The sequence below is a fragment of the Pleurodeles waltl genome, chromosome 6 (genome assembly GCF_031143425.1).
Source record: "Pleurodeles waltl isolate 20211129_DDA chromosome 6, aPleWal1.hap1.20221129, whole genome shotgun sequence".
Classification (NCBI taxonomy): Eukaryota; Metazoa; Chordata; class Amphibia; order Caudata; family Salamandridae; genus Pleurodeles; species Pleurodeles waltl.
In genome coordinates this window covers 1,562,147,769-1,562,436,126 of record NC_090445.1, presented here as the reverse complement: position 1 = coordinate 1,562,436,126, position 288,358 = coordinate 1,562,147,769, and the positions used below count along the sequence as shown (strand labels likewise).

At 46.4% G+C, this 288,358-nt stretch overlaps 2 protein-coding genes and 1 long non-coding RNA gene across 6 annotated transcripts; 1 reads left to right on the top strand and 2 right to left on the bottom strand.

Moving 5' to 3' along the window:
• Window positions 1-10,451: 10,451 nt before the first annotated feature.
• MIIP (migration and invasion inhibitory protein) lies at window positions 10,452-38,855 on the bottom strand. 3 transcript variants are annotated; one of them, XM_069241262.1, is made up of 10 exons: window positions 38,737-38,855; window positions 28,469-28,672; window positions 24,494-25,045; window positions 21,286-21,388; window positions 20,974-21,085; window positions 20,276-20,340; window positions 19,483-19,609; window positions 12,993-13,089; window positions 12,010-12,126; window positions 10,452-11,610 (listed from the first exon to the last, which is right to left on the bottom strand). In XM_069241262.1, the coding sequence occupies exons 2-10, from the start codon at window positions 28,658-28,660 to the stop codon at window positions 11,479-11,481; spliced, it is 1,497 nt and encodes a 498-aa protein (XP_069097363.1). In that variant the 5' UTR covers window positions 28,661-28,672; window positions 38,737-38,855; the 3' UTR covers window positions 10,452-11,478. The 3 variants fall into 3 exon arrangements, with proteins under 3 accessions (XP_069097363.1, XP_069097364.1, XP_069097365.1); XM_069241263.1 differs by having other exon boundaries at window positions 11,346-11,610; window positions 38,723-38,828; XM_069241264.1 differs by lacking the exon at window positions 12,010-12,126 and having other exon boundaries at window positions 11,346-11,610; window positions 38,737-38,848.
• An 80,676-nt stretch (window positions 38,856-119,531) lies between these two features.
• MFN2 (mitofusin 2) lies at window positions 119,532-257,732 on the bottom strand. 2 transcript variants are annotated; one of them, XM_069241259.1, is made up of 18 exons: window positions 257,668-257,732; window positions 230,265-230,443; window positions 215,221-215,356; window positions 214,245-214,407; window positions 213,753-213,877; window positions 212,726-212,834; window positions 212,535-212,642; window positions 207,796-207,949; window positions 200,354-200,421; window positions 200,039-200,160; window positions 199,614-199,740; window positions 198,834-198,938; window positions 198,653-198,755; window positions 189,726-189,946; window positions 189,024-189,179; window positions 179,381-179,577; window positions 120,465-120,599; window positions 119,532-119,740 (listed from the first exon to the last, which is right to left on the bottom strand). In XM_069241259.1, the coding sequence occupies exons 2-18, from the start codon at window positions 230,437-230,439 to the stop codon at window positions 119,671-119,673; spliced, it is 2,274 nt and encodes a 757-aa protein (XP_069097360.1). In that variant the 5' UTR covers window positions 230,440-230,443; window positions 257,668-257,732; the 3' UTR covers window positions 119,532-119,670. The 2 variants fall into 2 exon arrangements, with proteins under 2 accessions (XP_069097360.1, XP_069097361.1); XM_069241260.1 differs by having other exon boundaries at window positions 257,653-257,725.
• An 881-nt stretch (window positions 257,733-258,613) lies between these two features.
• On the top strand, window positions 258,614-277,205 carry LOC138301126 (uncharacterized). The gene is made up of 2 exons (XR_011205062.1): window positions 258,614-258,856; window positions 276,986-277,205. It is a non-coding gene; the product is annotated as an uncharacterized lncRNA (long non-coding RNA).
• Window positions 277,206-288,358: the final 11,153 nt, after the last annotated feature.

Genomic DNA, 288,358 nt, shown 5'->3' with positions numbered 1-288,358 from the left:
AAGTTAAGCCCGAGTGTTTTTGTGCCAAGCTACTCGAGTGTTAAGCACAGGTTATTTAAAAGGCTTTTTTGAGGTTTACTCTAACAATGATTGCAGTTATTGCTTGAGTTAGGCTTCCACCCTTCTCAATAACAACCCAATTTATCACCGCCTTCTTTCAAACTGGGAATGTTAACCAATACTACACTATAAGAGGTCACTGCAGGAGGTAAGTTCATAATAGGCGGGATGAGAACAGCTGCAGAACTAGGGGAAGGCCCCCTCCTTATAACAATTTGTCCCTACCTGCCTTCTAGAACACATAATATGAGTCTAGGATTGAGCTGGAGGAAGGGAGGCATACCTATGTCTTTGGATCTGTGAGACAGATCTCTGGGGTAGCCAGACACTCCCTTGCTTGCACATAACTAGAAAAACAAAACAAAGGTGTTGCATGAAGATCTCAGAATTGTAGGCACATGCCCAACACTTTCTACTTTTGAAATTCAACCAAATATAAATGCAATTTCACAAAATACCATGATTGGGCAACCCAGTATGGCATTAAATGGTGGCAGTCAACCTGTTACACTAAAGCGGGCAGTTCATAAAACCACCACAAGTCTGTCAGATTTCAAATGTGTCAGAAACAAACCCAAAGGTAGGAAAAACCTAGCAGGACGTGTGGGCAATTGGACATTCAGCAATGTTAAAATGGAAAGAGTTAATATGAGAGAGTGACTGGTGAAGATGCAGCAAAAAATACAAATTAATTGAAATGATTTTGGTGATTGATGTAGGGGACACCAAAGAGACAGACTGGAACAAAAGTGTAAAATTAAAAGCCCCCCAGAGTTAAAGTGGGGATTGACATTAAATATATAGAATTGTTGGTAGACTCAGAAGCTAGGAGCAGAATAATTTCAATTGATACGTTTGACCAGAACTGGTACTTCCATACCTTCGGCAATGCTTTTTCTGTGGTGGATACTCTATCTAACCACAGATTTATCACCTTTAAATTATTGCTAGGAGCCAGACTGGTTTTTCAACATAGCCTCTGCATCCCAGTAATGTTGCGTATCCTGTGTGCTAGACCCCAGGCCTGTATGGGTTGGGTTCCTAAACTACAGGTGCAAGGACTAACTTCAGTGTACCATCACTGAGGGAGGAAGTCTAGCTTAGCCCTGCACAACCCACTGGCCATTCCCATTCCTGCAAGGATGGTGGTTATGTGTTCTGGGTTACTAACAGTCTCTTAAAAGGTTCAAGGGCACAGTGGTAATCCAAATGATCATTCATTAATTATTTACACACTTAAGGGTCACTAGAAACAGAATATGCATTTTGATATATTTATTTTAAAATAGGTATTTTAAAATTCCTACTCTACTTCATTCATTATTGTATGGGATCATCACAGAAGGCAGTATTAGAACCTGCTAAGCATTGCATGAACAATGAGAACATCAGAGAGAATTTGTAACGTAATTATCACAATTTACAGCTTAGCACCCTCATTGTGCTATCTGTAGCCCTATGCTAGCTCTAGAAAAGCAATAAATAATGTATATTTCTCAATTTTAAGAGATGGCCCGAATACCTGGAACAACAAAATTTGTTTTCTGTCTGGAATAGTTTTCTAGGAATTTTTGAGGGCAACAACATTGTTTTTATTCAGGGATCAACATTGCCCTGGTACCATTCAGTGCAGTCTAAGCCTCAAAAAAAGTTTCACTGTAACCTTCAGTTAAGGTGGAATTTTGTGCCACGCCATCTGGAGTAAACCAGTGGGATGCAAACAAAATAATAAACCATAGTATTTGCATCATCTTTATCTCATTTACTTTAAGTGTCTACTGCTGAATACTTAAGAGTTGAATTGTGGTACCATGTACACTAGGGCTGTTGAGTGGGAGGCGCTGAAGGGGGGTTATCAGAGGTAAATGCATGGGTACAGTTCATGGAGTGTTTAGATATTCGGAGGCAGACTTTAAAGGTGCTGGAAAGGCGCTTAGCTGCTGTGCAAAAAAATGGAGACACGCTTGGCTGGAATGCAACAGGAACATGTGAGGAAACAGATATTGGTAGGAGTTGGGAGGCACTTGACAAGAAGATTCTTAGGACACATCGTCAGCGATTACACAGGGAGGGAGACAAATTGGGCCAGTTATTTGCCTGACAAGGCCGGTGGGCGGTGAGTCCCCCTCTCTTCCACCTTTGGAACGATGCTGGTGAGATGGTTACCCGCCAGTAGGACATCCTGTCTGTCTTAGTGGATCACCTCCAGGCGGTATATCGGGCTGGCCTGGTGGACACGACCGGGGGGAAGCCTTAGAAGCCTTTTTCCAGAGATTGGGGCCACCTCAGTTGCAGCCTGATAGCATGCAGGTGTTGGAGGACATAAGCTTGGAGGAAATGGGGGATGCCATAAAGCTCCAGGTGGGAATGACTTCTCTGTTGAGTTTTACCAGTTGTACTCTGCTGTGCTTAAGGAGAAGTTATTAGAAGTATTTCGTGAGACTATGGCCCTCATTCTGACCCTGGCGGTTTGTAACCGCCAGGGCAGAGGGCAGAGTAAGCACCGCCAACAGGCTGGCGGTGCTTCTGGGGCAATTCTGACCGTGGCGGTAAAGCCGCAGTCAGAAAAGGGGAACCAGCGGTTTCCCGCCGGTTTTCCCCTGCCCCAGGGAATCCTCCATGGCGGCGCTGCATGCAGCGCCGCCATGGGGATTTCCGACCTCCTTCCCGCCAGCCTGTTCCTGGCGGTTTACACCGCCAGGAAGAGGCTGGCGGGAACGGGTGTCGTGGGGCCCCCTAACAGGGCCCCATTAAGATTTTCAGTGTCTGAATCGCGACGGGTGCCCCTCCATTCGGAGCCGGCTTCATCTTTGCTGGGGCTTTCCCGCTGGGCCGACTGCTTGAGATCGCCCGCCGGCCCAGCGGGAAAGTTGTGATCACCGCCGCGGTCATTTGACGGCGGTGCAGTGTTTGGGGGTCATCGCCGCCCGCCGGGCGGAAACCGCCCAATGTGCCTGGGGATTGCCTGCCTATGCTCATGCCTGGGGAAGATTCAGTGGTTCCCTCTTCATATTAGCCACTCAATATGCATAACACTGACCTCAAGATATTATGCAAGATCCTAGCCAATAGATTGAGTGGTGTTATACGAAATCTGGTTCATGAAGATCAATGCAGCTTTATGCCGGTGCGCAGCACGACTTTCAACATGGGCAGACTAGCTCATGTCTTACATGAAACCTCAGGGGTAATGAATGAGACGGCACAAGTATCTTCAGACCTGTAAAAGGCCTTCGATATTGTTGAATGGAGCTACCTGATGGCAGCATTGAAAGGTATGGGATTCTGACCTAATTTCTGTGCATGGGTGCAGCTCTTGTACACTGCTCCCTCCATTCGAGTTCGGGTGGGAGGTGAGCTGTCTGAGCCTGGGCAGAGGGACCAGACAGGGTTGCCCCCTTTCACTGCTCCTTTTGCACGTTAGCAATTGAGCCCCTTGCTCTGCTGGGAACTGGACCATTGGTGGATTCGGGTAGGGGATACCACTCATATTGTTCCCTTATATGCTGATGATAGGTTAGTGTATCTTAGGTCTCCTGGTGGGGCCGCACATTTGCTGATGCAGTTGTTAGTTTCCTTTAGAGGGGTCTCCGGCCTCAGGGTCAACATCCAGAAATCACTCAGGTTTCCTTTGGGAGGGCTTTGCGGGAAGTCATTAGATCAGTTGCCAGACATCGCTCTTCCGTGGGAGATGGGAGGGCTTTCTGAAGATCTCTGCTGTGAATCCGAGCCTACTGCACTGTAAGGTTTGTTGGTTAATTGTAACATCAATAAAATAAAGTTGTAAAAAAGTGTCTACTGCAAAAACCTTGAGGGGATGTATTAGACTTGTGGCACCTGACTGTGTAACAATTCAGGCTAACAGGTGTTTAGACATAAATATCAATTTCACAAGTTCTGTGAAAGGTCACAAAATGCTGACTGTGAACTAATGTGCAGAGAAGCTCATTAAAATCGAAACTCAATCTAAAATCAAAATGGTTCTGCATGTGTTTAAGAACCTTAAACCCTCAAGTAAAATCAAAATAAAGAAGGCTAAAAGCAAGTGATTAAAATAACAGAATAATGAAGGTAAAGTGTAATAGTGTTTATGAAATCCCTGGAATAACTTCTAAACAATCAGGCAAATATGCAATTACTAGGAATGAATTTTTGCATAGGCTTATCCTAGGTTTAGGACACATTTGCAGAAAAGAAGAAAATGCTAGAGACGTGCATTAGATGGAATCACAGTTCATCACTTGTTGAACACACTTTTTATGCTGCTGCTCCATATCGACTCCACTCTGCTGCAGAAGTCATAACTGGTGCCACGTTTAGGCACCACTCTAGTGCGCCGACGTCAGTTTCTTTCTAAACATTGTCCAGAACCTCGGACACAAAGCCCAAAAATTGTTAGAGCCACGTGTATAACTCTAATTTGGAACCTTCTGAGATGAAAAAGAGTCCTTTCCACAGAACTGGGTGGTGAGAGGGCAGTAAGGAATCTATGGCTAGATAGACTATCTACCAGGCAGGGTGTGGCACAGGTAAGTATATTGTTTTTTCTGACTGATACTTCTAATAGCAGATTCCTCACTGTTAGACCTGGCATCCTTGACGTGGGTTCCCCTGACTTTTTGCCTTCTGACCTTTCATTTTTCTGACCTCATTATTGCGGACTTTAGGATTCTGGGTACTTTCCAACTGCTGACCAGTGCAAAAGTGCAGGTGCTTTGTACTCTAAACTTGGTAGTTTTAGCTTATCCATGATTGGCATATTTAATTTACTTGTAAGTCCCCAGTAGAGTACACTATAGGCCAGGGCCTGTATATTAAATGCCACAAGTGGGCCTCCAGCAGCGATTGTGCCACCCACTACAGTAGCCCTGTAAACATGTCTCAGGCCTGCCACACAGAGCCTGTGTGTGCAGTTTTTAAACTGCCATTTCGACTTGGAAAGTGTACCCCATGGCCAAGCCCAACCCTTCCTTTTTACTACATGTAAGTCATCCTTAAGGTAGGCCCTAGTTAATGGCAAGGGAAGGGTGCAGAGTATTTAAAGAGTTGGACATGTACTTTTAAATTTAACATGTCCTGGCAGTGAAAAACGTTCAATTTCATTTTGCATTACTGCAAGGCCTAGCGCTCCCATAGGTTAGCATTGGGGTTGCCTTAAAATATCTTTTAAGTGTAATTTCCAATTGGGACAAGATAGAAGTGTGGAGTTTGGTGTCTAGGGGCTTAATGTAAAAGCACAACTTATGGTGAAGTCGGATTTTTAATTGCAAGTCTGAAAATGCCACTTACAGAAAGTTGGAATTTTTTGCAATTTAACCATTCTGTGCCTCTGTCCGCCTGTCTCTAAATGCATGTCTGGGGTGGGTGAGAGCTGGGCTTTGTGCATTCCCCCTAGACAGTCACACACAAAGGGAGCTGATGGCCCATCACCAGCCTGCTGGGCCTTCATGGGCTAGATGGGAAGGAGAAACTTACACTTACAACTGAATAGGGCTGTGCCTCTACCCATACAAAGAGCTGTTAACCCCCTGTCGAGTGTCTAGAGCCAAGGAAGGAAGGGCAGGGGCCTTGTGTACTTCTAATGCCTCCCTTTGAGGTTTTCTCCACTACAAAGGCTCAACATGGTATAAGTACTGGACCCTAAACCCCTCCAAATCAGAACTGTACTGGAAGCAAGGACATGCTGTGAGGAAGAAGATCTGCTATGCTGTAGGAGGGACTGCCACTTTGCTACCTGCTTTGCTGTGTTGGCCTGCTGCCTGTTGCTTCTTGCCTGGGAGTGAGATGGACGGGACCTGCTCTCTACATCCTGGAACCCAAGTTTTTCCAAGTGCTTGCCCCCTGTTCTTGCAGTCTCGGTGACAACAAAGCCTGCCTGGAACTGTGCCCCTGGACTCTGACATCAGACTCTAAGCCTTGCCTGAGGTGCTAATCCAGGCCTTGGTCACAGCTAAATAATAATAACAAAAATAAAATAGACACATTGCCGATGCAATGGTATTAGGGGACATGACTGAGGTTCAACAGGACACGCCACCGATCGATACTGACACATCTACCTGACTCCGTGAATCGGAAATGGCACATCTCCTTTGCTTCGCTCGTCGACAATCGCTGCTTCCAAGGTACTTTTTCAGTGAGCTCTGCTCGAGTCCTGTAACTGGCCTGCCCTCCATCGCTGTCGGCCTGAACTTTGGACTTAAACCGGTCTAGCGCAACCTCAAGTAACCTTTTAAAGCTATTGACTTCCAAGCACTGTTTTTGGATTTAATCTTTAAGAATGTATATCTCAACTTCTACTTACTGGAATTTTTTAGTTTTGGTCTCATTTTACTCAGATAAATATTCTCTATTTTTCTAAACCAGTGTAGACTATTTTTGTGGTGTGCTTCATTGTGTTACTGTAATTGAAGTGTTGCACAAATACTTTCCACATTGCCTCCTAACTTAAACCAGACTGCTCTGTGACAAGCTACCAGAGGGTGAACGCAGGTTAATTTAGGTTGTGTATCGGACTTACTGCCTAGGACTGTGGTCCCAACTTGGACAGGGTGCATACCTCTGCCAACTAGAGAACCAATTTCTAACACTCATATTTAGAATAGCTATCAAAGCAGTCTCTGCCCAGGTAGTTGGTCTATGTAATGACTCAGACCAAAAAGGTCTTCACTACCGAACAGCAAAAACGCCCTTCACATTGATCTGGCTGGAAAATATATAGGATAGGCACTCAGCACACTTATCAAGTGGTAGCAGTCTTGGCACTGGTGGAATAGACCCTCAACCCTTCTGAAGGCTGCTTTTCAGCCATCCTGTAGCAGATCCTAAGACAGAGGAATATTCATCTGGACAAAGTCCATTTCTGCACTGCTTCGTGCCTTGCTTTCCCTCAGACAGCCCCACATGTAGCCAATGGTTTTGGTGTGATCGGTGTAAAAGCTGAGAGCTATATATACAGAATGTGAGAAAGATGCGATTAGAAGTATTCATCAGTAAGTGCAGTTGCCCCCCAGATATAAGCACTGTAGCTACTAGGATAGACTTGGTCGGTTACTTTTATGCAAAGATTACCCTCAAAGATTGTGAAGTCAGAGAAACCTTTTATGTACCAATGGGATAAACATGCAACAATGGTGGCATCAAGCTGAAATTCACATGGTATGAAAGAGGGCAAAAAGCACAAGTGCCTTTAGTGGATGAAGAAATAACTAGCATCTAGGTTGATCAAATTCCAGACGTACTTAATGGCAAGTTGGGTTTCGTTAAGAACTACGCAGGAACACACACTCCTAAAACATAAACTGCAGTGTCCCCTGGAGTGTGAGGGATGATTGGGAAAGACAGAGTAAAAGCATGCTTGAAGACAGTATACATTGATCTACTTAATGCCACACAATGGCTTCTCCAATAGTTTCGGCTTTAAACAGTTCAAGCAAGCTACACATCTGCAATGACCTTTAGTGTGTGAATTAAGCCATGTGGGTTGGGAGTTTCCCTTTGCCAAAAATGGAGGACCTCTTTTGTAATGTGGATCGGCCAAATGGTACACAAACCTTCAACTCAGGACAGCACATCACGTAGCTTTGGGTTATCGGACTGTGTTCATTGCAAGTTTTGAAATCTTGTACATGTGTGAAGTATTTAGTTTTGTGGTGAGAACTGATGGTGAGCAGAGGTGGCATGCTGAGAGAGTAGCACAATGTAATGAATCACTACGACAAGCAAGGACTTGTCAGCCATCATCTCATAAAGTACAGCAACAGCAACAAAATGTTGGGTCAAGTTCCAATTGGCCTTAAGGCCAGTGATATAAACCGCAGACCGACAAAAGGTTTGGAGGTGTATTCTTGCGGTGCCAGTTCTGATCCTATCTAGAAAAAACAAACACGTTTTTTAAATGGTTATGTTTGAAGTATGTTGTTTTTGTGCAATGTGTTAATTGGATTTGGTCTAGTTTCTCTGTTGACATTATTAAAAGTTGTGAATATTAGCTGGTATTGGTATTTCCAGCCTATCTGCTCATACGTCATTGGTCTATTTTTCTCTCTCCTTGATGGGGAAGTTGCGTTGCAATTAAGATGTGTTCTATGAGGTCATTGTCTCACCAATCTGTGACCTACCATGTGAACCTTCTAAGCTGGCGAGTTGCAGCAACATTGGCTGCAGGCTGGCAGGTTGTCAGTTGCCTGTGCCCCCATATAAATGAATACAATGAAACTCCTGTAAGTGACTTTGGATTCAAAATTACAGGTGGCTTTCTGTTTTCCTCCTCAACCCTGCTCTTTGCTTCATTCACACTGGAGTCCTTACTGCCAGTGAAACAATGTGAGTTGGTAGGAGAAAGGGTATCTATTTAATACCAATTACCTAAAGAACCACTGGAATTTTGTGATTCTGCAGCTGCAGCACTGCCTGCATAATTATGGATTTGTCACACTTACCACATAAGCCATCATCTGAAGCATACTTTGCAGATTTTAAGAAAAATGTTCTAGCTTAAATGGATTACTAGTTACTAAAACAAGTGATGCTGTGCAGCAATAGGTCCTTTGCAAGGGTTATCGGGTAACCTTTCAAATACTGTATGTAAGAACTTCTGGCACTGTTAAGGTAATTAACAGCAATAACCAACATAAAAATGGCATAATAAATCACTGACACAAAAGTGAAATTACATTAAATAACTTGCCCTTTATTGTGATGTAATTTAGTCCACTCAGCTGCATTCATGTTATTCTTCCTTGCTGCTGAATTCCTATGACCCTCACACATGTACATAGAACCTTAAGGAACTGGAACCATCCAGCAACGGCCAGGCAAGGCAGTCTGGAACCTCCCTCACACTACATTCTACGTGATGCTAGCAATGCCTGGCACATGCACAAAACAAAAACATCTAGCTCTAGATGATTATTACACCATGACATAGTTAAATGCTTCAAATGAGTCTAAACTGTCAGTACATTTCCATAGCATCAGCTATCCTTAGCATCAGATTATAAGGCACTCTCAGAGAACATTCAAGACATGAGGTAGAGATCGTCCGAGTAGAGTGCGTTTGACCTTCTCTGCCTCAAGGCCTACCATCCTTACAATGCAGAACTGAACGCATTGTCATATCCATCAAGCTATACTCGCCTTAGATACTGGACCACCTCCATTATGGTTGCCATATGTTACTATTTGCTGGTCTGTATTAACTGTTTAGTGCAATACAAATACAACTTTACGGATCTCTTTCTATCCATGTGCACAGTGATTTTTCCACTGCTGTCTGCGGATTATGGAAGAAAGTCTAGAGTACAATAAGATCATTTAGATGAAAGCCCATAGGGACCTTTGGAATGAACGTTGGATTAGTCATTAGAATTACAGTTTTGGAATGAAAGTGTGATTAGTCCTTAGAATTACAAGGTCATCCTTAAACTTCAAGAAAGGTTCCTTAATGGTGGACACTTGTATTTCGCTCACTCTTCTGGCTGATGTAAGAGCTAATAGCAATGCTACTTTCTATGTTAGAAATTGTATTTCTGCCCTATGTATGGGTTCAAAGGGACTCTTCATGATCTGTGTCAGAACTGTGTTGAGTTGCCAGGTTGGAGGAGGATACTTTATCGGAGAGAAGGCTCTGAATAGACCTTTAAGGACCTGCTTATTAACTTGATGTGGATAAGCTAATCAAAGTAATGTCTTGGTGCCATTATAATCTATGTGTCCTGTTTTCACTGCTTGAGAAGGTACTGAGGGACTTCCACCTCGACAACTGGGAATGATTCAAGCATGTACATCTATGAAAGAGCCAATACTGAAAACTACATGATTCGCCTAAAAGTGGACAATTCACAGTCAAGAGCTGAAACTGAGATTGGAACCCAGGTCAGCAGCATAGCCACTAGACCATATCTACATATGTGACAGTCCGATGTCAAAGATGGATGATCTGTGGCAGAGCGTAGATGTCATAGCAGTCTTTGATAGATCTATTGACAACGTCTTACACCACTCACCATGATATGCTTGTGGCAATAGATGTTTGGCCCTAGCTACTGCCCCTTTTCAATCTGCTTCTCTCAATATAAACAGTGGCATTTCTCAGGGCAAATCTTGCTTGAAAAAAGAATAAAGATGTCTCTGTACCCTCTGCCGATCTGTGTTTTAGGGGGAGGTACTTATGGGGGCTGGGTTGCGGGTTCTCATCACCAGTGTAAGAAAGCAAGTAACATACAAGTGTATATAAATGTGTTTCTTTATTGTTTTCAACAAAACAGATACGGTGATAATTATAGCCCCATCATAAGGTAGCAAGCTCTTCCTTTAACTTTATCCGTCAACTGGCCCCTACTGTCAGTACAAAATGAACAAAGGCAATTAACCATCAAACTTATGAATACTCATAATTTATAATATACTTTTATTGTAAAAAAGCACACATAAATATACAAATTACACATACATTTCTTCAGATTAAAGGTAACTCACATAAAAGCCACCCACCACTCTCACTTCCCAACACAAAACTGTTTGGATATTTGCTGCAACGTCATTTACAGCAAAGAAAAGAAATAAAACCTCAACCTCCTTCTCTATCTTGAGTGACCCCCATCTCACACTACCAACACTTCCCCATTTGCCATCTTAACTGCCTGCTACATTGTGTCCAATACCTTAATCAGAGTAAAAAGATAACTTCTGCACCGGTGAAACTGGATTGAAGCACTCCAACATTAATTCTAAAAAATCCTTTTGTCAAATACACTGCATCCAAACTTTCCACCAACCAGGAGATTTTAACCCCTATCTCGGTCACGCTTTAAGCTATTCACAAGGCAGTCTTTGGTCCTGGTTTCAAACTGCCTTTATCATCATCCCAGGGTGCCTCAATGACACTTCTGCAGACCTCACCTAGGCACCTAGAAGAGACCGCTTCCCTGCCTCCTTCCCCATAGGGGCATTGCTAGCCCCCTTCCATCGTTGCACTGAACTGCTTTCTCCACTGCCCCTTTCCTTTACCATTCTGGCAAATGCAAGGATGATGCCTCGTATCACAAACGGACTGGACTGGTCACTGTTGATTTTTCCCACACACTGGTTAAGTGGTCGTTTGACTGCATGAGGTCTATTATTACATTTGACCCCTAATTTAGCTCCCACAACTTCAAATAACTGATCCAGCTTAAAATATCATTTAGGGCAGCATAACTGCAAGAGGGAAAGAAAGGACTACAACAAAGGGAGGAACAGAACAGTAAATGAGTGCCATGTCCAGGTTGTTGACATTGCTAACAACTCCTTATGTCAAATCTGTATCTCAGGTTATGGTGCAATAGTTCAGATGCCATAGCTGTTCTTGTTTCAGAGGTTACTACACATCTGTTTAGTCCATGAGAATTCAAATTATCCACAGAGGTATCAGTCAACTTAGGCCATTGAGGAATCCAACATTGGGATAAGTCCAGACCTTGCTGTCCTGCTCAGCTGGAAATATGCAGAACGGGATAAATTCAAAAGATGATCTGACTTGGAACTGCCAGATACCCGTGAAACCAAGTCCTAGAGAGGGGGAAATAAAGGCATCTTTAAGTCTGCTTAATTTTGAACAATAAGCCCCCTTCCATCTCATGAACTGTACAACATCTGCCACCCTTCCTGCGGAGAACTGTACTTCTCAAAATTTTGAAAAAAGAACATATGACAGGGTTAGGTGAAACGGTTCATCGTGTCGCATGTCTAGGTCATTGGTTCATCGACAAAATCTTGAACATCCATCAACATGTCATTTCATGCGGTTTTGTTATCACTTGCCCCGGTCTCTGGTAGACCGATAAAGAGAATTTTTCGGCACCCATATATTATGCAGATTAACCCACACTTGCAAGGTCATCTGCGATAGCCCTCCTCAACTAGCACAACATATGAGGTTCAACAAAAGAAGAAATACCAGAAACTTACTGGGTTAGAGAAACCAGTGTGATCCGCAGCTTTGGGTTCCACTGAAGATCGCAGGTCCAGACCAGTGACCGCAAGCTCACTGGAAGGAACAGTGTTTTCCCACCCAGCCAAGCAATGCTGTTGACAGCAGGGAGCAGGGGAAGGGGTATACAAGTTACAAAAGAAAATGCAGAAGTACAGTCAAAACAAAAGAGAAAATGTCCAAAGGTCACACAATGCCATTGTTTCACATCTGGAGAAGTCTCTGGGAACATTTTGATACATCTTTCTTCCCTCAGCCCATCCTGCCTGCTGCTAGATGTCATGGAATTTACTAGGTTCTCACCTACATAGCTACAGAGGGGCAAGCAACATTTTTTCAAAACCAAATCAGACTTAATCACTTCCAGGTATTTTTCTCCCAGTGAATGTAATTTCATATTTGAGAACTTCCTGTGCAATCCTTTTAACCAGAAATGTTATACAACAGTTACAGTGAGTGGTACATAGGAACATGTAAACATTACAGAGGCTGAAGCAATGGGGAGGGACGAGAAAGAATAGTATGAGGCATTGTGTTTGATAGGTTGAAGTCTATCGGAAGATCAAAATGCACGAAGTCAATTCTTGGGTTGATGATGCTAGTGCCTACATGAGCTGGAGCACCGCCTTAGCTTTGTCCATTCAGACTGAAAAAAGTTTGTATTTTGTACTCCTTTTGAAGAGGGGCTACTGTCACCTTTCCTGAAACAGCTAGCATTAGACCAACAGATACTTTGTCAACATGCACTTGCCAGACCTTTACTATACTCTTCCTTTCACATTTTCTTATACATTCAGACAGCATGAAATACGATTCTGGACTACAGGGAGAATTTCAGAACATTTGCTGCAATAAAATTTCCCACTGTCACGCCGCTTGTGAGATAATGACTTTAAACACTCTTTTCCCAATGCTAACCCCATTCTTTCTGTCCTCACACCTCAGAAAAATGGTAACTTACAGAGGGAAGGGCCAGGCTGTCAGAGGGGTCGAAGCTTCTGCGACGATGGATCTTATATTTATGTGGGGGAAGCAGGGTCGATCTGGGAATGCTGACTCTGCAAAGACACCAACAATATTTAATTTTATTCCATTTATGTCCTTTTATCTGCCTGAATCAGGAAACAATACATCCCAGTGGTAGAAAAAAATAAATCACACAAAAGGACTGTTAAAAAGAGCAACCTCTACGTGACTGTGCACGTTCTGCAGTTTAAGAGAAGGCCTAGTGCAAAGCGTCTCTAAACCTTTAATTAGCATGGCTGGAGACAAAGCAACTAGCCAATTGGAAAGTCGTCTAGGTAAGGTTACAGATGAATTCCCAGTTTCTATAGACGGTCCAAAAACATAAATAGATGTGAAAAACCCGGGTGTATTAACCACTAATTAATGACATCAAGTACAATGCGGTCTTAAAATAGGAGAATGCAACCTTTTTTCCCCCGTTGTCTTCCCTTCTGTTGGTCCCTCTCTTTACGCTCCACTCCAGTCCCCTTTCTATCCCAGCTAACTGCTATTTATATTCTTAAGCATAAAACTCTGATAGTAATACCAACATGTCGTTGTTTGGGCTGTTGATGGCAGGTTCTGAGGAGAAGAGGAACCAAGTAAATAAATCAGAAGCTGCATGCATTCCTGGTTATTTTGTTGATCACTTTTCCGAAATATTCTCTATGCTTAAAGTGCAAACCACAGCTTCTTTCCACCATTCAGCTTCTATTTTGCCTGGTAACTGTGGTTGTTTAGGACATTAGGTTTGCAGAACTATTTGAAATGCTGCAAAAGTAAACCAAACCAGGATACACTGTCATCGTAAGGGACATATCGAAATATTTGTGAAGTAAAGGGATCCTATGCTCACAAAAGTTTAATTGCATTCTTGATACTGTTAATTTGTAACAGGGCAGTTTTTACCAGAGATTCTGGAAAGGAAATTTCGGGGAGAGATCGAACTTATCTGCAGCCTTTCTCCCTTCCCGATTCCATTACTAAATATTTTTGAAAATTGGGATTGTCTAGGATGCATACAGGGGTTGAAGTAAGGATCTCGGGTTGGATGTGAAACACTGGTTTTGTGACATCTGGGGATACTCCAACGAATGAGTGTTTATCTTCTGTGCTCCAAATAGGTTTTTATGTGGCTGAGTACTTATTAGACAGATAGGAAGAGATTGGTTTAAACCTTATTATATCTCAGTCATGTGATTAGTCACAGGCCCAACTCTCTCACTTTCTTCCCATAGAGCCTATAATTTGCTTTATCCATTGTTTGGATTTAGGTTTCTTGCTATTGGTTGGAAAATACTAGTGACACTCCTGGGGGTTTTAGGGGCCTTCCAACCCTCTTAATCAGTTAATGTTTGTCGAGTGAGTGACTGGTTTTCCTGGGATTAATTGGGAGTCGAATACCCAGATAATTTCTTATTAATTAAACTCTATCCCACGTTCATCAAGAAGAAATTCACTGGTGCATGTAACTTCTTACTTTGCAGTTTTTTTGGAGCTTCCTCAAGGCTCTAGGTCACACTCTGTTGAGACACATTTCCTTCATCACATTAATCAATTGTTATAGAGCAATCAATTTAACTTATTCCTCGTCAGGATGATGGATAAAACGGCCATTCCCAGCATCTTACCTTAAGAAAATTGTGCCTCGACAGAGTGTGACCTAGAGCCTTGAGGAAGCCCCAGCATAACATTCATTATAACGGGGCGAAACGTGTTGGCCGTATCTACCTAGTATGGATAATCCTGCAAATACTATGGAAATGGCTGTACTTACCAAGCATGAAAAATGTAAATAAAAATAAACTGCAAAATAATAAGTTAGATGCACAAGTGGATTTCATCTTGATGCATGTTTTTTTATTTTCCAGTGTCATTTGCTTTGATTCAACCAACCATTGGAAACAACAAGGAGCAACAGGTCGGCTAACTTCATCCATTGGCAGTTTTGCACTGAGTGACTGCATTTTGCCTGGTCACGTGCTCAGCCACTAGAAAAATAAATCACTTTGGTCTCAAAACTGGTGTGTCTAGCCTGCTGAACCACTCATTTGTCTTTTTTTAACTTTTTTTTTTTTTATATATCTGCCAAATGTTTTTAGAATGTTTTAAAAAAACACTTTTGCTGGGCTAGAATTATTGGCTTTGTCAATACTTCTTTGATTTAGAAGAAAAACGTGAACATATGCCAGTTGTTCCTTTGTTAGAGGTATAATGAAGCACAGTGAGTCATGCCGGATGTAAATGATGCCCTATTATGAGCCCTAAATGCACTCACAAGGAGAGGAGAACCCATTGCTGCACAAACTCCTTGGTCTCCCTCAATTAACTGCCATTTGCCCCCTAAATAGAGATGTTCACCTTTGGTGTTCCACGACTTTTATTTTGGCTCTTGATTTAGTTTACAGCACACTGTTGCTAGAAAAGAAGATGGGGTAAGTATTATATTCCTTGTCTACTTTTTGATCGATCGATTCTCTTGAATTATGTTTCAAAGTATCTTATATGCCTGTATCCTTCAACAAGGATTAAGGCCCATCCTGTTGGTTTGCCAGGATGATCTTCTGCAATGAAGGGATGTTTTTAAGAAGTTATTTCCAGTATTATCTTTTCACAACGGTTGCGCAAGATCTCTACCAGTTACTTGCTAGTAATTCAAATTGGAAATAGGAGATACGTTTCATTGGGTTTTCCTTTGGGCCACATCTCTTAGCACCGAGTACAATAAGCAGCCTTGTCTGGCTTGAGCTACCTCGTAACTGTGTGTTATGGCATTTCCTCTCAGAATACAGCCTGAGAAAAGTAAACCATGTGTAGGAGTTCAAGTAAAAGACAACATATTTAAAAATCATGTATATGGAACTCCGAACATTAGGTATACATCAATACAGACCAGCTCTAAAATGTCTAATATCACTGTTTTTGCTGTCATCCACTTTCTCCACGTCTGGGTCAACAGGAAGCAATAATGTATGCATTTTAAAGGCCAAAATTTTGCACAAGGATTGCTCTTCTTGTATGCCAAATAACGCATTGTGATTTTGAGGAACTATTACATTTTTGAACATATGCAGGAATCACTGCATACAAGTTTTCCAGTATATTAGAACTGATTTTTATTTGAAAATGTGAACAGTCCAATAGCATTGTATTATTAATGCTACAAAGATTCCTTCAGATATCTCAAAAACTACTGGATGGATTTACCACAAAACAAATGATCTATAGAGAGGAAAGTTCGAACATCACGCTACATGTTATATATAGCTGTATGCTGAAGCAGAAAACAAAACTTCCAATGGGTGTTACCATAAGAAATGGATCTCTCAGATCCCCTTAAATGAGTTTTAATTCCTTGACCAGCATGCAATCTGATTGTTAATTTGTTGTAGGAAGGTCCAACCTTTTTTAAAGCACCCTCTAAAAGGTTATGAAATCCTCCAATATTATCATGAGTCGAATCCACATGTAGAGCTGGGAGAGATGGGGCAGGAATCAACCAACCATCCAAATCAGGAGCCACATCCTCGGGTATATCACCCCTATCTTGTTCTGCATTAATGAAAAGGTCATTGGCAACTGGCGGAATTGTATTTTTCGGCGTTGGAGTTTGTCTGGGAGATGGTTCAGAGGGAAGGTTTTGTGAGTTTAGAGGAGTAAACTGTTGAACACGAGAAGATTGTGAACGTAAAGATGGTTGCTTAGATGATGTGGTTTAAAAGGCTCTGGCAAACCTTTTTTTTAATCTGCAAGCAAGAGCCTTAAATATTTTACTAAAGTTCTATGCATCTGCATCATTCCATCCTGATATGGTTCTTGTTGTGAACCATTCTTGTTGTTCTTATTCATCCATATATTGGATAGGTTTCACTATGCTTGAGAGGAGTAATATTCTTCCTCTAAATATTCTTCACCTTTCTCCACTTCCTGGCATTTCATCTCAAGTTGTGATGGACTATATGGCCGGCTAAAGGGTTCATCATCATCCTCCTCCAGTTGCTGACTCAGTGGTAGCAGCGACTGGGTGAAGTATGCTGCTGCATCAATGTTGTAGAAATGTTTTTTTCCCTTGTTTAAAACCATTTTTTCTGTCATTGATGGAGTAGTTGGTTTTATTCTTGATGATGTTGTTGGTGTTGCAGTTGACGAAGTTGTAGATGTGAGCATTCTTCCTGTCATTATTGGTTTGTTCACCAATGACCTTAACCATCAACGGTGCAGAGGAAGATTTCTTACATTGTGGAGCCAAATTGAAAGAAAGTGTTGTAGGCGCAGATTTAGATGTTTTTTTTTTTTTTAATTTTTTTTTAGAAACTATTCTTTTTCTTGGGAGTATAAGATGGGCTTTGCTCTCAAAGACCTATGGTGGATCTTTTTTCATAGTCTTTCTTGGTGGCTCTTGTTCATTTCCATGAGGCAGTTGACTTTCCAACCTCTCTTTTCTCTGCCTTCCTGCTGGATTCTAAAGAATCCTCACTATCTTCCCTGGAACACGAGAGGGGTCTTTGTTTTTCATTTTTTGAAGCCGTAGTAATAGCCTCCATTTCCTATCCTTCGAAGGTTTAGCAAAATAGGTTCAACAGATTTGAAAGTCTTTTACCTTATGGAAGTGTGAAGGTAGTAGATGCAGTTCTTATGTGGATCAGAGTGCAGCCTTTCGACAGGCACCACATGGACTGAGAAATCATTTTCCTAAATGTTCTTACATCATGTGAAATGAGATTTTATCAACAGAGGGTACAATATTGAAATATTGATATCTTAGCAGAATAAAAGAGACAACATCTAAATTGTTGAGACCTAAGAAGCGAGAGCAGGGCTCAATAGAGATTCCCATCACAGGAAAAAGGGTAGAAAATCTGAGGTATGGTAGCCTCTGAGGGGATTGGTCACCAGGGTGCTGCAGCCTGACTTGCCAGAGTTTTGTTCCTTTGAACTGATGTGAATAAGGTACTAAAGTTAATGTTTCTAGCCCTTCTAGACTAGGTTTAATATTGTGCTGCTTTCTAGTTATGCCATTGGGCTCCCATTTGGACGATGGGGAATCATTCAAGCATGTGAATCTATGAAAGATCAAGTACTGGGGAAGTTTTAATTCCTTGACTAGCATGTAGGGAATTTTAAAGGTTGAACCTCAGCCACTATCAAGTTCTTGGCAGTTTCACAATGAGTCAGAATTATTAGTTAATGAAAAAAAGATCTATGTGTTAAGGACAAAGCATCTTAACTTCAGCAGCAAATTCAGTGTTGCCTATTCTGTGATATTTAACATTATACTTACTGAAAAAAAAAAAACTGTTAAAAAGCGAGTTATGGTTCTGGCTCAAATGTGGAATTTCAGTGAAATTTGCCAGTTATGGTTTGTAACGCACACAACACACACCATAACTTGTGCAGCCCAACATGTTATCTTTGTAGCTGTTTTTACCTTTCTGTGCCATCTTATTTTGCTGATTTAGGACCATGGAGGATGGCACAAGTTGAGGGATATGTTGTGTACGTTGATAACTACAAATGGCAAATTACAGTGGTTTTACACACCACAGCCTGAACCAGAATTTTCTTTTTACCTTATTTTTCAAGGAATTTCAGTTTTTCTATGTAGTACTTAAGTTCCACCTCCCACTGTGCACTACCTTTGGCCTGTGTCCAACCAGTTACAAACATGCCACCACTTCTGTGCATCGCCTTTGGCTATGCAAAGCAGGAGTTGGGAGCAGGACCTGGTCTGCAAACAGGCTGTGCAGCCAAGCCGTTACAACCATACACTCCCCTTCTGCATGCAGTTTTTCACCATGCCTTGCACAGATTAGATGTAGGGCCTGGCCTTTTGCCAGGTTTACACCCAACCCATCATAAGACTGCAACCCCCCCCCACTGCGCATGGTCAAAGGCTTGTTGCCAGGCACTGTGCCTAACACATCTTGAGCCATGCCCTGCAGTTGATGAGCATATGCCTGCAACTAACATGCTGTGGGCACCTTACTCTGCTTTGGCCATTAGCCCAAAAAAAAAAAATACAAACCCTTCTCCAGCCAGTCATAACTGAGCAAAATTTAAAATGAGAGTAACATGAGTTACGAGCCATGACTCCCAATTTAAAACATGGAGTACAAAAATTTTAACCTTTTCAAGTCCTATGAGAGCTAACGCCCTTTTTCCACCTGTACAGATCTGCACAAAAATTGCCATGCCAGAACTTAGCGAATTGTCCTCAGTGATTTGTCAGATTCCATGGAAAACTGCCCAGCATGTCTAAAGTTTTAGAAAAATAAAAAAATGCCTTTGCAATGGAAAGGGCACCTGAACCACAACAGAGTTGTGAAGGACCCTGTGTAATACACATACATAAACACACACAAAGTTTAGGTCTGCTAAATTACACAGACTGACGAGCTGACATGCTCTTTCAGTTTAGGATTAACCTGCCAACCAGCTACACATACCTTACATAGGCCGGCTCTTCTATATTGTCAGACTGTTTGGGTCTTCGACTTTTGCAAACGGGACAAGCTGCTGCTGGATCCAATGGGACTGGAAATAATCGCTGGTTGACCCTATAGCAATAAACGCCTGGCATATCGGGTGAGAAACAGCATTACCCTCCATTCCAATATGAAAACAAAATCTCCAAAGATTCTTACCCATCACATAAACATCACAGTTATCACTTCCAAGAATAGGTTGGTTTGCAGTTTTGAAACACTTCAAGGCAGGTTGAAAAAAGCATTTTAAAGAAACACTTCATTTTTAGAGCTCTCTTTTTCATGCTTTTCATTTCTGGTCTGACTAAGGATATCCTAGCATCGCTGCCATTAACATACATCCTTCTTTCCCCAACATCACATTGTCAAACTCCTGTCACCGTTCCCAATTCAAAAGAAACCTAACTATAATTCTGTGTCTAGCCCAACCCAGGAAAACTATTTAGGAACACTGTCCTTCATGGAATAATTTCTAAGTGATATTGCCTTCTTTGTGTCCAACCTAAACCTGCTCAGCAGAAACTGGCAGCCTGTGCATCTCATTGTCTCCATGCGAACAACATGTACCTGCAGAACACATTATCATTGCAGCATTTGTAAGAAATGCTCCTCACCAGCTCACACAGAATACCCTCACATTTACCAAATTTATAAAACTAGTTAATCCTAAGTGTGACAGTTCATTTAACCCTGCAAAAGTCATGCATAAAACACAGCTGTAATGAACTGCATGTAATAACTAATCGCTTCTTACATTTATGCGGTTCAAGAGACATTTCTCTGTCCTCATCTTCAGAAGAAATATCCAGTGCCTGCTGACTACAGAATAAGCAAGAAAATAAGACAGTGACAAATCACAGCAACAACAGACCTGAAATGATTCAAAGAATGTACACCTAGAGATTAAGATCTGCTTAATGCCCCAAAGGGTAGTTGCGTCACCAGAGGATTTTGCATAAGGAGCTGCTCATATTTATTGTCAATGAAAACAAGAGTTTTATGTTATTGAATTTTCCATTGTTTTTTGTGACAACTGGTCTGGACATAAATCTACTTGCTACAGTGTTCTAGGTTTTGTTTTGAAATAGCTGCTTTATGCAGTCATCTGTAGCAAAACACTCGGTCTCTTAAAGACGAACTGGAAGCACACATTAATGCTTATACATTCAAAAGGTAACAAATCTTAGTACTCTGCTAAAAAGAATGAAGAGTTTCTGAGACACAACTACCTAGAGAGAACAGAAGCGTTTGGAGGAAGACAGATGCAAATAAGTATTGCGACAGTGGTTAAACGTTAAATGAGGCATCACTGATATTTAAAGAGCTGTAAAAGACTTGCATTTATCATTTCAGCATAAGGCATATTAGGCCCATGTTATAATACAATTAAAACACAACTTAACTTCAGACAGTACTTCAGCATTATTTGCAACAAACCGATCTCTCACTTACTCCAAGTAACGTGCATGGATACATTCTTCTTGGTTCACTCTTCTAAACTCATTGAGCTCAGAGAAGTACTGCTCTGATTTTTCAGCCACAGAGAAATCGGTTTCCAACAATCCTGGAAAAACATGTAAATGAACCATGAGAGTTGTGACTGGAACTCGAGGAGCAGTAAGGATTTATATGGCAAGCATTACTACTCTCTCACATCTCACCAAGCTGATATCATAAGCAATCTTTTTGCAAGAATCAAGAGATACAGAAGCCAAAATACATTAAAGCATCTTTCACACACATAGAAAGGGCTCAAGAACTTACCTGCAATCCAGTCATAGCCCAGAAGGGGGCGATCCGTCCACGGGCCTGGTCTCAATGGAGATGGCTCGAAATTAGATTGAAACATCACACGACCAGCACCTTTCTGGAAGGAAGGAAACAGCCAATTTTTCATACTTAAGATATTTCTCAAGTGCACATTTGCGAATGGACATGAAGCTTTACTAACACCACAGGGAAATACATACAGCATGTTAGGAACAACTCAGAACTCTAACTACTGAGGAACAACTATATAGGTTCACAGCGAGCAGCGGAAGAAGAACAGAGGGGTAGATGGTACAGATTTGTGGAAGTCTTAAAACAGGAGTTCAAATAAAGAACATACACGTTTGTTTCAGATCCAGGGTGACCTTTCAAGTGGTCAAGAGGGTTCAAACAAAGAAAAACTGAAAAAAAGGTTTTAAGTGCATCCTGAATGAAAGGGCATTAGGTTCGGTCTGGTGTTTGCTAGCAAAGAATTTCAAGCTGCTATTGCTACTCTAGAGAAGGATCTGTTCTGTGCAAAGTTAGGAACATCGATTCGGAGGTCATTCCTAATTTGAATATCCCTTTGCAGGGGTGTGGAATTTTATAAAATATCTACTTGTCCATGGGACAGATTGTTTCATAAATCCACTTGTCCCTCTGGTGCCACTTAGTGCGGCCACAAATTATGGCACTATGCTGTTCACAAATATTTTCTAGGAGTATGATTTCCTGATCTTGTTCTGTAAATTGTTGTGAATTCATGAAAGCTGTAAATCTGTACTAATACAAGGAAATATACCATGGGTTCACTTCTGTGACTTTTTACAAGAGTTAGGCTCTTAATTAGATCCGGTGTTAACAAAGACATTTAGTTTTCATTAAAATGAATTTCTCTCTCGCTATCTATCGGCTGGCTTCACTGTGAGTGACAAATGAAAAAACAACAAGGTGATAGATGGAATGCTTGAATTAATCTCAGCCACCGACAATCGCTTGGGCCGCATCCTAAACCATCTTTTTTTGCCCACCTTGCCACCTCAGTTTGGATCTAGCCTTATGCAAATCAGTCTTGACCCTGGTCCTCATGGGAACAGTCCAGACAGAACTGCCAGGCCAGATCCTCCATGAACCATAACGCATGCAGACTATGGGGGTTATTACAACTTTGAGGAGGTGTTAATCCGTCCCAAAAGTGACGGATATACCACCAGCCGTATTACGAGTTCCATAGGATATAATGGACTCATAATACGGCTGGTGGTATATCCGTCACTTTACCGTCACTTTTGGGACGGATTAACACCTCCTCCAAAGTTGTAATAACCCCCTATGACTGATTTCGCCCTTGTTATGGACTCTCAATGTTTGGTTCCAGTGGCACAGTGAGCCCAGGACCCACATCTGGAAATATCCGGCGCACTCAGGGAGTCAAATGCAAAAGCACCAAGGTGATGGATGGAAGGTGAGTGACTGTATTCTGCTCCTTTACAAGGAGCAAATTGGCACAAAAAGTAGTTTTGTTAAGAACTACTTTGGCAATTTGTGCTTTTTTTAGACCAAAAATATTTTGCTTTTTCCAATGTTTGTTACTATGGTGTGGGCCCGGCGGCACCCACAACAATAACATTTTACATAAACAATGTTAAGACAAGCATTCACCAAACTAAATGCTGACCACCAATGCCAGACCTACTGGCTTTGCCAATGCTTGTTTATTTTCATGTTTCCCAGAATCATGCTGAAACTGGTTAATCTGATTTTCCATAATGGACATTTTTTGACAAAACGAGCATGGGTCAACATATTTTACTAAATGTTGCTTCAAAGAAACAGTACCCAAAGTTTCACAGTACTTAAGCTAAACATTTTTTTCACTAGTTACATTTTTTGGTCAACGTTTTACTTTGAAAAGCAAAGAACCATCAGTCTTGCTTTCAAGCTTCTGCAAATATTTGTTTCTAACCAGAGAGCATTCTGGGAGCATTACATGTCGCCGGATATTGTTAAACTTTGCAAATGTGTGTACACATTTTTATATAGGACCACGTTCAGTAGTGGTGTCCGCGCTTAAAACGTTTCCTTAGAGCGCTGACCCAAACAATAAAAGTTTTGCACTAACGAACCATAAATAAGGTTTGAACAGCATTAAGGGACAAAAATATCTTAAATGCAGACAATGCCATTGCTAATCCATAATGAGGTACTGTAAACTGACAGCCAGAGGGTTTGTTCGGCAGATGGTTGGGCCTACATGTCCCAAGGACAAAACATGAAAACCTGTTGTCCACGACCCCAAACAATATGTCTTGGGCGATGGGCTATTGGAATTCCACAATCCTGCCTTTGACCTCCTGGGACAGATAGAAGAGAGATATGACAGGATGTGTTATGCAAGACTTTATACGTGAGGCAGCACACTTTAGAGCATATCCTAGCTTCAAAAGGTAGCCCACCGTGGTTTAGATAAGATGGGTGAAATATGATCAAATTTACCAAAATAAATCACTAGTCTGGCAGCAGAATGTGTAAGACTTTTAGAGGGCCAGGTATGAATGGAGAACCCCCCTGCTGGTATAGATTTGTCGAATGCCAGACGAGAGATCACAAAGGCATGAACAGCTGTTTTGAGTTGACCTCTGAGGATGAGTACATTTTTTGGGACTCTTAATTTTTTGACCCTGTGGAGGAAGAGTTTTGCTTTTTGGCCATGCTTTTAATGTGGGGTATGAAGAAAAAAGAAAATTGGAGTGTGAAACCAACATATTTCACAGTTTGAGTGACAGCAGTAGCGAATCCTTGAATTTTTATGAAGAGTTTAGTCTGCATTTCCGTAAGGAGTGTAAAGACAATACATTCTGTTTTGTATGGATTTCGTAACAGGGGGTTTGTTGACAGTTAGTTTTGTAACATGATCAGGCATGTTCTAAGTAGACTGATATCCTTGATGGTGGATGTTTTAAGGCACATTTGCACGTTACATGTATTGTTGGAGAGATGACCCTGACCGGCTAAGTCACTCAGCATCTCCAGGTAAAGTTTTACAAAGGTAGGTGAGGGGATTGAATCTTCAGGTACTCCACTCGTCTTTCCCAATTATTTAGAAGTGAAGTTTCAGATCCTTACTAAACGACTTCAATTTACAGAAAAGGAGCTCTGATCTTGCAATATTATTACAGTTATCACCTGGGCATATCTGGGTTTTACCATATGACTGTCTCACCTTGGCATCCAAACTGCGAGACATATTTAGGATCGACTTGGGTTTATGCATTTCCTTAATAGCTTGTTCCTTCTGCCTATTGTTCCCCTCATCCAATAATCGATCTGCATAGTGCATCGGGTCTGGATGTAACCTCTCGACCACTGCACCAGCAGAAGGACATTTCTGGGTGGTGGACTTTAATCCCAAAGCCACGGACGCTGTATTTTCAATGGGCACATCCATTTCTCTGCTGCCTCGCTGAACACGGCTCACAGGGATCGCTTGCCTTTCTGGGGGCATGCATTCTTCAGCTAGTGCTTGGTATTTGCATATCTTGTGTTGTTCGGGCACTCTTTGCTGGGAGACGACAAAGTCCCCGCTCCGATCTTTACAAATGTAAGAACAACTGTCCTTTTGCATTTTCCGCGGTGAACAGAGGGCAGCTCTGGCAACAGCAGTTTCCCCATGCGGTACTAATTTCACCAAACTTGTCTGTTCCACCTCCATACTCAAAGTTTGTTGGTTCTTGACATTTTCAGAAACAGGCAGGTAAGATATTTGATGGTTAATCTGAAACAGACAAAAACAGATTAGCACCACATGGAATCCAAAACGCACCACAACTGACTAAATGAGAAAGTCATAACGTTGTCATAGGTCCTAGCACTCCAGTTTTTCTTCATGCCATACCAGATGTAAATAGGTAAGCAATGGTAAAACATATAAACTGCAAGGGCAACTGTGATATGCCTGCAAACAGATAAAACTACGTTTTGTTAGGAAACGTAAAGCTCACATGTAAACGCTGGTAATACTACAGGCAGTAAGTGGATCCCAGTTTACAAAAATTCCTTGTTGGTCTCAAAGAAATCAGTTTTCCAGTTTGAGAAAATAATTATGTTTCAGTGCCATAACCTACTATGTGGGTTCGGAACTGATGATATAAAGACAGCACTTACTAGTTTAAAGCAGAGTTTGAGAGGTGGGGATAAACAGGTCAGAAGTTATGTTTAAAGTGATGAAAGAAGCTCTAGGAACCAGAGTTTCAAGATGCAACCTTACGAAAGGGCACATATGTTCAAAAAGTAGAAGATGCAAGCCGGCTAGCTACTATTTTAGCACCTTAGAAAAAAACAAACAAGAACCTTAAAAGTGATTTGAGCTTTTTAAAGAGAAAACTACAAGCATCAAAGGCACTATGAATTACAAAATTAGAAGAGATGACTTTCTATAAGCACAGAATATTTCAATATTAGTATCTTGGTTTATGCAATGCTTAATACAGATGCACTGGTCCACTTTCTACATGCTGTAAAAGACAGATGTTAGCTACAATCATCCAATTTATTGGTACTCAAATTATTGCTCTCGGACGGAGATGAGCCATGCTCTCCTATTCCTAGAGACTGTGAACAGAGGTAAGCATTCTTCAACATGGCCTCTGTGAATAACATCAAGTTCTCCATTCTAAGATGTGTAAACTGTGGAAAGTCTTGCATACTTGGACCATACCAACATGGGTAGGTATTTTATACATCGACTGCGAGAAAAGTGGAAAGTCTCATACCATGGACTATGGGAACAGGGATTTCCCAGCCTTTGCCCTACACATTAAACTCTCCTCTAGTTCCCCTCGCACTACAATATCCAATTTTTAACTGTAAAACAAATTCAGCTACTACCCCCTCATCCAAATCAAATTCTGCATTCTCTGTATGGATCCTACCACTATGTTCATCTTGACTCCTCATTCACATAATTGAGCTTGCTCATTTCTTCTGTACAACACCCTGACCCCTCTGGCCTCAAACCAACATGCCACTAGATTTGAGAGAACTGCCATCCTTCTCCTTAACATACTTCTGTTCAGCCTCGGTGCTTTAGAACAATGTTAGTTAATACTCTAAACAATTTTGTTAACCTCACTATGTTTGAAACTGTGTTTTTTATAAGGAAAGTGCAATAATTATAAATCAATTAGTTTGAATTTTTGGATTTAAAGGTTCCGAGCACTAGATACCCGTAATCGCAATCTGTCTTCCTGCCCTTTTTTCATTCCCACCACCCTTCTCAGCAGTGTGAGCTGCCTTTTAAATTAAAGTTCTACATGTTTTTAAAATTTGTTTTTAAACATCCTGAACAATTTAACTGCATTTCAGATAAATTCGTTTCAGCTGATTAATAGGTTTTACCCGTAATATGATTTGAACTACTCACTCATTACCCTTTAAAAACAGTGGTCACACACGAATGAAAACTACTGCCAACCATCCTACTTGCTGCACTATTGCCCTGTTGCATCCCACCTTTTCCAGATCACTGTCTTTCCAAGGTCTTTAGTCTCATCCTTCCCAATCCTCTCAGCAGTACTGAAGGAAAGCGGCTGTCTAAACACGCAATCTATTCTCTCCTCCAGCTGCAGGGGCATTGCACTGCCCTGGGTCTCCTCAATTTCATTCTCATTCTCCTGGTCAATCTGCCGGTCAATCTCTCAGGCTACAGCCTTAGAAGTGAGCATTCATCCCATAAGCTTAGTTTCTATCTGCATGTTTCTCTTGCTTCCTAAATCAGTGACATAATCTTCTCATTTGCCTTCTCCCACCACTCGTGTCAACACTCAGACCATTTACTTCTCATAACTTCAACCTGCAGCATCCTCCTACACCATGGGTCACAGATCTCTCACAGTCATCTAATGTTAAAAGGCTTTCTGCTTTTGAGAACTAAACTTACACATGAAACAAATATAAGACTGGCCTGCATTGTTTGCCCATCCTATCCTCACAAGCTCTCACCAACATACACATTTTGATACCCTCTGCCAGAAAACTAGGCCCCCAGCATAAGGGCTGGGGTCCTGTACAAAGTTCACCGAAAGGGCAGCAAGGCTATTTCAGAAGCTCAACCCACAGCTCCTTTCATATTGCCACGTCCATGATAGTCTCCTTGACTAATGAGTACAATGTACTACTACAAACGCCTTGTTTGCCGTCTACTAGATTCTTTCAGTCTCCCTACTGCCCATAAATTCACAAACTTTTGTCAGAACACGCTTCATCCTCCCAAGAGGAACCAACACATCCCTTCCTGCCGCCAATTTGGTGGGCCATCCGCCAAAGGCAGCGTACCAGTAAACCTTCTTATGTCGGTTCTCAGGTCCTCAACTCACTACCTGTCTGGAAAGGCTTCACAAGCATTGCGATTGCTAACGTTACCACCAGCCCACCCAGTGTTTCATCCCTGTTATGATCCTTCCAAGCTCGTTTTATTTCTTCATTGGAATGTCTCCCTCAGCAAACTTCAGCCAAATACTCACTTCCAACGTTCAAGTCTACACTTAAAACCCACCTTCTTCACTTCAGTACCTTCACACAGCTGACTCTCAGCACCTTCCTTTTACCTTGACCAGCTATGTATGATACTATACATATATTTGCAATACTGTGTTTAGTATATTACCATGGGTTTGTTATAATCTTCACAAATCATCTGCAACCCATGTTTATCACTTCACAACCTATATCATTATGGACCACCTTTTCACAATACCCAGAGGCTAAGTCCTAAAAGCTTCTATCGGAACACAAGAACAGTGAAAATAGTCAAGTCCTCATTACTTATGCGGTGTAAGGAAAACAGTCCTCATTATCAATACTAGGTAAATAGGAGCAGGCTCTCCATACACAAACTACAATTTTGGATAACCTAAACTACAAATAGGGATTGTCCCTGATTTAGACTGGGTTAACAGGTGCACAAATCTCCTTATTATCACTGTTAGTGTAGATAAAACGTGACCATGTCAAGGGACGACTTCTTCAAATAAAACCCTTGACTGAATTAATAGTGTCAGAGTCCACCACCATTGGATAGGGTGAACTGCTCATCGTCCTATGCTCCTCAAAAATTGTGATGGCATTTCTGAAGTAGGGTCTGGCAGCAGGTACCCGATGACCAATATTTAAGCATTTAAGTAAGGACTGGCATCAATACCTGGGATCTAGAAGTAGGTACTGGCATACTCGGACCAGAGTTGCGGCTGAGGGACGAGGGCAGCTGAGAGCCAGGTTTCACACTCTGTAAAGGAACAAGATCTCTGAACTCTGCCTGTTTTCCCTTCAGACACTCCACTAGAGCTTTGTTTGTTCTTCTAAGACTTTCCATGTCTTTGGTGACCAACATCATTCATGCCCGGCCCTTTGAAAAAGAAGAGAAAAAGAAGATGTTAAATAGGCAATGCAGATTATCTACCAATTGCAGACTGTGCTACAATAGAGGCACACCTCACACTGGCATGACCAGTCCTGAATTTTTATCCCACCCATGACCCACAAATATTGCTCACAAGCTGGAACTCTTCACTAGCTCACACCACCTCTCTCACAAAGTGAATGCACTCTTAAAATGACATATTGTGACCTGATCACAGGAACATCTGCAACCCACGTGTTTCAAGTATGTTCCTTAGCAGGCATTACCGCCTCCCTGAGCTATACTGCAGGCCAACATTTTTATCGCCAAAATTTTAACACCTCAAATAATACTTTCTTTCAGTCTCCCACCGTTTACTGAATTGGACAATGTTAAACCTCAATTTCATGATGCAATTTGTGCCTGAATTAAGGCACTCCCCAAACATCTACTAGGAGAGTAGACCAGTTCAATAGGTAATGGGGACTGTCCAATAAGGGAGTTCTACATCAATGGAAACCAGGAGAGGTTTTTTTTTTTTTTTTACAAAATTCAAAAATAAGATGTACAGAATCCATGTCACAAAGGCTATCAAAGTCAAAAATATAAAACCAGAAAATATTCTAACTCCCAAATGAGCAGCAAAATCAGAAAGAATTTGGCCAGCATCCCCAGTAGAACATGAAAGTCTTCTAAAATCTGGCTTACCCCAGAACTAAGGGATTTTTATACACAATTCTTGCTTAGCAAATTAGTAAAACAGCAATATTATTGGGGTGAGAGCAAAAGTATGAATTATTTAGCAAATCAGAACACACAAATAATACACATCCTTACCTTAACTACAAAAGCATCCCAATTCTGGGGAGAAAATATATCCACACCATCTGTGCTGATTTCAAACAGAGATGTTCGAACAAATGAACAAGTTACTTACCTTCCGTAACGCTTTTTCTGGTAGATACACTAGCTACCTGTGGATTCCTCACCTTATGAATTCTCCCAATGCACCAGCATTCAACTGACATTTTCCTTCCCAGCTATCCACATCACAATGTGACGTCACAATTGCCCGACTTCCACGCGACTCCGTCTGACGTCATCGTGGCAATAAGAGGTCCTTGCCAGTGTGCTGACGTCAGTTTTCACCATTTTTTACGTCTCTTTGAGGCGAAAAGGTGATCACCGACATCACATACTCAACATAAATACATCAAATATAATACATAATATTTATTCAAATATAAACAGTAAAAACACACACACATATATATATATATATATATATATATATATATATATATATACACACATATATATATTAAGCTCCAACAGATCCACGAAGAAAGGCGCGCTCTGCTTGTCGGTGCAGGTATTGCAACCATACAAAAACATGAACGAGGATGTGATAGGGTTCAGAAACTAAGACGACGTTTGGAGTCGGAATATATCATCAAACTAAAAACGAAGATGCCATATGGAATTAATTACAATGAAGAGTTGTATTGTCATTTATGATTTTGAAACAATAATGGGATACTACTGTGTTTGTGTTAAATTAAGAAAAGGCTGTTATAATTTTGATATAAAAATGATAAAAAATGAGGGGGGTAAGTATCCCCAGAATGAATCAAAGTATAATATAAGTTTAGCTGTTGATGTTTAAGTTTACAGAGAGTGATTATTTAGAATTAGTAACATGACAGTAGGATATTATATATAATAACATATGTATGAAGTAGTAGGAACCATAGGATTTTTTATTTTCATTTTTGTTTTTGCTTGTATTTTGTTATCACATGACTGTTTTATATTCTGGGTGTATAGGGATATATTTGTTTTCTCTTTGTTATATTAGTAACACTTTTGTGGTAAATTTTATGTTTATTGGTGAAGTACTTTAGCACTAGATATGTTATATATAACTACATATCCCAGAATGCCACATAAAGGCATAGCTTAGTGGAAAAGTATAAATAGAACATGGATTGGAGTAACAAGTTACCGTGATCAAGACCGAGAAGGTCGAAACGCGTTGGTGTTAGTTGATGGGGTTGCTTTTTCGTTAAATAAAATAGGATCAATCACAATTCTGTGAGTGCGGCATCTTGAACTTAAATGTTAAGCTGGCAAACACACACACATATATATATATATATATATATACACACACACACACACACACACACACATATATTCACCCAAAGAAAACTTGGTATGTTCTTCTGATTGATACAACTGCCTGTGGATTCCTCACCTTATGAATAGAGTCCCAAACAATACTGCAATCTCGGAGGCGGCTGCCTGAGTGGTCACACCAAGAAATCTTGCAGCACTGACCGTGCAAAATGGCCATCCCTCCTAACTTCCGAGTCCAACCAATAATGCTTAGCGAAAGTGTGGAGGGAAGCCCAAGTTGCAGCCTTACAAATGTCAGCCACTGGAACACCTCTAGCCAAGGCTGAAGTGGCAGACATAGCCCTGGTGGAGTGGGCCCTAATTCCAACAGGAGGATCCTTCTTTGCCGAAGAATAACAGATTTTAATACAAAGAATGACCCACCTGGACAGTGTTCTCTTATGGACGGCCATGCCTTTCCTCTTCCCCACATAGCCAATAAAGAGTTGATCGTCCACTCGAAACTCTCTTGTCCTTTAAAAAAAATAAATAATGCTCAACGCTCTCCTTGGGTCAAGCAGATGCAGTCTATCCTCCTCTTTCGATGGATGGGGAGGAGGGTAAAAGGACAAGAGAGTGTGATGGATTGTCCCATATGAAAGGGAGTAACTACCTTTGGTAGGAAAGCCGCCCTTGTTCTCAGCACCACCTTGTCTGCATGAAAATATGTGAAAGGGAGGTTTAACACTAAGAGCTGAAGCTCACTCACACGCCTAGCAGACATGATGGCTGTGAGGAAAACTATCTTCAAAACCAAAAGCCTTAACGGCAAGAATGCAAAGGTTCAAACGTGAACCCCTCAGAAAAGTGAGAACCAAATTCAAATCCCACTGAGGCATAACAAAAGGAGTAGGAGAAAACCTATTGGTTAGTCCTTTTAAGAACCTTACAACTATAGGGGACTTAAAAAAGGAAGGTTGATCAGGAAGATTGATCAGAAAGGCCGACAGTGCCGATAAATAGCCCTTGACAGTCACAACTGCACAACCCTTCTGCGCCAAGGACAATGCAAACAATAAAACGTCCAACAAATGGGCTTGTAAGGGATCAATTTGCTTCTCTTCACACCAATCAACAAATTTTGCCCAGCTGCCAGCATAGATAGTCTTGGTGAAGTGTCGCCTGGCCGATAAAATAATGTCCACCACTTCTGGCGGGAGAGAAAAGGAACTCAGATATTCCCGCTCAATCTCCAGGCATGAAGGTGCAGGCTCTGGAGGTGAGGGTGTAGAACCTGCCCCTGCGGGAGGAGGCCTGCCCTGTGAGGGAGACTGAGCGGAGGGCACAGTGAGAGCTGGAGAAGTACTGTGTGCCACACCCTTCTCGACCAATCTAGAGCTATTAAGATGACTTGGGCCCGGTCTTGGCAGATCTTCCTTAGAACCCGAGGAATCAAGGGTATGGGGGACGCTTAAAGCAACTGGCCATTGGGGTCTCCCACGAAAGGAGGCTCCTCGTCCAAACCCCCTAAACCTCCCAAAGGATCTGAATGGGGTGGCAGTGGAAGCCTGTAGGCTCAAGGACTTGGCAGTAGCCCTACTCTCCTTAAAGCGCTCTAATACAGAGTCAGCTTTAGCCCCAAACAATTTGTCCCCATCAATGGGCAGGTCCAAGAGGATCGTCTGGACATCCATCGAGAACCTAGAAGTCCTCAACCACATATGTCTTCTGGTGACAATGGAAGTGCCAATCGCTCTGGCCACAGAGTCTGTAGTGTCCAGACCCGACTGTATAACTTAAGTAGCAGCAGCCTGAGCATCCAACAGGAGTCCTTGCATTTCCAAAGGCAGATCCGGTAGCACAGCCTTGGCCGCGTCCATCAGAGCATGTATGTATCTGCCCAAAACACAAGTCGCATTGGCAGATTTGAGGGCCATGCTACATGAAGAAAAGGTCTTTTTGGAAGACTGCTCCATCCTCTTGGATTCCCTGTCTGAAGGCATACCAGGGAAGGAACCAGGAGCCGAATGAGACGGGCATGAACCCTGGACCACCAAAAACTCTCCGAAGTCGGATTCGACAGGAAACCTGGGTCCCCCAGAGCCACTCTATACCTCCTTGCAACCGATCTGCTAACAGCAGACGAAGTCACAGGCATCTTCCAGAACAGGCTTTGTAAGAGCATCGTTAAAAGGCAGTAGTGGCTCCGCAGCAGCTGAAGCATGATAGAGGACCTCAGTTAGGATGTTAGTCTTGACCTCTGCAGATGGTAGTGGGAGGTCCAGAAAATCTGCTGCCTTCCTTACCACAGTATGAAAAGAGGCTGTCTCCTCTGTAAATTCCCCAAGAGAGGCTAGATCCCACTCGGGGGAAGTGTCTAGTCCACTTGCCAAGTCCAAACCCTGATAGTCCCCCAGGGGCTCAGCAATTTCTCCTTCCTCCAGGAGTTGCCTCCGATACTCTTGTTCCTCTAAAAACCTCAGAGCCTTTCTCCTGGACCTTAATCTGGCCTCAATTCTCGGCATCAACATGGAAATCACGGACGTCAAAGATCTCGGCTGACGCAGACCAGGAGAGACACCCTGCTCCACGGATCCATCTGACGCCAGAACCGAATCCAATTGGCGCCGAGGACACTCGGGCCCACTTCACCGACGTTGAAGGAGTATGGGGGCGATGTCATTGGCACCCTTGGTCTCGCAGGTGAAGATACCGGTGTCGAAGGACTTCCAGACGACACCAACGATATCGGCACCGGCGCAACACCCCCCGCAGGGCAAAAGGGCATAAATGGCACTGGTCTATATGGAGCCGGAGTGCCTATTGAAAAGGCCAAAGGACCTGTGGGACCAGCCGGTGCACCACCAGGGGCCATAGGGTTAAAGATTTTGAACATGGCATTTAAAAATGCCGCTGGATCCGCACCCTGAGCCGGGAAGGCAGGATACCCCTGTTCCTCCTGTGGCGTCAGATCCGGAATGTCCGATTGCACTACCAGCGAAGACTCTCCTGAGGCCCAACCACCTCGAAGACTGAAGGCGCCAGAGAAGTTTGAGGACTCTTGGTGATGGAGTCACCATCAGACTAACCTCCCACGTCGCCGACTTGATGGAGACCTTGATCGGGACCGACCTCTATCCGAACGACGCCGGGAATCATGCGACCTCGAGGATTTTCCGGAAGAAGACCTCCAATGACTCTTGTGCTTCTCCTTCTTCTTGGCCGAAAAGAGTTTGGCCTCCCGCTCCTTGAGCGCCTTCAGGTTCATTCTCTGGCATGAACCACACTCCTCCACATCATGCTCAGAACTCAAGCACCACCGGCAGTCGTTGTGCGGGTCCGTCACCGACATGCGCTCTCCGCACTCCCGACAAGGTTTGAATCCAGATTTCCGAGGAGGAGACACTGTAACCTACAATTAAACACCTTCGACAACAGTAACTCCCAAGAGCTAGGAAAAAACTGTTATGCTTTGAAGGCACGGAAAAAAAGGGAACTGACGTCAGCGAGGACCTCTTATTGCCAAGGTGACGTCAGATGGAGTCGCGTGGGAGTCGGGCAATTGAGACTTTCTCTCAGTGAATGGATGCAGTGAAAAAAAAAAAGAATGAGTTAGATACATGTTCCAATCTGACATCCGCACCGTAGCAAGGTCAACACCAGCAAGGCAACTACACCAGTCGAAATAAACCATTATGTTATTGTCTTAACTGTGTGTTCTGTGCAGCATGTGGGGAGAGGATGTGTGGTGGGGGGTTGGGGGCTAAACGGGAGTGAGTGACAGGGATGGCATCCCTCTTGTTTAAAATGGCGTTCTACATGGAGATGTGACATTGCTAAAAAACTATTAAACACATTTTTTGCCTCCATAGGAACTTTGTTTTTAATTGCAATATTTTTCAAGGCCTTTTTGTGCGCAAATTTCACGCAAGGGGAGTGGCCCCTTAAGAAGGGGGGGGGGGGAATTTATTTTAGCCCATTTCTGTCCCACCTGGGGGCAGAAACCTCTAGGCGCCAGGGATACATTTTTGGGGCTTTTTTTGTTTTTGTTTTTAAGGAGGTGGGGAGCGACTCCCTTAGGCAAGGGTTGCTCCCCAGGGGGGAGCTGGAATTTATTTTTGGCCATTTCTGCTCCCCTCCCCCTTAGGCCGTTCTGCCCCCAGGGGGAGAAACCACTTAGGCAGCAAGGATTGGTGTGTGTGTGTGTGTGTATGTATGTGCGTGTTTTCTTTAGGGGGCAGCCCCTTGGATGAGGGTCGCTCCCCTCAGCACATTACTTTTGGCCATATTGGAAGGCCCATCTGCCCCCGGGGAGAGGGAAGGGGGGGGGGGGCAGAAAGCCCACCTGAGACCAGGGAAGTCCCCCCCCCCCCCCCAAGATAAGAAGGTGGGGGTAGGCCCATTACCAGTATGGGCCTGGATATGCCCCCACCCCAACTGAAGGGGGTAACAGTCTTTCAGCTCTCCCCCGCACTCTAAAACATCTTATCCCACAGCAAGCAAGAAGACATTTGATTATTTTGGGTTTTGGTTTTACATTTGGGCCATGAAAGCTTGGCTAACTCTCAAAATCGTCCCACTTGGAATGGTGGGGGCTGCTCTTTATGGACTTTGGGACGCTGCCATGTAGAAAAATCCACAAGACCTAGACACATCTGAAAACTAAACATCTGGGTGATTCCAGGGTGGTGTGTTTCACATGCACCCCGCACCATTTTCGTACCCACAATGCCCTACAAACCTTCCAGCTTTGCTGGAAATCACACATTATTCCCATGTTTTTGTGATGGACCCTTCCGAAATCTGCAGGAATCAACAAAATTCCTACCACCCAGCATAGTCTCATCTATTCCGATAAAAATTCTGCTGCACTTGTCAGCCTAAAATAGTTTTTTTTGCAAATTGCCCTTTTGGACCCCCTTTGGCTCCCCCTCAATATCGACATGTTTTTGGCTCTTCCCTTTCACAAGCACTTGGCCCACCTACACAAATGAGGTGTCATTTTTACCGGGAGACTGAGGGGAATGCTGGGTGGTGTGAAATTTGTCCCAGTGCAGTGATCCCACACAGAAATGTGGGGAAAATGGGATTTTTTTTTTTAGCTAAATTTGAGGTTTGCTGAGGATTTTGGGTAAGAAAAGATTGGGGGATCCACGTAAGTCACACCTCCCTTGACTCCCTCGGGTGTCTAGTTTTCAGAAATGTCTGGGTTTGGTAGGTTTCCCTAGATGGCTGCTGAGCCCAGGACCAAAAACGCAGAACTGTGCAGGTTTGCTAGGTTTCCCTAGGTGCCGGCTGAGCTAGATGCCAAAATCCACAGCTAGGCACTTTGCAAAAAACAGCTCTGATTTCTTTGTGAAAATGTGATGTGTCCACGTTGTGTTTTGGGGCATTTCCTGTCGCGGGCGCTAGGCCTACCCATGCAAGTGAGGTACCATTTTTTATTCGGGAGACTTGGGGGAAACACAGAATAGCAAAACAAGTGTTATTGCCCCTTGTCTTTCTCTACATTTTGCCCTTCCAAATGTAAGACAGTGTGAAAAAAAAAAAAAAAAAAGACGTCTATTTGAGAAACGCCCTGTAAATCACATCCTAGTATGGGCACCCCGGAATTCAGAGATGTGCAAATAACCACTGATTCTCAACACCTTATCTTGTGGCCATTTTGGAAATACAAAGGTTTTCTTGATACCTATTTTTCACTTTTTATATTTCAGTAAATTAATTGCTGGATACCTGGTATAGAAAGAAAACCCATTGCAAGGTGCAGATCATTCATTGGCTCTGGGTACCTAGGGTTCTTGATGAACCTACTAGCCCTATATATCCCCGCAACCAGAAGAGTCCAGCTGATGTAACACCATATTGCTTAAATTAATCTGACATCGAATGAAAAAGTTTCAGAGTAAAACTTGGAGAAAAATTGCTGTTTTTTCACCTCAATTTCAATATTCGTTTATTTCAGCTGTGATTTTTTGTAGAAAACACTTGTAAGATCTACTCAAATGACCCCTTGCTGAATTCAGAATTTTGTCTCCTTTTCAGAAATGTTTAGCTTTCTGGGATCCAGCATTGGTTTCTCACCCATTTCGGTCACTAACTGGAAGGAGGCTGAAAGCACAAAAATAGTCAAAATGGGGTATGTCCCAGTGAAATGTCAAAATTGTTTTGAAAAATTGGGTTTTCTAATTCAGGCCTGCCTGTTCCTGAAAGCTGGGAAGATGGTGATTTTACCACCGCAAACCCTTTGTTGATGCCATTTTCAGGGAAAAAAACATGAGCCTTCTTCTGCAGCGCTTTTCCACAATTTGTTTGAAAAAAATTGAATTTTCACTGTATTTTGGCTAATTTCTTGGTCTCCTTCAGGGGAACCCACAAAGTCTGGGTTCCTCTAGAATCCCTAGGATGTTGGGGGGAAAAAAGGATGTAAATTTGGCGTGGGTAGCTTATGTGAACAAGAAGTTATGAAGGACTAAGCGCGAACTGCCCCAAATAGCCAAAAAAATGGCTCGGCACAGGAGAGGGAAAGGCCTGGCAGTAAAGGGGTTAATCAAGTACAGTGCTATGCTTTCTTTTACCTAGGTTTCTGCTGTATAAATACCATACACACAGTGCTGGAAAGTAGGGGGATACTTCCGGATCCCAGTTTCTGCAGCTACTTCTGGTCTGCCTCGGGTATCCAGCTAACCCAGAGAAACATTCGGAAATTGTCCTAGTGTCAAATTCCAAGGTGGCTTTCTTATTTATACTTCTAGCTGGGCCCAAAACCAAGGCCACATTTAAAGGGCCGTAAGCCCTCCATTTGTTTGAGTATAATACTGGATGGAAACTATCTGGAGCGTAACACCTAGACACCAAAGTAATGGAAGAGAACAAAGGTGCACACAGCATGTTATCACGTTACAAGTACTTAAAAGAAATTACGATTTTGAGGCAGGCTTTTAACTTAGTTCCACTCCATATGTAAGAGATGTACTTGCAATGTAAGAATGCAAAAATTATCTGCCTGTTTGTATGATTAATTAGACAAATATTGATGAAATTGCATATTTTTTATTTCATTTTCTTTATAGCGCTACTCAGCCCAGTATAAGATGTAGTCAAAGCTGTGTTTGGACAAAACACAGAACTCTCCCAGAACTACTTTAAGCACTAGGGTAATCTTTTCACTATTTTAATAACCTTAAAATTCCTAGGCACAAAATTATTTCTGCATCAAGTGTCTTAAACCTGTAAGATATTTTAAAACACAGCCTCGTGACAAATTAAGTAATCTAGAACAGATTTATTGTCACGTATTCCCTTGTTGCCAATCTCTTTCCAGAAGATTGTATTAATCAATCTATGAATTGCCTGGCAGGCTCTGCTTTTCAAGCTCCGTGAATACACCCCCTTTCCCCTGCCAAACCTTTGCGGTACAAACAAACAGCTTGGAATATGTTTTTTTCAATTCCAGCACGGCACACGCATATTCAACAGTAACCTGTGGCTCCCTTATAAAATGCACCTTTTCATGTAGGGCGTGACCATCAAAATAACTATAAAAGTCAAAACATACGCATGACTAGTATAGCTGCATTGCTGGCACGGTACGATCCTAGATTCCGGGTCCTCATATAAACAAGTTCCTCTTGAAATCCAAGGCCACACTGGGTGACAAGCATTCCTACTACCCTTTTAATCCCAAACATAACTGCACTTGTCCGAGAACCTTAAGCACAAGCTACTTACATTACATTTTGAAATATATTGATTCCCACCCTGCAGAACCGCACTCTGCTCAAATCTGAAAACTTGTCACAAGGACACACACCATGAACGTAAACTGGACCCCACTAACGAGCAACACAACTTCAGCAGCACGTCACTTTGCAACTAAAGCCCACCCAAAAAACGCCCAATATGTGACCATGATCCCTACAACTGAAGTAACCGTACCCTGCTGAAAGTACCTTGAACACATTCAACTTCCTGCGTTGCAGCTTGCGTTGAGCCTAACCGTCCTCACGAGGACTTGTTCTTCACTGTTCACACAGAGTTCTCAGTTGAGAAGGCCATGTGTGTGCATTCTGATTGGCGGATCCATTTACCCAGCATGCACAGCGGTAACGGACAAATGAAAGGGAAGCCTATAGTTGCCTAACATAAACAATCAGTCGTTAAGGGGCGTGGCCATTATGCTCGCTTCGGAGCTTTGTAATTTGGTTAGCTAGTGCGAAAACGACATTTCACCGCCAGAGCCAATCGAGGAGCAGAAATCTGAAACTGGGGCAAGCGCCACAGCCCTTGACTTGCCAAGAGAGCGAACGGAGACTGTGTTGCAGTGCCGCAGAGCAGATAAACACCACTGTGGCATCTTATAAGGAACCGTTGGTAATGACCCAATGTTGGCGTTCACTTGCTTCCACTTTTCCCATTCACATGTATTGACTTAGAAAATACCCATTGGTAACACCAATATCAGTGCCTTTTAAAGAGAATTAGCCCACATTTTGGCTTTGCTAGTGCTTGTTGCTGTTATCCGCAAAAAAATAAGTACTGATAAAGCCAGTCACTCTCACTTTACTGAGGTGACACATAGGCATGCCCCATAGAAACCCTCTGTATTGACTAAAACACAAACAGGGTAACAGTTCATCATGAAACACTTCGCAGGATCGGGTAGGCCTGCCACCTTTCCCCAAGAAAAATACGGACTATTTGATATGTTTCAAGATGGTTCAAAGGCCCAGATGTTTTATTTAAATAAGATAATATATAAAATCGTTTGTACTCATTTTTAGGTTGAGAATGCAATAGAGCATGCCCTTTCGCTTGTGAGAATTTTGTGTTCATTACCTCTACGTCCTCGTCCCACTCCTCCCACTCTGAGGAGGAGGAATATCCCTGTCCCAAATAGGGGGGAGGGGACATGCGGAAACAGGCAACACTCCTGCCTCCCCCCAACACCCCAGGGGTTCAGGCATAAAACTCCCGACCAATAGGGAGGCGTCCTGATTTGTTTCCTGTTCGGAACGAGATTTGCAGGTCACGGTGAGGTGAATGCTGGGCTTCGCGTCCATCTTTCTACCCGTCCTGCCTTCTGAGCGGCTTTATGGTTCCCGGTGGCCTCTGGAGATGGGTCAGGATGCTAGTGGATTGCTCTTCGGTGACTCCTTCATGAAGGAGCTCAGTAAATATGTGGCCACTTTTGCGTCCATTGACAAGGCCCGAATTTCCTTACAGAAAATATTCCACTTGCTTGTTTTTGGCAGGGCCGGCAAAGATAGGAGCCGCTTTGCCGGCCGAGTTGGCCACAGAGGTGCGGTCAATCAGACCAGAGGCTCTTTTGGATACCAGCAGGATTTCAAGCCACAATTCTATCCACAGCAGAATCGTTCGTTAAGACAACGTGGACACAGAGCCAGAGGATTCCAAAATTCAGGTAAGAGATCTGTGTTCTGGCCGTTGTTAGTCGGGGGCGGACAAGTATGTGTCTACCTAATTGGCAGAAGATAATTGCAGATCTGTGGGTGCTGCAAACAATTTCAGGTTATTGCATACAGCTTTATTCCACTCCTAGGCAGTAGTACAGTCCAAAACCATGGGTGTTTTCCAAAGAACAGGAAAAGCTTCTCTCTCAAGAGATTCAGGTGGTCATTACAACCCTGGCGGTCGGTGTTAAAGCAGCGGTAAAACCACCAATAGGCCGGCGGAAAAAAAAAGGAATTACGACCGTGGCGGAAACTTCCAGCAAAGACAGCCACTTTAACACTCCGACTGCCATGGCGGTACAAACAAACAGCTTGGCGGTCAACGCCAACAGACGGACAGGCGGAGGACAATGTACCACCCACAGTATCACAGCCTACCAATCCGCCACCTTTTCCGGGGCGGATTCACTGCGAACAAAAACACGGTGGAAACAGGACTTCGAAGGGAAAACGCTCACCTCTACACAACCCATGAGGAATCCGGACGCCATGGAACCCGAACTCCACATCCTGCCAGCCCTTATCTTCTTGCTCCTCTACCAGGAGCACGAACGCCGGCGGCGAAGACCACAGTGAGTACTGCACCTACGGGCAGGGGGGAGGGAAAAAACAGGGACACACACACGCAACACCCCCACCCTCACCCATGACAACACACACACTAATACATCATGATACATACAGTTACACCCCCCAAACCCTCCGGGAAGAATGCAAGCACAAAAGGAAATGAGTGTAACCATTGTAATATATTAAAATGCGGTACGCAAAAAAAAAAAAATATATATATATACCTATAAACAAAATATACACCAAGAATAGTAGTGCTCTATTGAAGTCCGTGGAACACTGGGCCCACACGGTATGGGCGAGGCCCACACTCAGTCCCCGAAATGACGGAGAGAACACTGCAGGGGCATCAGATAGCAATAAAACAGGCACCTCAGGGGGAAGGGTAAGGGGGGGGCACCTCAGCCGGTTGAGTGCACAACACCAAATCCACGAGGGGGCCACATGCCCATGGTTCTATCCTGGGGAGTGCAAAGCTACAACCTCTCAAGTCTCTACAGTGGGTGGTTTGCCCACTGTTCCATCCTGGGGAGTGCAAAGCCACAGTTTCTCAAGTGGATAACAGTCTCCACTGGTTCTGGAGGGGGCATTGTGCCCAAAGTGCTTCATCCTGCCAAGGACAGAAGTAGTGGATGTTTGTCTCCACTGCTTCTGGAGGGGGCTTTGTGCCCAGAGTGCTTCATCTTGCCAAGGACAGAGGTAGTGGATGTGATACTCCACTGGTTCTGGAGGGGGCTTTGTGCCCAGAGTGCTTCATCCTGCCAAGGACAGAGGTAGTGGATGTCCGTCTCAAATGGTTCTGGAGGGGGCTTTGTGCCCAGACTGCTTCATCCTGCTCGTGATTGACTCACTAGCGTCAGTGCCCTTGGCGCTCATGGGCCAGCGGTGCTTGTTGCGGCGGTGTCATTGGCAGGGGTGCTTGTGGCGGCGGTGCCCTGTTCAGCGGTGCTTGTGGCAGAGGGGTCCTTTGCAGTGACTCAGCTGCTGGCGGTCCTGTCTAGCCCAGCGGGGCTGGTGCAGGCGGTCCTGTCTAGCCCAGTGGGGCTGGTGCTGGCGGCCCTGTCCTGGTCAGCGGGGCTGGTGCTGGCGGTGGCCTCCTGGGCAGCGGGGATGATGGCGGTGGCCTCCTGGGTGGCAGGGCTGGTGCTGGCAGTGGCCTCCTGGGCAGCAGGGCTGGTGCTGGCAGTGGCCTCCTGGGTAGCTAGGCTATTGGCGGTGGCCTCCTGGGCAGCGGGGATGATGGCGGTGGCCTCCTGGGCAGCGGGGATGATGGCGGTGGCCTCCTGGGCAGCGGGGCTGGTGCTGGCGGTAGCGTCCTAGGCAGTGGGGATGGTGGCGGTCTTCTCCGCCGTGCTGCTCTTCCCAGACTTGCTGACTTTCTTGTGGCCCTTCTCCACCTTGGAAGGTGTCGCAGCTGACACCACACTCCCACCTGTACCCCTGGGAGCGGCTTTGGTGGCTGGAGTCTTTCCCCTCTCCCGCCAGGCACTGCCCAACTTTTGATGCTTGACAGGTGGGGAACTGTCCGTGCTGTGGCTCCGTGCCCTGGTGGCCGGTGCACTCCAGATTCCAGTGACTACAGGCACCACTGGTCCCAGAGATGTTGTGGCTGAGGTGCTAGGTTGGGACCTGGAGAGTCGGGCCCTAGGAGATGGATGGGGTGGGGGAGGTGAGGGAAAGAGGTCAAAGTTGGACAGGAAAAGTTTCTTGGGAACACTGGGACGGGTAGCTGGAGGGGGTTTGGGAGTGGAGGAAGAGGTTGTGGCTGTAGAAGGTGTTCGTTTGGTGACTTTGGGTGAAGGTGCATGCGCTGGAGGCTGCCGTAAGGTGGATGGTGTTGGGTGGGTGTGTGCCTGCGTTTGTGTATCTTGGGAGGTGGCGTCACAGACACACTGGGAGATGACACAGGGGACGTGTGAATGGCAGTGGGGGTGGTGACTGCACGTGAGCAGGGTGTGGTGGTGTGTGTGCTTGTGATGGAAGTAGTGGCTGTAGATGTAGTGCACGCAGGTGTGAGTGGAGACAAGACTGGGAGGGAGGAGGGAGACGAGGAGGAGGGGGACACAGTGGAGGCAGTGGATGTTGGTGTGTCTGCATGTGTCTGATGCTTGCGTGAGTGCCTGTGGGATGTGTGGTGCTTATGTTTGCCTGAGCTTCCCTTGTGTGTTGAGGTGTGTGCATGCTGGTCTGAAGGTGTGCTTGGGATAGGCTGAGGTAGAGGGGATTGGGTCTGGGTCTGGGTGGAGGAAGTTGGAAGGGGAAGGCTAGAGACAGGGACAATGGCTGCCATCAGTGCTGAGGCCAGAGTCTGAAACCTTGCTGAAGGGCCGCCAGACCAGAATGAATGCCCTCCAGGAATGCATTTGTTTGTTGCAACTGCCTTTCTACACCCTGGATGGCATTCAGAATGGTAGACTGCCCAACAGTGAAGGACCTGAGGAGGTCAATGGCCTCCTACTGAGGGCAGCAGGGGTGACTGGGGCAGGGCCTGAGGTGCCTGGGGCGAAGGTGATGCCCACCCTCCTGGATGAGCGGGCACAGGACAAAGGCTGAGGGGCTGCTGGTGGTGGGGTGGCGGCTGTACCTGTAGATGCAGGGGGGCACAGATGTTTCCGCCACCTCAAGGGAGCTCCCATCAGAGGACGAGTCCGTGTCACTGGTGTCAGCTCCTGTCCCCGCCGGGGAGCTCCCCTTGCCCTCTGTCCCATTGGTGAACTCCGAGTCCGTTGTCTCGCCCTCCAGGGCCATGTGGGATGCAGCTCCCTCCTGCTCCGGTGCCACTGCTCCTCCACCTGATGATGCTAATGCACACAAGAACATGGAGACCACAAAAAGGGGGGGCGACAGAAGAAAGACATGTTGAGTGCATGCATTACCGCTACCGTTGGCTGACACGACAGACACAGAAGCCCCCTGCACTACGCCGCGCACTTGGGCTCCACTGTTCAATCCCTGGGACATCACCTACAAGGCTATGGCCGACATCTGCACACATGGATGACACAGAAGCCTGACTAGGTGTATTTGGCACTGTACACAGGTGGGGTGGGGTGCCACAGGGTCTGCCAGAACAAGGGGACCTAACTAGCACACTCGTCCTGGCCTAGGGAAACCCAAAGCCCACCTCCCCCACCCAGACACCTCCACTGCGCGCAAAATCAGCAGAATGAGAGTGTACTCACCCCCTTGTGGCTGCTGTGATGCCCTCAAGCGCCCATCCAACTCCTGGTACGCCACCGCCAGGATCCTGAAAATCAGGGGGGTCATGGTACGACGGGCACCCCTCCCACGTTGGGAGGCCATCCCCAGCTGGGCCTCCGCCGTCTTCTTTCTCCAGCGGCGAATGTCCTCGCATCTCTTACGGCAGTGGGTGCTCCGTCTGTGGTAGACCCCCAGGGTCCGGACGTCCTTGGGGATGGCATGCCAAATATCTTTTTCCTGGTGGGCGCTGACCTACATGAATTGTACATGGGAAAAGAAAAGTTATTACCAACTGCACCGTCACAGTCATTGGCCCCCATCCCTACCCTTGCCATGTGGCACATGCACTTACCGTCGTTTCATGCACGCCTCAATCTCCCCCGCCTCATCTTTCATCCACCCCACTCCACACAGGCATAGCCCATACAGCATGCTCCCAGTGTACTTACCTGTTTGTCTGGAGGACCGTAGAGTAGCATGTACTGGGGGAGGACCCCATCCACGAGTTTCTCCAACTCCTCCGATGTGAAGGCAGGGGCCCTTTCCCCAGATACACGAGCCATTATCTCTTCCAGACCGAGGTCACAGCAGCACTTACAGTGTAGGTCCTCTCCTGTCGAAGATCAGGTATCGAGTGATTGAACACAGAGAAAATGGCGGTCACGTCCGCGGTGGTGCGTACCGTCACCGCCGGCGTACATCCTCATTGGCTCCTGGGACCCATAGGGTCCAATGTTAACCAATGCGGAATTGTGCCGCGGTCTTCGACCGCCTACCGCAACGGTGTACAACGCCAGCGCAGTTACCTCACATCCCATTGTCCCACTTTACAGGTCAGGCAGCCGCCATTTCAGGGGCCCAAGCGGCTTAATGTTTAACTGCGTCACACATACCTAGGCCTTGCCTCAACACTCATACAGGCCAAATTTCGGATTAGGATTCGTGTTCTGTGTAAGCTGTGGGTACGTACCTCTGAGTTAGTTGACTCTGTGCTCGCTGTTGTCCTCCATAGGCACCGTCCGCTGGGACATGTGAGGAGATGGCAGCATCCTCCGGTGTACAGACCGCTGGTGGACCTGTCGACAATGGAGGAAAGACATGTGATCATGCCACAATCCTGGAACTGTGTGCCCAGTTGGAGCCAGACCTGATGTCAGCTATCCGCCATCCCACAGGAATCCCCCCTCAAGTGCAGGTGCTGTCAGTACTCCATTTCTTTGCAAGTGGGCCATTTCAAACAACAGTGGCCATAACATCAGGGATGTCCCAGCCTATGTTTTCCAAAGTGGTGTCCAGAGCGTTGTCTGCCCTGCTGAGACACATGTGGAGCTACATCGTTTTCTCTCAGGTGGACGATTTGCCTACAGTGAAAGGTGACTTCTATGCCCTGGGACATATCCCCAACATCATAGGTGCCATTGATGGGACACATGTGGCTTTGGTACCCCCCGCAGTAGTGAACAGGTGTACAGAAACCGGAAGAGTTATCATTCCATGAATGTGCAGATGGTGCGTTTGGCAGACCAGTACATCTCCCATGTGAATGCCAAATTCCCTGGCTCACTGCATGACGCTTACATCCTGCGGAATAGCAGCATCCCTTATGTGATGGTTCAACTCCAGAGGCACCGTGTGTGGCTATTAGGTGAGCACCTGGAAGCAAGTCAGTGGGAATGGTTGTCTGAGTCTGGGGATATCCCTGCAGGTTAGTGTGTGTGTAACAGTTGTCCCTCGCCATTTGCAGGTGACTCTGGTTACCCCAACCTGTCATGGCTACTGACCCCAGTGAGAAATCCCAGGACAAGGGCAGAGGAACGCTACAATGAGGCCCATGGGCGAACTCGGCGGATGATAGAGCAGGCCTTCGGCCACCTGAAGGTAAGGTTCAGGTGCCTACATATGATAGGTGAATCTCTATTCTACTCACCAAAGAAGGTGTGCCAGATCATCGTGGCCTGCTTTATGCTTCACAACTTAGTTTTGCAATGACAGGTGCCTTTTCTGCAGGAGGATGGTCCAGATGGCGGTGTTGTTGCAGCTGTGGAACCTGTGGACAGTGAAGAAGAGGAAGGAGAAGAAGAGGACATCGACAACAGGAACTCGGTGATCCTGCAATATTTCCAGTGAGACACAGGTAAGAATACAAACCTGCCTACTACATGTACTTTAACACTACTACCTCTCTGCTGTCTGTCAGTTTCACCCAGTGTATGGTCACTGAATTGTCACTTTCCCTTTCAATTTCAAAAGATGTGGGTCCCACTGTGTGACATCTGCTGTGTTTCCTCATGGACTAGAGCTGTGTGACATAGGTATGTTGACATTACATTTGAAAGAACATTTTGACACTGTAATTGCTAATACACTATTTCGAAATCACAGACTGACTCCAGATTGTTTTGTGCTTCAAGGGTTTTTATTTAAGTGTTCAATATTGGAGGGGGTTGTAAAATGGTGAGGGGTGATGGTGGAGTCCAGTCTATTAGTCTCACAGGTGCATTGCCCAAATGGGCATAGGAAGTGGAGCTGGGGCAGTTTGAGGATGGACAGAGTAACAAAGTGGGACAGAAGGATGACATTCAGGGTGGTCTCATTTCTTGGTGGGGGTCTTGGCATCGTTCTCTGTCTTTGTCCTGGATCTCAGGGACCGTTTGCGGGGTGGTTCTCCCTCTGCAGGGGGTGGGGTGCTGGTGTGGTGGTCCTGTGGCGGAGCATCCTGTCCACTAGCACCGGTGGAGGAGGTGGGCATTTCATCGTCCAGGCTAGTGTCAGGGGCCCCTTGTTGTGCTGCAGTGCTCCTCCTGGTGTTGAGTACTTCCTACAGCACCCCTACAATGGTGCCCAGGGTGGAATTGATGAATCTGAGTTCCTCCCTGAAGCCCAAATACTGTTCCTCCTGCAGGTGCTGGGTCTCCTGAAACTTGGCCAGTACTGTTGCCATCGTCTCCTGGGAGTGGTTTGTTGTTGTATGCAGGGCTTGATGTTAGGATGTGTGGTTTGTGATGTTGGGACATTTGTGAGGAGTTGGAGTGATGGGGGTAAGGGTGAGGGTGGGGTATGTGATAGCATGCAAGTAGGGTGGGGGATGTAATAGTTCAGATTTGACTTACCAGAGTCCATTCCTCCATCTACTCCTGCGAGGCCCACAGGATACAGAATCACCAAGACTTGCTCCTCCCATGTGGTTAGTTGTGGGGGAGGAGGTGGGGGTCCGCCGCCAGTCCGCTGAACCGCAAGGTGGTGTCTTGAGACCACGGAACGCACCTTCCCCCGTAGGTCGTTCCACCTCTTCCTGATGTCATCCCTATTTCTTGGGTGCTGTCCCACTACGTTGACCCTGTCCACTAATCTGCGCCATAGCTCCATCTTTGTAGCTATGGAGGTGTGCTGCACCTGTGACCCTGAGCTCCTCCTCAGAGAACCTGGGGTGTCTTTGCCATCTCATGGGGTGGTGTGGGTGATGTGTGGGGTGGTGTGTGTAGTGATAAGTGGGGTGATATTTAGTGGTGTGTTGTGTGAGGTGCGTGGAAGTTCTGTGGGTGATGGTATTGTGTGCCTGTGGATGCTTGGTAGTTGTTTGTGGTGTCTCTCTCTGGCCTTCTCTCTGTAATTCTGGTCGTAGGGGTTTGTGGGTGATGTGGGTGTGTGTTTTATATTGTAATGGGTGTGTGGGAGTGGTGTGTGTATGTGTATCAGGTGTGTGTATTTCGATTTGTCCAATGTGGTGGTGTTTTGTAAATGTGTGTGTATTTTGAGCGCGGCGGTGTGTACGGCCAATGGAATACCGCGGTTGAAAGACCGCCGCGTGGATTCGTGTGTCGTGATAGTGTGGGCGTATTTCTGTTGGTGTGACGGTGGAGGTTTTCTTTTCGCCAGTTTATCACTGACCTTTGGTGTGGCGGACTTGTGTGTGTGTCTGAATTTTGGCGGATTCCGAGCTGTGGGTCATAGTTGCTGTGGCGGATTTCCACGGCCGCGGCGGTGTGTTGGCGGTCTTCTGCATGTCGGTAAGCGGCCTTTACCGCCAATGTTGTAATGACCGCCTCAGTCCCTAATCCAAAAACAGGTGATAAAAAATGTGTTCCCCTCATCCTTTAGGTTTTGTAAGTACTTTGTTTCTAGTTCAGAAAAAGAACAAAAAATATCGTCCAGTGATAAATTACAAATTATTCTTCAATTTTGTAGTCTACCACCATTTCAAGATGGAAACCATCTTACATCTCAGGGACTCATTGTTATAGAAAGATTGGATGGTTCGTCTAGACCTACAAGACGCGTATCTTTCTATTCCAATCCACCAGTCTTTCAGAAAGTTCCTTCAATTTCAATGGAAGGATCAGTTTTACCGATCCAAAGCCTTCCCTTCGGCCTCTCTTCGGCTCCTTGGTGCTTTGCCAAGGTTCTCAGGCCAGTTGAAACTCATATGAGAGCTCAGGGAGTCAGACTTCTGGCTTATCTAGAAGATTTCCTAATCTTACATCAAGGCAGAGCTATCCTGATGGGACAGTTTACAAGTTTTATGTCCCTCTTGCAGAGTCTGGGGTTTCTCATAAACAAAGAAAAATCGGTTCTCAACCTTTCTCGTCAGATGGAATTTCTAGTTTTCCTCGTAGATTCAGACAAATCCATTCTTCAGCTTTCGACAAAGAAAATTTCCTATATAGGGAAAGAGATTCTCCATGTTTTAAACAAATCAGTACCTACGTTCAAGCTATTAGCGCGCATAATAGTTCTTCTATCCTCTTCCATTCTTTAAAAACCCTGCATAACCCTGTTTCTTCCACCACTCTAGCACGTTGGGTGAAATGGATTATGAATTTGGCGGGTATTGACATTTCTGTGTTTTGGGGCACATTCTACCAGAGGTGCTATGGCATCCAAAATCTTTTTTTGCAGGTTTGAGTTTAGCTGACATTTTCAAATCGGCTGAGTGGTCAAATGTTACAACTTTTAGAACTTTTTATTGTAAACCAGCGTCTCATGTGGCCAGTTCGTTAGTTTCTATGCTTTGAACTAGCATAATATGAGCCTCCGTGCCTTGTAATATAATGGAGATTTTCTTAGCTTTCAGTGAAAGAAGGTCTTGATTTTATTAAAGACACGGAGGCGAGAACTATCCCTCCACTGTTCATTAACCCTCCCTTTGTTTTATCAGGTACAACAGTTAAGCCTAACCAGACATCTTAAGAAGGATCTCCTTCCTCGCTTCTCTCCTCCTTCTGGTTCGGCTGCAACTACTCACAAGTTGTCATTCACGGATGGGCACAAAGACATAGCCATGTTCCTGGACTTCAACGTACAGATATTTAAAATGATCAATTGTTTGAAAATCTTTTTTACAATTTTATTAGCTTTTTCCATTTTGCTGATTATTTTTCCTTCATTCAGAGTTTATTAACTGCTCTCACAAGAAAAGAGGCATATGCTGGGGCAAATCTTGCTTTGCAGGCTGGTGTCTACAGGGCTTACATGTCTCAGTCCCTTTTGTCTGTCTTTAAAAATCTATTTGCCACCATCCAGAAGGGTGGATCTTACACAGATCTTCTGAGTCTATGGAGGAGCAGGCTGAATTTTTATCAGATATTGCCTGTGACTCAGTAAGGGCCTCTGCTCTTTCCTGTGGTGTTTCTATGGCAGCCGTCACAATCTGTATTTGAAGAATTGGAATATGGACACGGCCCAATGTTCCTTGATCCTGCGTCTGCCTTTTAAGGGGTCCCGTCTCTTTGGCAATGAGTTGGAAGAGTGGTTACATCATGTGTGTAAGGAACAGAAGCATTCCCTTTCTTTCTGGTAGCCTCAGCTGTACATGCCTTACTGGGGGTGGGGGGGGGGGGGAAATCATCTAGGTCTTTTTGGCAGCCTTCCCACAGACAGGCAGCGGGCCCGTGGGTCAGAAGTCCCGTACTAAAGGCTTGCCTGTTAAGTTTCAGAAGAACTCCCACCCAGATCGAGGCAATGACTTTCATTGGTCCTGGCTATGCCGCAGACACCCTCTCCCTGGGGTTCCTTCTGCTGTGGGAGGGAGGCTTCATTGGTTTCTGGACACTTGGCACCTTACCACATCTGACAAGTGGGTGCTGGAAGTTTTTCAGATGGGTTACAAGATTGAATTTCAACACCTTCCAGTCCCTTCCTGAACTGTGGTGACATCTGTGTTGCGGGATCTGTTGATGGCTCAGGCTCTATTATCAGGGATTCAGGCCCTCCTAATGAAGAAGGCTATTGTACCAGTTCAGTTCCCCCTGCCCAGAGAGGCTCACGGGTGTACTACACAGTTTTTCTGGTACCGTAGGTGACGGGGGGGGTTCAGGATTGTCATCAATCTGAAGGATCGGAACAAATTGGTGTGGAAAATTCTGTTCAAAATGGACTCTCCAACGCATTGTCCTGCTGATTCTGAAGGGTGCTGTCCTAGCCACTTTGGATCTTCAGGATGCCTGTTTTTATGTCACAGTGGCTTTGGATTCTCAAAGGTTTCTGATATTGGCTGTACTGGGGCACCACTGGCAGTTTTGTGTCCTCCCCTTCGGTCTACATTCTTCACCACAAGTGTTACAAAGGTAGTGCCCCCCCTGGTGGCTTCTCTCCATCTTTGAGGGATTTCCATTTTCCCGTACTTGGACGGTTGGCTTCTTCAGGCTCCCTCCCTTCGCGTCTTCCACCTGCATTTAGAACAGACCATCCGGATGCTAAACAACAATGGATTCCTGCTGAATCTACCCAAGTACCGCCTCCAGCCAGACACCAGGAAATTGTTTATCGGTGCAGATTTCAACACTGTTCTGGGCACTGTTTTACTCCTACAGTCCCGGACCTCCAAGTTGAAGGGCCTAATTCTGTTGATGACTCAATCACCCGCCCCTCTGGGACTTTGGATGGAGGTTCAGGGTCACATGGCAGCGGCTGTCTTCATGGTCCTCTGGGCCTGTCTTCACCTAAGGCCGTTGCTGTGGCATCTTTGTCCCTTTTGACTCAGCCACTCTTGAACCTCTCTCAGTTGGTGCTGGTCTCCCTGACAGTTGTCCCTTGTCTGCACTGGTGGTTGGACTCTGCAAATCTGGCCAAAGGGGTGTGGATGCATCCCTCTCCTCCTGTGGTGCTGGTGACGGATGTCAGACTTTTGGGCTGGGGCATACCCTGGGGATCAAGGTGGTCCAAAGCCGATGGCCTCCCACGGAAGCTTGTCGTTCATTTAATTAGGGGGAATTGTTGGCAGTGGACAGGGCCTTCTGTCATTTTCAATTTCACCTGTTGGGTTGCAATCTGTGGGGTCATTCGGACAACGCAGAGACTGTGGCCTAAATCAACCATCAGGGCAGTACCCACAGTCACTCACTGAATCTGGTGGCCAGCTCAATTGCACATTGGATGGAGTATAAGAATTACTCCTTCAGAAGTCCAATCCTTTTCCATAAGTTTTTCTTTATTGGAGTTCAGGAAATCAAGACACCTTCAGCACAGCTCCAATCCAACCTCCCTTTTCTCCCAGTCTCTATCTCAGCCTCCTCATTCGATTCCTGACCTCAGCCATCACATCATCACATTCCAGGTTCTAAGAAAGAGATGCCCCAAGCAATAACGGAGAGTGACATCTCTACACACCTCCTCCCTTTCAATATAACAGGAAAATAAATGAACATGACTTATAAGATTAAATGACTATATACAATAACAAAGGATGTTAACATGTATATCAACGATTAATTTTGCAAACACATCCCATGCTCCATGTGGAACCATTTTCTAGGATCACATTTCTTTTTTTAACATCCTGTACAAGTTGGAGAAGAGAGTACTTGCTTTCTCCTTTCACAATAATTCCTTTCTTCCTCACTGTCACCCAGTCTCCCTTCTGTATATGACAACGTTTCGCACTCATCCTTCTGTTATAGTGTGAAGCATTTTTCTCCTGCATTTTCTCAACCCTTGCCTTTATCGACTCCCTGTCAACTATCACCTTTCTATTGGTCTTTAACCACACCGGACACTTCAATACTCCCGGCTCCCTACCCTTTAATGACACAAAAGGTGACACTCCTGTTGTCGAATGAGGGGTTGTGCGATACGTCCATATCATCTTATTCAATTCTCTCTTCCAAGGAAGCTGGTTGGCCAGAGATAATTGGATGTTTTCCATTATCAATCGATTTATCCTCTCCACTAAACCATTGGCTTGTGGATGGAAGAGAGCTACTCTTTCATGCACCATTCCAACTCTCCGTAAATACTCGGTCATCTCTGATGATACAAATTGTACACCATTATCAGACACTATGGATTTGGGAATTCCCTCCTCCATGAACACTAATTAAATAACCACTGAGGTTCTCACATGATCTACCATCTTAGTAACAAACCACTTGGAGTGGTAATCTATTAGCACAAGTATGTATCTACACCTCACACCCAAGCAAAATACTGGTCCAATGAAATCCACAGCCCACTTCTCACAGGGTCCACTTGGAAATTTTACAGGTGCCAGGGGAACCTGTCTTAACCTCTTGGGTGCCTTGGACGAGATGATCTCGTCCAAGGCTACAGTTCCCCTGTGCCTTGGACGAGATCATCTCGTCCATGGCACAGGGGAACTTGGGGGCGCGCTAGCGCGCCCCCCGTGCACCCCCCCCCCCAAGGCGGGGATGGAAGGGGAAGACCTTCCCCTTCCACCCCCGCCCCCCCCTGTGACGGCGCGCGCGCGCGCTGATGTGTCACAGGGGCCTCCCTCGTCGCGCTGGAAGCTCTGCTTCCAGCGCGATTGAAAAAGAAATGCAAAAGCATTTCTCTTTCAATCACCGGGGAGGCCCGGAGGGGCTTCAAAGGGAAGGAAAAGTATTTCCTTCCCTTTGAAGTCTCTCCGAGGGTTTCAAAAGCCGGATTGCTTGCAATCCGGCTTTTGAAACACCACTAGACACCAGGGATTTTTTTATTTTTTATGATATTGACAAAAGGGAGCGACCCCTTGGGCAAGGGTCGCTCCCATGGGGGGCATTTTTTCTGGAAGGCCTTTTCTGCCCCCCCTGGGGGCAGATCGGCCTACTATTAGGCCGATCTGCCCCCAGGGGGGGCAGAAACCTCTAGGGCACCAGGGACCATTTTTTTTTTTTTTTTTTTATGTGTTATTTTATTTTTTTGGGTGGGGAGCGACCCCTTAGGCAAGGGTCGCTCCCCTTGGGGTAAAATTATATTTTGGCCATTTCTGCCCCCCTTGGGGGCAGATTGGCCTATTTTAATGAGGCCAATCTGCCCCCAAGGGGGGTAGAAACCACTAGACACCAGGGAGTTTTTTCTTTGCGTGAATTTCACGCAAAGGGAGCGACCCCTTAGGCAAGGGTCGCTCCCTGGGGGGGAGGGCAATTTATTTTAGGCCATTTCTGCCCCACCTGGGGGCAGATCGGCCTATTATTAGGCCGATCTGCCCCCAGGGGGGGGCAGAAACCTATAGGCGCCAGGGCAAGTTTTTTTTTTGTGTTTTTTTTTTTGTTTGTTTGTTTTTTTAGAGATGGGGAGCGACCCATCAGGCAAGGGTCGCTCCCCTGGGGGGGGGCAAATTGTATTTACACCATTTCTGCCCCCCTGGGGGCAGATTGGCCGATTTTAGGTCAATCTGCCCCCAAGGGGGCAGAAACCACTAGGCACCGGGGATTTGTTTTTTGGCGCCAATGTCACGCAGCGGGAGCGACCCCGTAGGCAAGGGTCGCTCCCGGGGGGGGGGGGGGGTTGGGGGGGTCAAATTTATTTTAGGCCATTTCTGCCCCCCCTAGGGGCAGATCGGCCTATTATCAGGCCGAACTGCCCCCAGAGGGGGGCAGAACCCTCAGGGCACCAGGGCACATTTTTTTTGTGTGTTTTTTTTTTGTTTGTTTGTTTTTTTTCGAGATGGGGAGCGACCCATCAGGCAAGGGTCGCTCCCCTGGGGGGCAAATTGTATTTAGGCCATTTCTACCCCCCTTGGGGGCAGATTGGCCGATTTTAGGTCAATCTGCCCCCAAGGGGGCAGAAACCACTAGGCACCTGGGATTTGTTTTTTGGCGCCAATGTCACACAGGGGGAGCGACCCCGTAGGCAAGGGTCGCTCCAGGGAAGGGGTGGGGGCTGGGGGGGCAAATTTATTTTAGGCCATTTCTGCCCCCCCTGGGGGCAGATCGGCCTATTATTAGGCTGAACTGCCCCCGGGGGGGGGGGGGGGCAAAACCCTCAGGGCACCAGGGCAAATTTTTTTGTTGTGTTTTTTTTTTTGTTTGTTTGTTTTTTTCGAGATGGGGAGCGACCCATCAGGCAAGGGTCGCTCCCCTGGGGGGCAAATTGTATTTAGGCCATTTCTGCCCCCCTTGGGGGCAGATTGGCCGATTTTAGGTCAATCTGCCCCCAAGGGGGCAGAAACCACTAGGCACCTGGGATTTGTTTTTTGGCGCCAATGTCACGCAGGGGGAGCGACCCCGTAGGCAAGGGTCGCTCCGGGGGGGGTGGGGGTTGGGTGGAAGAAATTTATTTTAGGCCATTTCTGCCCCCCCCCCCGGGGCCGGCTGAGCTACAGGCCAAACTCCACAGGTAGGCACCTTGCAAAAAACACCTCTGTTTTCTGTGAAAAAATATGTTGTGTCCATGTTGTGTTTTGGGCCATTTCCTTTCGTGGGCGCTAGGCCTACCCACAGAAGTGAGGCACCATTTTTATCGAGAGACTTAGGGGAACGCTGGGTGGAAGGAAATTTGTGGCTCCTCTCAGATTCCAGAACTTTCTGTCACCGAAATGAGAGGAAAAAGTGTTTTTTGGGCCACATTTTGATGTTTGCAAAGGATTCTGGGTAACATAACCTGGTCAGAGCCCCGCAAGTCACCCCATCTTGGATTTCCCTGGGATTCTAGTTTTCAAAAATGCGCTGGTTTGCTAGGTTTCCCCAGGTGCGGGCTGAGCTACAGGCCAAAATCCACAGGTAGGCACTGCTTTTTATAAAAAAATGTGATGTGTCCACGTTGTGTTTTGGGCCCTTTCCTTTCGTGGGCGCTAGTCCTACCCACGCAAGTGAGGTATCATTTTTATCGGGAGACTTGGGGGAACGCTGGGTGGAAGGAAATTTGTGGCTCCTCTCAGATTCCAGAACTTTCTGCCACAGAAATGTGAGGAACATGTGTTTTTTTAGCCACATTTTGAGGTTTGCAAAGGATTCTGGGTAACAGAACCTGGTCCGAGCCCCGCAAGTCACCCCTCCTTGGATTCCCCTACGTCTCTAGTTTTCAGAAATGTACAGGTTTGGTAGGTTTCCCTAGGTGGCGGCTGAGCTAGAGGCCAAAATCTACAGGTAGTCACTTTGCTAAAAACATCTCTGTTTTCTGTGATGTGTCCACGTTGTGTTTTGGGGCATATCCTGTCGCGGGCGCTAGGCCTACCCACACAAGTGAGGTATCATTTTTATCGGGAGACTTGGGGGAACGCTGGGTGGAAGGAAATTTGTGGCTCCTCTCAGATTCCAGAACTTTCTGCCACAGAAATGTGAGGAACATGTGTTTTTTTAGCCACATTTTGAGGTTTGCAAAGGATTCTGGGTAACAGAACCTGGTCCGAGCCCCGCAAGTCACCCCTCCTTGGATTCCCCTACGTCTCTAGTTTTCAGAAATGTACAGGTTTGGTAGGTTTCCCTAGGTGGCGGCTGAGCTAGAGGCCAAAATCTACAGGTAGTCACTTTGCTAAAAACATCTCTGTTTTCTGTGATGTGTCCACGTTGTGTTTTGGGGCATATCCTGTCGCGGGCGCTAGGCCTACCCACACAAGTGAGGTATCATTTTTATCGGGAGACGTGGGGGAACGCTGGGTGGAAGGAAATTTGTGGCTCCTCTCAGATTCCAGAACTTTCTGCCACAGAAATGTGAGGAACATGTGTTTTTTTAGCCAAATTTTGAGGTTTGCAAAGGATTCTGGGTAACAGAACCTGGTCCGAGCCCCGCAAGTCACCCCTCCGTGGATTCCCCTAGGTCTCTAGTTTTCAGAAATGCACAGGTTTGGTAGGTTTCCCTAGGTGGCGGCTGAGCTAGAGGCCAAAATCTACAGGTAGTCACTTTGCTAAAAACAGCTCTGTTTTCTGTGATATGTCCACGTTGTGTTTTGGGGCATATCCTGTTGCGGGCGCTAGGCCTACCCACACAAGTGAGGTATCATTTTTATCGGGAGACGTGGGGGAACGCTGGGTGGAAGGAAATTTGTGGCTCCTCTCAGATTCCAGAACTTTCTGCCACAGAAATGTGAGGAACATGTGTTTTTTTAGCCAAATTTTGAGGTTTGCAAAGGATTCTGGGTAACAGAACCTGGTCCGAGCCACACAAGTCACCCCTCCTTGGATTCCCCTAGGTCTCTAGTTTTCAGAAATGCACAGGTTTGGTAGGTTTCCCTAGGTGCCGGCTGAGCTAGAGGCCAAAATCTACAGGTAGTCACTTTGCTAAAAACAGCTCTGTTTTCTGTGATATGTCCACGTTGTGTTTTGGGGCATATCCTGTCGCGGGCGCTAGGCCTACCCACACAAGTGAGGTATCATTTTTATCGGGAGACGTGGGGGAACGCTGGGTGGAAGGAAATTTGTGGCTCCTCTCAGATTCCAGAACTTTCTGCCACAGAAATGTGAGGAACATGTGTTTTTTTAGCCAAATTTTGAGGTTTGCAAAGGATTCTGGGTAACAGAACCTGGTCCGAGCCACACAAGTCACCCCTCCTTGGATTCCCCTAGGTCTCTAGTTTTCAGAAATGCACAGGTTTGGTAGGTTTCCCTAGGTGCCGGCTGAGCTAGAGGCCAAAATCTACAGGTAGTCACTTTGCTAAAAACAGCTCTGTTTTCTGTGATATGTCCACGTTGTGTTTTGGGGCATATCCTGTCGCGGGCGCTAGGCCTACCCACACAAGTGAGGTATCATTTTTATCGGGAGACGTGGGGGAACGCTGGGTGGAAGGAAATTTGTGGCTCCTCTCAGATTCCAGAACTTTCTGCCACAGAAATGTGAGGAAATTGTGTTTTTTTAGCCAAATTTTGAGGTTTGCAAAGGATTCTGGGTAACAGAACCTGGTCCGAGCCCCGCAAGTCACCCCTCCGTGGATTCCCCTAGGTCTCTAGTTTTCAGAAATGCACAGGTTTGGTAGGTTTCCCTAGGTGGCGGCTGAGCTAGAGGCCAAAATCTACAGGTAGTCACTTTGCTAAAAACAGCTCTGTTTTCTGTGATATGTCCACGTTGTGTTTTGGGGCATATCCTGTCGCGGGCGCTAGGCCTACCCACACAAGTGAGGTATCATTTTTATCGGGAGACGTAGGGGAACGCTGGGTGGAAGGAAATTTGTGGCTCCTCTCAGATTCCAGAACTTTCTGCCACAGAAATGTGAGGAACATGTGTTTTTTTAGCCAAATTTTGAGGTTTGCAAAGGATTCTGGGTAACAGAACCTGGTCCGAGCCCCGCAAGTCACCCCTCCGTGGATTCCCCTAGGTCTCTAGTTTTCAGAAATGCACAGGTTTGGTAGGTTTCCCTAGGTGGCGGCTGAGCTAGAGGCCAAAATCTACAGGTAGTCACTTTGCTAAAAACAGCTCTGTTTTCTGTGATATGTCCACGTTGTGTTTTGGGGCATATCCTGTCGCGGGCGCTAGGCCTACCCACACAAGTGAGGTATCATTTTTATCGGGAGACGTGGGGGAACGCTGGATGGAAGGAAATTTGTGGCTCCTCTCAGATTCCAGAACTTTCTGCCACAGAAATGTGAGGAACATGTGTTTTTTTAGCCAAATTTTGAGGGTTGCAAAGGATTCTGGGTAACAGAACCTGGTCCGAGCCACACAAGTCACCCCTCCTTGGATTCCCCTAGGTCTCTAGTTTTCAGAAATGCACAGGTTTGGTAGGTTTCCCTAGGTGGCGGCTGAGCTAGAGGCCAAAATCTACAGGTAGTCACTTTGCTAAAAACAGCTCTGTTTTCTGTGATGTGTCCACGTTGTGTTTTGGGGCATATCCTGTCGCGGGCGCTAGGCCTACCCACACAAGTGAGGTACCATTTTTATCGGGAGACTTGGGGGAACATAGATTAGCAAAACAAGTACTATTGCCCCTTGTCTTTCTCTACATTTTTTCCTTCCAAATATAGGAGTGTGTGTAAAAAAGACATCTATTTGAGAAATTCCCTGTAATTCACGTGCTACTATGGTCACCCCGGAATTCAGAGATGTGCAAATAACCACTGCTCCTCAACACCTTATCTTGTGCCCTTTTTGGAAATGCAAAGGTTTTCTTGATAGCAATTTTTTACTCCTTATATTTCAGCAAATGAATTGCTGTATACCCGGTATAGAATGAAAACGCACTGCAGGGTGCAGCTCATTTATTGGCTCTGGGTTCCTCGGGTTCTTGATGAACCTACAAACCCTATATATCCCCGCAACCAGAGGAGTCCAGCAGACGTAACGGTATATTGCTTTCGATAATCTGACATTGCAGGGAAAAGTTACAGAGTAAAACGTAGAGAAAAATTGATGGTTTTTTCACCTCAATTTCAATATTTTTCTTTTTCAGCTGTTATTTTCTGTAGGAAACCCTTGTAGGATCTACACAAATGACCCCTTGCTGAATTCAGAATTTTGTCTACTTTTCAGAAATGTTTAGGTTTCTGGGATCCAGCATTGGTTTCATGACCATTCCTGTCACTGACTGGAAGGAGGCTGAAAGCACAAAAAATTGCACAAATGGGGTATGCCCCAGTAAAATGCCAAAATTGTGTTGAAAAATTGGGTTTTCTGATTCAAGTCTGCCTGTTCCTGAAAGCTGGGAAGCTGCTGAGTTTAGCACCGCAAACCCTTTGTTGATGCCATTTTCAGGGGAAAAACCACAAGCCTTCTTCTGCAGCCACTTTTTCCAATTTTTTTGAAAAAAACGAAATTTTCACTGTATTTTGGCCAATTTCTTGGCCTCCTTCAGGGGAACTCACAAAGTCTGGGTACCTCTAGAATCCCTAGGATGTTGGAAAAAAAGGACGCAAATTTGGCTTGGTTAGCTTATGTGGACAAAAAGTTATGAGGGCCTAAGCGCGAACTGCCCCAAATAGGCAAAAAAAGGCCTGGCACAGGAGGGGGAAAAGGCCTGGCAGCGAAGGGGTTAATACCTTGGTCTTATCACTGTTGCACATGCAAAGTCATTTTTTACCACTTCTACTTGTTTATCCATCTCAGGCCACCAAAATGATTGCCTTACCTTCCTTTTCATCATTCCCCTACCCAGATGTCCCTGATGCATGATCTCGATAATGTGTTCCCGTATGTTAACAGGAGGAACAAGCTGATCTCTCCTCAATAACCTCCCATTAATTATGCTTAATTGATCTTTAATTCTGAAATACCCAACCAGATCACAGTCATGCTCATCGTTATTCTTCCAACCATTAACTACCTTTTCCTTTACAATCTGCAGGACAGGATCAGTAGTTTCCGTATCTTCCCATTTCTGGGCTGTTATAGCTAACTCACCTAGAACAGTTCCTATAACATCTTTTACTCTATCCTCCACAAGCTCCTCTTCACTCATGGGCACTCTAGAAAGATGGTCTGCAACAACATTCGTACTCCCTTTTACGAACTCCACAACAAAGTTGTAACTCAACACTGACAGCAACCATTTGGATATTCGTGGTGTAATGCCACCTTCAAGTCCACGGCCTCCCTTAAAAATATATGTCAATGGTTTGTGGTCTGTCCTCAGTTTAAAGGGTAAACCCCACAAGTAGAATTTAAAATGGTTAATTCCCCAACAATAAGCTAGGACCTCTCTTTCGATTACAGAGTACGAGGCCTCAGCACCTTGTAGTCTCCTAGACGCAAAACCGATGATGGGTTCCTCACCTTCTGTAACCCGTGTCAGTACAGCTCCAACACCTACATTACTAGCATCTGTGGTTAAAAAGGTTTTAGCATTCGCATCGAATACTCTCAGGGTAGGAACTTTCAAGATATAGTCTTTCAATTCTTGGAAAGAGTGCTTACAACTCTCATCCCACTTGTACGTTACACATTTTTTCATGAGCTTTCTCAGCGGTTCAACTATTTCGGTAAAATTCCTGACAAACTTTGAACAATATTCTGCGAGTCCCAGAAATAACCTTAGCTCCCTTTTTGAACTGGGTTCGGGCGTGTGTTCAATCGCAGACACTATGCTCTTTTTGGGCCTAATACCATCCTTGCTTATTGTTTGTCCTAAATATGTCACCTCCTGCTTACGAATTTGACATTTCTCCTTCTTAATCGTTAGCCCATTTCCCTTTAATCTGTACATTACTTCATGAAATAGAAGGTCATGATCGGATTCATCCTCTCCCACTATCAATATGTCATCCTGGAAACATAATATCTTACTCATGTCTCCAAAGATTCGCTCCATTATCCTTTGAAACACCGCAAATGCGGAGGCAAGCCCAAAAGGCATCCTCTTCTAGCGGAAAGCCCCCAACGGAGTTACAAAGGATGTCAAAGTCGCGAATCCGCATGCAAGTTTATCTGGTGGTACGCAGAGGACATATCTAGGACACTGAACACATTCCCTTTCACTCTTACTGACATCTCTGTAATGTTAGGTAGTGGTTGTCGGTTGACCCATATGCACCTATTGAGATCCCCAAGATCAATGCACAAGCAAATCTTCCCACCCTCCTTTGGTGCTACCACCACCGGAGCTAGCCACTCCGAAGATTCAATCGGTTCGATGATGTCCTCCTTCAATAGTTTTTCTAACTCTTGCTTCAAATGTTCTCTCATTAGGTTTGGAACATTCGTTACTTTATGAACCACAGGTGTAGTGTTCTTCTTCAATATAATTTTATGAGAGAACCCTTTTAGGAGGCCCAATTTTGAAGAAAAGACCTCAGGATACTTCGTAACGTGTTGCAATGACTCAGTCACAACTCCAATGTCCATTTCGTTGGTAAGCAACACTGGTTCTTTTGCGTTGGGGTTCAAAATTATGCCTAGATCTTTTTGATGACGCCTACCTAGCAGATTTGTTCCGTAGTCCGTGATGTACACTTTTCCTCGAATGATCCTTCCTTTGAAACAGATTGACATCCAGCGCATTCCAACAATCTCAATTCTCTTCCCAGCGTACCCCACAGCTTTTATGTCTGGAACTGCCAGGCTTTTATCCGCTGTGTTCATCCATTCGGAATCATATACTTCTCTTGATATGAGAGTAAACAAGCTTCCTGAATCCACTAGAAGCTTGACTAGTACATTGTCCAGCATTACTTGGGCATGTGGTTTTTCTAGTACATCAGTACTCTGTTCTTTGACCTCTTGAACTGATGCTCCTTCACAGTCGCAAGAAATCAGTTCCCCATGCACAGTCATAATTATGTTCTCCATAGTTTCACAGACATCTTGAATTTCTTGGACGGACTTTTTTCCTGAATTGGATTTGAATCTACAAACTTTGGCAAAGTGTCCTCTTTTACCACAATTAAGGCAAATAGCATTCCTAGCAGCGCATGCTTTACTGGAGGCTATGTGCCCTGGAGCGTCACAACAGTAGCATTTTATTACTTTCCATTCTTGTGTTCCACGTTTCTCTTCGTTATTTACTTTCATTCCTTCAGTATTACTAGTAAATTTGTTCCACTCCACTTTGACTCGTGGTTCCCTGCTCTGTTTGCTTGGGGATTTCTTCCATCTCTTGTAACCACACAGCTGCATGCTCCATCCTTTTAGCAATTTGTATAGCTTCCTCCAAATTTGGATCTTTCATCAACAATTTTTCACGTATCCTCTTATCATGTGCACACCTCACAAGCTGGTCCCTTATCAGGGAATCTAATAACTGATCGAACTCACAAGATAACGCAAGACCTCTCAAACTTGCCACATAAGATGTAATATCTTCGTCTCTCCGTTGCACTCTTGAAAAAAAATTATGGCATTGTAGCACAAGATTAGTCTTTGGCGTAAATTGTGCATCTAGCATCTGTACAGACATGTCGAAAATATTAGTAGGTTGGCCGTCTCCCATTCCTAGAGATACTTGTGGTAGGTTTTCATATATTCTTCTACCTTCAATGCCAAGGCGATGCAACAGGATAGCTTGTTGTCTAGGAGGGGCATACCGGTCACTACCTATCGCCAACATATAAGTATTGATTTTTTTTTTCCATTGTTTCCAGGGGATAGGCGGATCCCCAGGGGTTACCAGGAATGGTGGGGGTGCAGATATACTTTGATCCCCCATTTCTCTGTTCTATATGTATACTGTCTTTTTTTTTTTTCACTCTCTCTTTTTTCTTTCATATATGTACATATTTATTTTATTATAAGTCTCCTGTTATAAATCGTACTTTCCGTTTTCAAAATCAATTTAATTATGTTTGCCACTGCAGCTTTAAATGTTTTGAGTCTTTCTTTTATCAGTAGTATAGTCTTTTTTCTGTTTTTTTATATTTCTTCTCTGTCCCTCTACGGAATCCAGACGGTGTTCGGAGGATTGCCCAGAGCTCGGGTAAGCTACTTTTCAATTATTTATTTATCCTGCTCACAGTTTAAATCTCAGCGCGAGCAAGCGCACGGTGAAAAGGCAGCGCGTGTGGTCCACTCGTTAGTTCTGCTTGGTTACATAGAGCGCGCGTGAGATGCACGCGATGTTGTACAGTTTTGATGTCAACGCGAGCAAGCGCGCGGTGAGAAGGCAGCGCGTGTAGTTCGACTTGTTGATTCTGCCCCAACTCGGTTACACAGAGCGCGTGTGACACACACACGATGCTGTACGGTTGGCGGTTTCAAAATTAATTAAGCTTTCACGTGCACAAAATGCGATAATCATACACGGCTCAAAATACAGTTTTTGAAAGGTTAAAACAAAGTCTAATGAAAATCATGTACAATTGTACAAGATTCCAAATGAGGAGTTACGAACTCGGAAAGTGATAAAACTCCCAAAATTGGAGTTAATCTATCGGTTTATGTTCTTAACGGTTAATTAAATATAAGATTCTTTTAACGCTTGCTGTTACCTTCCGGTCGTTTCGGTTATGAAGACTTTGAGTTCCTAGTTTCCCGGTTTCCACGTTTATAGAAACTGTAAATGCTTGATAAATCCAGGAGTGAAGGTGTCCTTAGCCCGTCTCCTGCACATGCCCCTCGTCGCCAATGTAAGAATTACTCCTTCAGAAGTCCAATCCTTTTCCATAAGTTTTTTTTTTATTGGAGTTCCGGAAATCAAGACACCTTCAGCACAGCTCCAATCCAACCTCCCTTCTCTCCCAGTCTCTATCTCAGCATCCTCATTCTATTCCTGACCTCAGCCATCACATCATCACATTCCAGGTTCTAAGAAAGAGATGTCCCAAGCAATAATGGAGAGTGACATCTCTACACGGAAACGTACCTGCAGTCCCTTCGGGCACAGCATATCAGGGGTGTGGACAATGTGGTGCCGGACTCTGAGTTGGAGGTTCCCCTCTTCTCTGGAACTGAGGCTCTTGCCTCTGGTGTTTTGCATGATTTACAAGGGATCCGCCTGGATCTGTTTGCCTCACTGCAGACTGTTCTTCTTCCTTGGTTCTGTTCCAGGAGCCCAGAAGCAGAGGCTTGGGGGTGGACACTCTGTCAATCCTGTGGCTCTGGGTTCTGTTGTACGCGTTTCCTCCCTCTCTTCTGGTCCAGCCTTTTCTCCTAGGTGCAATGGGAGAAGGCTCGGTGGTGGCGGTCCTCCCTTTCTGGCCCCGCAGGTCCTGGTTTCTGTTTCTACAGAACCTGGCAGTTCTTCCTTCATGGGTGCTTCCACGGGTTCCTTCCCCCTTGAGGCATCTGTGTCCTGCTCTTCCGCTCTCACTGACGCTTGCGGTTTGGCTGTTGAACGGCCAACTTTGCTGAAGGTTGGTGCACCAGATTATATTGTATCCTTGGTACAGGGTGCCAGGAGGCGGTCTACAATCTCCTCCTATTGTAACCATTGGTCTCATTTTGCTTCTTGGTGTTCCCTTCACCATTTTTCTCCTGTACATTGTCCTGTCTCTGCTCTGCTACTGTGTTTTGTGGATTGTTTCACTAAGGGTTATGCTCTTTCCACCCTGAGGAGTCCATGGGCTGCTATCTGGGCCTTTTGGGATCCTGCCTCTTGGTCTGCTTCGGTACCTACTTTGGTTTCTTGGTTATTTCGGAGTTTTTTCCTTTTTGCACTGGTGGTCAGATCAGATGTTCCTCCTTTGGATCTGTCTGTTGTTCTTCATGCTCTTCAGTCTCCTCCTTTTGAGCCTCTTTCATCTGTTGATCTCAAATTTATGTCCTGTAAGGTGGCCTTTTTTGGTGGCCATTACTTCGGCACAGCGGCTGGGGGAGCTGACCACTCTCCGTTGTGCCCCTTCTTGGTGAGGAGTGGGCGGGGCCTGAGGACCCTTTGGAACATGGCTTGGAGGAGCAGGACTGGTATGAGGATCTAGGGGAAGCCAGTGGACTGGATACTTCTCCAGATGCTGTTATGCTCTCACCTCCTTCTGTGGCTACGGAGGATGGAGCGTTTTATGCCATGGTGGTGGTAGAGCAGCTGAGGTCTTGGACCTTGGCTTGCCTACGGTGACGGTCAGGACTAGCCTCCTGAAAGAGGTGCTTCAGCCGGGGATTGCTACATCGAAGCCGATGTTAGCCCTCAATGAGGCCCTTACCGATGTCCTGCTGGGGATGTGGTTCAAACCCAACACAGGGGCTCCTGTGAATAGGACAACTGGCTGCCGCCATCAATCAGCTCCTACAGACCCTAGTTTCCTCACCGAACACTCTGCTTCGGAGAGCTTGGTGGTCCAGGCCTTTACTTCCCATGGTGCCTTCCCTTCCACTCCCATGGATAGGGAATCCAAGAGGCTGGACCAACTTGGGAAGAAGATGTTTTCTTCCTCCAGCCTGGCATTGAGGTCGGTAAACACCTCATGCCTATTGGGCCTTTTTCCCCATACTTTATGGGATACGGTGGCACAGGTGCTGCCTCAGGTCCCGAAGGGTGTACGGGACACTCTCACCCAAGCTGTCAAGGATGGGAGAGATGCAGCCAAGTTTACCATTCGTTGTGGCTTGGACATGACTGACTCGCTGGGCAGGGCGATTTCTTCGACAATGGCCCTTTCTCACCATGCCTGGCTGCGTGCCACTGGCTTTTCGGGGGATGTCCAGGCAAATCTAATGGACATGCCCTTTGATGGCTCACACCTTTTTTGTGAGAAGACAGATTTAGCGCTTGAGCGGTTCAAGGGCTCTCGAGCCTCGGCCAGATCCTTGGGCCTCTCGGCGCCCGCTCTTCAGTAGTCAGCCTATCGCCCCTTTCGAGGCTTTGGGAGGGGTGGGATACCACGCCATCCACAGTTCAGCCACCATCCTCCAGCTTCACAACATCCAGTGCGAGAACAAGGTAGTGGTACCTTCAGACCCAGAGGATCTAGCCAGAGGTCTGCCACCACCCAGTCCCACTCTTCCACAACGCCCAAGCCCTCCTAGTATGGTTCTGCAAGACCATTTTCTTCCAGTTAGAGGGAGGATTTGATTTTATCTCCCTCACTGGCGATCCATAACATCGGACAAATGGGTCTTGCAGGTCATACAGAAGGGCTATTCCCTCCCCTTCCAGTCTTTCCCTCCCTCTATTGAAAGAATGGCTGATGGAGGCTCATTTAATCATGCTTCTCGAGGAAGTTAAGGCTCTCTTGGCCAAGGGAGCCATAGAAAGGGTCCTAATGTCAGAAGTAGGAAGTGGTAGTTATTCTCGCTAATTTCGGATTCCAAAAAAGAACAAGGGTTTTCGCCCTATCTTGGATTTAAGGGACATCAATCTCTTCCTCAAAAAGGAGAAATTCAAGATGCTCACTCTGGTTCAGGTCGTGTTTGCCCTAGACCAAGGAGAGTGGATGGTAGCATCGGACTTGCAGGATGCATATTTTCACATCCCCATCCTGCCTGCCCACAGGTGTTACTTGCTGTACAAGGGAGGCCATGAGCACTTTCAGTTTACCGTGCTCCCTTTCGGTCTCTCCAGTGCCTCTAGGGTGTTCACCAAGGTGATGGTGGTGGTGGTAGCAGCTCATCTGCGTAGGTTAGGGATTTCAGTCTTCCCCTACCTCGACGACTGGATGTTGAAGGCTTCTGTGCCCCAGGCTCATCACCCACCTTCAGACTATGGCGAACCTCCTGCATTCGCTCGGGTTCACTATAAATGTGCCAAAGTCCTTCATTGGAACTCTTCTGGACACAGTGCAGTTTTGGGTTCATCCTCCCGAGCAGCAAGTCTGGGATATTCAGGTTATGATACCGATGTTTCGTCCTCTATCCTGGATTTCAGTGAGACAGACTCAGAGGCTGTAGGGACTCATGGCTTCCTGCATCCTGCTAGTCCAAAATACCAGATGGCATTTGAGGGCTCTGCAGTAGGACAAGAAGTTCCAGTGGGCGAAGCATTAGGGAAATCTTACCGACACAGTTCAGGTCTCAGAGAGAACTGCAAAAGACCTTCAAGTGGTGGTTAGTGAACTGTCATCAAAGACACTGTATCTCAGTATATATCCAGACAAAGTGGTTCTCAGAACTCATGCCTTCCTGAGGTGGTGACCCCATTTCATCTGGGTCAGAACATCACCCTGCCCACCTTCTTTGCTCCACCTCATCCCTCTAAAGAAAAGGAGTGACTCCATCAACTGGACCCAAAAAGAGCATTGTCGTTCTACCTCGACCGCACAAAAGAGTTCTGGTGGATGACCAACTCTTTGTGGGGTACGTTGGAGCAAAGAAGGGTCAGGAAGTGCAGAAGCGATTCATTTTGCGCTGGGTCGTTCTCTGCATCAAGATATGCTACCCATTTGCCAAGAAGCAGCCTCCCGAGGGCTTGCGAGCTCATTCTGGCAAGGGCAAAGCTGCTACCACTGTGCTAGCTTGAGGCTTACTGGTCCCGGAGATCTATCAGGCGCCAACCTGGGCATCTTTGCACACGTTTGCAAAATATTACTGCCTGGACAGTTGGGTATGAAGAGACAGGCACTTTGCCCGTTCAGTCCTACAGGACTTCTTAGTGTAAGGAGTAGTATCCACAGCCCACCACCAGGATGTTATGGCTTGGGTATCTAATCAAAGATGAGGAATCTGCAGCTAGAAGTCTCTATCAGATGAACAAGTTACTTACCTTCGGTAATGCATTATCTGGTAGAGACTCTATCTAGTAGGAAAGATTCCTTACACCCACCCATGCCTCCCCACTCTGTGGATATGTCTAGAAAGGTTAGGGTTTATCTCTTTTCAGGGCCCTAGTTTTGCACAGACAAATGTTGGGTCCATCCATGGCTCTGTGCTTCTGGTGTGGAAGTTTTGTGGATAAAAGAACTGACATATGTGCACCAGGGTGGTGCCTTTATTGGCGACCTTGACATCACAGATGGCTCCGACACTGATGAAGCCATGCGGAGCCGGACGACGCCACCCAACGGCATGTGCAGGGTATTGCTCAGCAAAAAGACTACAGATTCAACGCTGACATCAGGAAATTCAAAGGTGAGGAATGTGCGGCTAGATGAGAGTCTCTACCAGATAATGTGTTACCAAAGGTAAGTAACTTATTCATCTAGTCTGGTGCCTGGGAGTATTAGAACTATGAGGAATCTGTGGCTAGACAAATCCATCAGAATGAGTGTGTTGAATATGTTAAAAAAAAAAAATTGTGAAGGCACCTCGTCTTAAAAGCTGTTTGAGTGGCAAGAACTGAGTGGTAATGCTAGACAGGGGCCATGTTGGAAGTGGTGGGATGAGTTGGTTGCGGCATATAATTCACTGGCTTTACGTCCTGCGAAAAGTAACTATTCTGTGATAGAGCTGGAAACGTTGGCATACATGTAAAGAATAATTTGACAACAGTTTGGAGGGGAGAACTTCTCTGAGGTTTGAAGATGAGAATAGAATCTGGCCATCTGTTCAAAAGTAGTTGCATTTGACACATGTAGTTCAGAGATATAGTCGGTCCAGGCATATAGAGCAGTAGAGTGTACTGAAATGTTGGTCTTTTGACCAAAATTGTTTGCCACTATGCACCACAACTTTCTTCAATTATTGTCTTGTGCAACTTGAGGAGGGTCCTGCCAATTTGAGACAGTCTCCCTTTTTTCTTTCAATAGTGTATATATTTTGTTTTTCCTGAGTTTCTTACTTTTCTCTACCCATTTTACAGAATAGTGTTGAAACGGTTTACAAAGTTTGTTAATTTTGACAGACATTTTTAAATCTGTGGGATCCGTTCTTCTAGATGTTTGTTCTTTGTCCTACGTAACAAAATGGGTACTTACCAGAAGGAGTAGTTTTGCATCAAAGAGTTTTCTGGATTCACATACTGTGTATCATTCCGCCATCTAGTGGTTGAGTCCGGAATTGTCTCTTTTTTTCTTCTTTTCTTTTTTTCTCTTTTGTGTGTCGACCACCATTTGGTGCTTGGTCCGTTCCTTGTATGACTTCAGACAGCGCCCCAGAAGTTCCTGTGCATGGTAGCCATCTTCGGAATTTATTTTCTCTTTTCTTCTTTTTTTTTCACATTAGACCTCTTCACCTCCCGTTTGTCCTGTTCTCATCTGTGGGGAGGTGGGTGGATCGCAAGTGAATCCAGAAAACACTTCAGGCTGCAAAACTACCCCTATTGGTAAGTAACCATTTTTTTTTGCAGCATGAATCTTTTTCTGGGTTCACATGCTGTGCATCAGACTGTGTAGTGGTTTTCCTCTGTATTTGGGTTGAAATGATGAACTTGCAAACAGGTGCTGTAGTAACTTCTTTCCCACTTGGGTTTCTTTATGCATTTGGATGTCCACACAATAATGTTTTGTGAATGTGTGTGGGGATGCCCATGTTGCTGCTGCGCAGATAATATCTTTGGGTACGTTTGCCATGAAAGCTAGTGTTGCACCCTTTTTCCTTGCTCAGTGTGCTTTTGGATGGTGAGGCAGTTGTTTGCTAACTACTGCATAGCATGATTGGATTGTTTCCACAATCCATTGTGCGATAGTCCCTTTGGTGACAGAGGATCCTTTACTGGATTTGGCATACAAGACAAATAGTTGGTTCCCTTTGTGGAGCAGCTTGGTCTCCTCCATGTAGTATATTATTTCCCTTCTTACATCCAGTGTATAGTTATCTTTCCAGTTGTGTTTGTGGGTTCTTAAAGAAGACTGGCAACTGTATTGTTTGGTTGACATGGAACTTGCTTACTACTTTAGGTAGGAATTGGGGGTTCGTTCTGAGAACTACCTTGTCCTTGTGAAGTTCGCATGTATGGTTCTTGTATTGTTAGCACTTGAATTTTGCTTACCCTTCATAGTGATGTGATGGCTACGAGGAAGGCGGTCTTTAGTGTGGTAAACCGGAGTTGAGCTTTGTGCATGGGCTCCAATGGTTTTGCCATAAGTTGTGTCAGCACTGTGTTTAAGTTCCACATTGGGGCTGGTGTCCTTGTTGGAGGGATGATTTGTTTGGATCCTTCCAGAAACCTCTTTATAACAGGTGCTGAGAAGAAACTTTTACATAATGCTCCTGTGGTTTAGGCCATGACTGCCGCCAAGTGTACCTTGAGAGAAAAGTATTTGATTCCGCTGTCTAGCAAGTGTGTGAGAGAGGTTATTACTGTTTCCTGCCTAGATGTTGTCTCTAGGGTATTATTTCCCGTGCACCATAGGCGGTATCTCTTCCATTTTGATGCGTAGCATCTTCTTGTTGTTAATTATCTAGCTTGCTTTAGTATCTCTATGGCCCTGGGTGGTAGATTTAAGTGTGCAAATTCTATGTATTCAGGGGCCATGCGGATAGACTGAGTGTCGCTGGTTCCAGGTGGAACAGTTGCCCCTTCTGTATTGTGCAAAAACAACAAATGATGGACAAAATGCAGAACAAATCAAACATTCACCCCGTCACAGATCAGTTTTTTACTTGCCATGCCTTTCCAGTTTGGACCCAGCCCATGGGGAACAGGTGCAAGGCTGATTTGTATATGGCTGGGTCCAAACTGGGGTGGCATGATGAGCAAAGGAATTGATGGATTAAACCCAGATCTGTGACGGCGGTCAATGTTTGATTGGTTCCGCATTCCGTCCATCATTTGTGTTTGTTTGCTTTTGTCGCCCCAGGTGCACTGGGTATGCCCAGACGTGGGTCCTGGCTTCACTATGCCAATGGATTCCAGCTAGCCTGGCTGGTGAAGGTTGATACCCTGAAACTGGTCCCAGGATGCTTGTTTCTGGTCCAGGGAGGACCTGGCTTGGCAGTTCGGGCTGGACTGTCCCCATGGGGAACAAGGTCAAGACTGATTTGCATATGGCTGGGTCCAAACTGGGATGGCATGGTGAAGGAAATAATTGATGGATTAAACCCAGATCTGTGACGGGGGTGAATGTTTGATTGGTTCCGCATTCCGTCCATCATTTGTTTCCTTTTGTATTGTGAGCAGGTTACGTTCTGCTTTGATCTTTATCATCTGTGCCTTGGGTAGCTCGAGTAGGTTTGAATACCATGCTTGTCTGTCCCACTGAGGAGCTATTAGGATGAGGTTTGTCCCTGGTTTTCTGGCCTTCTCTGGTACCTTTGGCTTTGAGGGAATCAGCAGAAAGGTGTAGGGAATCTCCCTGACCAGTTTTGGTGACGGCATTCCTTTCTGACTGTTGGTGTGGAGACCTAGAGGCAGTATGTTGGCATTTTCTGTTTTCTGCTGATGCGAACAAGTCAATTGTTGGTATGCCCCAAATCCTGAAGATTATTTCTAGGCTCCTTTGTTTTATCTTGTGTGCTGCTTTCCTGTCTGCTCAGTCAGTCTGCCTCTATGTTGTCCTTTCCTGGTAGGTGGACTGTTTGTAAGTTGATCCCCTCTGGTATTGCCCAATTCCATACTACTTGGGCTAGCGTGCTTAGGGTGAACAACTTTGTACCCCCTTGTTTGTTCAGATAAAACGTTGTTGTATTGTCTGTTTAGATTAGTACTGTCGTCCCTGATATTTGCGTATGAAATGCTTTCAGTGCCAGTAACACTGTTTTTAGCTCTAGGGAATTGAGGTGTTTTATCGCATCCATCTTGTTCCTATTGCCTTGAATTCTTAAATTGTCCGTGTGTGCTCCCCATCCCTTGTGAGATGCATCCGTTGTAATGGTCACTGGGGGAGTTGCTGTCTTGAAAAGTCTTCCCCTGGTTATGTGCTTGGATGCCCACCATTGTATCTCCTTTTGTATTCTCTCTGTTACAAACACTAGATCCTTCCAACCAGTTGTTGGTCAGCCATTCCTGGAATGGTCCCATGTGGAGTCTCGCTAGGGGGTGTGAGGGAGGAAGCATGATGCCATCATGCCCATTAATCTCATGATTGTCCTCACTGTCTGAGATTGTCGGTTCTGATAAAGACGAGTTTGTTCTGTGAACGCCTGTACTCTTCTCTGGGCAGGGTAAGCATGTGCTTTCCTTGCATCGAGTCTTGATGTGGTTTTGGGGATGATTTTTTGCGATTTATGTTGGACCCTAGCTTTTGTAGAGTTGTGGTCACTGTTTTGGTATTCCTTTGAACTTTCTCCTTTGAGTGCTTTTAGAAGTCAGTCATCCAGGTAGGGCTTCATGTGAACACCCTTTATTCTTAGAAATGCTGTGATTGTCCCTAGGCATTTTGTGAAAAACCTTGGTGCTGACTTTATTCCTAAGGGTAAGACCTTGAATTGGTAGTGAACTCCTTCGAGTACGAATCAGAGGCATCTTTTGTGTGCGGGGTTCATTGGTATGTTCAGATGGGCGCCCTGAAAGTTTACCTCCTGTAGGGGTGTCATTTTGAAATGCTGAGTGTGGATGCATTTGTTTATGAACCTGAGGTCCAGGATTGGCCTCACTGTAAGGTCTTGTTTTGGGACCAGGAAGTAGAGTGAGTAGTTTCCCTTGTTTATTTCCTTTGTTGGTATTCTTTCTATTGCTTGTTTTGAGAGGCCTTCCCCTCTTAGTTTTACCAGTTCTGTTCTTTCATGTTTTTTCTTTGGTGGGTTTAGTGGTGGTAGGCTTGAGAGTTCTATACAGTAGCAGTGGCATACCACTTTTAAAACCCAATGGTCTGTAGTAATACTTTACCATTGCTGTGGGTTCTCTGCTATTCTGCCTCCTACTGGTGTTGTGTGTGGGATTGGGGCTATTTGCGAGTCTCTTGACTGTTACTCCTCCTCTGGGGGTTTGGCCCTTTGCTCTCACTGTACCTCGAAAGGGCAGTCTCGCAGGGTGTTGCCATTGCTGGTACCGGGTCTGTTGGCCACCTTGTTGGGTGCTCCCCTGGGACGGTTGCTGTTGTCCTGCAGCAGAGGCTCCCCTTTTTGTCGGCCTTCTGGTGGTGCTTCCTCTTCTGAAGTTGCCTTTGTATTGGAGTGCCCCCATTGCTTTTGTTGTTTAGTTGTCCTTTTCGATTTGATGCAAGGACTCGTCCATCTCTTGGCCAAATAAGGCCTCTTCAGTGAAGGGCTTGTTATTTATGGAGGCTTGTACCTTTGAAGCTGGATATCATGAGCCATGCATGCCTCCTTAGTGTTGTTCCTGAGCACATTTGTCTGCTGGCTGTGTCTGCGGTGACAAGTGCCGATTTTATGCAGGCATTGGCAATGGTTTTCCCCTCCTGTATAATTGCCTTTGCTCTTTTCTTCATCTCCTTCTGGGAGTTTCTTCACAAGCTCTTCAATTTTGTCCCACTGCTGGTGGCCACATCTGTTGGAGTTGGCTACACGCCACTGTGTTGCCGCTTCCCTCTCCATCTTTCTACCCACCATGTCTAGCCTCTTGCTTTCCCTTTCTGGAGGGGGGGGGGGGGGTGCCGTGGAGGTGTGTGCATTGCTCCTCCTCCTTTCTGTTGCGACTATGATGGAGTCTGCCACTGTGTTCCCCTGAATATATATATGGGGACTTTTGGAAATGGCTTATATTTCTTCTCCACCCTTGGTGTCACCCCGATCCAATATGCTGGGTAGCATGGGGAGATAGAGATTTCCCTTGCTTTATGGCATGAGGGTTTCCAGAAGGAAGCAGGAGTCTCCCTTCTCTTCTTTCAAGGGTACTCCATATGATTCTGCTGCCGTCTTCACTAAGCTGTTATAGCATGTGATGTTGTTGGGGGGCAAATGATTCGAGGGGAGGCTCGGGGTTGTCAGTGCCTCAAGCGCGGTCTCATCCTCTTCGACGTCCGTGGCCGTTGACTTTTGGTGGGATTCGGAATTGCTTTAGTGCTTTAAACTCCTTCTTTCTTTGCCGGAGTGCTGCCATTTCAGCCTCTAGACGACGTGTCTTTTTCTCCACCTAATAGGACTTTTTGACATCTTGTGCCTTTGATGGTCGTTTTTTGGGCGTTTCTTTCTCAGATGGTTTATGGGTTTCTTTCCCCGTGAAGGGTTTCCCACCAGGGCTTCTTAGGTATCCCTGGTCCGGGATCCGCGTGGCTTCCGTTATTATGGCTAGCTCTCGATCGTCTTTTTCTTGGAGGTCGGGCTGCCTTGTAGTACTTTTTCGCAGGGATTTTCTCCTCCAAGATTTTCAGTGGTTTCTTTACCTTCTCAGGCCCTTTTTCGACGCCCTCTGTCATCTTCTTCGGCAGGCGTATTTTCTCAGCACACCCGTCAAAGAATTTGACGTCCGACCCCTGTGGGTCAACTCTGTGCCTCCCTCGCCTGTTCTTCGTCGCTGAATAGGCCTAGTTCCTTGAGCAACTCCTGGTGTTTTTGGCTCTGCATTGCTGTGTGGTGTTCTCCCCTCTGCTTACGGAGTGCCTTGAGGGTTTTGGGTACAAAAGCAGCGCATGGCTCGCAGCCCTTATCGAGGTCGGTCTTTTGGAAGGCAGAGGTTGCATACTTCGAGCTGGTCGGGCTGGGCAAATTTATGGGGGCAGTTCGGACAGAATTTAAATGGGGTGTTTTCCATGACCTCTACCTTGCTTTAAATTCAGTCGGCATCCCCCGATGGGGGATGTGTTAATTTCTCTCCTTGTCCCGGTCATTGTTGATTTTGGCGCTATCTGCCTGAAAAAATGTTGTAATTTCTTCTGATCTTTTTTTGGCATTGTCTCAAAAAACTTCAGAGCTTCTCCTCTGCTCCCAGACCCCACGGCAGGAAAAAAGAATCTGAAGATGGCTACCAAGCACAGAAACGTCCGGGGTGCCGTCTGATGTCATACAAGGGACGGACGGAGCACCAAATAGTGGTCGATGACACCTAAAAGAGAGAAAGAAGAAAAAAAAAAAAAGACAATTCCGGACCCAACCACTAGATGGCAGAATGATGCACTGCCTGTGAATCCAGAAAAGGATTCATGCTGCAAAACCTTAACAACATTTCCTGTATAGTGTTCGAACTCAGTGATTAATTATCACAGGTTTCTTTAGACTTGTCAACAAATGAATATACCATTTAATTAAAAACCTTCATATTGCAGGAATTCAGCCTATTGCTAATTTCTAAGAACCAGCCTAAAGTTGTTTGAAAATGAAGATCAAGAATAGCTGTAGTATGGAATGATCGCTGTATATTGTATTTTATGCACTTCTGAAAGCAGATTAAAAATGTCCTTGGTAGTAATTCAGTTATCGATGCATCAGTATTACCTCGTCTAGTTGGATGAGCTGGTATAACTAATTCTTGTAGGAAGCTGTCTCTTTATATGGTATACCAAAATGAGGTATACCATGCAAAGAGTCAAGGGGTTGATCTAGCAATGCTGATGTACTCTTTTTAGGGGGTAGTGTGGTCGAGCAGCCTTAGGCTTATAAGAGAGGCGTGTTAGACATTTACCACAGACACACAGTCAATGAATGAGACACACAACCCAAAAAGGAGATCCACACCAATTTACAAAAATAACAAGTATCTTTACAATTCAACACCAGAATCAATACGGTAAATATGTTTTGCAAGAGAAATACTTTCAGGTTTCAAAAGTCAACAGTGCATTTTTCAGAGGCAGCAATGTTATCCTATGAAGGAAAAACAAATACTGCATACAGGTATAGTACAGCGACTTACAGGACCAGTCTCCTAGACTTAGGGTAAGTATGGAGCGAGGTCCAAGGTAGCAGCAACAGGTCACCTCAGGCGGCACTGGGGCGGCCGGGTTCAGGGGTGCTTTTCAGTGTAGGAAGCCCATTTTTAGTTTTTGGAAATTGGTCTGGTTAAAAGGAGGCTGCAGGTTTGGACTGGGAGGCCAGTCGGGCTGAACCAGCTTACGGGCCTAGCTCTAATGATGCTCAGGGACATGAGAGCACCTTAGGTCCTCTTCTCCACAGGATAGGCGCAACAGGTGCAGAGGTGTCAGGTTTTCGTCACTGGGAGCACTCACGCTTGATGAAGCCTGCGAGAGGCTGCAGGCAGTGCTGGTGTGTCCACAGTGGGGAAATCCAAGGGGGACTTCGTTTCTGGAGGACTAGGGAACCACACAGGCATCGTTGGCCCATTTCAGCTCGGCTAGGTGGAACTGGTGCTTTCCGGTGTCTGGTTTTGGCGTCCAGAGTCCTCTCAGGTCTCTTGGTGTGCCTGCAGGATGAAGGGAAGCAGCTTTGTGCTCCACGGAAGTTCCTGGGTCTTCATTCAAGGCAGGCAGTCCTCCAAGGTTTTTGGAGGCACAACAGCTTGCTGGACGACATGACTTTGGTGCAATTCGGCAGTAGCAGCAAACAAGCCAGAAGGACTGGTGTCAAGACAGTTGCTTCTTCCTCAGTCTTTGCTCTAGCGGGTCTCGAGTGTCCTTCTTCATAGGTCAGCAAGAATCTGCTTTCCTAGGGGTGCCAGCTGCTCCCCTAAATACTGAATTCAGGGGCATTTAGGGGAGTGTAGGGTAGTAGCCAATGGGCTACTTACCCCTTGGGGTCACTACACCCCCTATTTGACATCTTCCTGTGGGAAGTGGGCATAACCCTGTCACAGAGATCCTAGTTCTGCCATCATTAAGAGGCAGACTTTTAAAAGCTGTGTCCACTTCAGCCAGCTCACCTTAAAGGTGGGATTGATCTGGAAGGTGGGCACACCTCTCTGACTACTAATTTTCCTGCCTGTCCAGATGTCAAATGGGCCCTTGAGTGGGGGGGAGGGGGGGGGAGGGGGGTGTCAGCATCCTCTCCTTTGAGGGAAGTCAGATCTGCATACCACGGGCGCTGCCTTGGAATGCAGATTTGCGGGTCATCCTGTTGGGAAGGGTGTGCCAGAGCAGGCTTTGTTCCTGTCTGCCCGAGAACAAAAGCATTCACCCTTGAGGGTCAGAAACCTTTCTGGTGGTGGCAGGCTAATTAGACCTAGTCAGCCAGCCCACAGGTAAATGTGCCCTCTGGGTGCATGTATTAATAAATCCATCAATAAGGGTTTATTAATATGAGATGTTTGATACCAAACATCCCTATTTTCAGTGAAGCCACCATGTAGCTGTGGAACTCGTACTGACCAGTGTCCAGCACATGTACTTAAAATGGCCTCCCTGTTTACCCACTATGTCTGCTAATTGACAAAGACAAAGCAGGGGCCATATGCTCTTACAGATATGTCCTTACATGTAATATACAAGGCACCCTGCTTTAGGACTGTAATGCCTGTTGTAGGGATGACTTACATATATTGCATGCAGTGTTAGGGGACGTGGCACACAGGCTGTGTGCCATGTTGTGTTTTCACTTTTAGATGTAGCAAGACACGCATTCCGCAAGGGCAGCCTGCATGTGCTAGGTGTGGCGTCCCTGAGGGTAGCACAATACATGCTGCAGCCCTTGGGGACACTCTTTGGTACCCGTGACCTAGGTACCAGGGGCACCATTTACTAGGGACCTACAGGAGTGCCAAATGTATTGACAATTGGGGAACAATTACACAGTTTTAGGAAAAGAGATCTGGGACTGGGGACCTGGACGGCAGGAACCCAGTGCACTTTGTCAAAATTGCATCAGTTACCAGGCAAAAGTGGGGGTGACCATGTCAAAAGGGGTATTTTCCTACAGTTCTACTCTACCATTTATTATTATATCACCCATGGCTTTAAGCTGTTCTCGTGTATACTGTGTATATGAGCGCTAGAATTATTCCGAAATAACGCTTCAGGTAAATCCCAGGCTTCCCCTAAGCTCTGTGTTCTTGTATGTTTGTAGAGCACTATTAGAACATTGGAATGTTGAGAGCCCATTGAAGACAATGGAGCAGCAGCAGTTTATGTAAACTGATATAGGCCCGCTGCTCTCAACATTTCAATGTTTTAATCCACAGCCTTTGCCTTTCTCTTTACCCTGTCTCTCAAAATATATGAAGTGGGCAAGTGAAAGGCAGAGGCTGTGGTGCGGGGCACACCGGGGCATCCTCCCTACCCTGCTAGCTTACAGAATCACTTGAGCCTAGGTAGGAGGGAGGAGGAATGCTAGTTAGCTCCTGGATCCTTCGGCTCGGGCCTTTAATGGCCAGTATAACCCGCTTCGGCTGGCTGTAAGGCTATAGTAGATAACTTGGATTTAGGGACCCTGTTATAAAAACCCATGAGGTCTTCCCTTTTTGTTATTCTATTTATAGAATCAAAAGTAGAAACCAACAATAAATTGTGTTGTTGACCATGCAGAACGTATATATTAAATATTAGAAGAGAGTTTCTCTGGGAATGTTTTATCATGAGGAAAACAATCCTAACACACTGACATATATGACTGGGAAGTGAATTAATATTAGAATTCCAGTCATGTTCTGCAGATAGATGTATTGCAGTCCCCCTTTTAGCAAAACTCCTTTTGGAAGAACTTGTAGGGCGATTACATAATATTTTTCTACTAAGGTTTTTGATTGCTCATGATTCTTGTACACTTACTATAGTAGCTTTGAGATTTATCACGTTACTAATTTTATCTTTATGTAGCCCTGCCATGTTCGAAGACAGGAATTATTTTTTTTTAACTGTTGTTTGTCACACGGGAATTTCTTTCCTTATTAGCGTTCCTGGCAATTGGGATTAGGATTCCTCATTATTGTTCCAGTTAGTGGCATATTGTTGTAACTTTTTGACAGTTCTACCTGCTGAATTGACCTGGATGATTACTGAGAAAGAGACGTTCTGTAGGGCCAATGAGTGATTTTGTGGTGCAGTATTGTCGATAGTAAATAATTCACTGTCATACTTCATCACCAGAATAGACAGAGACTGAACTAGTAATACACATAAGCCATTTGAAAAAAGTTACATTTAACCAAATTGTTGTTGACCCAGATTCCCAGTCAACAGCAAAAACCTTTTCATTCAGCAACGTTAAGTACAAGGACAGAACAGTATCAGATTTGTTCTATCTTCCAATAAACCTATTCAACATTCTATCTTTTCATTAAAGGGGCAACTACTAAATAAATACGTTATTTACATTATTTAGGTCACCTTTTTAGTTTTTTTTTAATGATCTAGAATGAAGTGCTAAAGAAGACCCTAGCTGGCCTCATTCGTGTGTGAATCCCCAATATGTGTACCGTAATCTGCCACTTGCTCAAGAGTCTGTCTATCTAGGAAGGAACAGTCCAACAAGTGCTATATTTCCATAATACGGAATCTAAAGTAGAGTTTGTGTGTGTGCAATCAAGCCACCTTCTTCAGAGGCTATAGTGCTGTCCTGTGTACACTTGTCCAGGGCAAATCCAGGGCAAATGCAGGTGTAAGATTCTAAGAAGTCTATAGAAAGGCACATGACCATACGTGAACGTTAAATGCCCCTATGGAAATCTAAATATAGGAAGGGTATACCAGAAATTCATGTGTGGACTAGACTCATAAGATTCGGGGAACGGAAGTCTTTAGTGATGGCGAGACATTTTCCTTGTGGAAAACTTCATGCAAGGGTATAGGAAGACATGTGAGATTGAGAAGAGGACATGGTACGATTGTATGCTCTAGGGTTGGAGTGGGAGAAATGTGGCAGCAGAGGAGTAGGTATTGTAATTAAGTCTGATGTCCGAGTCTACAAAAGCATCCACAGTATGAATAGGTGTTAGATCATATGGTCATAGGTTGAAATACCAGTGTGTTTACTCAGTTTTTCATCCTACTGGGTTTGATAAAATAAGTACGATTGGATTGGGTAACATGACCATACGTGAACGTTAAATGCCCCAATGGAAATCTAAATATAGGAAGGGTATACCAAAATTCATGTGTGCTGTTAATCAGCACCAACATTCCATGGGCAATCCTGCATTTTACAAATGCATGTTCTTTCTGCTTCTGAATTGTAGCCCTTTTCGTGCACTGGTGGCAAAGTGAAAGACCTTATTTTTTTGTCAGTGCTGAATTGTTATCATATTTCAGCAGTAAGACCCAGTCATCAGCTTTGGTCGCCCTACACACTGGTAACCAAGATGATCTAATCAATTAAAAAGGCAACTTTTTGTGAGCGCCAAAGAAAATTGTTTATTACTTTAGCACATTGACCATTAAAGATAACGTCAGTGTACATTCCTTCTGTATATGTGACCCACAACATTTATCCTGAACTTCACCTCCCTTTTTCTAGGCCCCCACAAAAATACAACTGAACGTAACTATCACTTACTGACTAGCAAAAGAGTTCTCAGGAGTAAGACCTGTGACCAGTTCATGTTTGCAGAGGTCCTCTAGAATTCAGTGGTTCGTAACCTGTGGTTCGGGAACCCCCGGAGCTCTATGGCGCCAACTTAGGGGGTCCACGACCGGTTAGATAATTAAATTAAATAAACACATTAATAAAGTGTATCTAAAAAAAGACACAATATGTAAAAATAAAATAAAAATAACAAGTAAATGTGAAGGAATTTACAATGGAAGGCTGAAAAGTTAGTTTGTGATTTGTGGGAGCAGTGCAAATATATCAAACAGAATTTAGTATGGATAGTTGGTGGCCTCACCATAATTTAGAAAAGCTCTAACCTTCCAATTAAAATGAAATGTTTGATTTTTTTTAAATATTTGTGAATTAAATAAAATATCATCAATGTATCTGTGTTTTTATGAATGCTTGTTTCTAGATTTTTCTGTAATGTTTGGAGGTTCAAATCATCCAACTTGCTTAAGCCCGGGTCCCCGGCTACCAGTAATGACTCAATGGGGGCTCCTCTGATTCCAATAATGATTCAGTGGGGGTCGACCAATTCCAGTAATGATTAAGACATTAAGTGGTGGTCTACAGAAGTCAAAAGGTTAAGAACCATTGCTCTAGATTCTTCGGAATAATGGTGCACAGAGTCCATGCACCTTCTCTGTGCACAATGCGAAACTGGTGAGAAATCCATGAGTGAATCCAGAATTCTATACATTTCTGAAAACTAGACAATTCCAAATTCAGCAAGTTGTCATTGTGTATATTGCTCATGGTTTTTCGAAAAGAAACGAATAATTATAATAAACAATAATAAAATTAGGAAAAAACAGCAGTTGTTGACAACATTTTCATCTGCAATTTTCTGCATTGTCCACACAGCTTCCCCCAAAAAGGACAAATACACCTAAAAGTTAAATTCAAGCAATACAAACAAAACAGGCCAATGTGCTTCAGGCTTGCACCAGAAATCATCATGCCATCTTACCTTAAGGATTCCTAAGGGGACACTGATTTCTCAGCACAAGCCACCAGTCTTTGGAAATCACCACCTAAGATTTGAAGCATCCAGGAACATATATGGAAGACACTTGATAACGTTTTTTTTTTTCTTTTTCAAAATAACAACCTAATTCCACAATTCTGGAACTGAACCTACAAAGATAACTGAACCTTCAAGTTCAATCTACAGCTTACAACCCATTCATATGGAACAACCACCCAGAACACTACTTTCTATATCCAGGCAAACTAAGAAGGGCTGACCGTGGTTACCCTATATAGTAACATCAAATGATACTGCCCTTCTACCCACACTAATACCATAACACTCAGCGGTTGGCAGCCAACCATAGTTTAATTATCTTACACTCACATAAGACATATATACTATAGGTCTTGTCCATCACCAAGTACTGGTACAAACAATAATCCAGCCCTCACTATCTGAAAAGACATGGAATAAACGAGATCTGTCACATACTGTTGTCCAATCAGAGGATACTAATCTTGTTCTGTTAGTGACAAACCACATCCCAAGATTTCCTTCACCATTTCTTTCCACAACCATCCCTTCTCAGTCAGGACCAAAAACTTTAAACAATTTATCAGTTTGGACAATTGGGTCCGAGTAACCGACTAGGACCATAAGAAATATAATAAAGGGATCTGCAAAGCTGCTCAAAGCTATCAGCCTACTGAAAACCATAAACTGTGTATCCTTGTGCACACCTATTCATCCACCACACTTCTATGCACTGTGTCCCAAAACAGGATAACTGTACTGTTGTGGTCATCATACACAACATGGAAACACACACCACACAGAATTTAAAAAATGAAACAAAGGCAAGACTATCCACATACACCCTACAAGGGTGCCCATGTATTCAAGAGCATCAATGCCCCCACATAACTGCAAAGGAGCCAGACAAGATACCTCAAAGCTGCTGCTGAGCTAAAGTGAGAGATCTTTGCTGCTCTGCCGTAGTTGAGGCCCAAAAATATCCATGCAGAGAAAGTTACACATACACCTAAGTAGGGACATGTCGAGGAGAGAATAAAACCAAGCAAGTTCTTAAAATTGTTTTTCCTAGTGTCATGGAGAAAGGTCATTACTAGCAAATGCCAACCCCCTTTTACATTCGAACCACAAGAACAGACCTACAGCATGTCAAAGAGATTGCACCTGGGGAAAGGCATTACCGCTCTGAACCTCGATGAATGCCTATTTTGTTTGGTTGGTGGGTTGTGACAGAACAGAAGGATAACCCAAGGCAAAACCACCACAACTGCGAGTACTGCAACGCAACCTCCTCTTCACTGCTGCTGCAGACTTTAATCCAACAGCCGGCTCCAGCGTAAAGAGTGAGAACACATTGCCTGGGCCAGGATGGCACCAATAACACCTCCAGTTGGTGGGCCATGTCTGGAAAGCACCACGGGGCAGAATGTCCCCAATGCACTGCGGCACCGGCAGGTCTTTCTTATCTCAATGAAACAGTAACTTAAATGAACTGTCACACTAAAGCCTGGCTCAAGTGAAAGTCCAAGCGAAAATGGTGCTCACATATGAATATGGAAGGCATTTTGACCTGTTAACCATCTATAGCACCCCAGAGATTCCTCAGCCTAGGATAAGAGGCCAAAGTACAGTTATCGGTAATTGTTTCCTATAATGGTCATAGGTACTGGCACTGAGAAATACAGTATACCTGGGAGGCGTAAGGCACAGATGTCCCGGTGCTGGTTGCAAGGCAACCATCTGAAATCATCTGAGTGGTTATCTGGACCATTTTATGAGCCCTACTGGACATCAGTGCTCTGATCAGCCATTCATGCAGGTAAGGATGAATCCTCGAACACTGGAATGGACTGTAGGCCAAACGTTGTGCAGTAAATTAGAAATGACAGCCTGACACCCTAAAATTGTCAGTGGTTTGGATTAATTGGGATATTGAAATGCCATCTTACAGTATATGTAGGCAGCTGTCCTGGTGTGTGGTGAGCATCTATGGTGTTATCTTATACAAAGTCCAGTTATCCCCTATTAGTGAAGTGTAGGCAGTGTCTAGGAAGCCAGGGCTCTCTAGAGGTAGCTGTGGATGAAGAGCCAAGACTTATCTAGGAGACATGTAAAGCTTATGCAATACCAATATAGTCACACAGCACTTACACACACACACACATGAAAGAACCATACAGTGTTATAAAAATAAAGATACTTTATTATGGTAAAACAAATACTAAAGTACTGTATAGGCAATACCCCAACTGGTGTTAAGTAAACACACTATTATATACACATTAGCAATCAGGAAATAGCAGAGAAAGCTATAGGCATTGGTAAAAGTAATAGCACACAGTGAGGGCCCTATGGGAGGGCCAAACTATATACTAAAAAAGAGAAATGTAAAAAGCGGTCCCCCACCCAAGGAAGTGGACTCAATAGAGGGGAGCTAGAGGAAATAGGAACCCCAGGAGGGGGAGTACCAGAGTGCCTCTCAGCGAACAGGAGAGAAGAGGTAAGTACCTGGTTTTCCCCAAAACCAACAGGAGGACATTGGAAAAGGATTTTGCAAGACCCAGAGAAGAGTGGAATAACCCAGAGGTGGATCCTGACAGAGGAGGACCTGCAAAGGAAGGGGACCAAGTCAAGCTCGTGATAGAGTGTCCGGCTGTGGCAGGAGACACTACCCAGCCCTTTGTGGATGCTCTAGACCACCACCTGTGATGCAGGATCCACGCGGCCAGTTGTCATTGCAGTTGGTGCATGTGGATGCTGGGGAGTGACTCCTTCACTCCAAGGGAGATTCCTTCCTACTTCTGAAGACTTGTTGCCCTCAGAGGATACACAGCTGGGGAAATGTTGCAATAGCTGGAAGGAGCAGGGGTAACAATGTTTGTGAGAAAATGTCTTCCTTGGCATGGTTACCCCCTGACTTTTTGCATTTTGTTAATGCCAGTTCTGATTGAAAGTGTGCTGGGACCCTGCTAACCACTGCTGGAACTGTAACACCTGGCGGTGAACCTCAAAGGCTCATGCCTTTTGTTACAGCACCCCAGGGCATCCCAGCTAGTGGAGATGCCTGCGCCTCCGGCCACTGCCCCCACTTTTGGTGGCAAGGCTGTAGGAGATAATGAGGAAAACAAGGAGGAGCCACCCACCAGTCAGAACAGCCCCTAAGGTGCCCTGAGCTGAAGTGACTCCTGCCTTTAGAAATCCTCCATCATGAGATTGGAGGATTCCCCCAATAGGAATAGGGATGTGCCCCCCTCCCCTCAGGGAGGAGGCACCCTCCAGGACAGTAGCCATTGGCTACTGCCCCAGACATAAACACACCCCTAAATTTTTTATTTAGGGGCAACCGTGAACCCAGGAAATCAGATTCCTGCAACCTGAAGAAAGACTGCTGACCTGAAAGCCCCACACAGACTATGGAGACAACAACTGACTTGGCCCCAGCCCTACCAGCCTGTTTCCAGACTCAAAGAACCTGCACAGCGACGCATATGACAGGGACCAGCGACCTCTGAGGACTCAGAGAACTGCCCTGAACCTGAAGGACCAAGAAACTCAAGAGAACAGCAGCACTGTTCAAAACCTGCAACAACTTTGCAACAACGAAATAACTTTCAAAGAACTCTCTCTTCCCCCAGGAAGCGTGAGACTTCACACTCTGCACCTGACTCCCCTGGCTTGAACTTCAGAGAACCAACACCGCAGAGAGGACTCCCAGGCAACTACGACGACGTGGGTACCCTGCACCCCCACAACGACGCCTGCAGAATGGATCCAGAGGCTAACCCTGACCGCGACTGCCTGGTAACAAGGAACCCGATGCCTAGACTAAGAACCCCCACCCCCGTGCCCTGCCTTCATCGCCTAAGTGGCCCCCAGGTCCCTCCATTGCTTTCAGTAGCAACCCTGATTACTACTTTGCACACTGCAACTGGATGCACCTGTGCTGCTGAGGGTGAGTTTTGTGTGCCTGTTTGTGTCTCCCCCCCCCACCCCCCCCCCCCCCAATGCTCGACAAAACCCACCTGGTCTGCTCCCCAAGGACACAGGTACTTACCTGCTAGCAGACTGGAACCGGAGCACCCCTGTTCTCCATAGGCGCCTATGTGTTTTGGTCCCTCCTTTGACCTGTGCACCTGACCGGCCCTGTGTTGCTGGTGCAGTGACTTTGGGGTTGCCTTGAACCTCCAACGGTGGGCTGCCTATGCCCAGGAGACTGACTGTGTAAGTGCTTTACTGACCGGAAAAACCTAACCAAACTTACCTCCCCAGGAACTGTTGATTTTTGCAGTGTCCACTTTAAAAATAGCTTATTGCCATTTTAATCAAAACTGTGTGTACTACTGTTTTAAATCAAAGTTCTATACTTACCTGTGTGAAGTACCTTGCATTTTATGTACTTACCTCAAATCCTGAATCTTGTGGTTCTAAATTAAATTAAGAAAATATATTTTTCTATATAAAAACTATTGGCCTGTAGTTAAGTCTTTGAGTGTGTGTTCCTCATTTATTGCCTGTGTGTGTGCAACAAATGCTTAACACTACCTTCTGATAAGCCTACTGGTCGACCACACAACTACAAAATAGAGCATTTGTATTATCTAATTTTGCCACTATCAACCACTAAGGGGAACCCTTGGACTCGGTGCACACTATCTCTCACTTTGAGATAGTATATACAGAGCCAACTTCCTACATTGGTGGATCAGCGGTGGGGTCTAAGACTTTCCATTTGCTGGAATACTCAGCCAATGTCTGATCACACGACTAAATTCCAAAAAATGTCATTAGAAACTGATTTTTGCAATTTGAGCTATTTTTCAAAATTTTTAAAAGTCCTGCTAGGGCCTTGTGTAAGTCCCTGTTAGCATTTCTTTTAGAGTTTAAAAGTTTGTAAAAGTTTAGATTTAAGTTCTAGAAGTAGTTTTTAGATTCTTAAAAAGTAATCCCAATTTATAGAGTGATAATGTCTAATACAGATGAGATAGTGATGGAACTCAGCCTCACCCCTTACCTGCATCTAGGGATGTCAGAGTTAAGGTCTCTCTGTAAAATTAAAAAGATAAAAACTGGGTCCAACCCTACCAAAGTAAAGCTCCAGGAGCTTTTGGCAGAGTTCACAAGGGACCACCCCTCGGAGGATAATCCTTCAGATGGGGAAATTAGTGACTAGGGGGATGAACTCACCCCTCCTGTCCTAATCAGGGAGAACAGGGTCCCTCAAACCCTGACTCCACAAATCACGGTCAGAGAGACTGGTTCTCCCACAGGGGAAACCAGTACCTCTGGAAGCATTGAGGGCAGCCTCAATTAAGAGGACCTCATTTTAGCCAGGATGGCCAAAAGATTGGCTTTGGAGAAGCAGCTTCTAGCCATAGAAAGGGAAAGACAAGAGATGGCTTTAATTCCCATCAGTGGTGGCAGCAACATAAACAGGGTCAGAGAGGATACTGACATCCTAAAAATCCTCAAAGGGATTGTAACAAAATATGAAGATGGTGATGACATCACCAAATGGCTCACAGCTTTTGAGAGGGCTTGTGCAACCAGAAATGTAAACAGATCTCACTGGGGTGCTCTCCTTTGGGAAATGTTCACTGGAAAGTGTAGGGATAGACTCCTCACAATCTCTCTGGTAAAGATGCAGAATCTTATGGCCTCATGAAGGCTACCCTGAGTGAGGGCTTTGGATTCTCAACTGAGGAGTACAGGATTAGGTTCGGGGGGGTCAAAACTCCTCGAGCCAGACCTGGGTTGATTTTGTTGACTTCTCATTCAAAGCACTAGATGATTGGCTAACTGGCAGTGGTGTAAATGATTACGATGGGCTGTATACTTGTTTATGAAAGAATATCTGGTAAGTAATTGTAAACCTGCTCAGGAGGGTGGGGCCCGAGCCTCTTCACAGTCCTCAAATGGGTATAAGGTAAAAACTTCGAACCCAAGAGTGCCTAGTGTCGAATCTGTAGTCAGCATGGGCACCAAACTGGAGACAAGGCTTGTCTCAAGAAAAGTCCCACAGCAAATACTACTCCAGTTAACACTGGAATAGCCAGTCGCCAGGTGGGATCAACAGTGTGCCCAGAGGAAATCAGGGTTCACACTGAAGCTACATTAGTCTCGGAGGGTGGGGTGGATTTAGCCACACTTTCTGCCTGGCCGCTTAACATGCAAAAATACAGGCAGCAGCTCTTAATCAATGGGACTAGAGTAAAAGCCCTGAGGGATACAGGTGCTAGTGTCACTATGGTGACAGACAAACTGGCTTCCCCAGGACAGTACCTGGCTGGACAGACATATCCATTCAACAACGCTGAGAATAAAACTAAAGTACAACCCATGGCAATGGTAACTTTAGAATGGGGAGTGGTCACTGGCCTGAAACAGGTGGTAGTCCCCTTTGCAATTCCAGTAGAATGTCTGCTAGGGAATGATCCGGAGTCCTCAGCATAGGCGGAGGTAGAGCTCAAGACCCATGCAGCCATGCTGGGCATCCCTGAACTGGTGTGTGTCAACACAAGGGCACAGAGCAGGGCTCAAGTGTTTGAGTCTGGAGTAACGGCCTATCCTTCCAAGAGAAAAGGAAAGAAGACTGGGGAACCAGCTTCAACACAGCACAAGAAACAGAACCTATTTTACCAGGAAGATATTCTATCCCCTGAGGGAACTGTGTCCATGGAGCTGCAGCCTTACCAGGTTGAGCTCCTGGCCCAGAGGGACCCTCAAGGGAACAGCTGTGTAAGGGGCAAGAAACGTGTCCTTGTCTTGAAGGCCTAAGACAGCAAGCAGTGGAGCAAGATAAAGAAACTGTCAGTGAAAACCACAGGGTCTATTGGAAAGAGGGGCTCCTTTACACTGTGGTGATAGATCCAAAACCTGGTGCCACTAGGAGAGTAGTAGTGTCTCAGGAGTTTAGGGAGTTCATTCTAATCTTAGCCCATGACATTCCCCTTGCTGGGCATTTGGGACAAACCAAGAAGTGGGAGAGATTAGACAACCATTTCTACTGGCCCAATATGTCTCAGAAGGTAAAGGAGTTTTGCACCTCCTGTGTCACCTGTCCAGCCAGTGGTAAGACAGATGGTCATCCAAAAGCCCCCCTCATTCCACTTCCAATGGAGGGGTCCGCTTTGAAAGAGTGGGAGTGGGCATAGTGGGTCCAATGGAACCTCCCACAGCATCAGGGAACCAGTATGTCTTGGTAGTAGTGGATCATGCTACCAGGTACCCTGAAGCAATTCCCCTTAAGTCCACTACTGCCCCTGCAGTAGCTAAAGCACTCATTGGTATCTTTACCAGAGGGGGATTTCCTAAGGAGGTGGTTTCTGACAGAGGTAACAACTTCATGTCAGCTTACCTAAAGCACGTGTGGAATGAGTGTGGGGTGCCTTATAAATTCACCACACCATCTCATCCACAAACCAATGGTCTTGTGGAGAGATTTAACAAGACATTGAAGGGCATGATCATGGGGCTCCCTGAAAAACTCAAAAGGAGATGGGATGTCCTCTTGCCATGCCTGTTTTTTGCCTAAAGAGAGGTGCCACAGAAGGGAGTAGGGATTTCCCCCTTTGAACTTCTGTTTGGCCATTCTGTTAGGGGACCACTGGCACTTGTAAAAGAAGGCTGGGAGAGACCTCTCCATGAGCCTAAATAAGATGTGGTGGACTATGTACTAGGCCTACGTTCAAGGATGGCAGAGTGCATGGAAAAGGCAAGCAAAAACCTTGAGGCCAGCCAACAACTCCAGAAGTTGTGGTGTGACGAAAAAGCTGCTATGGTTGAGTTTCAGCCAGGGCAGAAGGTCTGGGTTCTTGAGCCTGTGGCTCCCAGGGCACTTCAGGACAAATGGAGTGGCCCTTACCCAGTACTAGAGAAAGAGTCAGGTCACCTACCTGGTGGACCTGGGCACTAGCAGGACCCCCAAGAGGGTGATCCATGTTAACTGCCTCAAACTCCTACATGACAGGGCAGATGTAAACATGTTAATGGTTACAGATGAGGACCAGGAACCAGAGTGAGCCTCTCCCTGATCTCCTCTCCACTGACCCTAAAGATGGCTCAGTAGATGGAGTTATCTATTCAGACACCCTCTCTGACCAACAGTAGGCTGACTGCAGGCAAGTTCTCCAACAGCTTGTGGAGCTCTTTTCCTTGACCCCTGGTCTGACACACCTGTGTACCCATGATGTGGACACAGGAGACAGTATGCCTGCCAAGAATAAAATATTCAGATAGTCTGACCAAGTGAAAGAAAGCATCAAAGTGGAAGTCCACAAGATGCTGGAGTTGGGAGTGACTGAGCACTCTGACAGTCCCTGGGCTAGCCCAGTGGTCTTGGTCCCCAAACCTCACACCAAAAATGGCAAGCAAGAGATGAGGTTTTGTGTGGACTACAGAGAGCTCAACTCTTTCACCAAGACAGATGCTAACCCCATCCCACGGGCAGATGAGCTTACAGACAAATTAGGTGCAGCCAAATACTGAAGTGCTTTTGATTTGACAGCATGGTACTGGCAAATAAAAATGGGACCTGGAGCAAAAGAGAAAACAGCATTCTCTACACCTGATGGGCACTACCAGTTTACTGTGATGCCCTTTGGCTTAAAGAATGCACCTGCCACCTTCCAAAGGTTGGTGATTCAAGTCCTTGCTGGCTTGGAGTCCTTTAGTACAGCTTATCTTGATGCTATGTTTAGCTCCAACTGGCAGGATCACCTGGTCCACCTGAAGGTGGTTTTGCAGGCCCTGCAAGCAGCAGGACTCTCTATCAAGGCATCTAAATGTCACATAGGGCAGGGAACTGTGGTTTACTTGGGCCACCTTGTAGGTGGAGGCCAAGTTCAGTCACTCCAACCCAAGATCTAGACTATTCTGGACAGGGTAGCTCCAAAAACCCAGACTCAAGTCAGAGCATTCCTTGGCTTGACTGAGTACTATAGGAGGTTTGTGAAGGGATATGGCTCAATAGTGACACCCCTCACAGAACTGACCCCTAAGAAAATGCCCAAGAAAGTGAACTGGACCGTGGACTGTCAAAAGGCATTTGACCTCCGGAAGCAAGCTATGTGTACAGCACCAGTTTTTAAAGCTCCAGATTATTCTAAGCAGTTCATAGTGTAGACTGATGCCTCTAAGCATGGGATAGGAGCAGTCCTGTCCCAAACAAATGATGATGGCCTTGACCAGCCTGTTGCTTTTATTAGCAGGAGGTTACTCCCCAGGGAGCAGCGTTGGAGTGCCATTGAGAGGGAGGCCTTTGCTGTGGTTTGGTCCCTGAAGAAGTTGAGACCATACCTTTTTGGTACTCACTTCACAGTTCAAACTGACCACAGACCTCTCAGATGGCTGATGCAAATGAAAGGAGTAAAACCCTGAACTGTTGAGGTGGTCCATATCCCTACAGGGAATGGACTTTGTAGTGGAACACAGACCTGGGACTGCCCATGCCGATGCGGATGGCCTTTCCAGGTTCTTCCACTTAAAAAATTAAGACTCTCTTCGGAAGGGTTAGTCTCATCCTCTTTTGTTTGGGAGGCGGGGGGGGGGGGTTGTTTAAGGGAATATCTTCCTTGGCATAGTTACCCCCTGGCTTTTTGCCTTTTGTTGATGACAGTTATGACTAAGTGTGCTGGGACCCTGCTAACCAGGCCCCAGCACCAGTGTTCTTTCTCTAAACTGCACCTTTGTTCCCACAATTGGCACAGCCCTGGCACACAGATAAGTCCCTTGTAAACAATACCCCTGGTACCAATGGCCCTCTTACCAGGGAAGGTCTCTAAGGGCTGTAGCATGTCTTAAGCCACCCTGGGGACCTTGCACTCTGCACATGCACACTACCTCACAGCTTGTGTGTGTGGTGGGGGAGAAAAAGACTAAGTCGACATGGCACTCCCCTCAGGGTGCCATGCCCACCTCTCACTGCCTGTGGCATAGGTAAGTCACCCCTCTAGCAGGCTTTCCAGCCCTAAGGCAGGGTGCACTACACCACAGGTGAGGGCATAAGTGCATGAGCACTATGTCCCTACAGTGTCTAAGCAAAACCTTAGTGTTAGACCTGACAGCTTAGGGTGGTCACCCCTAAATTTTTGCCTGCCTCCCTCCACTTTTTGGACACTGTTTTTGCTGGCTTTTAGACTCTGCGCACTTTACCACTGCTAACCAGTGCTAAAGTATCATATGCTCTCTCCTGTTAAACATGGTAACCTTGGATCATACCCAATTGGACTATTTAATTTACTTAGAAGTCCCTAATAATGTGCACTGTATGTGCCTAGGGCCTGTAGATTAAATGCTACTAGTGGGCCTGCAGCACTGGTTGTGCCACCCACTCAAGTACCCCCTTTTACCTTGTCTCAGGCCTGCCATACAAGGCCTGTGTGTGCAGTTTCACGGTCACTGTGACTTGGCATTTAAAAGTAATTGCCAAGCCTAAACCTCCCCTTTCTCTACATATGTCACCCCTAACGTGTGCCCTAGGTAACCCCTAGAGCAGGGTGCTGTGTGGGTAAAAGGCAGGACATGTACCTGTGTAGTTTACATGTCCTGGTAGTGTAAAACCCCTAAATTTGTTTTTACACTACTGTGAGGCCTGCTCCCTCCATAGGCTAACATTGGGGCTGCCCTCATACATTGTTGAAGTGGTAGCTGCTGATCTGAAGGGAATAGGAAGGTCATATTTAGTATGGCCAGAATGGTAATACAAAATCCTGCTGACTGGTGAAGTTGGATTTAATATTACTATTTTAGAAATGCCACTTTTTGAAAGTGAGCATTTCTCTGCACTTAAATCTTTCTGTGCCTTACAATCCACGTCTGGCTAGGTTTAGTTGACAGCTCCTTGTGCATTCACTCCAACACACCCCAAACACAGGGTACTCAGCCTCACTTGCATACATCTGCATTTTGAATGGGTCTTCCTGGGCTGAGAGGGTGGAGGGCCTGCTCTGACACAAAGGACTGCCACACCCCCTACTGGGACCCTGGCAGATAGGAATGAACTGAAAGGGGACCTGGGGCACTTCAAAGGCACATTTGGGTATAAGACAGGGCCTCTGCCCTACCACCTCAGACACTTGCTGGAGAAGAAACCTGAACCAGAACCTGCATCCTGCCAAGAACTGCCTGGCTGCTCAAAGGACTCACCTGACTGCTTTCTACAAAGGACTGCTGCCTTGCTGTTGACCTGCTGCCTTGCTGAACTCTTGCCTTGCTGCAGAAGTGCTCTCCAAGGGCTTGGATAGAGCTAGCCTCCTGTTCCCTGAAGTCTCAGGACCAAAAAGACTTCCATCTTTCAACCGGACCCCTTGTGCGCTGAAAAATTAGACGCACAGCTTGCTCCACGGTGAAAAATTCACCGCATGCCGATCCGGAAAGACGCCGCTCAACCCCGCAAGGAAAAGATTGACGTGATGCCTGCGGTGCGACCGGAACTTCGACTCACGGCCCGTCTGGACAACACTGCCCGACTTCCAGAGAGGAAATAGACGCAACGCATGCCGTGAGGGACAAAATTCCACGCACAGCACACCAGAACGACGCGCAGCCAGACAGCAAGCCCAGGATTACACGCACACACCCCGGGACATCTGGGAATCCCGCGACAGATGAGACCTGTCCGCGAGCCGGAAAATGGCGCACGTCTTCCCCGCATGAAAAATAGCGACGCAAGTCCGTGTGTGAAGGGGCGAAACCGACTCACACACCATTTTTCCACACATCTCCTCCTCTGCGGCCCTTTGCGGAGATTTTCCACTCCAAACCAGGTACTTTGTGCTTGAGAGAGACTTTGTTTGCTTTTTATAAAGACTTAAGACACTTCATATCACTTTTCAGTGATATCTCTACAATTTTTTATTACATCTTTTATCGTTTTGACCAGCAAATATCCAGATAAATATTATATATTTTTCTAAACACTGTGTGGTGTATTTTTGTGGTGCTATATTGTGTTATTGTATGAATTATTGCACAAATACTTTACACATTGCCTTCTAAGGTAAGCTTGACTGCTCAGTGCCAAGCTACCAGAGGGTGGGTACAGGATAATTTGGATTGTGTGCAACTTACCCTGACTAGAGTGAGGGTCCTTGCTTGGACAGTGGGTAACCTGACTGCCAACCAAAGACCCCATTTCTAAAACTTAGACATTGTAAGTGCAGGGTAGCCATAAAGAGTATATGGTCTGGGAGTTTGTCAAATACGAACTCCACAGTTCCATAATGGCTACACTGAAATCTAGGAAGTTTGGTATCAAACTTCTCAGCACAATAAATGCGTACTGATGCCAGTGTGGGATTTATTGTAAAATACACCCAGAGGTGCCCCCTGAATACCAGTCCGACTCCTAGTGCTAGGCTGACCAGTTTCTGCCAGCCTGCCACAACCAGACGAGTTTCTGGCCATGTGGGGCGAGTGCCTTTGTCACTCTGTGGCCAGGAACAAAGACTGTACTGGGTGGAGGTGCTTCTCACCTCCCCCTGCAGGAACTATAACACCTGGCGGTGAGCCTGAAAGGCTCATGCCTTTTGTTACAGCACCCTAGGGCAATGGTTCCCAACCTTTTCACTTCTGTGGACCCCCATTATATCCATTCTGGAGCCCAGGGACCCCCACTGAATCATTATTGGAACCGGGGGACTCCCACTGAGTCAATACTGATAGCTGGGACCTAATATTACATTTTTAAGCAGCCGCGGACCCACTGACGAGGCTTCGCGGACCCCCAGGGGTCCCCGGCCCACAGGTTGGGAACCACTGCCCTAGGGCATCTCAGCTAGTGGAGATGCCCGCCCCTCCGGCTACTGCCCCCACTTTTGGCGGCAAGGCTGGAGGAGATAATGAGGAAAACAAGGAGGAGCCACCCACCAATCAGGACAGCCCCTAAGGTGGCCTGAGTGGAGGTGACTCCTGCCCTTAGAAATCCTCCATCTTGAGATTGGAGGATTCCCCCAATAGGAATAGGGATGTGCTCCCCTCCCCTCAGGGAGGAGGTACAAAGAAGGTGTAGCCACCCTCCAGGACAGTAGCCATTGGCTACTGCCCCCCAGACATAAACACACCCCTAAATTTTGTACTCTGATGGATACAACTACCTGTGGATTCCTCACCTTATGAATTCATCCTTGCGTCAGCATCCGACGGAAAGTCTTCTTCCTAGCTGTTCACGTCGACGAGGACGTCATAATGGCACGGCTCCACGTGACTCCGTCTGACGTCAACGTGCCAATAAGAGGTCCTCGTCGGCGTACTGACGTCAGTTTTCCTTTTTTCCGAGCCTTCGACGCCAACGGCTTTTCTTCCTGGCTCGTTGATAACTGTAGTGCTTTTTGGTGGTTACAATGTCGCCTCCAAAAAAGTCCGGTTTCAAGCCGTGTAGAGAATGCGGGGGTCGGATGTCAGTGACCGACCCCCATTCGGATTGTATTTGGTGCCTTAGCTCGGAGCATGATGTAGAAGGATGCTCTTCGTGCCAGAGCATGAATCCGAAAGCTCTGAAGGAGCGTGAGGCGAAGCTCTTCTTGGCAAAAGCGAAGAAGAAGGGCCATAAGAAGGATTCCTCCTATGCTTCTTCCAAAAAGCATAAGAAGCAGCGTCATCGTGACTCTCTGCGCCGTCATGACTCTTGGCGCCGTTCGGAGCGGAGCCGATAGAGGTCGAGGTCTCGATCTTCTCGACGTCAGAAGACATGGGAGATGAGCCCTACTGTCACGCCACAACCTGAGAGTCCGGAGTTGTCGCTGGCGCCATCCGTATTTGAGATCGTTCAGGGTAGCCCTCAGTTTTCGCCGGTGTCGAGGGAGCCTGATGTACAGCAGACCTCGGCTCAACAGTACCCGGCTTTCCCGGCTTCAGGGACGGATCCGGCTGCATTTCTGAATGCTATGTATGCCGTGTCCCACGGGGCCATTGGCGTTTAATTTGGGTTCTCCGGCGCCGTATAAGGCTGCGCCATTCATGCCCTTCTGCCCTTCAGAGACTGGCGGTTCGGCGCCAAGGGTATCCCCTGGCAGGAGTCCTCCTCTAGTGACGGTGGATCCTTCTTCACGTCAGCCGACTCCTTCTCCGCGTCATCCGACTTTGTTGATGTCCCCATCCAGGGCGGCTCCATCACCTTCCTGCCAACCGACTCCGAGAAGGTCATCGGTCGACTCTGGCGTCGGGTGAGCCTCTTCCTGGGCACTTTCGAGATTCAAAGTCGTTGGCGTCGATGGATTCTTTGTCGACGCCGGCCTTAGAGACGCATCTTCAAACTTGGAGGAAGGCCTTGAGACTTTTGGAGGAAGAGGAATATAGAAAAGTTGGAGGAAGGCGAGATTGAGCCTTCGGATGAGTATCAAGGTATTGCCACTGCAAGCGGTCTGGATACTTCTCCGGAGTGGGACATTGCGTCTCCGGGGGAGTTTACTGAAGAGGCCGCTTCTTTCCATTCAGTGGTGAAGAAGGCAGCGGAGTACCTGGACTTACCTTTGTCTGTGGCAGAGGTAGAGACTAACCTGTTCACAGAGGTACTACATCCCTCCTCGTCCAGTGCTGACCCTTTGTTGCCTTTCAATGAGGCTTTAACTGAACCTATTCTAGACTTGTGGAAGAAGCCAGTAACAACTCCGGCTGTGAACAGGGCAGTGGCGAGGAGACATAGGGGCGCACCAGGAGATCCGGTTTTTCTGTCACGTCATCCAACTCCGGAAAGTTTAGTGGTACAAGCGTCATGTTCTGCAAGGTCTGCTCCTGGGACTTTCCCTGGAGTCCCTACTGATAGGGAATCCAAAAGGATGGAGCAGTCTTCAAAAAAGATCTTTTCATCTTGTAGTATGGCGCTTAAGGCTACTTATTCTACCTGTGTGCTGGGTAGATACGTCCACGCCGTTATGGACTCCGCTAAGGAGATGGCGAAAGAACTGCCACAAGAGATTCAGATATTGTTTCGTTCCCTTTTTATGGATGCGCAGGCAGCTGCTCAGCAGATAATACAATCTATCCTGGACACTTCAGATTCCATAGCCAGGGCCATGGGAACATCTGTGGCTACTAGGAGGCATGCATGGTTAAGGTCCTCTGGTTTTTCTTCAGATGTTCAATCTACCCTAATGGATCTGCCATTCGATGGAGAGAAGTTGTTTGGGGACAAGGCGGACTCTGCCCTTGAACGGTTTAAGGACTGTCGGGCGGCAGCTAAGTCCTTGGGCTTACAGACCTCGGCTGCAACGCCTTATAGACCTTTTCGTAGGTTTCGGGGGTTCACTCCAGGCTCTGTCTTTCGGAGGTCGCAGTCCTACGCCCAGCAACCTGCCAATCCACCCTATCGTGCCTTTAGAGGGCGGGGTAGGGGTAGAGCTAGAGGTCCAGCCCAGCACCTGTCATCTTCTTCATCCTCCTCTGGTGGGCAACAGCAGAAGCAGCCTTAGTTTTCCCCACTTTATCAACCATTCTTCTCCTGTAGGGGGAAGATTAAGTATTTTTCAGCAGAAATGGAAGTCGATTACAACAGACTCGTGGGTGCTAGGAATTGTGGAAAAGGGCTATGCTCTCCCCTTTCAGGAGTTCCCCCCGTCCTTCCTTTTGTTCAGAAGACCATCTTCTGTTGTTACAACAGGAGGTTGTCACAATGTTGGCAAAAGGTGCTATAGAGTTGGTGCCGTTGCAGGAAAGGGGTCAGGGGTGTTATTCAAGATATTTCCTGATTCCCAAAGTGGACTGTCGTTTACGGCCGATCCTGGACTTGAGGATTTTGAATTTATTCCTCAAACAGGAAAAAATCAAAATGCTGACCCTAGCGCAGGTTCTTTTGGCATTGAACGAAGGAGACGGGATAGTGTCTGTCGACTTGCAGGACGCGTACTTTCATGTCCCGATAATCAAGTCGCACAGGAAGTATCTCCGATTTGTGGTCGGAACGCAACACTACCAGTTTGCGGTTCTTTCGTATGGACCTACTTCAGCACCTCGGGTTTTCACAAAGGTGATGGCAGTTGTTGCAGCACATCTCAGAAAGAGGGAAGTAGCGGTTTTTCCCTAGCTGGACGATTGGTTGATCAAAGCCAGTTCTCCAGAGCTTGTGTTGTCTCATCTGCGAATGACAACACAGTTGTTGTTCGATCTGGGCTTTTCAGTAAATGTACCCAAATCTCACCTGGAGCCCTCTCAACGCCTCCTGTTCATAGGGGCAGTACTGGACACAACATTGTTTCGGGCCTACCCCCCGCCTCAGCGGATTCGGGACATTCAGGCGCTGATTCCATTGTTTCAAGTTGGAGCGACAGTTCCAGTCCTTAAGGTCTTACGCCTGCTAGGTCTGCTTGCTTCTTGCATTCTGTTGGTCACTCACGCTCGCTGGCTTATGAGGGCTCTTCAGTGGTGCCTCCGCAGGCAGTGGTTCCATAACAAAGGGGATCTCCGGGATTCAATAAAGATCTCCAAGGACACTGTAGCGGATCTTCATTGGTGGACAGTGGACGGCAACCTTTCCCAAGGAAAACCGTTTTCACTACCACCTCCTGTGGCCACAGTAATATCGGATGCTTCCACTCTAGGGTGGGGAGCTCATCTGGGGGACCTGGAGATCAAGGGTCTTTGGTCTCCAGCGGAACAGATGTTGCATATCAATCTGTTGGAATTGCGGGCGGTACGTTTGGCGCTCAAGGCCTTCCTCCCTACCCTTCGCGGTCAGTCGGTTCAGATTTTGACGGACAATACTACCGCGATGTGGTATATAAACAAGCAGGGAGGAGTGGGGTTGTACCTTCTTTGCAGAGAAGCCCTGCGACTCTGGTCCTGGGCTCAGGACCATCAGATTTGCTTAATAGCGAATCATTTGGCCGGAGTTCTGAATGTACGTGAGGACAGTCTCAGTCGTCACTTCTTGATAGATCACGAGTGGCGTCTCCATCCAGACCTGGTCCTCCACATCTTCAGGATATGGGGCACTCCTCAGGTGGATTTATTCGCCACTCAAGAGAACGCGCATTGCCCGTTGTTCTGCAGCCTCCAGTATCCGTTGCAAGGAGCATTGGGGGATGAGTTTCAGATGTCCTGGAGCGGCCAGTTGCTTTACGCGTTTCCCCCCATACCCTTGATTCCTCGGGTTTTGAGGAAGGTTCGTCAAGATCGGGCCCAAGTCATCTTGGTGGCTCCGGGCTGGCCGAGAAGGGTGTGGTATACAGACCTGCTTCAACTCTCGCAGTGCCCTCCGTCCGTCTCCCGCTCAGGGCAGACCTCTTCTCACAGTCGCAGGTTCTACACCCCCACCTCCAGAGCCTGCACCTTCATGCCTGGAGATTGAACGGGGCAACCTGAGTTTGTTTTCTCTCCCACCAGATGTAGTGGATGTTATTCTATCCTCCAGGCGACACTCCACTAAATCCATTTATGCCGGCAGGTGGGCAAAATTTGTGGCTTGGTGTGGGGAGAATCAAAAAGATCCCTTGAAGGCCCACCTTTCTGATGTTTTTTTATTTGCTCTTAGTTTGGCAAAGAAATGCTGTACGGTGTCAACGGTTAAGGGCTATTTGGCTGCTCTGTCGGTGTTTCTTTGCCTTCCGGACCAGCCTTCTTTGTTTGAGTCTCCAATTGTAAATAGGTTTCTTAAAGGTTTAGTGAATACATTTCCTCCTGTGCCCTTTCACTTGCCTCAATGGGACTTGAATTTGGTTTTGACGTTCTTGATGGGTTCACCTTTCGAGCTCATGTCCGTTGAGATATTTGGTCTTAAAGACTGTTTTCTAAATTGTGATCACATCTGCTAGGAGAATTGGAGAGCTTCAAGCCCTTTCAGTTAAACCTCCTTTTACCATGTTTTTCCCTGATAAAGTGGTACTGAAAACCAGAGCTGCTTTTCTGCCGAAAGTTGTCACTCCTTTTCATATAGGGCAATCTATTACCCTATCCTCGTTCTACCCTCCTCCCCACCCTTCTAAGGAGGAAGAGAGGCTACATAGGCTGGATCCTAAGAGGGCGCTGAGCTTCTACCTAGAGAGGACTAAAGACTTTCGCCTGGATGATCAGCAGTTTGTTGGGTATGTTGGACCACCAAAGGGCAGAGCGGTCCAGAAGCGAACACTCTCCAGGTGGGTCATCTTGTATATTAAGATTTGTTACTCTCTGGCGAAAAAAGTTCCTCCTGAAGGTATCAGGGACCATTCTACTAGGGCTAAGTCTGCATCCTCGGCCCTAGCGAGAGGAGTTCCGTTAGTAGAAATATGCAAAGCGGCAACTTGGGCGTCCCTCCATACCTTTGTAAAACATTATTGTCTAGACTCTGAAGTGAGGAGGGACGGTCATTTTGCTCGTTCGGTATTGCAAGATTTCTTGGTGTAATCAGGCAGGCACCCACCACCGAGTGCGGTACTGCTTGGGACTCTATTCATAAGGTGAGGAATCCACAGGTAGTTGTATCTATCAGAAGAACAAGTTACTTACCTTCGGTAACGCTTTTTCTGGTGGATACACTAGCTACCTGTGGATTCCTCACGGTCCCTCCCGCCTCCCCGTTGCCTGCCTGATTTCACAGTTATCTTGCAGTAATTGGAAATATGTTTCTTTATATATTTGTATATACATGTATTTTAAGGTGACTATGTAAATATATGAGTTTAACGGACAATGTTATTGTGTCTGCATAGATATATATATATATTTATGGTTTTTGATAGGTCGGTATTCACCTGTTCGCCTCAAAGGCATGAAAAAAATGAGGTGAAACTGACGTCAGTACGCCGACGGGGACCTCTTATTGGCACGTTGACATCAGACGGAGTCACGTGGAGCCGTGCCATTAGGACGTCCTCGTCGACGTGAACAGCTAGGAAGAAGACTTTCCGTCAGATGCTGACGCAAGGACGAATTCATAAGGTCAGGAATCCACAGGTAGCTAGTGTATCCACCAGAAAAAGCGTTACCGAAGGTAAGTAACTTGTTCTTTAGGGGCAACTCTGAACCCAGGAAATCAGATTCCTGCAACCTGAAAAAAGAAGAAGGACTGCTGACCTGAAAATACCGCAGTGACGACAGAGACGACAACTGACTTGGCCTCAGCCCTACCGGCCTGTCTCCAGACTCAAAGAAACCTGCACAGCGATGCATCCAACAGGGACCAGCAACCTCCAAGGACTTAGAGGACTGCCCTGAATCCGAAGGACCAAGAAACTCCCGAGAACAGCAGCACTGTTCAAAACCTGCAACAACTTTGCAACAAAGAAACAATTTTTAAATAACTCTCTCTTCCTGCCGGAAGCGTGAGACTTCACACTGCACCAGACGCCCCCGGCTCAAGCTCCAGAGAACCAACACCGCAGGGAGGACTCCCAGGCAATTATGATGACGTGGGTACCCTGAGTCGACCCCCCTGCACCCTCACAGCGACACCTGCAGAGAGGATCCAAAGGCTCCCCCTAACCGCGACTGCCTGGTAACAAGGAACACGACGCCTGGACCAAGCACTGCACCCGCAGCCCCCAGGACCGAGAGGAACCACCTTTCCAGTGCAGGAGTGACCAGCAGGCGGCCCTCTTCCTAGCTCAGTTGGTGGCTGGCCCGAGAAACCCCCCTGTGCCCTGCCTGCATCGGAAGTGACCCTCGGGTCCCTCCATTGCTTTCAATAGCAAACCCGATGCCTACTTTGCACACTGCACCCAGCCGCCCCTTTGCTGCTGAGGGTGTGTTTTGTGTGCCTGTTTGTGTCCCCCCCAAGTGCTCTCCAAAACCCCCTGGTCTGCTCCCTGAGGACACAGGTACTTACCTGCTAACAGACTGGAACCGGAGCACCCCCTCCCTAGGCGCCTATGTGTTTTGGGCCCTCCTTTGACCTCTGCACCTGACCGGCCCTGTGTTGTTGGTGCAGTGACTTTGGGGTTGCCTTGAACCCCCAACAGTGGGCTGCCTATGCCCAGGAGACTGACTGTGTAAGTGCTTTACTTACCTGAAGAACCTAACCAAACTTACCTCCCCCAGGAACTGTTGATGTTTGCAGTGTCCACTTTTAAAATAGCTTATTGCCAAAACTGTGTGTACTACTGTTTTAAATCAAAGTTCTATACTTACCTGTGTGAAGTACCTTGCATTTTATGTACTTACATCAAATCTTGAATCTTGTGGTTCTAAAATTAATTTAAAAAAGATATTTTTCTATATAAATACTATTGGCCTGGAGTTAAGTCTTTGGGTGTGTGTTCCTCATTTATTGCCTGCGTGTGTACAACAAATGCTTACCACTGCCCTCTGATAAGCCTACTGCTCGACCACACTACCACAAAATAGAGCTTTAGTATTATCTAATTTTGCCACTATCATCCTCTAAGGGGAACCCTTGGACTCTCTGCACACTATCTCTCACTTCAGATAGTATATATAGAGCCAACTTCCTACAATGTTGCAGAGCGGAGTTGTTGCTGTAGTTGCTGATTGTTGGTTCCTGGAGGGTCGAGTTGCAGTCCCAGTGGCCAGAAGATGAAGTAAACGATGCAAAGGAGTCCTGCAGGAATCTTGCATGTCGAATCTGAGGACCCAATCAAGCGGGAGACCCTAAATAGCCCAGTACGTAGCAGGGTGACCACCTATCAGGACGGGGCTGTGACGTCACCAGCCTCACCTGGCTACTCAGATGCTCCCAGAGGCTTCTGCCCACCTTGGACTCAAGATGGCAGAATCAGGAGGCTACTTGGAGGAGCTCTGGATCCCACCCCTGGGGTGCTGATGGACAGGGGAGTGGTCACTCCCCTTTCCATTGTCCAGTTTCGTGCCAGAGCAGAGACCCGGGGTCCCTGCACTGGTGCAAACCGGTTTATTCAAGGAGGGTACCAAATGTGTGCTTCAAAGCCTAGTGGTGGCTTGGGAAGGCTACCCCCTCCCAAGCCATGTAAAACCTATTTCCAAGGGAGATGGTGTTTCCTCCTCTCCCACGGGAAATCCTTTCTTCTGCCTTCCTATGCATGGTCAAGCAGCAGGAGGGCAAAAACCTGTCTGCGGGGTGGTATTAGAGCGGGCTGCCCAGAAGACCCCAGAAGACTAGTAGGAGCAATGTTGGGGGTCCTCTAAGGAGCCCGCAGAGTGCATGGAATCATACAACCAATACTGGCAACACTATTGGGGTATGATTCTGACGTGATGCTACCAAACATGCCCAGGTTCGGAGTTACCATTATGTAGCTGGACACAGTGACCTGTGTCCAGTACACGGGTAAAATGGTTTCCCCTGCACTTACAAAGTCCAGTGTAATGGAGCTGGAGTTCGTAGGGCCACCTCTGATGATGCAGGAGTGCCCTCACACACATGTACCTCCACCCTGCCCTCTGGGCTAGGAGGGCCTACCATTGGGGTGACGTGCAGTGACCTGTGGTGAAAGGATGCATGCACCTTTTCACACAGGCTGCAATGGCAGGCCTGCAGACACATTTTGCATGGGCTCCCCTGGGTGGCACAATGCATGCTGCAGCCCATGGGGAACCCCTGGTGCCCCAATGCCCTTGGTACCTACGGACCATATACTAGGGACTTATATGGGGGCACCAATATGCCAATTGTGGGGTGTGCTAAGTCCTAAGCAACCAAACTTAGCAGGAGAGAGCACAGTCTGGTTATCAGGATCCCAGTGAACACAGTCAAAACACACTGACAGCAGGCAAAAAGTGTGGGTAACCATGCCAAAAAGAGGGTAATTTTCTACATTATACACACAGGGATGGCAGAAAATCTCCTCCTGTGAGAAACGTAAGTTTCTGCATCATACGACTTACCCTGATAACAAACGTTAGAATTGCTCTATGCTGGGACATCAGAACACTTTTTCATCAAATATATGTTTAACATTTATTTTAAGGAGCCATGTCCCTTTAGGGCCTTAGATGCTTCTAGTACCCAGGATGCCTTGTACTGGCAGCTGCCGCAAAAAAGTTGGTTCTTTTTCCTGCTTGTGCGAGTGGGATCCTGGAAAACTCAGATGGGTTCTCACCTGTTTTTTTTCCTGAGGAATTCCTCTCAGAAATCATTCCTTTTTCCTGTCAGCTGATGTCATTCCCATCTGACAAGTCAGGTAAAGTATTGTTTGGCATTATTACAAGTTTTTTTCCAGTCACAATGTCTTTCTTGTTTGTGAAATACCCATCCTACAAAAGGAAACCGACTGCCACAGACCCATAGCAAGTATGTGTGGTATGCTTACTACCCTCAAATTACATGAATTATTTTTGCAAAGACATGTCTAAGAGGACCCTGAATGATAGCGATGGAATAGGACTTTTTGGCAAGTTTGAGGATTATGGGTGACATCTCCAGGCAGCACTATTCCTCCTAAAACATAAAAATCTACATTGATGTCCATGCACTTAAGGGCGAAGACAGCGGTCTCCTTCACTGTCGCCATCTGTTTAATGATCAGATGACTGGGATTCAATATCACCATATATACCCTCATCTCATGCAGGCTCACTTTCAATGATCTCCCCCCCTGGGCGATAATAGCAATCTGACTGATAAAGAAATAATACATTCATATAGCTCTTTAATCTTCAGCCTCAATTCAGCATGTACGCCAGTTCCTCTCCAGGAAGCAACTGCCATATCTCAGTAACTCTCTAATCCCCAGTCTGTTGGGTTCTCCTGTGTTCTAATTTAGTTCAGCATTGTGTTGTGCAGCACATCATTAACAATGCTCTAATGTGGGGCGCCTCAAACTGAACATTCCAAAGAAAGCACCTCAAACATCCGCTTCAACCGATATTATTTCTGAAGCCTCTACTACCCATTGGTGCTGGGTAGAACTGGTGGCAGAAAGATTGTTCACACCAGGCACTGTAAAAACAGCAACTCCATATCTGCTGAAAAGGTACAAGCCTCCTCTTTACAAAGCAGATTTCTTGAAAGCAGATCCCAAGCCAAACTCTGCAGTAGTTTCAGCCATAAGAAGACAGCTTGCATCGCTCTGATACATCGAACCACCTGATAAAGAGGGCAAAAGAATGGGAGCGGCTGAAATAAGATGTGAAAGACATCAAACCAGGTAATTGTAGGAAAGTACCATCTTGCCTGGCATGTTACTCCCATATTTCACTGTATATATGTTGTTTTAGTTGTATGTGTCACTGGGACCCTGCCAGCCAGGGAAGTGTGCCCTGTATGTGTTACCTGTGTGATGACTAACTGTCTCACTGAGGCTCTGCTAACCAGAACCTCAGTGGTTATGCTCTCTCATTTCTTTCTAAATTGTCACTAACAGGCTAGTGACCAATTTCACCAATTTACATTGGCATACTGGAACACCCTTATAATTCCCTAGTATATGGTACTGAGGTACCCAGGGTATTGGGGTTCCAGGAGATCCCTATGGGCTGCAGCATTTCTTTGCCACCCATAGGGAGCTCTGACAATTCTTACACAGGCCTGCCATTGCAGCCTGAGTGAAATAACGTCCACGTTATTTCACAGACATTTAACGCTGCACTTAAGTAACTTATAAGTCACCTATATGTCTAGCCTTTACCTGGTAAAGGTTGGGTGCTAAGTTACTTAGTGTGTGGGCACCCTGGCACTAGCCAAGGTGCCCCCACATTGTTCAGGGCAAATTCCCCAGACTTCGTGAGTGCGGGGACACCATTACACGCGTGCACTATACACAATTGTAACTCCGAACATGGCCATGTAACATGTCTAAGATCATGGAATTGTCACACCAATGCCATTCTGGCATTGGGGAGACAATTCCATGATCCCCCGAGTCTCTAGCACAGCCCCGGGTACTGCCATACTACCTCTCCCGGGGTTTCACTGCAGCTGCTGCTGCTGCCAACCCCTCAGACAGGTTTCTGCCCTCCTGGGGTCCAGCCAGGCTTGGCCCAGGAAGGCAGAACAAAGGACTTCCTGAGAGAGGGTGTTACACCCTCTCCCTTTGGAAAAAGGGGTCAGGGCTGGGGAGGAGTAGCCTCCCCCAGCCTCTGGAAATGCTTTGATGGGCACAGATGGTGCCCATCTCTGCATAAGCCAGTCTACACCGGTTCAGGGATCCCCCAGCCCTGCTCTGGCGTGAAACTGGACAAAGGAAAGGGGAGTGACCACTCCCCTGACCTGCACCTCCCCTGGGAGGTGCCCAGAGATCCTCCAGTGTGCTCCAGACCTCTGCCATCTTGGAAACAGAGGTGCTGCTGGCACACTGGACTGCTCTGAGTTGCCAGGGCCAGCAGGTGACGTCAGAGACTCCTTCTGATAGGCTCTTACCTGTGTTGCTAGCCTATCCTCCTTCCTAAGTAGCCAAACCTCCTTTTCTGGCTATTTAGGGTCTCTGCTTTGGGGAATTCTTTAGATAACGAATGCAAGAGCTCATCAGAGTTCCTCTGCATCTCTCTCTTCACCTTCTGCCAAGGAATCGACCGCTGACTGCTCTGGACACCTGCAAAACCGCAACAAAGTAGCAAAGACGACTACTGCAACCTTGTATCGCTGATCCGGCCACCTTCTCAACTGTTTTCCTGGTGGTGCATGCTGTGGGCATAGTCTGCCTCCTCTCTGCACTAGAAGCTCAGAAGAAATCTCCTGTGGGTCGACGGAATCTTCCCCCTGCAACCGCAGGCACCAAAAGACTGCATCACCGGTCCTCTGGGTCCCCTCTCAGCACGACGAGCGTGGTCCCTGGAACTCAGCAACTCTGTCCAAGTGACTCCCACAGTCCAGTGACTCTTGAGTCCAAGTTTGGTGGATGTAAGTCCTTGCCTCCCCACGGTAGACTGCATTGCTGGGTACCGCGTGATTTGCAGCTGCTCCGGCTCCTGTGCTCTCTTCCAGGATTTCCTTTGTGCACAGCCAAGCCTGGGTCCCCGTCACTCTAACCTGCAGTGCACGACCTCCTGAGTTGTCCTCCGGCGTCGTGGGACCTTCTTTTGTGACTTCGGGTGAGCTCCGGCTCACTCTTCTTCGTAGTGTCTGTTCCGGCACTTCTGCGGGTGCTGCTTGCTTCTGAGTGGGCTCTTTGTCTTGCTGGACGCTCCCTCTGTCTCCTCACGCAATTGGCGACATCCTGGTCCCTCCTGGGCCACAGCCGCATCCAAAAACCCTAACCGCGACCCTTGCAGCTAGCAAGGCTTGTTTGCAGTCTTTCTGCGCGGAAACACCTCTGCAAGCTTCTTCACGACGTGGGACATCCATCCTCCAAAGGGGAAGTTCCTAGTCCTCTTCGTTCTTGCAGAATCCACAGCTTCTACCATCCGGTGGCAGCTTCTTTGCACCCACAGCTGGCATTTCCTGGGCATCTGCCCACTCCCGACTTGATCGTGACTCTTGGACTTGGTCCCCTTGTTCCACAGGTACTCTCGTCCGGAAATCCATCGTTGTTGCATTGCTGGTGTTGGTCTTCCATGCAGAATTCCCCTATCACGACTTCTGTGCTCTCTGGGGAACTTAGGTGCACTTTGCACCCACTTTTCAGGGTCTTGGGGTGGGCTATTTTTCTAACCCTCACTGTTTTCTTACAGTCCCAGCGACCCTCTACAAGCTCACATAGGTTTGGGGTCCATTCGTGGTTCGCATTCCACTTCTAGGAAACCACTAGAATCCACTTCACGAAAGCCAGGGTTTGTGTTGCCCCTATACCTATGTGCTCTCATTGCAATCTATTGTGACTGTACATTGCTTGCATTGCTTTCTATTGCTATTACTGCATATTTTTGGTATTGTGTACATATATCTTGTGTATATTTGCTATCCTCATACTGAGGGTACACACTGAGATACTTTTGGCATATTGTCATAAAAATAAAGTACCTTTATTTTTAGTATATCTGTGTATTGTGTTTTCTTATGATATTGTGCATATGACACCAGTGGTATAGTAGGAGCTTTACACGTCTCCTAGTTCAGCCTAAGCTGCTCTGCTAAGCTACCCTTTTCTATCAGCCAAAGCTGCTAGACACCTCTTCTACACTAATAAGGGATAACTGGACCTGGTGCAGAGTGTAAGTACCCCTTGGTACCACTACAAACCAGGCCAGCCTACTACAGTTGTGAGTGTGGGATTGGCAGCTTCTTGTTACTGCCATGAAATCACACTGTGCCGTTCTTCCTGGTTGCACATCATTACCCTGGAGCCTGATGCGGAGCACAAGATACTCAACCTTCCATTCTCATGGCTCATCAATATTTGGACATCACTCTGAAAAAGAAATAGTGAGGATGAAGAACAAGTGGAGATACTTAACGTGGTGGGTCTTGAAGACAACAAATTTTGATTCCAATACAAAGGACAGACACTGATGTTACTATTCTCTGAGGATTCAATACCCTGGTTTGTGACAACAGACCTCCCCCCTCTCCTCCATTACCCACTCGAACGGTCCAAGAGGGAAAGATAGCTCTACATCTGGATACATAGAACTAATCTAAAGACCGGTGGGTTCGGACTACTTTAAAAGATGGCTATTATCTATGTTTCCAGGTACAACTGGAATTTATTTCACGAAAGCCAGCTTTGACATTCCAAGTAGTTAATCTGAGAAAGTAGACCTCCAAGTTATTGAAAAGGCATGTAACAGAACTCATCCCTGCCTCACACAGGTGGTGAGATAGCTACTCAAAGTATTTTCTGGGTCAGAACAAAGGCTTGAAGAGAGCATTCACATTTAAAAAGATCTACACCTGGCCAACTAATGGATCAAAAGGGAGAAATTTCGAACACTAGCTCTCCATCAAATGAAAGGGCTTTGGATAAGCCTGTAGATCTACAAAGACCTACTTCCACATTCCAAGAGTAAAGAGAGAAAGCAAGTACCTGAGATTTGTAGTAGGACCATCACAGTGCCAATTTACAGTAATTGTTTGTTCTGAAATCTACCCCCCTGTCATCTTCACCCTCAATGAGTATAAATCTATCCTTATGCAATCGACTGACTGCTAAAGGTTCACAGCATTTGAAAAGGAGAGCAGGACTTCCAAACGACAATGTTTACATTACTCAGACTTCGCCACAGGTAAACCTCCCGAAATTTGTGGCCTCTCCATCCAAGTCCTATCTTCTCTAGGGGTCAATCTTAGACACAGTACAATGAAAGAGGTTTCCTTCGAGAGAGAATGTGTCAATCTGCAAGAAATGTCTTCTACCAATCTTGCAGCCTGCAAAATCTCCTCCTTACACGGTTCCAGGGTTTCCTGAATTTCTGCTGTCCCATATGCATGGAAACAATTGAGGCACCTCCAGCAATGTCTGGCAGATCAGTGACCTCAAAAGAAAAACTGAGCAGACAAACACTACATCTTTAATAACAAAAACACTCATTCCTGGTGGGGCAGGTCAGCCGATCTGCAAAAAGGTGCCCCTTATCAGCTGGACATCAAAAGCTGTGGCAGACCTGAGAGGGCACGAAATATTGAATCCCAAATATCAATGGAACAGGATATTGCTACCACAATATTGAGGGACAAAATATCAACAAGCATTTACAATGCATCGGGTCTCGCGTTTGCTCATGTTAGAGCTGATCGCGTTGTAAACTCCTAACCCGACTGTTCACCTATCGGGCAAAAGTGCATTTATGTACATAACCCGAAAAAGTGAAATCAAGTACGTAAAGCGCTCGACTTCTGCCAAGCGAGATCGGGCTCGTAAATTAGAGAAAAAAAAGTCCACGAGCCCGATGGAAAACAGCGAGCCTCGCACGTTTTCTGTACTTGGTCGCTGCGCTGGAGGAGGGCTAGCCACCGGAAAAGGCATGCCATATGCGTGCCTTCGACTAATGAAAGCAAGCAGATTTTATTAGGGTAGCCCACCAACCAATAAAAAACACTGATGTGAAGTTGACAGGGCTCCGAGCCCTTTTCTAAATACAAAAGAGTCTCCCTGCGAAACGCATGCGCGAGCGCATGCAACGCAGGCTCGACCCTAAAAAGTAAGTTTTTATATCTAACTCCACATGTAAGTACCTTGGTGATATGTGTCTTCAAGGTACGTAGAGTGGAGTTAAAATAGCAAATCCTTACCTATCTCTGCACACTTAACTTTCAATATTTTTCTCTCGAAACTGCAGTATTGATAATCTGTCCAGTCAGTATTTTGGATTGATATTCCCTACTGCAATCACTTTTAGGATGAGGAGCTCGAAAAAGGAGGTCTCCCTGTGCAAGGCTGTTTGTCAAGCAAGAAGAGTTGTCATCACATCAATCATTTGGAACTCAGAGCAATAAACATGACTATCAAGTTGGACAACATAATGACTATGTACTACTTGAACAAACAAGGAGATATGCAATCAAGACTTATCACCAGAGGCAAAAAAAAACTAGTTGTGGTCCTTGTTCAGTGATATGTCAGTCATATCACTTCCAAGGAATCCTAAACAACTGTCAGAATTCCTAAATAGGTTTATGAAAAAAAAAAAAAAAACCACCACAATTGGGTTATATATAGACAAGACTTCAACAAATCCAGACTACTGGAGCCATGTTCACTAGGCAATGCCATTTTGATGAACTGGCCACAGGAATTACTCTATGCTTTCCACCACACGGATTCCTTTAATACCAACAGTCTCACTAATGCAGTAGCCTTGTGTGGCTTCACAGACGTTTGCAGCAGCTCCTGGTACCATCACTACCTTGACTGATCTGGAGCACCAAAGACTGCAGGCACTTGACATTTCTTACAGTCAAGCGACTACGCTCATTGCTCCAGGTTGGCCAAGATTGTGGTGGTACCTACTGAAAATTTCAGTAAAGTCATAGAAGAGGTTGCCATAAAAAAAACAGATCTCCTCCCAGGTTACAGGGTCAGATATAACACTCAAACCCGGATCTTCAAGTCTGGTAGTCTCGCTCCTAAGATCAAACAAAACAGTCAACTGAATCTTCTACAATCAAGTATGTACATTCCACAGAGGATAAATGTCCTTTCAGTAAGACTTCCTATTCCAGCAATTCTGCCCTATTTATTTCATCTCCTTCAGGCAATTGTGCAGTTCTCCTCCATCAAATTCCACCTTGCAGTTAAAATAGCTTTCATGAAGGTTCCTAATTAAGCATCTATTTTTTTCGAATTCCTGTCATAAAAGGCTTCTTAAAAGGCCTAAAGAATGTCTTTCCTCCAAGAAGGACACATCCATCTCAGTAGGAGCTCAATCTGGCACTTGCAAAATAAATGGGTCAACACCTTTTGAACCTATTCACAACGCTACACTGCATCATCTGTCTTGAAAGACAAGATTTCTAGTGGCTATTACTTTAGTTTGTACAATTAGTGAAATTCAAACCCTTTCAGAATTTGAATGCTATTGAAAATGTCACTTACCCAGTGTACATCTGTTCGTGGCATTAGTCGCTGCAGATTCACATGCTGTGCATAGTCCGCCGTCTGGTGTTGGGTCGGAGTGTTACAAGTTGTTTTTCTTCGAAGAAGTCTTTTTGAGTCACGAGACCGAGGGACTCCTCCTCCTTTGTTTCCATTGCGCATGGGCGTCGACTCCATCTTCGATTGTTTTCCCCGCAGAGGGTGAGGTAGGAGTTGTGTATGTTAGTAATAGTGCCCATGCAATGGAATGAATAAGTATGTACAAAATAAAGTTTAAGTAATATATTTACAAATGTACAAATGTTGAAGATTACTTCCAAACGGCTACAGGCTCCCGGGGAGGCGGGTGGGCGCATGTGAATCTGCAGCGACTAATGCCACGAACAGATGTACACTGGGTAAGTGACATTTTCAGTTCGGTGGCATGTGTAGCTGCAGATACACATGCTGTGCATAGACTAGTAAGCAGTTATCTCCCCAAAAGCGGTGGCTCAGCCTGTAGGAGTGGAAGTAGTTTGAAATAAAGTTCTTAGTACGGCTTGACCTACTGTGGCTTGTTGTGCGGATAGCACGTCTACACAGTAGTGCTTAGTAAATGTGTGAGGCGTAGACCATGTGGCTGCCTTACATATTTCGTTCATTGGGATATTTCCTAGGAAGGCCATGGTAGCGCCTTTCTTTCTGGTTGAGTGTGCCTTTGGTGTAATGGGCAGCTCTCTCTTTGCTTTAAGGTAGCAGGTTTGGATACACTTAACTATCCATCTGGCTATACCCTGTTTTGATATTGGGTTTCCTGTATGAGGTTTTTGAAATGCAATAAACAGTTGTTTTGTTTTCCTAATTAGTTTCGTTCTGTCAATGTAGTACATTAGTGCTCTTCTGATGTCTAATGTATGTAGTGCCCTTTCAGCTACTGAGTCTGGCTGTGGAAAGAACACTGGTAGTTCTACTGTTTGATTTAAGTGGAACGGTGAAATAACTTTTGGTAAAAATTTAGGATTAATTCTTAGAACTACCTTATTTTTGTGTATTTGAATAAAAGGTTCCTGTATAGTAAACGCTTGAATTTCGCTTACTCTTCTTAGAGATGTAATGGCAACGAGAAATGCAACCTTCCACGTTAAGAATTGCATTTCGCAAGAATGCATGGGTTCGAAAGGTGGACCCATGAGTCTTGTTAAGACGATGTTGGGGTTCCATGAAGGAACAGGTGGTGTTCTTGGTGGTATAATTCTTTTTAGGCCTTCCATAAACGCTTTAATGACAGGTATCCTAAATAGTGAAGTTGAATGGTTAATCTGCAGGTATGCAGAAATTGCCGCGAGGTGTATCTTTATGGAAGAGAAGGCCAGATTTGATTTTTGCAAATGTAGTAAGTATCCTACTACATCCTTTGGAGATGCATGTAATGGTTGAACTTGATTACTATGGCAGTAGCAAACAAACCTTTTCCATTTACTTGCATAGCAGTGTCTAGTGGATGGCCTTCTAGCCTGTTTTATGACCTCCATACATTCTTGGGTGAGGTTTAAATGTCCGAATTCTAGGATTTCAGGAGCCAGATTGCTAGATTCAGCGATGCTGGGTTTGGATGCCTGATCTGTTGTTTGTGTTGTGTTAGCAGATCTGGCCTGTTGGGTAGCTTGACATGGGGTACTACTGACATGTCTAGTAGTGTTGTGTACCAGGGTTGTCTTGCCCATGTTGGTGCTATTAGTATGAGTTTGAGTTTGTTTTGACTCAATTTGTTTACCAGATATGGAAGGAGAGGGAGAGGGGGAAAAGCGTATGCAAATATCCCTGACCAATTCATCCATAGAGCATTGCCTTGAGACTGCCTGTGTGGGTACCTGGATGCGAAGTTTTGGCATTTTGCGTTCTCCTTTGTTGCAAATAGGTCTATTTGAGGTGTTCCCCAAATGTGGAAGTAAGTGTTTAGAATTTGGGGGTGAATCTCCCATTCGTGGACTTGTTGGTGATCTCGAGAGAGGTTGTCTGCTAGTTGATTCTGGATCCCTGGAATAAACTGTGCTATTAGGCGAATGTGGTTGTGAATCGCCCATTGCCATATCTTTTGTGCCAGGAGGCACAGCTGTGTCAAGTGTGTTCCCCCCTGTTTGTTTAGATAATACATTGTTGTCATGTTGTCTGTTTTGACAAGAATGTATTTGTGGGTTATGATGGGTTGAAATGCTTTCAACGCTAGGAATACTGCTAACAATTCGAGGTGATTTATATGCAACTTTGTTTGATGTACGTCCCATTGTCCTTGGATGCTGTGTTGATTGAGGTGTGCTCCCCACCCTGTCATGGAAGCATCTGTTGTTATCTCGTATTGTGGCACTGGGTCTTGGAAAGGCCGCCCTTTGTTTAAATTTATACTGTTCCACCATAGAAGCGAGATGTATGTTTGGCGGTCTATCAACACCAGATCTAGAAGGTGACCCTGTGCCTGTGACCATTGCGATGCTAGGCACTGTTGTAAGGGCCTCATGTGCAGTCTTGCGTTTGGGACAATGGCTATGCATGAAGACATCATGCCTAGGAGTTTTAATACCATCTTTGCATGTATTTTTTGTGTCGGATACATGGCTTGTATAACCTTGTAAAAATTTTGAACCCTTTGTGGACTTGGAGTGGCTATCCCCTTTGTTGTGTTGATTGTCGCTCCTAAGTATTGCTGTGTTTTGCACGGCAGAATGTGTGATTTTGCATAGTTGATGGAGAAACCGAGTTTGTAGAGGGTTTGTATGACATACTCTGTGTGGTGTGAACACTTTGTTAGGGAGTTGGTTTTGATTAGCCAATCATCTAGGTAGGGGAACAAGTGTATTTGCTGCCTTCTGATATGTGCAGCTACTACTGCTAGGCATTTTGTAAATACTCTTGGTGCGGTTGTTATACCGAACGGCAACACTTTGAATTGGTAATGTATTCCCTTGAATACGAACCTTAGGTATTTCCTGTGCGAGGGATGTATCGGTATGTGGAAATACGCGTCCTTTAGATCTAAGGTTGTCATATAGTCTTGTTGTTTTAGAAGTGGTAATACATCTTGTAGCGTGACCATGTGAAAGTGTTCCGATTTGATGTAGATGTTTAGTGTTCTGAGATCTAAGATTGGTCTCAGTGTGTCTTTTTTTGGTATTAGAAAGTACAGTGAGTAAACTCCTGTGTTCCTTTGTGTACGTGGTACAAGTTCTATTGCGTCCTTTTGCAGTAATGCCTGAACTTCTAATTCCAGAAGGTCTAAATGCTGTTTTGACATGTTCTGTGTTTTTGGTGGGACATTTGGAGGGATTTGGAGAAATTCTATGCAATAACCATGTTGGATAATTGCTAAGACCCAAGTGTCTGTTGTTATCTCCTCCCAAGCTTTGTAAAATTGGCTTAGTCTTCCCCCCACTGGTGTTGTGTGAAGGGGTTGAGTGACTTGTGAGTCACTGTTTGGTTGTAGGGGTTTTGGGACCTTGAAATTTTCCCCGGTTTCTAGGGAATTGTCCCCCTCTGTACTGGCCCCGAAAGCCTCCCCTTTGGTACTGTCCCTGGTAGGTAGACGGTGTTGATTGTGAGTTGCTGGCTTGTGTGGCTTGACCCCGAAACCCCCCTCTGAAGGGTGTTCTGCGAAATGTGCCAAAAGTGCCTCTGCCCTGCGGGGAATAGAGTGCGCCCATGGCCTTGGCTATGTCAGTGTCCTTTTTCAATTTCTCAATTGCCGTGTCCACATCGGGTCCAAACAATTGTTGTTCGTTGAACGGCATATTGAGCACTGCCTGTTGGATCTCGGGTTTAAACCCGGATGTGCGCAACCATGCGTGCCTTCTTATGGTTACTGCGGTATTTATTGTTCTTGCAGCTGTATCCGCTGCATCCATAGAGGAGCGTATTTGGTTATTAGAGATATTTTGTCCCTCCTCAACTACTTGTTTTGCCCGTTTCTGTAATTCTTTGGGCAGATGCTCGATGAGATGCTGCATCTCATCCCAATGGGCTCTGTCATATCGCGCTAGGAGCGCCTGAGAGTTCGCGATGCGCCACTGGTTTGCAGCTTGTACAGCAACCCTTTTTCCAGCTGCGTCGAACTAGCGGCTCTCTTTGTCCGGAGGTGGGGCGTCGCCTGATGTGTGCGAGTTGGCTCTCTTGCGAGCTGCCCCTACTACAACTGAATCTGGTGGCAGTTGTGATGTGAGAAAAGCAGGGTCCGTGGGCGGTGCTTTATATTTTTTTCTCCACCCATGGAGTTATCGCTCTGCTTTTGACAGGTTCTTTAAAGATCTGTTTTGCGTGCCTTAGCATTCCCGGGAGCGTAGGCAGGCTTTGATAGGTGCTATGGGTGGAGGAGAGGGTGTTGAAAAGGAAGTCATTTTCGACAGGTTCTGAGTGTAACGACACGTTATGGAACTCTGCTGCCCTAGCTACCACCTGTGCATACGCTGTGCTGTCCTCCGGTGGTGAGGGCTTGGTAGGGTACGACTCAGGACTATTGTCTGATACTGGGGCGTCGTATAGGTCCCAAGCGTCCTGGTCATCTTGGCTCATGGTGGTATGAGCTGGTGAATGTGACGGAGTTTGTGCCGGTGATGTATGAGTTACAGGTGGAGGAGAGGGTGGTGGAGTTACTTTCTTCACCACTTTTGCTTGTGGTGTTTGTTCTTGTGTTTGGAACTCGAGTCTCCTTTTCCTCCTGATTGGGGGAAGAGTGCTGATCTTCCCTGTCCCACTCTGTATGAAGATCCGCTTCTGGGTGTGGTCTACGTCAGTGGTTTGTAACTCTTCTTCAAATCTGTGTTTGCGCATTTGAGAGGACAGTGATTGTTCCTCTGAATACGAGCTGGCAGTCGGTTCGGTTGCTGGGTGTTTTGGCACCGAAACTGTGTCTTTGCTTTTTTTCGGCTCCGAGGAGAATTTTCTCTTTTTTGTAGTCGAGCCTTCTCGGCGTCGATCATCCTCGGTGCCTCTGTCTCTGCGTCGAGCAGCTTCGGTTCCGCTGTCTCGGCGTCGACCCTTTTCGGCAGCACTTTCTCGGTCCCGAGATTGCTGCGTGCCTGTGTCTCGACCCGAGTCGGACGATCTCGGCACCGGTTTGCCCTTTTTCGGTGCCGATGGACGGTCACCTATTTTATGGGTTGAGCCATGGCCTGTTGGCAGTGGCGTCCCCTGGGCCTTGTCTGTTTTCCCGTGTGGTGCTTGTTTCGACGTCTTACTCACGGTTTCTTCGACGTCGAATTCCTCTGAGTCCGATTCATAGATGGAGAAGGCTTCCTCTTCTTCTCCTTGTTCCTCGAACCCTCGTTGTCCTGTCGGCGTGGACGCCATTTGCAACCTTCTGGCTCTTCGGTCACGGAGCGTCTTTCGGGACCGAAACGCACGACAGGCCTCACACGTTTCTTCCTTGTGCTCGGGCGACAGGCACAAGTTACAGACCAAATGTTGGTCTGTATATGGGTATTTGCTGTGGCATTTAGGACAGAATCGGAACGGGGTCCGTTCCATCGGTGTCGATGTTACACGCGGTCGGGCCGACCAGGCCCCGACAGGGGGTCGAAGTTACCCCGAAGGGCTACCGGAGCTCTTCACGATTCGGTGTCGATTCTATCTAACCCGATACCGAACGAAACAATACCGACGCAGTTTTCCGAAGTTTTGACTATCTTTCCGTCCCGAAACCCGGAGCGAAAAGGAACACGTCCGAACCCGATGGCGGAAAAAAAACAATTGAAGATGGAGTCGACGCCCATGCGCAATGGAAACAAAGGAGGAGGAGTCCCTCGGTCTCGTGACTCGAAAAGACTTCTTCGAAGAAAAACAACTTGTAACACTCTGACCCAACACCAGACGGCGGACTATGCACAGCATGTGTATCTGCAGCTACACATGCCACCGAACACAAGGTTTCATACATATATTGTAGTTAGCAAAACACATTCTGCTTTCCTTTTAAAGGTAGTAATCCATCTTTACCGGCAGCACGTTACTCATGCTTTCTGGATGGAAAGAGAGTCCTATTCTTCTATCTGTACTGAACAAAGGCTTTCTGCAACCCTTACCAACTCTCAACTCAACTAAGTCATTTTTCGTGAGGGTCTGGCCTTCTCAGAACAATCTATTTCTCAGTGGATTGTGTCATACATTTCTTTTTGTTATCAACTGGCCAACTAAACTCCTCTAGAAAAACCCCAAGCACATTTCAACCAAAATAAAACAGAGATGAGATCAAGCTGAGAAACCTTTTGCTCTAACAGATGTATGGAAGGTGGCCACGCGGAAATCAATCCATACTTTTGCGAGACATCATCTTGAATCCTGTATTAAAGCTGATTTTAGTGTTGGTCAGGCTACACTGAGAAATATTTCAGTTAACTTTGTATTCAGAATACCTTTAGACTCATGCAAATTAGTCTTTGTCACGCCCGAAGAGGTGTGGGGAGTGATTTGTTTTTAGCTTGCCATTCTATGCTAATGTTTATGACTGAAAATGAAGATCCTACAATGCAGAAGAAATTATTACTTAATGAATAGTTCTTTTATTGTAGGAATATATATATTAAGTGATAAACAATACTCTCTCCTCCCCTGCTTTGTATTTTAGTCATGCACTATACTCACAGTTTTGTGTCCTTTATTTGCTCCTCAAAGAACTGACTTTCAGAGGCAACTGGCAATACAAGGCATCATGGATAGTCAAAGTTCCCAAAGTCTAAAAAGGGACAGGTCTTTTTTTTCTCCAACCAGTGACCTTGTGTACCCTCCCCAATCACAAACACATCAGCTTCTTTTGTGGTCAGTGGCTACAGTAGCATTCCAATTGAACGGCATAATCCTACATAGGTAGATCCTATCCACCACTTTTGACATTTAGAGTTTCTCACAAACCTAACCTTCACCCTCCAACCCCCGCCCCCCCCCCCCCTCCCTTAACCACACAAACACAGAAAGGAACACCTTACTCATGTTGGAGGAAGTACACACATTAGCCCACTGGCAACCCTTCCACCAACTTCCAACACATTAGGAATCTTTAGATACTTTTTTTTATTCTGATCATATGTTATCATTGCCGTGCCCGCACCCTCACCTTCATCAAACGTTATTCGTGGTTTAGGGTGTTAACCTTATGCTCTATCTAGTCCAAAGAATCAGTACTCCAAGCTGAGCACCCTTTCAAACTGGTGGAAGCCTTTGTCATGACATACCTTGACTATTGACACAGCTACACTAGCTTTCCTAAGTTATCACCAGACTTCATAGACTACAGAACAAGGTAGCAGCGATGTGCTTAACTTATGAGAGTGGGACTATATCAGACTTAACTTTAAAGTACTCCATTGGCTTCTTGTTAGTTCCAAAATGAAATTTAAGATTGTTTGCATCAATCATAAGTCATAGCGGAGTGAAGGCTTACAACAACTGCTGAAATAGGCTCCTCATTATTCACTACCCAGAAATGTCTGCGCAGAGGCAAAGAATCTAATTTAAAAAAAAAAAGCAAAAAGAACAGATGATGGAACAGAATGCTGAACAGTGTCAAACATTCAACCCCAATCACAGATCTGGGCCTAAATCCATTGTTTTTTTTGCTCGCCATGCCATTCCAGTTTGGACCCAGCCATGTACAACAGTCCAGCCTGAACTGCCAGGCCAGGTCCTCTGAATTTAGTCAAAATTATTCAATAAGGGGAACACAAATAGAGATCCCTGCATTCTGAATGTGAAACAGAGATGGGATATCCCTGAAGCTACAATCATTACCTGAAAGTTGTACTCAATCACAAGTGGTTTATAAAACTGCTGAAAGCTAAGTTATATACACTGCTTTTCAATTGAACATTGTATCCTATTGGTTGTGCCTGAGGAATATCGGACATGGATACCACCTGTGGGACTAGACGCTAAAGTATTCCTCTCCATCCCTTTATTCAATCCAACCAGTATAAATGTCCTCACTGGCACCACTCTGAAGTAACCGAAAGGCAAACCATGCACACTACCAATAATTTAAATACATAAATGAGTAAACATCTAAAAGACTTCCTCACTAACTTACAATCATGTTTGAGAAGTGTCTGGGGACAGAAGGCGAGAAGAGACAGGAAAATGTAGAAGTTACTCCCCTACAGATAACAGATAAACTACATACTGGGCATAAAATACCCCATTCAAGGACAAGGAATAAATTAGACTATATTGATGCGATCTGGTGTGAGCATAGCCTGGTTAGTCTAAGAGTCGTCCAGGCCCTACCCAATTTTATTTTTAACCTATGAGGCACCTTCTCAGCAACACCCAATGGCATGACATCTCAGACATATCATTAAAGGATCTAAAGGACTACAAGTTCTGCAATTTTCACAGTCAGTAATATATTCCTTTTCACAGAAAGGGTTCTCGTCCAGGCAGCTGAATAAATAAAAAATTCTTAACAATAATTTTTTAAATTACAATTTATTTTTATGTTGGTTCTCAGTATTAGCAGTGTTGACAGGAATAGGCAGCCAAAAGTGTATAAGATTAACTGGTGGAAAAGTTATAAAATACTACCAGCCATCAATAAAGTGCATTTAAACATACCTGCCTGTACCCTAACCAAGCCCACTCCCCTTGCAAGCAGACAGGGCATGAACGGGGAACACTGCCACACAAACAGTGCCTAATGGAAAACAAGCAGTAATGGATCATCCTCTCACCTGTTTAACAACTTACCTTCATATAGTCAAAACATATGTGAATTATGTTTGCTTACAAAGTTTTATATATTGGCAACTGGAAATGTAGGGCATCTGGTTATTAAATAGAAAAATTATCATAATAAATATCTGACTAAAGATCCAATGTACTCAGTGCAGTAAAGCATAAATTATCCCTGTCAAGCCATCGTGAGAAGTCTCCAACTGAAACCAATGTTACTTTCTTTCCCTAGGCAGGAAAGCAAAATCTGCCCTTTGCCATGAAATTTCACTGGTACCAAAAGAGACCAATCCCAAGCGATATAAACACATTTGGCAAAAGAAAACAGACCAAAAACACAATACGCCAGGTCAGTGGTTTCACTCTGTGTAAGCACATGTCCTGTGCTGATGCCCAGTGCCCACAAGCAGTACCTTTGAAGTGCAGTATGTAATTTAAAAAAGTGTGAAGTAGCTACGACTGAAAAGTTGGTATAAGGGAAGACGCTTCACACCCCTGCACAAATGGAAAGTAAGGTTATGAAATAGGAATGAAAAATGCTTTGGGAGAATTTACAGCTTAGCCATTGTCTGTAATCCACAGGTGAGTTCAACAATAAACTGTCTGGTGGAGCACTGCTTGTCTACCCAGAACCCTACTAAGGAATTAATAGGGTCCCTGTAGTCGGCATGAATGTCAAAGTCAAGGGATGTTTCACAAGACACTGCAGTTTTCGCGTGTAAGTGTCTCTTCCAAACCTGGGTATGGTAAATACCGAAAACAAAGCAGAGGACACATTTAACCGCAGGAGCATGAAGTTTAACATCTGGCATCAGGAAAGGGGGTCAGACAAACATTTCATTTTTCCTTCCTGGCCAGAACTCTAGGATTGGTAGCAATTATAGAGTAAGTGCACAGCTACCTTTTGCGCTCTCCTCATTCTGCCTAACAGTCATGGCATTGGCCATGTTCATCAACCAAAAAAGAACACTTACAAGTCACCAACATTTAAATAAAAACAGTATTTACACTTTGAGGCAACACACATTAATAAACTGTTGTTGATCCTCTACAGGGATCCAATGTCTCCTGTTTGTTGCAAGGCCCTATGTTCCCTTAGTGCGTCTCCAGATGTTGCTTTATGATACTCTTTTACCGACTCTGCTCCAAGTACTGATTAGTGAACATGTTCAGCTCGCTGTCCAGCCATCCTGCCTTATTCCTGTAAGACAAATAATCAAGATTCACAAGTTGTCACATATTGCCACTTTCCAAATTAATACATTTACCTCTGCAGGTGAATATCCTCTTTTACCTGCACTATACCAAGGTTCTGACATCCTGAAAAGGAACCCTCAATCACACTGAACTCTCCTCCAGCCAGTCACCCCACATGTCAGTCTGTTGCATCATTCTGGAAAGAACATCTAATGACTTTTTTACACCTTGTCTTGCACTTGACTAAAGGTGCACGCTCGAACATTCAAAGTAAACTAAATTCTGAAGCATAGAGAAAAATACCTGATTGGTATCACTGTACAGTAAATATGTAATATTAGATTAAAGCAGGGATATGTAATAAACACTTCCAGCATCAAAGGAATATAGCAGTACCATAAAGGTATGGTCAATGTTAAGGCAGCACGGGTTACGATAGCATCTTAATGTGTCCTGCTTCAACTGCTTTTTATTTGATAATGTAAATTTATCTCCACTGCCTGTCTGTGGGAAGAATGTCTGAGACATACAGAACAAAAATATTTGGAGGTTTTCCAGCACATAGTATTAATTTTTCACAAGACAGGGAAAAAAATCAAGTGCTTCCTAGATGCTTAAAAAGATTTGTTATGCAATGAGACTCAGCACTCCAGCATTAAAGAGTTTTACTATTATTGAAGTGCCAGAGTGTAACAACTGAATAGACAGATGCAAAGAATGCCACTCACCTGAGAAGTTTGGCTTTACTCTGTAGCGAATCTAAGATTTCAATCTTCTTACTCAAAGTGGTCACTTCTTGCTCCAGATTCTCACGTGTTACATCAACCTGCTGACACAGGTGGACAAACGTACCAGCCAGTTCTCTAGGAGACAGAAAAAAATGACAATTGCGAATTACCTTCCACTTTGAAACGTGAGAACCCAAGATTTGGATCTATATTTGTAAAATGCTATAGCACTGATTAGAAGAGGAATACACTTTAATTTCTGTGACAAAATTTCAAATGTATCTGCCTGTACGCCCATTGGGCTTCTTATCACTGAAAGGAAACAGCGTAAATATGACTCAAGTTAATGAGCTTTACCAGGAAGAACAATATTGAAATTCTTGCCTGGTTGTAGGAAGACAGACATATATATGTATATTCACTGGGAAAAAAAAAAAGGTTACAAGGAAGTTGTAGTTAGGAAACAGAATAAAAATAAAAAAAACAGAGAAATTCAGCTGTTGGAGTTATTGTAAGTAACTCATGCCCTAATGCCCCCTTACTTTTTCCTGCATGGGCCGGCCCCAGGGAGGTGGTGACCCCACTCCTTCATTTCCAATTTGTCATTGGTCCCAGGGACAGGTATGCATGGCACCCACATATTTGTTTAATGTAGCCCTGGGGAGGTGGTAGTCCCTGGGGGACTTGCCTGTGGCACCCCTATTAATTTATTGTTTCTTGCCCTGGGGAGGTGGTAGTCCCTGAGGGGTCCGCACGGCACACGCAAATTTGTAAAATGTTGCCCCAGCAAAGTGGTGGTCCCGGGGTTTCTAAGAGCCTTAGGGGGGAGCCCGTGCGTCCCCTTCTTATTTATAATAGTGACCATGCCGCTGGGGCCTGGATCACCCAGGGACAAAATTTAAACCAATCGTGGGAGATCGTGCTTTTTTTTTTTTTTTTTAACAATTTATGGTGAAATGCGCAAATATTTGAACATTTCACTGTGCATTTTTAAAAAAATGCTTTTTTTCCCCTAGGCAGGGTCCCAGGGGGACCTCTGGACCATGCCTAAGGTACTCCTGCCATGTCCCTTTCCTCCCCCCCCCCCCCGCGAGCATGTTGGGAGCCCGGTGGAGACCTTGCACAGAGTTGAACAGCCTACGATTGGGGCAAGAAGAGGGAGCGCTCCCGCCCTGAGGGGCTGCGGCCAGACAGATTACCCTCAGCGACAAGACAACGTGTGCCAGCAGGCACAGGTGACATTGGCCGTGCCTGAGGCCTGCCCTACACGCAAGGCTTGATAGTGGCGTTATGTGGGGGCAGCGTCACTGGATTTCATACAGGAGCTGGGAGAAGGCCCCATTCCTTGACATCCCCCAGAGTTTGGAACAAGGAGCACACCCGCAAGGCTGCAGCAGCTCAGCCACTGCATTGAGGGCATGGATCGAAGTATTAAGGCTTGGAAGATATAAAGGGTATGGAAGTCTGGCCGACTGGTGGCCCAGGTGCCACGCTGTGAATGGTGTGGGGACGATGTCTGTGAGCTGCTGGGACTGCTAATGTCCCGGGGATTTTAATGCAGACACTTGTGGGGCCACAGCCGGGGATATAATGGCCACAGCTGGCGAGAGAGTGGAGAGCTGAACACTGCCATGGGCTGCAAGCACCCCAGGAACTTGGGGAGATCCTGAGGCACTTAAGAGACACCTGGATGACACAAATGGAGCAGAAGTCGGAGGGAGTTTAAATGAGCACTTGCAGTAGGGACAGCAGTCCCAGGATGAACAAAGCAGTCTCCAGTTGTTTGACCTCCCGGATGGGCCCTTAGGGTGGCGTGGGAAAGTGAAACACGTTAGACAGCAAGGTGAGGAGCACAGGTCTTGGAAGGACTGGCTGTGGCTGGGTGGGCCCCGTCACCATGGCTAGAAGTGGTCGGAACAATCTTAGGGGTGGGGCTAAATTCAAAGGGCACATCCTCAAGTCGCCCCGGGACTTGGTGCGGAGGCCGTATGGAGGAATACTATGTACTGGTGCGGTGACAGGCAGGTGGTACCGGCTGGTGCAAAGAAACCTCAACAGAAAGCCTGAGGGTGCTGAAGGCCGGTTGCAGTGCAATAATCTACACTTGGTGGGATTTCTGGAGGGCCCTTCAGGAGGGCTCTTCATGGAAAACTGGTTTATGAAGACCCTCAGACCACTGTGGCTGTCTAATTTCTTTTCAGAGGAGAGAGCTCATAGAACACTAGCGGTGGTGCTGCTCCCAGGAACACCCAAACAGGTCATGAGAGATCATCTTTTAAACTACCCCAACGCTATCTTTCGGCATGTGCGCACATCCAGCCCCCTCACCCCCCACCAAGGTATGACGATAAGCACATTTTCAATTAGCCTGACTACACTCACAGGGTTCAGGCTCTACGCAACAACTTCCTATCTGTAAAACAAACTGAGACCACAGCATCAAATACAGCTGGTTATTCCCTGCCAAACTGCAGTATGATGGCCGTGTTCACTTCTATGAATTCCCCACACAAGGTAATAATTGATTGGCTGGATGCTCTGGGATGGAAGAGTAGAGCTGGTACTCCTAGGAGACAGAAGTCTCGGATGGGCACGGCGTGACGTTCTACCTGTAACAGAAGGACACAGCTGGAGAATGTGGAGGAGTGGGATGTCCCTGCTGGTGATTAAATTCTTGTGTGCCTGGTGAGGGAAGCTGGTTCTTTATACAGTATTCTAAAATGAGGTATACTGTGCAAAGTCCAAGGGTTCCCCCATAGGTGGACAAGGGCTTGCTCTAACAAACCCAAGGTGCTCTCTTAGGGGCTAGTGTGGTCGAGCAGCCTTAGGCTTATCAGAGAGGTGTGTTAATTTACTATAGGCAAACAGTCAAATGATCCACACGACTGAATAAGGAGATCCCTGCAATTTATAAAAATACTATATATATATATATATATATATATATATATATATATATAACACACACACACACACACACACACACACACATACATACATACATATTTAGGCACAAGAATCAATACGATCAAGTAAGTACGTGTTGTAATATGAATTTATACAGTTTTGAAAAGTAGACAGTGCAATTTTCTCAAGCTGCAAAGTTACCGAAACTGCCAGACTCAAGGTGAGTATAGAGCAGGGTCGTAGAACAAGGGGGTTCATTTCCTGTGATGCTCAGAGACATGAGGACACCTTTCGTCCTCTTCTCCACGGTCTGGGACAGCCGAGTGCAAAGGTGCAGTGGACTGTCTGGTTTCTGTCACCGGAGGTGGTCGCTGTAGAGGGACTGCAAAAGAGGCTGCAGGCATCATCGGAAAGTCCACAGTGAGCGAACACAAGGAAGGCTTCGTCTGTGGAGGGTCTGGCAATCACGCTGACACCGTTGGCCCAATTTAGCTCTGGCTAGAAGCCATGGTTGCAGTGGTGCTATCAGCTGTTGGGGCTTGGCGGTCCAGGTTCCTCTCAGTTCGTTTCGGAATGCCTGCAAGATGCAGTGGAACAAATCCGCTGTTCCACAAGAGTTCCTGGTTCTTGGGTGAAGACTGGCATTCCTCCCATGCTTTTGGCGCAGCTGCAGGACGAGGCGCCTTTGGCACGATTTTCGAAGTCAGCTGGTAGGTTTGGCGCCGAGTAAGTCACTGATCTTCAGTTCTTGCTTTTGCATCTCTTCAGTGTCCTCCGCTTCAGGTGTGCAGGATCTGCTTTTTTGATGTCAAGGGCTTCTCATCCCTGGTGGTCTAGTGGCCATCACAAGTATCTCTCTCTCTCTCTCCTTCACTCTTGCTTCTTTACTTCTGCCTTTTCTTTCACTCCTTTTTTTTTTTTTACTTGTTGGCTCCTTTTCTGTCTTTTCCTGACCCTCTCGTTCCCGCGCCGCTCCTGCCCCTGTGGCCCTGCCCCCTTCTCCCATCCCCCTGTGAAGTGCCTTTCCCGACTCCGCGCCTCCCAGCTGAGCGGACTCCCCGCCCCCTCCCCTTCTTAATGGCGGCTGCGTGCAGTTGCACGCCAAACGCGAGCCAGTCTGCGCCCAGTGCCAAAAATCCTGGATCTCCATCAAGCCATTTCCTGGCCAGCATCCATTACGATGCAGTGACTCTCCACTGCCTTAACACCGGATGTCTAAGCGACTGCTGCACCACATCCCCCAAGGTCACCCATGGACGTTTTTTGTGCAGGAACTGCAACTTCAGTGCGGGCCACGACAAGCAGAAGGCACCCCCTCGCCCGGAAACACCAACACCCACCACAACCCCATCAACTGCCTCCTCCTGAACATCCGCTCCCTCCACAAGCACGCCACCGAACTCTGGGATTTGATCGTCACCGCCTGACTGGACATCGCCTTCCTACTGAGACCTGGACCAACCACACCTCGGGACCGGACATCGCCATCTCAGATGGAAACAGCATCCTAAGCATCCCGCCCAGGCGGAGGACTCATACACAAATCCTCACTACCAATTCAGAAAAACAGTGCACCACCATGGAACACCTTCACTTCCTGGTCCACACCGATCACAACTCCTACATCCGCGGCACCCTGGTCTACAGACCACTCGGCCACCGCCCAGCATTCATTGATGACATTGTAGGCATCGCCACCCCCCAGGCTCTGGCATCCAACGACTACCTCCTCCTCGGTGACCTGAACTTTCACCTCGAGGACCACAACAATCCAAACACCACCGCTCTACTCGACAGCCTCACCACCGTCGGCCTCAGACAGCTAATCCCCATGCCCACGCACATTGCAGGATACACACTGGACCCCATCTTCACCTCAAGCAACCGGAAAGACCATCTCCACCCCAGACTGGACGACCACCGCTGCGCCTACACTTCACAATCAGTGCATCCCAGTAGCCGCATCCGCACCCCCAGAACACCCCACAGGAAATGGAACGAAATAACCAACGAGCAACTCTTGCCAGATCCCTCCCTCCGATGACACCAACACCGCAGCAAGCAATCTCAATGCATGGATCACTGAAAAAATTAGCTCCCGTCCCTCTGACATTGGCCAAGCGCATACAAAAGAAAGCCAGCTGGTTCACCACCAAACTCCAACAATCCAAATGCACCTGCAGGCACCTAGAGAAAAAATGGAGGAACAGCCAAACCAGAAAATACCATGCCTCCTTCAGAGCCGCAGCCGCCATCCACCGCAGACACATCAAGAACACAAGAAAGAACACATTCTGGGAACGCATCACCTCCTCCACACACAACACAAAGTAACTTTTCTCAATCACCAATGAGTTCACAAATCCCCCCTCCAAAGCTACCAGCATCCCCCAGCAAGACCTCTGCGACAAACTTGCCACCTTCTTCCACTGCAAGACCCAAGACTTTTAGGCAGCTTCCGCCTGGAAAATCAACCCAGCGCCAGAACCTATGACGACACCCCCCAAACTCCCCCACCCACCCCCAGAACCTACTGTAGGAAAATGCCACTGTTGTCATGGTCATAGCACACTTTTTGCCTAGAGTTGATGCCAGCTTTGATTGGAAGTGTGCTGGGACCCTGCTAACCAGGCTCCAGCACCGATGTTCTTTCCCTAAAACTGTACCTTTGTTTCCACAATTGGTACAGCCTGGGCACACAGATAAGTCCCTTGTAAAAGGTACTCCAGGAACCAAGGGCAGTGTGGCCAGGGAAGGTCCCTAAGGGCTGCTGAATATAATATGCCACCCCTCACTCAGTACATGCACACTGCTTTGAAGCTTGTGTGTGCTAGTGGGGAGAAAAGACAAAGTCGACATGGCACCCCCTCAGGATGCCATGCCCACAAACCACTGCCTGTGGCATAGGTAAGTCACCCCTCTAGCAGGCCTTTCAGCCCTAAGCAGGGTGCACCATACCACAAGTGAGGGCATAAGCTGCAGGAGCGCTACGCACCTACAGTGTCCAAGTCAATTCTTAGACATTGTAAATGCAGTGTGACCATATAAGGAAATGGTCTGGGAGGTTGTCAAAACGAACTCCACAGTTCCATAATGGCTACACTGAATACTGGGAAGTTTGGTATCAAACTTCGCAGCACAATAAACTCACACTGATGCCAGTGTTCGATTTATTAAAAAATGCACACAGAGGGCATCTTAGAGATACCCCCTGTATTTTACCCAGTCCTCCGGTGTAGGACTGACTGGTCTGTGCCAGCCTGCCACTAAGAGATGAGTTTCTGACTCCCTGGGGTGAAAGCCTTGGTGCTCTGAGGCCAGGAACAAAGCCTGCTCTGGGTGGAGGTGCTTCACACCTTCCCCCTGCAGGAACTATAACACTAACACATGGAGGCTCAGGCCTCATGTTACAGTGTCCCAGGGAACTCTAGCTAGTGGAGATGCCCAACCCCACTTTGGGCGGCCAGTTCGGCAGGAAACTTAAAAAAAAAAAAAAAAAAAACAAGGAGGAGTGAACACTTCAGCTGGGACCACCCCTAAGGTGTACCGAGCTGGAAGTGACCCCGCCCCTTCAGAATCCTCCATCTTGGTTTGGAAGACAGTAACCAATAGGGATAGGAATGTGCCCCCCTCCCCAAAGGGAGTGGACACAAAGAGGATGTAGCCACCCTCAGGAACAGTAGCCATTGGCTACTGCCCTCGGACCCCTGAAAACACACCTAAATGTTGTATTTAAGGGCTCCCTAAACCAAGCTAGTCAGATTCCTGACGACCTCAAGAAAGAAGAAGGACTGCTGATTTGAAAACCCAGCAGAGAAGGAGACAACAACTGACTCAGCCCCAGCCCTACCGGTCGGTCTCCTGCTTCAAAGAACCTGCAGAAGAAAAGCACAGCATCCTGCAGGTCCAGCAACCCCTAAAAAACCTCCTGAGGACTGCCTGTATCACAGAGGATCAAGAAACTCCCCAGGACAGCGGTCCTGTCCAAAAGAAAACCATAAGAAACTGCTTCTAAATGACTCCCACACCTCAATCCAGAAGCGTGAGTCCTAACCACTCTGCATCCGACGCCCACGGCCCGAGTCCAAGTGGCCCAACCGATCAGAGAGGACCCCCAGGCGAAAGCAACCAAAAGCCTACCCTGGGTTGACCTCTCCACCCCTCCACGACGATGCCTGCAGAGGGAATCCTGAGGACCCCCTGACCATGACTGCCCGGGACGACGCCTGGAGAAACACTGCACCCGTAGCCCCCAGACTCTAGAAAAACCGGCACCAGTGCAGCAACGAACAACAGGCAGCCCTCTTTCCTGTTCGACCATTTGTGTGCCCAAGACACCCGCCTGGACCTCACCTGCAGCCCCTGGGGTCCCCTCATAGAGTTTCATTGGAAACCGGATGCCCTGTTTGCACCCTGCCGCCCTTGCTGCTGAGGGTGTGGGATTGGTGCCTACGTGGGGCCCCTCCAGTGCTCTTCTAATCCCTCCTGGTCTGCCCTCTGAGCCGCGAGTACTTACCTGCCGGAAGACCAAATTCTGTGTACCCCCCCGTCTCCATAGCAGCCCACGTTAAAATTGCTCAACTTTCACCTCTGCACCCGACCGGCCCCAGGTTGCTGGTGGAGGGTGTTTGGGATTTAACCTGAACCCCCAACGGTGGACTACCTATAACCCGGAGACTGGAACTGAAAGTCGTGTACTTACCTTTAAAACTTTACTTCATTTTCTTCCCCCAGGAACTGTTCAGAAAATGCACTGTCTATTCTTAAAATAGATACCCTCTTGTGCATTTGTTGTACACACACACAGGCAATAAATGGGGAACACACACTCAAAGACAATTCCAGGCCAATAGGTTTTTATATAGAAAAATATATTTTCTTAGTTTATTTTAAGAACCACAGGCTAAAGATTTACACACAATACTTCAAATGAAAGGTACTTCACTTAGGAACTTTGAATTAGAAAAATAGCATATACAGTTTTCACACAAATGGCAATAAGCTATTTTAAAACTAGACAGTGCAATTTTCAACAGTTCCTGGGGGAGGTAAGTGTTTGTTAGATTTGCAGGTAAGTAAACCATCTACAGGGTTCAAAGTTGGGTCCAAGGTAGCCCACCGTTGGGGGTTCAGAGCAACCCCAAAGTTACCACACCAGCAGCTCAGGGCCAGTCAGGTGCAGAGGTCCAGTCTGCCAGCAGGTAAGTACCCGCGTCTTCGGAGGGCAGACCAGGGGGGTTTTGTAGGGCACTGGGGGGGGGGGGGGGGGGGTAGACACGACAAGTCAGCACAGAAAGTACACCCTCAGCTGCACGGGGGCGGCCGGGTGCAGTGTGCAAACAGGCGTCAGGTTCACAATAGGATTCAATGGGAGACCAAGGGGTCTCTTCAGCAATGCGGGCAGGCAAGGGGGGTACTCCTCGGGGTAGCCACCACCTGGGCAAGGGAGAGGGCCACCTGGGGGTCGCTCCTGCACTGGAGGTCGGATCCTTCCGGTCCTGGGGGCTGCGGGTGCAGTGTCTTTACCAGGCGTCGGGTCTTTGAAGCAGGCATGGTCGGTCAGGGGGAGCCTCAGGATTCCCTCTGCAGGCGTCGCTATGGGGGCTTGGGGGCTCAGGGGGGTCAACTTTGGCTACTCACGGTCTCGTAGTCGCCGGGGAGTCCTCCCTGTGGTGTTTGTTCTCCACAAGTCGAGCCGGGGGCGTCGGGTGCAGAGTGCAAAGTCTCACGCTTCCGGCGGGAAACGTGTGTTGTTTAAAAGTTGCTTAGTTGTTGCAAAGTTGCAGTCTTTGGGAACAGAGCCGCTGTCCTCGGGAGTTCTTGGTCCTTCTAGATGCAGGGTAGTCCTCTGAGGTTTCAGAGGTTGCTGGACCCTGTGGAACGCGTCGCTGGAGCAGTGTCTTTAGAAGTGGGGAGACAGGCCGGTAGAGCTGGGGCCAAAGCAGTTGATGTCTCCGTCTTCTCTGCAGGTTTTCAGCTCAGCAGTCCTCCTTCTTCTTAGGTTGCAGGAATCTATCTTGCTAGGTTCTGGGAGCCCCTAAATACTCAATTTAGGGGTGTGTTTAGGTCTGGGGGGTTAGTAGCCAATGGCTACTAGCCCTGAGGGTGGCTACACCCTCTTTGTGCCTCCTCCCTGAGGGGAGGGGGGCACATCCCTAATCCTATTGGGGGAATCCTCCATCTGCAAGATAGAGGATTTATAACAGTCAGAGTCACCTCAGCTCAGGACACCTTAGGGGTTGTCCTGACTGGCCAGTGACTCCTCCTTGTTTTTCTCATCATCTCCCCTGGACTTGCCGCCAAAAGTGGGGGCTGTGTCCAGGGGGCGGGCATCTCCACTAGATGGAGTGCCCTGGGGCATTGTAACATGAAGCCTGAGCCTTTGAGGCTCACTGCTAGGTGTTACAGTTCCTGCAGGGGGGAGGTGTGAAGCACCTCCACCCAGAACAGGCGTTGTTTCTGTCCTCAGAGAGCACAAAGGCTCTCACCACATGGGGTCAGAAACTCGTCTCTCAGCAGCAGGCTGGCACAGACCAGTCAGTTTTGCACTGAACAATTGGGTAAAATACAGGGGGCATCTCTAAGATGCCCTCTGTGTGCATTTTTTAATAAATCCAACACTGGCATCAGTGTGGGTTTATTATTGTGAGAAGTTTGATACCGAACTTCCCAGTATTCAGTGTAGCCATTATGGAGCTGTGGAGTTCGTTTTTGACGGACTCCCAGACCATATACTCTTATGGCTACCCTGCATTTACAATGTCTAAGCTTTTGCTTAGACACTGTAGGGGCATAGTGTTCATGCACCTATGCCCTCACCTGTGGTATAGTGCACCCTGCCTTAGGGCTGTAAGGCCTGCTAGAGGGGTGACTTACTTATGCCATAGGCAGTGTGAGTTTGGCATGGCACCCTGAGGGGAGTGCCATGTCGACTTAGTCATTTTCTCCCCACCAGCACACACAAGCTGGCAAGCAGTGTGTCTGCGCTGAGTGAGGGGTTCCTAGGGTGGCATAAGACATGCTGCAGCCCTTAGAGACCTTCCCTGGCATCAGGGCCCTTGGTACCAGGGGTACCAGTTACAAGGGACTTACCTGGGTGCCAGGGTTGTGCCAATTGTGGAGACAATGGTACATTTTAGGTGAAAGAACACTGGTGCTGGGGCCTGGTTCGCAGGGTCCCAGCACACTTCTCAGTCAAGTCAGCATCAGGCAAAAAGTCGGGGGTAATTGCAACAGGGAGCCATTTCCTTACACAAGCCCCCCCCCAGCCCACAGGCCAGGAGACTCAGCCAAAGCTGGGAGAGTCTTCCTAGTCTGTCAGGCGAGGAAGAGTAGAGGAAATAGGCTGGTTTGTTGCAGGGCCTACTCTGCCTTACATCCTCCTGTTCAGGTCATTCCCTCTGGGGAACTGACCCACTTCCACAGTGATAGGACCTAGTCTGAATTGCCTCTTGTCTGTGCTTTTAATGTCTTCACCCATTCTCTCTATTTTGGGGTTAGAGGTATCCACCTCTGCTAATCTTATGTTAGCCAGGGTCACCCCTAGCTTACCCAAAGAGGTTACCCAGAGCTGGAGTAACCCCACCATGACCAATAGGGTCAGGGGGCCTAACCTGCTATTTGGCATGGGGTTAGACCACCATGCCAAGGATAGTGCAGCCATAAAGGCTAAAACCCAGCAGAGGCAACTGACAGCTGTCAGTGCCCAGAACCACACCTTTAGCTCTTCACCTACAAGGGAAGGGGCTAAGTTACAGGCTTCTTTGGGTTCAGGGTGCCTGTCTGCTTTGTTAGAGTGGAGGGTTACTACATCTTGTAGTAAACACCCTTCTCCCACTCTTTCTTCTGTTATCTTAAAAACTGTTTACTTGACTAAAGTGAAACAAAGTTACATTGATGTCTATGCTAAGTACTTACCTGCAACAGTATTTGCTTCCAAACTAAATCTTGTGGTTCTAGTAATAAAGTAACAAATATATTTTTCTATATAAAATCCTTTTGGTCTGGAGTTAAGTCATTGAGTGTGTGTTTCTGCTATTGCTTGTGTGTGTACAACAAATGCTTAACACTGTCCTCTGATAAGCCTAACTGCTCGACCACACTACCACAAATAGAGCATTAGTATTATCTATTATTGCCTCTTTCAAGCCTCTAGGGACCCCCTGGACTCTGTGCACACTAGATCTCATTTTGATATAGTATAGACAGCTTCCTACAATGGCAAATTCTGCTGCCAACTGGTCCATGATGTCCCAAGGGACTGGGAAGCTTTTCAGACAGAGGAGGGGGCGGGGGTGAGCTTGGCGGCCCGCTGACTCCCTTATCCAAGAGGTCGATGGATCCCACGTCCACGCAGGGGCAGTGCAGCATGTGCGGGTAGGTGGCTCAGTGGAAATTGACACGGTTGGGTGCCCCTTCTGTAGCCACGAAAGGAGGACTGAGGGGGGCGAGGAGCAGCTGCGAGGCCAAGGGACCGAGCCGTAGCCCAGAAATCTTTAATGCCTTAGAGGGCTGAGTCCACCTTGTCTCCGAAAAGACAAGTGCCATCAAAGGGCATGTCCATCAAGGATTGATGGACATCCCCTGAAAAGCCAGACGTCCTCAACCAGGCGTGGCATCTCAGTGCCACTGTTGATGCAACCAATCTGCCCAGTGAGTCGGTCGTATCCAGTCAATAATGAATCATGAACTTGGCTGCGTCTCTCCCATCTGTCATGGCTTGGGAGAGAACATTCTGGGCCTCTTCCGGAACTTGGGGCAGCACTTCTGCGACTGTATCCCAGAGAGTAGGGGAATAGCGACCCAAAAGGCATGTGGTGTTAATGGACCACAGCGCTAGACAGGCAGAAGAAAACATCTTCTTCCCTAAGTTGCCCAGTCTTTTTGATTCCCTGTGTGGGGCAGCTGTAGGGAATGCGCCAGAGGATGAAGAAGCCTGGATGACAAGGCTCTCAGGCGTAGAGTGTTGGGTGAGGAAATTTGTGTCATTCGTGCAGGCCAGTGGAGGTGGGCAATCATCCTATTCAGAGGAACCCCTATGCTGGGTTTGGACCAGGTCCCAGGTAGGACGGCCGTAAGTGCTTCGCTGAAGAGAAGAAGTTCAGAGTTGGAGGCCCCAGGATGAAGCACTTAGGCCTGACCCCCACAGAAGGAAGCTCGAGGTTCAAAACCTCAGCCGCCCCTCTCACCACCATAGAATAAGACGCTCCATCCTCTGTAGCCACTGTACAGGAAGAGAACATGTAGTATCAGGGGAGGTGTCCAACCCACTGGCATCACCCAAATCCTGCCCCCAATCCAGTTCAGGTTCAAGCTGGTCTTCTAAAGGGTCCAGCGACTCCTCTATACTATCCCCATATCCTACCCATAGCAATAGGGTTCAGGATCAACCCTGGGTAGAGCAGAGCCCATGGAAAACAGTATCGGCGCCGAGTGACGTTGTTCTGGCTCCGGGTCCTCGGGAATGAGTATAAGATTGACATCGATTGGGGGCCCAATCAGTGCCGGGAGCGTCAACGTCTGACCTGAAGCCAGGGAAGGTCGAGTTGGCACAACCGGCGTCGGGACGCATACAGAAGCGGATCCTGAGGTGCCCTCCGGAATTGAGACCGAAGTCGCTGACTTTGAACCAGTGGGGGCACTCACTGACTTCCCTGGGCCCGAAGGTGCAGAGGATGGGTCGGGCTGCCCAAATATGAGGCACATGGCCTCATAGAACTCCTTTAGTTGGGCAAGGGTAGCCCAAGCTCCCGGAAATTCGGGGAGGCGTTGAGCGGACCAGACTGAGGCTCCAAAGATGGAGACCTAGAGCGGCGACGCTCTTACCACATCATGTCGTGCGAGCGACGGGGCGAAGTCGAAGAACGTTTTGTCTTCTTTGACGACTTCTTCCTACTCGAATGTCCAGATGACTTGGACGAAGAACGATGGTGGTGAATCTGTGACCGGTCTCCTGACTTTCCTCTCAAACAGGACCGGGAACAACGCAGAGTTGAGTGTTGCGCCGCCCTGAGCTTCAGGGACAGCTCCCTCAAAGCTTTCGGGTTCATCGCCTGACACTCAGAGAACAACTTTGGGTCGTGGTCAAGCTCCAAACACCAGAGGCACATGAGGTGCGGATCCGTCCCCAACATCATGCAGTGACAGGAGTCACAAGGCTTGAATCCGGTCTTATGGGACATCCATCGACGCAGCAAAACTCGTCAAAAACAAATTTGACAAAATGTCGCAGTTAGTCAAAAAATGACTGGGGTAGCTCTTCTACAGATCTGCACATACGCTGGCGCGGAAAGAAAAGAACCGACATCAGCATGCCATGGTGGCACCTATATACGACCGCAACGTCATCACAGAGACCACGACGACACCCGCGGAGTCGACCGACACCACCTAACGTCGCATAGGGGTACTGCTCGAAGAAAAAAAAAATCTATGGATCTAGTCTGATGCCTGGGGAAATTCAATGGTAAGCAATCTACAACTAGAAGTCTCGATCAGATTGGTGGTTTGAGACGATTTGGCCGGGACTCAACCTCTCTCTACTTCCTTAAGAAAACCACCGCTTGATCCAGAATGTAAGTTTCCCCCTTGCCAGATTGAGAGAGCACTTGCACGAGCAAATACGGTTATCTTCACAAGGAGCCTTCTGTTTAGTAAGTCACTCTATTAAAAGAACAACCAGACCTTTTAGATTATCTAATTTACGGTGCAGGGAATTAAGGTCAGTTCAGTTGCGAAATACGGGGGGAATTCAGATTGTGGTCCTCTGGAGGCGTGTCAACGGCCCAACTCACCAGCAAAACAGTGTGTTGACTAGACACCTCCTCAACCACTAAACCATAGTATCTGTTGGCACATGATACATTAGGGACTACATTTATTACAGGTGATAGTGGTAGTCCAGATGGAGAAGGTGAGGGGTCACTGACAGGTATTTCCCCAGCTGCAGAAACAGCCCCTCAGTGTTAGGCACAGGTTTAATACCACTTTTCTTAAATATGTCAGGGACTTTGGTTGCACCCTTTTTGGCTTTAGTAATTACAGTGTCAGTTCTGATATTAGATTCCACTTCCTTGATTAAAAGATCAATATTATCAAGAGTGCAGATCCTGCTCGCAGACATATTTGAGCAGGAACCAGCTGAGGCAGGTTTCTTGGATCTTTTCGCATACGTCTTGGGCAGCTGAAATGCCTTTTGCTTCTTCATTTCACAACCAACATATACTAGCCACCAATGCCAAAAGTAATTTGGTGCATAAAAAAAAACAAAAAACTACTAAAGTTAAAATACACTTAGACTCACAGAGCTTCTTCAGGACCTCCCCAGGATCCAGATGAAGGGGAATGGGCCTGGCCCGGCCTCTGGGCGATGACCGTCCGGTCTTGGCCCAGGCACAATCCTGGGAATGTCCCAGGCTGCATGCGCTTTGTAGCACTCAAGGGGGATAGCAGCCTCGCCTTGAAGCAAGAGTAACTCCAGAATGAAGTCCCCACCCCAGAGTCAGGCTGTGGAGTCTACGGGGCAAAATTAAATTAGCAGACGGCGGATGACAGGCCCCATGCTGCGAGAGGCTGCATGCGCTGTGTAGTGCTCGAGGGTGATAGTAGCCCCTCCTTGAAGCAAAAATGACTGGGAGATGAAGTCCCACCCCAGAGTTTAGCTGTGGAATCCACAAGGCAAAATTTAATTAGCAGGCAGCAGATGACGGTATCCTGCAAAGCTAAAAACCATCTTCCAAGACAACCGCATTTCTTCGATTGCCCAGAGGAAGTATGGACGTGGCTTGAGCTACGAGATGGTACTGAGACCTCGATGGTGAGGGGCAACAAGTCACAGACCTGGGGAACCCTGCCCCATGGTGGAACTGTGCATTGTCCATCTGGCAGAGACAATCCAAACTTTACTCCCCTAGGGTCCGAAGAGTAACAATTGGTGAAGGTGGAACTAGGCATTTCAACCCCATGCCTACGCAGCTGGGGGAGGAGGAAGACTACACATAGAAGACTGCAGGGGGACAAGGACCCATCCCAGGTGGCTACTATGGACTTAGTTGCTCCCCAGATGCACCATCTGGCAACAAATGAAAACTGATCACGGAGTCCTCATTGGTATCAGTGGGGGGGAGGAGGGGGTGCACGAGGAAACTGTCCCTCCACTTGTGACACTCCTTTTAACTCCAGTCAGCAAGAAGGTCACCTCAAGAGCAGGAATTGCTCACATCTTCAAGCAACACCTACAGCGGGTGTATGCAGCTGACCCAAGAGTAGAGACACAGCAATATATGAGGTTCCTAGAAGAGATCGACATCCCTAAACGTCCGCCTCTGGCTGTAGAAGCATTGGAAGCCCCACTGACACTGGAAAAGCTCTGGGCAGCATTGAAAGACCTTCCACATTTGACAGCTCTGTGTAGTGATGGCTTCCAACCCTAGTTTTATCAAACCTACTCAGTGCTAATACCTCAGAAGCTCCTGGAAGTTTATCTGGAGGCCAATAATAAAGGTGTCTCTCCACTGTCCATGAGGGAGGGGGAGATTTGCACACTTTTGAAGCTGGGGCAAGCAGACCCTGCCCCTTATAGGCCTACTTCCATAATTAACACAGATTTGAAAATACTTAGCAAAATCCTGGCGACATGCTTGATCCCATGCATGGCCCAACTGGTCCACAAAGACCAGTGTGGCTTCATACCAGGAAGAATCACAGGTATGAGCCTCAGATAACTAACTTACATACTGCAAGTGGTCCAGGACCTATACGAGGGGTTGGAGTTAGTCGCAATTGACATGGGAAAAGAGTTTGATACAGTGGACTGTGGTTACATGATAGAGATTATGTGGGCCACAGCTTACGGACCCCAGTACTGTAGCTCGATACGCCTCCTCTATTCTAAGCCAAGGGCAAGGGTTGCCCTGTCAACTCTAAAACTGACTTATGAAGAAGGGGGATTGGGCGTCCCATTCCTGGATTTATATTATTATGCCGCACAGCTTCAGCAGGCGGCCTGCTGGCTGTGCCCATAGGAGACCTGGGAGAAGCGCCTGTTGGCAGGTAGTGTAGAGAATGAGCATCTACCTGAACTCCTAATGGAGGGCTGTAGGAAGTTGGCTCTGTATATACTATCTCAAAGTGAGAGAGAGTGTGCACAGAGTAAAAGGGTTCCCCTTAGAGGTTGATAGTGCCTCTGGATCCTCTCTGCAGGTGTCGCTGTGGGGGTGCAGGATGGGGTCGATTCAGGGTACTCGCGTCGTCGTAGTCGCCTGGGAGATCTCTCTGCGGAGTTTGTTCTCTGGAGCTCCAGCCGGGGGCGTCGGGTGCAGAGTGAGAAGTCTCACGCTTCCTGCGGGAAGAGAGGAAAGTTGCAAAGTTGTTGCAGTTTTTGCACAGTGCTGCTGTTCTCGGGGGTTTCTTGGTCCTTCAGGTTCAGGGCAGTCCTCTGAGTCCTCAGGGGTCGCTGGTCCCTGTCGGATGCGTCACTGTGCAGGTTCTTTGAGTCTGGAGACAGGCCGGTAGGGCTGGGGCCAAGTCAGTTGTGGTGTCCGTCGTCTCTGCAGGGCTTTAAGGTCAGCAGTCATTCTTCTTTCTTCAGGTTGCAGGGATCTAATTTCCTGGGTTCCGGGTCGCCCTTAAGTACTAAATCTAGGGTTGTGTTTAGGTCAGGGGGGCAGTAGCCAATGGTTACTGTCCTTGAGGGTGGCTACACCCTCTTTGTGTCCTCCCTGAGGGGAGGGGGGCACATCCCTATTCCTACTGGGGGAATCCTCCAAACTCAAGATGGAGGAATTCTAAAGGCAGGGGTCACCTCAGCTCAGGGCACCTTAGGGGCTGTCCTGACTGGTAGGTGACTCCTCCTGGTTTTCCTCATTATCTCCTCCAGCCTTGACGCCAAAAGTGGGGGCAGTGGCCGGAGGGGCAAGCATCTCCATTAGCTGGGATGCCCTGGGGTGCTGTAACCAAAGGCAGGAGCCTTTGAGGCCAGGTGTTACAGTTCCTGCAGGGGGAGGTGAGAAGCATCTCCACCCAGTACAGGCTTTGTTCCTGGCCACAGAGTGACAAAGGCACTCACCCCATGTGGCCAGAAACTCGTCAGGTTGTGGCAGGCTGGCAGAAACCGGTCAGCCTAGCACTAGGAGTCAGACTGGTATTCAGGGGGCATTTCTAAGATGCCCTCTGGGTGTATTTTACAATAAATCCGACACTGGCATCAGTGTGCATTTATTGTGCTGAGAAGTTTGATACCAAACTTCCCAGATTTCAGTGTAGCCACTATGGAACTGTGGAGTTCGTATTTGAAAAACTCCCAGACCATATACTCTTCATGGCTACCCTGCACTTACAATCTCTACGAATTGGCTTAGACACTGTAGGGGCATAGTGCTTGCCACTATGCCCTTACCTGTGGTATAGTGCACTCTGCCTTAGGGCTGTAAGCCCTGCTAGAGGGGTGATTTACCTATGCCACAGGCAGTGAGAGGTGGGCATGGCACCCTGAGGGGAGTGCCATGTCAACTTGGCCATTTTGTCCCCACCAGCACACACAAGCTGTGAGGCAGTGTTTATGTGCTGAGTGAGGGGTCCCCAGGGTGGCATAAGACATGCTGCAGCCCTTAGAGACCTTCCTTGGCCACAGGGCCCTTGGTACCAGGGGTACCATCTACAAGGGACTCATCTGTGTGCCAGGGCTGTGCAAATTGTGGAAACAAAGGGACAGTTTAGGGAAAGAACACTGGTGCTGGGGCCTGGTTAGCAGGGTCCCAGCACACTTTCAGTCATAACTGGCATCAACAAAAGGCAAAACGTCAGGGGGTAACCATGCCAAGGAAGGCATTTCCTTACAATGGGGATGGCCTCCCTCCGACTGTCCCACAGATAGTATGCGTGACGGCCACCATATAGCAAACATCTGCCCAAAAAGACTTTAACAGTGCCCTATTCCATAGAGATCTACCAGTCTCTGTATTAAAATCAGTCCATCAGTTGATGGAGGAAGTATCCTTAAAAGACTGGAGAATGGGCGGTTGTTGCACACTCGTCGACCTCTACCCCACTGAGACCCAATTTCATTCAAGTTCAAGGAGGCATGCACAATTACATTAGGAAAGGGCCATTTCCAACACTACAGTGGTCTCGCCGATATAGCTATGGGGACTAGGCCCACCTTCCTTGATGCCCCATGTACAACACACACATTGGAAATCCTCCTCTCCTGTGGGGCAGGCCGCCACTTGATCACACTAATATATAGGGCTATAAGAACAGACAGGAGTGGCTGGCAACCACGGTCCTGAGCCACCTTGGAATTGGATTGAGAGGGGCAACTGGGTGAGGTGGAATGGGCATGCATAAATGGCCTTACCCACTCGGTATCCTGCAATGCACAATTTAAATTCATTCACTTTAATTTGTACTTGACCCAGAAACGGGTCTCAAATTGTGTGATCCTAGGGAAATGTTGTATTTTATAGTCGCCTTTTTCTTCATTCTCAAATATGAGTACACCTTCAATTGTGAGTTCAGCATTTCTGCTGTAAAAATCATCTTGTTTGATTAAATACACTAAATATTTTCTCCATTTATAATAAATCTAGTCCACATATAGTGTACACATGAGCCATGCATGACTTGCCTCTTAGTTTACTGATAGCTTTGCCATCAGGGCAGGAGTGTTTCTCAGTTTATGTTTAAACACTCACTTTTAATAAACATAATACTAAAGCATGATGTGGTAGCGCACTGTCAAGAAATGTCCAAAAACCTTCCCACTAACTTGCAGCTTTGTCAATAAAACAATATTGTGTATTAACAATAATCTGTGAAAATTGGGTTCAGAAAACATTTACCATTTGCACATCACCAAGTGAAGCGTTCTGACTTTTTTTTTCATCCTATTAAAAAAAAAAAATTCATTTCACAGAAGTACCAAAAAATGGTCTTTCACAGCTACTGAAAAATATTTTGAAATGTCTGTAAAGTTGTTTTAGTTATTTATTTGTATTTTGTATTTGTATTTGTAAAGCGTGATTCCGGCCTAAGTATCGAAGTGCTAACAAAAGAGGAGAAGGCGCAAAGAACGCGGGAGAAGGAGATCAAGACAGGGAATTAACGTGGATATAACCAAGTTTTAACTAGCTTCCTGAAAGTTAGGGGGCTGTGTTCCTTCCTAATTGTCAGGGGGAGAGAATTCCAGCACTCAGCTGCAGCTACCGTAAAGGCTTTGTCTCCCCATTTTACTTTGTTGTTGCGAGGAACCTGGATTCTATAGGCTCCAGAAGATCGAAGGGGCCGCTTGGATCTGTACCAACAGAGTTTGGAAAATAAATAATTAGAGCCAATTCCATGAACCGCCTTATGCATTAAGCATAGCGTTTTGAAGAATAAACGCTGGGCCACTGGCAGCCAGTGGAGTTGATTTAAACTGTCGCTGGCAGAGTGGGGGAGATTCAGGATAGCTCTAGTAGCCATATTCTGGATCATTTGTAGCTTATTCTGAGACAGTTTGTCTATATTGAGCAACAAAGCGTTGCCATAGTCCACTTTAGACATTACCAGCACCAAGGTGACTGTTAAATGTTGTGTGTTAGGAAAAACCTGATACCAACAGCCTTTCATTTCACATAGGTCAGACAGTTCACCTTACAAAATCCTTGAACTCTGCAGTCGCAAGGAAAAGTATTTGCATTGCAAGAAGACAAACTGACTTTTGACCTCTGTCTCTGAACACAAAGCAAACGTGACAAGAATAAGATTTAAAGGCATCTTAATTGCTAATTCAGTTACTGTATGAACAGAACACATGTCCTTTGTCCACTTACCAGAAGGGGCAAGTACGATCTAAAAATAGTTTGACCGTATAAAATAAAACTCTACATAGCGAGTGGTCGAGTAGATTTTCTGAGCCCTGATTGATGGACGAAGTAGAAGGTGGAGCAACAGAGAGGGATGGGGATGAGACAACACAGGGCTAGCCCGGAAATTCAGAGGTTAAACAAAAAACAGAATATGGGGAGAGACTGGCGCTCAGGGAAATGCAAGTAAATACATGAGTGACATTGTCATCAGAACATTTCTACATGTATCTAACTATAACGATATGTACCTGGTGAACTGTTCACTGCTGTCTGTTTGTTAATGAAAAAAACTGATCAATAAAGCTTTTTTTTTAAACTAAAGACAATTATGGATGCCTAAGTGGAATCACTTTTTAACCGAGTGGTACAGCAAATGTCAAGTCTTGTATCCCACTGCTGTGCCACAAATGTAGGAAGCTGCCTCTTTAGAGAGTATATCAAAATATGGTATACTGTGCAATGAGTCCAAGGGTTCCCCTGTAAGTGGACAGGGACTTGCTCTAGCAATCCCAAGGAACTCTCCTAGGCTTATCAGAGAGGCGTGTGAGACATTTACAATAGGCACACACTCCATAAATGATACATACAACTGAATAAGGAGATCCACACCAATTTATAAAATTAACAGTAATCTTTATATATTGATTTAGGCACTAGAATCAATACGAACATGTAAGTACGTTTTGTAATAGGAATTATCACAGTTTTGAAAAGTTGAAATTTTTTTGAAACTGCAATGTTACCCTATGGTAGAGAAAACTTATACCACAAACAAGTACTCCACAGCAACCTACAGGACCTGTCTTTCAGACTTAAGATGAGTATAGGGCAGGGTCCTAGGTCACACCAACAGATCACCTGAGGCAGCACAGGGGTGGCTGGAAGCAGTGGTGCAGTTCAGAGTCGGGTGTACTGTTGAAGTCAATGGGGATCAGTACAGTCAGAAATATGCTGCAGGGAAGGAAGGGGGAACCAGTCTGGGTGAATCAACAAGGGGGTTCAGTTCTTGCGATGGTCGGGATGTGGGGACACCTTTGAGCCTCTTCTCCTCGTTCCAGGGCGGCCAGTTGCAGAGGAGGCTTGGACCGGTGAGTTTCCGTCACCAGAGATGGTCGCAGTAAAGGGGGCCCACAGTTAGAGGTTGCATGCATGGACTGGGGGTCCAGTTCGACTGAACCAGCAAGTGGGCTCGGGTTTCACAAGGCTCAGGAGTAGGGACACTTTTGGTCCATTTCTCAGTCCGGGACGGCCAGGTGCAGCGGACCGTCAGATTTCCGTAACTAGAGGTGGTCGCAGCAGGGCAGTGGGGGGTCCACAGAAAGTGGCTGCAGGCGTTGTCGGGGGTCAACAGTGGGCAAACTCAATGTGAGCTTTAACTCTGGAGGGCCTTAGAACCACACTGACACCGTTGGCCCACTTCAGCTCAGTCTAGAAGGTACAGGTACAGTGGTGCTCTCCACTGTCCGATTTTGGCGGTCCGGGTTCTTCTCATTTCTTTTTGGGGTGCCAGCAAGATGCAGGGGAGCAGCTCCCCTGTTCCACAGGAGTTCTTGGTTGAGGGCTGGCAGTCCTCTCACCCTTTTGGAGGCAGAAGCAGCTGCCAGATGAGGCATCTTTGGCATGACTTTCGAAGTCAGCAGGCAGGCTGATAGGGCTGGCACCGAGCCAGTCACTGAACTTCAGTTCTCACTTTTGCATCTCTTCAGTGCCCTTTTGCTTTCAGGTAGACAGGATCTGCTTTTTCTGGCGGCAGGTGCTCCACTAAATACTGAATTTAAGGGTGTTACAGGAGTGTAGGGTAGTAGCAAATGGGCTACTTACCCCTGATGTCACTACTCCCCCATATGACTACTTCCTGTGGGAAGTGGGCATAACCCTGTCGGAGAGTTCCTAGTTCTGCCATCACCCAGATGGCAGACTTTTTCATTTCCGGTTGACATCAGCAAGCTCACCTTAGGGTTGGAACTGACCGGAGGGTGGACACCCCTCTCTGACCACCAATTATCCCGCCTGTCCAAAGGGATAAATGGGCCCTACATCAGTGGGGCGACATCTCCTCTGAGGGAATCCAGAAATACATACCAAGGGCGGTGGGCTCTTTGAAGCCCACTGCCATGGAATGCATATTTGCAGGTCAACCTGCGGGGGAGGGTGTGTTGACACCCCTGCCAGAGAAGGCTCTGTTTCCAACTGCCTGAGAGCAGAGGCTCTCACCCTTGGGGGTCAGAAACATGTCTGTTGAAGGAAGGTTGGCTTTGACTAGTCAGCCAGCACACCATCAGTTGGTAGGTTTTTCAGAGGTGCATGTATTAGTAAATCCCTCACTGGAATCCGTTAGGGTTTATTAATATGAGATGTTGGATATCAAACATCTCTAGTTTCAGTGAAGCCATCATGCATCTTGGGAACTCCTAGTGACCAGTGTCCAGCACATGTACTTAAAATGGCTTCCCTGATCACTTACTATCGCCAAAGACATTGGAGGTATCACCAGACACCCTGCCTTATGGATGGAAGGGCTGCTGTAGGGGTGTATTACATAAACTGCATGTAGTGTTAGTGAGCATGTGTACGAAAATGCCACTGTTGGCATGGTTACCCCCTAACCTTATGCCTTTTGTTGATGCTAGCTATGATTGAAAGTGTGCTGGGACCTGCTAACCAGGCTCCAGCACCAGTGTTAAAACTGTACCTTTATATCCACAATTGGCACAACCTTGGCACACAGATAAGTCCCTTGTAAATGGTACCCCTGGTTCCACTGGCCCTTTGGCCAGGGAAGGTCTCTAAGGGCTGCAGAATGTATTATGCCACCCTGGAGACCCCTCACTCAGCACATGCACACTGCCTCACAGCTTTTGTGTGCTGGTGGGGAGAAAAATACTAAGTCGACATGGCACTCCCCTCAGGGTGCCATGCCCACCTTTTACTGCCTGTGGCATAGGTAAGTCACCCCTCTAGCAGGCCTTACAGGTGAGGGCATAGCTGCATGAGCACTATTCCCCTACAGTGTCTAAGCCAATTCTTAGACATTGTAAGTGCAGGGTAGCCATAAAGAGGATATGGTCTAGGAGTTTGTCAAACACAAACTCCACAGCTCCATAATGGCTACACTGAATACTGGAAGTTTGGTATCAAACTTCTCAGCACAATAAATCCACACTGATGCCAGTATGGGATTTATTGAGAACTGCACTCAGAGGGCATCTTTACATGCATGCCAGCCCAACTGCTAGTCCTAGGCTGACCGGTCTCAGCCAGCCTCCCACTTCCAGACTAGTTTCTGGCCACATGGGGTGAGGGCCTTTGTGCACCCTGTGACCAGGAACAAAGCCTGTCCTGTGTGGAGGTGCCTCACACCTTCCCTGCAGGAACTATAATACCTGGCGGTGAGCCTCAAAGGCTCAAGCCTGGCGTTACAATGCCCCATGGCACTCCAGCTAGTGGAGATGCCCGTCCCCGGACACAGCCCCTACTTTTGGCGGCAAGTCCGGAAGAGATAATGAGAAAAACAAGGAGTCGCCGTCCTCCAGCCAGGACAGCCCCTAAGGTGTCCTGAGCTGAGATGACCCCTTCCTTAGAAAATCCTCCATCTTGCTTTGGAGGATTTAGCCCAATAGGATTAGGGATGTGCCCCCCCTACCCCCCAAAGGGAGGAGACACAAGGAGGGTTTACCTACCCTCAGGGACAGTAGCCATTAGCTACTGCCCTCCAGCTCTAAACACACCCCTAAATTTAGTACTTAGGGGCAACCCTGTTTTGACCTGAAAATCCCGCAGAGGAGGAGGAGACAACAACTGTTTTGGCCCCAGCCCTACTGGCCTGTCTCCAGATTCAAAGAACCTGCAACAGCGACGCATCCAACGGGCCAAGCGACCTCTGCCAATGCTGAGGACTGCCCCACAAACCCAAAGGACCAAAAAACTCCTGTGGACAGCGGCACTGTCCAAAGCAACAAGAAGAAACCATCTTTAGAGGGACTCTCACCTCACTTCTGGAGCGTTAGTCCAACACTCTGCCCCCGACACCCCCGGCCCGTGTCCAGAGAAACCAACACTCCCTCGGCGTGTCCACCCTCAGACGACCTTCCTGCACATCCACAGCAACTCCTGCAGAGAGAATCCAGAGAGAGAGGCTCCTCCTGACAGTGACCGTCTGGTAACAAAGAACCCGGCGCCTGGAAGAAGCACTGCAACCGCAGTCCCCAGGCCAGAGAGGAACCAACTACCAGTGCAGGAATCACCAGCAGGCGGCACTCATCTTTGCCCAATCGGTGACTGGCCCAAAAAGCCCCCCTGTGCCCTGCCTGCATCGCCAGAGTGACCCCTGGGTCCCTCCATTGATTTAAACGTAAAACCTGACACCTTCTTTGCACACTGCACCCGGCCGCCCCTGTGCCGCTGAAGGTGTATTTTGTGTGCCTGTTTGGGACGCCGCCTAGTGATCTACAAAACATCCCTGATCTTCTCCCAGAGGATGCAGGTACTTACCTGCTAGGAGACTGGACCCGGAGCACCCCTAGTATCCATAGGCGCCTATGTTATTTGGGCCCCTCTTTGACCTCTGCACCTGACCGGCCCTGTGTTGCTGGTGCTGGGTGTTTGGGGTTAACTTGAAACTCCCAACGTTGGGCTGCCTATGCCCCAGAGTCTGAACTTGTAAGTGCTTTACTTACCTGACAAAGTAACCTTTACTTACTGTAGGAAGTTGGCTCTGTATGCACTATTTCAAAGTAAGGAATAGTATGCACAGAGTCCAAGGGTTCCCCTTAGAGGTAAGATAGTGGCAAAAAGAGATAATTCCAATGCTCTATTTTGTGGTAGTGTGGTCGAGCAGTAGGCTTATCAAAGGAGTAGTGTTAAGCATTTGTTGTACACACACAGGCAATAAATGAGGAACACACACTCAGAGACAATTCCAGGCCAATACGTTTTTGTATAGAAAAATATATTTTCTTAGTTTATTTTCAGAACCACAGGTTCAAGATTTACATGTAATACTTCAAATGAAAGGTATTGCAGGTAGGACCTTTAGGAACTTTGAATTAGCAAAATAGCATATACAGTTTTCACATAAATCACATATAGCTATTTTAAAACTAGACACTTAGTGCAATTTTCAACAGTTCCTGGGGGGAGTAAGAGTTCAAGTTTGGGTCCAAGGTAGCCCACCGTGGGGGTTCAGAGCAACCCCAAAGTTAACACACCAGCAGCTCAGGGCCGGTCAGGTGCAGAGGTCAAAGTGGTGCCCAAAACGCATAGGCCTCAATGGAGAAGGGGGTGCCCCGGTTCCAGTCTGACAGCAGGTAAGTACCCGCGTCTTCGGAGGGCAGACCAGGGGTGTTTTGTAGGGCACTGGGGGGGGGACACAAGTCCACACAGAAAGTACACCCTCTGCAGCACGGGGGCGGCCAGGTGCAGTGTACAAACAAGCGTCGGGTTTGTAATAGAAATCAATGGGAGACCAAGGGGATCTCTTCAGCGATGCAGGCAGGCGGGGGGGTAGCCCCCACCTAGGCAAGGGAGAGGGCCACCTGGGGGTCGCTCCTGCACTGGAGGTCGGATCCTTCAGGTCCTGAGGGCTGCGGGTGCAGTGTCCCTACCAGGTGTCGGGTTCTTAGAAGCAGGCAGTCGCGTTCAGGGGGAGCCTCAGGATTCCCTCTGCAGGCGTCGCTGTGGGGGCTCAGGGGGGGCAACCCTGGCTACTCACGGTCTCGCAGTCGCCGGGGAGTCCTCCCTGAAGTGTTTGTTCTCCACAAGTCGAGCCGGGGGCGTCAGGTGCAGAGTGCCAAGTCTCACGCTTCCGGCGGGAAACACGAGTTGTTTCAAAGTTGCTTCTTTGTTGCAAAGTTGCAGTCTTTGGTTAACAGAGCCGCTGTCCTCAGGAGTTCTTGGTCCTTCTAGATGCAGGGCAGTCCTCTGAGGATTGAGAGGTCGCTGGTCCCTGTGGAAAGCGTCGCTGGAGCAGTGTCTTTAGAAGTGGGGAGACAGGCCGGTAGAGCTGGGGCCAAAGCAGTTGGTGTCTCCATCTTCTCTGCAGGGTTTTTCAGCTTAGCAGTCATCTTCTTCTTAGGTTGCAGGAATCTGAGTTCCTAGGTTCTGGGGAGCCCTTAAATACAAAATTTAAGGGCGTGTTTAGGTCTGGGGGGTTAGTAGCCAATGGCTACTAGCCCTGAGGGTGGGTACACCCTCTTTGTGCCGCCTCCCTGAGGGGGAGGGGGGCACATCCCTAATCCTATTGGGGGAATCCTCCATCTGCAAGATGGAGGATTTCTAAAAGTTAGAGTCACCTCAGCTCAGACCACCTTAGGGGCTGTCCTGACTGGCCAGTGACTCCTCCTTGTTTTTCTCATTATCTCTTTCGGCCTTGCCGCCAAAAGTGGGGCCGTGGCCGGAGGGGGCGGGCAACTCCACTAGCTGGAGTGTCCTGGGGTGCTGTAACAAAGGGGGTGAGCCTTTGAGGCTCACCGCCAGGTGTTACAGTTCCTGCAGGGGGAGGTGTGCAGCACCTCCACCCAGTACAGGCTTTGTTACTAGCCACAGAGTGACAAAGGCACTCTCCCCATGTGGCCAGCAACATGTCTGGTGTGTGGCAGGCTGCTAAAACCCATCAGCCTACACGGATAGTCGGTTAAGGTTTTAGGGGGCACCTCTAAGGTGCCCTCTGGGGTGTATGTTACAATAAAATATACACTGGCATCAGTGTGCATTTATTGTGCTGAGAAGTTTGATACCAAACTTCACAGTTTTCAGTGTAGCCATTGTGGTGCTGTGGAGTTCGTGCATGACAGACTCTCAGACCATATACTCTTATGGCTACCCTGCACTTACAATGTCTAAGGTTTTGCTTAGACACTGTAGGGGCATAGTGCTTATGCACTTATGCCCTCACCTATGGTATAGGGCACCCTGCCTTCGGGCTGTAAGGCCTGCTAGAGGGGTGACTTATCTATACTGCATAGGCAGTGTGAGGTTGGCATGGCACCCTGAGGGGAGTGCCATGTCGACTTAGTCTTTTTATCCCCACTAGCACACACAAGCTGGCAAGCAGTGTGTCTGTGCTGAGTGAGGGGTCCCCAGGGTGGCATTAGATATGCTGCAGCCCTTAGAGACATTCCCTGGCATCAGGGCCCTTGGTACCAGGGGTACCAGTTACAAGGGACTTACCTGGATGCCAGGGTGTGCCAATTGTGGAAACAAAAGTACAAGTTAGGGAAAGAACACTGGTGCTGGGGCCTGGTTAGCAGGCCTCAGCACACTTTCAAATCAAAACTTAGCATCAGCAAAGGCAAAAAGTCAGGGGGTAACCATGCCAAGGAGGCATTTCCTTACACTTACCTCCCCAGGAGCTGTTGAATTTTGCATTGTGTCCACTTTTAAAATAGCTTATTGCCATTTTATTCCAAACTGTGTCCATTATTGTTTTACGTCAAAGTTCTATTTTACCTATGCCAAGTACCTTACAATTTATGTATTTACTTGAATTCTGAATCTTGTGGTTCTAAAATAAATTAAGAAAAGAATATTTTTCTATATAAAAACCTAATGGCCTGGAGTTAAGTCTTTGAGTGTGTGTTCCCATTTATTGCGTGTGTGTGTACAACAAATGCTTAACACTACCCTCTCATAAGCCTAACTGCTTGACCACACTACCACAAATAGAACATTAGTATTATCTATTATTGCCACTGTCAACCTCGAAGGGGAACCCCTGGACTCTGTGCACACTATCTCCCACTTTGAGATAGTATATACAGAGCCATCTTCCTACAGCATGTTACACAGGCTGTGTGCCATGTTGTCTTTTCACTTTTAGCTGCACCAAGACACGCAACCTGCAATGGCAGTCTGCATGATCTAGATTAGGGGTCCTTGAGGGTGGTACAATAAATGCTGCAGGCCTAGGGGGACCATATTTGGTACCCCTTCCCTAGGTACCTTGGATACCATTTACTAGGGACTTACAGGGGTGCTAAAGGTATTGCCAACTGGGGAACAATTGTACAGTTTTAGGGAAAGAGATGTAGCACTGGGGACCTGGTTAGCATTGCATCGAATACCAGGCAAAATTTGGGGGCGACCATGTAAAAAAGGAACACTTTCCTACAACCAGATGACACCCTGAGATTGGAGGTGCCGGGATCAATGCATCGGAGGGCTTTTTCGCACATTAGACTGGTGCCTGACACACTACTGAACAGCACAGACACTGAATAGGCTCCACAGGTATAGGAGAACACCAGGCAAAAGCCCAGGGGCTTTAGTTTTGAATACTAGCACCATGGTGTTTCACAGACCGCCCTATGCGCTGGAGCTGTAGAAAATCTGGTCCTTTGCGCAAATATTTCAGACCATGGCCTTAGCTTGTTGGCAGGAGTGGGGCTGTACCACCTTAGGTGACTTGTATCCAATGGCCCAGTTTATCATCCTAGAGGAGGCAAAGGTACTGTTTGGCCTGGGTAGGGGGCAGTTCCTCCAAAATAGTGGCCACGGTGCAAGAAATATGGCTGGGGTCTCTGGATGCCCCTGAGCCTACTCCAGACACCTGTTGCACTGTTGATACTGGTGGGTGGTCGGAGACTTATTACTCACATATACCACGCCGGAGGCCTCCCCTTAAGACAGAGGAGATGCTGCAACAGGTTAGTGAGTTCCCAATAACCGCAGAGGAATGGACCAAGACTCACAAGGGAGTGCAGGAAGTCTCTGTCAATGCACGGTTTAAACTCGCTCAACACAATGTAGTATATATAACATACCTCTAACCAAAGTCCCCGCACACAATATACCCCTCTAGGAACGTGTGGTTACACATTGCGGGCACACAACAACGGACTTCTTTCATATAGTGTAGAGCTGTCCTCAGATTGTCTGTTACTGGAAAGAGGTCATGGGGCACCTCCACAACACTACAGGGTGGGCGCTCCCTAGAGAACTGAAACAATACTGGGGTTGGTGTCTGCCAGAAAAAACAGGAAGCTTAGCAGGAAATTTGTACTCCTTGGATTGATTATGGCCAAACGACGTATGGCCATTATATGGCTTAGCCTGAAACACCCCTGATGGTGGAATGGCTGCGGGAAATGATGGAATGGGCTGGGGCAGAAAAGGCGCATATGAAAAAAGTGAAGTGTGATGATAGGATAGCGGATGACCTGCTGGTATGGGGTGCCATGGTCCATGATATTACTAGTGACAGCACCACTGACTCAACAACTGTGAAGAGGGAACTTCTCAGGTACAGCGCCACAGAAATATGGTGGGGGAGCGCCACGATAATTAGGAGGGTGGACACTGCCAATAATGAAGGAAAGAAGCTGGGGGTTGGAGTGTGGGGGATTAACCTGTAATGTATGGCATCCTTTGAAATGTGAATTATGTAACTATGTAATGAGCAGAGTGGGGTGGGGAGTTGTGGAGGATTGGGTTTAAATGCAGTTTGGTTCATTGATCTTTTTTTTTTTTTTAAATATCGGGTTTCGAATGGACTTCAAGGCATTTGGTTTAGTACACTGTGGGGCAGTTATAAAGACCCACACAGCAACACTGGTCATCTTGGATGGCTATATTGATGGATATTGACATAATGGATGCAGATACTGTGCATAACTTGGATATATATCTGCACTGCATGTCTAACAAAAGACAAATTAGTCTTTCTGTAAATACAGCCATGGGAAGTCCATCAATATGGAAGCCATTAGCTAGTGTATACAAGCTTCTGGCAGTCAAAAGTGCTTATGCATTCAGACTCATGTGATGTTAAGTAACTGTAGATTAGAGGACAGGAACACGTTTGTGAAGCATTGAGAAATAATGAAGCTAACATGCAAGAATGGTTCTGTCTGCAATCAGGCCCCACTTCCCTCCATTGGCTTCTCTTTTTCTGTCTCCTTTCCATTTAGATCAATACCAAAAACACTATAGGAGGACACTTTGCCTGACGGAGGATGGATTTAGGACTAAATGTACAAGAATCTCAACAAGGGGTAACTTGCACTTACTGGAATGTCTCCCTTTTATCCATGTCCATGAAAGACACAATACCATCAAGACATCACTGGAGATGCAGGTATCAGGCCACCAATTAAAACCTCAGATAGATGATGTTAAAGGTTTTCACTGAAGGCTTGGTTGAATTCAGCCTGGAATTTACACCTAATATCTAAGGCACATGTTTGGGGAAGGCATAAGCAACAGCTTAAGTGGCTGCTTCGCAAATAATGGGAACATGAAGCTGGAAAGCCATTAAAGCTGCACTGACCTATAAATCATGGGCATACAGTTCTTAAGCAGAGTATACACACATGCACTTGTAGCATTCTATAGATACAGAAAGAAAGAAAAAAAACTGAATGTAGAAGCATTAAACGCCTATTTGCCAGGACGCTAGTGATGAAAAGTCTGTCCAATTGTCAAAACGGGATTCACAATAATGAAAATAAAAGAATGCTTGTTTGACCAGGAAATTGTAAAGGACATTAGGAAACAAGCTCTGGCAAAGCCAATAGGTCTTGCATTTTGAGTAGGCAGCAAATCCTGTAGAATACTGCTTTACTAAATGCACAGGCTGACCTTGAAAAACGATTAGATATTAGTTAAATTAAATGGCTTCTAGATAGCTTTTCTACAACAACATTGAATGGATTTGGAAATTAATCCCAAGGAAAAACAAGTGCAATCTGTGAATCATATAGTTTATTGGATGGATATGCAGTTTCAAACCAAGAAGGGAGAAATAAGCACACTGAAATACATAAGAAATATGGGGCATTCAGTAACACTTCCACAATCTTGCAGCCTGCAATTACCGTGCACATGTCTGACACAACACAGTTGGCCTTCTTTATGTTTGGAGGAATTACAAAGGAACTGACAGGTCAGCAACAGCACCCATCAACTGGATTCACCGCATAGTTACAGCCAGGAGGTGGGCCTGCGCACAACCAAGGCCCCAAGCCCTCATACAACTTTCCAGATGCAGGAAAGCCCCAAAGAAGCTCGAGAGGTTGTCAAATGCGATTCGTAGACTAAGGCATCTCCCTGACAAATCCAACACTGGATACCATAATATTTCTACAGTAGGCCATGGGGAGGGGAGAGTTTGACGGCATAAAAGCAATGCTTCGGGAAGCAGAACAAGTGCTAAACTAATAATGGGTCTGTAGGCCAGTGTATGAAAATGAAAACTGGCATTCAAGGAGAGGGTGGAAATTCCATTTACGTAGACACAATATCCATTCATTTGAAGATTTCTTCCACCTAAGAGATTTGTTGGGTGGACCCGACTCAGTTTATGGAGGAGTAAGCTATGGGGACAAAATGGCAGGGCTCTGAGAGAAGTATAAGTGATGATCTGCTGCTGGTGTTTTTTTGGGATATGGGCTTCTCTTAGCCTGTTCCATTACTCCTAAATTGTATCTTATGGTGAATAGACCCCTTTTGGTCTGCAGTAGGGCACCAGCCACTGCACAACCCTTCATCTTCACCTTCGATGTCACTGATCTGTTTGCTTTCTCATCCAGCTTGTGTCTCCAGTGCCAAATATTACTAGTTTCCCTCGATGCTGCCAAGATGAACTTTAAGATTGTTCAACCATTTTCTACTCTGAGGTAGAAGGTTGAGTAAGATATGGAGGGCCAGGAAGAGAGGACTTTAATATGAATTGGCTTTCCACCTTTTGGGATCAAGATAAGGATTCTTAAACAGTCTGGTGAAGTAAGGATAAAACCATTTCTACATCACTGATTCACAGTCTATCTTTGTCTAGTCACCTTAAAGTCCAGGAACCAGTCTAAGCCATCTTACACTTCTTCCATCTAGTATATTTAGATATTTGCAACTCTTTGGGTGCACTTGTGCAGGGTTTTGCCTGAGCCGATACTGTATAGCATGCTCCTGTAGGATCAAACACATTAAGAGAAATCTAGGCTGTAAGGAGACTAGCAGTATTCAGTAGGTATGAACTCTTGTTCAGCCCAACACAGACGTCCTTTATGTGAAGTCTAGAAACAGTCCTGGACGAGATTTTTGGGAGCGCACCCTGAAAGAGTTGAAGTGTGTGCAAGGACGAAATGGGTGGATGTACACAGGCATTCAAGAAAAAGCTTGTGTGTGTTAGATCACGAGAACTGATAGACACAGGGACCTGCGACAAGCACAGAAGACAAGGTATATACAGACCCCTCAGAAGCTAAGTTAAAACATGTCCAACCTACACTATATGGACAAAAAAAAGGACTCCGGAGTAGAGCAACAGTAGATCCCACAGAGTCGCACTAAGTGCCCCAATTGGACTTCAACCAGTAGATCGTCCCCCAATGCCAAATGACCCACATGACTTATTTTGACTAATTTCAGGGCCCCTAGTGTTACTGGTTCAAACTTATGGACAACACAGTGCATGACAGTTCCTTTCTTGCTGGCGCCGGCCCGAGATTAGATTCAAATGCCAATCTTCGACTCTGTACTAACATCAAACTGCTCAAGGTCTATAATGTGTTATGATATTACAAAGGCACAACCAGTTATTATACAGCCAGAGACCAAACCAAGGCCTCTGTTGTAAAACCAGTACTACCAGAAGATAGAGTTTCTCTTCTGAATTGATTTCAATGAAGTTTACAGTGTAGCTAATGTTCCTCATGATACAGACAAGTAGGCATGTCTACTGTTTACACATAAGAGGGTGGTGGTTGCTGACCACCTCCAGAAGTTAAGGCTACATGTCTTCCCACACCTTTATAACTGGCTGCTCAAGGCAGGTTTGTGGCGGTCAGTTGGATGCCACCTCAGGATGACAGCTGAACTCTAACATCCTCGGGTTCTCCCAACCCATCTGAGCCCCAAGCAGAGGATTCCCTCATTGGGACTATCCCAGACATAGTGGTGTTCGGACACGTTATGTCACAGCAAGTCTGGGACATTCTGGATATGACATTGATGTTTTATGCCAATCTTGGTTCAAAGTGAGGATGGCTCTGAAGCTGCTTGGACTCCTTGCCTAGTGCACCCACCTCATCTTGAACTTCAGATGGCATATGTGTGTCCTGCAGTTGAACTTCATATCCCAGCAGACTTACATTCATGGTCACCACTCCGACTCCCTTCATACCTCGCAGGAGACAGCTCAAGATCTGCAATGACGGCTGACAAGCACAATCATGCCTGTAGGAGACCTCACTCTACCTTTGTCACCCCAATCTGTGACAGACGAGTCACTGCTGAGTTGGTGGGGGGCTCATCTGAGAGAGGTGAACATCAGAGGCCTATGACACTATAGGAGAGCCAAATCTACCTAAATCTTACTGAGCTCCTCTTAATCTTTCTGACCGTGAATGCCTCCCACCATACAGCAAGGAGAGGTTGGAGGAGACCCTCACGGACAAGACAACACTATGCTGTACTGCAAAAGGTAGGGTGGAGTGGTGTGAAAATGAAATATTTTTCTCTATTCTTTTAAAACCAATGCCAAACAGCATCTTTGTATTACAATGTGCACTTAAATTGTTTTATAACCAAATATGGATGTTGTTTTCCTATTAATTTCAAGTGTCCTTTAATGCCAATATTGTTGCTAAGTGTCATGACTCTAGTAGGCATTTTACATTGTATGTGAGGTAGTCCATGTACACTTCTCCTGCAATTTGTAGTAAAGAATAGCATTTCTTTCAAAATGGCAAATAGAAGCGAGATTTCAAAAAATTGATTAAGTTAGCAGTGTGCCAATCAATCAATATTCTTTATTTGGATTTAAAAAACAAATCCGTTAAAAATATACACAAAACAAAATATAACAATTAAAATATACATCACAATCATATAAATACAAGAACAAACTAGTCAATTTCATCAAAATTTAAATATAACACAGCCTTTCTAAAAACCTACACAAAAGTCTGGCAACTAAACAAAATTAAGTACGGTTTATATGAAAAAAACACAGCCTAAAAATGCTAATTTTGATAAAAATTTACCCTCCGAGTTGGCTCTCTGTTATTCCTCAGACATAAGGCACTTGCCAAAAAACGAGCTACATTGTAACAAAACAGAGATGTATGCAACATTTGTAAATAAATTAAAGCAGGCATATCCTGTAAAAATCCTTCTCCTCCCAACAAGGGTACTATATAGTGCCGTCTCGGCAATATAATGGTCACAAAAGAAAGAACATGCAAAATTTGCTGGTTTGAAAGGTCCTCGCAACTACAAGGAGGCATAATAATGCCTTTATGGACTATCAGTGAGTCCGCTAAAAGCTTGGAAAAAGGTTTAGTCTAAATCTTACTAGTAAAAAACGTTAATGGGAAGATCTCACTATCCCATGGTAAGGCTCCACCCCAGGCACAGTTTAAAAAATAACAAACGCCTGAACTGTGACTTTTAGCAACTCCCCCTGCTCCATTGTGACTTTAGTCTTATCCTAGAATAGCTTTTTAATCTGTGCAACATCTGCCTTTTTGATCACTTACAGCTGCTTAAAATGCCTGTAGCATTATGTAACGCAGCCAGGGTATGCAACAACATTTACCGAGTCCCCTTCAGTCCCTGATAACCGATTGATTCAAGTCCAATTCTGGATTAGACCAGACTTGAAACCACGTTACAACAGGGGCCAAAGCCAACCTATCTGTATTGTAGTCCAAGCCTAGTTCCTCAAGGACAATAAAGGTGGGGGGCAGACTGCAGGAGAAAAAGTAATCCCCTTGCAAAGGCATTTGCCACTCTCTGAATCTACCCGCAGTTTTGGTAACCCCAAAGCCCACTACCATAGGTCGCTAAAGCAATACACTTAGCACCGCCAACTTTAAGCAAAGCCTGTGTTGGTTTAGACTCTAATCTGCCTACAAACTCAAAAAGCGCTGCCACAGCCCTGGCAAGAGCACCTTTTAAGCCTCCTTTGTGGCACTTAAGAGCCATTCTCATCAAATAGGACTCCCAAGTAAGGAAACATTGTGACCCTTGTTATCTCATGTCCTTCCCCACAAAATTGCTTACAGCGCTTCTTTCTTTCCCCAATTCTCATTACATGAGATCTACAATAAGAAAATAAGTTACTACCTGTAACTGTGGTTCTCCAGTATTGGTATCACATGCTTGAATCAGTGCCAGTCGTCGAAATGGGAGTCCCACGGTACATAGAAAGCAGTAGGTTAAATTTTTACATTGAAGTCAATGGAAAAAATATATTCACTTTCATAGCTTATTAGCTTCATTAGAAAAGACCCAAAGTCCAGCCAATCAGGTGAGCCACCCTTTAGAACCCTCTGCACAGAGGCTCAGTGTTGGGAATGGCCCTTTTTGCAGGGTTATCCCCAAACGTTTTGCCTTCTTCCTCCTATTTTTTCAGGTCTGTTTTTGCTGGTTTATTGTCTCTGCGCACTTTACCACTGCTAATCAGTGCTAAAGTGCAACTGCTCCCTATAGAAATTGTACTGTTGATTGATTAATCCATGATTGGCATATTTGATTTACTGGTAAGTCCCTAGTAAAGTGCACTAGAGCTGCCCAGTGCCTGTAAATCAAATGCTACTAGTGGGCCTGCAGCACTGGTTGTGCCACCCACATACGTAGCTCTGTAATCATGTCTCGGACCTGCCACTGCAGTGTCTGTGTGTGCAGTTTTGACTGTAACTTCGACTTGGCAAGCGTACCCACTTGCCAGGCCTAAACCTTCCCTTATCTTACATGTAAGGTAGGCCCTAGGTAGCCCCAAGGACAGGGTGCAGTGTATGATTAAGGTAGGACATATAGGGCCTGATTACAACTTTGGAGGACGATGTTAATCCGTCCCAAATGTGACTGATATACCACCTACCGTATTACGAGTCCATTATATCCTATGGAACTCGTAATACGGTAGGTGGTATATCCGTCACATTTGGAACGGATTAACACCGTCCTCCAAAGTTGTAATCAGGCACATAGTAATGTGTTTTCTATGTCCTGACAGTGAAATATTGCTAAATTCGTTTTTAACTGTTGCAAGGCTCGTCCCTCTCATAGGTTAACATGGGGGCTACCTTTAAATCTGATTAAAGTGTAGATTCCCTTTGGGAGCGGATGGGCATGTGGAGTTTGGGGTCTCTGAGCTCACAATTTAAAAATACAACTTTTAGTAAAGTTGATTTTAAGATTGTGCGTTTGAAAATGCCACTTTTAGAAAGTAGGCATTTTCTTGCTTAATCCATTCTGTGACTCTGTCTGTTTGTGGATTCCCTGTCTGGGTCAGTTTGACAATTGGGCTGTTCACACCTCTCCTCTAGACAGTGACACAAGGGGGGTGGGGTGTAGCCTGCATATCATGATTAGCCATCGGTGCTGGAGGGGAGGAGTGGTCACTCACACCTGAAAGGGCTGTGCCTGCCCTTACACAATGCCGTCTCCGACCCCCTGGTGAGTGTCTGGGGCCTGGCCTGGACAAGGAAGGATCTTGCAAACACTTGAGACTTTGCTTTGAAGTTTGCAAACTTCAAAGGCAGAACTAAGTATAAGAAGCAGACCCAAAACTCCAGACTTTTAGAATCTTTCGGGAATCAAGAGGAACCTCAGCCAAGGTGAAGAGCTGAAGGAGGAGTACTGTCCCTTTGCTGTGTTGCTTTGCTGGACATGCTTGCAGTTGCTGCTTCTGCCTGAAAAGAGTGGAAAGGGTGAACTTTGCTGTGTGTCCTGCATGAGAAAATTCTTTAAGGGCTTGGAGTAGAGCTTGCCTCCTGTTGGAAGTCTCAGGGACACCAAAGACTTCAGTTTCCTTGACCTGCAGCACTGGGAACTGTGTTTTGTGCTGTCCAAGAGGAGCAACCACTGCGACGCCGCAAACGACACCGCTGACCTGCACTGTGACCTGCCGAGGCCACACGGAGTCGCCTTCCCCACTTCGCACCGTGACCCTGGTCTCACCGATGCCGTCATCGGACGACTTCACCGAGACGCTGCTCGCAGCGCGACCTGTGGGCCCCACACTCCAGCGTCACCTGCTCACACCGCAGCCTGGTCATCCCCGACGACGTCACTCCTGCTGACACCGGCACTGCTGCCTGCACCGTGGCCTGTGGACACTGCTCATGAGGAGCACGAAGCACCGTCCCTCGCCGCAGCCCGTGTCCACCGACACCAGCACCATCGGCTCCAGTGTCATCACCAGGCATCCTTGCCTGCACCGTGGCCTGTGGACACCGCTCGTGAGGGTCACGAAGCACCGTCCCGCCCCGCACCGCTGGCTTGGGCCAACAGACGACCGCGCTTCCGCAACGACAACGCCGCTGCGTACACCGTGACCTGTGGACACCGCACATTGCACCGCCATGCTTCACACCGCAGCCCTGGTCTCACCGACGCCGCTGGACGCTGTCACCGAGCCGTTGGCTGCACCGTGACCTGTGGGCACCGCACGTCGCATCGTCCCGCTTCGCACCGCAGCCCTGACGCCACCCCTGCCAGCGCACCCGATTTCATCAGCCCGGAGTTCGATTCCCGAGGTGCGTGACTTCAATGGCCCGACGATTCCTGCAGCGACTCCGGAACCGACGCCAGCGATGCCGCTCTCCTAAGCTCACCGCGAGGATCACAACGCCCTGCGAATCTAAGGTACTGTTTGTGGGTCTTCCCAACACCGCAGCTGCCCCGCGACACTGAGTCCAGCCTGAACTTTTGGTTTTGTTGTTCACGACGCCGTGATTGCCCCAGGTGGAGTTATCGACTTCAAGGAACTGTATTGTTAAGTATATCTTGCAGCATTCATATTTTTATGACTGTATGTTGGATTTTGTATCGTATTTGGTCTTGATTATTGACTATTTTTCTAAAACTGGTGTAGTGTCCTTTTGTAGTGTTTTCACTTATTACTGTGTGTTATGTGCAAATGCTTTACACATTGCTTCTGAGATAAGCCTGACTGCTCGTGCCAAGCTACCAAGGGGGTGAGCAGGGGTTATCTGAGCGAGTATCTCCCTTATCCTGACTAGAGTGAGGGTCCCTACTTGGACAGGGTGCAAACCGACTGCCAACTAGAGACCCCATTTCTAACACTCAGTCTCTCTGATTTTCCAGCACGAGTGACGTACAAAAAAAAAAAGAAGAGGTGAGCCTCAATGGGGAGGAGGGTGGGTCACATATGAATCTATGAAGATTCCAATACTGGAGAACCACAGTTACAGGTAAGTAACTTATTTTCTTCTCCAGTATTGGGGTATCTTTCATAGATTCACATGCTTGAGTCAGAATAATCAGCAGTAAACATAAGATGTTATTATCTATATGTATAAATAAACATCATATCCGTATTCACATAAATACATACAAATCTATAAATACATATATATATATATATATGGAAAATGTCACCTACCCAGTGTTCATCTGTTCGTGGCATGTTCCACTGCAGATTCACATGCTATGCATATTCTGCTGTCTAGTGTTGGGCTCGGTGTGTTACAAGTTGTTTTTCTTCGAAGAAGTATTTTCTAGACACTGGACCGAGTGACTCCCCTTTGGCTCCATTGCGCATGGGCATCGACTCCATGTTAGATTGTTTTCCCGCAGAGGGTAAGGTAGAAGTGATAGAGTATAAAGAAAAGATATATATATATATATGGAAAATGTCACTTACCCAGTGTACATCTGTTCATGGCATGAGACGCTGCAGATTCACATGCTGTGCATATCCTGCCATCTAGTGTTGGGCTCGGAGTGTTACAAGTTGTTTTTCTTCGAAGAAGTCTTTTCGAGTCACGAGATCGAGGGACTCCTCCCCTTTCGGCTCCATTGCGCATGGGCGTCGACTCCATCTTAGATTGTTTTCCCCGCAGAGGGTGAGGTAGGAGTTGGGTATATAGTAATAGTGCCCATGCAATGGAGTAAGTATGTATGTACATAATGTGACTAAAAGTGATATATTTACAAATGTACAAGTTTATTTTTATCAACTTATAACGGCTACAGGCTCCCGGGGAGGTGGGAGGGCGCATGTGAATCTGCAGCGTCTCATGCCACGAACAGATGTACACTGGGTAAGTTACATTTTCCGTTCGATGGCATGTGTAGCTGCAGATACACATGCTGTGCATAGACTAGTAAGCAGTTATCTCCCCAAAAGCGGTGGTTTAGCCTGTAGGAGTTGAAGTTGTTTGAAATAATGTTTGTAATACTGCCTGTCCTACTGTGGCTTGTTGTATTGTTAACACATCCACACAGGAATGTTTAGTGAATGTATGAGGCGTAGACCATGTGGCTGCCTTACAGATTTCTGTCATTGGTATATTCCCTAGAAAGGCCATAGTGGCGCCTTTCTTTCTAGTGGAGTGTGCCTTTGGTGTAATAGGCAGTTCTCTCTTTGCTTTAACATAACAGGTTTGAATACACTTCACTATCCATCTGGCAATGCTTTGTTTGGACATTGGATTTCCTGCATGAGGTTTTTGGAAAGCTACAAACAATTGTTTTGTTTTGTGAAATTGTTTGGTTTTATCAACGTAATACATTAGTGCTCTTTTTATGTCTAATGTATGTAAAGCTCTTTCAGCTACAGAGTCTGGTTCTGGAAAAAACACTGGGAGTTCCACTGTTTGATTTAAGTGGAACAGTAATATAACTTTTGGCAAAAATTTGGGATTTGTGCGTAGAACCACTTTATGTTTGTGTATTTGTATAAAGGGTTCCTGTATGGTAAAGGCTTGTATTTCACTTACTCTTCTGAGAGATATGATAGCTATTAGGAAGGCTACTTTCCAGGTTAAGTATTGCATCTCACAAGAGTGCATGGGTTCAAATGGTGGACCCATGAGTCGTGTTAATACAATATTGAGGTTCCACGAAGGAACTGGTGGTGTTCTTGGTGGAATGATCCTTTTTAGACCCCCCATAAATGCTTTTATGACTGGGATTCTAAATAGTGAAGTTGAATGTGTAATTTGCAGATAGGCAGAAATTGCTGTGAGATGTATTTTAATGGATGAAAAAGCTAACTTAGACTTTTGTAAGTGTAGTAAGTAGCTTACAATGTTTTTAGTGGACGCGTGTAATGGTTGAATTTGATTATTATGACAGTAATAAACAAATCGTTTCCATTTATTTGCGTAGCAATGTCTTGTAGTAGGTTTTCTAGCCTGTTCTTGTGTAAGGTTTAGATGTCCGAATTCTAAGACTTCAGGAGCTAGATTGCTAGATTGAGCGATGCTGGATTTGGGTGCCTGATCTGTTGTTTGTGTTGAGTTAACAGATCTGGTCTGTTCGTGGCTTGATATGAGGCACTACTGACAGGTCTAGTAGTGTTGTGTACCATGGTTGTCGTGCCCAAGTTGGTGCTACTAGTATTAGTTTGAGTTTGTTTTGACTCAATTTGTTTACTAGATACAGAAGGAGTGGGAGAGGGGGAAAAGCGTAAGCAAATATCCCTGACCAACTCATCCATAACGCATTGCCCTTGGAGTGAGGCTGTGGGTACCTGGACGCAAAGTTTTGGCATTTTGCGTTTTCTTTTGTTGCGAATAGGTCTATTTGCGGTGTTCCCCAGTTTTGGAAGTAGGTTTGTAGTATCTGGAGATGAATTTCCCATTCGTGGATTTGTTGGTGATCTCGACTGAGATTGTCGGCCAACTGGATTTGAATTCCTGGGATGTATTGCGCTATCAGGCGAATGTGATTGTGAATCGCCCAGTGCCAAATCTTTTGTGCTAAGAGACACAGTTGTGATGAGTGTGTCCCTCCCTGTTTGTTTAACACATTGTTGTCATGTTGTCTGTTTTGACAAGAATGTGTTTGTAGGCTATTAGTGGTTGAAATGCTTTCAATGCTAGAAACACTGCTAGTAGTTCTAGTTAATTTATATGAAGTTGTTTTTGCTGAGTGTCCCATTGTCCCTGGATGCTGTGTTGGTTGAGGTGTGCTCCCCACCCTACCATGGAAGCATCTGTTGTGATCACGTATTGAGGCACTGGGTCTTGGAAAGGCCGCCCTTGGTTTACATTTATATGATTCCACCATTGAAGCGAGTTGTGTGATTGGCGTCTATCAACACTAGATCTTGAAGTTGACCCTGTGCTTGTGTTCATTGTGTCGCTAGGCACTGTTGTAAGGACCGCATGTGTAATCTTGCGTTTGGGACAATGGCTATGCATGAAGAAATCATGCCTAGTAGTTTCATCACTAATTTTACTTGATATTTTTGGTTTGGGTGCATGCTTTGTATTATGTTTTGGAATGCTTGTACCCTTTGTGGACTTGGAGTGACAATCCCTTCTTTTGTGTTGATTGTTGCTCCTAAGTATTGTTGTATTTGACATGGTTGTAAGTGTGATTTTAGGTAGTTTATTGAGAACCCTAGTTTGTGAAGGGTTTCTATGATGTATTTTGTGTGTTGAAGACACTGTTTCTGAGTGCTGGTTTTTATTAACCAGTCGTCTAGATTCGGGAATACGTGTATGTGGTGCCTTCTGATATGTGCGGCTACTACTGCAAGGCATTTTGTAAATACCCTTGGTGCTGTTGTTATCCCGAATGGTAACACTTTGAATTGGTAATGCACTCCTTGGATTACAAACCTTAAGTATTTCCTGTGAGAAGGATGTATGAGTATATGGAAGTAAGCATCCTTGAGATCTAATGTTGACATGTAGTCTTGTTGTTTGAGCAAGGGGATCACGTCTTGAAGTGTTACCATGTGAAAGTGATCTGATTTGATGTCAAGATAAAAGGGGTCACTCCCCCGTTGAAAGACCGCTCCGCGGTCAAAAGACCGCGGGGGCCATTTCGACTTTCCCGCTGGGCCGGTGGGCGACCGCCAAAAGAGCGCCCCCCGGCCCAGCGGGAAAGGCCCTGCAACATTGAAGCCGGCTCCGAATGGAGCCGGCGGTGTTGCAGGGGTGCGACGGGTGCAATTGCACCCGTCGCGATTTTCACTGTCTGCAAAGCAGACAGTGAAAATCATGCTGGGGCCCCCAGGGGCCTCACGACACCCGTTCCCGCCATCCTGTTTCTGGCAGTGAAAACCACCAGAAACAGGCTGGCGGGAAGGGGGTCGGAATCCCCATGGCGGCGCTGCTTGCAGCGCCGCCATGAAGGATTCTCCCAGCCGGGGGAAATCCGGCGGGAAACCGCCGGACCCGGCTGGGCGACCGCGGCTTTACAGCCATGCTCGGAATAACAAAGGAAGCACCGCCAGCCTGTTGGCGGTGCTTCCGTGGTCGTCCAGGGTTGGAATGACCCCCTTAGTGTTCTGAGATCTAAGATGGGTCTCAGAGTTTTGTCCTTTTTTGGTATTAGAAAAATACAGGGAATACCTGTTCCTTTCTGTTGGTTGAGTACCAGTTCTATTGCCTCTTTTTGTAACAACGCTTGGACTTCTAGTTGTAATAGATTCAAGTGCTGTTTGGACATGTTGTGTGTTTTTGGAGGCACATTTGGTGGTAATTGTAGGAATTCTATGCAATAACCATGTTGGATAATGGCTAGGACCCACGAGTCTGTAGTTATATCTTCCCAATGTTTGTAATAATCTGTGAGTCTCCCCCCCACTGATGTTGTGTGTTGGGGATTTGTGACATTGAAGTCACTGTTTAGTTTGTGGGGTCTTTGGAATTTCCCTCTGGTTTTAGGGAACTGTCCCCCTCTATATTGTCCCCGAAAGCCTCCTCTTTGGTACTGGCCCTGGTATGTGGGTCTGGCCTGTGAGATTTAGGGTTCTGTGCTTTGGGCTCGAAACCCCCCTCTAAAGTGTGGTTTCCTAAATGTGCCTCTGCTCTGTGGGGAGTAGAGCACGCCCATGGCTTTGGCCGTGTCAGTGTCTTTCTTTAGCTTCTCTATAGCTGTATCCACCTCCGGCCCAAACAACTGTTGTCCATTAAATGGCATATTAAGCACAGCCTGCTGGATCTCTGGCTTAAATTCGGAGGTGCGTAGCCATACGTGTCTCCGAATAGTGACCGCTGTGTTTACAGTTCTGGCGGCTGTGTCCGCTGCGTCCATAGTCGATCGTATCTGGTTGTTGGAGATACTTTGGCCCTCCTCCACCACTTGTTGTGCACGCTTTTGAAACTCCTTGGGAAGATGTTCGATAAAATGCTGCATTTCATCCCAATGAGCCCTGTCATATCTTGCCAATAAAGCCTGTGAATTGGCAATACGCCATTGATTGGCTGCCTGTGCTGCAACTCTTTTCCCCGCTGCATCAAACTTTCTACTTTCTTTGTCGGTTGGTGGTGCATCTCCAGAGGTCTGTGAGTTTGCCCTTTTGCGGGCTGCACCTACTACCACTGAGTCAGGTGTTAGTTGTTGCGTGATGTACACAGGGTCTGTAGGGGAGGCTTGTACTTTTTTTCGACCCTAGGTGTAATGGCTCTGCATTTGACTGGGTCTTGAAACACTTGTTTTGCGTGTTTTAACATCCCTGGTAACATCGGCAGACTCTGGTACTGGCTGTGCGTTGATGACAAAGTATTAAATGAAAAGTCATCCTCAATAGGTTCAGCATGCAGTGCTACATTGTGAAATGCAGCTGCTCTGGACACCACCTGCATGTAAGCAGTACTGTCTTCTGGTGGTGACGGTCTTGCCGGGTAGCAATCAGGACTATTGTCAGATACTGGTGCATCGTATAGATCCCATGCATCTGGGTCATCGTGGCTCATCCCTGTGTGCGTTGGAGATTGCATCATTGGGGGTGCTGCAATTGGTGACAGTTGCGGTGAGCGCTGTGACGATGGTGGTGGCGAAAAATGTGGTGTAGTTTTTTCTTTAGCCACTTTTGCTTTTGGCTGTTTATCTGTGTCTTGGAAAGCAAGTTTCCTTTTCATTTTAGTAGGGGGAAAGAGTTCTTATTTTCCCTGTATCTTTTTGAATATGGAGCCTTCTTTGTGTATAGTCTGGCTCCCCCATTTCTAATTCTTGTCCAAATTTATGGCCTTGTAGTTGTGCTGAAAGGCCTTGTTCTTCAGAATAAGAGCTTTGTTTCGGCTCCGATGCTGGGTGTTTCGGCACCAAAACTTTTTCCGCAGTCTTTTTCGGCTCCGAAGCCACCTTTTTCGGTTTCGGGGTGCCGATCTCTCGGTGCCGACTTTGGTCAGAGCCTGTATCTCGATGTCGAGTTTGGTCGGAGCCAGTATCTCAGTGCCAAGTATACTCTGTGCCGGTATCTCGACCGGAGTCGGATGACTTCGACACGTGTGTGCCCTTTTTCGGTGCCGATGGTTGGTCACCGTGTTTACGGGTTAAGTCATGGCCTGCCGGCGGTGGCGTCCCCTGGGCCTTCATTATTTTGGCAAGAGTTTTGGCCAGGGCAGTTTTACTCACGGTTTTCGTCAGCTGCTCACTTTCGGCCTCGTTCGAGTCGGCAATGGAGAAAGTCTCCTCTTCCTCAACGTCGTGGTGTCCTGACGGCACCGATGCCATTTGAAGCCTTTGAGCTCTCCGGTCCCGTAGCATCTTCTTCGACCGAAATGCCCGACAGGCCTCGCAAGTATCCTCTTTGTATTCGGGGGAGAAACACACATTACAGACCAAATGCTGATCTGTGTAAGGATACTTATTGTGGCATTCGGGCAGAAGCGGAATGGGGTCCGTTCCATGAGCCTTGAAGACACACGCGGTCGGGCCGACCAGGCCCCGCCGGGGGATAGAAGCCCCGAAAGGCTACCGGAGCTCTTCTTTTATTCGGTGTCGATCTGCTATAACTAATCCGATACCGAACGCAAACAATACCGTCAAATTTTCTGCGATTTAACTAACTTTCCGAACCGAAACACGGAGCGAAGAGGAACACGTCCGAACCCTATGGCGGAAAGAAAACACTCTAGGATGGAGTCGACGCCCATGCGCAAAGGAGCCGAAAGGGGAGGAGTCCCTCAAACTTGTGACTCGAAAAGACTTCTTCAAAGAAAAACAACTTGTAACACTCCGAGCCCAACACTAGATGGCGGGATATGCACAGCATGTGTATCTGCAGCTACACATGCTATCGAACATATATATACACACACACACATACACATACATACATATGTACAAGTGAATGTTGCTACAGGCTCCCGGGGAGGGTGCATGTGAATCTGCAGCGGAACATGCCACGAACAGATGTACACTGGGTAAGTGACATTTTCCGTTCGATGGCATGTGTAGCTGCAGATACACATGCTATGCATAGATTACAAAGCAGTTTTAACTCCCACAAGCGGTGGTCACCCTGTAGGAGTTGAAGTTGTTTGAAATAGTGTTCTTAGTACAGCCTGTCCTACTGTGGCCTGCTGTATTGCCAACACATCTACACAGTAATGCTTGGAAATGTATGCAGTGTTGACCAAGTGGCTGCTTTACAAATTTCGGCCATTGGTATGTTTCCTAAGAAAGCCATTGTAGCCACTTTTTTCCGTGTGGAATGGTCTTTAGGTGTAACTAATAGCTGCCTTTTAGCTTTTAGGTAACATTTTTGGATGCATATTACTATCCATCTAGCTAACCCTTGCTGTGAAATAGGGTTAAGAGTATGTGGTTTTTGGAACGCCACAAATAATTGTTTGGTTTTCCTAAATGATTTATTTCTATCTATGTAATACATTGGAGCTCTTTTAATATCTAATGTATGCAGGGCTCTTTCTGCTACAGAGTCTGGCTGTGGGAAGAAGACTGGTAGTTCCACTGTTTGATTGATATGAAACGGTGATATAACCTTTGCGAGAAATTTTGGGTTTGTTCGAAGTACAACTTTATGTTTGTGTACTTGTATGAACGGTTCCTGAATAGTGAAAGCTTGGATTTCACTAACTCTTCTTAATGAAGTAATTGCAACTACGAAAGGCAACTTTCCATGTTAGGTATTGAATCTGACATGAGTGCATAGGCTCAAATGGTGGACCCATGAGTCGTGTGAGCACTATGTTTAGATTCCACAAAGGCACTGGAGGTGTTCTAGGTGGAATAATGCGTTTTAATCCTCCCATGAAGGCTTTGATAACAGGGACTCTAAATAAAGAACTGTTTTGTATATTTTGCAAATATACAGAGATAGCAGTGAGATGTATTTTAATGGACGAAAAGGCTAAATTAGCCGTTTGTAAATGAAGTAAATAACTTGCAATGACTTGTATTATTGCTGAGGGGTAATTTGTTTAGATTGACAGTAATACACAAACCTTTTCCATTTGTTTGCATAACACTGCCTGGTAGTGGGTTTTCTTGCTTGTTTAATTATTTCCATACATTCAGTTGGTAGTGTAGATATCCAAACTTCAGGAGCCAAATCGCTAGATTGAGTATTTTGGGATCTGGATGCCTGATCAGTTGTTTGTTTCATGTTAACAGTTCTGGTCTGTTGGGAAGTTTGATAAGTGGTACAAATGACAGATCTAACAGTGTTGTGTACCAGGGTTGAGGTGCCCAAGCTGTTGCTATAGGTATGAGTTTGAGTTTGTTTTGATGCAGTTTGTTGACTAGAAATGGAATGAGCAGGAGAGGGGGAAAAGCGTACGCAAATATCCCTGACCAATTCATCCATAGAGCATTGCCTTTGGATAGAGGATGTGGGTACCTGGATGCAAAGTTTTGGCATTTTGAGTTTTCGCTGGTGGCGAATAGGTATATGTCTGACGTTCCCCAGTGGTGAAAGTATGTCTGAAGCACTTGAGGATGAACTTCCCACTCGTGTGTTTGTTGATGATCTCGGCTGAGAACATCTGCCAATTGGTTGTGTATCCCTTGAATGTATTGTGCTATCAGGTGAATGTTGTTGTGGACTGCCCAGTGCCAAATCTTTTGAGCTAGGAGGGACAGTTGAGATGAATGGGTCCCTCCTTGTTTGTTTATGTAATACACTGTTGTCAGTTTTGATAAGGATGTTCTTGTGAGTGAGACGAGGCTGAAAAGCTCTGAGTGCTAGGAATACGGCTAGCAATTCTAGGTGATTTATGTGAAATTGTTTGTGTTTGGCGTCCCATTGTCCTTGAATGTTGTGATTGTTGAGGTGTGCCCCCCATCCAATCATTGATGCATCTGTTGTAAGTATGGTCTGAGGCACAGGGTCTTGAAAAGGCTGCCCTTTGTTTAGATTTGTGGAATTCCACCACTGAAGTGATATGCGTGTTTGGCGGTCTATCAACACTAGATCATGAAGTTGACCCTCTGCCTGTGACCATTGCTGTGCAAGGCACTGTTGTAAAGGCTGCATGTTTAATCTTGCATGTGGGACAAAGGCGATGCAGGATGCCATCATGCCCAACAGTTTCATTACGAATTTGACAGTGTGCTGTTGGCCTGGCTGAATTTGTGCCAATACATTGCGAAATGCTTGTACTCTTTGTGGACTTGGGTTTGCAAGTGCTGTCTGTATATTTAGTGTGGCTGCTAAATACTGTTGAATTTGCGCAGGTTGTAGGTGGGATTTTTGGTAGTTTAAGGAGAACCCTAGGGTGTGTAGGGTTTGTATTACATAATGTGTATGGTTTTGACACTGTGTATGACATTTGGATTTTATTAGCCAATCAACGAGATATGGGAAGACATGAATGTGTTGTCTTCTTAGGTAGGCAGCTACTACTGCCAGGCATTTTGTAAATACTCTGGGAGCTGTTGTTATCCCGAAGGGTAACACTTTGAACTGGTAATGTTTTCCCTGAATTACAAACCTGAGGTATTTTCCGTGCGCTGGCTGGATGGGTATGTGAAAATACGCATCCTTGAGGTCTAATGTTGCCATGAAATTTTGCTGCTGTAGCAGTGGGACCACATCCTGAAGTGTTACCACGTGAAAGTGTTCTGACAGGATGTAAAGATTGAGGGTTCTGAGATCTAATATTGGTCTTAAGGTTCCGTCTTTTTTGGGAATAAGGAAGTACAGTGAGTATACCCCTGTTCCTATTTGATCTTGTGGCACAAGCTCTATCGCTTATTTTAGTAATAGAGATTTTACTTCTTCTTGCAACACTGAGATATGTTGGGTGGAGAGATTGTGTGGTTTTGGTGGAATATTTGGAGGAATTTGTGCCAATTCTATGCAATAACCATTGCGGATAATAGATAATACCCAGTTGTCTGTTGTAATGGGTAGCCAATTGTTGTGGAACCTTTGCAGTCTCCCCCCCCCCGCCACAGGTGAGGTGTGAGTTGGGAAGAGATGGAGTAAGTCACTGTTTTGGCTGCTGTGAGGTTTGTTTTGTTGATTGATATCTTCCCCTGCCTCTGGGGTATTGGCTTCTGTAATTACCTTTAAACCCGCCTCATTGGTATTGAGGTTGGTAGGTTGACTTTGATTGTGAGGTGGATACCTCAGGTGTTTGTGTTCTAAATCCACCCACCTCTGTATTGAGGTTTCCGAAAGGATCCCATATATTGTGTCGTATACAAAGCACCCATGGCTTTAGCGGTGTCTGAGTCTTTTTTCATTAACTCAATAGCCGAGTCTACTTCAGGGCCAAAAAGCTGTTTTTGATTAAACGGCATATTAAGGACTGCCTGTTGAATTTTAGGCTTAAAACCTGAAGACCTAAGCCATGCGTGTCTCCGTATAGTAACAGCAGTATTAATTGTTCTAGCTGCTGTGTCTGCAGAATCTAGGGCTGATCTGATTTGGTTATTGGTAATAGCCTGCCCTTCCGCGACTATTTGTTGTGCCCTTTTTTGTTGGTCTTTGCGGAGATGTTGTATGATATCCTTCATCTCGTCCCAGTGGGCCCTATCATATCTAGCCAATAGTGCTTGGGAGTTGGCTATCCTCCATTGGTTGGCTGCCTGCGATGCTACCCTTTTGCCCGCAGCATAACATTTTCTGCTCTCCTTGTCTGGTGGGGGTGCATCGCCAGATGACTGGGAGTTGGCTCTCTTTCTGGCCGCGCTTACAACTACAGAATCAAGAGGCAGTTGTTGTGTAATGAATGCTGGATCAGAGGGAGGTGGCTTATACTTTTTATCCACTCTGGGAGTAATTATCTTGGCTTTGACTGGCGCTTGAAATATCTGTGCATGGTGTGCATGCTTTAACATGCCTGGAAGCAGGGGAAAGGACTGATAGGTAGTGTGTGTAGAGGATAATGTGTTAAAGAGAAAATCTTTTTGAGGTTTGGACTTGAAGGATCGATGTTTGATAGTTTCGGAGCCAGTGCTTCGGCTCCAGTCCGAAGGCGTCAGTGGCGTGGCCTTTTTCGGTGCTGAAATTGTTGGTTGGTCACCGAAGGCGTTCCCAAGGCCTTATGTTTGGGCTTGGCTAGGACATGGGCAGGCGTACTCATGTGCTGTCCTGCTGTGACCGGTCTGTCCTCCTCGGATTCCTGCTCGGAGTCGGACCCTCGGACGGAGACTGCGGTGTGCATAATCCCCTCCTCCTCGACGTCGAGACGTTCGGTGCTCTTTGACGCCATCTCCAGTCTTCGTGCTCTTCTGTCTCAGAGTTTTCTTCAAACGGAAGGATCTGCAGGCCTTGCAATTTTCTTCCCGATGCCCATGCGCAATGGAGCCGAAAGGGAGGAGTCACTCGGTACCGTGACTCGAAAAGACTTCTTCGAAGAAAAACAACTTGTAACACTCGGAGCCCAACACTAGATGGCAAGGACAGTACACAGCATGTGTATCTGCAGCTAAACATATATATATATATATATATATATATATATATATATATACACATATACAAATTCAGCTGCAAACATAAGTATTTGGGGATGGTGGGTAAAGAAAATTGTTGGCTCACCTTATGCAAATAAATTACGCAACACTGCTTATCCTACCGCTGCGTCCATCCTATCAGCAGCATCTAGGCAGTAGTGTCGAGTAAAGGTGTGGCTGCTAGTCCACATTGCTGCTCTCCAAATCTGGTGTAGAGGCACTCCTGCGAAGAGAGCTGAGGAAGTAGATACCGCTCTAGTGGACTGAGCTTTAATGGTGGCTGTTAGCGGTTTTCCCGCTAGCTGGTGACAAAATTATATGGCGGTGGCGTCCACCGAGCTATAGATTGTTTGCTAACAGCATTCCCTTTACTGAGCTGTCCATACCCAACAAACAATTGATCATCTTTTACGAAAGCTGCTAGTTCTTTAAATGTAGAACTTGAGACACCTTTTGAAATCTAAGTAATGTAGCGCTAGTTCTCCTGGAGTTCGAGGGTTTGGGAAGAAAGTCTTTAATATTACTGGTTCATTCAGATGAAAGTTCAAGGGAACTTTAGGAATTAATTTAGGATTAGTTCTAAGAATTACAAAATCTGATTTAAATTGATGAAGAGGTGGTGATATTGTAAATGCCTTGATGTCACTAACCCTCTTTACCAGAGGAAACAACCTGAATAATCCCTTTAGGAATTGCTTCATTATCCTAGAGGACCATAAAGATGGTAAAGCAGCAGTAAGTCGGACTCGAGAGATGGCTGCCAGGTGAACTTTGATAGATGAGTGGGAGAGACGTGATCTCGCTAATTGCAGAAGATACGGAAGTATCTGCTCTGGGGAAGACGTTAGGGGATGAATACTGAAGGTTTTACACCATATGCAAAATCTTTTCCACTTGGGTTTGTATGTCTTTTTCATAGACTGGGCTCTGGCACTGGCGAGCACCTCTCGACAGTCTGGTGGAATGTCTAGGTTGGCAAATTAATAGAATTCAGGAGCCAGGCCGATGAAACAGGAATGATACAGAATGTCCAAGAAAGAGGCATGACGGATCATAATGTGGAGAACAATGTCAGGTTGTGGCCACTAAAAGCGACTTCAAAACAGCAAACAAACTTAGCTAAAAAGGCAGAAACAATGATCTAACCAATGACCGTATTAGCCCCTCTCCCTTTAAAAGTCGTCACAAAAGGCCCATCCAGCATTTCCCTTAAATGCCCCACTTTGTGATCTGCAAACACTTCCTCCAACAGCCTACCTTCTAATGTATGCTCAAAGAAAGGACCCTGACCTAAATCATCCTCAGCAGCAAGAGCTGCTCCTAAACAAGCAGCAGGGCACAAGTGCAGATTAAAGCCCCCCACTAAAATAAAGTTAACAGGGGCTATTTAACTTCCAACCTAAAGTGTCTAGAGCGAGGCGTAAAACTTCTATCTGTTCAACTGGGACGCCCATCTCATATGAGTTATAAAAAATTAAGACCATAATGCTCAGAGAGCCCGCAAAGTCTAATTTGACAGCCTGCAAATGCCTAAGTCCAGGATCCACCTGGGACCAGGAACACATTAAGCTAAGTGAAATCAACAATAATAAACCACCTCACGCCCTACCACAGGTCAGCTCAGCAGACTTAAAGGGAGACAAAGCCAATTACGAAAAAAGCGACTCAACATCCCAGGTCTCATGCATTTCCCCAATATCAAACTCTCTAAGTTTTCTCAACCAAACTTGATTCTCTCGTTTGCTACCCAGCCCCGCTCGTTCCAACTACATACCTGTGATCATGCAAGAGGTGGTTGCGTGATCACAGGCCCAATCGACAAAATAGTCCCATTTCCTGGGGTACTTCTGGGACCTGCGTTCTGTGAATCAGTAAGATCCAAACACTCCAATGGTCGAAACCTATTTCTAAGATCCAACAGCACCAAATGACCCCCCCGCCCCACCCCCCCACCCCCACTCAGGTGTGCTGGGCCCCCTTTCCTGACCACCCCGGTGGGTAAAAGTAACCTTAAGGGAAAACTTTTATCCCTGGCCCCAACCCCTTGGCCCTGCAGTTGAAAAGCTGGAGAGCAATCGGGCGGCTGACACCTGGGATTTAAAGTTCAACAGCACACAATCCCCTACAAAAATGTTTTCCCATGTACCTACCTATCCCACACGTCTTGCCATGATATTATCACTATCCTACTCCATTAAACCTCTCTACCGCAACACCAGTGATAAATCTTCCAGATCAAGTCACAGGTGGATCCCTTGACTCCTGAACTCAGGGGAGGGATATCCACCAGAATAACCACCAGTGGGGTAGTGTAGGTAAATGCCACTGTTGGCAGGGTTACCCCCAAACTTTTTAACTTTTGTTGATGCCAGCTTTGATTAAAAGTTTGCTGGGACCCTGCTAACCAGACCCCAGGACCAGTGTTCTTTCCCAAAAACTGTACCTTTGACTCCACAATTGGCACAGCCCTGGCACACAGTTAAGTCCCTTGTAAAAGGTACCCCTGGTACCAAGGGCCCTGTGGCCAGGGAAGGGCTCTAAGGGCTGCAGCATGTATTATGCCACCCTGGGGACCCCTCACTCAGCACATGCACACTGCCTCACAACTTCTGTGTACTGGTGGGGAGAAAACGACTAAGTTGACATGGCACTCCCCTCAGTGCCATGCCCACAACCCACTGCCTGTGGCATACGTAAGTCACCCCTCTAACAGGCCTTACAGCCCTAAGACAGGGTGCACTATACCACAGGTGAGGGCATAGCTGCATGAGCACTTAGCCCCTACAGTGTCTAAGCCAATTCTTAGACATTGTAAGTGCAGGATAGCCATAATGAGTATATGGTCTGGGAGTTTGTCAGAAACGAACTCCACAGTTCCATAATGGCTACACTGAATACTGGGACATTTTGTATCAAATTACTCAGCACAATAAATCCACACTGATGTCAGTGTGAGGGCATCTTAGAGATGCCCCCTGCATGTCAGCCCAACTGCTAGTGCTAGGCTGACCAGTCTCTGCCAGCCTGCCACTTCCAGACAAGTTTCTGGCCACATGGGGTGAGTGCCTTTGTGCACTCTGTGACCAGGAACAAGGCCTGCCCTGGGTGGAGCTGCTTCACACCTCCCCCTGCAGTAACTGTAACACCAGGCGGTGAGCCTCAAAGACTCAAGCCAGGTGTTACAGTGCCCCAGGGCACTCCAGCTAGTGGAGATGCCCGCCCCCCCCCCCCCCGGACACAGCCCCAACTTTTGGCGGCAAGTCCGGGAGATAATGAGAAAAACAAGGAGGAGTCACCCCCTCAGCCAGGTCCACCCCTAAGGAGACCAGAGCTAAAGTGACCCCTCCTTAGAAAATCCTCCATTTTGTTTTGAAGGGTTTATCCCAATAAGAATAGGGATGCCCCCCTCCCCAAAGGGAGGAGGCGCAAGGAGGGTGTACCACCCTCAAGGACCATAGCCATTGGCTACTGCCCTCCAGCCCTAACACACCCCTGAATTTAGGAACAACCCTGAACCCAGGAAATCAGATTCCTGATGTCCTACAACGAAGAAGGACTGCCTAGCTGAAAAACCCCACAAGAAGACAACTGCTTTGGCCCCAGCCCTATCGGCCTGTCTCCAACTTCAAAGAACCTGCACCAGCGACGCATCCTGCGGGCCCAGAGACCTCTGCCGACTGAGATGACTGCCCTGCAACTACAAAGGATCAAGAACTCCTGTGGACAGCGGACCTGTCCAACCAAGCAATAAGAAACCATCTTTAAAGGGACTTCAACCTCACTCCAGAAGTGTGACTCCCCACCATTCTGCACCAGACACCTCTGGCCCGGGTCCAGAAAAACCAACGACCCAGAGAGGATCCTCAGGTGACTCCGACGACGTGTCCACCCTGGGCTGACCTCTCAGCACCCCCACGACGCCGCCTGCCGAGTGAATCCAGAGGACCCTCCTGACAGCAACTGCCCAGGACAAAGAAATCTGACGCCTGGAAGAAGCACTGCACCCACAGCCCCCAGGCCAGTGAAGAACCGACTACCGGTGCAACAATGACCAGCGGGCATCCCTCACCCTTGTGCAGTCGGTGGCTGGCCTGAGAAGGCACCCCTTTGCCCTGCCTGCAATGTCCGAGTGACCCCCGGGTCCCTCGATTGAAATCTATTACAAACTCGACGCCCTGTTTGCCCACTGAACCCAGCCACCCCTGTGCCACGGAGGGTGTTTTTTGTGTGCCTACTTGGGACCCCCCTCAGCGCTCTACTAAACCCCCCTGGTCTGCTCCCCAAGGACGCAAGTACTTACCTGCCAGCAGACTGGAACCGGAGCACCTTCTGTCTCCATAAGCACCCATGTTATTTAGGTTCCTCTTTGACCTCTGCACCTGACCGGCCCTGTGTTGCTGGTGGTGGGTGTTTGGGGTTGACTTGAACCCCTAACGGTGGGCTACCTATGCCCTGGAGACTGAACTTGTAAGTGCTTTACTTACCACATTAAACTAACTGTACTTACCTCCCCAAGGAACTGTCGACTTTTAAAATAGCTTATTGCCATTTTATGAAAAACTGTGTACATTACTGTTTTGGTTCAAAGTCCTAACTATACCTATGCAAAGTACCTTACATTTAATTTACTTACCTGCAATTTGAATCTTGTGGTCCTAAAATAAATTAAGAAAATATTTTTTTTCTATATAAAAACCTATTGGCCTGGAGTTAAGTCATTGAGTGTGTCTTCTCATTTATTGCTTGTTTGTGTACAACAAATGCTTAACACTACCCTCTGATAAGCCTAACAGCTCGACCACACTACCACAAATAGAGCATTAGTATCATCTATGATTGCCTCTGTCAAGCCTCTTGGGGAACCCCTGGACTCTGTGCACACTACATCTCATTTTGATATAGTATATACAGAGGCAGCTTCCTACAGGTAGCCACTGGGTGGGGAACTGTAATCTGGCTTAGTATGGATCACTGTACGATATAACTGAATGTTGCTGGGTCCCCTGCCTCAGGGACATCTCTTCCCTCTCGTCCGTTCTTTTTTGCTAAGGACACAGGGGTTAATGACACCTGAGTCTGCTGAACCTGGGGGACCATCAAGTCACGACTTTCCACCTGGATCTGATGTGTCGACCCTCCACTAAGTCCCCCATCAGGCCAGTCACCAGATGTAAGGGGTTTAGTAAATGACCCCTGCAACACAACAGACGACATCGCTCCACTACCCTGCTTAGCGGATGCCTGCTCCTCCTCCACTGGTCCGCTCAGGTCAATAGGTCCCAACTGCAATGAGTTCCCATTAGCAGACAGGGGGTTGGAAAAAACAAGTTGACTCCAAACGCGATTCAATTAGAGCCAGACAGACTTTTATGGGGTCTAAATGGGTGGCTAATATTAGATCAAACCATTTAAACGTCCTCCAACAAAACCTCGCCAAATGGAAGGGGGAATGATTCCGACTGGGATCAGGAATTGACAAAAACGTCCGCCCCCCTTCCTTCCCCCATCACCCCCTCCACAGTGGGGCCCTGGTCTTCTTCTGTTTCAATACAGGTTCAGTCAGAGTTAACAAACACTACTCCTTTTCTGCAGAGCCCCCAAATGGGTCCAGGGGCACAAAATCACTCAACAACCTTGGACTAGCCCAGACATTTTGTTCCCCTCCTCCTTCCGCAACCTCCTTGGTTCTGTTATCTACCCTCTGCTCAGAAGGACCCAACCCAACATCACTGATAGCCTCACAGACAGCCACACTGACGGTTTGCCCTAGAGAAAGTCTCTTTCCTGCTAGGGCAATCTCCGTTGACACAACCCATATAACTCACTCCAACATTTTATCAATTCACGTGGGCTTACAGGTGCTACCTGGCCTTCCATCACTTTGTGCTTACCCATAATCCTTGTGCAGGGCACTCCCTCGAAAATTACTGTCAAACTTCACTTGTCAGGGGCCCTGGCCAGCCCAGCCTTGGCCAGCCGCAGACGGGTCCGGTCTTCACCTCGAGAGTCCTGTGCCGTGCGAATACTCATGCGTCCTTGCAGCGCATGGCCCCTTTTCCAAGCACAAGGTTCGCTGGGGGATGAAGTCCCACCCCAGCAGGGCTTCACTGTCACACAAAACCAGCACAGGTACGTCCCACGCCGGAGGAAGACTTGAGTGCTCTTGTACAGCGTGGCCCCTCTTCCAAGCATAGGGTATGCTGTGGGATAAAGTACCATCTCAGCAGGGCCTCACTGTCACACAAAACTGTCACAGATACATCCCACGTCGCATGAATACTCAAGTGCTCTTGTAGCGTGTGCCCCTTCTCCAAGCACAGGGTACACTGGGGGATGAAGCCCCACCCCTGCAGGGCCTCATTGTCACACAAAAGCAGCATAGGCATGTCCCTGTGTTCTGTTTTTTGCTTCAAGAATGCATCATATTGTTTCCACAAGATCTTGCCACCTGCTCTTTAGGTAAGTTGCAAAATGTAAAATGTATGTAGATTGTTCAAATTTGCACGAATTGTAGTATTACATGCTCCAACTGGCCGTTCCGAGCAATAGCGCTGGTCAGCTGAAATTACAATTGTCTCTTGATTATTTGTTTTGATGGTCACTATTTTTTCTTTAAACATGTTGACACTTTGGTCTCCCCAATGTGTTGTGTTTTTTTATTTAACAGTAGGGCCCTGGCTTCTGTATCAGGAAACCCCCTCCCACTGTACGTGGCTCGGCCAGCAGAACATCTACTTGTTACCAAACACATTTTGCAAGATTTCTCAAGATAAGCTGAGCAGGCATTGACTGGCAGACCAAAAGTAGCATATCCAACCCATGGTGGAGCAGAGCGTCTTTGACCCACGGGAAATGCCCTGGCTAAATCTGTTCACAACTGCTGAGAATAATCAGTTTCCAAACTTTTTTCCACTAGAGTTTTCTCCAGAGCACTTACTAGGAAATGCATTGTATCAGAGGTAAGGCACAGGGCTCCTGCATGTGTGTCCACAACTACTCAAGTTCTGAGATAATCAAGATGACTTCGGCCCAGTCCGCCTTGAGCATCCCTAACTGGACCAAGAGACGTGGCTACCTGTTCCAGTGGCCCTCTTCTCTCAGCAACAGGGCAGTGTCCTGCAGCCAAGTCTTTACATTCTACACCTTCATGGGTGGAGATTGAGCAACAGCAGTTTAATACATTTGATGTGCCAAATGACATAATGGATGTCATCCTTACAGCTAGACATCCTTCCGCAAACTCCATCTATGCTGGGCACTAGGAGAAATTTGTTGCTTGGTGTACTGATCGACACACTGACACCTGCAGGCCAAACTTTTGGGTGTGTTAATTTTTATTCCTGCATTGACTGAGCAGGGGCTTTTTCCCAATTAATTAATGTTATTTAATCGGCTCTTTCAGTTTTTTTTCCAGTTTACATGATCAACACCCTCTATTCAAATTGCTGGAATTGAAGATTTTGTTACAGGGTCTTACTCACAGGAATCAAATCTACTCATAACATTTCTCTTAAGGACACATTCTGAGTCAATAAACATCTACTCAATGTAGCTCTTGACTCTAAAAACTGTCTTCCTCACTGACGTCACGTTAGTGAACTGCAGGAACTTTTGTGCCCTACATCACGTTTTCCCAGTCAAATTCGTGCTGAAGACCCAGGGCAGTATTTTTGTCCAAAGTTGCATCTCCTCTTCACGTTGGTCAATCCATTACTCTGCCAACAGTTTTTGCTCCACCTCACCACTCCAAAAAGGGAGGAGAGGAGCTACTGGAGGATACCCTAAAAATGTGCTGAGCTTCTATACTGACCAAACAAAAGAACTTAACAGAAGAAGAATAAGGAGGTGTTGAAAAGGACCCTTTTGAGGTGGGTTGTCTTCTGCATCAAAATCGGCTATGCGCTGGCAAAGAAGCAACCCGCAGAGGGCACTGCAGACTCATTCCCCCCACGGACAAGGTTGCTAGCATGGTACTGGCAAGGGAGGTTCCAGTTCTACAAATCTTCCAGGCGGCAATATAGGTATAAATGTACATGTTAATGAAACACTACTGCCTAGACAGCCAGATTTAAAGGGAGGGCCATTTTGCATGTTCCATCCTGCAAGATTTCCTAAGCTGAGTCATTCCACAGATCCTTCACATTTGGGTGGTTCTGGTGTAGTATCTATTCTAACGGTGAAGAATCTGTTATTAGAAGTATCCATCCGAAGAACAAGCACTTTCTGATGGACACTAACTGCAGATTGTTCACTGCTCTGCCACCTCCCTGTTCTGTGGAGAGAATTCCCTAACACTTTATTAAAGTCCCAATTTAGAGATCAGCAAACTGTGAGTGACAATTTGTTTGAAGCGCCCCACGCTTGAGGGCACGGAAGGACAAAGACTGAGAAACTGGCGTGGCTGGAAAAAAACTCCCAAGATCCAGTCTGGCACCTGGGAGAATTCTAATGTTACGAAATCTATAGTTAAGAGTATTCACCAGAACAGCTGATAAGAAAGGTAAGTAGCTTGTTTGTCTTGCCATTAGACACACAATGCTACACTTGCTTTAAGCTGCTCTCCCACAAACTTTCCAGAACTCACTCTCCTACCAAAAAGAAGGGCATCTGACCTGGTTAGGACGTAAGCCGAAATGTAAACCAAGGGACACATGTCTCTTATTAGAAGCCATCAGTAATGCCCTGCTACACACTGCTTCAGAATGCTAGGCCTTTTGAAACTTCTTGTGCTCACAGTCAGATGAAAAGAATATTTTGCAAGCAAACAAAATGTTTCAAGTAGAGGATGAAACGTGTAGTGAAAGTGTCCAATTATAATGTGGAAGGAGCTAGAATTAACTCAGGCCCCTTTAGAATTCGTAATCTCTAAACTGAGACCCTCAATATGAGTTCCCTGGATTCAGGTGCTGGGGATACCACAGGGCCAGAATCTCCAATTCTGGCCAGTATCCCCGCATGTGTAAATCCAATAAACTATGAAATGGAGAATAGCACGCAGACCTAGGAATATCAAGGCTAAATCCACATTTTATCCCTCTATCGTTGGAAATAACTGGCCAAATCTTGCTTGGAAGTGTTGGCAAATAGGAGCTGGGGCCTACCATAGGGCTGATGTGGATTGGATGCAAGACGGACAAAGTAGTTACAGTGGAGCATTTGTTGCTCCCTCAAGCTTTAGTTAGATGTTGAGGGCCATGAGCAACAACCGCCTGCAGCTTTGTGGAAAAACCAGAGTCCTGTGTGGCAGCTCCAGAATGATCATGGCTATGGTTTTCTGAACCAGTAATCCAGGGTCTGAAGTCACCAGGGAAGTTAGAATGACCCAGAGACATAACCTTTATGATACCATTCTGTGCCACTCATAATGAAAGTAAGTGTTTTATTCTCTATGTGGTAATAAAATAATACCTCTGTACATACGTCTAGTTAAATTTACTTGTAGAGTTAACTTAAGTTTCATTTTATCACTTGAATTTTCTAATGTCAGGAAAGGCCTAAGGTATGTGGGCAAAACAGATTACTGGAGGCCTAACAAACACTACATACCATGGAAACTCAGATGCCAATTACTCTCGAGACACTTACTGCTGTACTTGGTGGCTACAGTTGGATCCTGTGTAGCTTACAATGAGTTGCAATTTTTCACTGGCGTACTCTACAAACTGGCGTTTAAAAGCTCTCTCCTTTGCCTTTGTTGTCCAGGTAAGTCTTTCATACACATAAAGGAGACCATAAAGACCAAGTGACAGCGCAATCAGCCGCCAGCCCACAGCTTTCCAAACCTGAAAAGAGAATAGTAATGTGAAGCAGGCCAGGAGGGAGCCTTCCATTGCTTTCAAATTAAGTTTCAATCCATTTCCATGCAAGGTGATGGTTTGCCTTGCAATATGCAAATAGTGCCTGAGATCCCAGGACATCAATCAAATAAATCTTTATTCAACCTCAAAAGGTCATAAAAGAATAAAAACACAGTATCAGTAAAGCGAAGAAAAATATAATACATGACACAATAACATTATTAAAATAACTTAAGAGCAAGCTGTAAGTAAGGCACACTGGCAAATCTATGTTTACTACATTAACCCTAAACAATTCTCACAAACGAGTTTTGTTCCGAGACTTGAAAACATTCAAAACAACAGTTCTTTTATGGGATAACAGCAAAAGCTCACAGTAAAAGGCAGTTCACAATGGAAGCTATCTGTTTGAAGGCTTAGTGCTGAAAATGACCTGTAAAGCTGAACTTAGCATGTCTCCCAGGCTAACAGCACTACTAACGTGTATTAACAGAAACCACATTATACAATATTGGATCTTTCATAGATTCACATGCTTGAATCATTCCCCTTTGTCAAAGTGGGATTCCTATGGTACCTTAGAAAAGCAGTATGCAAGAATCACAATAGGTTATAATGGAAGTAGCCATCAATTAAATAGCCTTTTGGGGAAAAAAGGAGAAGAAAAAAAAAAAAAACTTGACCTATGGCAAATCAGGCGCCAGCACCCTCTAACATACTCCCAAGAGAGGCTGTTTCCCTCAGATTTTCTACTGCATGTTGAGTTAAGGGAGTCTCCCTGAGCTCTTCGCAGTTTTGTTCCTGTGAAATCTATTGTTTCCACAGCACGATGTCAGATTCTTCTGAAAAAGGCCCTTTTCGCTCCTGACAATCCTGTGGGAAGAAAAGGCTGCTTGTAGATAATACTCATAACCCAATAAAATGGGAGGAGCCGTCACTTCCTCCCTACCTATCGGACTCTACTCCTTAGGACGTGGGGGTGGAGGGGATTGCACAATTTGATGGATAGGGTGTTTTTCACCTGCCAACTTTTGTCTCTCGCACAGATATTTTCCTCCATGACTTCAAGGAGCAGGCCAGAAAGTGAGGTCAAACCCCTTAACTGACTATATATATGGAGCAAGAGGATTAAAATAATGTAATTACAGTACCTCCAAAAATACAGAGGACTCCCTGGCTAGCTTAAATGGCCATCTGAAACCAGAATCTGTTGTAACCCAAGCCACCCAACGACGCTCCAAGAACTCTTCTATTCCTTTTTCGGCCCCACCAGACAAGGAAGGCAGATGCTTGGACAATGTGGGAAAGAGGTTGTCCCTTATGTTGATCACTGTCCGCGCAGCCAATACACTAGCGATTCTAGGATGCTATAACCGCCATTTGTGGTCGGATGTGTGTAGCTTCATCAACTTCATCCCAGAGCACAAACAACCTGAGGCTAGGAAGATACTGCCGGAGGGCACCTTTGCAGAAATCAGTGACTGTGCCTTAGACATCACCTCCACAGGTTTCCGACAATTAGCCGGGGCAGCGGTTATGTGTCACCACAGATGGTTTAAGGCCACTTCATTTCGACCCAAGGTCCAATCCAAAATACTAAGCATGGCCTATGTAGGAAGGTTCCCTCTTTCTTGGCATGGTTATCCTCATTGTCTGCCTGTTGTCAGTGTGTTTGACTGTGTCCACTGGAATCCTGCTAACCAGGACCCCAATGGTTATGCTCTCTCCCTTCTAACTTGGTAACTGTACCTTTTTCTTCCCACAATAGGCAATCTGGTTCCCTGTGTAAGTCCCTAGTACATTGTACCTAGGTACCCACGGCATTGGGGTGCCAGGGGATCCCTCTGGGCTGCAGCCATAATTCTGCCACCCATAGGGAGCCCATGCATAAGGTTCTGCAGGCCTGCTATTGAAGTCTGCGTGAATCGGGTGCATGCACCCGTTTTCACTACAGGTCACTGATAGGCCCTTCTCAGTCCAGAGGGCAGGGTGCAAGTACCTGTGTGTGAGGGCACCCCTGCACTAGCAGAGGTGCCCCCACAAACTCCAGGCCCATGTTCCTGGACTTTGTGAGTGTGGGATGCCATTTTACGTGTGTACTGATCATAGGTCACACTACTTATGTCCAGTTACATAATGGTAACTCCGAACCTGGGCATGTTTGGTTGCAAGTATTGGAAGTATGATTCCGTGCACTCTCGGGGATCCTCAGAGGACCCCCAGCATTTCTACCACCAGTCTTACAGGGTTTTCTGGGCAGCCCAAGCTGCTGCCACCCCTCAGACAGGTTTCTGCCCACCTGCAGCTTGATCTGATAAAGCCCAGGAAGGCAGAAGAAAGGATTTCGTTTGGGAGAGGGAGGTAAGACCCTCTCACTTTGGAAATAGGTGTGACTGGCTTGGAGGGTAGCCTCCTCAGGCCACTGGTATGCTTTGAAGGGCACAATTGGTGCCCTCTGTGCATAAACTAGTCTACACCAGTTCAGGGATCCCCAGTCCCTGCTCTGGCACAAAACTGGAAAATGGAAAGGGAAGTGACCACTCCCCTGTCCATTAACACCCCAGGGGTGATGCTCAGAACTCCTCCAGAGGGTCCCTGGGTTCTGCTATCTTATTTCCAAGGTTGGCGGGGAACTCTGGGAGCACCTGAGTGGTCAGGCAGGTGACTTCATAGCCCCCTTCTGAGAAGTGCTTACCTTGCTAAAGTGACCAATCCCCACTTTCAGGGCTATTTAGGGCCTCTCTCTTGGGTGGGTCCTCAGATTCTGCAGGATTCCTCTGCAACCTCCACTTCATCTTCTAGCCACTGCGACTGGACCCTTCGGGAACCGACAACGCTGCAATCCCCAGAGAAGACTCTTCTGCAACTTTGTTCCACGGCTCCTGCCAGTTTTGCAACATTTCCTGAGCTGTGCTTCCTCAAAAGACGGCGGAAGGAGTTAACGTTGGACAAATGGGTGTTGGATGTAGGCAGTTCCGGTCACACTCAGGAATTTGTGCAGAGGCCTTCAAACCACCCTCTGAAAGGAGCGCACCCACCTCATCTTCACTTACTAAGAAAAAAAGCATTACAAATGCTCTTCAAGTGTGCAACAGAGAAAGTTCCCCCTCAGAGAGGATTATGTTTCCACTATCGATTTTTCCAGGTGAGAAAAAAAACACAGGAGAATGAAAGCCAATTCTGGATCTCGGGCAATTAAACAAATTTCTGCGCAAACAATCCTTCTGTACGATAACTCTGTCAGACATCCTTCACCTTCTGAGCAGCGGTGACTACATAACATTGCTGAATCTCCAAGATACCTACTTTTACATACCCATTCAGCCCATGCATCAAAAACACCTTCGCTTTATCGTAGCCTGTACCCATTATCAGATCAGGGTTCTCTTTTTTGGCCTGAAGCCAGCTCCCATAATATTCACAAAATGTCTCGTGCCATTGGTGGCTGCGCTTCGCTATCAGGGTTTTCACGTTTTCCTCCACTTGGGCGATTGGCTGCTAAAAGCGGCAACTTCGAACCAGGCTTCCCAAGCCACCAGCACCTGTCTTGCATTGATTCACAGCCTAGTACTAACAATAAGCCATCAGAAGGCATCTATGATTCCAACACAAAACAAGGTTCTTCTGGGGTACAGAAATCGATGCAGTCAAGAACAAAGCATCACTTTGGGAAGAAACCCATCAAAAGTTATCCAATCTGGCTCTGAAAATCTCCAGAAGAAAGATTGTTTCTGTGAGACTCTTCAAATCACTCCTAGGTATGGTTTCTTCATTGATAAACCTAGTACCTCAAGCCCAGCTAAAGATGAGACCACTGCAGGAAGAGCTGCAGAAATAATGGATGCAGTCTCAAGGGTCCTTCGAGGACTTGATCAATGTTACACCAAGGATGGTAAAGGCATTACAATGGTGGAGTCATATCTCTCAGGGATTGACAGATCCCAGACTTAGTCATCACAACGGATGCTTTCCTGGAGGGCTGGGGGGAATCATTTGCAGGTCATGCATACAAGGAAAGTGGTCCAACCATCAAAAACTGATGCACATCAATCTTTTAGAGGTGAAAGCAATATTCCTTACTCTCCAGGATTTTCTCCCACGAATTTCAGGATCCTTTGTGCTGTTCCAAATGGACAATACGACCAGCATGTTTTACATCAACAAACTTAGAGGAACACAACCCACACGCCTTTCACAAGAAGCGCAAGCTCTTTTGGATTGGCTCATGTTACACAGGATTTCCCTGAGTGCAGAACACATGTCTGCCGTCAACAATGCTCTTGCAGGCACATTCAGCAGGACAGAGGACAGTCACCAAGAACGAGAGCTTGATCAACAAGAGGTGAACAAAATCTTCTTGTGCTGGGGCAAACGTCATTGTATTTCTTTGCTACAAACAAGAATGCTAAAATGCCAGTTCTACGCCAGTCGATACCCGCTCCAGGGATCATGAGGGAATGCCCTTTCAATGTGATGGTCTGGGATCTTTAAATATGCTTTCCCCCTTCCCATTGCTTACCAGAGTTCCCAGGAAAATTAAAGAAGAGCACTCCCTGCTCTTCCTAATAGCTCCCACTGACCAGACAGCATTGGTTCAGAGAGCTGATTCTATTATCTGTAACCGACCCCATCTGACTTCCCAAGAAACAGGAAGCCAGTCTCTCTCCAGCTGCATGCATGGCTCCTGAGTTCTATGAATTTCCGGAACATGAACATCGATCAGGAATGTAGGGTGATACTGTCCAGAGCACAGGCAGAAAGTATGAACAAAACTTACAGGCTGAAGTGGAAAAGGTTCTGCGCTTGGTGCCAGCAAAACAACCTGCACCCGTTTGAGGCCCCTCCAGAACAGATCATAACTTATCTTCTCTCATTCACCAAATCCGGCTTGTCCATGCCTCTATTAAGGTTCACCTGGCTGCAATCTCAAGATACTGGCATTCTACACACACTATTTCACTCTGTTCCTCAGGACTCATCAAGCAGTTTATGAAAGGGTTGTTTCGAACCTTTCCTCCTGTGTGAGCAGTGTAGGAAAGTACCATCTTGCCTGGCACGTTACCCCCATTTATCACTGTATATATGTTGTTTTAGTTGTATGTGTCACTGGGACCCTGCCAGCCAGGGCCCCAGTGCTCATAAGTGTGCCCTGAATGTGTTACCTGTGTTATGACTAGCTGTCTCACTGAGGCTCTGCTATCCAGAACCTCAGTGGTTATGCTCTCTCATTTCTTTCAAATTGTCACTAACAGGCTAGTGACCAATTTTACCAATTTACATTGGCTTACTGGAACACCCTTATAATTCCCTAGTATATGGTACTGAGGTACCCAGGGTATTGGGGTTCCAGGAGATCCCTATGGGCTGCAGCATTTCTTTTGCCACCCATAGGGAGCTGACAATTCTTACACAGGTCTGCCACTGCAGCCTGAGTGAAATAACGTCCACGTTATTTCACAGCCATTTACCACTGCACTTAAGTAACTTATAAGTCACCTATATGTCTAACCTTTACCTGGTAAAGGTTAGGTGCAAAGTTACTTAGTGTGTGGGCACCCTGGCACTAGCCAAGGTGCCCCTACATTGTTCAGGGCAAATTCCCCGGACTTTGTGAGTGCGGGGACACCATTACACGCGTGCACTACACATAGGTCACTACCTATGTGTAGCTTCACAATGGTAACTCCGAATATGGCCATGTAACATGTCTATGATCATGGAATTGCCCCCTCTATGCCATCCTGGCATAGTTGGCACAATCCCATGGGTCTGTAGCTCAGACCCTGGTACTGCCAAACTGCCTTTCCCGGGGTTTCACTGCAGCTGCTGCTGCTGCTGCTGCCAACCCCTCAGACAGGTTTCTGCCCTCCTGGGGTCCAGCCAGGCTTGGCCCAGGATGGCAGAACAAAGGACTTCCTCAGAGAGAGGGTGTTACACCCTCTCCCTTTGGAAAATGGTGTGAAGGCAGGGGAGGAGTAGCCTCCCCCAGCCTCTGGAAATGCTTTCATGGGCACAGATGGTGCCCATTTCTGCATAAGCCAGTCTACACCGGTTCAGGGACCCCTTAGCCCTGCTCTGGCGCGAAACTGGACAAAGGAAAGGGGAGTGACCACTCCCCTGACCTGCACCTCCCCTGGGAGGTGTCCAGAGCTCCTCCAGTGTGCACCAGACCTCTGCCATCTTGGAAAAAGAGGTGCTGCTGGACACTGGACTGCTCTGAGTGGCCAGGGCCAGCAGGTGACGTCAGAGACTCCTTCTGATATGCTCCTTCAGGTGTTGCTAGCCTATCTTCTCTCCTAAGTATCCAAACCCTCTTTTCTGGCTATTTAGGGTCTCTGCTTTGGGGATTTCCTTAGATAACGAATGCAAGAGCTCATCAGAGTTCCTCTGCATCTCTCTCTTCACCTTCTGCCAAGGAATCGACTGCTGACCACGCTGGAAGCCTGCAAAACTGCAACAAAGTAGCGAAGACGACTACTGCAACTCTGTAACGCTGATCCTGCCGCCTTCTCGACTGTTTTCCTGGTGGTACATGCTGTGGGGGTAGTCTGCCTCCTCTCTGCACTAGAAGCTCCGAAGAAATCTCCTGTGGGTCGACGGAATCTTCCCCTGCTACCGCAGGCACCAAAGAACTGCATCACCGGTACCCTGGGTCTCCTCTCAGCACGACGAGCGAGGTCCCTTGAATCGAGCAACTCTGTCCAAGTGACTCCCACAGTCCAGTGACTCTTCAGTCCAAGTTTGGTAGAGGTAAGTCCTTGCCTCCCCACGCCAGACTGCATTGCTGGGAACCGCGACTTTTGCAGCTACTCCGGCCTCTGTGCACTTCTGGTGGAAATCCTTTGTGCACAGCCAAGCCTGGGTCCACGGCACTCTAACCTGCATTGCACGACTTTCTAAGTTGTCCTCCGGCGACGTGGGACTCCTTTGTGCGACTTCGGGTGAGCACCGTTTCACTCCTCTTCGTAGTGCCTGTTCCAGCACTTCTGCGGGTGCTGCCTACTTCTGAGAGGGCTCCTTGTCTTGCTCGACGCCCCCTCTGTCCCCAGACGCAATTGGCGACATCCTGGTCCCTCCTGGGCCACAGCAGCATCCAAAAACGCTAACCGCACGACTTGCAACTAGCAAGGCTTGTTGGCGGTCTTTCTTCAGGAAAACACTTCTGCACGACTCTCCACGGTGTGGGGGATCCATCCTCCAAAGGGGAAGTCTCTAGCCCTTGTCGTTCCTGCAGAAACCTCAGCTTCTACTGTCCAGTAGCAGCTTCTTTGCACCCACAGCTGGCATTTCCTGGGCATCTGCCCATCTCCGACTTGCTTGTGACTTTTGGACTTGGTCCCCTTGTTCCACAGGTACCCTCGACTGGAAATCCATCGTTGTTGCATTGCTGGTTTGTGTCTTTCCTGCAGAATTCCCCTATCACGACTTCTATGTCCTTTGGGGAACTTTAGTGCACTTTGCACTCACTTTTCAGGGTCTTGGGGTGGGCTATTTTTCTAACCCTAACTGTTTTCTTACAGTCCCAGCGACCCTCTACAAGGACACATAGGTTTGGGGTCCATTTGTGGTTCGCATTCCACTTTTGGAGTATATGGTTTGTGTTGCCCCTATCCCTATGTGTCCCCATTGCATCCTATTGCAACTATACATTGTTTGCACTGTTTTCTAATACTATACTGCATATTTTTGGTACTGTGTACATATATCTTGTGTATATTTGCTATCCTCATACTGAGGGTACTCACTGAGATACTTTTGGCATATTGTCATAAAAATAAAGTACCTTTATTTTTAGTATATCTGTGTATTGTGTTTTCTTATGATATTGTGCATATGACACTTGTGGTACTGTAGGAGCTTCACTCGTCTCCTAGTTCAGCCTAAGCTGCTCTGCTAAGCTACCATTATCTATCAGCCTAAGCTGCTAGACACCCTATACACTAATAAGGGATACCTGGGCCTGGTGTAAGTACCCCTTGGTACTCACTACAAGCCAGTCCAGCCTCCTACAAGCAGCTCCCAGGAATGGCATCTTAACATCATTCTTTCTCAATTAATGAAATTCCCATTCAAACCGATACATAAGGCTGAACTGAAATTTCTTAAATTGAAGGTCTCAAGTCTTCTCTCCCTCACTTCTACCAGAAAGGCAGTGACATACAGGCCATTACAATAAGAACCCTTTCTGCATTTCTCAGATAAATTCGTCCTTCTCAGAACAAATCCAGGATACATATCAAAGGTTCCTTCACATTCCCTCTTAATGAACCAATTATACTTCAAACATTTTTCCTAATCCAGCTACACCAGCTGAAAGGACTCTTCACACATTGGACAACAAACAATGTCTGACGTTTTATCTCCTTCACACTCAGCAGCCCTGCAGAAAGGATCAACAGTTAGTCTCTTAAAGTCGTGAGAGGCCAACAGTGACAAAGGCGACAACAGTATGGTGGATCTCAATGACTATACAATTTTGCCACTCTAAAGCTGGAAAACCACTGACCTGAAAGCCTAAGACACGAAAGCAGTGTCAACCTCAACTACTCTCTTTGCTAGCATCGCTCTGGATAAGATATGCTGGGCTCCAACATGGAAAACTACTCATTCCTTTACACAGAACTACTGCCTTGACTCATCACAGCGCAGCGATTCGGCCATAGGACACGCTCTGCTGAGTCAACTATTTCCTTACGGTAAGCCTCTTTTCTGATACAAGACTGTTTTCATGGTGTTTAATGCTTGCCTTCCTTGTGTTGCTTAATCAAGTATTCATGCATGAATGCTTACAATTTCACAGTTATTTACAATCAGATTGAGAATAATGTGGTTGTATCCTGCTTATTCATATCTAACGCTTCTCTTATGTTATTATGAATTATTTTTCTTTTGGCCCACCATCCACTAAGGGTTGAGACAGTTGCTTGCTGTACTGCTTGCTATTCTGATTCAAGCATGTGAATCTATGAAAAATCCAATACTGGATAAGAAAACAAGTTACTTACCTGTAACTGCAGTTACCCAGTATTGGTATCTTTCATAGACTCGCATGTAACCCACCCTCCTACCCTTTGAGGCACCCCTTATATTTTAGAGTAACCTGCACTGTTGTGTTCCAAAATATGAGGGAAATAAGCCTCTCTTGGGAGTATTCTAGAGGGTGCTGGTGCCTGATTGGTCATAGGTCAAGTTTGGTTCTTTTTTCAAAAGAACATAGATAAGCTATTTAATTGATAGTTACTGCAAATACTGCCATAAAGCCTATTGCAATTTGTGCATACTGCTTTTCTAAGGTATAGTGGAACTTCCACTTTGACAATGGGGAATGATTCAAGCATGTAGAATCTATGAAAGTCACAATACTGGATAATGGCAGTTACAGATAAGTAACTTGTTTTCTTCCCCACCACAGGCATCAATGTATAACTTACCACTCCGCCCACCACCAGAATTCCCATGGATGTGCGGGAAGTCAGTGATGCCAAGCCAGTCACCATGGAGACCATGAGCTCTTCCTGAGTTAAGGACCCCTGTGGTAATGGGGGCATACTTGGGTTCACAGGTGTTAGAGGTAAGGGACGTTGAACCTAGGGGAAAAAAACAGTTTGGTTGAAACAGAAGAGTGAACTAAATAAGTGTTGGTTACAATGTTAAGGTAACCCTAGAGTCTTCTATAGGAACCCTGGCTACTGAACTCAAACGTGATAAAGGAAAGTCATGGGGACAACTCACAGAGCTTATCTTACAAAGGAACCACCAACACTTAGCTTTGTATCAACCCATAACAAATCTAAAATTCCTAAGATTACACCCAGTGGAAGACAAGAAAAAGAACATACAAAAATCCTGCACAGATAGTGCAACTCCATAACAAACATATTTCACTACACAGTACAGTGAAGCATGCCTTACATAGGGAGCTAGATCTGTGACAGCACACAACCACAGTTGAAGCAAAATTTCTATGTCACTTTAGCTTCAAATGTGTATGTGACAGTGCACGCAGTAGATTCTGCAGGCCAGAAAAAAACACCCTTTCCCAAGAATTAAAAGCTCAAACTGCCCAAGAAACAGTGTTGGTCAAAACAAAACAGACCAAGCCATCACTCAGACATTCTATCATTTAGTCTCACCTGGTCACTATATCCCATCAACGCTCTGCGCCCATTCTTAGGTCCCAGAAACCTATTAACCAACATTGTCCATCCCATAGAAAAGTGGAAGGAAATGTCTTCCTGGAAGTCACTGCACAGCTTATCACAGTTCAGGTCGTAGCTGAGATTAAAGCACTGACGGGGGACCAGCAGATCCACCTGTCCTCGCAGATTGACTGGGAGGAGAGGCAGAAATCCATCTGCCAAGAAAAAAAAAGAACAAGTCAAAGCAATCCAAACAGACAGACACTTCCAGTGCCTAGAAGGATAGTACAAAGAACACCAATAAATAACTTTCATTTAATGGGACAGGCCCTGAAGGAAATTAGAGTCATCAGTAGCCGGTATACAGACTAAACTAAAAGCATCACATCAGCAAGGGCCTCAATATAAACTAAGTACCACCAAGACAACGTAGCACACTTGCAACTGGAAATTCCTATGGTGGAATGCTTCTGTTTTTTCTTTTACTTTCTGTAAAGAAATGGCTCCCTGTTGCAGTTACCCCCCACTTTTTGCCTGATACTGATGCTGACTTGACTGAGAAGTGTGCTGGGACCCTGCTAACCAGGCCCCAGCACCAGTGTTCCTTCACCTAAAATGTACCATTGTATCCACAATTGGCACACCCTGGCATTCAGATAAGTCCCTTGTAACTGGTACTTCTAGTACCAAGGGCCCTGATGCCAAGGAAGGTCTCTAAGGGCTGCAGCATGTCTTATGCCACCCTAGAGACCCCTCACTCAGCACAGACACACTGCTTGCCAGCTTGTGTGTGCTGGTGAGAACAAAATGAGTAAGTCGACATGGCACTCCCCTCAGGGTGCCATGCCAGCCTCTCACTGCCTATGCATGTATAGATCAGTCACCCCTCTAGCAGGCCTTACAGCCCTAAGGCAGGGTGCACTATACCATAGGTGAGGGTACCAGTGCATGAGCATGGCACCCCTACAGTGTCTAAGCCAAACCTTAGACATTGTAAGTGCAGGGTAGCCATAAGAGTATATGGTCTGGGAGTCTGTCAAACACGAACTCCACAGCACCATAATGGCTACACTGAAAACTGGGAAGTTTGGTATCAAACTTCTCAGCACAATAAATGCACACTGATGCCAGTGTACATTTTATTGCAAAATACACCCCAGAGGGCACCTTAGAGGTGCCCCCTGAAAACTTAACCGACTGTCTGTGTAGGCTGACTAGTTCCAGCAGCCTGCCACACTAGAGACATGTTGCTGGCCCCATGGGGAGAGTGCCTTTGTCACTCTGAGGCCAGTAACAAAGCCTGCACTGGGTGGAGATGCTAACACCTCCCCCAGGCAGGAGCTGTAACACCTGGCGGTGAGCCTCAAAGGCTCACCCCTTTGTCACAGCCCAGCAGGGCACTCCAGCTTAGTGGAGTTGCCCGCCCCCTCCGGCCACGGCCCCCACTTTTGGCGGCAAGGCTGGAGGGAACAAAGAAAGCAACAAGGAGGAGTCACTGGCCAGTCAGGACAGCCCCTAAGGTGTCCTGAGCTGAGGTGACTCTGACTTTTAGAAATCCTCCATCTTGCAGATGGAGGATTCCCCCAATAGGGTTAGGATTATGACCCCCTCCCCTTGGGAGGAGGCACAAAGAGGGTGTACCCACCCTCAGGGCTAGTAGCCATTGGCTACTAACCCCCCAGACCTAAACACGCCCTTAAATTTAGTATTTAAGGGCTACCCTGAACCCTAGAAAATTAGATTCCTGCAACTACAAGAAGAAGGACTGCCTAGCTGAAAAACCCCTGCAGAGGAAGACCAGAAGACGACAACTGCCTTGGCTCCAGAAACTCACCGGCCTGTCTCCTGCCTTCCAAAGATCCTGCTCCAGCGACGCCTTCCAAAGGGACCAGCGACCTCGACATCCTCTGAGGACTGCCCCTGCTTCGAAAAGACAAGAAACTCCCGAGGACAGCGGACCTGCTCCAAGAAAAGCTGCAACTTTGTTTCCAGCAGCTTTAAAGAACCCTGCAAGCTCCCCGCAAGAAGCGTGAGACTTGCAACACTGCACCCGGCGACCCCGACTCGGCTGGTGGCGATCCAACACCTCAGGAGGGACCCCTGGACTACTCTAAGACTGTGAGTACAAAAACCTGTCCCCCCTGAGCCCCCACAGCGCCGCCTGCAGAGGGAATCCCGAGGCTTCCCCTGACCGCGACTCTTTGAATCCTAAGTCCCGACACTTGGGAGAGACCCTGCACCCGCAGCCCCCAGGACCTGAAGGACCGGGCTTTCACTGGAGGAGTGACCCCCAGGAGTCCCTCTCCCTTGACCAAGTGGAGGTTTCCCCGAGGAACCCCCCCCTTGCCTGCCTGCAGCGCTGAAGAGATCCCTAGATCTCCCATTGACTTCCATTACAAACCTGACGCTTGTTTCTACACTGCACTCGGCCGCCCCCGCGCTGCTGAGGGTGAAATTTCTGTGTGGGCTTGTGTCCCCCCCGGTGCCCTACAAAACCCCCCTGGTCTGCCCTCCGAAGACGCGGGTACTTACCTGCAAGCAGACCGGAACCGGGGCACCCCCTTCTCTCCATTCTAGCCTATGCGTTTTGGGCACCACTTTGAACTCTGCACCTGACCGGCCCTGAGCTGCTGGTGTGGTGACTTTGGGGTTGCTCTGAACCCCCAACGGTGGGCTACCTTGGACCAAGAACTGAACCCTGTAAGTGTCTTACTTACCTGGTAAAACTAACAAAAACTTACCTCCCCCAGGAACTGTGAAAATTGCACTAAGTGTCCACTTTTGAAATAGCTATTTGTGAATAACTTGAAAAGTATACATGCAATTGAAATGATTCAAAGTTCCTAATGTACTTACCTGCAATACCTTTCAAACAAGATATTACATGTTAAATTTGAACCTGTGGTTCTTAAAATAAACTAAGAAAAGATATTTTTCTATACAAAACCTATTGGCTGGATTTGTCTCTGAGTGTGTGTACCTCATTTATTGTCTATGTGTATGTACAACAAATGCTTAACACTACTCCTTGGATAAGCCTACTGCTCGACCACACTACCACAAAATAGAGCATTAGTATTATCTATTTTTACCACTATTTTACCTCTAAGGGGAACCCTTGGACTCTGTGCATGCTATTCCTTACTTTGAAATAGCACATACAGAGCCAACTTCCTACATTGGTGGATCAGCGGTGGGGTACAAGACTTTGCATTTGCTGGACTACTCAGCCAATACCTGATCACACGACAAATTCCAAAATTGTCATTAGAAATTGATTTTTGCAATTTGAAAAGTTTTCTAAATTCTTAAAAGACCTGCTAGGGCCTTGTGTTAGATCCTGTTTAGCATTTCTTTTAGAGTTTAAAAGTTTGTAAAAGTTTGAATTAGATTCTAGAACCAGTTGTAGATTCTTAAAAAGTATTCCAACTTTTAGAAGCAAAATGTCTAGCACAGATGTGACTGTGGTGGAACTCGACACCACACCTTACCTCCATCTTAAGATGAGGGAGCTAAGGTCACTCTGTAAAATAAAGAAAATAACAATGGGCCCCAAACCTACCAAAATACAGCTCCAGGAGCTTCTGGCAGAGTTTGAAAAGGCCAACCCCTCTGAGGGTGGCAACTCAGAGGAAGAGGATAGTGACTTGGAGGAAAATTCCCCCCTACCAGTCCTATCTAGGGAGAACAGGGTCTCTCAAACCCTGACTCCAAAAATAATAGTCAGAGATGCTGGTTCCCTCACAGGAGAGACCAACACCTCTGAAATCACTGAGGATAACTCCAGTGAAGAGGACATCCTGTTAGCCAGGATGGTCAAAAGATTGGCTTTGGAAAAGCAGCTCCTAGCCATAGAAAGGGAAAGAAAAGAGATGGGCCTAGGTCCCATCGATGGTGGCAGCAACTTAAATAGGGTCAGAGATTCTCCTGACATCCTAAAAATCCCCAAAGGGATTGTAACAAAATATGAAGATGGTGATGACATCACCAAATGGTTCACAGCTTTTGAGAGGGCTTGTGTAACCAGAAAAGTAAACAGATCTCACTGGGGTGCTCTCCTTTGGGAAATGTTCACTGGAAAGTGTAGGGATAGACTCCTCACACTCTCTGGAAAAGATGCAGAATCTTATGACCTCATGAAGGGTACCCTGATTGAGGGCTTTGGATTCTCCACTGAGGAGTATAGAATTAGATTCAGGGGGGCTCAAAAATCCTCGAGCCAGACCTGGGTTGATTTTGTAGACTACTCAGTAAAAACACTAGATGGTTGGTTAACTGGAAATGAAGTGTGTGACTATGTTGGGCTTTATAATTTGTTTATGAAAGAACACATTTTAAGTAACTGCTTCAATGAAAAGTTGCATCAGTATCTGGTAGACCTAGGTCCAATTTCTCCCCAAGAATTGGGAAAGAAGGCAGACCACTGGGTCAAGACTAGGCTAACCAAAACTTCCACTGGGGGTGACCAAAAGAAAGGGGTTACAAAAACTCCCCAGGAGAAAGTGGGTGACACTAGAAACAAAGAAAAAGAGTCCTCTGTAGGCCCCCAAAAACCAGAACAGGTGGGTGGGCCCCAAGACACAACCCAAAACAAAGGTGGGTACCAGGGTAAGAACTGGGATGCCACTAAGGCATGGTGCCACAACTGTAAACAGTCTGGGCACCACACCAAGGACACTTCTTGTCCCAAAAACAAACCCCAGAACAAAATTCCAGGGGTAACCAGTGTAGCCATGGGAGATGACTCCTCAGATGAGGAGGTCTTCATAGCCTTCAACTGGAAACAGGGCCCAACAGGTGAGTTGGAGATTCCAGAGGGAAGTAGACACTTCCACCACCTACTGGTGAATGGAATCCCAACCACTGCCCTGAGAGACACTTGTGCCAGTCACACTATTGTGCATGACAGGCTGGTGCTCTCAAACCAGTACATCCCAGGTGAGACTGCCAGGGTAAGAGTTAGCCTAGACAGGGTCACTAGGAGGCCTGTGGCTTTAGTGCCCATAGAAGTGGGTGGCACTCTTAGCTGGAGAAGGGTAGTAGTCAGTACAGACCTCCCCCTTGATTGTCTCCTTGGAAATGACTACCCAGAGGTTAGTCAGAGCCCAAGAGAGGAACTGGTCCAGTGCCAGTCCTCTCCCAAGGATTCTGGAAGTCCTGCCTCTGCAGTAAATGCAAGCAGGCCCCAGAAGAAGAAGAAAAGAAAACAGAGTAGGAAGGGTGGACAACCTTTAGCCAAAGTTACAGCAAGCCAAGGAGATTCTGCTCCAGTAGGGGAGAACTCCAAAAATGGCCCTGATAAAGTCCAACCTGACCCACAAGAAGTCCTGGCTAGTCAGGCAACTGTTAAACCTGAGTGGGTGGCTCCTCAGCTAACAGAAGAAAGAGTGGAAGAAGGGTGTTTACTACAAGATGTGGTAACCCCCCACTCTAATACAGCAGACAGGCAACCTGAACCCAAAGAAGCCTGTAACTTAGCCCCTTCCCTTTTAGGTGAAGAGCTAAAGGTGTGGTTCTGGGCACTGACAGCTGTCAGTGGCCTCTGCTGGGTGTTAGCCTTTATGGCTGCACTATCCTTAGCATGGTGGCCTGACCCCATGCCAAATAGCAAGTTAGGCCCCCTGACCCTATTGGTCATGGTGGGGTTACTCCAGCTCTGGGTAACCTCTTTGGGTAAGCTAGGGGTAACCCTGGCCAAGATAAGGTTAGCAGAGGTGGATACCTCTAAGACCAAAATAGAAAGAATGGGTGGAGACATTGAAGAGGCAGACAAGAGGCAATTCAGACTAGGTCCTATCACTGTGGAAGTGGGTCAGTTCCCCAAAGGGAATGACCTGAACAGAAGGATGTAAGGCAGAGAAGGCCCTGCAACTAACCAGCCTATTTCTCCTACTCTTCCTCGCCTGACAGACTAGGAAGACTCTCCCAGCTTGGGCTGAGTCTCCTGGCCTGTGGGCTGGGGGGGGCTTGTGTAAAGAAATGGCTCCCTGTTGCAGTTACCCCCCACTTTTTGCCTGATACTGATGCTGACTTGACTGAGAAGTGTGCTGGGACCCTGCTAACCAGGCCCCAGCACCAGTGTTCCTTCACCTAAAATGTACCATTGTATCCACAATTGGCACACCCTGGCATTCAGATAAGTCCCTTGTAACTGGTACTTCTAGTACCAAGGGCCCTGATGCCAAGGAAGGTCTCTAAGGGCTGCAGCATGTCTTATGCCACCCTAGAGACCCCTCACTCAGCACAGACACACTGCTTGCCAGCTTGTGTGTGCTGGTGAGAACAAAATGAGTAAGTCGACATGGCACTCCCCTCAGGGTGCCATGCCAGCCTCTCACTGCCTATGCATGTATAGATCAGTCACCCCTCTAGCAGGCCTTACAGCCCTAAGGCAGGGTGCACTATACCATAGGTGAGGGTACCAGTGCATAAGCATGGCACCCCTACAGTGTCTAAGCCAAACCTTAGACATTGTAAGTGCAGGGTAGCCATAAGAGTATATGGTCTGGGAGTCTGTCAAACACGAACTCCACAGCACCATAATGGCTACACTGAAAACTGGGAAGTTTGGTATCAAACTTCTCAGCACAATAAATGCACACTGATGCCAGTGTACATTTTATTGCAAAATACACCCCAGAGGGCACCTTAGAGGTGCCCCCTGAAAACTTAACCGACTGTCTGTGTAGGCTGACTAGTTCCAGCAGCCTGCCACACTAGAGACATGTTGCTGGCCCCATGGGGAGAGTGCCTTTGTCACTCTGAGGCCAGTAACAAAGCCTGCACTGGGTGGAGATGCTAACACCTCCCCCAGGCAGGAGCTGTAACACCTGGCGGTGAGCCTCAAAGGCTCACCCCTTTGTCACAGCCCAGCAGGGCACTCCAGCTTAGTGGAGTTGCCCGCCCCCTCCGGCCACGGCCCCCACTTTTGGCGGCAAGGCTGGAGGGAACAAAGAAAGCAACAAGGAGGAGTCACTGGCCAGTCAGGACAGCCCCTAAGGTGTCCTGAGCTGAGGTGACTCTGACTTTTAGAAATCCTCCATCTTGCAGATGGAGGATTCCCCCAATAGGGTTAGGATTGTGACCCCCTCCCCTTGGGAGGAGGCACAAAGAGGGTGTACCCACCCTCAGGGCTAGTAGCCATTGGCTACTAACCCCCCAGACCTAAACACGCCCTTAAATTTAGTATTTAAGGGCTACCCTGAACCCTAGAAAATTAGATTCCTGCAACTACAAGAAGAAGGACTGCCTAGCTGAAAAACCCCTGCAGAGGAAGACCAGAAGACGACAACTGCCTTGGCTCCAGAAACTCACCGGCCTGTCTCCTGCCTTCCAAAGATCCTGCTCCAGCGACGCCTTCCAAAGGGACCAGCGACCTCGACATCCTCTGAGGACTGCCCCTGCTTCGAAAAGACAAGAAACTCCAGAGGACAGCGGACCTGCTCCAAGAAAAGCTGCAACTTTGTTTCCAGCAGCTTTAAAGAACCCTGCAAGCTCCCCGCAAGAAGCGTGAGACTTGCAACACTGCACCCGGCGACCCCGACTCGGCTGGTGGCGATCCAACACCTCAGGAGGGACCCCAGGACTACTCTAAGACTGTGAGTACAAAAACCTGTCCCCCCTGAGCCCCCACAGCGCCGCCTGCAGAGGGAATCCCGAGGCTTCCCCTGACCGCGACTCTTTGAATCCTAAGTCCCGACACCTGGGAGAGACCCTGCACCCGCAGCCCCCAGGACCTGAAGGACCGGACTTTCACTGGAGGAGTGACCCCCAGGAGTCCCTCTCCCTTGACCAAGTGGAGGTTTCCCCGAGGAACCCCCCCTTGCCTGCCTGCAGCGCTGAAGAGATCCCTAGATCTCCCATTGACTTCCATTACAAACCCGACGCTTGTTTCTACACTGCACTCGGCCGCCCCCGCGCTGCTGAGGGTGAAATTTCTGTGTGGGCTTGTGTCCCCCCCGGTGCCCTACAAAACCCCCCTGGTCTGCCCTCCGAAGACGCGGGTACTTACCTGCAAGCAGACCGGAACCGGGGCACCCCCTTCTCTCCATTCTAGCCTATGCGTTTTGGGCACCACTTTGAACTCTGCACCTGACCGGCCCTGAGCTGCTGGTGTGGTGACTTTGGGGTTGCTCTGAACCCCCAACGGTGGGCTACCTTGGACCAAGAACTGAACCCTGTAAGTGTCTTACTTACCTGGTAAAACTAACAAAAACTTACCTCCCCCAGGAACTGTGAAAATTGCACTAAGTGTCCACTTTTGAAATAGCTATTTGTGAATAACTTGAAAAGTATACATGCAATTGAAATGATTCAAAGTTCCTAATGTACTTACCTGCAATACCTTTCAAACAAGATATTACATGTTAAATTTGAACCTGTGGTTCTTAAAATAAACTAAGAAAAGATATTTTTCTATACAAAACCTATTGGCTGGATTTGTCTCTAAGTGTGTGTACCTCATTTATTGTCTATGTGTATGTACAACAAATGCTTAACACTACTCCTTGGATAAGCCTACTGCTCGACCACACTACCACAAAATAGAGCATTAGTATTATCTATTTTTACCACTATTTTACCTCTAAGGGGAACCCTTGGACTCTGTGCATGCTATTCCTTACTTTGAAATAGCACATACAGAGCCAACTTCCTACACTTTCAATATTCATACATTCTAGAAATGTATTTGTATTTTGGTTTGCAATCTCATACTTTTAACTTCTTCTGGGTTGCAGTCTGGACAGTACAGAGAGAAGTATAATCCACAGAATGTCAGTCATCCATTGCTACATCAGTCTTCTTCACTGTTTTTCTTTAATATGATATTGCAATGCATCCCTTGAAAGCTGGCCCAAGCACTCCAATTTCTTTCTGACCATTTACACATCCTTCTGCCTCAGCATCTATTGTTAACTCACCCATCATTTCTTGACGAGTTGCTTGCAATGAGACCGTAATGGTGCTGGAACAGCGATCTGACATGTTTCTTCCAAGACCTTCTTCAATGTGCCTATGAAGCTCCTAAAAGTAAATATGGAAATAACTGATCAGAAAAAGAACAAATCAAAAAAGCTAAGATCCTGATGTCTCAAAACTCACATTTTTGTATACTTTCAGCACAACTTGAGAGGGATGAAAATCCATTTGAAATTCATCTACCAGCACAGAGAGGCGTCGGATCTCTTCTGCCATTGCATTGGATACCTGTAAGTGAAACGAAGCAAAGGCAACTATTTAGAAATAGTGAATGACCTTTATCTATCAATATGAAGTAAGAGGTTGAAAGTAAATATCAAGAGAATGATTACTACATTTCACTGGTTCTTACATATTAATGTCTCACTAGTTCAGAAACAAAAGAAGTGACAAACTTCATTTGTAAGCTAAATCTAGATGGAACTGACTGACTTATGATCAAGCAACTGATCTGCAAAAGGCACATCTCACTTTTCAATGATTCCGTTACATTATGAATTGCATAGGTTTTCTCGTTCCCACACACCAAGATGTGTATAGGATTGATCTCACCCCTCCATGCTATTGTGTTATGATTTTTAAGCAGTTGACCTGACCTATCTGAGTTCCATCATGTGATACCAATCAGTATGCTATTATCGCTCTGGATGCCATAACATAATGCACCGCAAAAGGATCCTTTAATTTCTTTATACTGATTACACAAGAAAAACCGTAGGAGTCCACTACCATCCGAGTTGCCACCTCATCCTCAATTGTAGTCTTCTCCTCTTATTTTAGAAAGAGATAGATAGTTTCTCTCCAATCTTTGTCAGGTGATCTATCTCCTACGCTACAGCATAAGAGTCCTCTCCCCTTACTTATGGAGCTCTCACATGATGTTCTTCCATAGGTTCCTCTTACCTGTCTCTCCACATCATCTGTAATCTGTTTGATCTTTAACTTGTAATCCTGTGTAAGCAAATCAAGTTGTTTATCAATGAACTCCAGACGATCTTGTAATTCCTCCCGCTTCTCCAGACAGTGTACCCTACAGGTGCAAGTAGAAAGGAAAGGATTAATGAGTGTACTGATACAAAATAACTACAATGGCAAATTTAAAACTGTGGACGAAGGGAGAAGGATCACCAGGTACTGCTGTTTTTTTTTGTTTTTTTAAAAGTACAATCGCAAGAAGACCACAAACCCACCATCCAAATATACATTTTTCCAATATTCCAAAGAGTACTGGAATGTTAGAAAAATGAATGCAGATCTATTTAAGGCAGATGTTCACATACAAATCTGCTCATAAGAAGACAGTTATATAGAGGCCATTAAAATCCTACCTTTGTTCCTGGGCAGCAACATGTACAGAGTCCATCTCCCGACGCACGACCTCTGCAATCTGCTTTGCCCTCACTGTGTGCTGCTCAAACTTGGTCTTCACTGCAGACTGGGAGATGCATTCCTGTGCAAGGAAAATTTGCTTGAAAATCTATCAAAAATGTACTCTGAGCTGGAGAAAAAAAAACAAAGAACGAACTACCACATTCTAATTCCCCCCCACGGCACAATTTATTTACTCATTTTCCCAGGTCAGGATTTTGAATTAAGGACATGCCCCGAAAGACTTCTTCGGAATGAATTGTAATTCTGATCACCTCAAACCGTCTTTCAAAGTTTTGAAACTCCATCATTCGTACTTGGAATCCTTCTGCCAGCGCCCCACCTGAAACAAAAACAAATGTGCAAGTGACATAAACGCCTCTGCAGAAGATAGCTTCTTTGAACAACAAGAGATAACTGAACTACTGCCAGCACACTACTGTAATGAAAGCAAACCTGCCATCTTGCTTGACCAACTCTATCAAGTTTTGAACATTTTAACAGTCAGGCAAAAGTGTTCCAATGTCAGAGATGGATAAGTTACTTACCTGTAAATCCTAGTTCTCTTCCAGGGGTATCCTCATCAAAGTCATAAACATTGAATATTCCCGCCCTTGTGCGGGGACCCCGGAGCATATATAAAATACACACATATAAAGTATGAAATATGCACCAAAAATATATACATAGCATTTTTAGTAGACACATCTTTCATACTAAACTCATATATACATGTGTAAAACAGCAATGCAGGCTATAATCATAAACAGGCTAAAATGCTTTATTTCTATGAAGTTTTATTTTATTTTTTATCATAAAATTACAATAGAGAATAAATATCTACCCAAGCCCCCAAAACTGGGCTTAGGGAAATAAGCAGTAGTAATCACTAGAGAAAAAAGAGAAAAAACTACATTGAAAAACAATGGAGCATTCTTAGCCAATAGGCTGCATGCAGGTTAACACAGGAGAACCATAAAAACTTTGGCACCGTGCCTTTAAGACCCTGAGCACCTCCAGTATCCCACCATGCCTCAGGGGTGAAAGAAAGGTGACAGTTGGTTCACAGTTAGGTCAGTACTTTTTTACGGTGACAATCTTTGTAACTGATTCGAAAAACAGTCTGTCCTGCACTTCTAGGAGACGTGCGTCCGGGGAGGAGGGTGGGTTGTTTATGACTTTGATGAGGATACCCCTGGAAGAGAACTAGGATTTACAGGTAAGTAACTTATCCTTCTCTTCCAGGGGATCCTCATCAATAGTCAGAAACATTGAACAGATTAGCAAGCCCATCCCTAAACTCTGCGGACTGTCTAATAGAAGTGCAGGAATAGATACGTATTATGCAAATACATTTCTCAGAGAGACCTGCCCCACTTGGGCATCTGCTCTTGCATCTGAGTCTAAACAGTAGTGTCTAGTAAATGTATGTACAGACTTCCATGTAGCAGCCTTACAAATCTCAGATATTGGAACATTGTTAAGGAGAGCAGCAGTAGCCGCTTTTCCCCTTGTGGAATGCGCTTTAGGTCTAGCTAGTAACTGTTTATTAGCCAGCTGGTAAGTATTGACAATACAAGAAACTATCCATCTTGATATCGTTCGTTTAGATGCTGCCTCTCCTGTCCTCAAATGACCATAATTTACAAACAAGTGGTTGGAATGTCTAATCGATTTTGTTTTATCCAAATAAAATTTCAGCACTCTTTTCAAGTCTAAGGAGTGCAATGCTCTCCCCTGCCGGAGTCTCCGGATTGGGAAAGAAAGTCGGTAAAGATCTAGTCTGATTGATTTGGAATTCTGACACCACCTTTGGAAGGAAAGATGGGTGAGTTCGCAGAACCACTCTATTGTCGTGAAAAACTGTGTACGGTTCTTTGGAAGACAAAGCCTGAATCTCACTGACCCTCCTCGCGGAAGTAATGGCCACCAAAAAAGCCGTCTTCCACGTAAGGTGTTGTAAAGAGGCCTTGTGTATAGGTTCGAAAGGAGGGCCCATAAGTTTTGACAATACTATGTTCAGTTCCCATGGAGGAGAGGGTCTCCGAATGGGCGGAAAAACTTTTTTCAAACCTTCTAAGAAATCCTTGACTACTAGTTTCGTAAAGAAGGATTCCTGAGAAGGTGACTTACGATAGGCTGTAATGGCAGACAAATGTACCTTAATAGATGATACCTGCAGACCGGACTTTGCCAGATGAAGTAAATAAGACAGTATGACATCCTCCTGAGCCCGTATGGGATTCTGACCTTGTTGACAGCACCATATGTAGAACCTCTTCCACTTAAAAGCGTAAGAACGCCGCGTGGAAGGTCGTTTGGACTCTTTCAAGATGTTCATGCACTCCTGCGAGAGCCCTAGGTGTCCATACTGCAAGAATTCAGGAGCCATGCTGTTAAGCTCAGAGAGGGTAGGTTGGGATGTAGAATCCTGCCCTCCATCCTGCTCAGAAGATCCGGTCTGCACGGCAGCCTCCTGTGAGGTTTTTCCGATAGGTTGAGGAGATCTGTGTACCAGAATTGACGGGGCCATTGTGGCGCTATTAGAATCATTCTGGTTCTGGATTCGTAAAGTTTGTTGATCACTGCCGGTATGAGGGGAATCGGTGGAAAGGCGTAGAGAAATATCCCTGACCAGTCGATCAACAGGGCATTCCCTCGAGATCCCGGACGGTAGAACCTGGATGCGAAGTCTGGGCATTTCTTGTTTACTTCGTCTGCAAAGAGATCCAATTGAGGTCGACCCCATTGAGCGAAGATGTGTTCGACGACTTCGCCGTGTAGGACCCAATCGTGTGCGTCCTCTAGGTGTCTGCTCAGGAAATCTGCTTCCACGTTTTGTTGACCTGGCAGGTGAACCGCTGTAAGTGACATTCCTCTGGCCAGGAGCCAATGCCATATCGTTTGGGACTCTCGAGATAGGGGTAGGGATTTCGTTCCCCCCTGTCTGTTCAAATAATACATTGTGGTTGTATTGTCCGTTTGTATTAGGAGAGATTTCCCCTGAATCAATGGAGTGAAAGACTTGAGCCAGATGGACCGCTCTGAGTTCCAGCAGATTGATGTGGTACTTCTTTTCCTTGTCGGGCCACAGGCCCTGAGCTTGAAGGGGACCCAGATGAGCCCCCCATCCCTGAAGAGACGCATCCGTTACCAGAGTGTCGGATGGAATTACCTGGTGAAACGGAGCACCTACTGACAGGTGAGGTCTGTGCATCCACCATTGCAATGACTGAAGTGCCGCTGTCGGTAGCCGCACTCTGTCCTCCCAGCGACCTGTCCTTTGGCTCCAGTTGCTCTCCAATGCCTCTTGGAGGGGCCTCATGTGCAGCCTGGCATTTGGGACAATGAAAATGCATGATGCCATGGAGCCCAGCAGCGATGTCACCTGACGGGCCGTAGGTGCGTTGGCTTTTAACAGGTCTTGACACTTCCTGTGTATTGATAATAGTCATTCCTCCGAAGGATACACTCTTTGGAGCTCTGTGTTTAGTATAGCTCCCAGGTAGTGAAGGTTCTGTGTTGGAATCAAGGTTGACTTTTGGTAGTTGACTTGAATACCTAGAGACTCGAAAACCCTGAGCACAATGTCCCGATGGCTTCTCGCCTGATCCGGAGAGGAAGCCTTTAGTAACCAGTCGTCTAGGTATGGGTAGATGAAGATCTTTTGTTTTTGAAGATGTGCCGCTACCACCGCCACACATTTCGAGAAGACGCGGGGGCAGATTTCAGGCCGAATGGTAGAACTCTGAACTGATAGTGCTGTGAAGCTATTTGGAAGCGCAAGAATTTCCAATGTTTGGGAGCTATTGGGATGTGAAAATATGCATCCTGCAGGTCGATGGAGCACATCCAGTCTTCCTGATGTAGTTGAGGGAAAATCTGGTGAAGAGCTAGCATCCTGAACTTCTGTTTTCTTATGTACTTGTTCAGCAGCCGTAAGTCCAGAATTGGTCTGAAAACGCCCTCTTGGCCCTTTTTCGCAACCAGAAAATAACGGGAGTAAACCCCCTTTCCTCTGTGCGCAGGTGGAACCTTTTCTATTGCTTTCTTTTGTAAGAGGGCGAGAGCCTCTTTGCGCAGCAGGCTGAGATGAGATGGATTGCATTTGGCTGGTGGGAAGTGTGGTGGAGGCTGTCTGAAAAGAAGAGAGTAGCCATTTTCGACAATGTTGAGCACCCATTTGTCTTTTGTGATAGAGTGCCACTCGTGAAGATAACCTGTGATACTTCCCCCCACCGGAGTGTTGTACAGTGTCGAGGGAAGCGAGATCTCATTGTTTGGCCGGCGCTTTCGGTGTGGACTGCTGAAGTCTACTTGACCCTCGCTCCCTTGTGGTCTTACGAGCCTGAAAAAGAGGGCGTCCCTGCCGTTGTTGTGGCCTTTGGGACCAGTGAGGGGTTTGAACCCTCTGCTGGAAAGGGCGCCTGTCATAAGGCCTATACCTCCGCCTGAAATCTTTCTTCCTTTCCAGGCCTACTGCCCTCATGGTGTCCACCTCGGTCTTCATGCGGGCCATTTCTTCATCTGCATGGGTACCAAACAGCGAGTTCCCGCTGAATGGGAGATTTAGGATGCGCTGTTGTGCTTCCTGCTTTAAACCAGTCAGTCTCAGCCAGGAAGACCTTCTTGCACAGATTCCATGTGCGTACCCATGTGCAGCTAAATCCGCCCCATCTGCCGCCGCGCTGATGACCTGGTTGGATACCAGGCATCCCTCTTGCAGGATCTCTTGAAAATCCTGTCTGTCTTCTCTGGGCAATTTTTCTGTGAATCTGTTGAGGGAGTCCCACAGAGAACGGTCATACCCGCCCATGAGTGCAGAAGCACTGGAGACTTTCATTACAGATGCCGCCGTACCGCACATCTTTCTCCCCAGAGAGTCTAGATGCCTGCTCTCTTTATCCGGGGGGACCGTGGAGGATGATGCCACCGAGTGGGTTTTTCGGGCTGCGGCCAATATTACAGAGTCCGTGGTGGATCCTTTCTTAGGAATAAAGGGTCCTGTTCGGGAGCCTTATATTTTTTCAGAATCCTAGCCGGGGCAGATTTGAGTGTGGCTGGGGCCAGAAAAGTGTCCATGGTTGGCTGCAACAAACCAGGCACAAGAGGCAGTAGCTTTTTCGACACTGATCTATGCTGCAGAGTCTCAAAGATGACTGACGAGGAGGTAGATGGCTCCGGAACCTCTATATTTAATTTCTGCGCTCCCCTTAACAGCACCTCGTTAAAAGTGGTAATGTCATCCACCGGTGAGATCCTAGCAGGTGGAGAATCTGTTAGAGTGGGGGAGTAACGCCCGACAGATGATCCTGACGACGACCAAGAGGGTGATCTTCTGTGTCGTGATCGTGACCTGGATCGCCGTTGGGAATAAGACCTGCTGTGAGACGCTGTAACAGAGTGTCCAGGCCTCGCGGTCGGTTGGCGAGGAGCAGAACGAGCCCGTCCTGCCCGCGCTGTCGGTGATGGTGTTCTCGGGAGAGAGTACATTCGAGAGTACTGTGAATCTGGGGAGGCCGCTGGTCTATTAAGGCTCTCCAACCATCTTGGTGATAGGTTGATGGGTGAAACATGCCCCAATGATGCCGCTCTCGAACGAGATGAATCGCTCCGAATGGAGACCACTGGAGATGGTGCGGCCTTCTCTGCTGGAGGACGATGCTCTACCCCCTGCGAGACAGGTAAAACCTGTGTCGACGTCGACTGCTGTGCCGACGTCGAAGGGCACACCGGTTGTTCTAGCCTCGACGTTGAATGTCTCGACGTTGAATGTCTCGACGTAGAGTGTCTCGACGTCGAGCGGCGATCTCTGGACCTTGACCTACTCGCCGTCATGTGCCTCGATGTGAAGCGGTGGGTGGCCGACGGCGGATGTCGCTCATGCCGTCGTGGCGATTTCAACGTCGTGTCTCTTGACGTCGGGGGGCGTACCGTCTTTGGCGGCGAACGGGCACGCCGGTGATGGCTCGACGTCGATCGGCGAGCTGGCGTCGACGGAGATATGCCCCTGCGATGGCCATGTTCCCTCGACGCCGTATCCTTCGACGTCGGGCGGGTCACCGTCGACTGCGATCTATGCCGGTGAGACGGTGGCAGCGACGACGTCGACGGGGAACAAACAGGTACTTTCCTACCTGCTGACGTCGACCTAGCCATTCTCTCCTGAGAATGGCCTGTTGGTTGCCTGGGAAGTGAAGAGGACGATGTTTTCTGCCTCTCATGAAGCCCATGGAGTCTGATCTTTTCTCTGTCCTTCAGCGTCCTCTTCGACATATTCTTGCAGTGCATGCAAGTGTCAGGGCAGTGACTCTGAGGCAGGCACACAATACAAAGAGAGTGTGGGTCTGACTGGGCCTTCTTCTTCCCAAAAGAAAGGCATTTGACAAAAAGTGAAGGCATTTTTCTGTCAGGAAAAAACTGCCAAACTCAGACAAAGATGTTATCTGTCGAGTGAAACAGGAAAAAAACACTGTTTTAAAGGATTTTTCTGAGAAAAACTCAGAAAAACTGAGAGCTCAATGCTCCAGGATCCTCTCAGAAGAAGCCGGAAAAAAGAACTGACCTAACTGTGAACCAACTGTCACCTTTCCTTCACCCCTGAGGCATGGTGGGATACTGGAGGTGCTCAGGGTCTTAAAGGCACGGTGCCAAAGTTTTTATGGTTTTCCTGTGTTAACCTGCATGCAGCCTATTGGCTAAGAATGCTCCATTGTTTTTCAATGTAGTTTTTTCTCTTTTTTCTCTAGTGAGTACTACTGCTCATTTCCCTAAGCCCAGTTTTGGGGGCTTGGGTAGATATTTATTCTCTATTGTAATTTTATGATAAAAAAAAAATAAAAAAAAATAAAAAAAAAAACTCATAGAAATAAAGCATTTTAGCCTGTTTATGATTATAGCCTGCATTGCTGTTTTACACATGCATATATGAGTTTAGTATGAAAGATGTGTCTACTAAAAATGCTATATATATTTTTTTGGTGCATATTTCATACTTTATATGTGTGTATTTTATATATGCTCCGGGGTCCTCGCACAAGGGCGGGAATATTCAATGTTTATGACTACTGATGAGGATCCCCTGGAAGAGAACCACAAGGTACATTACTATCAACTGGAATATTTGGTCAATGTAATGTGTCTCCTCTGCAGGTCAGAAGTATGAATCCTGGCATGACCACCAACCCTTTCTCCTATTGTCATTATTAAAACAAGAGCTGCCAAGTTGAAGTAAAAAGCCAACATAACAACTAACTCCTAAGAATATGAAGGCCTACAATTACACTTTATCTACCAATTAACCAATGCATTGTTTGAATGCAATTTACATGGCAAGGATTCCATGCCAATTATTTACTCACACAGCTGTATTTCAAATCCTTTAAACTAAAAAAGTCTACTTAGCTAGTAGCCTTGGTGTTCCTTAACAGCAAGACACTGATTGTACTTACTCCCCAGTTCATTCCTGACCTCAGATCATCATTGTTGTCTCTTCAATGTCCACGCAGAGCACAAAATAAACACTGGCTGTATGTTTCAATTTTACTGAATAAATATTTTGTGAATGCACCTCAGTGTCAAGCAAGTCACCCTCAGACAACAGGAAACTGGGCAAAGCTAAGCATTTGCTTCCAATAAACTGCTTTAACATTTGCTTTACACATTGCTCATTGTCTGGAAAAGAAGTAAGTGCAAATTGAGTCATGCTTCTCCAAACCTCCTTCAGGCATTCCCTGGGCCTTCTGGATTCGTGCATTCAGAACCTCCTTCGCAGATACAAAAAAGATCCTGTCCCCAGCTTGCGCCCGATCCAATACTCCAAGCTCTTCCACCAGAAAGCTTGTACAGCGCTCCATGTGCTGCCTGCGAACCTATAGTAACAAAAGTGAAATGAGAGGTAGTCACATCAACCTATAATACAACTAAACTGTTTGCAACATTCGTTCAAGGATTAAAAAGCACTTTGAGCTATGGATGAAACAATGCAAGCACAACAGTAACAAGATGCAAAAAGGAGGCACTTTCTTAGCTCATGGAATTAGTGCATTAGAGCTTTCTTTATATAACTGCATGTAGGAAGTTGGCTCTGTATATAATATTTCAATGGTATGATAGTGGCAAAAAAGATAATTCTAATGCTCTATTTTGTGGTAGTGTGGTCGAGCAGTAGGCTTATCAGAGGGTAGTGTTAAGCATTTGTTGTACACACACAGGCAATAAATGAGGAACACACACTCAAAGACTTACTCCAGGGCAATAGATTTTTATAGAGGAAAATATTTTTTCTTAGTTTATTTTAAGAACCACAGGTTCAAGATTTACAAGTAATACTTTAAATGAAAGGTATTTTACTCAGGTATTCTAGGAACTTTGAATAATCACAATAGCATGTACAGTTTTGACATAAATGGCAATAAGCTATTTTAAAAGTGGACACAGTGCAAAAATCAATAGTTCCTGGGGGGAGGTAAGTAAATATTAAGTTCACAAGTAAGTAAAACACTTACAGGGTTCAAAGTTGGGTCCAAGGTAGCCCACCGTTGGAGGTTCAAGGCAACCCCAAAGTTGCCACACCAGCAGCTCAGGGCCGGTCAGGTGCAGAGGTCAAAGTGGTGCCCAAAGCACATAGGCTTCAATGGAAATAAGGGTGCCTCGGTTCCAGTCTGCCAGCAGGTAAGTACCCGTGTCCTCTGAGGGCAGACCAGGGGTGTTTTGTAGGGCACCGGGGAGAGGGGGGGGGGGGACAAGCAGGCACAGAAAGTACACCCTCAGCGGCACGGGGCGGCCGGGTGCAGAGTGCAAACAGGCGTCGGGTTTCAGATAGGAATCAATGGGGAGACCCGGAGGGTCTCTTCAACGATGCCGGCAGGCACGGGGGCTTCTCGGGGTAGCCGCCACCTGGGCTAGGCAGAGGGTCGCCTGGGGGTCGCTCCTGCACTGGAGTTTGGTTCCTTCAGGTCCTGGGGGCTGCGGGTGCAGTGCTGGTTCCAGGTGTCGGGTTCCTTGTTATAGGCAGTCGCAGTCAAGGGGAGCCTCTGGATTTCCTCTGCACGCTTCGCTGTGGGGGTTCGGGGGGGGCCAACTCTGGCTACTCACGGGCTCGCAGTCGCCGGGGAGTCCTCCCTGAGGTGTTAGTTTTCTGCAGGTCGAGCCGGGGGCATCGGGTGCAGAATGGAAAGTCTCACGCTTCCGGCGGGAAACGTAGGGTCTTTAAAGTTGCTTCTTTGTTGCAGAAAGTTGCAGTTTGTTGAACAGGGCCGCTGTTCTTGTGAGCTTCTTGGTCCTTTAGATGCAGGGCAGTCCTCTGAGGCTTCAGAGGTCGCTAGTCCCTGTTGGGTGCGTCGCTGTTGCAGTTTTCATCGAAGTAGGGAGACAGGCCGGTGGGGCTGGGGCCAAATCAGTTGTCGTCTCCGTCTTCACTGCAGGGCTTCAGGTCAGCAGTCCTTCTTCTTTAGGTTGCAGGAATCTATCTTACTCAGTTCTGGGAGCCCCTAAATACTGAATTTAGGGGTGTGTTTAGGTCTGGGAGGGCAGTAGCCAATGGCTACTGTCCTTGAGGGTGGCTACACCCTCTTTGTGCCTCCTCCCTGTGGGGAGGGGGGCGCATCCCTAATCCTATTGGGGGAATCCTCATTCTACAAGATGGAGGATTTTCAAAAGTAAGAGTCACCTCAGCTCAGGACACCTTAGGGGCTGTCCTGACTGGGGAGTGACTCCTCCTTGTTTTCCTCATTATCTCCTCCAGCCTTGCCGCCAAAAGTGGGGGCAGTGGCCGGAGGGACGGGCATCTCCTCTAGCTGGGATGCCCTGTGGCGCTGTAACAAAGGGGGTGAGCCTTTGAGGCTCACCGCCAGGGGTTACAGTTCCTGCAGGGGGAGGTGAGAAGTACCTCCGCCAAGTACAGGCTTTGTTCCTGGCCACAGAGGGACAAAGGCACTCTCCCCATGTGGTCAGCAAAATGTCTGGTGTGTGGCAGGCTGGCAAAAACTAGTCAGCCCACACTGGAAGTCGGGTATGTTTTCAGGGGGCATCTCTAAGATGCCCTCTGGGTGTATTTTACAATAAAGTGCACACTGGCATCAGTGGGCATTTATTGTGCTGAGATGTTTGATACCAAACTTCCCAGTTTTCAGTGTAGCCATTATGGCGCTGTGGAGTTCGTGTTTGACAGACTCCCAGACCATATACTCTTATGGCTACCTTGCACTTAGAATGTCTAAGGTTTTGCTTAGACACTGTAGGGGCATAGTGCTCATGCACATATGCCCTCACCTGTGGTATAGTGCACCCTGCCTTAGGGCTGTAAGGCCTGCTAGAGGGGTGACTTACCTATGCCACAGGCAATGTGAGGTTGGCATGGCACTCTGAGGGGAGTGCCATGTCGACTTAGTCATTTTCTCCCCACCAGCACACACAAGCTGCAAAGCAGTGTGTATGTGCTGAGTGAGGGGTCCCTAGGGTGGCATAAGACATGCTGTAGCCCTTAAGAGACATTCTCTGGCATCAGGGCCCTTGGTACCAGGAGTACCAGTTACAAGGGACCTGAGTGCCAGGGTTGTGCCAATTATGGAGACAAAGGTACAGTTTAGGGAAAGAACACTGGTGCTGGGGCCTGGTTAGCAGGGTCCCAGCACACTTTCAAATCATAACTTAGCATCAGCAAAGGCAAAAAGTCAGGGGGTAACCATGCCAAGGAGGCATTTCCTTACACTGCAGCATTCATTAGCTCTGCTAATGCAGAGACATCTTATGCCATCTTACAAAGAATTCACCAGACCATAATGACACAGTTATAGTTTATGAGTACCTGGTGCATAATTCACCCACTGCAGAAGAGAACCCTTGGCGCAGAAAAAAAGTGAACGCCTATCCAGTGGTCTGGACTCCTGCATCTTTGAGTTACTTGTTTCCAGGTTCAATTCCATCTTAGTCAGCAACACTCCATGGTTCTACTGCCATTTAGCACAATCTTGCCAGATCTTTGAGCTGCTGAGTCAGCTTGCTGAGATTCAACATCTCTTCTATGGGTTGTCTCACCCCCTTGATAATCACCAAGAGCTTTTGGATTACTCCGGAGTCCATTTAATTATTTTGTGATTGTTAGCATTTTTACCCATGTACATTGACAATTTTACCTATTTTTCCTTTATGTTCAACTGAACCTATTTAATTAAATTTGCAACTTTTAACTAACTTGTTTTGGGTCTTTAAGTGTTTTTCTCTTAACTTCTATTATTGTTTGATTAGAAGTGGCACACGTTCCACACATTTTCTCGGAGGACACCTTGGACTTCGGTCAATCTACCATAGATGAGTCAATGAAATCTTTAGAAAAACATTTTTATCCTGAGGCTAAAGGTGACTGGGCCTAGCAGGAGCTCAGTCATAGTTCAAATCAAGTCTTGGACTTTTTTGCCTCATTACCTTTCCCTCTACCACTAAGCATCTTCTTAGGCCTGGTATTCTGAGTTCCTACAAAGGCGAACTCCAGAACAGTTTAACTATTTGGTTGAAGTCTAGCACCCATTTGTCCTTTGCATTACTCCAATATTTGGAGATATCCTACAGAGCTGTGTCATGTTTATCTCTGTGCAAGTATAAAGCAGGGTTTAGGACATCTGAAACAAGAGGCTTCTCCCTCATCAGTTACATATTACATGATCCAAGTAAAAGGTATGCCTTGCCAGAAGAAAACAGCCTTCCTGTTCAGTGTCTCGTTCTATCCTGGGCAAATGTCAGTCTCCATCAGTGTGGCATGCACAACATACCATAATAAGCCCCAGTGGATTTACTATCCTTTACTGTCAGCTGCAAGGGGCAGGAACAAAGATGGAGCCTTGCTCCGAGGTACTACTCGAGGTTTGCGAGTGGGTCCTAATAACCTTGTAGGTAGAGGTCTCCCTTCCATGGCTCTTTTGCTTGGTTTGAAAACCTCTACAGATGTCTCTTTCTGGTTTCTAAAAAGGCCAGATTTAGCCAGTAAACGAACTTTCTTTTTGTATTTTAACCACCTCCTGACATAGGTCTGACAGCTCAATTGTATGGTACTACGAAGGAAGTGAACACTGGGGAGATAAAAAAAAAAAAAAAAAAAAAAAAAAAGAACAATACAGAGAGCATCTAACTTGAGCGAAGAAATGTTCCTTACATTGATTTAAAAAGAATTGTGACAGACAGCAGACGTGTTATTATTTCAAGCTGAGTTAAAACACTTGCATGTTCTCAATATAGCAGCATACCCTGCCCTCCATGGGAGTTCACAGCAGTTTCATGCAATACAAGTCACACATCCAAATGAAGGTTGCAAGAACTAGCTAGTGCTCTAGTGTTGTAATCAGGAGTAGTGTTTTGCAGGTTTTATCCAATAAAAACAAATGATGAAATACAAATGTCAATTTGCAGCTGTCATAAGCCGGTTCCCTAAATCCACCTAGTAGAAAAACAACTGGTACAGACCTCCTCCATGTACTCTGGCTCAGAGGCAGAAGCATCCCAGCGGTTATTCAGTATGAAGATGTTGGGGCGGGAGAGACGCTCATTCACCTTGTGGAAGAACTGCTTCTCCTGCAGGACGAAAAAGAAAAGGCACATAACAAGAAGTCTAAACTCCACAGTGCCATGCATCGTGAATTTCTTTAGTAACCTACCGTCTGCATCAATGTGGATTCAGAATTTGCAACCAACACAAACACATCAGCATCCAGACAGAATTTGTCAATCCAGCTATCCAGTTCTGTGGTAACATCAATGCCTGGGCTGAAAGGACATTAAGAGAGTTTATTTGTAACAATACTCTAAAACTATCTTTGCAGGTTGATGCCAGTGTTTAGTCTATCAATGTTGCACAGATTGTTAATACTGTATCTCAGGCAATGGCAAATAACAGCATCCCACTTCATAAGTCTTGGGAGGCAAACCCAAGCCCTAAAGCAGACTTGAATCATGATTCACAATACCACACTTCGAATGTGAGGAGGGTATCTCAAGCACAATTTAAAGTTCCAGTGTCTCTTAGTACAAAGGTGTGGGGTGGAAGGAATACAGGACTATCACAGCACAACTATAAAAGTGCAAGCCCCACAATCCCAAGAGGAAAGCAATGATCCACATGCATGGATAAATGGCGAAGCATTATTGACATGTCTTGTTCCCCGTCCTTTGCCAACTAAGAAGTCTTCATGCGACCAGGGCCCAAAAAAAGAGAACTACTAGCACAGCTAGGATGGGACCTCTAAACAAAATCAAGCAGCTTATCTCACTTGTCCATTAGCACAAGGTCATTCTTTAGAAGAGGACAATTAAATTTAGGCCACATGACACTGATCAGGGAACCAGAGTCAATAAGGTAAATTTGCAATGGCAAATGATGGCACCATGGGTCTTAGCAGGCAACCCCAAAACCTAAGAGAGGCTTGAATCATGAATCACAATACCACACTTAGAATGTGAGGAGGGTATCCTAAGCACATTTTAAAACTCCAGTGTAAGCCCCACAATCTCAAAAGGAAAAGCAATGATCCACACATATAGAAAAAAGCCAAAAGCATTATTGACATGCCTTGTGCCAAGTCCTCTGTCAACTAAGAAGTCATCATGTGGACAGAGTCCAAAAAGAGAATTACTAGCTCAAGGCTAACCTGGGACCACTGAACAAAATCGAGCAGCTTATCTCACCTGTCCATTAGCACAAGGTCATCCTTTAGAAGAGGACACTTGGAGTTAGGCCACATGACACTGACCAGGGAACCAGAGTCAATAAGATCATCCTGGTGCAAGGCGTGAGCTAGCTGGTTTACAGTCTGTAAGAAGCAATGACAATCAAGCATCAGTAAAACGGAAATGGTGACATGGAAGGACAGAGTGTGGAAGTTCTAGTGAGGCATAAAAACCTGAGAGACTACAGGAAGCATTCTATATAGTTAATAACAGACAGGGAGGACTGACTTAGTAGAAAGTCAGAAGATACCTGAAGGGAGAATAAACTGAGAAAGACACGGAATGAGTGCTGACATATATAAAGAAATAAGAAACTGACCAGAGACATTTCTAAACAAACAGTAACATTATGGAGTGCCATCTTCATTCTGCTACTGTTACTGAAAGCACACTCAGTAGACCTTGTAACTTTTTCTCAGTTTGCATTTCAGTCCTGTTGAACTCACTGACCTTTACGTTCCTCTTTTCCTCCGAGCCCTCAGTCAGCAGATATGCCTCCTTCACTTCTGTGCCCTCCACTCGCAGGAAACAGTTGGTCGTGTGCCCTATCCCTGATGGAAGGACTTTGTCCCAAAGCATAGCATTAATCACCGTGCTCTTCCCATTGCTCGTCCTAGAACACAAAGAAAATCCAGGCTCATGTGACAAAGCCTTAAACACAAATACAGTTCGCACACACACTTGCAGCAGCATAGGAAGCCATGACAGTAACCAATAAAATGCTACCCCATATTACAATACATGCTACAATACAAAGCTGATGTCTAAGTAGCTTCCCTTCAAAACTGCTATGTCCGAGCCCTCTCCACCTACATCTCAGGGAACTGGAACCTCTCCTCTCAATACTTTCAGTGATCTTGTCTGCTCCTCCCCCCTGTAAATCCGGTAACCAATCCAGCTAGGGATTGCCCTTCTCAAATTCATCGGAATGTAGGAAAGAAACAGTGTACCAACTGCCAAGCACCATTTGATACTGGTACAGTTTGTGAACACAAACTACTGAAGTGATTTTTTCATTAAAAACCGGTCCTATTCAGATTCTCATGAACATACCCCTTAAACAGTATCTGCACATTCTGTGATCTTTGATAATTTTAAGTACTGTTAGGTTCGGGACAGACTGGAATAGTGATATGCACCAAAAAAAGATGAGAAATTGAGTCCATTCTGAGTAAAAATGATTGTGCACAAGGGTCATAATTCTGCCCAGTGGGCTAATCATAAATGACTGTACAGATGAAGGGGTCATAAAGAATTAACATCTGCAAGTGGCACACATATCTAGTGGTGCTACAGTAAAAGAGCTAAAAATGAAACAGGATTTGTAGCCAATGTAACAGGATTTGTACACACGTCAATCAAAGCCCTGGAATACGTGCACTGCGTGCATCTTCAGAGGGGTAAGGGGATCCACGCACTTCCTCACCTTCCAAAAAAAGCAACTTTCATGTGACGACGCGCCAACACTTCCGCGATACCACTGACTTTGGCCAGGTAACCTTTCACCTCACACACTTGCTCTTCAGTGGTAACTGGGTCGAGCTCAGCATTTCTATGAGTTTCTGAAATACATAAACGAAATGCCAACATATTACAGTGATCTTTCGACAGCATTCTTTGTTGGTGATTAATATGATGCTTTCGGTAGAGCTGGGAGGAGCAGGCTGTTATCTGAAATTGCTGTTTTGCAGGTATGGTCACCTTTCCTGGTGAAATATGGTTAGGGAAACCCACAAGACCAAAACTAATCAAACAGTGGTGCTGATTTTCTATTGCTGCAAGCTTCCAAAAGGAGAAACATTAAAAAAATATTCTTGATAATCCTGCAGTAAAATCCCTCTATTATCCCGTGTCCTATTTGCACATACAGGGAACATTTTCTTCTGGGAAGTGAGCTGAAGTTCAGAATGAAACATTTGCTTTTACTTGATTGCCTTTCTGCTCAGAGAAAAGACTGAAAATGTAGGCTAACCAATCAGGCTGCATTTCACAGAGTAATATGGAACAAGGACATTTATGACAATCTCACACAAAATCGCCCTACTACAGTTTCAAGAATCAGTGTACTTTTCCTAGAAGTAGATTGTAGAAAAAAAATCTCCTCTGGCATGGACATCAACTGATGCTGGATCTGCTTATACACAACTGTACGTCCAGCTCCTACTTTACATTGAATGTAAGGACCAAATTCTTTCTCCCCACTAACAGCTTCGGAGAAGCCCAAATCAAGGCTGACTTTATAACACTACCCAGGCTCCGATGCTCTCCAACCTACAAACCGCCAGCACCCTACTTGCCATCTCCTCTGGCTTTCACCAACACCTGAGTCATCAAAGGCTGCATTGGAACTGTACTGCCAACAAAGTTGCTTTAACTATCACCCACCCACCCGCATGGAAAAATTCACCATTTCAGTAGGTCTATGCATCATAGAAACCTGTAGCACTGCCAAAAAGAAATCAAGTGCCGAAAGAAAAGTCAACAAGTCTTAAGTTAGGCTTAGTCTATGGAGCAACATACAACTTCAATACACTCTAGCTCCTGCAGTAACAAGGTGAAAATAAATCTCTTAAAAGAGCACACTCTCAAGCCGCACAATTACAGATTCAGCTGACTGTGTTTATATCAACTGTCCATGGATGGAGTTTGCTTATATAAACTAGTGACCATATCACTCACGTGTACTAATGAAAATATTTCCTTATGCATTCCGGAAGCAAAATGGGTTAGACAGAAGTAGAACTAAGCTTAACAAGCATTTGCAATGCAATGGGTCTTGCATGTGCTCGAATTAGAGCTATTAGCGTTGTAAACCCATAACAGGACTTTTCTTTCCATATAAATTGAATATGAAAAGTAAAACAGTTCACATAAGCGAGCCAATTCAAAGAGTCATGACACGAGCGTGAAGGAGACACACAAAAGGAAAAAGAAGTTTGCTCGCAGTCAAACGTGTCAGCAAAATTGCAATTAGCCACGTAACATGGTCAATATCCAAGGTGGTAACCAAACAGCCCCACGGAGGGACAAACAAAGCATTTACCAGTGATAAAGTATTTTTGAAGGGCAAGTCCATGAACAAGCGATAGTGGGTGAGGTGGGCATGGTAAAAGACCAAATAGATAACATGTCAGAAAAGCAGCGCTTGCGCGCTACTATGCTCAACCTAAAAACGCGCTGAGACTTGATGCATCATAGGTTGGCCTACTCCACCAAAACTCTAACAGGGGCCACTACAAAACGAGTTTATAGAAGTTACAAATATCCTCAAATATGAGGCCGAAGAAAGTGAGGCTCCTGGTGCCTGGCCTGGCATATTTGGTAGTGAGCCCAACAATAAAAAGCGAAGATCCCAAGTGAGGGGGGGGGGGGGGAACAATACATAGAATGCTTGTTATGTGATTAGAGAGGGTGTCAAGCCTATGACAACAGTATTAACCTCACTAACAGCAGACACGAAAGGTCAATTAAAAATGAGTTGAATTAATTTGTTTGGTTAATTGAGGCAGAAACGTCTGTATGGCTGTCTGGAGCAGGAGTGAGGCTACAAGTTAGCTTCACACGCACAGTCCTACTTTTATAGCAGGTGCCCAATCACATATACATGAGGCACCCGCGAGTCAGAATTACTGTCCCCTTTGAACAGAGACGACTTTGGAGGACGGTTTCTGACCAGAGGCGATCCCTTTATCAAATTTACTCCTCCATGGCCTGAAATAAACGTTTAAGAGCTTGGCTCTAAGGGATTCAGGCTGCTCCATCCAGTGTATGCATAGAACATCCTTTATTATCAACAGACCCCACTTCAAGTCCTGATACCTGTGCCTGATTGGGGACTTCCCTCCTAGGCCCCCATTCCTCTGCCGTTCTTGAACCTACTGGATATGGTAATTCCTAGGACTACCATGGCAGGATACTTACTGGGAAAAACAGATTAGTATTATTATGAATTTGAGGACCCCTTTGCTTACCAATTAGAGGGGCAAGTGGTGGAGGCCATTAATAACTCTGTCCAAGAGTCGGTCAACAAGGTGTCGGGGTTGCCCTGCGACCCTTTCTGCACCTGCTAAAGCATTACGCACTTTTGAGAGAAGCGGTAAGGCTCTAAATTCCCCAGACCTGTTACCCCAGAGGAGCTATCCTCCAAAATGGTACAAAGCTGGTCACACAAAAAGCCATAAAATGAAATGGCAAAATATACCATGCTTATGGGGTTGTTGAACCTCTTGGCCCGTCTACAACTACGATAGATCGGAACCAGCACAAGACAATGCTTCATCTTTACCCTCCGCAGACAACTCTCCCGAGGACACGCTCCCTACGCCTCTAAAGCGGACACGCAAATGACATTTTGCCGTACCACAATCTAGGCAAGAATAACTCCTATTCTTTGACCCAGATGACATAATACACCAGAGGTTTTCAGAGTGGTGTCCCTTACCGGAGGTGGCAGAGTATGTCTAGTCCTGTCTCCGTAACAGCTTTGAGAAGGTTAGGAGGAAACTGTGAAACACCTCTCGCTAGGGAATTTTTTACCCCACCATGAATCAACAAAGTCTAGGATGCTTCTACTGCTCAGGGTATGGTGGCGGAACAACAGGATTGCTAGATTCCTCCTACTCAGGTAAGTTTGTTTTCTCCTTTACAAGTCACATTGGGGAGGGGGGGGGGGGGTGTTATTTGGCATTTTCAGTCAAATTGGAGCCGGATTAGGAACACTCCTTGGGTGTTACAAACCGTTCAAGGGTTCAAGATAGATTTATATAGGCCTCCCATTCAACACGTCGTCCTCCAAGGCCCTATCCTTTTCCCAACAAGAAGCGAGTTTCATAGACATAGAAATATTGGAACTTTTGCAGAAGGAAGCGATTATGTGGACGCAACCCCACCCCAGGCACTTTGTCAGCATGATTTTACTAGTGCCAAAGAAAGGAGGTGGGTTCAGATTGGTCCTCAACCTCATTTAATTACATTATTGGGTGGTTTAACACCACTTCAAAATGGAAGACATTCACTTGTACAGGGATCTTCTCCAGGAGAACGGCTGGTTGGTCATACTTAGCTTGAAGGATGCATAACTTTCCATTTCCATTTTCCCTCCTCACAGATGATTTCTGCAAATTCGAAGGTCACATCAAAGGTACAAATTTGTTTTCCTTCCCTTCAGGCTTTCCTCGGCCCCCTGGTGCTTCACCAAGATACTGAAGCTGGTGGTGGAAGACCTCAGAGTCAGAGCGGTTCACCTCATTATTTACTTAGAGGACATGAGTATTATGGATCAAAATCAAGACAAGGTTCTTCTGCACTTAAACTGAGCGATGCAATTATTACAAGATTTGGGCTTTCTAATCAATGTCCCAAAATTGTACATGATTTTTTCTTAAGTAATGGAATTTGTGGGGTTTCAAGTAGATTCAGTTGAGTACCAAGTGTGTCTTCCTTTTCACAAAATTGTCTCAATCAAGAAGGAACTGATACAAGTTCTGTCCTCGTCAATGGTCTGAGATCTTGAGCACAGACTGTGGGGCTGTTAACCTCTTACATTCAGGCAATATTTCTGAGTTCCCTGCATTATCGAACCCTCCAGCATTTGGAGAACCTTCATGTTCGGAAGAGGTTGTTTGATGCAGAACAGATATTCTTGTCCCCGGAGGCCAGGGTGGCAATGTTGTGGTGGATAGATCACATGGAGGCCTGGAACAGCAGAGCCATTATGGCAGCGTTCCGGATGTAGTGGTAGAGTCAGACACCAGCAGAGGGCAATGGGGCGCAAGAAGCGGTCCAATCTCCGCAGGGGGTCCCTGTTGGAACTCTATTTGCATATCAACTGCCTAGAGTTGCCTTTTGGTTCCTTTGTGATCAAGACCTTGTCCACGCGCAAAGCTCAATGTTGTATTCTTTTGCAGATGGTCAATATCACTGCAGTACGTTTGGAGGAACGAGATCTTGTCTTCTAGCGGAAATTGTTAAAGATTTTTGGGACTTTTTTCCTCTAGAACAAGATATCAGTGACTGCAGAATACATCCCAGGCAAATGGCGGACTAGAACTCTCCATTCCTGAGGGATGCCAGCAATTGGAGGTTACACCCAGAAACATTTTAGCGCCTCAACTTAGTTTGTAGCCCTTGTGTGTTGTATCTGTTTGCATCCCGACTGAATGCACAGATTACGATCTTTTTCAATTGGAGACCCAATTCCATGGCAGTGAGCTCAGATGTATTCTTGCAGATCTGGTGGGCAAATTTCCATTATGCCTTCCCTCCTTTCATCATGATTCTGAGAATCCTATCTCAGATGTGGCAACATTAGGCAGAACTAGTCCTGGTGACACACATATGAAAAGATCAGTGCGGATTCCCCTTGTTACTGGAAGTGACATGTCAGAGTCCTGTCCCGGAATCCAGTCTTCCACGAACTCCCTTCAGATCCATCAGGTCGCCCGCATCCTCTAATACTATTGGGCCGACTGGTCCTGATGGCATGAAGGGTATCAGGAGACGATGGCAAATGCCAGGTCTTTCGGAACAGCCTTCTTTCTAACTGGGCTCCTGGCCCTCACAAAGGCTATGCCTCAGCATGGAGGCGATGGGTTTGTTGGTGCGACGAACGGAATGTGGACCCCCTGGTCGCAGATTTAGTGAAGAAGAAGAAAAAAAAACATTGAGAGAAAACATACATTAATATATAATCTTAAACTTCATGAAAGTCAGGCACAGAGTGCACCAACCACAAATCCAGTTGACACACACTGGAAACTAAGAAATATTAAATACCATACAAGGCAGTCATAATCATATACCCTTGCCTGTTAATCACAGGGGCCGCTCCACCGAATATCTGCCTCATAGTACGGCCCAAAAGATTATTTCCCCCTGACCGACTGTATCCATTCCTTGACTGGTGCCCAAATTAGGTGGCCCTTCCTCCTCACATGTCTCCCCCTCCGCTTATAAAGACGTTTCTCTAAATTGTAAATGGGCAAAAAGTAGGTTTGACACTCCATAAATTGGGGGACTCAGCCCTTATCCATGCTGCTGCAATACACATACGTGCCATGGCCATATCCACAATAAATAAATCGCAGCCTGCTTGTGAAAGGCCCTGTTCGCTGGCCAGGACAAAAATGACTGCCTGGGATGTAATCTGTATTTGTTTTTTCAATATTAAACTCAAAAACTCAGCGATTGCCCCAAAATAGCTTCCCAATCGAGAACGAGCAACAAACGTGCATTAGGTCCGCTTTCTCAACCCTACACCTGGCGTGTGATACAAGTAAAAAAACTGTCTTAAAAAGCTGACTTTTAAATCCAATGCTGAAAAGTACTTCCTCACAAATCAACAGATTCCATAGCAATGACCCCTTAATCCCCAACCTCCCACCCTGTATTCTGCAGCTCCATGTCGTGTGCAAGACCTGCAATCGCAATGCCGTAAATGTGCCCTATACGGGATCGATCGATCATTCCAATTATAGGCATTCCACCACCAAGAGTTGATTAGTATCCAATTTAGTGAGATAATCACGAATCTGAAGGTATTTGTAAAAATGATCCTTCCCCAACCCAAAACACTGTACCTCCTGAAAAGAATGGCATTGGCCATTCTCAAAAAAAATAAATATAATAATCGCCCTGTCTCGTGATCCCACAAGCTTCATACCTTTTACACATACCATCATGAAATATACCCGGTAAGGTGGGAGAATTGCATAACGGGGTATAATGGTTCAGTAATAGTAATACTGTAGCACTTCCTAATCGGATGCCAAACCTTAAAAGGCCCCGATGACCATCTTAAACCGAGTTCTCTTATAGTAACTCTACTCAAAATACTTCAAAAACAACTCTTAACTTTATCCCCCAAAGTCAATCTGTAAATAGAGGGCAAAGTAGCAGAGTTAGTCTGTCCACTGTTACCAGTAATCTGAACTGTCAGGTGTTGTGGCGTACAAGCCCAATAATAGTATAGGAACCAAGGGCTGCCCAACCGCGACGCGCCCTAGGGAGATCATATACTTCGCTGTTCTCCTTGGCTTCTGAAAGTCCCAAATAAAGCCAAAGCAAAGGCTATCCATCTTCACAGACCAACTCCGATGAATTTCCAGTGGTATAGTCCTAAATAAATAAAGTACTTTTGGGAGCACCAACATCTTTAACACACTCCATCTGCCCATAATTGTTAGATGAAGATTAGTAATTCTACGCATGTCCTGTGTAATCTTATTCAATAAAGGCTCAGAATTTTCCACAACTATCTTCTCAACACTAGAAGAGAGGTCAACCCCTGGGTACGTCACTTCATCAACCCAGCGCCTGTCTTCTGGGACAGAATCTTCAGAGCTCATAACTTGACTTTTATCCTCATTTAGATGATACTCACAGATAGCACCAAAAATGCTGGCTTCCTCCTCTACAGCAGCAAGGGCCCTCCTGTGGTTCTGTGTAACAATCGCTATGCCGTCAGCATAAGCAAATACCATGTAGTGGATCTGATTTATCGTGACTGCTTGAATCCTATAATTACCTTCCAAACGAGCGATAAATGGATCGGTATAGAGGGCAAACAGAATTAGTGAACAAGGGCAACCCTGTGTCGTTCCCCTACTAATATAAATCACTTCAGAGCCCTTACCATGATCTGTATCCTGGCCTTAGATGACTGATAGAGGGCACTAATCGACCTAAAGAAACTCTGGGCCTAGACCCTTCCACCGCAATACCTCCCAGAGATACCACCAGGAGACACAGTCAAGGGCTTTCTCAGCATTCAATAGCACCAGTCCAATGGGTGATTTAGTTACTTCAGCAACATCTACGAGAGTAATCACTATTAGAACATGATCTGCAGACTCCTGTCGTGGAATAAACCCATGCTGGTGAGGTGAAACCAACTTGGCTATAGCCAATCCTAGTCTACCAGCCAGGATTTTTAAATATATTTTTGTGTCTGTGTTAATCAATGAAACAGGCGTTATGAACCAGAGTTCAGATGGGGGTTTACCCTTTTTCTTAAAGACCACAATATTCGTGTCTGCCCAAGACGGTGGGGTCACTACCTCTACCTGAACTGAAATAAAGGTGAGCAGAATTACATCCAACAACTCAGGAAGAAACACCTTGTAAAACTCCAGAGGAATTGTATCTGCCCCTGCAGCCTTCCCCCTTGCCATGGAGCCGATTACAACAGTTATTTCCTCAAGTTCAATCGGTAATTCAACTTGAGCCTTCTCTAAATCACTTAACTTTTTCTGGAAGAAAACTGCAGACACGTTACGTAGGTAACTGGCGACGAGGAAACATCTTCCATGTATAGATCTGCATAGTAGTTCTTAAATACCTCGAGAATCTCAGGTGGATTCTCCATCGTCTGACCTTGACTGTCACTGATGGCCCTTCCCCCTCTCTCCGCCTCCCTCTGCCTGGTACAATGTGCCAGTAATTTACCACATCTCTCTCCAAATTCATGGCAGTCAGCCTTATGATTTAAAAACATGCCCACCACCACTTCACTGTACTGCCTGTTAATTTGAGCTTTTACTACTATCTTCTGCATAACCTCAGCACTGTCCCGGCTCAGCAGGATCAACCTTGCCAATTCAGCCTCATGCTTAAGTAAGACTGCAGACAACTCTTTAACATGGGAAGGTGCTTAGCGCTGCTTGCGTAGCCCAAAGCTCAAAATCTCATCTCTAACACCTGCTTACCCAAGATGAACTTAATGAACTCCTTAAGCTAATATCACATATGGATAACATAGTCCTTTTCTGAAAGGAGTTTCCTATCAAAAGTCCAAACTCTGAAAAGCCTGACAAATCCAGCTATTGTACATTCTATTACTAAGAGATTATGATCTGTGAACACCCTGTGAAGGCGTTGGATCTCTATCAGACCTTTTAACCTATCAGATACATAAAAGTAGTTTAGTTGAACTAACTTTTTATGTGGATGGGAGTAAAATGTGAATCCTGGATCATCCTGTTTAAGGGCTCCCCACACATCAATCAGCCCATGATCTTTCCAACATACAACTCCACAAATCAACACACCCCACAACTCCTTGCATACATACACCTATCGACCATGGAGCAAACTCAATTTGGATCACTTAGAAACACAACTAACAGCAAACACAGATCTAGATACAATTAATTCTGTGCCAAAACTTTATGAGTGGCTACAGGAAGCTTTTGATATCCTAATACCACTCGGAAAAACTCAGCACAACAAAAGAAAACCAACACCTTGGAGAAACACAGAACTTAAAAAGATAAAGCAACAAATCAGAAAGTTGCAGCGGACCTGGCTCAAAACAAACAGTCAAGACAAACTGCAGCTACACAAAAACTTAACAGAATATACAAATCATCAATCAAAAAAGCTAAAAAAAAAAAAAAAAGACTCCTCAGACAGAATTCAAAATGCTCAATCTACAAACAAGGATTTACAAAATTCTCAATGAATTTCGAAAACCTACATTCACGGAAGGAAGTCATCCCACTACTCAAGATGTCACAAACAAATTGGCAACTCACTACACAACCAAGGCAGACACATTGGACTCCTATTTAAAACAGAAGAAAGCCATCAGCACCAACCCCTTTCCTAAAATACCCCCTAAGAATAAACCAACCCAACCTCTACAGTCCTTCAAACAAATATCCCAGGATGAATTTCTGGATTTGGTCAAAGCAAGCAGACCTTCTGGTTGCCCTTCTGACCCTTGCCCACCACAAATCTTCAAGAACATTCTTCTATTTACTTCTGCTGCCACACCTGTAAGAAGAATCATCAACAACTCTTTAACTTCAGGAACTTTTCCTGTAGACCTGAAAAAGGCATACATACAACCTTTATTAAAGAAAACAAACCTAGAGCCGCAAGAACCCAACTACAGACCAATCACAAATGGACCTTTCCTGGGCAAATTGATAGAAAGAGCAGCATTCGCCCAGATGTCACAATTCATTGAAGACAATTCTATACTTTCAGACTTCCATACTGGATTCCGCCCAGGAAGAAGCACTGAATCAGCACTCATAGCAATCTGGGATGATCTTAAAAACACAGTCGACCGAAATGGAGTTGCTGCACTACTTCTCTTGGGCCTCTCAGCTGCCTCTGATACGGTTGACCATGACACCATAACTCAAAGACTCCACGAAGCCGGCATACAAGGGATTGCTCTCAACTGGATTACTTCCTATCTTCAAAAAAGATCTAATATGACCCACTCACCCCCCTTCTCGTCCGAACCCTACCTCACAAAAGCAGGGGTCCCCCAAGGGTCAATCATCTCACCTTTGCTTTTCAACATCTACATGATATCTTTACCAGAACTGATCAATGATTTCCATCTCACATGCTACAACTATGCAGATGACACACAAATACTACTTAAATTAGAATGCGCCAAAAACATTGAAAACTCACAAATCTTCAGTTGCCTCAGAGCCGTTGATCAGTGGATGACCTGGAGCCGTCTCAAACTAAATACCTCCAAAACAGAAATACTCCTATCTGGTGACTGGAAAAATTATGACCCCCTGTGCGTCTGGCCTGACGATCTCGCACCACCTCCTCAATTATCCAAGGAAGTTAAAAACCTAGGAATCACCATGGATTTCAAGTTAACTATGAATGCCCAAGTGGACAAATTAGCACGAACAAGCTTCATCACCTTGAAGACTTTACAACGCATCTTCCCCCACCTCGGATTTCCACACAAGGTGCAAGCTACTATCTCGCTTGTACTATCCAAACTGGATTATGCCAATGGCCTCTACCATGGATCATCTCTATCTGTTATGAAAAAACTACAACGTATCCAGAATTCCGCAGCCAGGCTACTATTACATGAAAAAGCCGCAAGCCCACATCTCCCCTGCCTTGAGAGCACTACACTGGTTACCCGTTGCCAGAAGATGCACTTTCAAGCTGCTTTGTATCACCCACAAAGCTATACATGGAACAGGACCGCTTTTTATCAGAAACAAAATTACCAAATACATCCAACAAAGAAACCTCCGCTCATGATTGGCACCCCGCCTTAGAACACCACCATACATGAAAAAGACTATAGGTGGTACATCCTTCTCCGTCCAAGTAGCCAAACTATGGAATTCATTACTCTCAACTATAAGAGGCACAGATAACTTTCTTGTCTTCAGAAAACTACTCAAGAGTTGGCTCTTTCCTTCATAACCACCACATTCAAACAACTATGAACTGCACATTCCTATGTTGATAAATATTTTTTTCAGATTATGTGTATATTTCTATTCATTTATAGTTTCTTTAGAAAATATGTATCGCTACTATGTCATAACAATAAAATACACACACACTCTTTAAACCTGTTTGACTAAGTATATTTTACCCATGGTTCTAATTATGTATTGTATGTGCATATGTGTGTATATTCGTGTGTGTGTGTGTGTGTGTGTGTGTATGTATGTGTATATGTTGTTTCTGTGCTTGGCATGTTTGTGGATCATTGCATGGCTCCTGGGTGGGTTGTTATACTAGATATCTATGAATTCCTGCTCTCATCTTATCACACTTATCTACTCATCATCATATGTCATGTCTCTATCAAACTATCTTCCATTCTCACTCTGACTCATCCCAAATCCCTTCTACTACTTTCATCTCCTAAATAACTCTGCCTAAGCTCTTCCCTCCGCTTCCACATCTAACTCACCAAACCTCACTCTACTACTGTGACCTCCCACACAACCCTACTAAATTCTCCCGCTTTTATCTCACCCTGCTACTATGCTCTCCCTAACCCGTCCACATACTCTTCCCTCCTCTACCCCTGTTTACTCATCCCAAGCCTTTGGGTTGAGTAAATGAAGGATATACTCCCAATTAACACTTCTGGATTTCTTTCCTCCTCCACCCCTCCATTACTCCAGTCAATCTAACAAACTCTCATATCCGCAGCTCAAATTAACTTATAATAATACTAAAACTGTACTCATTATTTCCCGATAATAAACCATCACTAATTCTTGTTGAGTTCCAGAGTAGCGTGCTACTCATCGAAAAGCACTTCGACGCCTCGTCAGGTGTAGTAAGCGCTAAATAAATACGATTACAATACAATACAATACAGTTAACTGTGAATGACCCAAAAGACTAATGGTTTCTGCCCTGTGTACCGAGAAGCCCACCTGCTAACAGCGCCAATCTCCATATGTATGTTCAAATCCCCACAGAATATGAGTGGAATGGGCCACAGCGCCAGTTCTAAATTGCAAAAATGAAATATTGCATGGTCGTTCGCATTAGGTCCGTACACTGAGCAAAGTGTTACACTGGCAGACCTATACGGAACTCCATGATAACCCATCTTCCCATACCATCAGTTTTTTCCTCCAACGGGGACCCCCACGAAACGACTAGCCAAAATAGCCACTCCCCTTGTTGTGCTCCCTTGAATCGTACAGCCTAGTAATGGATAGCCTAGTTCTTCAAGCATTCTCTTTTTATCTCATACTACACAAGTCTCTAGCAAGCAAACAATATTGGGCCACATATCCTTGAGCCCCAATGCCATTCTGCCCGGTTATTCTTGTTGTTCAATCCACAGACCTTGATAGAGCAAATACTGATGCTATCCTGCCCCATTGTTGCCTAAAACAATCACCTTATTTGCATATGCCACAGTGTGTGTCAAATTATCCCACTGAATAAAAGCTTGTTTTAACTGGCAAGATGCCCAAACACCCCCCACGTCACTGTTGTGCTCACAAACACCGTCCATACCGAAGAGAAAACTGAAACCCCAATTCTTCCCCCTACCCCTGCTGTCTACCCTTCGCCCTTCTCGAATACCTTCAGAATCCACCCCTTAACCTCCCCTCCCACCTCCGTGTAAGCCTCCCAACTCCCAAGCACTGTCCCCCCTCACCACTCGCTGTGGGCATTAAGGCCAGCCAAGGACAAAAGAAATCTGGAGGCCCTGCTTCAGGAAAGCCGGCACCTGCACTTTCAGGCTCTCGGTGGAATACAGGGGCTCTGGTTAAAGCTTAAACTTGCCTGTGAGGCCTGGGTCTGCAGACCCAGTGAAGCACAAGACCTCATTGTCACAATATCTGCTTTCTTCAATCTAAATCAACTGATTAGTCACTGAGGGGCCAAGAATGCTGTCACTTAGACATCTGGGGCTATATCTTCGACAGGCTTTAAATAGCTGGGGGCTTGGCAGACCACAGGTAGAGCTGGCAGTCAATGGGCAGACCCTAAGATAGGATCTGACGAAGGAGCTGATCATTTTCTTTTACTGTCTGATCAGTCTGAGTGGTTGGATGAAGAATTAGGATCAATAGATATTAAGAGGTGTGCAGGGGGAAGTATTTTGGATGATGATAGCAGCCTGGACAGTGGAGATGGTGAAGATTCGAGACACTGGCAGGCACACTCTGATGCTCGGCCAGCCACAGTGGACACAGAAAGAAGGAGGAAAGCTCAGAGTCTTCTATTAAAAGCCAAGATTTACTATGGAACTATTTGGTATCACTTTGTTTAAAAAGAACTATTCCGTTGGGGAAAGCCCCCCTCTTCCCCCCCCCCCCCCAGGCAACATCTGTCTCCATGGAGGCGATTTATCACAGTATTATGGCTCACAGGGAGGAAATCTGAGCAGATAAAACTCAGAACTCTACCGAAAATTGCATGGTGCCATGCGCCAGGTGGCTAAAACCTGTTCCCAAGTCTCAGAGCAATTTGGAGAATTATAGACTAGGATTGCATCGTTGGAGACGGAGTAGGAATCTCACAGAACTGGCACGAATATGTTGGAGTCTCGCATATCGGATGCCCAGTGGAAGTTTGAGGAGTTTAAAAATAGGTTAAGCAGGAATAACTTGAGGGTCCTGGCTACTCCGGAAGGAGTCAATGGAGGCTGAAGGTGAGGAAAACCGAAAATTCATGGTTAGGCTTTTTTCAGGGGGCCTTCCTGAAACTCTTGGAGATTGGTAAAGGGAGAGGGGTGAGATCTAGGAGGTGAAGGAAAGCAAGGAGAAAGACATGAGAAAGACTGCTGTTTAAATGTAAATGTAGCCAACTGCCTGACAGTTTGGCAATTTTGGTTTGGTAGGCTGGACATGCACACATGTGCGCATGCCCAGCTGTCCATCTGAAAAACAAAACTAGCTGTGCTTTTTTATACACAGTTATTACAACAGGACTTTAAAAATATCCAGCTCAATTTACGGGGGTTGGGGGAGGGGGTGGGGGCGTTCCTAGAAAGCGGGCCCTTAAAAACTGCACCTTAAAAAAAGGCTCTGTAAGAACCAGTGCAAATCAATTGTAAAGAAGTAGGAACTTGACAAAAGCAGCTCAAATCAGCAGAAATCAGCTGAAAGACCGTACGACCTGCTTGAAACAAGGAAGAACCAAATAAAACCAGTAAAGTCAATGGGAAACAAGTGCAACCAGTATGAACCACTACAATGTAAGGCTATATTGAAATCATCAAGATTCCTTTGAAAGGACTAAAAAAAAAAAAAAACACATGAATAGGAGGACCCATATGAAACCAGTGAGAAACAGCAGAGACCACTTGATGCTGGTTCAAACCTGCAAGAGTGGGTGGAAGCAAATAAGAGTTAACTGAAACCACTAAGAACTACCTGAATCCCGTAAGGTTCAGTTCAAGCTAGTAAGGAGCAGCTGTAACCAGCAAGGACCAGATGGACCTTTCAAGTACCAGGCTGAAGCAGTAAAGACATGTTTAAGTCAGCAACATATAATTAAGTCTGTTGGGTTTTCTGATCCTGTGCAGCTCTCGCTGAGTTCTTCACCTGCACACATATGCCGAAAAGAAAAGGATTACAGTAAAATTTGCAAAGTGCAAATCAGCAAATTTAACCCACAACTACAGCAAGCAAATCAGCAAATTTAAACTAGCAACTGTTGCAAAAATCGATTAGCTCCTGATAGGCAACAAGCAGTACCAGCTTCAATTCAATTGATTGATTGTAACCCATTTGCAAACCCAATTGTCAAGTTATATACAAACATTTTTGACCCTTGTATTTTAATGCTTCCAAAGACTGCAGAACAGATTTTACCAAATGAAAATATCACACTTAAAGGGCAATATCACCTGTCTTCAAGAAAAATGTGGTGTTTCTACGTCCAGCGATTTATGGACTATTGTTCAATAAAGCATCACTATAGAAGAATTAAATGGCAAACACAATTCAGAGCTGCCAATGCCCTGTAACTTTCTTTTTCTTATCTCTGAAACTTTTAGCCTAGCTTGAACAATCTGCCTGAACTTTTATAGCATGATATATTTGCATGTATTTTTACATTGCAGATTCATCAACCTGAGAAAAGCCACTAACAGTTTTGCTGAGGACTAATTCTTTCACACAACACAGTCACTGTACCAACTGTTTAACAGTGAACATATAGTACTATGGGAGCTGGGATGAACTGATTAAGTGAAAACTTTACCTTCCAGAAAGGTGGCACTCTCCTGAATGTATGCTCCCAGTTGCTCAAATATACCATTGATCTTCTTCTTGGCTGTTACAAAGTGCTTGAGGGGAGAAGCATTAACGTCAGCCATGAGTCTCTTGTCCTTCTTAGTAGCAACCACAGGACTGGAGCGGGTGAACAGCATGGACATTGCGCTGTGGGAATAAAGACATGCAGAATCAGATCTTTACCAATCACTCACACTTTTCTTCATCTTTTTTGTCAATTATAAAACGAATTATGCCTTATATAGAAGGCATGCAATACTACATAGTCAGTTCACCCACAAGGTAGTTAGATGTTCATAGAATTTCAGTAGTCTGACCTGTCACTTTCGAATCATGCGATTTATAGTTCTTGTATCTGTAGGAAGTAAGATTTGTTTCAACACAGGTTTCCCGGACAGGGCACAAAATGGGGATGCTCTTGTTGGTCTTCACCACAATTACCTGGTTTACCAGCTTTTGTCAGATCGGATTACTTCATAGCAAGAGATAGCTGATCACACCCCAATTTTGGGACCATTTGTCTCATTTAAAAGTTCCTGATTGCATCCACATAAATCACCAAACTGTCATATGTTTTATATTTGCACAACAGTATTGTCTAAATACTGCTACTGGCTTTCCCCAAAACAATGTTCTTCTCTTGATCAGGGAGAGGCCTGTGGGACTTGAAACAGAAAATGTATTCATTTTATTTCATTACTTGTTAAGAATGACAGGGCTTTTGGACTGTTCACCTTGGCCTTTTTTCCTTGCTGTCATTCTTACATGTATAAATTGCACCACCTTATTAGTATATGCAATGTGAGTGGAGTAAAATCCCTACAGTAAACCCATGAAATACAAATACTTATTTTACAGTATACATGTTAATATTCTTACATGAATTATCTCAAAAATGGTACAAATTTCAAATGTGTTATGCAGTTCAATTGGGGAGTAGCAGGATTGAGCACCAGTACCAATGTTCTCATTGCAGACATGAATGCCACATCCTGCAAAGTTATTGATCCAGAAATTGTTCACAGCAGAAAAGGACTACCCAACAATATTGTCTTCCACCCCTTTAAGGTCTACTTTTCAAACAATGACATCTATGAATCTCACATGGTAACCAATTGCTTTGTCCACATCTCATTACTGTATGTGTTCTGCCTACAATTTAGCCATGAAAATGTTTGCATATGTAGGTGTTCGAGTGAAACTCTTGAATTTCCATTTCATTAATGGTAATACTCATCTTGCCACTGAAAATAGCTGTGGTTCAATTTAAAGTGCAACCGTTCTAAAATAAAAAGGTTCTTAGCTACAAATATTCATAGACAGCATATTCTTTGTTTGGTAAAGAGGACCTAAAATGTTGGAAGACAATGTTGTTGAATTGGATAGAAAATATCACAGTATCAACTTCACTCACAAAATTAAGATTTTCATACAGGAAAAAGAAAAATGTAAACCTAAATCTTTTCAAAAACCTACAGACAGATATGTGCACCATTTACATTACTGATGTTTTCACCTGGACTCTCTTAAAATAAAAATTGTAAAAAACATTTACCCAGTTCACTAGATTGAAAAGGATAATATCCGACCCCTCTGATCATTCAGTTATAGAGGCTGAATATCAAAAAAGGAATCAGTGCTAGAGGATATCCTGAGGCCATCATAATACCATCCACTGAATGTCTACTAAAAAGTGAACCCGATAGTTCGAAAAATCTACTAGAAATACACTATCAAGACTTGTGTCCAACTTTTCCAGGAGTGTGACGATCATAAAGGATAATAAACATGAGATGGGAAATTCTACAGGAGGAAGATACAGGTGATTTGTATAAAAAAAAAACCTCTGCTTGTTTTCCAGCAGTCAAGGAACATCAGAGAAACAATAGCTAAGAAGCGTAATAACCGAAAAGAAAGTAATTTCAATGGAACTAACAGGAGTTTAGACTATGTGCACTATAACAATGACTTGCCCGGTAAGGATTCTGTTCCCCAACATAAAGGACATAGAATACCCTTGAAACACAATGCAACCTGAGACAGTAACATGCCTGTGTGTGCTGCTGTATGTAGGCAAAACTGAACGCAAGACTAAAAATAGAATTCAAGACCATAAGAGTAACAGAAATTGCAACAATACGTCCAACAATATGTTTAGTGTGTCAGATCTCTACAATGAAAATAAACCTGTCACCAGGCAGGTCGCTCCCCCCATCTGCCATGCAGCCCCCTGCGGGTTGAACCTCCGTTGCCGCTTTTGCCGCCTGACTACTCGCTCCCTTTTTTCTGTACCCCTGCGCTTGGCTTCTGTGCCACTTCGTTTTTTCATTCTGTGCCCCTGTGTTTTGCTTTCTGTACCCCTGTGCTCTGTTGTCCCTCTCCCGCTGTCTTTTCCCGCTGTTTTTTCCCCGGGTTTTTCCCTCGCCGCTGAGCCCCTGCTGCCCCGCCCCCTTCACTCCCATTGGCCGCTGTGCTTCCACCTCCCAGCTGCTCCTCCCTCCCTCTGCCCTCATATGGATGCCGCGAAGCGGGCGCGCCGCTGGCACGCCTAAGGCGCGCCTAAGGCAAGCCCGTCTGCGCCTGGACTGCATCCAATACCGGAACCCCTGGAACCAGCACCCCTCGCAACGCCAGACTGCACAACGACGCAAGCACCCTCCACGCACTCAACACCAGACGAGACCACACCTGCTACCGGGCCACCCCAAAATGCACCCAGGGGCCTTTCACCTGCCGGAACTGCAGATTCACCAGCATCCAACCCTCCACAACACCAGCCAGAGAACCCAACCACCTCCGCTGCATCCTCCTCAACACCCGCTCCGCTCGCAAGCACGCCATCGAACTTTGGGACCTCCTAGACTCCACCGTCCCCGACGTCGCCTTTCTGATGGAGACCTGGCTGAACGCCACCTCAGCACCAGACATCGCCATAGCCATCCCACAGGGCTACAAGATCTCCTGCAGAGACCGCACCAACGGAGTGGGAGGAGGAATCGCCATCATCCACAAAGACTCCATCAAAATCTCAACGAACACCGATGACACCCTCACCACCGCCGAGCACATGCACTTCCAGATCCACACCGACCCCAACACCACCCTCAGAGGAACTCTCATCTACAGACATCCCGGACCCCGCCCACAGTTCAGTGACACCATCACCGACCTCATCAGCACCCACGCCCTCGCTTCCACGGACTACATCCTCCTCAGGGACCTGAACTTCCACCTCGAGAACAACAACAACGCCAACTCCACCGCCCTGATCGACAACCTCGCCAAACTCGGACTCAAACAGCTCGTAACGACACCCACTCACGCCGCTGGACACATCCTCGACCCCATCTTCTCCGCAAGCCCCCACATCTCCTTCAACCACACCACCGAACCACACTGGACCGACCACAGATGCGTCCACTTCACCTTCAGAAAACCCACCACACACCACCGCACCCAACAGCTACCACGCCGCTGCTGGGGCAAGGTCACAGAGGACCAACTGACTACCACCCTCGCCCTGAGACCACCCACCGACCCAGACACCGCCGCGACCAACCTCACACAGTGGATCAACGACTGCGCCAACACCCTGGCCCCTCTCAAGACCTTTACAACCAACAACACCAACAAGAAAGCCGCCTGGTTCACCAAGGACCTCCGGATCTCCAAGCACACCTGTCGGAAGCTGGAGAAGAAATGGCTCCACAACCGAACACCAGACAACCACACAGCCCTCAAGAGCGCCACCCGCAGGCATCACCAACTCATCAGGACCGCCAAGAAGACCGCCTTCAAGGACGCCTAGACAACAACGCACACAACACCAAAGAGCTCTTCAGCATCGTGAAAGAACTCTCCATCCCCAGCTCCATCACCAACGACATCCCGCCATCTCAAGACCTGTGTGACTCCCTGGCCAACTTCTTCCACCGCAAGATCACCGATATCCATGACAGCTTCAAGCCCGACCCCCCCCGCACCCCCCCCCCGAGTCCAACACCACTGCGACTACCACTCGCACCAGTCGCCTGACCGTCTGGTCCAGCGTCAGCGTCGAAGACACCATCCAAACCATGAACTCCATCCACTCCGGATCCCCATCGGACCCCTGCCCTCACCATGTCTTCAACAAAGCCAGCACAGCCATCGCGCCCCACCTCCGGAAAACAATCAACTGTTCCTTCGAGACAGCAACCTTCCCAGAAAGCTGGAAGCACGCCGAGATCAACGCCCTTCTGAAGAATCCCAAGGCGGACCCCAAGGACCTCAAGAACTTCCGGCCCATCTCCCTGCTCCCTTTCCCGGCAAAAGTGACCGAGAAGATTGTCAACAAACAGCTGACCCGCTACCTCGAAGTCAACAACATCCTGGACCCTTCCCAATCGGGTTTTCGCAGTAACCACAGCACCGAGACCGCCCTCATTGCCGCCACTGACGACATCCGGACCCTGATGGACAAAGGAGAAACAGCCGCCCTCATCCTCCTGGACCTATCAGCAGCCTTTGACACGGTCTGCCACCGCACCCTATCAGCACGCCTCCATGATGCCGGTATCCAAGAGAAGGCCCAGGCCTGGACCACATCCTTCCTCTCCGGCAGAACCCAGAGCGTCTGCCTCCCACCCTTCCGCTCCAAAACCACTGAGATCATCTGCGGCGTCCCACAGGGATCCTCCCTCAGCCTGACACTGTTCAATATCTACATGGCCCCCCTCGCCCACGTCGCACAACACAACCTCAACATCATCTCCTACGCCGACGACACCTAGCTGATCATATCCCTCACCGAAGATCCCCACGCTGCCAAAGCTAACCTCCACCGAGGAATGAAGGCCGTAGCCGACTGGATGAAGGACAGCAGACTGAAGCTGAACTCAGACAAGACGGAAGTCCTCATTCTCGGACCCACCCCATCAGCCTGGGATGACTCTTGGTGGCCCACGTCACTAGGCACAGCCCCGGAACCCACGGACCACGCACGCAACCTGGGGGTCATCCTTGACTCCACTCTCTCCATGACCAGGCAAGTCAAAGCCGTCTCCGCGTCCTGCTTCAACACCCTCCGTATGCTCCGCAGGATCTTCAAATGGATCCCTCTCGACACGAGAAAAACCGTTACCCAGGCCCTCATCACCAACAGACTCGACTACGGGAACGCCCTCTACTCAGGAATTACAAACAAGCTCCTGAGACGACTCCAACGCATCCAGAACGCCTCGGCCCGACTCATCCTCGATGTCCCCCGCCGCAGCCACATTACACTCCACCTGAGAGGCCTGCACTGGCTCCCTGTCAACAAAAGGATTACCTTCAAGCTCCTGATCCACGCACACAAAGCACTGCACAACACCGGACCCAGCTACCTCAACAACCGACTCAGCTTCTACACCCCCACCCGAAGCCTCCGCTCAGCCAAACTCGCCCTCGCCACAGTCCCCCGCATCCGAAAAACGGCAGATCCTTCTCCTACCTAGCCGCCAAGACCTGGAATACTCTCCCTACCATCCTACGACAGACCCAGGACCTGCTGGCCTTCAGAAGACTCCTCAAGACCTGGCTCTTCGACCAGTAGCACCCCCCCCTCCCCAGTGCCTTGAGACCCTCGCGGGTATGTAGCGCGCTTTACAAATGCAGTGATTGATTGATTGATTGAACATATTACTCTATTGCAAACTCAAGTATTGGAGAACGTTCAATCCATGGAAGACATAAACATGACCAAAAGACCAAACAGTATTTTCAAAGTGAGATTTTTGAGTTGAAATGTCTCAACACTCTATAACCCAAAGGGCTGAACGACAGAGCTGAAATGACATGTTTCTGTGATCAATCAGGGTGTAATATCAGTATAAATTCTCTGTGTGGCTTCTTCTTTTGAACACTAAGTAACCAGTAAGAGCACAACTTGAAGTGTGGTTTTAAGGTGTTAGTGTATTTCACACTTTTTTTACTTGGTTAATCAATACTGACATTATGCATTTGATGAGTGCATGATGTCTTGTATGACTTATTCATGAATTCTGTATGCAGGAGGAGTGATTATTTTGAAACTTTGGTCACACATCTAGATAATCATTCCAATAAACGTCATGGTGGGAATGATTCCAGCCAGCAAATATTTTGATTGCAGGTCACATTGCATAATAACTCAATGGCCGTAGCACATAGAGTTCATAGTGATTGATATGTCATGTTTTAAAGTGTTTTGATAATACTGTCAGCTCTTACAACACATGAACATGATTGAAACTAAACATTAAGTGTATTATATTAAGATAGAGGTATCATGCATCAGTATTGTTGGTACAGTATCTAGTGTAGTCATTCTACCCCATTCCAAGATGGCCGTATTACATTCTTGGTCAGATGCGTACACCCAACTGGTTAGCCCGACTTTTGAATGAGAACAAATGAGTTGATTCACAGAGAGGAGAGTGAGGTACCAACTCTACATTCTGCATATGTTATATTCATTGTACGGAAGAAATTTACTAATGTTAAATTAACTGCACATAATTTAATACTAAGAATGTTTCTTTCGAACATTTTCAGTGCAGTGGCCACCCACCACTTTAAGATGGAAACACTACTAACTTTAACTTTGTGAGCTCATCTACATATGCTATTTAACAATAGCTTGTAAAATGTGATTAACACTTATCACCAGCACTGAACATACATTAAATCCACTGCATGAAAGATTTTTATTTTATTTTAACATTTTATTAAACATTTTCATATTACAGAAATACATTAAAAGGACAGAGACGACAAGTAAAAAGAATACAGTGGTATTTTGTATGCTACATGAGTAGCCAATAACAGAGTTTGTAGATTTCATACAAGGCAATGTGAAGACATTGCAGGTCCGATCAGCAGAAATCATTGGCTAGATCGGATCAGCAAAATACACAGGGTCTCATAGCTGCCAAGGATAGCTCCCATGATTAGGAGGTGGTGTACTTCTTGTGCGAAAGGAAAGTGGAGAGGAAAGTGTAAGTAAGAAAGAGCAGTAGTAAAGGAGGGAGGGGGAGAGAGAGGTAATGGGTTGATGTGTGAGGGTAGGGGATATCCCAATACAGTAATAGTTGGACGACAATTATTAGGAAGGGTTCAGCTCATTACCCTTATTTAAAGGTGTGGGGGTCTGTATATAGGCGTGTAAGGCTAGCTAAAGCAGTCTAGATTATTGTGGTTGAAGTTTTGGTTGAGTAGAATGTCGTCTGAGCTTGGGAGGAAGTATGCTCAGGCTCCTCAAGTGTGGAAGGAGATAGATTTGAAGTCTTTCTAGTCACAAAGGATCATTTTGACTCCTTGCATGAGTAGTAAGTCAAATAGTAGGAGATATTTTCTATTAAGGTGGTGGGGGAAGCTGGGAAGAATCCAGGGCCCTAAGCATGTGAGGATCGGGTCTAGAATTACCTTACACTGGAAAATATTGTTTATGGTTTTGTTGATGTCTTCCCAGTATGAACGGAGCATAGGGCAAGAAAATGTGATTCAGGTCACCAACTTCAGTTGATCATTGCCAGCATATGTCTGAGTTTATGAGAATCAGTATGATAAATCTGTCTGGGATCCAGAAGGATCCATGTAGCAGCCAGTATTTACACAGTCAGATGATGGGGAGATTGAGAGCTTGGTTACATGTTTCCATATTTGGGACCAGTTTTTGGCAGCTAGTTGGGTGAAACCGTCTTTAAGCAGGTTTATAAAATATCTACTTGTGAATGGGACAGGTTGCTTCTTAAATCTACTTGTACTGTAAAACAAAAACAAAAAAAAAACACAATCTACCTGTCCCTTTGGCACCATTTAGTGCAACGACAAATTATGGCAGAAATCTCATTATGTAAGATTTCTGATACTAGCCTCTCTGATTATACCAAGGCTACTACTATAGTAGGGTTTTAATACTTACAACTTCAATATCTACTATAGTAATTTCCTTATTTTGTCACTTTTCTGCAGATCTACACACGGGGGCTGGAGGAAGCAGTAAGCAATAGTTTCAAGGCTGGAATGCCTCTAAGTCTGCAAACCTACTATCTTGCATGTTTTAAGGATTTTCATCAACTCTTCTCTAATCTTTTCCCATCTGAGAAAGGATGGAAATTTACTGCTGACAATGGCAGAAGTAGAAGTTCTTCCTGGGTTGTGAACATAGTGGGGTTAGAGGGAAAGTGAACTTGTAAACACTTAATAGATTTTCACATGAGCAAATCAACACATGCATATTTGCTCATGCTAAAATGCACTTCACAAATATTTTCTAGTAGTACGATTTCCTGGTCTACTTCTGTAAATTCGTGTGAATTCATGAAAGCCACTAATTCAAAGACATATGCCATGGGTGCACTTTTGTGACTTTCTTTAAGAATTGGGTCCCTCATTAGGTCTGGCATTCATAAAGACATTTTGTTTTTATTAAACTTCTATTTCTTTCTCTTTTAACTGGCTTTACTGTAAATGATGGAATTCTACTCTTCCACAAGGAGCATATTGGCACACAAAGTAGTTTTGTTCACTGCCAGGAACTACTGTGGCGATCTGTGGCGTAACAAAACTAGATGGGGCCCTCATCCAGACTCACTCAGGGCAGGTGCTGTGCTTGAGGGAAGCCCCTATACGGGGGGCTTCGGGCCTTTGTTACGACACTGGTGGCACTGTGTGCTTTTGAGACCAAACTTTATTTTTTTTCTTTTCACCAGTGTTTGTTACTATGGTGAGGGCCTGGCAGCTCACACAACAATAAAGTGTTACAAATGCCATGTCAAAACAAGACACACATTGACAAAGTGAAAAGACTCAAACAAATGACAGCTCGGTTGGCTTTGCCAGTGCTCGTTTATTTTCATGCTTCCCATAATCTTGTTGAAAATGGTTACACTGATTTTCCATTAGGAATATTTATTGGAAATGCTAGCATAAATGATGCTTCAAAGAAATAGCATCTAAAATTTCAAAGTAGCTGAATGTTTATTTTTCCTACTTGCATTTTTTTCCTGAATGTTTTATTTGAAAGCCACAGAAACGCCCTAGAGAACAGCAAAAAGAGAGTGAGTGCTGTGTTAGAAATGGGGTTTCTGGGTGGCTAGGTTATGTGCCTAAGCCAGGCAGAACCCACCCCCTCTAGTCCGGAAGAAGGAGTTACACACCGAAGATAACCCCTGCTCACTCCCTTGGCTTATCCCAGAGGTCTTGTGTAAAGCGTTTGCACAACACGTGACACAATAAATACACCACAACGGAAACACAACAAGTTATATAAAAATAAACTGTATTGCATAAAGCATCATAAGACCGAACACAACATGTATCAGTACTACACGACTACCCAAGCACTGCCAGAACTTTACACAGGTTACTAGTACTCTGCAAAAATAAGCAGTCGTCAGGTAAACATATATGTTACTGGTATTCTACAACACAAGCAGTAGGCAGGTAAACATACAGGTTACTGGTTTTCTACAACACAAGCAGTAATCAGGTTGTTTCACCAAAAATGCCCATGTCAGAATAAACGCAAGATCATGAATGGCAAGACAGTAGCAGGAATGCACATAAACGGAACTATTCCCATCAGGCATCTGTCATAGTAGACACATTATTATGAGTGCCTAGACGTCATCATGAATGCACCAAAAATGAAACATTGTACACTGGTCATAAGACTACCAAAATAACTGAACATATCAGGGAACCATTTCCATAGGGCCCATAGTATCCCCTGTCCTGCACGACAAGGCAATCGGGTGCACCTGTTCCTCTATTAGAGAATAGGCTCTGTGAAACCAAAACAGCCAATATAGAAGTTACAGCACCTCTGCACTTCTATTTGGTGTACTATATAATGTCCATCTTCCCTAAGCACAGGGAAAACCCTAGTGGCGGTCCTTTTTCCACGATCAGGGACGTTCGCACAATGGCAACCACAAGAAATGCCCCCCAATATCCTCTGGACACTCTTCTCCCATGCAGAGAGACCAGAACTACAGGCAGTCGCCCGGAATCATGAGGTGCAGCAGAGCCCAAACACTAACGTCGGGATGCCCAGCTTAACGGGTACCTGGGGAGAGACCGTGGGACAGGTACCCAGTGTCTTCTTCTTAGTGTTACGGTCTCAGGAGGAGGGACCATAATGGGGCTCCCTTAGATGAATGTGAAGTGCCACACAGGGGGCAATTGACCCTCGTAGCACTCCAGCTCCAGAGGCCGCTCACTCCTTGCAGAGTAGTGCCACCAGCAACCGCTATGCAACAAGCCAACAATGTAAGAGCAGTCCAGATGAGTCATTTGCACCGTCCAGTAGTCCTTCTGACAAAGATTCGGTCCCAGTTCCAAAAGTGCTCTAAAATTGTGGGGGAAAACCCTCTGTACTTATACTCATTTTGTGCAGTCTCCACAAAATGGGAGAAGGGGTCCTACCAGCACTAACTGGTTTCAGGACTGTCCCCTTTCTCCTCCAGCACTGGCTCCAGACATCAGTGGGGGGTTAAGGAGCCCTTTGTGTGAGGCCAGGGCACAGCCTTTACAAATGCAGGTGTGCCTCGTCTCTCTGTCTCTCCCAGTCCAGGATGACCATTCAATATGCAGATGCCCTCTTATTACACCTCCACCCTCTGTGTACAGGCTGTCTGAAAGGTATGCACAAAGCGTAGCCATCTCTGCCCCAAACCTGGATTGGAGTCAAGCTGCAAAACACCAGAGTCATAGGCACAGAGAAATGCCCACTTTCTAAAAAGGGACGTTTCTATAACGGTAATAATAAATCACACCAGAAAGAAGCATTTCTCACTATCAAACATGCCTATACCACCCTTCGTAGATTAGACAATACCATTTAGACCTATGTTAGGGCATTTCCAAAGCTATCTTATGAGAGAGGCAGCACTCACAGAAGTGAGAAACTAGATAGGCTGTTTGTCACTACCAGGACATGTAGTAGATAAGACATATGTCCTGCCTTTTACATACACAGCACCCTGTTTGTAGGGCTAACTAGGGCCTACCGTAGGGGTGACATAAGTAGTCAAAGGGGAGTTCCAGGCCTGGCAAGTAAATTTTGATGTCAGGTCCCTGTAGCAGCAAACTATGCATGCAGGCTCTGCGGTAGCAGGCCCAAGACAGGTTTGAAAGGCTACTTCTGTGGGTGGTGCAAGCTACGCTGCAGGTCCACTAGTAGCATTTAATTTACAGACCCTGGGTATAGGGATCCCACTGTACAAGGGACTTACAGGTAAATAAATGTGCCAATCAGGTGTAAGCCAATTATACCAAATCATGCACTTTAGCACTGATTACCAGTGGTAAAGTACCCAGAGTCCCAACGTCAACAAAAATGGTCTGGAAAAAAAAATAGGAGAGGAAGTCAAAACGTTTGGGGATGACCTGTAAAAAGGACCAGGTCCAACATGCAGGGTGCGGCAGCCATTGGGTGGGTTGGGGTGAAGTGTTGGAGGGTTTGGTGGATGACTTATTGGTTGGCTGGGTAATATAGGTATACGTGTCATAGGCAAGAGATGGGAGGCTAACTAGCAGTGCTATTCAGAAGACACTGGTTGGAGACCAATGGAGCAGCTCTTGACATCCTTTTGGATGCTAGTTTCAGAGACAACTTTTGAGTAAGCAGGCATTATATAACTGGAGGATAAGCAAACATTTCAGCAGTCCAGGATGTACAAGTGAGGTGACAGCAGCGAAGTTCATACATTCAAATTGCACATTAATATTTAGTATCACTTATCAGAGAATTCGTTAGAGATCAGATTAACTAAAGAACCGACAGTTGCGATGTACTGTCATTCTAAATGTATACATGCATCAGCTAAAACATAATATGCAAGACAGGAAGTTATAAAGCCCTCATAAGAAGTTTGTCAACTTTACAGCATTAGAGTTTTGCTAAGTCTGCTATTGAGAACAAAAAGTCTATGACAATGGCAAATTTAGTGTTGTGAAGGCTAGGTGATGAAAATGGAACATACAGCATACATGGAAATAAACATTTGAACATTCATCAAATGTTCATAGAATTTGAATTATCATAAATATCCATTGTTTTAAACTTCGCTACAGTGTCCTGTGGCTGGTGAGATAGAGATTGTGTCTATAGAGATTGTGTCAGAGATGGAGTCAGATTGCAGTTCGATCTAATCATTCTCTTTGATCGAGCGGTGAATGTAATGGTCTTAGTGTATCTGGCAGTGCAAGTGTGTGCATGTTTGAGTACGCATGTGTGTGTGTGTGTGTGTGTACAGAGTATGAAATAGGTTTAGGTAAGAGTCTACAGTTGACAGTAAGGGTAGGAGTAAAGTATGGATGTGGAAGTAGGAGGGTTTGGAGGAGGGATAAGTGAAGTGTCTATGGTTTGGAAGGGCACCTTGGAAAGTGCAGTTCTACCAGCATAGCGATGCTTGCTAATTCGATCTACAACAGTTCAACCGCAGTTATATCATAGTGTGAGTGTCAAAGCGAGTGTGATGTGGTCATGGTGTAAGCAATGGTCTGTATAGGTAAAGGTTGAGCTACCTGGGTGTTTGTATGTAGTTGGTAGGATATGTGTCAGGAATAAGGCTGTGCGCGGTCCAGGTTCCCCCCGAAACTCTCTTCTTGCGCACCACTTGTCATCCCTTCCTGTTCTAAAAGCGTCATCAGCATCGCCTGCCCTGTGGTAAAGCTCATGTAGCTGCAGGGTCAGGACATTGGTGGACAAGATGCAGTTATCAGTGCTGTTCTATGAAGGGACTACAATTCCCAGGATTTTAGAGGCAGTGGCCATCTTTGGGTGTGGCAGGCCTATAAAGCCCAGCCACACCCAAGCACCTTGCTCATTATTTTGAAGACTTCGATGCAGTCAGACCTCGTTGGGGGTTCCTCTGAAGAAGAGCAGATTTCCTGCATGGCAGATTGACAGCAAGTCGGAGTATCCTTGTTTCCATTGTGAATTTAGATACGAGTAGGTCGTACTCGTAGCGGTAAGGTCTTGATGAGCCCAATCTTGAAGGAAGCGGTTACTTCCAAAAGTACAGTGCCCCTTAGCACAACGAGCAAAGCGTTTCCAGTTCTAAGAGTAAAGCGGCTTGGGACGACGATCAAAGTGCTTCGGATCACAGGAGTAAAGAGCCTCTTTAGCACAACGAGCAAAGCACTTCAGTCCACATGAGTAAAGCGCCCTTGGCATGATAATCAAAGCGCTTGAGTCCACATGAGTAAAGCGCCCTTGGCCCGATAATCAAAGCGCTTGAGTCCACAAGAGTAAAGCGCCCTTGGCACGATAATCAAAGCGGTAAAGCGCCCTTGGCACAATAATCAAAGCGCTTCAGTCCAGATGAGTAAAGCGCCCTTGGCACGATAAAGCGTTTCAGGCCACATGAGTAAAACGGTTTTGGCACGAGGATCAAAACGCTTTAGTCCACATGAGTAAAAGCACCCCCTTAGCACAACGAGCAAAGCGCTTCAAGGTAGAAGAGTAAATCGCCCTTGGTATGACAATCAAAGCGTTTTAGGATACATGAGTAAAGCGATCTGGGCACGAGTATCAAAACGCTTCAGGCCTCATGAGTAAAGCACCCCTTGGCATAACGAGCGTAGCGCTTCAGACAAAGGCATAATGAAAAAAGGTGCTTCATGTATGATGATCAAAGCGCTTCATGAACAACAAGCAAGGCGCTTATGCCCAATTAACAAAACGCTTCAAGTTCAATGAGTAAACTTTCAGTAGTAAATGTGAAAATGTTTCAGAGATAAGCAAATTATAGTTTCATTGTTTTGTTTGGGAAACATAACATGTGAGATACATATTCAAGTCTTTGAGAATTTCTAGGCTTAGATCAAAGGTTTATCTTGTGAATGCATAAATGTTACATGATTGATATTTAGAGTATGACCGTAGTCCAAAGCTCTTGCCATCTCTAGGTTTAGAGGTTGCAGTTTGTTCTTGTTCCATGATTCAAAGAAGGGGCTACGCCCAAGTCACAAAGGGTCTCAATCTGATATCACGGAGACGCCTTTATTCAAAAGTCTATTGGTGAGTTATACTGTTATGAATGAATGTATGCATATTTGTTCTAACCGTTTCTTTTCAGATCTCTCTCCCTGCAGTTCCCTACCCTAATTCCCTTCCCCCCACCTGGCTTTATCATAACTCTTTGCTATAATAGCCTTCTGAGTTGGTGACGCGGGAGGTGGGCCTTTTGTTCAGCTGCATGCAGATCCAGAGGAAAGGGCACTGTGACAATATGCTTACATACAAACACGCCTTAAAACACATTTTAAACATCATGTATAAACCATCTTATGTAAGACAGGCTGGAACTGAGAAGAGTGAGTCCTATCCGTACGGATGGAAAGTAGACAGGATCGACCCCAATGGACATGTGGAGCAATCAAGTTAGAAGTAATATTTTGTTGCTGTTGGTTTTGAGCTCTGTGGGGTTATCAAAAATCAAAGTCTTTGTTAATTTAAATCTATCTGGGCTGATGTAGGAGAAGGTGATATTCAGTGCTGTGAGGGAGTTCCGTAGAGCTAGGAACCCCATCCTGTGAAGCACCATCTCTTTTGCATAGTCTTTGGATATTAAGATCTTGATGTTGTTCGAGGTTAGTGTTTTAGATCTCATGTGTATCAGGTTAGCCTCAGAGTGTGGAATTTAAGAAGTCTGAAGAGAGCAGGTTTCTGGAAACCAGGTTCGATCTGTTTGGGACTCTATGTGCCCTTTTGATTTCGGTCTCTCAAATTAAAATTTCAGGGGTTTGTGTTATCCATTGTTCAGGGAAAGAGAGACAGGAGGAGGTTTGGTTTTCGGTTCCTTCAGGCAATCCAAATATTCTCAGGTTCCCTCTTCTGCTCCTGTTCTTTAAATCTGTAATGGTTTTGGAGAGGGTGTTTACCTACTTGGTAGTGGCCTTGGATATTGGTTTTTCCTTGAGGTGCTCATCATTTATCATGCCGATTCTGGATACAGTTACCCCTATTTGCATGGTAAAGTCATTCCGCAGGCCAGAAATCTCAATTTGTAAGAGGTCAGTATTTACTTTGGTGCTTTGCGCCAATTCTTGCACTGAAGAGGTTCCGTAGGATTAGGTCCATTTTGTTGTTAGCATCTAGGGCTTGTTGTGACTTGACAGGTGACAATTGCAGGTGGGTCTTGTTTAGCTCTTTCCACAGATACCTTCTGGTCCTTATTGTCTTTGTGGTCCTTCAAGTCTTTGTCTATGGGGTCTTTTTTAACCGCCATTGTGGATCAGAGCAGCAGTGTTATGTTTTGTCCAAATGCAGGAGATTACAGACCACCTGCGTTGGTTAAATTGTGTGGTGGCGTACTACATTCTGCTGATTCTAGCCTCGGGAGTCAGGTCTTGAGCGGAGTGCTCTGGATCTCAATCAGGAAGTGTAAAAGTAGCAGCGTGTTCAGTTCTCCTACATTTCAGTCCTGCTCTTCTTGGCAATGCTATTGTTAGGATCCTCTCTGTTTACCAAGTATTTCCCACATACTTAATGTCTTGTGTCAACATCATACTTCACCTCCTCTCACTTCAGAAAGATCCTACTCGTATGCACTTGACTTGGGTGTTTGATGAGTAAGGACTAACTTGCAGGACTTTTTCTGGTCGCTTGGCTGCACAATTGTTTTGTTCACAGATATGCTAGTTGCTGAGTTTCTCGGGATACATATCCATTTGGTGGCACTATATAGTATAGCGTACAGGTGTATGGGTTGGCGAATCACGGTGATGCCATCTTGGCGGCAGAGGTCTTGATAGGCCTCAGGCCTATTGCTGGTGCTGCATGATTTCTGTAGGAACATGCCTTCTATGTTATGGGAATGCAAAGGTTGCCATCAGTTGTCTCAGGTATTAAGCTGCACAAATGCACAGGTTGCTGCTGCTTTGGAACTTGCCAATTTTATTGTGTTGGGTCTCAGAGGAGGGCTGCACAATAGTTGGAGGGGTTGCAATGGTGCAAAGGGGGTGACTGCTTTACTTCCTTGGCATAGAGGGAACTACCTCTATTTCTTTATTTACAGGATTTACTGGCGCTTTGGTGGTCAGTTTTCAGTAGATGAGTCGATCTTCGTGGTGGGCACCATTTTCTTGTCTCACAAGCCCTTTTGGGTGCCTGGGGATCGGCCAGCATGTGTCATGAAAGGGGGATTTTGAGAGCTCCACAAACTGCTTTTTTGGTTCAGCTGGTCATCCAGTGCTTGATCTAGTCACATTGGGGTCAGATGACTGTGGACTGTGGGATATAATTGGCTGTGATCTACCCCAGCTGGCGGAGCTCACAATTTAGGTTGCCATCTTCTCCAGGTTCGAAGCCACGCCCACGCATGAGATAGATTTTCTAACGTTAGATTCACCACTTCATTTCTTAATATATTTATACACAATAAAGATATGATGTCTACTTAACATTTAAAGAGTGCTACACCACTGACTTTACGTTGCGAGCTCACTTCACACGTCATCATCCTGCAAGGACGATTTAAACATGAACTGGTAAAAGCGAACAACGTTCCAACTAATGACTGCACCAGTACATGCTGCAGACTGCATTCTGCAGGGAAAGAATCAGACAATCTGACACTTTGTACTCGTTAAGAATCTACCCAGTATGCGAGCTACAACTTTGCCAATGTTTAGTACATTTTGTGAAGATCTATATATTGCTAATTTTAATCACACCATTATGTAGGCTTTTGTGGTCTTCCAACAAGGCGTCATGGTGAACATGTGTTTTTAGAAGGTTCATGTTTGCTTTATGGAAACATAAATATGTATAAACATCTTTATTACTAGCTTTGAGTCATAAGTACGAGTAACCATGCTTCATTATAAAGAAAGCCTGTATATATTGTTTTGTTCTTTGATCGAAAGTTTCTATTTGATTTTTTTTTTGGGTTGATGACAAACAAGTGGTTTAATTTTGTGTGTACATTTCTAGATATATCCCCTATGAGTTTCCAGGGAGGTCCAAACTGCATTGGAGCAACAAATCTATGTGCAATCGATTAAACTATTTACACGTTGCTGTAAATGGATACACTGGATTAATGTGAAGCAATGGAATCATAATTTGACTTCCCTTGGAATCATTCAAAGATGATGCAGTAAAATTCATGGAAGCTCCCACAAGTGCATAAGTGTCAGTGCACCTTGGGACTGCACTCACAAGAGAACAGCTGTCTGGTGATTTATGCCAGGTAAACCCAGGCCTCCACAGTTATTCCAGAACCAATGGTATTTAACTCATACTTGTTTTTTACTGCACAGTCCCAGTAATAACAGGGGCAGGGTTTTGCACTCTGTCAGTACCATGCTACTCGTAATGATGGTCCTAGAAGGACTGAGCAAAGTCTAGATACCAACATCATAGGTTGTGGGTATCTCTGTATTGTGATGCCAGGATAAATGTAAATGCATTAGGGCAATGTGGATGATTTAATTCTGTTTTACAAATGCATACTCAGAGGCCAGGATAGAGGTGCTTCATACGAACTCTGGATTGCCGGATACAAGAGAACAGTGGATAAGAAAAATTTGAATAATTACTGCTGGAGATCTGTAGAGGAATCAATAGTGGTAGGCGATTGAGACCCTTGCAAAATTCTTGACTGTGATTTGCATTGAGGTATTCATACTGAAAGCATGGCTGCATGTACCAGAAGGCAAATTAAAATAAGATTTTGATGAGTTACTCATTACCCCAGGCATGGGACATCGCAGCAAGGCAGAGGAGCCCTCTTCTACAAAGACGAAAGAGCGAGACAACTGATATCATGCAAGGTGTGAGTGCCTCCTTCTCTCCTGGATTCGATTTCCCATTCTGGCACTTTTAATATTATTCTTGAAACACTAGAGGCACCACAGTGCAAACAGAAAGTGGGGTATAGATGATATACCAGTGCCTGGCGTGGCCCATGGGGATGGGTGAAAAGCAGAGGAATGGGGGACAATGTTCAGGGCAGCTTCTGTGCTGATTAGTGGGAAAGATGGCATAGCATAAACATCAGGGAATTGTGAAATGTCAGCCTCTTTGGTGAGAGGGAGGCAAGCATTTCCCATCAGCACAGGAAGTGGCATCACTGAATTTCCCATCATCCTTCTTGACAGGTACAGGTACATTACTGTTTTTTTCCTGCAAAAAACAGTCTTTAAAAGAAGAAGCCCAGCAAGAGGACTTGTCGTCTCTTCACTCATTAGCACAGGAATTTCATCAGAGCACCCTGCACTCTGCCCGCTTCCCAGGATCTCCTTAATGGCAGCTACAACACAGATGCACAACGGACATGCCACTGGATCTCCAAAGGCAAGCTTGTCTGTGCCAGTCCGCACCTGGACTGCACCCAGAGCCAGGAGCCCTGGTCCAGTCACCGCCTAGCGATACTCTGCAGCACTCCTTAGGTTGATAGACCTCCTCCTCCCCCCCCCCCCAACTGCTGCACCACCTCAAACTACTTCAGGAGCTTTCATCTGCATCCACTGTTGGTTCTCCAGTAGTCACCCACCCACATCCCGCAAGCAAATACTAACACCACCCTCAATGCCCCCTCCAAACACACACACCACTCAAGTACCAACAATGCCTACACCAAACACCACAGCAAACCAGCATGTCACCACCCTTCTGCATGCATGCTTTTCAACACATGATCATTTAGAAAACACACACCGAAATATAGGACCTGCTGAGCAGCGACGCACCGGACATCCTCTTCATCACAGATCTGGCTAAAGCCGTCACCGGCTCCTGACATCGCCAAGGCAATCCTAATGGGCTACAAGATCGCTTTACAGGATTGCCTTCACAAAGCCAGGAGCAGGATTTACTATCATCTTTACGGAATCCATCAAATGCGCATCGTCATCAGAATGCCACCTCATTCATCAAACAATTGCACTTCAAGCTGCAGATCTCCGAAAACGTTATCCTGAATGTCACCCCTCGCCCAGAGGCCAAATTTACCAACATCACCGACATCGCCGATTGCTCACCATCGACTCCAGAGCCTACATTCTCCTTGGTGACCTCAATTTTCACCTGAAGACCGAAATAACCCTTGCTTAACAGCAGTTCTTGAATGACTGAGCAAGATCGGACTCGCCCAACTTGCCACAGAACAAACACACATCACAGGTCACATTGAACACCACCAACTACAACTCCACCACACTATTCCCATGGACTGCCCACTCCATCATCTTCTTCCAAATCAACAAACATCAAGTCAACTCCCCTTCCAAGTTTGGCATTCCAAGCCGCATCTGGGGCAAAAGCACAGGAGCCAACTGGCTCAGTGTCCTCAGCACAGAGCAATTTAGCCCCCCCAGACAACCTCAACAAGGAAATCAACAACTGGATCAAGAACTGCAGGGACTCTCTTGCACCTATCAACCCCAACAAGCATAGCAGATCAAACAAGCAAGCCAGCTAGAAAGGAAATAGAAAGCCAGCCATGACATCACCAACAGAACTACCCACGAAGCTGCACTCAGATGCTATCACCAGCAAATAAGAGACATCAGGAAAAAAGCACAAGTAGATCACAGTAAATGAAGCTCAAACGGCTGAATGGAGGTCTTCTCAACCGTCAGATTACAGCTCGCCCTTAGCCACTATTAACAACATCGCTGCCTCTCAACAACTCTATAACCTATCCAACTTATTCCACAGCAAAATCGTAAGCATCTAAAGCAACTTTTCACACCAACCCAACCCCAGAGAACTCGTCGCTAACCTACCCACCACCAACAATGACAGCCAGTTGACCAAATGGACAACCCTCACCAGAAACAAGAAAGCAGCATTCATGTGAACCATCAACTCAGGGGCCCCAACAGACTCATGCTCTCTCCACATCTACAATCTGGGAACATCCCCAATCAGCACAACCCCGACCCACATCATCAACACTACCATCAATTTCTCAGATGAATGGAAATTTACAGAAATCAATGACCTGAATCAACTGAGAAACTTCCAACCCATCTCCCTGTCCCCCTATGCAGTGAAAGTGATTAAGAAGGTCATCAACAAACAACTCACAATCCACCTTGACCTTCACTCTTTCTAGACAACAGTCAATCAGGATTTAGAAAGAACTACAGCATTGAAACAGTACTCATCTCGGCCACTGGCGACATTCAGATCATCCTAGATCGAGGAGAAATAGTGGCTCTCATTCTGCTCGACCTCTCCGCCGTTTCCAACACTATCTCCCATAACACTCTCATCAGAAGACTCTACAAGATTGGCATACAAGGATCTGCTCTCAAATGGATCAGTCACTTCCTCACTAGAAAAGCCCAAAAGGTCAGGCTGCCACCCATCACATCAGAGACCAAGAAATTGATCTGCGGAGTCTCACAGGAATCGTGCCTCAGTACCACACTTTTCAACGTATACATGACAACAGTTGCCAACATCATCAAATCACAAGACATCAAGGTCATCTATGCCAATGACCCCAAACTCATCCTCTCCCTGATCGACAAGACAACCACCACCACAACCAACTTCATGACCATGGCAGCAGACTGGATGTAAATGAACTGTGTGAAGCTACACTCCAACAAGAAGGAAGTAAGGGTCTTCTGCAATAAGACCTCCCAATGGGCCTCCATCTGTTTCCCTTGGAGCTAGGTCCAACACCCACACCAACACACTAAACATGAAATCTAGGCATCATCCTAGACGACAAGCTCAACATGACAGCTCAAGTTAACGGAGTGTGCACCTTCTACTTCCACATCCTATGTATGCTGTGAAAGATCTTCAAATGGGTGCCTCAGAACACCACGTGGATCGTCAAATAAGCTCTCATCACCAGCAGGCTGGACTGCGGCACCACTTCCTACACCGGAATCTCCAAACAACTCCTACACAGACTCCAGAATATCCATTACACCGCTGCAAAACTCATACTTGTCTTCCCACATCACACAGCACCTCAGAAAGCTTCACTGGCTCCCCATGCACAAGAGCAGCCAATTCAAACTTCTCACCAGGCACATAAAGCTCTATGACCAGAAAACCTCAACAGTCATGTACACTTGCATCAACCCACCAGACACCTACACTTGGCCTCACTCTCACACAATCCTTGCATCCACAAAAGCTAAATTAGAGGACCCTAATTTTCCTACATGGACCAAAGGAATGTAACAGCATCCCTCAATACATCAGAGCCTCCTCCTAACGTCTTGTGTTTCACAAGAAGATGAAGTCCTGGCTCTTTGTATAAGCACCTTGGAGACCACACACCTACACATCTGCCCAAGCACCTGGATAATTTCTTAGGTGATAAGTGTTCTATATCAGTGGTTCCCAACCTGAGGTCAGGGGGTCCGCGAAGCCTCCGAATTAAGCTGTGCTTAATTCTGGGTAACTTGGCAAACAAAAACAGCCTGGGTTAAGTTAGAGGCATTATGTTAAGTATTTATCCAACAAACAGTAATAAAATGAAATCACAAGAAAAATCACACACCAATTTTGAAAACGAAATCATTTATTAAAATCTACTATGAGACCAAAACAACAAAAAAAAATCAAATCAGTAGAACTAGACTTATGAATTTATTTTACGTTTTCAGTGAAACTAACACCTAAAAGATCAAAGTGCCAACTACAGACACCTACTCACGCAAGACTGGGACAAAGTCGAAAGTTAAGGCTGAGCATGATGGAGCACTGTTCAAATACAAAAAGTGGATTGGGCCTGATTAGCGCTTAACTTCGAACTCGGAAAAATTCATGAAGGATAAGTTCTGAGAAGGTAAAGTTCAGCGGGCAAGGTTGCAGATGGTGTCCTAGGTGGGAGAGTCGTCAGATGGCCTTGGGTCGAAGTCACTGTGAAGATTTCCACATTCAGTCTTAGTCGCTGAAATGGAAGTCCAAAAACTCCACTGGGATGATGCAGAGGCCTGTAGCCAAAGACTGTTCCAAAACGTTAGCAAGGGACCAGACAGGTGGAACTCTAGGCTTTGTTAGGGATAAGGAGATGGTGCCAAAAGCCCTATGCCTGGCAATACTTCTAAGTATAGGTTGTGGATCACCATCAAAGGCCAATGGGTAAAGGCTCAGAGGTACACAGGAGCCAACAAGACTGCTGTATGGTGTCAGCTGGTGTCCTCAGAGCAGGTTCTCCCTAACACATTCCATCAATTCATAGTTGCAACAATAATATATGCGGGGGAGAGGTAGAGAGGATGGGAGAGGGAGATTGAGGGGGGGGGAGAGAACAAGAGAGACATCTCTAAAAGCAGCTGTGAGCCCTGTCATGCCAGCAGATTGTTAGGCAACAACCTGTTTGTTAGGCAACAACCTGCAGCACACTATCTGGAGGGAGGCAGCGCTCAGATCACACTTGGAGGTGTTGGGATTGTATGGGTATCTACAACCACATGGTCCATGGCTGCTCGGGAAGCGAGTCAAGGGTGCCTGGAACAAACCCCTGTCAGCTGCCAAGGAGAGTAAGGGCAAGGTGAGTGGGAAACCAGACTCTGAGTTTCCCACGGTTGAGGTTGATGGGGCACCTGAGAAGAGTGCCCCTAAACTTCCTGGCTGGCAAGTTGAGGATAGGCCCACCAGGAAGAAATTCTGCAAAGCACAGAAAAGAGTGCACCACTCTAGAGGGCTTGAGGCAGCAAGCTGAGGCCTAGACAGCATGTGACACCTCTGGAGATCACATCATCCACTGGGAGAAAGACCTCCTATATAGCAAGCCTAAGGTTCCTGGAACTGGGAGAGCCTGTGTGCTGGTGGTCCTCCAGTGTTACAGGACCTTCCTACTGAGTTTGGTTCATGCCATTCCCCTGGCAGGATACATGGGGCAAGACAAGACCTTTGCCAGGTTTATTGCAGACTTCTACTGTCCCTAGATGAAGACAGCCACAGACACATTCTGTTGGTCCTTTCCCACTTACCAGGCCAGTGGGAAGTCGGGGGGGGGGGAGCTCAAGGCTCTCCTGACGACATTAACTGTCACTGACACTCCCTTTGAGAGGATAGGGATAACAAAAAGTTGGACCCCTGGACCCCAAAACAGCTTTAGGTAACTGTGTCATCCTGGTCTTGGGGGGTCACATAACTCGCTACCCAGAGGCCATTCTTCTGAGGTCGGTGGCTGCACCTGCGGTGGCCAAGGACCTGATAGGGATTTTTACCAGTGTGGTGCTTTCAAAAGAAGTAGTGTCTGTCAGGGGCACTACCTTCATGTGGCATACATGTAGGGTGAGTGTTTAGTAATTTATAAGTTCTCCACACCCTATCACCCCCCAAACCAGTGGTCTTGTGTAGAGGTTCAACAAGACCCTGAAGGGTATGATAATGGGCCTACCTGAGCCCATGAGAGTTAATTGGGGCGTCCTTCTTCCACGCCTTTTCTTTGCCTGCAGGGAGGCACCACAGAAGGGAGTGTGGTCTAGCACCTTTGAACTCCTCTACGGCCACCCTGTTAGCGGACCTCTTAGCCTTGTGAGAAAGGAATCAGAGCAAGCTTCCAGCAAGCCCCCTCAAGATGTAGTCAGCTACATGCTGGCCAGCAGCAACCAGATGCACAGCTACTGAAAGAAGGCAAAAAGTAATCTTGAAGCCAGCCAGGAGGCCATGAAACTCTAGTATGACTAGAAACCACTATGGTAGAGTTTCAACCAGGCCAGAAAGCGTGGGTTATGGAGCCTGTGAAGCCCCGCACTCTCCAACAATGCTGGACTTGCCCATATGAGATGAAGGAGCAGAAGGGGAGTCCACCTACTTGGGGATCTGCAGACTCCTACAAACCCTTAAGGGTGCTCCAAGCCACCTCAAACCGCACTTTGAGAGGTCCAAAGTAAACATGCTCCTGGTGACAGATGAAGAGGCGGAAGAGGAGAGCGAGCCTCTCCCTGACCTCCTGTCTGCCCAAAAGCATGATGGGTCAATGGAGGGTGGTGGCCTCTCCCCTACCCTAACTCCAGAGCAGCAGAGTGACTGACGCCAGTTAATGGGGCAGTTTGCCACTCTATCCTGTCTCACCCCTGGAATATTACACATGCGCGTCCATGACAAAGGAGACAGTCCACCAGTTAAAAATAAGATTTACAGGTTGTCAGACAAGGTGAGGCCCAGTATCAAGGAGGAAATATCTAGGATGGTGGCATTATGGGTGGCTGAGCCCACCAACAGTCCCTTGTCCAGCCCTGTGGTGCTGGTACCCAAGGATGCCCCACCAGGTACAACTCACAAACGTAGGTTCTGTGTGAAATACTGGGGTATCAATTCCATCACAGAGCATGACTCACAACCCATCCCCAAGCTGATGAGCACATAGGCTGGGTGCTGCCAAATGTCTTAGTATTTCTGATTTGACTTCACGGTACTGGCAGATCACCCTGAGGAGGCAAAAGAGTTCTACATTCCCAGCTCCAGAAGGCCACTTCGTGTTTAAGGTGAGGCCACTTGGATTGAAGAATGCTCCTGCCGCTTTTCAGAACTTGATCAACAGGGTCCTGGCTGGTGAGGAGGTGTTTATGCTGCCTACTACCTGGATGGCATAGCTGCCTACTGCTGGGAGGAACGTTGGTACCTCTTTCAAGAGGTTCTTCGGGCCCTGCAACAGGCAAGCCTAACTATCAAGGCCTGTAAATGAAGGTAAGGCAAGGTTCTGTGGTTTATCTGGGAAACATGGTGAGCGGGGACAAGGTGCAGCCCAGTGACGCCAAAATTGAGAGTATCCGGTCCTGGCAACCACCTAAAAAAACAAACTGAGGTTAAGGCATTCCTCAGTCTCAAAAGATACTATAGGAGTTTTGTTAAGCAATATGGCACCATTGTTGCCCCCATAACAGAGGTGACTTGATACAAACAACTGAGACAAGTGATCTGGACAGTGGCCTGCCAGAAAGCATATGATACTCTCAAGGAGGGCATGTGTACATCACCTGTACACGAGGCTTCTGACTTTTCGAAGGAGCTCATAGTGCAGACAGATGCTTCAGAGCATGGCATAAGGCAATCTTAACACAATTAAATGAGGAGGGCTAGACCAACCGTAGTCTTCATTAGCAGGAGGTTACTTCCCCTGGAACAGTGGTGGGGGTGAGATTTAAAGGGAGGCATTTGATGTAGCCTGGGTACTGAAAAAGTTGAGACCATACCTATTTGGTTCTCACTTCTGGGTTCAGACAGACAACAGGCCCCAGGCCCCTCAGATGGCTCATGTAGATGGGAAGGGAAAATCCCAAACAGCTGAAGTAGTCCATCTACCTACAGGAATTGAACATTATAGTGGAACACCACCCTTGGTTAGATCACGCCAATGTCAATGGTCTATCCAGGTTCTTCGACCTTATGAATGAGAATTCCTAAGAGTTGGGTAGTTCTCCTCACTTTCTGCTGTGGGGTACACACGTTAGAACTGTCATCCTTGGGGTAGTCTTGCCCCAGCTTGTTACCTTCTTCCTTCAGTTTGGTGATGTAATTTTTGCTTGCCTTAGGGCTCTGAGCACTTTACCACTGCCTTGTGGCTTTAAAATGCATGGAATCTCCTGCCTCCCCTTCCCTCTCTCCAAGCTGGCAGCAGTGACAATACAGGGGTCGTTATGCCCTTTGTGTGAAGGCAGAGTACAGGCTATTCAGATATAAATGGGGGTGTACTCGACTCTGCCCACCCCATCCTGCCATTGAGGCATACCAAATGCCTCTATTGCATAGCTGTCTGGCAGGAATTCACAAAGCCCAAATGTCAGTTACACCCAGTCACGTGAACCAATAGGCTGTAGGCATAAAGGGATGAGGGAAGGAAAATGACAGCTTTCTAAAAGTGGCGTTTTGAAAATTGTAATGACAAATCCAACTTTACCATTAAAGGGGGTTTATCATTACAATTCCATAGATATCAAACATGAGATATCTATGTGCTCCCAATTAAGTATTACAGCTCATTAAATGTAAGAAGGTATCCCCAATGTTATCCTATGGGAGGGGCGGGCCTCACAGTGGGAGAAAACGATTTGTGGAGTTTTTCGCTACAAGGACATGTCAAATTTGTAAGTACATGTCCAATCTTTTAATTACCCCAGCACCCTGCCCTATGGGCTACCTAGAACCTACCTTACAAGTAGCTCATATGTAGTAAAAAGGGAGTTTGAGGCTCAGCAATGAGGTTGAAATGCCATGTCGAAATGGCATTTTAAAACTGCATTCCGGCTGCAATGGCAGGCCTGGGACATGCATTAGGGTGCTACTACAGTGGCTGGCACAGTAAGTACTTCAGGCCCGCTGGTAGCATTTAATTTACAGGTAGCGTGTATATAGTATACCACTCTACAAGGGACTCATAAGTAAATAAATATGCCAATTAATTGTATGCCAATCAAAGAATGCGTAGGGGCATAAACACTAGCACTTTAGCAATGGTTAGCAGTGTTAAAGTGCACAGAAGCCCAAGGCCACCAAAACTGATTTCAGCAAAAAGGGGAGTAAGTAGGAAAAAATATTTGAGGGAAGACCACCCTAAAGTGACAGGTCTAAACAAAAGACATGAGGGATTCCGGGGATTGTAGCATCTGTGCTGAGCAAGGAAACTTAAAAAAAAAAAAAAAAATATATTGACCTGTTCTCTTACAACACAAAAGACCAAACACTCAGCTCCACTTGAAAAAGGTTGCAGAACACGCAGACACACCTAAAAAATGTGGTAATTCTAGTAAAAGATACAAGTCTTAGCCCCATATTTTGACAAGCCTGACGCTGCTCGCGTTCCCCTAGCCTCGTCCCTTTAACTTGGTGCATCACAAAACTGCACTTCTATTCCTGTGTTAAAGCACTGATCTGTGTCATGTATGACATGACGATCTTCCATCAGCAACAGAAGTCTGAATGATGATGAAGGTACTGAATTCGTCTCCCATGTTTACTGCAATAAATATCACGCATTCAGTATGTTAGACAAAAGCGTGACAACTATACGACTTGTCTTCTGCTCTCATACGTCAATTTGCCCATGTGTGGACTGTATACATAAATCGTACATCATCCCACCCGAGAAGGGAGTAAATGCTAGAGGTCTAAAGTGCATGTCCTCTAAGTGCCCCAATATTACCTATCACTACCCGCAAGTAATCGCGATCGCAAACGTTCTATTAAGATAACGGAATCAACCGCCCTACCATCAATTCAGTATTTGTTTTCCAATCACTCTGGCATCCCCTCCCACCCGGGTCATCTCTATCTGAGTTCCATATCGCCGCCAAACAGCCCACGTTCTACCTCTACACTTCCTACTTTACCACTACAGCTACCTACTTAACGTTAACGCCAATGCTGTCTTTCCTCCATCCCACCCCTTCCTAAAATCACCTTATTCTCTTACCCATTTCTCACCTACCTTCACCTTCCCTGCCTCTGCCTGGAGCACTTGACGTCAGAGAGCAGGCGCAGGCCAGGGGTTACGTAATTAGAATGCGCCTGCTACAGAGTTTTTATTGTAGAAACTAAAAAAGGACGAGATCACCACAGGTTTAGAGGTAAAGAAAGGACTCCCATGTTCCTCGAAAAAAGACTAGAGCGGTAAATCCGAATTTTGACATAAATTTGTACTTAACGATTTATCACCGCCTGCTGCGGCATTCATATACCAGATAATTTGTAGATGTAACCGGTGATTAACCAATTCTATAGCAGGACCGGAGGCGAGGATTATGCAGTCCTTTCTTCCAGTGCTTCAAATGGGCCGGTACTGAGTACCGGCACTTTTTTATTTTGAGAGGGAGAGTACCGGCACATCTCAAGAAAAACGTAATACTTTTAATTGGAGAGTACCGGCACTTCTGGGAAACAAGCAGGTACTCTGGCACAGAGTACCTGCACTTTAATTTTTCCATTTCAAGCACTGCTTTCTTCACTTTATTGATAACAGCAAGTTCAAAGTTCAAACACATTAAACTACAACTCCCATGATGCCCACAAAAAACTGTGTGTGTGTGTGTGTGTGTGTGTGTGTGTGTGTGTGTGTGTGTGTGTGTGTGTGTGTGTGTGTGTGTGTGTGTGTGTGTGTGTGTGTGTGTGTGTGTGTGTGTGTGTGTGTGTGTGTGTGTGTGTGTGTGTGTGTGTGTGTGTGTGTGTGTGTGTGTGTGTGTGTGTGTGTGTGTGTGTGTGTGTGTGTGTGTGTGTGTGTGTGTGTGTGTGTGTGTGTGTCTTCCCCCCCCCCCCCCCTCTTTCTTCACTGCTGCCTGTCAGTTAAGTTCTCGCTTTCGGGGGTTCGGGGATTTGCCTTGTGCTTACCGTTTTTTGCTGACAGATTTGCTGGTTTAACCTTGTTTGCTTGCAGCCCTTGGTCGGGTGCGAGGTAGCTGCATTCCTCGCATTCCCGGTCTGTCATCTTGCTCGGCAGGCTTTTGCCCGAGCGCGTGGTGCAGTGACAGCCTGTCACCGCTAGGGGCGTTCATTGCGCTCCTGATCTAGGGAAGGCAGCGTTTCGCGCGCTGATTCCCTGATCGCTTTCTGGGCCTGGCGAGCACCCGCCCTCAGGGTTGCTTGCCGCTTTGGCCCCCAACCCTTGCTGACACCGCATAGCGGTAAGAGCAGGCCAGCCTGCATTCGGATTTCCCTTTGGGGACCTCACTATTCTGCTTTTTTGTGCACGCATTTTACTTGGTGGTGTCACAAGTTTTTTCTTGGAGCACAGCAAGGGGGCTACCCATTGTATTTAGGTTGGGTGTTAGTCATTGTGCTCTCACCCCTCTTATTGACGCCCCTTGGTGGGGTAAGTGGCGATTTGATGCTGGTTCCTCTGGGTCCTTCCCGTATTTTTTTGCGCTGAGTTAGTTTCCTTGGGTGCGATGAATTCTTCTTCCCCCGCAGTGGATTCCTTTTTGGATCACGCCTACGCCCCATCATTGGGGTCGGAGGATATTTGGCCACCTCAGAGTAACATTAATGAGGGGATGGACAAACTTGTGTCGCAAGCGGTAGCGAAAGCCTTAGCGCCTCTGCAGGATAGGGTGGACAGGCTTATGCAGGTGTCCCACTGGGGGATTCGGACCCTAGGGCCAGTACATCTAAAGTTCCTTCTTCCTCTAGGAAGCATGACGCGGGGCACCTGGAGGGTTTCGCCCGGTTACGGGAGGCCTTTGCCAAGAGTGCGCAAACGCTAGACCCTGTACCCTGCCGGGAGGATGGCCCATCCGGAGCGCATGGCAGCGCTGCTGCTCTGGCACTAGATCCCTTTGTGGGATCACCCCATTCGGGGGGGAGTGACGCCGATGATGAGGGCTCATCGGATGAGGGTCGCATTGTGGGGAGGCCTTGGTGTCCATCTGCGACCTCTAGTGTGGAGGAAGAAGGTTGCGATTCTAATATATTCGACCCTGAGGGCATTTATCATCCTTGGTCCTCTGAATGGGTCGCCAGATCTAAAGTGGCGGCCTATGTGGCTAAATCTATCCGACACCCCTTGGAGCAAGGAGTCCTGGCCCGCTTACGAGCGGAGTCTCCTGGGCCGACGCTGGGGGGCAAGGTGGCCGCGACACCTGTGTTAGACCCAAAATTATGTACTTTCTTTTTGAAGTACATGCGCAATCCCAAAAAGGGGATAGATCGTTCTTGGCGGTCATGCCAAGACAAAGTCTTGGATGTGTTGGGACCCCTAACGAAGATTATTGAATTGGCGGATGCAGCCAAGACTATGGGGGAACCCTTGCACGCAGATCTAGTAGCCGGATGGGCGCAAAGGGCAGGTTGTCTATTAGGCAACGCCAATTGTGCCATTTCCACAGAGAGACGCCGCTCTCTCCTGATAAAAATCAATCCTAAGTTGGGGGAGCTGGCAACATCAGAGGCTGACGCGATGGCCCAGGGCAATCTCTTCGGGACCCCTTTGTGAAGGAGCTTGGGCGATTCGTCTCTACTTCCTCTGCTTTGGATAAGGCGCAATTCTCGATGCGCAAGATTTTTCCCAGGAAGGTTTTCGGCAGGGCCGGAAGAGGAAGGGGTCGCTCCTCCGGCCACTCTCAACAGTCAGGCCCCTCCAGGACCCAAGGCAGGCGCAACAACGGCTGGAGTGAGGGCCGTCAGGGGACCTTCTTCCCCAACAAGGGTTCCGGCAGAGGACGCTCCTCGCGTTTTCAATGGGGAAATTCCAGTTCCCAAGGAGGAAGTACAGGTGAGCACCCCTCTTTCTTCCTCTCTAGAGCTGGGATGCAGGATTGCGCTCTTCGCAAACAATTGGGCCCGGCTTACGTCCCACCCTTGGGTTCTACAGACGGTCACAGGTTTTCGCATAGAGTTCTATGGGACACCTGTTCAACCGGTTCGTCCTCCTCCCATTCGATTCAGCGTACAGGATTCACTGCTGATCGATGCGGAAGTCCGCCTTCTTCTGGGCAAGGGAGCCATTGTTCAGACCTCTCTTCATCCGAGGGGGTTTCTCCAAGGTTCTAGCGGACTTGGCAAAGGATTTCTGGAATTATTGTCTTCAGAGGCTGTGATGCTATTAATTGTGTTTGACCAATGACTTTGTGTTTCACCACTGCGCATATTAGTTGCTCAATGTTCACCAGTAGCACATTATATGTTTTGTTCAGTTTAGCTGCCTATTGGCTTTAACATGGAGCTAGCCATTATAGTCTGTATTCAGCTTAGCCACCTATTGCCTTTGCCATGACATTAGACATTACATTCTGTATTCAGTTTAGCTGCCTATTGGCTTTGACATGGAGTTAGCCATTACATTTTGTATTCAGTTCAGTTGCCTATTGGCTTTGACATGATATTAGACATTACTTTTGATATTTAGGTTAGCTGCCTATTGGCTTTGACATGACATTAGACATGACATTCTGTATTTAAGTTAGCTGCCTTTTGGCTTTAACGTGGAGTTAGACATTGCAGTTGAGACATTACAGATTTCTGTATTCTTCCATGCTGTGTTTTTCCACAAGATGGACCAAGCTGTTTTCTTCACACCAGACCTTAGCTGATAAGAGCACGTAGATTTTGTGTTTACCTCGTAATCCATTCTGAGACCGGAATGGCTCAAGAGAACTGGCCATTCTCCAAGGCCGTTCAAATCTCACACTGAGTTTGCTTTTAAGGATGACTCTGGGCTACAGTGAGTTGGATTTGAATCTGCTTGACTTCAGGCTGGAGCTAGACGTCAGTTGCCAATCTCCCGTTTGCGTAGATAATCTCTTTCTCGCAGTTGACCTGAGTCATCAACTTGCAGACCCCAGAAAGATGAAGCTGAATATATAGGCCCTGCCGCCTTGCCCATACGGTGATGAATTTGACTTTTATGCTTTGCTTTGATACTATAATCATATATATTTGCTGTGTACATTGCAACTGAGAAGTACTGTGATATATTTTGCTCTCATTGCTGCGACTACGTGTGCTTGAAATCTACTAATTTCGTCTCTCAAGAACTTGTGGGTGGGGGAGAATTAACAACAATAAAGGTCTTCTTTGAACTCAAAAGTGCATTCCAGAGAGGTTCTGTAAGCTCCAATAGGAGATATTTAGGAAAGCAGAACATTGTGGCGTAGCCAGCAGTCTTGAGAGTCAAATTGGAGATTTCTACGTGCACAATTTAAAAGTGTAATTGTTTTTTGTTGTTTAGAGAATTACAGAAGCACGGCAGACCATGTTTGAAAATGCATGTGTAGTTAAACTGCCTGATGGTGCTGTGAGAAACATGTTTTCTTTCTGTGATAAAGCATATTTAGAAAATGTGCCTTTTGAAAGCAATGATGTTCCTTTTGTTCTTGACAGAAGGGTTTGGATACTTTTATCTGCTTACAGAAAAATGCAGGAGAGATGTAGGCAGTTAGAACATGAAAATAAGAATTTACGTGAGCAAATTAGCCAGAACAAATTAATGCAAGATAATGCTGAAATCTATAAAACTGCTGTTTTAGAAGAATCTGGCTTTTCCCATTCCAGTAATGACGGGGTTAAGACAGCTGTGAGCCAGTCTGAGCCTCCGTGTGAGCCGCGTTTTTTGGCAGTCGACAAAATGTGCAGTTACTGGCACAAGTAAAACAAAAGATTTTAGAGTTTCTTACTGTTTACACTAAGCAAGAGACACCGAGTTTCATTTGCTTGTCTGATTTTTGGAAACAGTATAGCCCTCATCTGAGTGAAATCTTAACACTTTGGTATAAAGTCACTAGGAAAAAATATAAGCAGCTGCGCGTTTGTGATTTGGCAAATGAAATAATGCATACTTTAGGTTTCTGCGCAGTGCAAGAGGAAAACACTGATTTACATGTAAATCAGGGACAGGGGAAGAAAAGAGTGCCCCTAGCTAGGGTCATACACTGGATCTGGTACATGCAAGACAGGGCCAGAGTCACTGCAGCCCTACATGAACAGGTGCCACAAGCCCCTTTACAGGATGTGGAGAGGGTGCAGGGAGTACCCCAGGTAAAAGAGTCACCAGTGAAATTGAGTGCACCATTTGAATTCGTGTCCCCTGAGGATAAAAAGCATGTTTGTTTGACTAATGATTCATTGACTGAAATGTTGTTTTCTGATGGATACAACTACCTGTGGATTCCTCACCTAATGAATACTCCCATTGCGCCAGCATTTGATGGAAATCTTCTTCCTAGCTTCTGCACATCGACTAGGACGTCACAATTGCCCACGCGACGCCGTCTGACGTCATACAGGCAATAAGAGGTCCTAGCCGTCGTCCTGACGTCAGTTCCCTTTTTTCCGTGCCATTCAAAACGGTTATCTTCGAGGGAGCTACTGTTGCTGCTCGACAGTTACAGTGTGTTTTTGGCTATTTTCACTTTGAGACATTACAATGTCGCAAAGAAAGTCAGGATTCAAGCCCTGCCGAGAGTGTGGAGGCAAAATGACGGTAACGGACCCACATTCTGACTGTTTGTGGTGTCTTAGTTCCGACCACGACGTTGACAAGTGCGATTCTTGTCAACGTATGAATCCAAAGGCCTTGAAAGAACGTGAGGCCAAACTTTTTCTTGCAAAGTCAAAGAAGAAGGAGAAAAGACATCACCGAAAGTCTTCTTCACCGAAGTCACATCGGCGTCATCGGGACTCCCGGCGTCGTCGAGAATTTCGACGCTGGTCGAGTAGGGAGAGGTCTCGATCGAGGTCACCATCGACTCGACGTCGAAAGACTTGGGAAGTTAGTCCCACTGTCTCTCCCCAGCCGACGACGCCGTTACCTTCTCCAACTTCACCGACTTCACCCATGTCATCGGTTAATCCTCCTTCGGTGTTCGAGGCTCCACAGCCTCAGGTGTTTTCTCCGTCTATGCAGACGTCGAGACCGGCGTCGTTGTCGCCTTCGAACCAGGCACCTCAATACCCGGCTTTCCCGGCCCCTGGAGCAGATAGTACCGCATTCTTAAATGCGATGTTCTCCATCTTCCAACAGATGGCTCCAGGTGGTGGACCGGCTGGTCCTTCATGCCCTTTGGCCTTCAACATGGGTGCTCCGGCTCCACTTCGACCGGCACCCTTTATGCCCTTTCTTCCCTTGGGAAACGTGGGCTCGGCGCCGGTATCGGCTCCTGTGGCTTCGGCGTCTCAGCCAGTGATGCCGACTAGACCTCCTCCGACTCCGGAACAGTCTTCAGTCCGTCCTGCTCCACGTTTGGCACCGAAGAAAACCATGGCGCCGTTAGATCCGGCATCTGACATATCCGAGGATCGGCGTCAAGCTTCGACGTCTGCTGACGCCATGTCGACGCCGAGGATAGAGGAGAGACTGCATTCGAGGAGGCTTGCTCTTCGCCTCCTTGAAGAACAGGAATACCGGAGACAGGCACTGGAGGAAGGGGAGATTGAGGACTCTCATGAAGGTCTCCATGGCTTGGACACTGCTAGTGGCCTGGACACCTCTCCTGAATGGGACATCACCTGGGGAGTACACAGAGGAGGCAGCCTCTTTTCATTCAGTCATTAGAAAGGCGGTTGACTTTTTGAACCTCCCTTTGCCAGTGACTGAGACCAAGCCAAACATCTTGACGGAAGTGTTGCATCCTGCCTCAACATCTACAGAGCCACTTTTGCCTTTCAATGAGGCACTACTGGACCCCATTATGGAAGTCTGGAAGAAGCCGATGTCTTCTTCGGCCGTGAATAGATCTGTGGCTCGGAGATATCGGGTTACACCGGCTGACCCAGGCTTTCTTTCCAGGCATCCAACACCTGAAAGCCTGGTGGTTCAGGCTTCGTGCTCAGCTCGATCTGCTTCTGGGTCCTTTCTAGCTGTGCCCTCTGATAGAGACTCTAAAAAGATGGACATGTCATCGAAGAAGGTTTTCTCGTCATGTAGCATGGCTTTGAAATCCACCAATGCTACGTGCATCTTAGGGAGATACATTTACGCCCTGATGGACGAGATTAAGTCGATGCACATGGAGGTTCCTCAAGAATTATTGAGCCTGGTCTCTGATGCTCAGGCAGCAGCAACCCAGGTTATTCAATCTGGGTTGGATACATCAGAATCTCTTGCTAGAGCTATGGGTGCTGCTGTGGCTACGAGGAGGCAGGCCTGGCTTCGTGGCTCTGGTTTTTCCTCTGAGCAATCGACCCTCTTGGACCTTCCTTTTGATGGTGACAAGCTTTTCGGCACCAAGGCGGATTCAGCCTTGGAAAGGTTCAAGGAGAGTAGGGCCACTGCCAAGTCGTTGGGCTTGCAAGCCTCTTCTTCTGCCTCCTCCAGATTTTTTAGGAGGTTTCGAGGATTTGGTCGTGGTTCCTCCTCCTCCTTTCGAGGAAAATTCCAGCAACCCACCTCTGCTCTCTCCTATAGATCTTTAAGAGGGAGGGGTAGGGTCCTTACCAGGGGAGCCACTCAGCAGCACTCTGCCTCTTCCTCATCCTCTGGAGGGGTGCAGCATGGGAAGCAGCCTTAGGCTTCCGCCAATTCCTTCTCACTCCAGTCCTGTAGGGGGGAGGTTACTGAATTTTCTCCACAAGTGGAAGGTCATAACATCAGACTATTGGGTTACCAGCATTGTGAGAAAAGGCTATACCCTACCCTTTCGGGAGTTTCCGCCCCCCCCATCCCTCCCCGTCCTTCTTACTGTTCAGAACACCTCCGGTTGCTAGAACAGGAGGTTCAAGTCCTCCTTTCAAAGGGCGTGGTGGAGTTGGTTCCAGAGCAGGAAAGGGTTCAGGGTTGTTACTCAAGATACTTCCTGATCCTCAAGAAGGATGGTCGGTTGAGGCCGATTCTGGACCTGAGGATCTTGAATTGGTTCCTCAAACAGGAAAAGTTCAAGATGCTGACCCTAGCTCAGGTGCTTTTGGTGCTGAACAATGGAGATTGGATGGTGTCTGTCGACTTGCAGGATGCTTATTTTCATATCCCGATACTCAAGTCGCCCAGGAAGTATCTCCGGTTTGTGGTGGGGTCGCAGCACTATCAGTTTGCGGTCCTCCCGTTTGGTCTTACTTCCGCACCTCGAGTCTTCACGAAGGTGATGTCGTGGTTGCGGTAGAGCTCAGAAGGAAGGGGATAGCAGTATTTCCTTATCTGGATGACTGGTTGATCAAAGCCAAGTCTCCGGAGCTCGTGTTGCATCACCTTCAGTCAACAACTCAGTTGTTGTTCGACCTGGGTTTTTCAGTGAACGTGCCCAAATCTCACCTAGAGCCCTCTCAGCGCCTCCTGTTCATAGGGGCAGTTCTGGATACAACATTGAATCGAGGCTTCCCTCCGCCCAGCGGATTCAGGACATTCAGGCGTTGGTTCCAATGTTTCGGAGTGGAGCGATTATTCCGGTCCTCAAGGTCCTGCGTCTGCTCGGTCTGTTTGCTTCTTGCATACTGCTGGTCACTCACGCTCGCTGGCACATGAGGGCTCTTCAGTGGTGCCTCCGAAGGCAGTGTTCTCAACACAAAGGAGATCTCGAAGGTTCGGTGAGGATCTCCAGAGATGCTGCCACGGATTTGAAATGGTGGATTGCGGACGGCAATCTTTCCCGAGGAAGGCCGTTCTCGCAAGCTCCGCCTGTGGCCAGTCAGTTCAGGTCCTGACGGACAATACTACTGCAATGTGGTATATAAACAAGCAGGGAGGAGTAGGGTCGTACCTTCTCTGCAGAGAGGCTCTACGGCTTTGGTCCTGGGCAAAGGACCATCAGATTTGCTTGGTAGCAAATCATCTGGCCGGAGTCTTGAACGTACGTGCGGACAGTCTCAGTCGCCATTTCTCGGCCGATCACGAGTGGCGTCTCCATCCGGATCAAGTCCGTCTAATCTTCCAGATGTGGGGGTTTCCTCGGATAGATCTGTTTGCCACTCGGGAGAACTCGCACTGCCCGTTATTCTGCAGCCTCCAGTATCCGGGACAAGGAGCATTGGGGGACGTGTTTCAGTTGACCCCATACCCTTGATTCCTCGAGTTTTGAAGAAAATTCAGAAAGACCGGGCCCAAGTCATCTTAATAGCTCCGGATTGGCCGAGGAGGATATGGTACACGGATCTTCTCCAACTCTCACTGTGCCCTCCGCTCCGTCTCCCTCTGAGGGCAGACCTCCTCTCTCAGTCGCAGGGGCAGGTTTTACACCCCCACCTCCAGAGCCTGCACCTTCATGCCTGGAGATTGAACGGGGCAACCTGAGTTCCTTTTCTCTCCCGCCTGATGTAGTGGATGTTATCTTATCGGCCAGGCAACACTCCACTAAATCTATCTACGCTAATAGGTAGGCTAAATTTGTGATTTGGTGTGGAGAGAGGCAAATTGATCCCTTATGTGCTCACTTATCAGATATTTTATCTTTTGCATTGTCTCTGGCACAGAGGGGTTGTGCAGTGGCTACGGTTAAGGGATACTTGTCTGCCCTGTCAGCCTTTCTATGTCTTCCAGATCAACCTTCTTTATTCAAATCCCCTATAGTACTTAGATTCTTGAAAGGTCTTATTAACAAATTCCCGCCTACTCCTTTCATTATGCCTCAGTGGGATTTAAACTTGGTTCTAACTTTTTTTTATCGGGTCCCCGTTTGAGCCTATGCATTCTTGCCCCTTAAGGTTATTGGTCCTAAAGACGGTTTTCCTGGTTGCAATTACTTCTGCAAAGGAGAGTGAGTGAGTTGCAAGCTCTATCTGTGAAACCCCCTTATACATCTTTTTATGGGGATAAGGTGGTGTTGAGGACCAAGGCTGCTTTCCTACCGAAGGTTGTTTCACCCTTTCATATGGCCCAGACGATTACTCTTTCCACGTTTTATCCTCTGCCTCATCCTTCAAAGGAAGAAGAGAGACTTCACCGCTTAGACCCAAGGAGAGTGCTAAGCTTTTATGTGGATAGAACAAAGGATTTCAGGCTGGAGGATCAGCTCTTCATCGGGTACGTGGGAAAGAGGAGAGGAAAGGCAGTCCACAAGAGAACACTCTCCAGGTTAGTTGTTCTTTGCATTAAAATGTGTTACTCTTTAGCAAAGAAAGAACCCCCTGATGGTATAGGAGCTCATTCCACCAGAGCTAAGTCGGCCTCTTCGGCCTTGGCTAGGGGTGTTCCTGTGGTTGACATCTGCAAGGCCGCAACCTGGTCACCCCTTCATACTTTTGCAAAGCATTACTGCTTAGACTCTGAGGTTAGGAGGGATGGCCATTTTGCACGGTCAGTGCTGCAGGATTTCTTTGTTTGACCATTCAGGCACCCTCCACCGAGTGCGGTACTGCTTTGGGACTCTATTCATTAGGTGAGGAATCCACAGGTAGTTGTATTCATCAGAAGAACGAGTTACTTACCTTCGGTAACAACTTTTCTGGTGGATACATTAGCTACCTGTGGATTCCTCACGGTCCCACCCGCCTCCCCGTTGCCTGTCTGGTCTAACTAAGTTGTTCTTGAGTGTGCTCTTCTTGGTTTTGAGGACTTGTACATATACTGTATATATGTATATATATATATATATATATATAATTGTTTGTATATTCATTTACTTGTTTTTAAAATAAAAAAAATAAAAAAGAATTAAGTTCTTGAAATGATGTATTTATTTTGAGTGTCATTAAATATTGCTATTTGTTCATTTATCTCAATGGCCTATTATTCTCAGGCACGTAAAAAATGTTGGTACTGACGTCGGCACGTCGGCGAGGACCTCTTATTGCCTGTATGACATCAGACGGCGTCGCATGGGCAATTGTGACGTCCTTGTCAACGTGCAGAAGCTAGGAAGAAGATTTCCATCGAATGCTGGCGCAATGGGAGTATTCATTAGGTGAGGAATCCACAAGTAGCTAATGTATCCACCAGAAAAGTCGTTACCGAAGGTAAGTAACTCGTTCTTCTAGCACAGGAGAAGGAACAGTGTTGTACAATGTGGGTCAGATTTTAAAGCAAGAGCTGTTTGAGATGTGTCATTTTTACACTGATTCTTGGTTTACTGCCAATGGTTTAGCCGTTTGGTTTTCCACATGGCTTGTACATAACTGGTTCAATTCCCTTGCAGATGTTAAAGAGAAAACTTCAGAGTCTGAAGTGTACACCCAGAATTCTGACTTAGTAGGGATGGCTAAGTGGGTGCACCAGAAATGTGAACAGCTGGGAGAAAAAGCCACTTACAGGTGGGCAGAGATGAGAGAGATGCACATTCCCATAGATTTGATAAAGACTGTGCAGCACGCACAAGAGCAATTTGTCCCACAAGCAGTCACAGAACAGTTGGAGAGAGGAAAGTTACCAGGACAGATATGGCAAATTGATCAGGTTTTAGGGGGAGTGACTGCTGCAGATTACCTAGGAGAAATCAAAATTATGCTGATAACCAGAAAATAATCTGATTCATTCATACAAATTGGAGACAGAATGGCCCAACTTGTCAAAAATGCAGTGAATGGAGGTTTGGTAAAGAATGAGTCTGCCCCAGCCCCTCTGACAGTGCAGGAAAAGGGAAGCTGTGGTGCAGCAGATAAAAACCTCAGTGCTGAGGTGTGGGTTGAAGCCCCAGATGACCCTCCAGAACCTGCAGAAATCATAACAAAGGGCCCCAAAAACGTCCTGCTGATTATAAAACAGGGAAAGGAAGAGGAAGGGTACATTTCAGATGACAAATGTTATTTGCAAGAAAAGTCATACTTTTTTCTTTTGCAGATCCTACCACGTTTCGCCACTGACCCTGAGTGTGGTCCCCCTACGGGTGTGTGCGTGTGGGGTTGGGGAAGGGACCGAACCCCCAACCTGAACCTGACTGAGTAAAGTACAAGCATCATGGATCCATTTTGCGCAACTTGCGCCTTCAGTTCAAGCTCAACTTGTTTGATTACATTCTTCCACTGGAACTAAGCAACCTTAACAGTTAACTGTCTGTGCTTTTTCGTGTGGAACTCTGACTTTCACTTACCTTCCAGCAAACCTTTCAGGTGGACCGTGCACCATTACAAGAGTAGAACTCATGCTACATCAAATTGCTATTTTAGATAACATTATTATCTCAATCAGAGTATATAAGTTTCAGTCTTTTCTGTGTAGATGTATCTGATGTGAAAGGTTATGAGATCAATATTTCTGATGGATACAACTACCTGTGGATTCCTCACCTTATGAATTCGTCCTTGCGTTAGTATCCGACGGAAAGTCTTCTTCCTAGCTGTCCATGTCGACGAGGACGTTATAATGGCACAGCTCAACGTGCCAATAAGAGGTCCTCTTCGGCGTACTGACGACAGTTTTCCTTTTTTCCGTGCCTTCGACACCAACGGTTTTTGTTCCTGGCTCGTTGATAACTGTAGCGCTTTTTGTTGGTTACAATGTCGCCTCCAAAAAAGTCCGGTTTCAGGCCGTGTAGAGAATGCGTGGGTCGGATGTCAGTGACCGACCCCCATTCGGATTGTATTTGGTGTCTAAGTTCGGAGCATGATGTGGAAGGATGCTCTTCGTGCCAGAGCATGAATCCAAAAGCTCTGAAAGAGCGTGAGGCGAAGCTTTTCCGAGCAAAAGCGAAGTAGACGGGCCATAAAAAGGATTCCTTCCATGCTTCACCCAAGAAGCATAAAAAGCGGCATCATCATGACTCTCGGCGCCGTCATGACTCTCGGAAGACATGGGAGATAAGCCCTACTGTCACGCCTCAGCCCGAGAGTCCGGAGTTGTCGCCGGCGCCATCTGTCTTTGAGGTCGTTCATCGTAGCCCTCAATTTTGGCTGGCGTCGAGGGAGTCTGATGTACAGCAGACCTCTGCTCAACAATACCCGGCTTTCCCGGCTCCAGGGACGGATCCGGCTGCATTTTTTAATGCAATGTATGCCATGTTCCAATCCATGGCCCCTGCTGGTGCACCGGCGGGTCCCACGGGGCCATTGGCGTTTAATTTGGGCTCTCCGGCGCCGTACAAGGCGGCGCCATTCATGCCCTTTTGCCCTTCGGAGACTGGCGGTTCGGCGCCGAGGGTATCCCCTGCAGGGAGTTCACCACTTGTGACGGTGGATCCTCCATCACATCAACCGACTCCATCACCGCGCCATCCGATGTCGTTGATGTCCCCATCCAGACCGGCTCCATCGCCTTCCTGCCAACCGATTCCGAGAAGGTCATCGTTCGACTCCGTGTCGGCGCCGGCACCGGCGTCGGTGAGTCTAGGAGTCATCCATTTCTTCCTGGGCCCGTTCGACGTCGTCGGCGTCGATGGACTCTTTATCGACGCCGGCCCTAGAGACACATCTTCGATCTCATAGGAAGGCATTAAGACTTTTGGAGGAAGAGGAATATAGACAGCTGGAGGAAGGAGAGATTGAGCCTTCAGATGAGTTCCAGGGTCTAGCCACTGCAAGTGGTCTGGATACTTCCCCGGAGTGGGACATTGCGTCTCCGGGGGAGTTTACAGAAGAGGCCACTTCCTTCCATACAGTGGTAAGGAAGGCAGCAGAGTTCCTGGACTTGCCTTTGTCTGTAGCGGAGGTGAAAACTAACCTGCTCACAGAGGTACTACATCCCTCTTTGTCCAGTGCTGACCCTTTGCTGCCTTTCAATGAGGCTTTAACTGAACCTATATTGGATTTATGGAAGAAGCCAGTAACAACTCCTGCAGTGAACAGGGCAGTGGCGAGGAGACATAGGGGCGCACCAGGAGATCCAGTTTTTCTATCACAACATCCAACTCCGGAAAGCTTAGTAGTCCAGGCGTCATGTTCCGTGAAGTCTGTTCCTGGGACATTCCCTGGAGTCCCAACTGATAGGGAGTCCAAGAGGATGGAGCAGTCTTCGAAGAAGATCTTTTCATCATCTAGTATGGCGCTTAAGGCTACTAATTCCACCTGTGTGCTGGGCAGATACGTCCACGCCCTTATGGACTCCACTAAGGAAATGGCAAAGGATCTGCCACAGGAGATGCAAAAATAGTTTGGATCCTTCTTTATGGATGCGCAGGCGGCTGCTCAACAAATTATACAATCTGGGCTGGATACTTCGGATTCCATAGCCAGGGCCATGAGAACATCTGTGGTTACTAGGAGGCATGCCTGTTTAAGGTCCTCTGGTTTTTCTTCGGATGTTCAATCCACCTTAATGGATCTACCATTTGATGGGGAAAAGTTGTTTGGGGACAAGGCGGACTCTGCCCTTGAAAGGTTTAAGGACTGTCGGGTGACAGCTAAGTCCTTGGGCTTACAAACCTCTGCTACAACACCTTATAGACCTTTTCGCAGGTTTTGGGGGTTCACTCGAGGCTCTGCCTTTCGGAGGTTGCAGTCAAACCATCTGGCTGGAGTTCTGAATGTACGTGCGGACGGTCTCAGTCGTCATTTCTCGATAGATCACGAGTGGCGTCTCCATCCAGACCTGGTCCTCCGCATCTTCGGGATGTGGGGTACTCCTCAGGTGGATTTATTTGCCACTTGGGAGAACGCGCATTGCCTGTTGTTTTGCAGCCTCCAGTATCTGTTGCAAGGAGCATTGGGGGATGCGTTTCAGATGTCCTGGAGCGGCCAGTTGCTTTATGCGTTTCCCCCCCATACCGTTGATTCCTCGGGTTCTGAGGAAAGTTCGTCAAGACCAGGCCCAAGTCATCTTGGTGGCACCGGATTGGCCGAGAAGGGTATGGTATGCAGACCTGCTTCAACTCTCTCAGTGCCCTCCGCTCTGTCTCCCGCTCAGGGCAGACCTCCTCTCACAGTCGCAGGGGCAGGTTCTACACCCCTACCTCCAGAGCCTGCACCTTCATGCCTGGAGATTGAACAGGGCAACCAGAGTTAATTTTCTCTCCCACCGGATGTAGTGGATGTCCCTCCTGAAGGTATCAGGGCCCATTCTACTAGGGCTAAGTCTGCTTCCTCTGCTCTAGCGAGAGGAGTTCCATTGGTAGATATATGCAAAGCGGCAACTTGGGCGTCCCTCCATACCTTCGTAAAACATTATTGTTTAGACTCTGAAGTGAGGAGGGACGGTCATTTTGCTCGTTCAGTATTGCAAGATTTCTTGGTGTAATCAGGCGGGCACCCACCACCGAGTGCTGTACTGCTTTGGGACTCTATTCATAAGGCGAGGAATCCACAGGTAGTTGTATCCATCAGAAGAACAAGTTACTTACCTTCGGTAACGCTTTTTCTGGTGGATACAATAGCTACCTGTGGATTCCTCACGGTCCCTCCCACCTCTCCGTTGCCTGCCTGATTTCACAGTTATCTTGCAGTGGTTGGAAATATGTTTATTTGTATATATGTGTATATATATATATATATATATATATATATATATATATATATATATATATATATATATATATATATGTGTGTATTTTAAGGTATCTATGTAAATATATGGGTTCAATGGACAATGTTATTGTGTGTGTATATATTTCTTTCTTTACGGTTTTTGATGGGTCGGTTCTCACCTGTTCGCCTCAAAGGCAGGTAAAAAATAAGGTGAAACTGATGTCAGTATGCCGACGAGGACCTCTTATTGGCACGTTGACGTCAGACGGAGTCACGTGGAGCCGTGCCATTATGACATCCTCGTCGACGTGGACAGCTAGGAAGAAGACTTTCCGTCGGATGCTAGCGCAAGGACGAATTCATAAGGTGAGGAATCCACGGGTAGCTATTGTATCCACCAGAAAAAGCGTTACTGAAGGTAAGTAACTTGTTCGTTATTCTACTTTCATTGCTTTACAGTGATTGCTTTGATTATTCAAATCTGATTTGCTTACAATGTTTTTTTTTGTGATGCTATTAGTTGTTTTTTGTTTTTGTTTGAAATAAGAGGTATGGGAAACAAAAATTCATTGGTCATAGGGTGGAATGTGATGCTATTAATTGTGTTTGACCAATGACTTTGTGTTTCACCACTGCGCATATTAGTTGCTCAATGTTCACCAGTAGCACATTATGGGGGTCATTCCGTCCTTGGCGGGCGGCTACCGCCGCCCGCCAGGCGGAAACCGCCATGCGGCCCCCATTCCGACATTCCCGCGGCCCAGCGGGAATGAGGCCGCAACACAGGAGCCGGGTCCTAATGGAGCCGGCGGTGTTGCGGCCGTGCGACGGGTGCAGTTGCACCCGTCGCGCTTTTCACTGTCTCCTATGCAGACAGTGAAAAGCTGGCCGGGACCCTGTTAGGGGCCCCTGGACTCCCCTTTCCGCCAGCCTCTTCCTGGCGGTGCAAACCGCCAGAAACATGCTGGCGGTAAGGGGGTCATAATCCCCAGGGCAGCACTGCTTGCAGCGCTGCCCTGGTGGATTATCACCGCTGGGGCATAAACAGCGGAAAACCGCCGGCCCCGGCGGTGCGACCGTGGCTGTACCGCCGCGGTCAGAATAGGGATGAAAGCACAGCCAGCCTGTTGGCGGTGCTTTCAGTCATTTTTGCCCTGGCGGTCTCGGACCGCCAGGGTCAGAATGACCCCCTATATGTTTTGTTCAGTTTAGCTGCCTATTGGCTTTAACATGGAGTCAGCCATTATATTCTGTATTCAGCTTAGCCGCCTAATGGCTTTGACATGACATTAGACATTACATTCTGTATTCATTTTAGCTGCCTATTGGCTTTGACATGGAGTTAGCCATTACATTTTGTATTCAGTTCAGCTGCCTATTGGTTTTGACATGATATTAGACATTACATTTTGTATTCAGCTCAGCTGCCTATTGGCTTTGAGATGATATTAGACATTACATTTGATATTTAGGTTAGCTGCCTATTGGCTTTGACATGACATTACCAGTTTAGCTGCCTATTGGCTTTGACATGACATTAGACATTACATTCTGTATTTAGGTTAGCTGCCTATTGGCTTTAACGTGGAGTTAGACATTGCAATTGAGACATTACAGATGTCTGTATTCTTCCAAGCTGTGTTTTTCCACAAGATTGACCAAGCTGTTTTCTTCACACCAGACCTTAGCTGATAAGAGCACGTAGATTTTGTGTTTACCTCGCAATCCAGTCTGAGACCGGAATGGCTCAAGAGAACTGGCCATTCTCCAAGGCCGTTCAAATCTCACACTGAGTTTGCTTTTAAGGATGACTCTGGGCTACAGCGAGTTGGATTCAAATCTGTTTGACTTCAAGCTGGAGCTAGACGTCAGTTGCCAGTCTTCCGTTTGGGTAGATAATCTCTTTCTCGCAGTTGACCGTAGTCATCAACTTGCAGACCCCAGAAAGATGAAGCTGAATATTTAGGCCCTGCCGCCTTGCCCATACGGTGATGAATTTGACTTTTATGCTTTGCTTTGATACTATAATCATATATATTTGCTGTGTACATTGCAACTGAGAAGTACTGTGATATATTTTGCTTTCATTGCTGCGACTACGTGTGCTTGAAATCTACAAATTTCGTCTCTCAAGAACTTGTGGGTGGGGGAGAATTAACAACAATAAAGGTCTTCTTTGAACTCAAAAGTGCATTCCAGAGAGGTTCTGTAAGCTCCGATAGGAGATATGTAGGAAAGCAGAACAGAGGCAGATTTCAGTCACGGCGGAATATCTTCCGGGAACTCAAAATTAGGTGGCGGATTGGAATTCCCGGTACCTCATGGATTCCAGCGATTGGCGTCTGGATCCGGAGATATTTCGATCCCTGATGGACCGTTGGGGTCATTGTGCGGTGGATTTGTTTGCATCCCGATGGAATGTTCAACTTCCGACTTACTTCAGTTGGAAACCCTATCTGGGGGCGAGAGCAGTGGATGCCTTCTTACAGGATTGGTCGAACGATCAGGGCTATGCGTTCCCTCCGTTCCTGTTGATCCTCAGAGTGGTGGCCCAGGTGCGTCGCCAGCGAGCGTCCCTGATACTGATATCTCTGATCTGGAAGGCTCAACCGTGGTTCCCCACTCTTCTGGAGCTGTGTTGGATGGCTCCTATCAGACTCCCCTGTGTTCCGGGAGTCCTCCAGGACCCTCAGGGTCGCCATCATCCTCTGGTGCTTCAGGGTCATCTCGATCTCATGGCATGGAGGATTTCAGGGGACGTTGGGAAAACATCTGCTTTTCACGGGAAGCTACAGCCCTTATTAGACAGGCATGGGCCCCAGGTACCATCAAGCGATATAGATCGGCTTGGAACAGATGGGCCAGTTGGTGAATGGAGAGGGCGGAGGATCCCGTGGGGGCCCCCATTGAATTTATAGTAAAAAATGTTGGCGGAACTTTTTTCTTCTGGTCTGTCCTATTGTACTACTAATTCTTTTCGTTCAGCGATTTCGGCGGGCCATAGTACTAACAGTGATGTTCCAGTGGGGGAGCACCCCTGGGTGAGTACACTCTTGAAAGGGGTTTGTTTGTCTCGTCCTTCCGAACCTTGTTATTCGGGGTTATGGGACGTGAACCAAGTTCTTACTTTTTTATCTGCTTGGCCGGATAATTGTCTCTTATCCAGGAAACAGCTTTCCACAAAGTTGGCGATGCTCTTGTGCCTGGTCTCTTGCAAGTGTGTTTCCGATGTGCAGGCTTTGGATGTGTCCGCCAGGGTCTTCATCCCAACCGGGGTTACTTTCACTGTTTTTCGACGGACGAAAACAGATACCAGGTTTGTATCTTACACCAGTTTTGATTCTCATCCTAGGTTATACGTGGTGAGATGTCTTCAGACATATGAAGCTGTCACGGAGGAGGTTAGACCTCCCGGGGAGAGGCAGCTTTTGATTGCTGTCAAGAAACCGTTTAAGGCAGTGTCTTTGCCTACCATTGCTAGGTGGGTTCGTTGGATTATGTCAGAATATGGCATTGACATTGGACGTTTTGGGACTCACTCTACTAGAGGGGCCATGGCTTCCAAGGCCATTTTGGTCGGTGGGCGATTGGAGGATATTATGAGTTCGGCTGATTGGTCTTCGGAGTCGGTTTTCAAGAAGTTTTATTTTAAACCACTCCATGAGGCCGCCTCGTTGGTGGTAAGTAAGCTTTGAACCTGCATAATCCTCGCCTCCAGTCCTTCTATAGAATTAAACATTTCCTAGCTATCATGAAGGAAACTTTCAATTCCAGTAAGGACACCGAGGTGAGGATTATCCCACCCATATACTATTTTTTAGTATTACCCACCCGGGATTGAACTGCCGGCTTGGTGATGTAGGAGTCCTCTTGGCAGGTGTATGGTATTTTTTCTTGGTGTTGATTAAATATTGGACGCATTTCTTATGCTTTGTTATGGCTATACTTCTGAGATATATATTTCCTTATATATATATTTTAATTAACACTTGTTAACTCTCTTTGAAGTTTTATTTCTTTGAGTTTGGTCTCTTGCTAAGTCTGATCTCTTCCTTGTCTTGTAGGAGGTGATTCTAAAAGGAGATTGAAGTCACGAGTTCCTTAACTTTCTTCAGTGAAGAAGAGGAAGGACTGCGCCCACCAGTTATTTATATATACACTGTTATGGACTTGGGAATGGTTACTCGTTGTCATGGTTTTTTGTGGGCATCATGGGAGTTGTAGTTTAATGTGTTTGAACTTTGAACTTGCTGTTATCAATAAAGTGAAGAAAGGACTGCATAATCCTCACCTCCGTGTCCTTAATAGAATTGAAAGTTTCCTTCACTTTTTCATTACATAAGCAAGAGAAAACATGGAACCATGCATGCCAATAAACCCGATTTGGGTGAAAGATCCCCGATTTTTGAAGCCAAAACGCCTTTATTTTAGCTGTTTCTCAACTGAAACTGCCTCTGCTTTAATAGAAGTCAATGTGGGGAATACATTCTACTGATTATATTTTTTTAAATCTCCCACTTACCTCTTCTTTTTTTTTTTTTACATGTTTGTGGAACACAATCTTTGTTTCGTTTTATGTAACGTAATCCATAAAGTTTGCACACAGACTCTAAGGTCAGAATGTGCATAGCTGCCAAGTTTCCCAAGTCCATGTGTGATGTGCTGCTTCAGGCCACATTTTTTTCCTTTGAATTCTGGGACTTGTAGTCCTGTATAATAATGTTAAAACAAGATTACAAGCCCCAACTTTAAAAGAAAAAAAAAAATCTAGACTTGAGCAGCACATCACGCCTGGTCCTGGGAAACTTGACAGCTATGGAACTGACACAAGACAACACCCTCCCAACCACAAACAGTACATGGTGTAACATGGCCACCCTTGGGACGCTGAATTTGCAGTACTTGTTGCACCTATTTAAAGCAGGGCATATTACAGTGGCCCCACCTAAGTCAGATCATACTCTTCATACTAAGTGGGGTGTCAGTACATTGTTTTGTCTTTCTCAGTGTCTCTTCTGACAGTCTAGCTAGCTTCTGCTGCTGCTTGTTTTGGTAAATATCGTCCTCTTAGCCTTCAGGTTTTGGAAGGAGTGTTAATGTAAGCCTACATGTCAACATTTTAGAAGAGGAAAGTGGGAGATTTAAAAAACACAATCAAGAGAATATATTTCTTTAACTTCTATTAAAGCAGAGGCAATTTCAGGTGGGAGATAGCCAAAATACAGCCAATTTCTGGATTCAAAATCAGGAGTCTCCTGCCTCAGTCGTGTCTATTGGCATGTATGTGTAAACCAGAGAGCTACAATCTGTTCCTATTTGCATTTGAAATCATATCTCTGCACTGCCACCTGCTGGGATGTTTACCCTGTGATTGTGTACAAGAAAATATGCCACATTTTATTTAGCATTTCAGTAAATTCTGCCAAGAGGCACTGTGACATACAATACCATTAGCCATTCCTTGCTTCATAGCCAGCAGCAAGTGGAAGTGTGGGGCTTGTAGTTTTGCTTCAAAGGCTTTCATTATTGACTCAAAATCCCGACATGCAAAGTGCTGTCAGCTAAAATGCCAGAACTGGCTGTAGGTGTAACAAATGACATGGAGTCAGTCCCTTGTAGCTAAGAATGAAATAGTTACAAAGTCGTCAAGTCCATTTAAAAAAATGGAAGTTTCACATGTAAAACCTAAAGTAATCTCTATTTACATAATACATGAGCGTTCACTTTTCACTCAGATCATGGATTATGCTTCTCTTTCTCTGCCACTTTATTACAGCAGCCAGTAAAAAAAAAAAAAAAAACAACATGCATCTTGACTACATTACCCATATGACATGGCTGGACCAAACACCAATCAGGGCCCACCAGCACCTATAAATGAAGGTGCTGTAACCACCTGTCCTCTTTATTTGCTGTTGCGCAGTCAGATGAGTATTTCCCAAGTTCTTGTGGTGTCGTTTTTGTTGTGTTGTTGCGTAGTGACGGTGTGTCCGCTAGACGGGATCGGTCAACCAACTGAGTTGGTGTGAGCTGCACAGTCCTGTTTTGTCCCCATAGGTCTTGGAGACTACGCTCTCCTATTTGCTTGATGTGGAGTGGGAGCAAAGGAGTAGCTGTGCTTGCGCTCGGGTGTGACACACGCAGTCCTCTTTCCCTTAGGACTGTGGCACATTCAGGGCTTTTCGCACCTTCTTTTGAAAAGTAAAGGAACGCTTCAGGAACCTGCTGCTTCCCGCGTCACGCCCGTGGCCTATTCTTGACGCCGCTCCTCCTTCCATGCCTGACGGGACTCCAAGCCTGAGGGGAAGGAGGTCACACTCTCCACATCTAATAGCAACCAAGCACCCTTCTCTTGACCTGCCGGAGGAGGCCCCCCATACATGCCAATAGACTCAAGTCAGAGGGAGACACTCGATTTTTGAAGAACAAAAATGGCTTAATTTTGTCTGGTCCCACCTGAAATGAGCTCTACTTCAGTAGAAGGCAATAGATTAAATAAATCCTCCCAATTGTTTTTTTAGAATCTCCCTCTTTCCTCTTGTAAAATGTTGGCAAGTATACCACCCTCTATTTGACCATTACTGAATGCAGTCTTACTACTTTAGGTAGCACTTCCACCATGGTGCACTTTTCTCCTGGAGAGGATGGGTATTGTGAGGAATACCCGGAAGACGATTACTCCTATTAAACCGAGGAGCACCTAGTTCAGACTCTGGATAATTTCATCCAGGACTGATTCTGGCCTTGCATCCTTTTATTAGGCCTTTGAAGTTCTATGCGCATTGACAGTTAAGCACGGAGCTTCCTAAAGATAGCAGAGCCGGGTGAGTCCTCTGCCCTGGAAATGGAGAAATGGACTATTAGAAATGGGGTTTCTGGTTGGCTAGGGTATGCACCTAAGCCAGGCGGAACCTACCCACTCTAGTCAGGGCCAGGGAGTTACACGTCCAAGATAAGTCCTTCTCACCCCCTTGGTAGCTTGGCACGAGCAGTCAGGCCTATCCCAGAGGCAATGTGTAAAGCGTTTGTACAACACACACAACACACGTGACGCAAGATGTACACCACAAAGTAAACACAACACTGAGTTATGTAAAAATAAACTGTATTGCACAAAACATAATTAGACCAAACATTACACATCAGTAATACCCTGCTACCTTAGTAGTTGTCAGAATGTTACATAAGTTACTAACACTCTGCAAGAATAAGCAGTTGTCATTAGAGCACGTAAGTACTCAGAATTCTGCAACATAAGCAGTAGTCAGGAATCACAATAAAGCAGTATATGTACTGGTCATGAAAATAGCATAAAAGCCCATAGAAGGAACATTTAGATATGTCCAAGCCAAGGTACCTCTTTCCTGTGAAAGGGGGCACTCCTAGTGCCTAGAAGAGGAAGGTAGGGCCCCAGCGCTCCTATGTGCTAAAGGGGGGCCACGTTCAGCTCTTGGGGGAGAGAGGCGTTCGGCGCCCTCCCTGTTTTGCCTGATGGGCCCCTCCTGGGTCCTGCGATCTCTGGGACCCCCCGGGCCTCCACTGGCCCTACCACCAAGGGGGGGAGCACCAAACAATGCCAGGTGAGTTACTGGGGTGATCGCGCCCCTAAGGCAGTGGCCAGGGGAAAGGAACTCCCTTTCCGTGCCCTGAGTCTGCTAAACAGCTGCCCGCGTCCTCGGGCAACTATCCCAAATCAAGTAAGTTGGAGCAGGCGCCTCCGGTTAGGCTTTTCTCCTGCTCTGGAGGGCGGCCGCGCCAGACATGGTGCGCAAGCTGCTCTCCTGACTTTCTCGTGAGCAGACACCAAGGATGGTGCCTGCTGGTGCCCCGGGGCGCGTCTGGAAATGCACGTTGACCCGGGGGCACGGTTGGATCGCGCTCACTCCTGTTTCTTCGTTTTGTGGTGCCCCGGGGGTAGCGCGGTTCCGGCACACCTCATAGATGAAGCCGGGCCACAGCGGTGAATCCCTCAGCACGCGGCGCTCTTTTCGAAGCGCAGGGAGGGGGCTTCCTCAAGCCGGGTCGCGGCGGTGAAATTGGCAGCCATGGAGCGCATTAAAAGCGCTAGGAAAATGCTATTAGTCCGGGTTGCGGCGGTGAAATTGGCAGCCAGGTAGCCCTTTTTTTAAAGCGCTAGGAAAATGCTATTTGCCCGGGTTGCAGCGGTGATTTCCTTCACAGCGAGGCGCCAAGGGCCCCACAAGAGCGCTGCACTTGGCGCTAAGGCAGTCCAGGAAGCGCTACACTCAGTACTATAGCGGCCAAGCAAAAGGTGAAGCCCCCCTCGTGATAGGAATAGTTTGCGGGGATCAGGGGCCATGGATGGTGCCTGCTGGTGCCCCGGGGCGCGTCTGGAAATGCGCGTTGACCCGGGGGCACGGTTGGATCGCGCTCACTCCTGTTTCTTCGTTTTGTGGTGCCCCGGGGGTAGCGCGGTTCCGGCACACCTCGTAGATGAAGCCGGGCCACAGCGGTGAATCCCTCAGCACGCGGCGCTCTTTTAGAAGCGCAGGGAGGGGGCTTCCTCAAGCCGGGTCGTGGCGGTGAAATTGGCAGCCAAGGAGCGCATTAAGAGCGCTAGGAAAATGCTATTAGTCCGGGTTGCGGCGGTGAAATTGGCAGCCAGGTAGCGCTTTTCAAAGCGCTAGGAAAATGCTATTTGCCGGGGTTGCAGCAGTGATTTCCTTCGCAGCGAGGCGCCAAGGGCCCCACAAGAGCACTGCACTTGGCGCTAAGGCAGTCCAGGAAGTGCTACACTCAGTACTGTAGTGGCCAAGCAAAAGGTGAAGCCCCCCTCGTGATAGGAATAGTTTGCGGGGATCAGGGGCCATGGCACCCTGCCCCTGGAGACAAGTGAAACAAAAGAAGCACTGGGCTGGCGGGGCCAGCTACAGGCCAGCAGAAGGGATGCAGATGGTGGCAGTTCGTCCTAGTGACCAGGCAGGTCACAGGTCAGCACAGCAGCAGCAGTCCAAAGTGGGTCCTGATGAGTCCTTTCAGCAACCTCCTGTGTCCAGTTTCCAGGAAGTTACTGGAGTTCCAAGAAATGTCTAATTTGTGGGGAAAATTCCCCTGTACTTATACTAAGTTTGCAGTGTCTCTTACAATCAGGAGGAGAGGGGGTTCCAACCAGTTACAACTGGTCTGGGAGTGCCCCTTCTCTCCTCAAGCACAGGCTCAAGACATCAGTGGGGGGTAAATAACCCTATAGTGCGGGGCCGGGGCATAGCCTTTACAAATGCAGGTGTGCCCCACTTCTCCCTTCTCTCAGCCCAGGAAGACTATACAATATGTAGATGCAGCACCTATGTGACACCTCCCCCCTCCCTGTGTACAGGCTGTCTGAAAAGTATGCACAAAGCCCCAACTGTCAGTCTGCCCAGACATAGATTGGAGTCAAGCTGCAAAAACACAAGAGTCATAAGCACAGAGAAATGCACACTTTCTAGAAGTGCCATTTCTGTAATAGTGATACAATATACACCTACACCAGTAAGCAGCATTTCTCATCACTATTACAGCCATACCAAACATGCCTACACTAACCCTTGTAAATCAGACAATACCCCTTACACATAAGGCAGGGCATTTCTAATGCAATCCTATGAGAAGGCAGCACTCACAGCATTGAGACACCAACCAGGACAGGCCATGCAACCTGGCACATGCCCTGCCTTCTACATACATGGCACCCTGCCCATAGGGCTAGCTAGGGTGTACCTTAGGGGTGACTTACGTGTAGTAAAAGGGGAGTTCTGGGCCTGGCAAGTAAATTTAGATGCCAGGTCCCTGTGGCAGAAAACTGTGCACACAGGCCCTGGGCTAGCAGGCTTGAGATAGGTTTGAAAGGCTACTTCAGTGGGTGGCACAAGCAGCGCTGCAGACCCACTAGTAGCATTTATTTTACAAGCCCTGGGTATAGGGTATAGGGATACCACTTTACAAGGGACTTATAGATAAATTAAACATGCCTTTTAGGTATAAGCCAATCATACCAATTTCACAAGGGAGAGCACATGCTCTTTAGCACTGGTTAGCAGTGAAAAAGTGCTCAGAGTCATAACGTCAGCCAACAAAGATCAGAAAAGTAAGGAGGCAAAAGGCAAAAAGTCTGGGGAATTACCCTGTAAAAGGGCCAGGACCTCCAGATGATTAATTTCCAGATTAAATCGCCTCTCACTCCTCAGGGTCAGGTTCTTCCCAGAACGGTCTCCAAACCCTCCCGGCTAAGTGCCAGGAGAAGACCAAGCATCAGGAGACCAGACCTGCTCATGACGAAATTGGTTGTTTGTATTTTCAACCAGAAGACATGGTCTGTCCTCGCTCTGCTAAGTGGTCCCCCCGCCACTCTGACATGGCAGACTCTGTGCAAAATACCTACGCAAAAGTTTCGAGAGAGCGCTCAGGTCCAAGCTGAGACCAGAATGCCCTCATCCCTCTCTTTTGGGAAAGTTGGCAGAGACTCCTGAATTAGATCGTAGCATGTATGTTTTCTTCAAACAATTGTAGAAGGACCCAAAGAAGGGCATCAACCTCACTTGGTATAGTTGCCAGGATAAGCTCCTGCATATCTCGGGACAGCTGACAAAAATCGTGGAGGTGGCTGCCCAGTCCAAAAACTGCGGTTCCCCCATCGACCCAAATATCCTGTTGGGATTGGCTCAAAGCACTATGGGGGTGATTCTGAGACTGGCGGGCGGCGGAGGCCGCCCGCCAGTCTTCCCCCGACAAAATACCGCTCCGCGGTCGCAAGACCGCTGAGGGTATTTTGAGATTTGCCCTGGGCTGGCGGGCGGCCGCCAAAAGGCCGCCCGCCAGCCCAGGGCAAATCTACCTTCCCACGAGGACGCCGGCTCCGAATGGAGCCGGCGTAGTGGGAAGGTGCGACGGGTGCAGTTGCACCCGTCGCGTATTTCAGTGTCTGCTTTGCAGACACTGAAATACTTTGTGGGGCCCTCTTACGGGGGCCCCTGCAGTGCCCATGCCATTGGCATGGGCACTGCAGGGGCCCCCAGGGGCCCCGCAGCACCCCCTACCGCCATCCTGTTCCTGGCGGGAGACCTGCCAGGAACAGGATGGCGGTAGGGGGTGTCAGAATCCCCATGGCGGCGAAGCACGCTCCGCCGCCATGGAGGATTCTCCCGAGCAGCGGAAAGTCGGCGGGAGACCGCCGACTTTCCGTTTCTGACCGCGGCTGAACCGCCGCGGTCAGAATGCTCGACGGAGCACCGCCAGCCTGTTGGCGGTGCTCCCGTGGTCCTCCAGGGTCAGAATGACCCCCTATATGTCTTCTAGGCAACGCTTATTGTGCCGTCTTAGCAGGAAGGCGAAGGTCCCTCTTTAGTCAAATGGACCCAAGTTGCCAGATCTTGCTACCTCAGAGGCCAGTTGCTTGGCCAACAGTCTTCTTTTTGGAAACAGGTTGATCAAATGCCTTAGTAACAAGGCGCAAACGTCTCTGAAGAAGGTTTTCCACAGTTGCCTTTGGACCGACCAAACAATTCTTGGGTCGGGCGTCCGATAATGGCCCCATGCAGAACTCTTCTAGTGGACACAGTGCAGAGGCAGAGGTTATGGAGGTTACTTCCCGGGGAGGTACCTTCTATCATTCCAGAACTTGAGGAGCTCGAGGCAGAATCCAGAACTCCTTCCAAGGTAGAAGCAAGTCCACTGATGCCACCTTTACAGGTAAGGATCATTCCTCCTTCAGAAGTCACTTTATGCAGAAGGCTCAGACATTATATATTATCAGGGCAGCTGTCTCTGGTGGCCTGGAGAGTTTCAGGAAACAATGGCAGATGCCAGGCATTTCAAAAGAAGATTCTTTTGTCTTCACTCAATCCCGTGCTCCCAGTAACCATTAGAGAAATGCACTATAGGGAAACGCTGGGCTATCTGGGGCAGTGAGAGGGGTCTGGATCCTGTGGGGCAGACCTACCACTTACTGTTAACTACTTCTCTCCGTTAGCTTCTCAAGGCTTGGTTTACAGTTCGGTCAACAACTTCCAATCAGCTATCTCCGTCAGACATTCCCCATTCAAGGATAAAGCAGTGGGCGATCACCCGCTGATTTGTGGACTGCTCGGAGGTGTGCGATTGACCCATTCCCAAGGCCTAAGTACTCCGATCTATGGAATGTGAACTTAGTGCTTTGCTTCTTGAAAGCTCGGCTAGCAAAGAGGATCTTTTTCATAAACAGTTTTTGGCTAAATTGGTGACTCTTGTGTGTTTAGCGCTCTGTAGACGTGTTTTGGATGTAAAAGCACTGGAATTAACAGGTAGAGTTTTCACTCCTTTTGGGAGTGACTTTTCAAATTTCCTATCCTACTAAGACTATTCCTGTGTTATAACTTACCCTGCTTTTCCTGATAATCATAAGATGTGTTGTAAGATGTTTGAAAATGTATGAAAACTGCACATGTGAATTTCAGCAAACTGAGGGGGGGTCAACTGTTGGTTGCTTTTCAGAAACCATTTAAGCCTGTTTTCTGAGCTATCCTGGCTAAGTGGGTTAGATGACTCTTGTTTGAGGCATATATCAATGTTTCTGTCTTTGGAGCTCATTTAGGTAGGGAAGTGATGGCTTCCAAGGCTTTAGCTGTGGACTCTAGGCTGGAGGACATAATGGCTGCGGCAGACTGGTTGCCAGACTCCACCTTTAAATTGTTCTGCCATAATGTACTTATATTGCATAATGCACCCTTACCTGCCGAGTATGGAATGCTTGGTGCCACACCTAGCCCTGGGCAGCATCTGAGAGTAACTTTCATTGGTTTACAGTTTCCTGTTTTTTAGCTCCCAAGTTTGAATGAGGCTATGCCACTTACGTTGACATTTATGATATCCATTGGTTAAACTATCAGACCTATATTAAAACTGTATGTGGGTGAGCTAAAATATTTTTTACTGGTGTCTCTTTATCACAAGTTTATAAACAGGAGGACCGAGCAGAATACCATGCTTCTTTTTTCCATCCAGGGACATAGTAAAGATTTTGGAGGCCCTGGGCCAAACATAATTTGGGGGCCCCTTTTCAGAGTAGCGTTGAATTTATGATCCAATTTCAGCTTCTTGGTGCCCTCTTTAGACAGGTCACTGACACTGCACGGGCATACTGGCCCAAATGAGAAATATCCTAGCTATTGAGAAGGAAAGTTTCAGTTCTATTCCAGGCAGTTGATATGCAGACTGAGTTCCTGTTAAGTCTATCGGCCCCCTATCGAAATTTCTCCACAAGTGGCCCCCCAACCCTGCCGGCTGGTATACGTTTCTATGATGAAGTCTGGGGAGGATCCGAAGATTGCTCTGCTGTTCCAAGCTTCCATGTGGTCTATACACCACTGCAGTTCTGTCTTTGCCTCCTGGGAGAGGGATATCATTTTCTAGCATGCTACTCCCCATCTGAGGTGCCATGCCTTCAGTCGTTGCAAGTCCCTGCAATGAAGAGGGCGCAGGAATGTGGCTTGGATCGAGAACAATAGCAGTCCCACTATCCTGGCCAGCTGTCTGAGGGAGATCCTGACCCTCCTCAGAACCTTTCCCCGTTATCCCTTGATTTTGGTTACCCTCATGTTTGGTAGGCTGAGGGAGGCCGCATTGGAGTCTATAAGGAAGCCTAGGAAAGTTATAGTCTGAGAGGGGATCAACTCCAACCTCTCTTGGTTTGCCACAAACCCCAGATGCTAAAGCAAAACAATAGTCATGTTTGTGCGACACTGTCCGAACAGGAGCGATTTGAATTTGAACACTTATTGTCTCTAAATAAATTGTGGAAACCGGTGGTGTGGAGGGAAGATCGGGACTGTGAGGTACACGTCCTTGAACTCCAAGTGTACCATCCAAAACCCTTGAAGGAGGAGGTCCCTGAGCAGATGGATGCCCTCCATCTTGAAGTACCTGTACACTACCCATTTGTTGAAGGCACGTAAATTAATGATGGGGCAGAAGCCTTTGTCTTTCTTCTTCACCATGAAACTATTGCTTAGGAAACCCCCCAAGTGGAGTACTGACCTGCAAATGGCCCCTATTGATAGAAGCTCCTGCACCCCTGCATCGATCAATGCCATGTCTGTTTGAGAGAAGAAAATTGGTTTAGGCGGTGTCTCCTGCACCGGAGTTCCCAAGAACTCTATGTGGAAAAAAGCTCCACAGTCTGTAATACCTAAGCGTCTGAGGTGATCGTTGCCCTTCTGTGTGCAAACCTCCTCAACCTCCCCCCCAGTGTTCGAGGGGAAGAAGGGGTAATGCTTAGCATTAGGTCCTCTGGGGGCATTTAGCCCACCAATGGAGCCTTGACTAGATCTGTTTTTCCCTCTTCCCCAGTTGGGGAAGAAAGTTCCCTTCCGGCCATCATGCCAACCATTGTTTCTCTTGGCTGAACCTCTGCAGGGGGCTTGCAGATTGGAGCAGCCAGAGGAGCTACTCAAACCTGTTCCGGCCCCACCAAAACATTTCTGGGAAAAATCTTTTTTATAGAGGTCTGCGCCTTGTCAAGCACTGAGAATGTCACCACAAATTTCCCCAACACCTTCACAAAGGAGTCGCCTGCACAACCACTCCTTCTGAGTTGGAGAGCTCCCCACGTTTCAGGTCAATTTTGATAAGTAGGGAGTGGCGCCTCTCGGTTGAGATGATTCAATTAGCATTGCCCAGAAGGCAAACTGCCTTCTGGGCCCATCTTGCGACTATATCCATGGGAAGGGGTTTGCCCCTGTTCTTCGCCTGTTCAGCCAACTGTATGATCTGTGTCAGGGGCCCCAGTATGTCTAAAGATTTATCATGACATGCCCTCCAGGAATGGTCAATGCCCTTCTTAGGGTCCCTTGTATACTTTTCAAAGAAAGTACATAACTTTAGATCAATATCAGGAGTAGCCGCCAATTTGCCCTCCAACGTAGGGTGAGGGTATTCCGCCCTTAGTCAGGCCTGTTCCTCCTTGTCCAGAGGTTGGCGAATCTGGCTGGTCGCATATTCAGAGACTTTTTGGTCCGGTCGCACGTCAGAGGACCTAGGGACCTCTGGGTCGAACATGTTTGAGGTGGAAGTGTCTCCTTCTTTGGGATCGGGTGTGCCTGAAGCCGGGCACCAGATGCAACTGAAGTCACGGTCCTCGTTCGAGGGCGCTTCGATGTCTGTGTCACCCTCTCCCTGAATGGGTAACCCTGCATCAGTGTCCATTATAAGGGTGAACTTGTCTCCAATCTCCCCGGGCCGTACATACCCCCGGTTGGGTGCATGCTTTAACATGCGCACACTCTTATGGAAGGCTTCAGTGAGATGCTCAAAGCCATCCAGGTGCCCTGTGTCACGTTTGCATGATTTCTTGGGAGGCGCTGATTTGTTGCCTCTAGGGTCAGCTCCTGTATCCTCAAAATGCCTGCCCCCATTGAGACCTGGGGCGTCAACTTGGCCTTACTCTCCTGTAAGGAGGCCAGTGC

Excerpts from the sequence above, each read along its gene's own strand:
- MIIP (XM_069241262.1), bottom strand. The coding sequence starts at position 28,660 with ATGATGTTGGTCACCAAAGACATGGAAAGTCTTAGAAGAACAAACAAA. Across the intron at positions 21,086-21,285 it reads GGGCTATGACTGGATTGCAG|GATTGTTGGAAACCGATTTC; the intron begins GTAAGTTCTTGA and ends ATGTTTTTCCAG. Across the intron at positions 20,341-20,973 it reads ATCCATGCACGTTACTTGGA|TCAGCAGGCACTGGATATTT; the intron begins GTAAGTGAGAGA and ends CTTATTCTGTAG.
- MFN2 (XM_069241259.1), bottom strand. The coding sequence starts at position 230,439 with ATGTCCATGCTGTTCACCCGCTCCAGTCCTGTGGTTGCTACTAAGAAG. Across the intron at positions 189,947-198,652 it reads AACTCGTCAAGAAATGATGG|ATGGATTTCTGCCTCTCCTC; the intron begins GTGAGTTAACAA and ends TTTTCTTGGCAG. Across the intron at positions 119,741-120,464 it reads AGTAAAGCCAAACTTCTCAG|GAATAAGGCAGGATGGCTGG; the intron begins GTGAGTGGCATT and ends TTTGTCTTACAG.